The sequence below is a fragment of the Podarcis erhardii genome (assembly GCF_964252035.2).
Source record: "Podarcis erhardii genome assembly, chromosome: W".
Classification (NCBI taxonomy): domain Eukaryota; kingdom Metazoa; phylum Chordata; class Lepidosauria; order Squamata; family Lacertidae; genus Podarcis; species Podarcis erhardii.
Window position 1 is genome coordinate 10819593 of NC_138506.1, and position 288358 is coordinate 11107950.

At 44.1% G+C, this 288358-nt stretch overlaps 1 protein-coding gene across 1 annotated transcript; it reads right to left on the minus strand.

Moving 5' to 3' along the window:
• Positions 1-76559: 76559 nt before the first annotated feature.
• LOC309333162 (large ribosomal subunit protein uL29-like) lies at positions 76560-187710 on the minus strand (the record flags this gene model as incomplete). The annotated part of the gene is made up of 4 exons (XM_081846563.1): positions 76560-76774; positions 169561-169642; positions 186833-186969; positions 187699-187710. The coding sequence occupies 4 exons, from the start codon at positions 187708-187710 to the stop codon at positions 76625-76627; spliced, it is 381 nt and encodes a 126-aa protein (XP_081702689.1). The 3' UTR covers positions 76560-76624.
• Positions 187711-288358: the final 100648 nt, after the last annotated feature.

Here is a 288358-nt window from a genome sequence, read left to right on the forward strand (position 1 = left end):
TAGGGATTAGGCACATTTGGGTGTAATGTCTCTATGGCATCATTAATTCTCCTCAAATCTTGCATAGGACGGTACTGGTCTGAATGGGGTTTGCGTACAGGGAAAAGTGGAGAATTCCAACACGACTGGCATCTTATCAATAGTCCATATTTCAATAATTTGTCTATGTGCACCTGAATTCCCTCTGCCGCTTGTCGTGGAATAGGGTATTGCCGAACTGCTATTGGCCTTGCCCCAGGTTTTAGGGTTACTATAATTGGTGCAATATTTTTTGCCATGCCAGGTGGATTGTCCTCTGCCCATACTCCAGGTGGGGCTCGCAGAGTTTTTGGAATTTGTGGCATGAATTCCCTCTGGGGGTCCTTGTCTGACAGGGCCATCAACATCTGCCAAGCCTGTTCCCAAGGCACAGCCACTGTTACAATCCCTGTAGCTTTTTGGGGTAATTTAATTTCAGCCCCTTTTGGTGTGAAAGTAATTTGGGCTTGAATTTTAGATAGAAAGTCACGTCCCAAAAGGGGAGTGGGGCATTCTGGCACATAAAGGAATTGATGTGTGAGGGTTTTTCCTCCAATCTGGCATTCTTGAGGTTGCAAAAACGGTTTGAGAATCCTATTGCCAGTGGCCCCCACAATTGTTACTGCTTGGTTACTTTTTGCTTTTAGGGGTTTTGTAAGCACTGAGTACTGGGCGCCCGTGTCCACCATGAAATTAATTAAGCGGCTCCCTAATTTGACTGAGACCATGGGCTCACTGGAGCCTAAGGGGAGGGTTGAGCCTGGTCTGTCCTATGCATTTTCATTCTCATATTTCTCAAGCTGCGCCAATCCAACAAAATCTTGGCTACTTCCTCTGTTCCTTGCGTATCTTCCTCCTTGTATCCTTCCACGCTGCTGTCCCCATCCTCTTCCTCTCTGTTCCCCAAATCCTTCCTGCTGTCTCTCTTTTCTCCCTGCTTCAGGGCATTCCTGTTTCCAATGACCTTCCTTTCTGCAAATGGCACACTGATTTCTTCCCAGTGGCTGCCCTCTGCCTCTTCCCCGTCCCCGGCTGGAACCTCTTCCCTGGGAACCTGCATCGAACGCTGAGCCTTGGCTGATAGCAGCAGCCAAAAAAACGGCTTTTTGCTTCAATTCCCGAACTCTCTCCTTTTTAATTTCTGCATCCCGGTTCACAAACACCTTCGCACAATTGTTAAGAGCTGTTCTAGATTTTGCCCTTCAAACCCCTCCTGTTTTTGCATTCCCCCCCCCCCGAATATTGGGGGCGCTTTGAGCCACAAAGGCTGCATTGACCATTTGCCTGTTTGCTGGGGCTTCTGGATCAAAAGGGGTATAAATCCTGTATGCTTCCATTAAGCGTTCAAGGAATTCAGAGGGCGATTCATCAGGTTTCTGAATCACTTCTGATACTTTGGAAATATTAGTGGGTCTTCCGGCTGCCCCCTTTATTGCTTTTAACACCTCCTGCCGGTAGGTCCTCAAAGCATCCTTGTCTCTATCAGGATCCCATCCTGGGTTTGAAAGGGGGTACCGGGTACGGACCCATCCATCTGGATTTGGTTCTGTGGATGGCACTTCTGCCCTAAGATTTTTCTCTGCAGTGGCATCTATTCTTCTCCTTTCCTCAGTGGTGAAGAGGGTCATTAAAAGATGCCTGCAATCCTGCCATGTGGGCAGATGGGTTACCATGATTGAGGCCATTAAATCCTGCATAGCCTGTGGCTTTTCAGAAAAGGGCAGGGTATGGGTTTTCCAATTTAGCAGGTCTGTGGTTGTGAATGGCACATACTGCATGGTGATGGAATGCACTGGCCACTCCCCTGTTGGCTGACCCTGGGCATTAGTGGCTCTCGGCTCCTGCGGTCCCAAAACTGCTCTCAAGGGAAACATTGGAGCTGGGGCTCCTCTCTTATTTCGGAGATAATGTCCCCCCTTATTTAAATGTGGTGAAGAAGGAGGGCTGGCCCACAATTGTGAAGAGCTGGGCACATCACTTTCTCCCATTTTTATTTTATTTTATGTCCAGAATCAGTTACTGCATCCATGTTGTTGTTGTTTAGTCGTTTAGTCGTGTCCGACTCTTCGTGACCCCATGGACCAGAGCACGCCAGGCACTCCTGTCTTCCACTGCCTCCCGCAGTTTGGTCAACTGCATCCATAAGTTTCCACAAATCTGACTTTTCATGCATGGCTGAGGTGCTCATTGAGTTGCTAACTTCACGCCAAGCTGAAGCTGTGGATGTTTCTCCAGGTTCTGCCCCCCCCCCCCCCGCTCCTAATGTCTCTAAAGCTGAAATTGTTAGTTTCTGTTTCTCACTGTGCAGCTGCTTGCAGCCACAGGACTGTGTTTACATTCCAGGGATTCCTGCTACAGCCTCTATGCGACCCTCTGAAGGCTCTGATCGAGAATTGGAGGAACCACTGTTCACTATAGGCCACTTTTCTCCTAAGAAAGAAGAGGAGAGCCTGGAAGACCTACGTCTGATTCGCAGGTCTGAAAGAGCCACAAAAGGAAGAAGACCTCCAAAGAGATTTGATGATGAATTTGCTAAAGCAGCAAAAGCTGTAACTGCTGTTAATAGCTCCAAGAAGGTATTTGAACCTTCAAGCTTCCAAGAGATCCAGGCTTTGGATTCGAAAGATGCTGAGCCATGGTTAACTGCCATGAAGGCTGAGCTTGATTCCTTAGAGAGGAACAAAATATGGCAGCTAGTTCCAACAGTTCCAGGGATGAAACTGCTTGACAGCAAATGGGGATTCAAAGCAAAGACAGATCAAAATGGCAAGATAGTCAGACACAAAGCCAGATTGGTAGCCAGAGGTTTTTCACAGGTACCAGGAGAAGACCTACTCACCCACTGTGAGATATGAGAGCATTAGGCTTATGCTCAAACTTGCCGCAAAAGAGAATCTACATGTTTCTCATCACGATGTGAATACAGCATTTTTGTACGGAACCTTAGGTGAATCACTTTATATGCTTCCACCTGATGGCGTACAGGTAAAACAGGGATTTGTTTGATCTCAAACAAAGTACACGATGCTGGCACTCTAAACTCACTGAAGTATTGTTTTCTCTAGGTTTTCAGCAAGGTAAAGCCGATCCATGTGTATTTGTCAAAGAGGAAGGGCAAAAGAAGCTGTATTGCTTGTTTTATGTTGATGATATTCTTTTCTTTTGGAAGGATGTCAAAATGTTCCACCAGGCCTTTGGTCAGGGCACGGCCTGACTGCCTCCTTTGGCAGTCTTCACAGCACTTTAGCCTAATGGTTGCCATCAATTTTAGTTGAATTAATTTTAATGAAATGATTTTAGAATGTTGTATTATTTTATTGTTGTTAGCCGCCCTGAGCCCGGCTTCGGCTGGGGAGGGCGGGATATTATTATTATTATTAATAATAATAATAATAATAAATTTTATTTATATCCCGCCCTCCCCAGCCGAAGCCGGGCTCAGGGCAGCTAACAACACTAAAGTAGTGCAACATTATAAAAACATTATAAAAATTAATTAAAATCAAAATTGATGGCAACCATAAACTAAAGTTTTGTAAAGATTGCCAAAGGAGGGAGTCAGGCTGCGCCCTGACCAAAGGCCTGGCGGAACAGCTCTGTCATGCAGGCCCTGCGGAAAGATGTCAAGTCCTGCAGGGCCCTTGTCTCTTGTGACAGAGCATTCCACCAGGTTGGAGCCGCAGCCGAAAAAGCCCTGGCTCTAGTTGAGGCCAGCCTAACCTCTCTGTGGCCTGGGACCTTCAAGATGTTTTTATTTGAAGACCGTAAGTTCCTCTGTGGGGCATACCAGGAGAGGCGGTCCCGTAGGTACGAGGGTCGTAGGCCGTATAGGGCTTTAAAGGTTAAAACCAGCACCTTAAACCTGATCCTGTACTCCACCGGGAGCCAGTGCAGCTGGTATAGCACCGGATGAATGTGATCTCACAGCGAAGACCCCGTAAGGAGTCTCGCTGCGGCATTCTGCACCCGCTGGAGTTTTTGGGTCAGTCTCAAGGGCAGCCCCACGTAGAGCGAGTTACAATAATCCAGTCTGGAGGTGACCGTCGCGTGGATCACAGTGGCTAGGTCAGGGCGAGAGAGGTAAGGAGCCAACTGCTGCTTCTTCTTCTTCTTCTTCTTCTTCTTCTTCTTCTTCTTATTATTATTTTCTTTTGGAAGGATGTCAAGATGTACAATAGTGCCCTAGCACAACTGAAGAAGCACTTTGACATGAAAGATCTTGTTGAGGTATCCAGCTACCTATCTCTGGAAATAGAGAGGGACCAAGATGGTAATATTCTAGTACACCAGTCACAGAAAATTGCTGATGTGTTAACCAAACTAAACCTGATGGATGCTAATCCTGCAGCTGTAATTTGCTAAGCAGACAAGTCAACAATCCTACTGTTAAGGATTGGAAAGCTCTGAAACGCATAGCATGCTATTTGAAAGGCACTATGCACTACAGACTGAGATTTAACAATCAGAAGTCTGGAGGTCTTGAGATATTTGCAGATGCGAGTTTTGGAAGTGACACTACAGACAGGAAAAGTATGTCTGGAGTTTGCTACATGTACAATCAGGGTCTATTTGAATGGTTGTGCAAGAAGCAAAACAGTTAGCTTAAGTACTTGTGAAGCTGAACTGAATGCACTGTCTTATTCACTTGTGGATTGTGAATGGTTGTTACAGTTGTGCAAAGACATGAGAATTCCTGTCAAATGTCCAATCCAGGTTTATCAGGACAACAAAGCATGTTTGGCTTTGCTGACTTCTGAAGGTTGTAAGCAAAGCACGAAGCACTTGCAATTGAAGCTGCAACATGCTAGGGAATGTGTCCAGAAAGGACTCGTAACGGTGTCCTACATGCCAGGTAATGAAATTCCTGCTGATCTGTTGTCCAAGGTTGTTCCGAAGGAGCAACAGACAGACCAGACTGGCAAGGATGTCAGGCACAAAGCCAGACTGGTCGCCAGAGGGTCTTCACAGGTACCAGAACAGGATTACCACGAGACCTACTCACCCACCGTCAAGTATGAGAGCATTAGGTTAATGCTCAAGATTGCTGCAGAGGAGAAACTGCATGTTTCTCATCACGACGTGAACACAGCTTTTTTGTACAGGGTTTGGGGGGAGGAGCTGTACATGCTTCCACCTGATGGAGTGCAGATACAGAAGGGAATGGTCTGTAAACTACGGAAATCCTTATATGGTCTCAAGCAGAGTGCCAGGTGTTGGAACACAAAACTCACTGAGACATTGCTTTCTCTTGGTTTTCACCAAGGCAAAGCTGATCCATGTGTGTTTGTCAAGGAGGAGGGGCAAAATAAACTGTATTGTTTATGTTTTGTTGATGATCTTCTGATGTTTTGGAAGAATCAGGCTTTGTACCAAAGCACCCTAGCTCAGCTGAAGGAGCACTTTGACATGAAGGATCTTGGTGAGGTATCCAACTATCTTTCTCTGCAGGTGGAGAAGGACCAGGCAGATAATTTTCTGGTACACCAAACACAGAAAATTGCAGATGTATTAACCAGGCTGAATTTGGTTGATGCAAACCCAGCAGACACACCGATGGTGACAGGTTACCAGGTTACCAGTACTGCTGAAGCATTTTCTGACACCACACTGTACAGATGCATTCAGGCAAGTTGAATTTCATTTCTAGATGCTCAAGACCTGACATAGCTGTAAGCACTAACCTGCTTAGCAGACATGCCAACAATCCTACTGTTCAGGACTGGAAAGCTCTGAAGCGCATAGCCTGCTATTTGAAGGGGACTTTGCACTACAGGCTGAAATTGCCAGGAGTCCATCGGGTCCTGGTGTTTTCCCTAGTTTAGATTTTTTAATTGCTTGGTGGACCTCAAATGCTGAAATTCGGGCATTCAGGGTTTTTGCTTGTTCCATAGAAATTTCTGTTAAGTTATTTTGGTCCAAATATTCTTTAATTTTTTCTGGTGTTTCTCTGCCTTTATAAAATTCCACAACATTTTTTTCAATTTCTTTAGGGTTACTTGTAATATTATTTCCTACTTTAATTTCATTAATTATTCTTTCGTTTTGTCATTTTTTCAGTTGCCAAGCAAGTAATTTACCAGGTCTATTGGCAAATTTGAAATTCTTTTGTTTTAGCATTCTGGACGGGAAACGAAGCAGGATGTCTGCCCCAAAACTTTTGCAGGCTCAAACAGGATCAAAAGCAGGGTGGCTGATAACAACATGAGCACAAATCATTATAAATGTACAACATAAAGGATGCTGGGAGGGGACCTGGGTAATAACAACCGGGGACCATTTTGTTGTGTTTGCAGAGTCCGGAGCACAGCTTTCTTGTGAGCTTAATTGTCTTAGAGTCAGTCATCATTATTCTGTAAGAACCTTTCTGATAACCTAGAAAGATACCATGCAATCCACGCTTGTCTAACTTGGAGCTTTGTGGTGAGTGAACCCACATGTCAGAACCAAAAATTTTCATGTGTTTGATGTATGGCTTTTTGCCAAACATCTTCTCATACGGGGTACAACCAATCGCTGAAGATAACCTGCGATTATAACTGTAAACAAAACACGAGAGAGCTTCGGCCCAATAACTCTCTGGAAGATTTGCATCATGTAGCAAGGTTTTTAACCCTTGAAGCAATGTCTGATTTGCCCTCTCGCAAAGTCCATTCTGCCATGGCGAGCGAGGACTAGACAAATCGTGTTGAATTCCTTTCTCAGTCAGAAAAGCTTCAAACTGCTGAGAAGTGAATTCCCCCCCGAGATCACTGAAAAGAATCTTTACCTTCTTACCATGCACATTTTCCAACCAAGCACAGAATTCCTTGAACCTTGGAAAAGCCTCTGATTTCTGCTTAAGATTGTACACATAAATATACCTGGAAAATGCATCAATGAGAACCATGAAGTACCTGTTTCCACCCAAAGAGGGCGCTAGTGGTCCAACCAAATCAGCATGAACAATCTGGTATGGTTCTGTAGCTTGCCTACTAGACACCTTACCTTTCGCAGCCATTTTCACCTTGTTTGCTGCGCATGCCTTGCACTTCATGTGGTACCTGCAGGGTTTAATAGTCATACCTTCAACCAAGGCAGGCATTTTAGATACTGCCTCAAAATGCAAATGACCAAATTTCCGGTGAAAATCATGAATACATTCTGCATGCAAACTTTTGTTAGAACCTGCAATGCAACAAGTTTCATCCTGCACATCATCATCAAAATACAAAACATACAAACGATCAACATATTCAGCATGCAATACATAATAATTTTTCTTTGTGATGATGCACTTTTTGTTCTGAAAGGAAACGTCAATTTTCCGTTCATTCAGCTGTCCAACGCTGAGTAGATTATGCTTGGCATCTGGTACGTAAAGCACATCTTTTATCGATAAGTCCAAACTGTGAAGAACAACAGTTCCGTAGCCTTTACTGGGGATTGTGTGGTCATCCGCCTGGTGAATCGCACCTTCCTGCGGTGTAAAAGACACGAACAGTCGCTTATCGTTGCACATGTGGTGCGTTGCAGCCGAATCCACCACGAAGAAAGATCTAGACATCTTCTGGACCTTTGCAACCTCTGGAGTGAAGCGTGAGACCATTGCCTTGTGCTGCGTTGTCCTGGACACTGGACCTTTGCCTTTGCCTCGGCCTTTTCCACGCGATGAGCTTTCGCTGCGCTGCTCTGTCTTGGCCCTGGGATATTTGCATTCCCTCTTGATATGGCCTAGACGTCCACACGAGTAGCATTTCACTGCCTTCAAAGCTTTGGCGCCATCTGGTGGTTCCACTGCACTCTGGGATGACGTCTGTGAAGACTCCCCCTTACCCATGCAGCTATCACCCTGGCGGTCTGCTTCATTCTGAATCATGGCAGTATCACAGGCTACTGTGAGCTGAGCAGTGTCATGAACAGCAATCTGAGTGGCAACGGACTCCCAACCTGAACCCAAAGATTGTAGTATCATGAAGGAATACACAGCCTCTGGAAAAACGAGTCCTCTCTGTTGCAGCTCATGTCTCAGATTCTGCATCTCCATCAGATGTGTACGCACATCTCCACCTTCAGCAAGAGCCATATTATGCAGCTTGGTAAAGTAAAACATAGTGGACCCAGCTTCTGTCCTCAAGTGAGCCTCTCTCAAAGCGTCCCAAATTTCTCTGGCTGAGGTCTTACCACGCAACAGACAGAGCTCTTCCGGGGATACTATCAACGTAAGAGTTCCCCTTGCTTTGGAATCTTTAGCTTTCCATGCATCTGTAACTGGAGCTGGGGGGTTGTCTGTAATAACTTCAAACAGACCCTCTTTCCGCAGAATAGCCTCTGCATAGAGAACCCAGTCCGCGTAATTTTTCTTATTGAGCTTAGGAATCCCAAAAGCATCAGCTAGCTTTGCATTCGCCATTTCTGCTGCTTTAAATGAGCTGCTTTATACAAGCTGCGTCACTGCTGCTTCAAAACCTCATTCCAAAGGCAAGTTCAAAACTGCTTTCGGTTTCCAGCCTCCCCAAGCCTATAAGCTTGTGCCTTTGAGCCTTTGCCTGGTCCCGGCAAACGGCCCTAAAAGTTCAAAGTCCAGCCATAAAGCCATTAATTAGGAGCTGGCAGGCTGCCCAGAGCATGAGCAACATACCTCTCATCAATCATCCTGACGCGCAGAGATATCGTCCGATCCGTCCCTCTGCATTCCTTTGCCGGCACTCCGATTCGACTTCTGGAGCCCATAACCAAAAATGTTGTGTTTGCAGAGTCCGGAGCACAGCGGAAGGATGAGCAGTACATGCCACATACTCTACATTACTTTATTTACACTTCAAAGCTGAGAGATACATGCATCTTGCTTCTGCTGCAAGCAGAGAAGCTTCCTCTCTCCTCTGAAGCACGGAGAGAACTCGAGAAAAACAGGAAACCAGTGTACGTCACATCCAGTCTCCTTCCCCGTGGGAAAACCCAACAGCACAGACTGTGGAATGTAAACACCTGTCTCGTGACAAGCACTTCGCTGCACAGTGAAGAGAGCAGAAACCAACACATTTCTCTTACCATGCCAGGCTTGTGAAAACAGGATACTTTTACTCAATGGACCTTTCAGTTCAATGCTACAGAGTTCTTCCTCTGTTCTTAAAGTTTAACCCACTTTAAGCTTTTTTTCCCTGCTACACACTGCACAGGAAGGAGCAAAAGGGGCTTCTAGTGCTTTTGGTACTTATATTTTGAGGAAGCCAGTGAATCAATGCAAGGGCTCTGTTCTTACCACATAAACCCAAACCATGAGTCAGACGCTACAGAATCAGCAATGCACTTTCTGTACATTTGGTCCATCATGGCAACCAGGAGGAGGAGTTCCAGCCAGCAGCAAACAGAGGAAATAAACCAGTTCTCGCTCAGATTATTAGAAAGCGCAGGCTGTGGTGGCTGCTGCCCATTGGCTGAAGTCAGGGAGCCCAGAAATAGGTGGCACCAGAGCCAATGACAGGCACAGCCATCTAAATCTAGTTTTGTCCCCATCCAGCTCAGTTTTACGTGAGCACAGGTGTGGGTGAACCTGTCAGTTCTGATTTCTCTCAGTTAGGATCCACACCATGCATTTAAAGCACTCTTATACCACTTTAACAGCAGTTGCCGGTGGCAAATTCAAAAGCAAAGGGTCCCTTCATGATAGTCACATCACGCCCCAACTCCTCCTAAGATTATACAATAAAAAATGACCTTTCAGGTCTCTTTGTTCTGCTGAGGATGACAGCGTGGTCACATTCTTACCATACATTTAATAAACTATGATACCACTTTAAACAGCTATGGCTTCCCTGAAGAATTCTAGGAAATGTAGTATGTTAAGACTGGTGTTAGAAGACCCCCTAATCCCCTCATGGAGCTACAGTTCACAGAGTGGGTCTACGGTCAATCCCTTTTCACAGGGAACTCTGGGAATTGTAAGTCTCTGAGGGGAATTAGGGTCTTCTAACAACTCTTAGCACCTTTTTCAAAAAACAAAACAAAACCCACAGCTCCCACAATTCTTTGTGGGAAGCCATCATTGCTTAATGTGGTACGATGCTGCTTTAAATGTATGGTGTGAATGTGGCCTATGCCCTTTTGAGATCCAGCAAGAAGACGATGATAGAGAGAGCAAATGGTTGTTTTTTTTCACAGAGTAAATTACAGCTCACAGAGAGCAAATCAGGCACACAGTTAGAAAATGGGTTTCTTTTTGTTTTTTTCAGAGCAAAGTGAAATAGCTTTCAAAAGTTTCAATAATGCAGCCCACAGGATATATATATATATATATATATATATATATATATATATATATATATATATATATCAGTGTAGAGACATAAATGTACAGAAATGAAATGAAAAGCCCCCAGTTTCAAAATGCCTGGTCCCTTACCAAAGTAACAGCAATTTGCCTTCAAATGAAAACTGTTTTAAGCACTTCTCTGAAGAATGGAGCTGGGTGGGTGGGTGGGAGGAGGAAGAAGAAAGCAGAGACCTCAGGTATCCCAGAACATCCTTGGCAATGCGCCTTGCAATGGACGTTCTGGCACAAAGCTGCCCGAGCAAAAAATATTTAGTGCTGCAAATAGTGGACTCATTCATTAGCTGCTTAGAGCCAATTAACACCAGAACTTTGCAGCATCAAGGCATAAGTCAATGCAAATCAGTTTGCAGGAGCTTGGGTGTGTAGGATGTTGACATAGGAACCCTGCTCCCAAAAAAGGAAAGGTTCTACAATCCCCCATGACCCTGCACAACCCCCATTCACCTCGTCATCAGAATTGTAGTCTATTAAGGGTGCTGAAAGCTGTTAGGAGACCTTCAACAAACTGCAATTCCTAGGACACTTTGTGGGAAGCCATGTGTCTTAAAGTGGAATAAGAGTGCTTTAAATGTATGGTGTTGGTGTGGCTCTCATTTTCTACATCAGTTTGCAGCCTTTGAAAAGAGAACACATTTTTGGAAATAAATTTCCCATAATACAATGCCTTTCACATGTTATTTTCACTAATATATGCATTCTTATACACATTACTTGGCCAGAAAAATGCACTGCAAAATTCAGAGAAGTGCAAATTTCGAAGGAGGGCTGCGTTTCATTTTGCATATTGTTCCATGAGAGTGTGAATTAGGTAAAGGTCACCAATAGATATGAACTGAATGGGACTTCTCCCCATTCAGTGAAAACACTGACACTCAGGGGAAGAAAGCTGACAGCCATTACCACCACACCCTGGACTGGATGCCAATAAGATGGCAGGCAGGTAGGGGGAACATCTCATGCACTCTAATGGAACAGCCTCCACTGAGCCTAGGTCATCTCATGGCTGGTGGCATGTTCCAGAGAAAGCAAAAGGGAGTTATTCCTCCTTGCAACCTATACTTAACAGGAGGAACTCAAGATCTTGTTCCCAGACATTGGCACTCCCTCCTGAGCCAAGAGAAGTTAGACTGGCTCCCTCCTTATTGTCCTTCCGCCTGCAGGTGAAGAAGACCTTCTTTTTCCAACAGGCTTTTGGGAACAGAGTGCTTTTAATGAAAGGACTGGTGCTGTGCTGTTTTTGTTGTGATTGCTTGTATGTTTTTAATAAATCAGGTAGGTAGGTAGATGATAGACACTTTTAATTTTATTAATGTTTAATAGTTTTAAAATTATTTTTCCTCTATGTTTTTAGCTGTTCTTACCCTTTCTAGGAACAGTCCACACTTTAATGCTGCTGCCATCGTGACTGTTGGGGAAGGCCGCTCCATCCTGCAGGCCAATTCCACCGGGCCTAGGGGGCGGGGCCCACACTCACCACCACCACAGCTCTAAGAGGCTCCAGCGAGGCCTCAGAACACTGATGCTGCTGCTACTGCTGCTACTGCTGTAGCAAAAGTCGAAAATGTCGCAAATATTTTAAAATGTTTTAAAAGCGTTTTTACTTTGTTGCACCACTGTGAACGGTGGTTTTTATTTATGTATTTTTATTTTATTTTATTTTTGTTTGGGGTGGGATAAATGTTGAGTGGGGTGGGGATTAGTTTTATTTTACTATAATTGTTTTTGGCTTTGTTTTGCTTTTACTATTTTGTTACGCCACTGTAAAGTTTATATTTTGCTTTTTAAGGGGAAAGGGTCAGGGCTACCTGGGAGTGGGCCTCAGCCAACAGAATGGCTGGGGCAGGTTCCACAGGGGCAGAAGCACCAGGACATCTGATCTCAGTGATCACAGGAAGGAGGAGGAGCTACGCTAAGACCAGACCATGTCATTACCAAGGAGGCAGGTTTAGTCATTGTCTGAGGACTATCCCTACCTCCGGGTCTGGTCCTGACCGGAAGGATACTGAAATCAGCAGGGGAAACCCACATGACCTGAAAGTGTTGCTGTGCAATGCCAGGTCAATGATGAATAAGACCCACTGCCATCCACGACCTGATTGTGGATGGAGGATTTGACCTGGCATGTGTGACAGAGACTTGGTTGGATGAAGCAGATGGGCCTGTCCTTGCCGCTGCTTGCCCACCAGGTTTCTCTTACGCACAGCAACCCAGGTCATGTGGGCGGGGAGGGGGGGTTGCAGTGATTTTTAGGAAGTCATTAATTTGCACCAGGCGTCCTATTGGGAAGACCCAGTTTTCTGAGTGCATGTTCTGGAAGTTGGGCAATAGGGGCAGTACAGGATTCCTTTTGGTGTACCGACCTCCCCGCTGTGCCAAGGATTCCCTGCCCGAGCTGCTTGGTTGTCCTAGGGGATTTTAACATCCGTGCCAACACGACCTTACAAGGGGCCGCTCGGGACTTTGTGGAAAGCATAGCCTCCATGGGGCTGTCCCTGAATAAGTTTGGCACAACTCATAGCCGCGGACATGCCTTGGACCTGGTGTTCACCTCTATGGATGTTGGTGATCTGACATTAAGTAAAAGTGAAACAAAAGAAGTGCCATGGTCAGATCACTTCCTGGTGCAACTGGACTTCTCTGCTACCCTTCCCCTCTGCAGGGAGGTGGGACCGATTCGGATGTTCCGCCCCTGCCACTTAATGGATCCAAATGGTTTCCAGAGAGTGGTAGGGGATGTTTTATCCCATGTTGATGGCCTTTCAGCTGATTCCCTGGTGACCCGTTGGAATACGGAGTTAACCAGGGCTATTGACTGTCTGGCTCCGAAGTGTCATCTCTGATTGCATGGAGCCCGGACAGCCCCGTGGTTTTCCCCGGAGCTGAGGGCGATGAAACAATCGCTGAGACGGCTAGAGCGCCGCTGGCGGAAAACTCACTCTGAATCAGACCGGACACGGGTTAGAGCTCAAGGTCGAGCCTACCAAGTGGCGATGGCAACGTTGAAGAGGACCTTCTTGGCCGCTTCTATTGCATCTACAGAAACAGCAGCAGGAGACTTTTTCAGGTGGTTCGCAATCTATCGGAACCACCTGCACCCCCGGGGCCTGGTAGGGACCCCAAGATCTCCTGCAATGCTTTTGCAAAGTTTTTTGCAGATAAAGTCGCTCAGATTCGGAAGGAGGTAGACTCCACCGGGGGAACAGGGCCGGGGCGGGAGAATGCTAGAGTCCTGTCTAATCATGTTATATGGGATCAATTTCAATCTGTTACCTCCGAGGATGTGGACAGGCTGCTTGGACGAGTGAAACCAACCACCTGTCTTCTAGATCCTTGTCCATCCTGGCTGATAAAAGCAAGCCGGGAAGGGCTGGGCAATGGGCTCCATGGGGTGGTGAATGCTTCCCTCTGCGAGGGAGCCTTCCCAGACCCACTGAAAAAGGCAGTCATTAAACCACTTCTTAAAAAGAACATCTTTAGACCAGCTATCACCCAGTCTCAAATCTTCCATTCTTGGGCAAGGTGATTGAGCGGGTGGTTGCTGAACAACTCCAAGCACGCCTGGAGGATGCGGACCATTTGGATCCCTTCCAATCAGGATTCAGGCCTCATCATGGGACTGAAACTGCCTTGGTCGCGCTGGTCAATGATCTCCAGCGGGCTAGGCACAAAGGTGAGAGCTGTTTCCTAGTTCTGCTGGATCTCTCAGTGGCCTTTGACACCATCGACCATAACATCCTTCTGGACCATCTAGAGGGGCTGGGAGCTGGGGGCACTGTTCTACAGTGGTTCCGCTCCTTTCTCCTGGGCCGTGTACAGAAAGTGGTGTTGGGGGATGAGTGTTCAGACCCCTGGGCTCTCACTTGTGGGGTGCCTCAGGGTTCCGTCCTCTCCCCCATGCTTTTTAATATCTATATGAAGCCGCTGGGAGAGATCATCAGGGGGTTTGGGCTGGGTGTTCATCAGTATGCGGATGACACCCAGCTCTACCTCTCTTTTAAATCAGAATCAGTGAAGGTGGTGAAGGTCCTGTGTGAGTGCCTGGAGGCGGTTGGAGGATGGATGGTGGCTAACAGATTGAGACTGAATCCTGACAAGACATAAGTACTGTTTTGGGGGGACAGGGCGGGTGTGGAGGACTCCATGGTCCTGAATGGGGTAACTGTGCCCCTGAAGGACCAGGTACGCAGCCTGGTAGTCATTCTGGACTCACAGCTGTCCATGGAGGTGCAAATCAATTCTGTGTCCAGGGCAGCTGTTTATCAGCTCCATCTGGTACACAGGCTGAGACCCTACCTGCCCGCAGACTGCCTCGCCAGAGTGGTGCATGCTCTGGTTATCTCCCGCTTGGACTACTGCAATGTGCTCTACGTGGAGCTACCTTTGAAGGTGATCCGGAAACTACAACTAATCCAAAATGCGGCAGCTAGACTGGTGACTGGGAGCGGCCGCCAAGACCATATAACACCGGTCTTGAAAGACCTACACTGGCTCCCAGTACGTTTCCGAGCACAATTCAAAGTGTTGGTGCTGACCTTTAAAGCCCTAAATGGCCTCGGTCCTGTATACCTGAAGGAGCATCTCCACCCCCATCGTTCAGCCCGGACACTGACATCCAGCGCCGAGGACCTTCTGGCAGTTCCCTCATTGTGAGAAGTGAGGTTACAGGGAACCAGACAGAGGGCCTTCTCGGTAGTGGCGCACGCCCTGTGGAGATGTGAAGGAAATAAGCAGCTATCTTCTCTTTAAAAGACATCTGAAGGCAGCCCTGTTTAGGGAAGTTTTTAATATTTAATGCTGTATTGTTTTTAACACTTGATTGGAAGCCGCCCAGAGTGGCTGGGGAAACTCAGCCAGATGGGCAGGGTATAAATAATAAATTATTATTATTATTATTAAAGCTCCATTTCTGAGGGCTCTATCTCTGCTCTGGAGCTTTCCCCATGGTGGCTATGTTCTGCCTCCATTGTTGAAGGCAGTGTGTTTCTGAATGCCAGTGGCTGAAAACTGAAGGAGGAGAGAGGGCTCTTGCGCTCGGGACCTGCTTGCAGGCTTCCCATAGGGCATCTAGTTGGCCACTGTGAGAACAAAATTCTGGAATAGATGGGCTATTGGTCTGATTCAACAGGTCTCCTCTTTATGCCCTTCAAGGGACTTAGCTCAGAGGTATACTCCATGTGCCAGAACCCTTGAAAGTCACTTCCAGTCAGGGCATGCAGCACTGAGCTAGATGGATCAATAGTTTGACTCCATAAAAGGCAGCTTCCTAAGTTTAAAAGGAAAGACCATAGCTCAGTGGTAGAGCATCTGCTTTGCACACAAAAGGTCCCAGGTAGAACAGGGAAGGATCCTGTGTCTGAAAACCTGGAGAGCAGCTGCCAGTCAGCATTGACAGTACTGAGCTAGATAGACCAATGGTCTGAATGGCGTGAGGTGAGGAGGGAGCTTAATCCCTGTAACTGAAGCTTTACGGTTTTAACTTTATTGGGATCCACCATCACCCTAAGCCCTCAGTGTGGGGATTGGAGGGGATGAAACAAATAGCTCAGGAAATGGGTTTAAAGGTAAAGGGTAAAGGGACCCCTGACCATTAGGTCCAGTCGTGGATGACTCTGGGGTTGTGGCACTCATCTCGCTTTACTGGCTGAGGGAGCCGGCATACAGCTTCCAGGTAATGTGGCCAGCATGACTAAGCCGCTTCTGGTGAACCAGAGCAGCGCATGGAAACGCTGTTTACCTTCCCGCCAGAGCGGTACCTATTGTAGCCTTATTGGAGTTTACCGATTGGGTCTGCGTTGCTCCCGGACAGGAGGAAGGAAGTCAAATGACACCAAGGGTTGGTTCAGAGAAAGAGTTCTTTATTTCTGCTCTCCGGAACAACAGAAAGGCACCTGCGTGGTGTGTCCACAGCAAGTCCAAAGAAATGAGAAATTTCATGCAGTATATATATCCTCCAGGCACCCTCTCCCTCCTTCCCCAGGAATCCAACCACGTCACCCTGTACACACAGGTTGACATCACATATGTTCCTGCTCCGGTATTCTTAACCATAAAAGGGTATTCCTTCCTGTACTTCTGACCATAAAAGGCTATTCCTGTTCCTACTCTTATCTTGGAGCAAGAGGTCACCAACTCCAAGAACACACTCTGGCGCTGTTCCAAGACTAGGTCTGTGTGTCAGAGTGTGTCCAGGACGTAAGATAAGACCTAGACGTGTCATCCCTGTTCTACTGGAACAGTCAAGGCCATCCTTGCCGTCATGAACTGATAAAGGAGAGGGCTCTGAGCACTTGTTTATTCAGCCAGCTTTTTGTTTATAAATTGACTCAGAGCTCAAGTTAATGGATTTTAGCTAAGGGAAAATAGGGATTTTGGTGCCTGTTTCAAACTGCCTGCACAGTCAGTTTTGGGTTTGGGAAACCCATTCCTTCACTATTTATCTACTTGCACTTTGACGTGCTTTCGAACTGCTAGGTGGGCAGGAGCTGGGACCGAGCAATGGGAGGTCACCCAGTCGTGGGGATTCAAACCGCCAACCTTCTGATCAGCAAGCCCTAGGCTCTGTGGTTTAATCCACAGCACCACCCTAAGCCCTCACCGTGGAGGGATAAAACAAATAGCTCAGGAAATGGGTTTATTTTGTTTTTATTTATTTTTTAGAAAATATTTTATTAAATTTTAAAAAGGACAACAAACATAAGAAAAAACAAGAACAAATACACAAAAATACAAAATTGTAAAATACATAAGAAAAAAGAAAGAATAATTTCAAAAAAGAAAAGAAAAAACACATTTTAAGAAAAAAGAAGAAAAAAACACAAAAATCCCTCTTTTTACTCCTCAACTTTGATTCACTTATTTTCTTGACTTCCTCACATCTCCCTCTTTTGTATCCCTGTTGAAAATTTATTCAGCAAATTCATATCCAGTTTATTTGTCTAATTATCCATCCAATCTTGTTTTTAACCTTGTTGCTAGAACCTCTTCAGTTCATTTCAATACCATTAACATTCAAAAATTTTACAATATTTCTGTAAGTAAATTTTAAATTTCTTCCAATCTTCCTCCACCGACTCTTCTCCCTGGTCTCAGATTCTGCCAGTCATTTCCGCCATCTCCATATATTCTATTACTTGCATCTGCCATTCTTCCAGAGTGGGTAGGTCTTGTGTCTTCCAATGCTTTGCGATGAGTATTCTTGCTGCTGCTGTTGCGTACATTTAAAAAGTTCTATCCTTCTTTAACACCAATTGGCCGACTATGCCCAGGAGAAAGGCCTCTGGTTTCTTAGGGAAAGTCTACTTAAGTACCTTTTTTAGTTCATGATATATCGTCTCCCAGAAAGCCTTAATCCTTGGGCACGTCCACCAAAGGTGAAAGAATGTACCTTCTGTTTCTTTGCATTTCCAACATTTCTTATCGGGCAAATGATATATTTTTGCAAGCTTGACTGGGGTCATGTACCACCTGTACATCATTTTCATAATGTTCTCTCTTAGGGCATTACATGCCGTAAATTTAATCCCGGTGGTCCACAACTTCTCCCAGTCAGCGAACATAATGTTATATCCTATATCTTGTGCCCATTTTATCATAACAGATTTTACCGTTTCTTCCTCAGTGTTCCATTTCAACAGCAAATTATACATTCTTGATAATATCTTAGCATTGGGTTCTAACAATTCTGTCTCTAACTTTGATTTTTCCACCTGGAAACCCACTTTTTTATCCTGGTTGTAGGCCTCTCTTATTTGAAAGTAGTGTAGCCAGTCTCGCACCTTATCTTTAAGCTTCTCATAACTCTGCAATTTCAATTTGTCACCTTCCTGTTCCAAAATTTCCCAATATTTTGGCCATTTAGTCTCCATATTAAGTTTTTTCAAAGCTTTCGCTTCCATAGGTGAGAGCCACCTTGGGGTTTTACTTTCCAACAAATCTTTATATCTCGACCATACATTAAACAATGCTTTCCTGACAATATGGTTTTTAAAAGCCTTGTGTACTTTAACCTTGCCATACCACAAATATGCATGCCACCCGAATACATTGTCATAACCTTCAAGATCTAAGATAATAATAATAATAATAATAATAATAATAATAATAATAATAATAATAATTTATTATTTGTACCCCACCCATCTGGCTGGGTTTCCCCAGCCACTCTGGGCAGCTTCCAACAAAGATGAAAAATACACTAAAATGTCACATATTAAAAACTTCCCTGAACAGGGCTGCCTTCAGATGTCTTCTGAATGTCAGGTAGATGTTTATCGCTTTGACATCTGATGGGAGGGCGTTCCACAGGGCGGGCGCCACTACCGAGAAGGCCCTCTGTCTGGTTCCCTGTAACTTGGCCTCTCGCAGTGAGGGAACCGCCAGAAGGCCCTCGGAGCTGGACCTCAGTGTCTGGACAGAACGGTGGGGGAGGAGACGCTCCTTCAGATATACTGGACCGAGGCCGTTTAGGGCTTTAAAGGTCAGCACCAACACTTTGAATTGTGCTCGGAAACGTACTGGGAGCCAATGTAGGTCTTTCAAGACCGGTGTTATATGGTCTCGGCGGCCGCTCCCAGTCACCAGTCTAGCTGCCGCATTCTGGATTAGTTGTAGTTTCCGGGTCACCTTCAAAGGTAGCCCCACGTAGAGCGCATTGCAGTAGTCCAAGCGGGAGATAACCAGAGCATGTACCACTCTGGCGAGACAGTCTGCAGGCAGATAGGGTCTCAGCCTACGTACCAGATGGAGCTGGTAAACAGCTGCCCTGGATACAGATTTGACCTGTGCCTCCATGGACAGCTGTGAGTCCAAAATGACTCCCAGGCTGCGCACCTGGTCCTTCAGGGGCACAATTACCCCATTCAGGACCAGGGAATCCTCCACACCTGCCCGCCTCCTGTCCCCCCAAAACAGTACTTCTGTCTTGTCAGGATTCAACCTCAATCTGTTAGCCACCATCCATCCTCCAACCGCTTCCAGACACTCACACAGGACCTTCACCGCCTTCACTGGTTCTGATTTAAAAGAGAGGTAGAGCTGGGTATCATCCGCATACTGATGAACACCCAGCCCAAACCTCCTGATGATCTCTCCCAGTGGCTGCATGTAAATCTTGAAAAGCATGGGGGAGAGGACAGAACCCTGAGGCACCCCACAAGTGAGAGCCCAGGGGTCTGAACACTCATCCCCCACCACCACTTTCTGAACACGGCCCAGGAGGAAGGAGCGGAACCACTGTATGACAGTGCCCCCAGCTCCCAGCCCCTCAAGACGGTCCAGAAGGATGTTATGGTCGATGATATCAAACGCTGCTGAGAGATCCAGCAGAACTAGGAAACAGCTCTCACCTTTGTCCCTAGCCCGCCAGAGATCATCAACCAGTGCGACCAAGGCAGTTTCAGTCCCATGATGAGGCCTGAATCCCGATTGGAAGGGATCCAAATGGTCCGCTTCTTCCAGGCGTGCCTGGAGTTGTTCAGCAACCACTCGCTCAATCACCTTGCCCAAGAATGGAAGATTTGAGACTGGGCGATAATTGGCCATCGTGGCCGCCTCTAAAGATGGTTTTCTAAGAAGCGGTTTAATAACCGCCTCTTTCAGCGGGTCTGGGAACGCTCCCTCACGGAGGGAAGCATTCACCACCCCACGAAGCCCATCACCCAGTCCTTCCCGGCTAGCTTTTATAAGCCAGGATGGGCAAGGATCCAGGAGACAGGTGGTTGGCTTCACTCGTCCAAGCAGCCTGTCCACATCCTCGGAGGTAACAGATTGGAATTGGTCCCACACAACTTGACTAGACAGGACTCTAGCACTCTCCCGCCCTGGCCCTGCTCCCACGGTGGAGTCTACTTCTTCCCGAATCTGAGCGATTTTATCTGCAAAAAACTTTGCAAAATCATTACAGGAGATCATGTGGCCCGTACTGGGCCCCGATGTCGCAGGTGGTTCCGCTAAATTGTGAACCACCTGAAAAAGTCTCCTGCTGCTGTTTTCTGCAGATGCAATAGAGGCGGCGAAGAAAGTCTTCTTCGCTGTCGCTATCGCCACTTGGTAGGCTCGACGTTGAGCTCTAACCTGTCAGATTCGGAATGAGTTATCCGCCACCGGCCCTCTAGCCGTCTCAACGATTGTTTCATTGCCCTCAGATCCGTGGAAAACCACGGGGCTGTCCGGGCTCCATGCAATCGGAGAGGGCGCTTCGGAGCCAAACAGTCAATAGCCCTGGTTAACTCCACATTCCAGCGGGCCACCAGGGAATCGGCTGAAAGGCCATCAACATGGGATAAAGCATCCCCTACCACTCTTTGGAAACCATTTGGATCCATTAAGTGGCAGGGGCGGACCATCCGAATCGGTCCCACCTCCCTGCAGAGGGGATGGGTCGCAGAGAAGTCCAGTTGCACCAGGAAGTGATCTGACCATGGCACTTCTTTCGTTTCGCTTTTACTTAGTGTCAGATCACCAACATCCATAGAGGTAAACACCAGGTCCAAGGCATGTCCGCGGCTATGGGTTGGGCCAGACTTATTCAGGGACAGCCCCATGGAGGCCATGCTTTCCACGAAGTCCCGAGCGGCCCCTTGTAAGGCCGTGTCGGCATGGATGTTAAAATCCCCTAGGACGACCAAGCTAGGTGTCTCCAGGAGAACATCCACCACGACCTGAAGCAGCTCGGGCAGGGAATCCTTGGTGCAGCGGGGAGGTCGGTACACCAAAAGGAATCCTGTACTGCCCCTATTGCCCAACTTCCAGAACATGCACTCGGAAAACTGGGTCTTCCCAATAGGACGCCTGGTGCAAACTAATGACTTCCTAAAAATCACTGCAACCCCCCCTCCCCGCCCACATGACCTGGGTTGCTGTGCGTAAGAGAAACCTGGTGGACAAGCAGCGGCAAGGACAGGCCCATCTGCTTCATCCAACCAAGTCTCTGTTACACATGCCAGGTCAAGTCCTCCATCCATGATCAAGTCATGGATGGCAGTGGTCTTATGAATCATTGACCTGGCATTGCACAGCAACACTTTCAGGTCATGTGGGTATCCCTTGCTGATTCTAGTATCCATCCGGTCAGGACCAGACCCGGAGGCAGGGATAGTCCTCAGACAACGACTAAACCTGCCTCCTCTGTAATGACATGGTCTGGTCTTAGCGTAACTCCTCCTCCTACCCATGATCACTGAGATAGGTTGTCCCAGCGCATCCCCCCCTGTGGAAAATGCCCCAGCCATTTTGTTGGCTGGGACCTACTCCCCAGCAGCCCTGACCCCTCCCCTTAAGAACAAAATAACACCTTAAAAAAAGCAAATAAAACAATACAAACAAAAAAACAATAAAAATTACAAAAACATAAAATCAAACAAATTCCCAGGCCCAATAAACATCCATCCCACCCCCACCCCACCCCCACATACAAAAAATTCAATTTTTTTTTAAAAAAACATTTTAAAAGCACTCTGCACCCCTCCAGCAGTAACAGCAACTGTCCTAGTGAGGCCCGTCAGGCCCTGCCCTGGTAAGTGGCAGGAAGGAGCAGGGCCCCCAGACACTCACACAGGAGAGTCCTCCTGGGCAGCAGAGCACAGCAGTCCCTGTGAAGCTTCAGGCCCCGCCCTGGGCCAGGTAGATGGTAAGCGGCAACAGCAGGGCCCTCAGACACTCACACAGAAGAGTCCTCCTGGGCAGCAGAGCACAGCAGTCCCTGTGAGGCTTCAGGTCCCGCCCTGGGCCAGGTGGTAAGTGGCAGGAAGGAAGATGTCTGTGTTCTCAAGAAGTAGCCATTCCTTCAACCAGCAAAAAGCTGCTGATTCATAATAAAGTTTCAAATCTGGCAGGGCAAACCCCCCTCTATCTTTAGCATCCGTAAGTATCTTAAATTTTATTCTGGGCTTTTTGCCCTGCCAGACAAATCTAGAAATATCTCTTTGCCACCTCTTGAAACAATCCATCTTGTCAATAATTTGCAAAGATTGAAACAAAAACAGCATTCTCAGCAATACATTCATCTTGATAACAGCAATTCGACCTAGCAAGGAAAGCTTCAAATTCGACCAAACTTCTAGATCTTTTTTCACTTCTGACCAACATTTCTCATAATTATCTTTAAATAAATTAACATTCTTAGAAGTCATATTCACCCCCAGGTATTTTACCTTCTTTACCAATGTTAAATCTGTCTCCTTCTGAAACCTTTCTCTCTCAATTGGCGTCAAATTTTTCTCCAAAACCTTAGTTTTTGACTTATTTAATTTAAATCCTGCCACTTGACCAAATTCCTGGATTAATTCTAGGGCCCTCTTAGTGCTAGCTATTGGCTCCTGTAATGTCAATACAAGGTCATCTGCAAAGGCTTTAAGTTTATAATGTTTAACTCCGACCTGGATACCCTGTATCAAGTGGTCCCTTCTTATCATGTTTAGCAAAACTTCCAGGACCGAAATAAAAAGCAATGGGGAAATTGGGCAGCCTTGTCGTGTCCCTTTCTCAATCCTAACCTCTTCTGTCACCACATTGTTAACTATCAATTTGGCCTTTTGCTCAGAATAAATCGCACCTATACCGTTTTCAAAATTTTGTCCTACCCGCATCCCCTGAAGGTTTTTCTTCATAAAACTCCAAGAAATATTGTCAAAGGCTTTCTCCGCATCCACAAATATCAAAACTGCTTCTGTATTAATGTTCACTTGTAACTTTTCCAAAATATTAATTACATTCCTCATATTGTCAGATAAGTGTCTATCAGGGAGAAAGCCAGCCTGGTCTTTATGTATCGTTTCAGCTAATACTTTTTTCAATCTTTTAGCCAGAATATCTGCAAAAATTTTGTAATCCACATTAAGCAGGGATATGGGACGGTAGTTCTTAAGTTGTGTCTTCTCAGTCTCAGTTTTCGGTATAAGTGTGATGTAGGCTTCTTGCCACGACTCTGGCGCTTTTTCCCCCTCCATAATTTCATTGCAAACCTCCCTTAGTGGTTGAATTAAGTAGTCTTTCAAAGTTCTATAGTATTTGGAGGTTAATCCATCAGGCCCTGGAGATTTGCCCAATTGCATATTCTGAATGGCACCTTCCACCTCTTGTTCTGTTATTTTGTAGTTCAAAAGTAATTTATTTTCTTGAGAAATTTTTTGTAATCCATTAATTTTCAAAAATTGGTCAATTTCAGTCTCATTCTGTGGCCCTTGTGTATAAAGTTGTTTGAAATATCTCTGGAAACAATTTCTTATCTCCTGTGGGTTCTGTATATTCTTACCATCAACTTCAAGATTGGTAACGGTGTTTAATTTTTGTCTCTTCTTCAACTGCCACGCTAGCAACTTTCCACATTTATTCGCTGAATCAAAAGTCTTTTGTCTCATCTGTTTAATTTTCCATTCTATCTCTTGGTTTATCATTTTCATATATTGTACTTGGTATAGCTTAATTTCTCTTAAAATTTCTTGTGACTTCGGTTTAGATCTAAGTTTCCTCTCTCCTTCTCTTATTTTTCCCAGGATCTTTTCTTTTTTCTCCTCTTGAGTTCTCTTTTTCATTACATTCTGCTGAATCAAAAATCCTCTCATTACGGCTTTGCTAGCGTCCCAAATTACTCTTTTTTCCACAGAAGTCTTCAAATTTATCTCAAAATAGTCTCTCATAATTTTTGGGGCCTTCTTAATAATTTCCTGGTCTCTAAACAGGGTGTCATTCATCCTCCATCTGAAGGAGCCAGTCAATATTACTTTCATTTCCATTTTCACAGGGTTATGGTCGGAGCAAGTTTTTGGGCAAATTTCCACTTTTTGAATCTTGGGAGCCAGTCCTCTGGTTATCCAGATTTGGTCAATTCTAGTCCAAGTCTTTTGGGCTTCAGAAAAGAAAGTTCCCTCTCTACCTAGGGGGTTCTTAGTTCTCCAACTATCAATTAAGTCCATATTGTCTGTCATTTCAAAAAAAGTTTTCGGTAGTCTTCCATCTTTAGTCACCACCACTTGTCTTTCTGACTTATCCATATTTGTCGAAACCACTCCATTCATATCTCCAAGCATGATAATATTGTAGTCCATGAAATCCAACAGTGTCTCATGCAGTTTCTTAAAAAATTCTGATTTCCCCTCATTTGGTGCGTATATCCCTACAATCAAAAGTTTCTCTCCTTGAAATTGTATCTCAATTGCCACAAATCTTCCTTGATCATCTTTAAAAACAAATTTGGGTAATAGGCTTTCTTTTGCATAAATCACGACTCCTCTCTTTTTAACTTTATCTGATGAGATAAATTCTTGACCTAATCTTTTATTGATTAAAACTTTCCTATGTGTTCTGGTCACGTGGGGTTCTTGCAAACAAATCAAGTCCAATTTCTCCTTTTTCAGCAAATGAAAAATTCTCTTCCTCTTGTCAGGGGAATTCAGCCCTCGGATATTCCAACTTAGTACCTGCAAAGACATTGTGTAGTTATTCTGTTCCTCCAACTGCTCCCAGTAATTGTTCTTGGTCTGTTGGTGGTCTCCCTTTCTCTGGTTTATCCAATCCCAGTGGTAACTTTCCTGTGTCCAAAGCTCCTGGCTTTGGTATCTTCGGTTCTCCTTCCTCTGACTCTTTTTGTAGATGTTCCTCGTGGTCTTTCAAAAATCTCACTTTATCTTCCTCTGATCTTATTCTCACCTTTTTCCCTTTGTAGGTAAAAGACAAACCCTGGGGAAACTCCCACCTAAAGATGATGCTGTTTCTTCTTAACAAATACACTAGGTCTCCGTATTTAGCCCTAAGGTCCAATAGGTGTTTTGGGATGTCTTTAAAAATCTCAATCCTAGAGTCCTCTATCTCCAATGATTTCTTGTAGTGCAGGCCCAATATTTTGTCTCTCTCTTCCTTAGATCTGAGTGTAATCAGGCAGCCTCTTGCTCTATTCTTTTTTCCTTTACCACCTTTACCAAATCTAAAGGCAGTCACTATCTTAAAATCTTTGTCTTGGTCAAGGCCCCAAAATTCTTCAAATTCCTGTGTCAGAAATTCACTCAAATTATTTTCTTCCACTTCTGGGACCGCTCTGATCCTTAAATTGGCCTGTTTATCTCTGAGTTCAAATAAGGACAATTGCGTCTTATGGTCTTCTAGTTGTCTATTAATTGGCTGAATCTTTTCCTCTACTGCCAATACCTTCTCTTTTGCATCCTCAGCAATCCTTCTTGTCAATTTAGATTCCTGCAGCAGCCTATCAATGGCCTGTGTATTAGAACTGATAGTTGTAGTGTTTAAGTCAATTTTAGCTGACAGTTTTTCCAATGCTCCGAAAATTTTATCTAATGATGCATTAAGTGTCTCTTCAGAGCCCCCACCTTTTGTCCCAGATTGACCAGTTTCTTCCTTTTCTGTAACTGGGGGGGGGGGCTACAACTAATTGTCTTCGCTGTTGCTGCCTAGTTTTTACTCTTGGAGCTTTTTCCTGGGGGTTTTCCTGAGGTTGGAGTTGATCCATTACTTTATCTTCCTCAAGGTCACTCTCACAGTCAAATTCTTTTGTAATAGAAAAAATTTCCTGGCCAGCTGCAATGGAAAATCCCCAGTTATAGCACAGACATCCTCTAGGGGAGCACCTTTGCAACAATGTTCATTTTAAAATGGCTTGCTTCTGTGTACAATAATATCCTTCAGTCAAAAGCAACAGTTGCCAAAAGAGTCTCTCAATATTTTTCAGTTACAGATAGGTAGCCGTGTTGGTCTGCCATAGTCAAAACAAAACAAATTCCTTCCAGTAGCACCTTAAAGACCAACTAAGTCAGTTCTTGGTATGAGCTTTCGTGTGCATGCACACTTCTTCAGATGCATATCTGAAGAAGTGTGTATCTGAAGAAGTGTGCATGCACACGAAAGCTCATACCAAGAACTGACTTAGTTGGTCTTTAAGGTGCTACTGGAAGGAATTTGTTTTGTTTCAATATTTTTCAGTTCAAATACAGTTCAAATACAGAGTATCCATATATTGTAACAATAAATGGTGCAGGGCTTTCCTGTTGGAATTCAGGCTCGGTCAGAGGTCTGTGCCTATCTGCAGGCACCGGCTGAATTCCTTTGACCTCCCTCCGGCGACCCCCGGCAGGAAAAACACACGAGGTCCGTTCCGGCGATTTTCCTCAGGCTGTGAGAAAAACACACCAACTGCTTCTCCTCCTTCTCCTCCTCCCTGCATATCCCCAGGGAGGGGAATCAGACACAGACAGAAATGTAACTACATGCTTTTATTCCTGTCTTTAGCAGTCATACAGTAAAGATGTCTGCTCTCTTCAACAAACAGAGAGAAACTCCAACTCCACCCATGTACATCCTGTACAGGTCATATGACACACACTGAGCTCATATCCTGTGCTCAATAAGGATGGACTGCCCCTTTGTTTCCATGGCAGCAGTCACACACATCCTGTCTGGCTTTGCAGCCACAGGCAGCTGTCTGAGCTGCTAGAGCCTTTGCTTGCTGCTGCATTGCTGCTTTAGAATAACATACTCCCCCTAAAGTATCAATGCGTGCTGCGAGCAAAGCGTCATCCAGAGAAGAAAACAAACAGTTGTTATATGTATAACACTCCCCTGTTGTTTCAGTTCCACCCTTGGAACTACCCGCCATTGGTTTTACCAATGTACCTCTCTGGTTGTGTGACTTCCAAGGAATGAGTGCTTCTGCATTACCTTGGTTAACAACTTTCTGTTGTGCCTTTGTCTCTGACTCAGACACAGCTTCAATCTGACCTTGGTCGTTTACAACAGCAACAGCTAGGTTAGCAAACTCCTTTGAATACCTCTTGGGTGGTACACCCTTCGTTGCTCTCTCAGACCTACGTAAGAAGTGCTGCTCTTCTTTGCTTTCTGGTTCAGCCTTTGGACTCTTTGGAGAACCAGGACCAATTGTAGTCTCTGGCAGCCCAATAGCAGGGGTTAAGCGGTGGTCTTAATTTCCTCCCTTTTCCCCCCTCAAAGCAACAAATTTCTTCTCTCCCCCCAACTTTGAGGGGGGTTCTTTCAACAGGCGTTGAAATTGAACTCCTTGTATTCAACTTTTCCCAGTTCTTAGCTTCAAAAGTCTTTGCTTTAATCCTGTTTACAAAATCGGAAGACGGACTTCCTTTTTGCGCCTTCCCGCTTCAGAGCCAAATTCAAGTTCGTTGTGCCGATCAAAGGAGACAAATCCTTTGATCTCCCGCTTTTATCCAGTTCTTACTCACGGGTTGTAGTTTAGAAGCCGAATTTTCAAAGAAAGAAAGGTCAGCGCTCTCCGGCATCAGCTGTGCAGCTTCAATCCGCAGAAGTAGCGATTAACTCTCAGCACCGCGCCACGCACCCCGTCCTGTTCCGGAGCTCTTTTCCGAGCCCCTTTCCAAAATGGGGGGAGCGCAAAGGTGCCCGCCGAGTCCCACGGTCGCAGGCTTCATCCGCCTGCGGTTTTTGGAAGGGTCCCCTCTTCGCTGTAGCGGGTAGACCCGATTTCTGCGGAGCTTCCCCTTCTTACTCCGGAAGTCTAGGAAATGGGTTTAGCAGCTCTTGAGTAACTGCTTATGAACACTGGCATTCCAAGGACCAGGGAAGAGCAAGCAAAACTTGTTGTGCCTCATTCTTTTTCTTTTTTTTCAAGTAAATTTTTATTATTTTCTTTAAATATTCTTTTTCTAACAATCCTTATTGTTACCATATGCTTCCTTTGGCTCTGTTGAGTCTTGACTTCCTTTCCTCCCTGCAGCTGGTATATTTATCACATTCTTATCGCGTACATTATTCTTATACCACTACTATTTTACATTGAAGGTATTATTCCAGTCCTGCTAGTGTCTTTAAGTTTTTACAGTTCTCCTTTAAGTATTCAATAAATTTACTCCAATTGTTCTTGTATCTCTGGTCTTCTTGGTCCCGGATCCTCCCTGCCAATTTGGCAAGTTCTGCAAAGTCTGTCATCTTCACCTGCCACTCCTGGATGGTTGGTATATCTTGTGTTTTCCATTTTGGGGCCAGTAGGGTTCTTGTGGCTGCAGTGGCATACGTGAACAAATTCTGATCTTTTGTTTTAATCTCCCTTCCCATTAGGCCTAGCGAAAAGGCTTCTGGTCTTTTCGGAAAGGTGTACCTAAATATCTTTTTAAGTTCATTATAAATTGATTCCCTTTTTTTTTTTTTAACCTTATCGCAGGTCCACCACATATGAAAATAATCGCCATCTACTTCTTTACATTTCCAACATCTTCTATCTCTCTTTCTATACATTTTAGCCAATTTTGTTGGCGTTAAATGCCATCTATACATCATTTTTAATACATTCTCCTTCAAAGCTGTATTGATCAGGTGGGATTGCTATGAGGAATTATAACAAATATAGAGTAAGCCATCTGTGTCAGCAATGAAAGCATTGCGTTGACTGGGTTTAAACTATTTTGATATGATTCTTGATCAATCCACACCTCTGCATCCCTGTTCCATTTCTCTTTCTTTTTTTTTCTTTTTTTATAAATATTTATTAAAGTTTTTGAATACAATACATAAATAATAAACAACGTTACTTATATCATGACATAGTTTCATCACTTCTTTGGACTCCCTCACGTCTCCCGCTCCCACTTACATCGTTATAAAAAATTTTTAAAAGCAAATTATCATCTTGTTTAGAACCTTATATCCGCTCATTTAAATAAAATCTAGCAGTTCTCCAAAAAATTTATATTTTCCTTAATCTCACTTATCGTCAAAATCAAATCTAATTCAGTGGTGGACAATTATTTATGATCTAGCATCCTTCTTAACATTCAACCAAATTACAATATTTTTGTAGATAAATCTTAAATTTCTTCCAGTCTTCTTCAACCCTCTCTTCTCCCAGGTCTCGGATTCTGCCAGTCATCTCGGCCAATTGCATATAGTCCATCAGCTGCATCTGCCACTCTTCCAGTGTGGGTAGATCTTGAGTTTTCCAGTTCTTAGCGATGAGTATCCTTGCTGCCGTTGTTGCATACATAAAAAATGTTCGGTCCTTCTTTAACACCTTCTGGCCGACCATACCCAGAAGGAAGGCTTCTGGTTTCTTAGTGAAGGTATACTTAAATACCTTTTTCAACTCATTATAAATCATTTCCCAGAAGGCCTTCACTTTAGGGCAGGTCCACCAAAGGTGAAAGAATGTTCCTTCATTTTCTTTACATTTCCAACATTTATCAGACAAATGGTATATTTTGGCAAGTTTAACTGGGGTCATGTACCATCTGTATATCATTTTCATTACATTTTCCTTCAGAGCATTACATGCAGTGAAGTTCAGCCCAGTGGTCCACAACCTTTCCCAGTCCTCAAACATTTTTTTTTTTTTATAAATATTTATTAAGGTTTTTAAATATAAATACACACATAATAAACGATCTTACTTCTATTACAACAATTTCATCACTTCTTTGGACTCCCTCACGTCTCCCGCTCCCATTTACATCGTTAAAAATTTTTTTTCCAAACAAATTATCAACTTGTTTACAATCTCATGTCCACTCATTCAAATATAATCTAGCACTTCTTCCAAAAAATTTTATATTTTCTTTAGTCTCACTTATCATCAAATTTAAATCTAGTTTAGTGGTGGCCAGTTTTTTATAATCTAGCATCCTTCTTAACATTCAACCAAATTACAATGTTTTTGTAGATACATCTTGAATTTCTCCCAGTCTTCCTCCATCTTCTCTTCTCCCAGATCACGGATTCTGCCAGTCATCTCGGCCAGTTGCATATAGTCCATCAGCTGCATCTGCCACTCTTCCAGTGTGGGTAGATCTTGAGTTTTCCAGTTTTTTGCAATGAGAATCCTTGCTGCCGTTGTTGCATACATAAAAAATGTTCGATCCTTCTTTAACACCTTCTGGCCTACAATACTCAGAAGGAAGGCCTCTGGTTTCTTAGTGAAGGTATACTTAAATACCTTTTTCAGCTCATTATATATCATTTCCCAGAAGGCCTTCACCTTAGGGCATGTCCACCAGAGGTGAAAGAATGTTCCTTCATTTTCTTTGCATTTCCAACATTTATTATCAGACGAATGGTATATTTTGGCAAGTTTAACTGGGGTCATGTACCATCTATATATCATTTTCATTACATTTTCCTTCAGAGCATTACATGCGGTGAAGTTCAGCCCAGTGGTCCACAACCTTTCCCAGTCCTCAGACATAATGTTATGCCCAATGTCCTGTGCCCATTTTATCATAGCCGATTTAACCATTTCGTCTTGTGTATTCCATTTTAGCAGCAAAACAACATTTTTGGTATTACATTCATCTTAATAGCAGCAATTCGGCCTAACAAAGAAAGCTTCAATTTTGTCCAACTATCCAAGTCGATTTAACCATTTCGTCTTGTGTATTCCATTTTAACAGCAAGTTATACATTCTTGATAATACCTTAGTCTTTGGTTCTAACAATTCTGTTTCCAACTTCGATTTCTCCACCTGGAACCCTAACTTTTTGTCATTTTAAAAACTTCTTTAATCTGAGCGTAATGTAACCAGTCTCGCACTTTATCCTTCATTTCTCCAAACTCTGCAATTTCCAATTGTCTCCATCTTTTTCTAATATTTCCCAATATTTTGGCCATTTGGCCTCCATATTGGGTCTTTTTCGGGCCTTAGCTTCCAGAGGAGAAAGCCACCTTGGAGTTTTGTTTTCCAATAAGGCTTTATATTTTGTCCAGACATTAAACACTGCTTTTCTGACAATATGGTTCTTAAAGGCCTTGTTGATCTTAACTTTGTCGTACCATAGGTATGCATGCCAACCAAAAGCATTATTAAAACCTTCCAAATCCAGTACATCAGTGTCTTCAAGAAGCCAGCAGAAAGCTGCGGCCTCATAGTACAACTTTAAGTCTGGCAGGGCAAAGCCCCCTCTTTCTTTCGCATCAGTTAATATCTTAAACTTAATTCTGGGCTTTTTGCCCTGCCAGACAAACTTAGAAATATCTCTCTGCCACTTCCGGAAGCACTCCGTCTTGTCCACCATCTGTTTTCCTGGTGATGTCCTCATATGTTGCTCTCTTCCCTTCCATATTAACTTTTTTAATTGTCAACACCTCAATTGGTGATATCCACCATGGTGTCTTTCTCTCTAAGAGTTTTTCATTTCGATCCCACACTTCATATAACGATTTTCTAATCACGTGGTTTAAGAAACCTTTATGTACTTTTACCTTGTCATACCATAAGTACGAATGCCATCCATATCTATTGTCATGACCTTCTAGATCCAGAAGGTCAGTATTTTCCAATGTCAACCATTCTTTTATCCACACCAGGCAGGAAGCTTCATAATATAAATTCAAATTCGGCAAGGTGAAGCCTCCTCTCTCTTTTTTATCTACTAATATCTTCATTTTTATCCTTGGCTTCTTCCCCTGCCAGACAAATTTCAATAGGGTTTTTTGCCAATCTCTAAATTGTCTTGTCCCTTTAATCACCGGTTTTGTTTGAAATAAGAATAACATTCTGGGTAAAATATTCATCTTTATCACTGAGATTTTACCTAAAAATGACAATTTTAGTCTACTCCCTATGTCTAAATCTTTCTTAATTTCTTTCCATGTACTCTCATAATTATCTTTAAACAAATATATTTTTTTTTGTTGTCAACCAAATTCCCAAATATTTCACCTTTTTAGCTACCATAATTCCTGATTCTACTTGTAATTCTTCCACATCTTCTTTATTCATATTCTTTACTAACATTTTTGTTTTAATTTTATTAAATCTAAACCCAGATACCTTTCCAAATTCTTCCATCTTTTTTAATAGCCTCTTTCACACTTTGTTTTGGTTCTTCTAGAGTTAAAGCTAATTCATCCGCAAAAGCTCTTACTTTAAATTCTTTTAATCCCATCTTTATACCCCTGACTTCTGGTGACTCTCTTAAATTCTCATTTAAGACCTCAAAAACAGTGATAAATAGCAAAGGAGAAAGGGGACATCCCTGCCTGGTACCTTTAGATATCTCAAAATTGTGTGACATGTTATTATTGATAATTAGCTTTGCTTTTTGATCCAAATATATCGTATTGATACCTCTCAGAAACTGTTCTCCAATACCTAATGCTTTTAAGTTTTCTTTCATAAAGTGCCAGGATACATTATCAAATGCTTTTTCAGTGTCGGTGAACATTAGCATTGCCTGCTTCTCATTTCTCACCTCCAAATATTCAATTATATCTACTATATTCCTTACATTGTCCTTCAACTGTCTTCCCGGTAAAAAGCCTGCTTGATCTTTGTGAATTACTTAGCACCGTTTTTAGTCTATCAGCCAATATGTCTGCAAATAACTTATCATCATTATTCAATAACGAAATCTGTCTAAAGTTCTTTACACCCAAAATGTCTGCATCTTTCTTCGGGATCAATGTAATATAGGCCTCTTTCCAGGTATTTGGGATCTTTCCTTTTCTTAGAGCTTTATTCATGACTTCACTTAATACTGGTGTTAAATGTCCCGCTAATGTTTTGTAATACTTCGCTGATATGCCATCTGGCCCTGGGGCTTTCCCTATTTTCATTCATTTTATTGCCTTCATAATTTCTTCTTCTGTTATTTTCTTTTTCTTCTTCTGAAATTTGATGTAATTGGTGGTCTTGTATGTAGTTTTCTATTTTCTTGCTATCCTCCTTTTCTTTTCTGTTAAGTTCTTTATAAAATCTCTGAAATGCTTTCCTAATTTTTGGGGGGGTCTTCAATTATCTTATCTCCATCTTTTATTTTACAGGTTACATTTTGTTTTTGTCTTGCCTTTATTTGCCATGCCAGAAATCTCCCAACTTTATTAGCCGAATCAAAATTCTTTTGTCTCATTGCTTTATTTTCCATTCCACCTCCTGGCCCACCACCATGGAAAACTGAGTCTGCAACATTTTAATATTTTGTTTTACTGTTTCATCTTTAGGTTTTATTGTTAGCAGTCTCTCATTCTCCATGAGTTGGGCCGGGATTTCTTCGTTCTTCTTCTCTCTTCCTTTTTTCTGAAAGCTGTGTTTTTGAATCATAAAGCCCCTCATCATTGCTTTGCTCGCATCCCACACTGTTTCAATGGGAGTTTCTGTTGGATAACTGCCTGGAACTAGAGAGTGGGTGGCTCCTGAGTCGATCACGAAAGTCAGCCCAGCTTCCTGTTTACATTCCTTCACTGTTGCCATGGAAGCTGCCAGATGCTACAGAGACTGCTTCTCCTTGCTCTCAACTCGCATGGAGCCTTTGGCAATCTTCCCACGCCTCTGCCCCTGGGAACAGCCTCTAATCTGCATTCCTCTGCCGCTGCTGACCTTGGAGTCCTGAGCCTCTGCCGGACAATCTCTCACAAGATGGGAGGGGGAGCCACAGCAAAAACAGCATTTTGAAACAAAAGCCTTTACAGAGTCCTCATTGCTTCTTGCTGCCCCCCACTCTTTCTTGGGGTGCAGCCTGTGCTTTCTCTCCCCACCCTCTGGCGTTTTTCCTGTTCATCAATCAATCTCCCACTAATATATTCAATCGTGAGATGGTCCAGCGGCATAACTTCCATTGTCAGAACCAAGTTCTCATAACACCTGTCCGAAAAGCTCAGCAGCGTGTATGCCTTCAGCTCATCAGGAAAAGGTACATTCAGCTGATGCAGCTTAGTGAAAATGGTCAGCATCTGCGCAATGTGATCACGTACCGATTCCCCTGGGGACAGTCTCTTCTCAAACAGAGAGCGTATCACATGGATCTTGGCCCCAGCTGTGGTTCATTAATGAACCCTCATTAAAGCTTGCCAAATTCTGTGACACATTAATAATCCATCAATGTGAGGCAATTGCGAAGCCTCAAGGGCCATAACAATATGGGACATGACTTTCTGATCCTTCTTTGCTGCAGCAGCAGCCCTCTCAACCTCAGCTGCATTAGCTCCTGGAGCTGCCGCTACTGGATCAGCTTGGGTGCACTCCCAGAGCTGCTTGCCCATCAGCCAATAACGAATCCTTTGTGACCAGTCCTCCCAATTGTGCCCATTTAGCCTTTCAAAAGGCACATTAAAAGACTCATGCGATTGTGATTGCTGCTGCACCATATTTCCGGGGCTATAGCTTACTCACGCTTCTGCTGGCCGGTTTGCTTCACAGACGCCTCTCTGCAGCAAGCTCCGCTTCACCAGTGAAATCACGACTGTCTCTGTCCCTTCACAACACCAGGCAGGATCTCAGAGCTGGACTTTGCTTTGTTCCCTTCTCACACTCAGCACAAAACGCGGCTGGATCTTCCATAACCTGTTGGATAACTGCCTGGGTCCGGCACGTTTCCTCTGCGCCAGAACTCCTCAGGCAGCTGCAGAGCGGCAGCGCGTGCTTGACGTGTGGAAGAAAGGAAAAGTCCCTACGCTGTTTCTTGCTAACTAAACAGTCTTTATTTACATCAGACAGATAAAAGAAACAGATCCATCAGAGACCGGCGCCATAACGTGCATCCCGAATGCTTGCCCGGTCAGAAATTAAGCTAACACAGAGACAAAGAATTCAGCTTCTGGATGTGGAAGCTCCTCCCCAGATGCAGGACATACAGAGGTTTACCCTATAACTACCAAACCTCACAGTTTCTTTATTTAAATTCCATTTAAAATAGTCTGCTATAGTCTCATTTGCTTTTTCCACTATCTTTTGATCATTAAATAAACTCTCATTCATTCTCCACCTATATGTTGAGGGGTCTTTTCCTTTTAATTCCATATACAACGAGTTATGGTCTGATAAACTTCTTGGGGAGATCTCAGTTCTAGAAACTCTCAATACTAGATCCTTAGAAGTCCAAATATAGTCCATTCTACCAGAACTTTAGTTTGGTTCTGAATAGAATGTGAACTGTTTTGTTGTTGGATTCTTAAGTCTCAAATGTCTGTTAGCCCCAATGTATTAACCATATCAAAGAATATTTTCAGCAATTTACCTTCGTATGTATCCCGTCTCTTTGTTGATCTGTCTAAATCAGGTACCACCACTCCATTAAAGTCTCCCATTAGTATCAATTTCTGGTCCATGATAGTCATTCTTGAGCAGAAACACTTCATGCCCCTACTGATGGAAGGTGCTCACCCCCGTTTGCTGCTGTAAATCTCCAGCAGGGCTGGCAACAGAAAGGGAGCAAAAGTATTTTCAGGCTCCTGGTTAGTGTTCCTTGGGACTAGTAGGGCAGAATGCTTCAAAATTCCACATGTAAGGATCACAAGCATTTTTCAGGATGTGGAAACATCTGGTCTTTGCAATCAACTTGCAACCATACTAGTCAGGGAATGCTTTGCAGAACATTATCTCACCACCATTTTCTCCACTGATATCTGGGCAAACAGCGACCAGGAGGCTTCATATGGTTTGTGGATTGTAGGAATAACGGAGGACGATGGGAGGTTGGAAGCAGGTGAGCTGTGCAGAAGCACGCTGGCAAGCATGCTCCAAAACAAGCTGCCGGCTAGCTCTGCAGAGGCTCCTTTTATTAGCAGAAGTCAACAACTGGAAACAGTAGTGAAACCATCCTGAACATGACATATTTCCATCAAAGCACATTCCCAGCGTTAGCAAAGACACGTGTCAGCAGGTGTTTCCCTAAAATGTTTTCCCCGATACTTGATTACATCTGCGTCCCCGGTCATGCTCCAGCCAAGAGGACAAATGGTCAGGGGGGGAACCCTGTTTTCTAACCAAGAAGGCAAAAGGTCCGGGAAAGCAGGCGCAATGCTCCTTGACATACTGTTGCATGTCTGGTGCAAGGTTTGCCTTTGCAAAGCGGAGCATTACTTCCTTTTTTAAAAAAAAAATAATATTTATTACTTTTAAACCTTACAAAAAAGAAGAAAAAGAAAAGAAAAAAAGAAGCAAAAGAAAGAAAAAACAATACAATACAATATATAAACAGTACACAACGCAACATTAACACATTAGACTAAACAAAACAGAGCAAAAACAATTTAAAAACATACATCATACCATTTCAATGCCTTATCTTTCATTCCCTTGTTTCATTGACCTCCTCTCACCTCCCTTTTTGTATTCCACTTCTATTAATTGTTTCAGCAATTCCTTTCTTATCTTAACTTATTTAAACCTTATTTTCCATTAATACTATAATACTTATTTATGCTTAACCCCTTATAACATTTCTACTAAAGCCATATAATTTCATTCCAACATTTTTCTAACACTCATTAATTTTACAGTATTTCTATAAATAAACTTTAAACTTTTTCCAATCTTCTTCCACCGTCTCTTCTCCCTGGTCTCGGATTCTGCCAGTCATTTCCGTCAATTCCATATAGTCCATCAACCTGGTGATCTTCTGTCCGAGGCTCTTAACTCTTTTCCAAGTCCCTTCTGCAGGGCTTCTTCATATTTATACATGCACTTTACTTTGTCTTCTGCTGATCTTGTTCTTAATTTCCTTCCTTTGATGCTGAAGAGTAGATCTCGGGGAAGCTCTGACCTAGCAATGTTTTTATTCCTTCTCGACAGGTCAGCCAAATCTCCGTAGTTAAAACTAAAATCCAAAAGATATTTCAGGACATGTTTCAAAATCCCTCCAAATCTGAAAGTCCCCACAACTCCAATCTCCTCCTGACCCAGGTCCAGGTCCCAAAGGTCAGTAAATCCCTGCATGAGGTGATCTATCCAACTTTCCTTCTCCGGTCCAAGCAGGGCTCCAGTCCTCAGAATCTGACCTTCTCTGAATTCAATCATAGAAGGCAACAACTTATAGTCATCAAATTGCCTCTGTAAGGCTGGGGCTCTCTCCCTCTCCACCCATATTACTTTAGGTTCAACAACAACAACTTTCTCCCTCGCCTTCTCCACAGCCTGCCACGCCAAAGTAGATTCCTGCATCGATTCTTGAACGGCTTCTGTATAGATGTTCACTCTGTCCCAAATTAGTCACTTTTTGTCCCAAGTTATCAATTTTGATAATCATCAGATCCGTCTTCTTGTGGAGCTGTTCCAATGAATCACTTATCATACATAATGCAATCACTAAGGCTTCTTCTGTCGACATTCTTAACCTATCCAAGGTCAATCCCTGGTTCTCACGGTTTTTTATCTTGCAGCTGGAGATTCCACCAGCTCAACTCTTGTAACAGTTTCAAAGGCTCCCTCTAGAGGGAAACACTTTCTATTTGTATCAATCCTTTTAAGCACAGTTCAAGCAATAAAATTAGTTTCAATTTTCAGTTACTTTTACTCCTTTTTAAACGCAGAAGGAGACAATGGAAACAATGTATTTCTCTTATTTAACTAGCTGTCAAGATACGTTTTATTCACAGTCAATGAACTTTCCCAAAACGTCAGTCTTACTAGCAGCCCATTTCCAGGTTCAGAGCGGTGGTAATTTAACTTTCTTCACTCTCTCCTGCAGGCTTACGCGATCCCAAATTTCCCCCCCTCTTCTCCTGCTTCCAAGGGGGGTTTAATGATTTTAGCCGATGGAAGTTTAATCCTTTACAGAGGACTTTCCAAGACTTTAGCTTGCAAGCTCTTTGCTTCAATCTATTTACAAAAGGGGAAGGCGGACTTCCTGTTTGAAACCTCCCCGTTTCGGTGCCAAATTGAGACGTTTAAAAAAATCCAATTTTCCGTTCTACTCACGGGTAGGTGTTTAGGATCAAATTGTCCACAGGAAAAAGTCAGCGCTCTCCGGCAACAGCAGTGCGGCTTCACTCCGTGAAATAAGCAGTCAATTCGAAGCACCGCGCCGCTCACCCCACGTCACTCCGGATCCCCGAAACCGGGTCTCCCCGCGAGTAGGGGAGGCGCAAAAGGTGCCAGCCGAATCCCACGTTCACAGGCTTCTCCCGCCTGTGATTTTTAGTGGGTTTCCGCCTTCGCCGTGGCGGCCAGACCCTGATTTCCACGTGCAAATTCCTCCCGATCAGGGGAATTCCGCCATTGTTGGAGGCGCCAACCCGGAAGTCTCCGTGGAGCGTTACTTCCACATCTCCCCTTCCTAAATATTCTAAGACGGGTGTATTCTGAGTCCGAATCAGTAAGGGCTAAAATGTGAGGCCCAGAACGTGGTTTGCAAAGCTGGAGCAGAGAGGGTCATGACGTGGGGGGGGGGGGCAAGGCAAGCCTTGCAAAGTTGAAAAAATGGGGAAACACATTGTATAGTTTGCAGTAAGCTGGGCAAATATATGGCTGCAAATAATGAGTCTAATGTCTCTGGTTGTTGGGCTCGAGAGAGCTGATGTTGTCCAGCAGGAACGAGGGCTTTGATGTCACCCCAAGTGACTAGACGTGGTTCTTTCATGGTCTGTACTCAGCAGCACTATGTCTCCCTCGGGTGGTGCTTTTCCAGCATATCCTGTAGGGTGCTGGAAGTTTGGAGTCAGATTGGTCAGGTCCTGATGCCAGGCCATGCTGGACAGCTGACTGGACTGCTGACCGCACACACTGAACTGGAACTCACAACGGACCTGTAGGGGTAAAAAATAACAGCATAGCCCTGCCCCCAGGTGATATGGGGCCACAGGGCCACGCAACTGCATGTCTGACAGCTGTTGACAAAATAGGTTGTTAAGCTTGAGGTCCTTGGATTTGCAGAAATGCCTGTCTGCTGGTGCAAGCTGTTCTGAATTGGAAGCAAGATGGTTAATTGAAAACAACAAAATGTTTGGAAAACGGGGTTTTTGAAAGGGCGCCGCAAGCCCCCAAAAGCCTCAGGAGGAAGATCCTGAGGACAGGATCCCTGCAAGCCATAGAGCGGTCTCTCCGCTGCCAGAAAAAGCTCCTTTAAGGGGCAAAAAGAGCAGTGAGATTGCAGACGCCGGCACAGGACGCCATTTCTACCCTCGAAAAGCATAGCCTCAAGCTTGAACGGCACAGCGCCAAACTCCAAAACACTAAAAAATCCAGATTTAATTGGCGAAACAAAGAGGAGAAAGGACTATTAACGATTCGGAAGCAGCGGGGTGCTAAAAAGGAGGTCAGCCCTGACTGGGATCTTATTCATATGCAAGAAGTACCCACGGAACGAAAAGTAACAGTGAGTTGTCCTAAAGTGGATTTTACGATCTCAAATAAACACTTTACTTTACTTAAGACGGTGGATTATGCAAAGGGAGGGGTGAAGCCCTTATTAAGGGTTTTTTTCTTCGTCTTTTGGTGAATTTGTGAGACTGCAGGAGGAGAAACTTTCCTGTGACTTTTACTTTCGATTTTAACAAACTGCGTAGACAATTGTTAAGAAGCCTCGTGGTGGATTGTTTATTGCTTTTTATTTTTATATATGCCAAAGCAGCTTTATGGAGAAAATGCCAAGCCCAAACTGAATGACTGACTTTTTATTTTACGCTAATTCCTCTAATTGGTTTTTTGGAGAAAAGCTGAGTGTGGAGAAAAACTGTATACTCACTCCCCCCCTCCCTTCCTGCTTGTGATTTTGCTGACGTGGAGGCTGAGAGTGCCAGCCTGTGCTTTTAAAGACGGATTAAACTTTGTTCCTTTCTTTCAAGAAAAAACCTGTTCGGACCCTGCTGCTTTGGCAAAGAGAACCCTGACTGTGTCTTTGTTATTTCTTTTCCTCTTTGGATACCCTCTCCCTCTCCCCTCTCCTTATTCTTTCTTTTTTTTTACTACTACTTTGTGATCAGTAGTATCCCTTTGCGCTTAACTTCTTCCTTTCCTTTCCTTTCCTCTTTCCTTTCCCCTTTCCTTTCCCCTTTCCTTTCCTTTCCCCTTTCCCCTTTCCTTTCCTTTCCTTTCCTCCCTTACTCTCTTTCTCTCTTTTTCTTTTTCTTTCTTTCCTCTTTTTCATCTGTGCTTTCTCTTCTCTATTTTTTCTTCTGATACTTGGTTGTTTTATGCTTTTTTGATGGTTAATTTTTCTTTTTTGTCTGTGTGTTTTTGTTAGAATTTTTCTTTTTTTCTTTTTGTGAACATTGGATTGGATTTTTAAGTATATGGTACTTTTGGAACTTTAATTAAAGAATGGGATTGGCCAGACAAGAGGCGGAAGATTCTTTTTTCATATTTTAAGAGGATTGTTTCATTCCCCCCCCCCCCATTGTGGTTTTTTCTTTTTTCCTTTTTTCTTTTTTATGTTTGGACTGTTTATTGGTGGTCAGCCCTTCTTTCCCTTTGCATTACTGTAATATGTTGGATTAGCCAAACAAGTGGCACAGTTATTTATTTCTTGCTTTTTGATTTATTATTTCTCTATGTTAAAGAAATTTGGATTTCATTTATAAGGATAGCACGGGAAGAAGAGAACAACGTCTCATGCACAGAAAAAAACAGGAGAAAGTGTGACTCCTTCGGAAAGAAGAGGAAGTAAACAGGAAACTGCATTTAAAGGGGACATTGTAAAAATGTTCACAGAAATTAAAAGGGACATTAAACAAAGTGAAAAAAATATAGAGACAAGATTAGATCAGATGGCCAAAAAATTTGACATGACAGTTAACGAATTGAAAGGACAGATGAAGGAAATAACAAAAAGAACACAAAATTTGGATGAAGGAATGAAACAAACAAAATTAGAAGTGAGGGAGGTGAAGAAGGAGAGGGAAAGGGTTAAGGGAAAGGTTAGTGCCTCCGGCAATGGCTGAGCTCCTCCGATTGGGAGGAACTTACTCTGTGAAAAACAGGGTCTGACCGCCACGGCGAAGGCGGAGACCCATTGAAATCACAAGCAGGAGAAGCTTATGAACCTGGGATTCGGCTGGCACCTTTTGCGCCTCCCCTACTCACGGGGAAACCCTGTTTTGGGGATCCGGAGCGACGTGGGGTGAGTGGCGCGGTGCTTCAAATTGACTGCTTCTTTCACGGAGTGAAGCCGCATTGCTGTTGCTGGAGAGCGCTGACTTTTTCCTGTGGATAATTGGATTTTAAACAACTACCCGTGAGTAGAACGGAAAATTGGATTTTTAAATACCTTAATTTGGTGCCGAAGCGGGAAGGTCATAAACAGGAAGTCCGCCTTCCGCTTTTGTAAATAGACTGAAGCAAAGAAGTTACAAGCTAAAGTCTTTGAAAGCTTTTGACAAAGGATTAAATCTCCATCGGTTAAAAATACAAAACCCCCCTTTGAAGCAGGTGAAGAGGGGAGAAATTTTGAACTTAGTAAGCCTGCAGGAGTGAGGGGAAAATCAAATTACCACAGCTCTGAACCTGGGAACGGCTGCCCTTGGGGAAAGTTTATTGACAGAACGGTTTTGACAGCTAGCTAAAATAAGAGCAAGATACTGTTTCCATTGTCCTCTTCTGCATTTAAAATGGAGGAAAAAGTAACTGAAAATCGAAACTATGTTTAATGCCTGAGTTGTGCTTGAAAGAACTGATACAAGTGGAGACTGTTTCCCTCTAGAGGGAGCCTTTGAGGGAGCCTTTGAAATTGTTATAGGAGTGTGACTGGGAGGTCTCCAGCTGCAAGATAAGGATTCTGAGAACCAGAGATTGACCTTGGACCATTCAAAATGTTGATAGGAGAAGTTATTGTGACTGCATTATGTAAGACAATCTATTTGCTGGAAGAGACCGAACATTCTTTATGTATGCAACAACGGCAGCAAGGATACTCATCGCAAAAAACTGGAAAACTCAAGATCTACCCACACTGGAAGAGTGGCAGATGCAGCTGATGGACTATATGCAACTGGCCGAGATGACTGGCAGAATCCGTGATCTGGGAGAAGAGAAGATGGAGGAAGACTGGAAGAAATTTAAGATGTATCTACAAAAACATTATAATTTGGTTGAATGTTAAGAAGGATGCTAGATTATAAAAAATTGGCCACCACTAAATTAGATTTAAATTTGATGATAAGTGAGACTAAAGAAAATATAAAAATTTTTGGAAGAATTGCTAGATTATATTTGAATGAGTGGATATGAGATTGTAAACAAGTTGATAATTTGTTTGGAAAAAACTTTTAACGATGTAAATGGGAGCGGGAGACGCGAGGGAGTCCAAAGAAGTGATGAAACTATGTTTGTGACAGAAGTAAGATTGTTTATTATTTGTGCATTTATATTTAAAAACTTTAATAAATATTTATTTTTTTAAAAAAATATTTGCTGGAAGAGATTCATAAAAAGATGGATGACATGACTTTTAAAATTGATAATTTGGAACAGAAAGCGACTAATATGAGACAAAAAGTGAGCACCAACACAGAAATAATTCAGGACCTGGCACAGGAACCTACCTTGGCAGAACAAATGGTGGAGGAAAAGGAGAAAGTCGTTGTTTTTGAACCTAAAATAACACAAGCGGGATCCTTAGTTCTACAGAAGCAAATTGAGGACTATAAATTGAGGCCCTTTATGATTGAATCTAGAAAAAGCCAGAATTTGAGGATTGGATCCCGGCTTGGACTGAAGAAGGAAAGTTGGAAAGATCCCTCTATCCAGGGATTAATTGACTTTTGGGACATGGACTTGGATTTGGAGGAGATTGAAGTTTTGGGGGCCTTTGGATTTGGAGGAATCTTGAAATACGTCCTGAAACACTGTATAGACCCTAGCTTCAACTATGGAAATTTGGCTGAACTGTCCAGAAGGAATAAAAGTATTGTTAGGATGGAGTTCTCTCGAGATTTGCTCTCTAGCATTAAAGAATTTAAAAATTTGGCTTTGTAATTTGGAATTTATCTGATGTGATTTAATTTGATGTGATTGGCCAGTTAATAAAAATTATTTTTTTTAAAAAAGAAGAATATGAAGAAGATCTGCAGAAGGAACCTGGAAAAGAGTTAAGAGCCTCGGACATAAGATCTCCAGGTTGATGGACTATATGGAATTGACGGAAAGGACTGGCAGAATCCGAAACCAGGGAGAGGAGTTGATGGAAGAAGATTGGAAAATTTAAAGTTTATATATAGAAATATCGCAAAATTAATGAGTTGAATTAATCAGGAGTTGGCTAGGGCAAGTCTGGCAGGGATGGTGGTGGGAGAAAAGGGAGAAATAGCACCACAATACGCAGACCTGAGTGATGTTTTCAGTGAGAAGGAAGCAGATAGACTGCCCCCACATAGACCCTTTGACTGTCAAATTAACCTACCCCCGGGAGCCCAGCTACCAGTGGGCAAACTGTACGCTATGTCGGACAGGGAGATGCAGGAGTTAAGGGAGTTCATAGACAAGAACCTGAAACGAGGGTTCATCAGGGAGTCAAGAGCGGTGGGGGGCAGCCCAGTGTTTTTTGTGGACAAAAAGGACTCAAATAAACCCAGGCTGGTCGTGGACTTCCGGGCTGTCAATTCGGTGTCAGAACCAGTGGCCTTTCCCATGCCCAGGATTGACGACATTCTGACCAGAGTGAGGAAGGGAAAGATTTTTACCAAGCTGGACCTGAGGGGGGTGTATAACCTGATACGGATGAGGAAGGGGGATGAATGGAAGACCACCATGTTCACCCCCTTGGGGGCCTTTGAGAATCTCGTTATGCCCTTCGGATTACAGGCGGGACCTCTGCTCTATAAGAACTGTGTGGCCTTCTTAGACGATGTGTTGGTCTACTCAGAGGACGAGGAGCAGCATGTCCGAGATGTCCGGGAGGTCCTAAGCAGGCTGCAAGCAAACCAGCTGTGGGTAAAACTGGAGAAGTGCCAGTTCCATACCAGAGAGGTGGAGTTCCTGGGGTACCGTTTGTCAGACAAGGGATTGGCCATGGATCCCAGTAAAGTCCAAGCGGTACTGGAATGGAAGACACCCAGAAACAGGAAGGACGTGCAGAGATTCCTGGGGTTTGGAAACTTCTATCGGAAGTTCATCAAAAACTTTGCCCACTTAACGGCGCCCATCACTGATTGTCTCAGTAGTAAGAAGAAATTCGCGTGGACGGAAGAGGCGCAGCGAGCATTTGAACAGCTAAAGAAAGCGTTTGCGTCGGAGGAACAGCTCTTGCACGTAGATCTACAGAATCCGATGAGGGTAGAGACGGACGCATCTGATTGAGCGGTAGGGGCGGTGCTTCTCCAGCCGGGAAAAGATGCGTCGGACTGGAGACCGTGTGCCTTCTTCTCGCGGAAGTTGAATAAATCCGAAAGGAACTACACAGTGTACGACCGGGAACTGCTCGCCATTCATGAAGCTTTTCGGCGGTGGCGACACCTGCTGATTGGAGCGCAGCACAAGGTCCAGGTGTGCACGGACCACAAAAATCTGGAATATTGGAGAACGGCCCGAGTACTGAACCAGAGACAAGTGAGATGGGCACAGGAGTTCTCCAAATTCCATTTTGAGATTTGCTACGTACCGGGACCAGAGAACGTCAGGGCGGACGCTCTCTCTCGAAAGCCAGAGTATATGGAGGGGGAGGGAGCGCCCGAGGAAAGGCATATTATCCCAGAGGACCAATGGGTTTGTGGAGCAGCATTGGTGGGGCAAAGGGAACTGGTAGAAGGGACAGAGAACGATGAATATGCCCAAGACAAGCTCAGAGGGCTCAGGAGAGCCGGGGAGAACACAGGGGGGTTTGAAGAAAGGAACGGGGCGTTGTATTACAAAGGGGCATTGTACATACCGGAAGGGGAATTGAGGGGTAGAGTACTCAAACAACTACACGACAGCCCCACCGCAGGGCACTTTGGGCAACACGAAACCATGTGGTTAGTTACCAGGCAGTTCTGGTGGTCCAAGGTGAGGGAAGATGTACGAGAGTATGTAAGGGGGTGCGACCGCTGCCAGCGAGCAAAGGGGGAGAGGGCGGCACCGGCGGGGTTACTGGAACCATAACCCACACCCGAACGGCCATGGGAGGCAGTTTCCATCGATTTTATGACGGATTTACCAAAATCCAAGGGAAAGACTGCGGTAATGGTAGTGGTAGACCTGTTAACCAAGATGTGCCACTTTATAGCTTGCTCACATGCGGTGACAGCGGAAGAAACCGCCAGGTTGTTTATAGAACACATTTTTAGGTTGCATGGCGCCCCCTTGAGGGTGGTCTCAGACAGAGGGAAACAATTTACGTCCAGGTTCTGGAGGAAGCTCATGAGCTTACTGCACGTAGAGGTCAATTTCTCGACCGCCAGACACCCAGAAACAAATGGGCAGGCAGAAAGGGCAAACAGTATTCTGCAACAATATCTGAGGTGTTATGTAAATGACAGAGAGAATGATTGGGTAGAGAAATTGGCTCTGGCCGAATTCGCCTACAATAACGCAGAAAATGTGTCCACGGGCATGAGCCAATTTTGGGTGTCACCCTAGGGCCTTTCCAGGGGAAGGAGGGGAAAGATGGAGCGTACCGGCAGCGGAACATTTCGTGGAAGAAATGGAAGCCATACATCAACAGCTCAAGATGAATTTGGATAGGGCCAAGGAAGAATACAAGAAGCAGGCAGATAGGAGCAGAAGGGAAGGAGAGACCATAAGGGTGGGGGACCGGGTGTGGTTGTCAACACAAGGGTTGCCCTTTAAGGGCGGGTGCAAGAAATTGAGGCCGAAACGACTGGGACCCTTCAAAGTTATACAACAGGTTAATCCGGTGGCCTTCAGACTCAGGTTGCCAGACAACATGAAACTGCATCCAGTATTCCATAGGTCATTATTGTCACCATACCGGGAGGGGCGGGAAATTTTGGGACATGAAGGTGAGGTTCCCGCGACACCGGAAGTAGAGTTCAAAGTTTGATTTATTACGGCCATTGGCCCATATCGAAAACAATACATCAAAATTTATCCATAAACAATACAATTTAAACAGTATAAAATCCAAGTTAAAACACCCATATAAAACCAATTTTACTTCAATTAAGTAAACACTATACACAATAAGCTCCCTCAATGTAAACCGCAATTCAAATCCCTCAGATTTTGGGAGATATGCGTCTTAGTTCTGGCACTTATTGATGGTTCTTAAGTTTAGCTAAGCTGTCAGAGTCATACAGTGATCCATTTCTCCTCTTTTGAAATAAGACATTAATCAGGTATCTAGCGACTGCAAGGGATCTACTTGTGTCTTCGTCGTTTAATAAGTATATTATTTGGGCTTCCTGAGGTCTGTCAGCAATTCTCGATAAATATGGGGCCAGAAACTTGGACCGTGAAGCCGAATGTAATGGACAACAGAAGATTATATGATATAACGACTCTTAGTGAAAATTAGTACTTTGGACTTGGCATGATTAATTGTAAGAAAATTTGATTTGCAGTAAACTTCAAAAATTTTTAATGCCCTCCTAAGGCCAACTCTTGAAAAAGATAGGATCACTGCGTCGTCTGCGTAGAGTAGAAGGGGGCAACGATATTGGGCAAGACGGGGGGCGTGGATCGTTTCTTGAGAATCTATCAGAGGCGCCCTCATATCACTTATAAATAGATTAAAAAGGGTTGGCGCAAGGATACATCCCTCTATTGATGGTTACTGAATTTGAGAGGTCGCCGGCTGGAGTGATTCTCACCCTAGCGGCCGATCCGTCATGCAATTTAGTTATTAGCCACAAAAGTCTTTTGTCTATTCCCCATCGTGCTAATTTTCCCCAGAGTAATCCTCTGGGGATGCTGTCAAAAGCGGCCTTTAAATCAATAAAGGCCGCACAAAGTTGGCCTCTATTTGGGGCGGAATATTTCCGGGCAAGGTGGTATAAAACTAAGACATGATCAACCGCTGACTGATTCGGTCTAAAACCAGCCTGTTCAGGCCCAATCAGGTTGTTCTCTTCGGCCCACTTAGTAAGCTTAGTTAACAAGAACCGTGCATATATTTTCCCAATTATTGACAATAAACTAATATTCCTGTAATTTCCCGGGTCATCTGTCGAGCCCTTTTTATGAATTGGAATAATAATCGCATCCTTCCATATTCTTGGAACCTTCCCACTGTTGTTTCACCGGAAGTAGAAGAGAGGGAGAGCAGCAGTCATGTAGCAGAAATACTCGACTCTCGGTGGAAGGGTAAACAGGTGGAGTACTTAGTGGCATGGGAAGGGGAACCGGAGTCCGAAAATATCTGGGTACCGGCAGAAACGGTTGATGATGAGGTTTTAGTAGGAACGTTTCATCTCCGGTACCCAAAGAAGCCTCAGCCCTTGGCTAGGTTCTGGGAGGAACACTTCGGCACCACTGACGAAGAAGGGGAGTTCGAGGGGTTCCCAGAATCAGGACAAGAAGAGGAAGAAGAATCAGATGGGGAAGAGTATTCGGGAAGAAGGGACAGTAGTAGGTGGAGGGCGGTTTTTGAGTCATCCGAAGATGAGGAGGATTCTTTCAGGGGATTCCCAGCCTCACCACCCAGAGAAGAGGGGGAAACGGGGGGTGAGGGGGGTCCTGGAGGGGAGGTGGATGTCAGGGAACTGCCATCGGAGAGTCAGGTGGTGGAAGGGCTCAAGGAGGGTAGGAGAGCCTCGGATGCTGAGGAAGGAACCAGCAGGGGGAGAGAGAGAGTTCCCACAGAAACTCAGTCGGAGGGATGGCTCCAAGATACTTCCAGTGAGAACAGCGGACAGGTTTCAGGACCTCCGCTGGGGACGCCTACTCCGCGTAGGAAACTGTCACGCAGAGAATCCAGAAGGAGAGTTTCCGTTAAGGAACTCTTATGTTGGCGCCAATTCCGGAAACGCCCACTGACGGATTCTGCCAGCGATTGAGGTAGCCATGCACCCATGGCTCCGCGGACTGGGAGAGTTTAGAAACTGATTGCATGAGTTGAGAGCTCAACCATTTACGCACAAGCAGCCCCCTTAACCCATAACAGCAAGCAATGTTAATTTTTGTGGACACCGAGAAGGCTTTTGATAATATTTCTTGGGAGTTTATGTTAAAAAATTTGGAATTTATGGATACGGGTCAATTCTTCCTAAATGGTATAAAAGCGATATATTTGGAACAGAGAGCAAAATTAATTGTAAATAATATAGTAACAGAAAATATTGAAATTACTAAAGGCACAAGACAAGGGTGTCCTCTTTCACCATTATTATTCATATCGGTACTGGAAATCTTTTTAAGATCAATAAGGAGAAATGAGTTGATAAAGGGTGTTACGGTCGGTCGAAATGAGTACAAAGTGAAACCCTTTGCCGATGACTTGGTATTAACAATTGAAGAACCATCTACAAGTGTTAACAAGTGTTAAATAAGTATTAGAGGAGATAGAACAGTTTGGGCAGGTGGCAGGTTTTAAATTGAACAAAAAAACACTTGTGTAAGTGATAAGTTTTGTGGTACATTTTATAATTTATATGTTAAAATCTAATCTATATCTATATCTATATCTATATCTATATCTATATCTATATCTATATCTATATCTATATCTATATCTATATCTATATCTATATCTATATCTATATCTATATCTATATCTATAACAACAACAAAATGTTTACACTGAAATTCGCCTAGGGTCCTGCACTTCTCCCCATTTCCTAATTGTTTTTCTAAAAGTGCCTTTAGGGAGTGATTGGAACGTTTCACAATCGCTTGACCTGTTGAGTTCCCCTTCGCTGCAGTTTTAGATCGCTGGCGGTAGCCCAGATAAAACCAGAGAAGGTATCTATGGTGACGTGAACCGCAGAATTAGGGCTTAACATGTGTTACAGATGTCACATCCATTTGCTATAACTGCAGTGCTTCCATGCCTCTAAGATTAACCTAATGACTGAGGCATAATTTGAACTGTTTTGCTAGAACCTTTGCAGATTGATGGGGGAAAAATGTAACATCCATTGGGTCTAAGAATGAGGAAGTTACAATTAGCTCTCGCAAGGCAGCATATGCCTGGATATTTTCTGCTGCTAACAGTGCCAAAGAATGCTCCAACTACCACACAATTGCACTCATTTCACACTCTAGCAAGGTTATGCTTAAAATTTTACAAGGAAGGCTCAAGCAGTATGTGGACCGAGAACTCCCAGAAGTGCAAGCTGGATTTAGAAGAGGCAGAGGAAGCAGAGAAAAAAATGCAAACATGAGCTGGATTATGGAGAAAGCTAGAGAGTTCCAGAAAGACATCTACTTCTGCTTCATTGACTATGCAAAAGCCTTTGACTGTGTCGACCACAGCAAACTATGGCAAGTTCTTAAAGAAATGGGAGTGCCTGATCACCTCATCTGTCTCCTGAGAAATCTCTATGTGGCACAAGAAGCTACAGTTAGAACTGGATATGGAACAACTGATTGGTTCAAAATTGGGAAAGGAGTACGACAAGGCTGTATATTGTCTCCCTTGTTATTTAACTTATATGCAGAATTCATCATGCGAAAGGCTGGGCTGGATGAACCCCAAGCCGGAATTAAGATTGCTGGAAGAAATATCAACAACCTCAGATATGCAGATGACACAACCTTGATGGCAGAAAGTGAGGAGGAATTAAAGAACCTTTTAATGAGGGTAAAAGAGGAGAGCGCAAAATATGGCCTGAAGCTCAACATCAAAAAAAACGAAGATCATGGCCACTGGTCTGTTGAGGACTGTGTGGTGCTGTCAACCTGTGACTGATTCCCTTCTGGTGGAAGAAATTCTGCAGCGCAGACCCAGTAAACTCCACCCCTCTATCGCTCTGAAAGCTAATCAATTTTGTAGAATATTTCAATTTTACTCCTGTGATCCAGTCTTTAATCAATGCAGCAGCTTCCCCTTTGTGTTTAATCGAAAACACCCAAGGGTTCTTCAAAAAATCATCCACCAAAAGCAAAACGTATTTGGACCCATGCAGACTGGCTACTGGCATTGGGCCACACAAATCTGCATGCACTAGCTCAAAGGGCTTGCTTGTTTCTCTGCTAGACCTGGGATATGAGCATGTTTTTACCTTGGATTGCTTACAGGCTCTGCAATCTAAAAACTTATCACATCCCTTTATTTTACACCCCTCTGTACACTCTGGGGCCTTCTTGACATAATTCCAACAAGAATGTGCCAGTCTGCGATGCCATAAGTGCATACACCCATCATGTGGCGGGACGTTTGCGCACTGCACCTGTGTTACCTCAGGGGGGTCATCATCTGCAATAGGCAACTCAAGCACAAACAGCATATTCTTGCATTCAACACTGAACAGGTGTTTCCCATCCCTGGAAAAAGAACACATGTTATTTTCAAAACAGACACGGAAACCGTCAGCTACCAAAGCAGATACGGATAAAAGACAGTTGGCCATTTCTGGAATCACAAAAGCTTGAACCTCATGGTCCAAGACTGAGTCAGTGGGCATCTGCTTCCATCTGCCAGCGACACAAATCTTCCACTTTGCACAGTCTTGTGGTTCCAAAGAAGCCCAGCAGATGGCACTAAAGTGTGCGTGGCACCTGTGTCAACAATATAGGAGAGGCTGTCTTCCTGTTTGGATTTCACTACTGCCATTGAAGCAGCCAGATGATACAGCGTTGTTTTCTCCTTACTTTCGCCTCGACTAGAGCCTTTGGCAGTCTTCCCATGCCTCTGTGCCTGGGAACCGTCTCTAATCTGCATTCCTTTCCGGCTGACCTTGGGTTCCTGAGCCTCTGCAGGACAATCTCTCATGAGATGTGACGTGGACCCACAGCGAAAACAGTGTTTGGAAACAAAGGCTTTTACAGAGCTCTCATTGCTTCTCCCTGCACCCCCACTCCTGGGTGCACAGCCTCCAGAGGAACAGCCGGCGTCTGCTTTCCTCTCAGCTCTCTGCCTCCTTTCCTGTCCATCCCATGGATGTGTCAAAGCATAGAAACAGCTTCCAGGAACGTGGCCTTCAGCCTCCACTGGGCCTTCGGCCCCCTCTCGGTCCTTGGCTTTGCACACCCTCTCCAGTACCTGCCAAGCGACCCGGGCCTCCTTGATACCCTCAAGGTGAGGCAACAGCCAAGCATCCACACTCAGCCTTATCATGCTCAACACACTCTGATCCCTTTCCAGAGCAGCTGCCACGTCTGCCTCAGCACTCTCAGCAGCCTGAGATGGTGGGGTTTGCATGCATTGCCAGAGCTGTTGTCCCAACAGCCAGTACTTCATCCTTATGGACCACTCCTCCAAATTGGGGCCAGTCAGCCTTTCAAAAGGCACATCATGCGATTGCTGCTGTTGTGCCATCTTCCTGGGGCTATAAGCTTACTCACACTTTCTGCCAGCCGGTGCTTCAAAGATGCTTCCTGCAGCAAGCTCCGCTTTCACCAGCGAAATCACGACTGCCTCAACTTCAGGCAGGATCTCAGAACTGGACTTTGCTTTGTTCCCTTCTCACACTCAGCATAAAACGTAGGCTGGAGCCTTCCATAACCTGTGGAATTACTGCCTGTGTCCGGCACGTTTCCTCTGTGCATAAATCTTCCAGGCAGCAGCAGAGCGAGCAGCGAGGGATTTTCGTGTGAGAAGAAGTAAAAGTCCGCAAACTGTTTCTTCTATCTAAACAGTGTTTATTTACATAAGCAGGTAAAACAACAAAGAACTCCACTGGAGCTTGGAGACATTGCGTGTATCTCTCTCCCAGTCAAAAGCGAAAGTGTCTCACACAGACAAAGAAACTTCAGCTTCTGTTTACGTAGAAAGCTCCTCCCCAGATGTAGGACATACAGAAGGTTAACCCTATAACCACCAAACTCCACATGCATCCTGCTAGGGCTCACTCCACCCTGCCTATCTGCCGGGTCCTTTGCCAATCACATTTCCCCCACACCTGGCCGACTTCTAATTCCTTTACACCTGACTAAAAAAACACACCATCTCTTTATACCTCAGCCCACCCCCTTATAGCTCAGCCTAACCACCAGCTGCAACATGGTAATAACCATGGGCTTAGACAGGATTTATGTTGGTGCTGAGCTATCTGCGATGTGATTGGTCAGTTAGTTATGTATTTCTATTTATTTACTTGATTTTTAAAAATGCATATTAGGAAGATACTGCACTTTGATGCTAATAGCAAGCTCTGTAAGCATGGGTCCTGATGTGATCAAAAGTGTGAGTGTGTTCACATGTTACTTTCAATGAATATACAATTTGTGTGCCTGCCTAGACAAATAGTTGAACTGTAAGCTTGTACAATTACTCACCTGTAACATTCCATAAGAATGCAGTCTGTGTACCGGTGTGGAATGGCTTGGATGTGTGTAGGCTAAGCTTGTATCGGTGTTCAGCAGAACGTGTGGACAAGGCCTAGTACCAGCCATGCACGAGGGAGGAACTGGCAGGCCTTGGGGAACTCCCAAGTTTGCAGAAGTACAAATAACATTAGTGGATGGGATACTAAGGGAAGAAACCTTCTAAGCTGACCAGTGAGGACTGACCCTGCTCATTGGCCCAGAATGTGGACTGACTGTTAGAAGGCAGAGAATAAAAACAGGGGAAGGAGATGTAATGGTGTACCCTGGAAAAGGGCATAGCTCAGCTGGCTGGCTGTCACCTTGAAGGAGAGCACACCATGCTGTAACTTTGTCACATTTAAAAATCTCATTTAAAATATTAAATTTGCACTGCAGTTTTAAAAATTAAATATCCCTGAAAACACAGTGAAAGGTAAGGTATATGCAGGCCCTTTTTAAAGAGGGGGTGGTATGTGAGTTTCATACACTGAGGCATTTCACACACTGAGGCGCTTGCTAGATCTATCTATCTATCTGTCTGTCTGTCTATCTATCCATCCATTTGGAAACTGGCTTAGACTCCGGCTGTAGGAGAAAGGCAACATACAGTAATCTCCAAAACAATACCTGGAGGGCATGTCCCCCACACCTGCTCTCCAGTCTGGAGCATGCCATATTGCATATTGCAGCATCTTCAGCTAAACAAACCCAGGGGAGAAATCTCTGGCACAAAGTACAAGGAAAAAGGTGCTTTCCCCAAGCTACGTGCTAACATAAGCTTTGCATGCTTTCCCTATTGCCTGCTGGGTGGGGCCAACCGTAAGATGCTGAACGAGATAGATTTGCACCCAAGAGCAAAAAGATGCTTGAGCTTTGCCCAACCTGTCCAGCTGGATCCGACATTGAGTTCAGTGGTGTAAATGGAAGAGGAGGGGAATGGCATGGGACAACACAGGGGAATTATAGATTTTCCTTGTTCCAACAACTGAATTAGGTGATAATGTGGCTTTCAAGTTTGTTGGTGGCTGATTAGCATAGAGAATGTCAAAGAACCAAGCAGAGGCTGGATACTCTTTTCCTTTGACAGGGTTCCTACTACAGGCTAGCAGATCAAACAGTAATGCTTCTTTGCAAGGTGCTCCACATTTCTAAATAAAAGCTGGAAGTTGCATTTTGGCTAGCTAAAGATAATATTGTCAAAGCCCCTAAATAGGGGGTGGAGAACCTTGGGCCTGAAGGTTAAATGCAGCCCTCCAAGGTTCTGCCACAGGGTTTCCCCCACACCACACCTCCATGCCTCCCACTGGTGCTTGCAGACATCTTGGGTGCTTTTACCTGACTATAGTGTGTCCTTGAATTCTGATAATGTATCTTGCGTGCCTGGATGGAGGATGGAGAGGGGTGTGTGGATGAATGTGCAGAAACTAGCTTATTTTACAAAGCGTAAAATTTGCATTCATTGTTCTGCCCACTTTCACCTCTGGCTCTTTCAACCACCTTCTAAGTGCCCCTGCTACCCTCCAAGGTTTCCCAGAATGGAATATAGCCCTCAAGGCTGAAATGTGCCCCCCCCCCCGCCTACCCTAGACAGCCTAGGAATGAGGCAGCATCTGAAGAACCTCTAAGTCCCATTCACATCTGTCTGATCATTGAGATAATCATTGGAGTCCCCAGTCTGAATCCCTCCACCTGGTGGAGGTGGATGAGTAGCAGCAACAGGGCCTTTGGGTGGTGGCCCCTTATGCGCTGGACTAATTTCTGCTACCAAGGCAGATAGCCAGGGTGCAGAAGGGGTAAAGTGAGAGGATGTGGAGCTGAGGAACTGAACAAAGACAGAGCCTACATAATGAATACAAACAGAAGGAAGCAACTGAATTTTTGCTTTTCCACCTGTACTGCTTAAAATTTTAACTAGCTTGCTTTCAAGCCAGAATTGTTTGGATGGTCTGCAGTGACAGCGGGCAACTTACAGCATATATAAAAAATTGTAGCACATCAGACATTAAAAATTTCCCGATACAGGGCTGCCTTCCAATGTCTTATTTTATAGTCAAGATAGTTGTTTATTTCCTTTACATTTGATGGGAGGGCTTTCCACAGTTTCTTCAGTTTAATATTAACCTGCTGCAGATGTGATCTCAGAACCACTGGCAGTCATCTTTGAGAATTCCTGGAGAACAGGCGAAGTCCCGGCAGACTGGAGGAGGGCAAATGTTGTCCCTATTTTCAAAAAGGGGAAAAGAGAGGACCCAAATAATTACCGCCCAGTCAGTCTGACATCAATACCAGGGAAGATTCTGGAGCAGATCATTAAGCAAACAGTCTGTGAGCACCTAGAAAGGAATGCTGTGATCACCAATAGTCAGCATGGATTTCTGAAAAATAAGTCATGTCAGACTAACCTGATCTCGTTTTTTGACAGAATTACAAGCCTGGTAGATGAAGGGAACGCAGTGGATGTAGCCTACCTTGATTTCAGCAAGGCATTTGAGAAGGTGCCCCATGATATGCTTGTAAAGAAGCTGGTAAAATGTGGACTTGACTATGCTACCACTCAGTGGATTTGTAACTGGCTGACTGACCGAACCCAAAGGGTGCTCATCAATGGTTCCTCTTCATCCTGGAGAAGAGTGATTGATTGATTGATTGATTGATCTTTATTACGGCCATTGGCCCATCACACGACAGTTTCCCATACCAACATAATATACTTAAACCTCCAAATTTAAAACCGCCAAAACTTACAAAAGACAAACAGGAACCAAAGCAAAACAAAAACAAAAGACCACCATCATACATTACAATAAATTTGTAACCTAGCCATCGCCCTCTGCTCATAAATTAATCGAAGATATCAATGGTGATATCACCTAATTACCTCCTAAAGCATAGATCATGGTTTAAAGGGATTATCCGAGCCACACAGGAGTCCGTTTCTCTTCTTTAGAGATAGGACGCTGATCAAGAATCTGGCAACCATGAGTGATCTTAGGGGGTCATCATCATTTAATAGATATCTCAGTTTGGCTTCAATCGTATCATTGACAATTCCCTTAAGATATTGAGCAAGAAACTTGCTCCTGGCCGATAAGTGAAAAGCACAATCAAGAGTTATGTGCTGCAACGATTCCGGAGCCCCACAATTACAATCACATAAGAGCGATATCTGTCCATTGGAGAATCTATTTCTCAGCACGTTCGATGGGAAGATGTTGAATCTTGCCTTTACAAAGGCATATCTATGAGCTGAGGAAGTTAAGGAATTCAAATAGTTTGGGAGCCTTAAGAGGGGTAATAAACCAAGATTTAGGGGTGAGCAGGTGCCATTGCCCAAGACCATTTTCTGCTGCAAGTCCATCTCCTCTAGTTTACAGGTTACTGTTCTTTTAGCTGGAACTATGTCCTGCTCTAGTAATTTGGATGGGGAGATTCCCACTGCCGTAATTTTCAGCTGTAAATTTTTTACCCATGGGCTCTGGAAATCATCTCTCCACATACATTGTATCAAGTACAAGTTTGGGAGATTGTGCCATAGAGATAACCAGTGACAAAGTATGTGCTTCCACAGAGCATTTTCCAGGGATACAGTATTAAGTTCCATGCGTAACGCTGTATTACTTACACAGTTGGGCAGTTTCAATATCCCTCTTAAAAACTGATTTTGAATAACCTCCAGGTGAGATAGGTTGACAAAAGTCCACCAAATTGAGATGGCATAAGCAATTGTCGGGATCACCTTGGCCTTGAAGACTTTCAACGCCGATGGGATATGAAGGGCCCCATCGGTGAAGAAGAATCGCAAGGTTGCCAAGGAGATAGCTTTGGCTCTATTTGTTACATAGGCTACATGGGCCTTCCATCTAAGGTTATGTTGTAACCAAACTCCCAAATATTGGAATCTATAGACTTGTTCGATGACTCTCCCATCAATTCTCCAATTATGGAGTTTCCGGCTCTTTGAGAAAATCAGGATCTTAGATTTTCCATAATTAATTGTAAGGGAATTTGCGTTACAATATGATCCAAAAAATTTTAAGGCCCTCCTGAGACCTACTCTAGAAAAAGAAAGGATGACTGCGTCATCCGCATATAGTAACAAAGGGCAGCGATAAAGTGCTAGGCGGGGTGCATGAATCCTTTCTTGGGCCTCTATTAGGGGAGTCCTCATGTCGCTTATGAACAAATTGAACAGGAATGGAGCCAATATACAACCCTGTCGGACACCTCTGTTAATGGGAATTGAATTGGTGAGATCACCGTCCGGGGTGAGTCTCACTCTAGCCGCTGAGTTCTCATGGAGTTTGATTATTAGCCAGAGAAGCCTTCTGTCGATGCCCCAGCGGGTGAGTTTTTCCCAGAGGATGCTCCTGGGGATACTATCGAATGCTGCCTTTAGGTCAATGAATGCCACACAGAGTTGGCCACCCTTTGGGGTGGAATATTTCCAGGCAAGATGCTGTAAAATTAGAATATGATTAATTGTTGACTGTTTTGGGCGGAATCCAGCTTGTTCGGGCCCAATTAATTTTTTCTCTTCGGCCCATTGGATAAGTCTGTTCAACAGGAAGTGGGCATACAGTTTCCCCACTATTGAGAGCAGACTGATGTTTCTGTAATTCCCCGGGTCATCTGGTGAGCCCTTTTTGTGGATTGGAACGATAACCGCGTCCTTCCATACATCCGGGATCATTCCAGAGTTGTTAACGGCATCGAAGATGGTCGCCAGGGCTTTGGCCCTCCAGTCCGCGTGGTATTTTATAGCTTCTGCCGGGATCAGGTCTGGCCGGGGCGCTTTCCCTATTTTGAGTTTAACGATCAAGTCATGGATGTCTTCCGGATCGGTGGGGGGCCAGAGGGGAAGCTTATCTTGAAATTCATCTCTTGTGTTAGCAATACAGTCAGTTGTGGCAAAGTAATTTTTTAAATAAGATTCCCAAACCGGGGCGGGAATAATAGTTAAAGGGTATCTTTTAGTTCTTTTATTTACCAGGAGCCAAAATTGTCTGGAGTTCCGTGATGATGAAGCTTCTATAATTGCCCGCCATTGATTCACTTGCCATTCCTGTCTGGCTCCCTTTTGAATTTGCTTATAGGCCGATTTTGCTTGGAAATATTCTTTTGGCAAGACCGTTGCCCCAGAGGCTTTATACTCTTTGTAGATGTTACCAAGAAGTTGTCTAGCCTGTTTGCAAGCACTGTTGAACCACAATGCACCTATCTTCCTTTGTGGCTGGAGAAGAGTGACTAGTGGGGTGCCACAGGGTTCTGTCTTGGGCCCGGTCTTATTCAACATCTTTATCAACGACTTGGATGATGGACTCAAGGGCATCCTGATCAAATTTGCAGATGACACCAAACTGGGAGGGGTGGCTAACACCCCAGAGGACAGGATCACACTTCAAAACGACCTTGACAGATTAGAGAACTGAGCCAAAACAAACAAGATGAATTTTAACAGGGAGAAATGTAAAGTATTGCACTTGGGCAAGAAAAATGAGAGGCACAAATACAAGATGGGTGACACCTGGCTTGAGAGCAGTACAAGGATCAGGCAGGCTTTCTCCCAGGTAGACACTTGTCTGATAATGTAAGGAATATAATCGACATTTTGGAGTTATTACAAGTGAACATCAATACAAAAGCAGCTTTAATTTTCATTGATGCGGAGAAGGCCTTCGACAATATTTCTTGGAATTTTATGAAGAAAAATCTTAAGGGAATGGGGGTTGGACAAGGGTTTGAAAATGGTATAAGTGCAATCTATTCAGAACAAAAAGCTAAATTGATAGTTAATAATGTGGTGACTGAAGAATTTAAGATAGAAAAAGGAACACGACAGGGTTGCCCTATCTCTCCATTATTATTTATTTCGGTCCTGGAGGTGCTGCTGAATATGATTAGAAGGGACCGTCTGATTAAAGGAATTCAGGTCGGAGCCAAACAATATAAATTGAAGGCTTTTGCAGATGACCTAGTTTTGACACTACAGGAGCCAGAATCTAGTACGAAAAGGGTACTAGAATTGATTAGTGAATTTGGTCATGTGGCAGGATTTAAATTGAATAAGTCAAAAACTAAGGTTTTAGAGAAAAATTTAACACAGATTGAAAGAGAAAGGTTTCAGAATGAGACTGGTTTGACCCTAGTTAAAAATTTGAATCTATTTAAGGACAATTATGAGAAATGTTGGTCAGAAGTTAAAAAAGATTTAGAGATATGGTCTAAATTGAAGCTTTCCTTGTTGGGTCGAATTGCAGTTATAAAGAGGAATGTATTGCCAAAAATGTTATTTTTGTTTCAAACTTTGCAGATTGTGGACAAGATGGATTGTTTCAGGAAGTGGCAAAGAGATATTTCTAGATTTGTCTGGCAGGGCAAAAAGCCCAGAATAAAATTTAAAATATTAACTGATGTAAAGGAAAGAGGGGGGTTTGCCCTGCCAGACTTTAAACTTTACTATGAATCAGCAGCTTTCTGCTGGTTGAAGGACTGGCTGCTTCTTGAGAACACTGACATTTTGGACTTGGAAGGTTTTAACAATGCTTTTGGATGGCATGCATATTTGTGGTACGACAAGGTTAAAGCGCACAAAGCTTTCAAACACCATATTGTCAGGAAAGCATTATTTAATGTCTGGATAAGGTACAAAGATCTACTGGAAAACAAGACCCCAAGGTGGTTGTCACCCATGGAGGCAAAGGCTCTGAAAATACTCAATATGGAGGCCAAATGGCCGAAATATTGGGAGATATTAGAACAAGAAGGAGATAAACTGAAACTGCAGAGTTTTGAGAAATTAAAAGATAAAGTGCGAGATTGGCTTCATTATTATCAAATAAGAGAGGCCTATAATTTGGACAAGAAATTGGGCTTCCAGGTGGAAAAATCGAAATTGGAAACAGAATTGTTAGAACCTAAAACTAAGATCCTTTCAAGAATGTATAACTTGCTGTTAAAATGGAATACACAGGATGAAACAGTTAAATCAGCTATGATTAAATGGGCACAGGACATTGGTCATAACATTATGTTTGCTGACTGGGAAAAGTTGTGGACCACCGGTATGAAGTTTACGGCATGTAATGCCTTGAGAGAGAATATTATGAAAATGATTTATAGGTGGTACATGACCCCAGTCAAGCTTGCTAAAATTTATCACCTGCCTGATAATAAATGTTGGAAATGTAAAGAAACTGAGGGTACATTCTTTCACCTTTGGTGGACGTGCCCAAAGATTAAGGCTTTCTGGGAGATGATATATAATGAACTGAAAAAGGTATTTAAGTATACCTTCCTTAAGAAACCAGAGGCCTTTCTCCTGGGCATAGTTGGCCAATTGGTGTTAAAGAAAGATAGAACGTTTTTTATGTACGCAACAACAGCAGCAAGAATACTTATCGCAAAGCATTGGAAGACACAAGATTTGCCCACCTTGGAAGAGTGGCAGATGCAAGTAATAGACTACATGGAGATGGCAGAAATGACTGGCAGAATCCGAGACCTGGGAGAAGAAGCGGTGGAAGAGGACTGGAAAAAGTTTAAAGACTATTTGCAGAAATACTGTAAATTTTATGAATGCTAAAATGATGCGGGATTTAAAAATAATACGGCATTAGTGATACAGGTTTAAGAGCTATGTAAAAATGTAATTGAAAAAAGGTGAAAGACTAAAGTTATATTATGTCAAAAGTAAATAATACGTTAAAGGTGTTTAAACATAAGGAGGAAGGATTGGAGACATAATAGAATGATTTTAATAATCAGAAATGAGTTTTGAAAGAGGGTAAGGATTTGCTGTATCTGATTGGGTAAAGAGGAACACAAAAAAGGGAGGCGTGAGGAAGTCAGGAAAGAAAATTTTGTAAACATGAATTTAAAAGTTGGAATTTTTCATTTTTAATTTTTTCTCCTTGTTTTTTGATGGATGGAATTTCTTTTTTTTTTCTTTTTTTTCTTTGGAGTTTTTGTATTTTACTTTTTTTTCTTAACTGTTATATTGTTTTATGTGACTGGTTTTGTTTTTCTTACTGTTGTGGTTGTAATGTTTTCTCTTTTCTGTAAAAGCAAATAAATATATTTTTTTTTTAAAAAAGAGAGCAGTACATGTGAAAAGGATCTAGGAGTCTTGGTTGACCGCAAACTTGACATGAGCCAACAGTGTGACACGGCAGCTAAAAAAGCCAATGCAATTCTGGGCTGCATCAATAGGAGTATAGCATCTAGATCAAGGGAAGTAATAGTGCCACTGTGTTGTGTTCTGCGCGAATCAAGGCTGGAGGAGTTGTCTGGTGAACTCGAAACGGGCGACCTATGCCTACGCCTACCCTTTCGAGAGCATCAACAAGGGGACTTAGACCTATCTAAACGCTCCTCAGCCCAGGCCAGGCAACGCCGCAGGCTGTGGTTCTGGTGCAGTAATTCCTTCCTGCCGGAAGACAAGGCCCTTTTTTAATCCTATTGGCTGCTTTTACGGCGTTGCTAGGGGTGCCCTTCGCTGCGGCTTTAGGGGTGTCCACCGCTACAGCTTCATGTGTGTGAGGGGAGCCTTCCCTTTGTTCAGCAGCCGTGGCTAGAGACATAATGCACCTTGAAGCGAGCCACTACAGACCTGAGTAAGATGGGCAGGTGTTTTGTTTTTTAAAAATACTTATTATACTACTATATTGGTTATTTTCCTACAAGAGTAACTTGATTGCAATCAGAAGATATGGGAGGGGGGTAGAGACAGAACCAGCCAACCTAACTGTGCACACATACTAAAACTGCAAAAGAGAGTAACAAGTTAGCTCACATCCATATGCTCTGGAATCCTGTGGAGTAGACCCTCCAAGGATCGAATAGTGCCACCCCCATAACGGGGGGGGGGGGGGCAACTGTGAGGAGAATCAGAACTTACAGGGTTAAACAGTTCTGTGTGACGTCTCACATTCTGAGGCGTGGTTATGTTCACATACGGGAATCTTTCTTTGTGTGTGTGTTCTCTTTTGGTTTTGAGTGAGCAGCGGCAGCGGAGGGGCCTTACACCCCCTCCCCAGCGCCAGCGCCACTGAAAAACAATCAAGGAAGGCTGGCAAGCAGCCTGTAACAAACAACGCAAAAGACTTACCTCAACCTGGTTGCTCACACATCCTGCAACCTGGAAGATGATCGATCCTGGAAGGAAGAAAACCAAGTGAGGCTTGGTCAAAAGGGTGAGCCTCTTTTCTTTGGCGGGTCAAAAGCCAACCCAAGCAGGTGGGAGGCACCTGTCCAGGTGAGCCCCCACTCAGTGCCGCAAACCCTGCCCACCTGTAGGGAAGGGAGGGCGAAAATTCTCAGCAGCGTGACTCTTGAGATCCTGGTGTTATAAGAATTTTAAGGTCTTTTATATATAAATAGATGTTCATAAACGTACCAAGCAAACACAAATATGTAAACCACATGTCTAAAACCCACAGAAAAGTCCTGAAACCATTTTCTCTCTCCCAAAATGACCTCAAGTATTTCTCTGCAAGGTCGAAGAAAATGGGAAATCTCCACATTGTCTCTTTCACAAATCTTGTCTTAAGGGCACATTTAGGATACGAATAGGGTGTGAGCCTGTGACCTGGATTCAGGATTTGAGTAACAAAAGAGTGGCCAGGATGCCCAGGTAATCTAATCAAGCAACCTAGCAGACAAGAGAAAAAAACAACGCACTCAGATTTCTGTTGTAGACCGCCCTTTCTGTGATGTATGCATGATGTTTCTGGGGGTGGTCTTGGACTCCAGGGCGGGCACTTTTAAATGTCTATATAAGGGCTTGCACACCTGTAATGGTTCTAGGGGGTTGCTCGTGCGTAAGTTGGCACCACACCTGGCTGGGTTACCTGGGTGAACCCTTTCTGTCCGGACAGCCATCCATCGGTGGCTGTCTCAATCGCTGGCAGAATCCGTCAGTGGGCGTTTCTTGAACTTCTTCCAGCAAAGAAGTTCTTTGACGCCCAGTCTCCTCCTACTCTCCCTGCGCGGAAGTCTTCTGCGCAGGGAGGGTGTGGGCAGCGGAGGACCCGTGCTCTCCCTGCTGGTCTCCGGCGAGGAGTCCTGGAGCCTTCTCTCTGATTCCCCCATCTGCCCCCCTCCTCCACTGGTGCTACGCTGATTTTCTTCCCCAGCGGATGGGCTGCCTCTCTCCCTACTGGGACCGTCTCTGGCATCCCTCTGGAGCCTTCCCTCCGCCTCTGGCTCCGATGGCAGTTCCCTGACATCCACCTCCCCCCCAGGACCCCCTCCACCCCCGGCCCGATTTTCCGACTCAAACCCGTCCCTTTCCTCGGCCGACGATGCAGGGAATCCCCTGAAGGAGCTGTCACCATCCTCTGAGGATTCAAACCCCGCTTCCCACCCGCTCCAGCCTCTACCCGCAGGGTGGGCCTCCCAGTCCGATTCTTCTCCCTTTGACACCTCCCCTCCCTCCTCTTCGGAGGCAGGAAAACCCACAAAGTCCTCTTCGTCGTCTGTGGGTCCAAATTCTTCCTCCCAGAATCTCGCTAGTGGTTTTGGTTTATCCGGGAATAGGCTGTGGAATTCTTCCACCAGATACCTGTCATTGATCGACTCAGCGGGGACCCACGTGTTTTCTGACCGGGGTTCTCCCTCCCACGCTACCAAGTACTCCACCTGGCGACCTCGCCACCTTGAATCGAGTATTTCCGTGGCTTGGTTGCAGCGTTCCCTCTCCTCTACCTGCGGGTGGGTGGTGACTCCTCCCGCCCTGAAAATTCCCGTCCCTCCCTGTACGGTGAATGTAGGGACCTGTGGAACACAGGATGTATCTTCATGCTATCAGGAAACTTGAGCTTGAATGCCACCGGATTCACCTGTTGTGTTACCTCAAAAGGCCCCAGCCTTCTCGGCTGCAACTTTTTGCACCCTCCCTTTACGGGTAACCCTTGGGTTGACAACCACACCCGGTCTCCCACCCTTATGGCCTCCCCCTCCCAACGGTGCTTGTCCGCCTGCCTCTTGTAAGCTTCCTTGGCCCGTTCCAAGTTCATCTTGAGTTGCTGGTGCAAGGCCTCCATTTCTTCTGCAAACTGCTCTGCCGCAGGTACACTCCATCCTTCCTCCCCCCTCCCCGGGAAGGCCCTGGGATGACACCCATAATTGGCCATGAACGGGCTCATTCCCGTGGACACATGTTCAGCATTATTGTACGCAAATTCAGCCAATGCTAGTTTCTCTACCCAATCGTTCTGTCTCTCGCTGACGTAGCAGCGTAGGTACTGCTGGAGTATACTGTTCGCTCTTTCTGCTTGCCCATTGGTTTCCGGATGCCTTGCCGTCGAGAAGCCCACCTCGACCTGTAGCAAGCTCATGAGCTTCCTCCAGAACCGGGAAGTAAATTGTTTCCCGCGATCCGAGATGACCCTTGAGGGAGCCCCATGCAGCCTGAAGACGTGATCCACAAACAACCTGGCTGTCTCCTCTGCCGTCACTGCATGTGAGCAAGCTATGAAATGGCACATCTTGGTCAGTAGATCGACTACTACCACGACTGCTGTTTTCCCCCTTGATTTGGGCAAATCTGTCATAAAATCAATGGACACCACCTCCCAGGGTCTTCCCGGTGTGGGTAAGGGTTCCAGTAACCCTGTGGGGGCCGCCCTCTCCCCCTTTGCCCTCTGGCATCGGTCGCACCCCCGTACATATTCCCGTACGTCTTCCCTCACCTTTGGCCACCAGAACTGCCTGGTGACGAGCAGCATGGTCTTATGTTGCCCAAAGTGCCCAGCTGTTGGGTTGTCATGGAGTTGCTTGAGTACCTTCTCCCTCAAGGTCTCCCCCGGTACATACAGCGCCCCCTTATAGTACAGTAGCCCTTCTTTTTCCTCAAACCCTCCCTGGTCTTCCCTTCCATCCCGGAGTTCCCTGATTTTCGCTTGAGCGAACGCGTCGTCTCTAGTAAGCCCATTCAGTTCTCGTTTCCCAACCAGCGCTCCCCCACACACCCATCGGTCCTCTGGAAACACGTGTCGGACCTCCGGCGGCCCCTCTCCTTCCATGTACTCCAGTTTCCGGGAGAGAGCGTCGGCTCTTACGTTGCATAGATTGCAAGCAGTTCTCGATCATACAATGTATAGTTTTGCTCTGACTTGCTCAGCTTCCTTGAGAAAAAGGCACACGGCCTTCAGCCCTGCTTGGCCCCGGGCTGCAAAAGGACCACTCCCACGGCTCGGTCGGACGTGTCCGTCTCGTCTCATGGGCTTCTCCCGATCAACATGTAGGAGCTGCTCCTCCGAAGCGGATGCCTTCTTCAGTCTCTCAAAGGAGAGCTGGGCACTTTCTGTCCACGCGAACTTCCTTTTGCTACTGAGACAATCTGTGATGGGCGCGGTTAAGTGAGCAAAGTTCTTTATGAACTTCCTGTAGAAGTTGCTGAACCCTAAGAACCTCTGCACATCCTTCCGGGTTTTGGGGGCCTTCCATTCCCGCACTGCCTTCACCTTGCTTGGGTCCATAGCTAGTCCCTTGTCTGACAACTTGTACCCCAGAAACTCGACTTCTCTGGCGTGAAATTGGCATTTTTCCAGCTTGACCCACAACTGGTGCTTCTGCAATCGCTGTAGTACTTCCCTGACGTCTCTGACGTGTTGCTTCTCATTGTCCGAATAGATTAAGACGTCATCTAAAAAGGCTACGCAATTCTTGTACAGCAGGGGTCCCAACATGTGGTGCATGAAAGCTTGAAAACAGGCGGAGCCCGATTGTAATCCAAATGGCATGACCAAGTACTCAAAAGCCCCCAGGGGGTGAACATGGTAGTTTTCCATTCATCCCCCTCCCTTATCCTAATCAAATTGTATGCTCCCCTGAGGTCCAGTTTGGTAAAAATTTTCCCCTGCCTCACACGTGTTAAAATGTCGTCAATCCTGGGCATCGGGAAGGTCACGGGTTCTGACACCAGGTTCAAGGCCCGGTAATCCACTACAAGTCTGGGCTGATTAGTGTCTTTTTTGTCCACAAAGAACACCGGACTGCCCCCCACCGCCTTTGATTCCCTTATGAACCCCCTCTTCAGGTTCTTGTCAATAAACTGCCGCAATTCCTGCATCTCCCGGTCGGACATGGCATACAGCTTACCCACCGGCAACTGAGCCCCTGGGAGTAAGTTGATTTGGCAGTCAAAGGGCCTGTGGGGGGGGGGTAGTCTATCTGCCTCCTTCTTGCTGAAGACCTCCTTCAGGTCAGCATATTGTGGTGGCACCTCCTCTCTTTGTTCCACGGCCAGCCCAGCCACCCTGGCCACCGTCATTCTTGGGTTCTCCCCCCCCCCGACAGTGTTCCAAGCAGTAAGCTGACCCAAAGGTGACTGACCGCTGATGCCATGACACTACTGGATCATGCAGTGCCAGCCAGCTCATTCCCAGTATTACTGGAGGTCCTGCCAGGGTGGCCACGTGAAAAGCGATGGTCTCTGTGTGCCTGGAAACCCTCATTCGCATTGGCGGGGTCTGGTGCGTCACCCCCCCCCCCGAAGTTCCCTGCCATCAATGGTGGTCACTTGCAAGGGAAAATCCAGGGGCAGCAGGTGAAGTTGGTGCTCCAGAGCAAAGTCCCTGCTGAAGAAATTACAGGAGCTGCCCGAATCCAGCAGCCCCTTAACCTTGACTGGGTACCCATTCAGGAGTTCTAGCACCACTTCTATGGCTATTGCTGCCTTGGGAGGATCAGGCTGGGGCACTTCTATTGGTTGTTGGCCTGGCTGCTGCCCCTGCTGGTTGGCAGCCAGGCGTTGTCGTTTCCCTGCGCCTGCCCTTCCTCCCCCTTCTCCTCACAGCCAGCAGCCCCCACCATCCCTTGCCAGGCTTTCCTTTGAGGGCAGACCCTGGCAAAATGTCCTGGCTGCTGGCAGAGGAAACACTTCTTGGTAGCTTTCCAATCCTTCCCCTCCTTCTTGCGACCTTCACTGGAGTTTGAAACCTCTCTCTCACACGCGCCATCAATTTCCATTGGCTCAGCCGCCTAGGAAAGCTGTCTCGGTATTTCAGGAATGCGGTAGTCATGGCAACGTTCTCCTCTCACTTTGCGTTTCTCCTGAGTCCGCGCTTCCTGCCGTACTCCAATCGTAAGCACAGCCTTGGTCAGTTGATCCATCGACTGTGGGCGGGGCGCACGGGACAACTCGTCTTTCACCGTTGGGGACAACCCCTCCTCAAACAACATTTGTATTGGTTCAGAGTCCAGATCCCAACCGAGCCGGTGGATCAACATCGCAAAGCGCGACCAGTAGTCTCTAACAGACTGGCTCCCCTGCTTGCACCCCATCAGTTCCCGCCGAGTCACACTTTGCTCCACTTTGCTGGAATACATCGCATTCATCGCCTGAAAAAAATTCTTAAGGTCCTTCAAGGCATCATTTTGCGTCGCCATTGGGGCCTGATCCATTCGCGCACCCCATCCTCCAGATGTCCCACAATGTACGCTACCCTCTCCCCGTCATCAGCAAAGTCATTATGCTGCAGTTCCAAAGAGTACTCTATTTCCGTTTGGAACGCATTGTAGTCCTGGGGTTTCCCACCAAATTTGTGTACCAGCCCGGTACCTTCCTTGCGATGGGGGTGGGTCTGACCTGCGCATCCTGAGCCCGTCTTTTGTCCAGCCGCGCCGTCAAGAGAGCTACATGCTGTTCCAAGTCTCGATTTCTTTCTAGCAGACTCGGCATCGCAGCTGGTTGCTCCGGCTCTCCAGCTGTCCCTGTTTGGCTCATCGTGCTGCCTCGGGGGGGGGGGGTGGCTCCGCACAAGCAACGTCAGTGACTGACGGATTGCTGTAATGGTTCTAGGGGGTTGCTCGTGCGTAAGTTGGTGCCATACCTGGCTGAGTTACCTGGGTGAACCCTTTCTGTCCGGACAGCCACCCATCGGTGGCTGTCTCAATCGCTGGCAGAATCCGTCAGTGGGCGTTTCTTGAACTTCTTCCAGCAAAGAAGTTCTTTGACGCCCAGTCTCCTCCTACTCTCCCTGCGCGGAAGTCTTCTGCGCAGGGAGGGTGTGGGCAGCGGAGGACCCGTGCTCTCCCCGCTGGTCTCCGGCGAGGAGTCCTGGAGCCTTCTCTCCGATTCCCCCATCTGCCCCCCTCCTCCACTGGTGCTACGCTGATTTTCTTCCCCAGCGGATGGGCTGCCTCTCTCCCTACTGGGACCCTCTCCGGCATCCCTCTGGAGCCTTCCCTCCGCCTCTGGCTCCGATGGCAGTTCCCTGACAACACCTTCGTCCGGGGTCCCTCCCCCCCTTCTGTGTGTGGGGGGGAGCACCCTGTTGCAACAGCTTTAATGAAGATCAGGTTTGTGGCCGCTTTGCTTTTGTATATCCTGGTCTGGTCTCTGTTCATTTCCTGACCGGTTTGAGCCTTAAAAGGTACGCTCTCTTAAGGTCCAGTCTTCTTAAGAAGCTGAACCCCTTGAAGAGACCCCATTTTTATGCTTATTTCACTGGTGAAGGGCCAAGGCCGGGGAGATGTTTCTTGCCCCTGAGGATATCAGCTTGCCTGCTAAAGATCTTACCATTTGGCTTACCTCCTGCAGCAGTGCTGGAGCCCTGAATCTTAGGGTGCCCTAGGTCATGATGGACAGCTGAAGGGTTATGATGGGCAGCTTAAGAGGCTTCCTCCTTCGTCAGCACTTTGGCTAGATCTTTTGCTGCCATAACCTGCAGAGCACACTCCTGCTCCCTGTCATGTCTCTGGAAAAGGATGCCATTGCCTCTTGCAGGGGAACTCCTTTTCAGCTCATCATTCTTCTGAGAGGGAGTCTCCAGCTCTTTTTCACTGAGGATCATCTCACTATCTGCAGTAAGAAAACAAACTATGATTCAGCTCCTGTCCCTGTTCTGAAAACAAAGGAGTAATGATCACAGAGAGAGTGGAAAGCAATGCCTGTGCTGAGGGTGGTGGGTTAAATACAAAATGTGAGTTATTGGGGTTTATTAGTGTTATAAGAATTCTAAGGTCTCAAATATAAAACACATGTTCATAAATGTACAAGGCAAACACATACATAACTATATAAACCACTGAAATAGGACAGGAGAACAATCTTGAAGCCATTTTGACTCTCCCAAATTAACCTCAAATATTTCTCTGCGAGGAGGAAGGGAATGGGAAAGGTTTTCCAATTGTCTTTTGACTGTAGGGGCTCACACCTCCCTTTTCAAATACAGTCTGGGAAGGATCTGTTAATCTGAGCACACTATCAATATGCCTAAGAGACTCAGGAACTAAGTATTTTCCATTTCAAAGGAATGGCCAGGCTACCCAGAAAATACAATCAAGTAAGGCATTATCAGGTATCCTGGCAGACAGGAGAGAAGAAGCAACACTCTCAAAAGTCTGCTGGATGATGTTTTGTGGGTGGTCTTGGGCTACAGGGTGAGCAATTTCTTTATAGGGGCTTGCACACCATAGTTTGGGGTTCTCCTGCCTCCTGCGTGTGGTGAGTGGGGACCCTGTTGCAACAGTTCCTTGAATAAAGGTCAGGCTTACCAGCCGCTTTGCTTCTCAATATACTCTCGTTGGCCTCTGTTATTTTCTCCTACAGACAAGGAACCCACTTAAGTACTCTATAGGGGTTCTGGAATACCCCATAAGGGAATGGGAGCAGTTTTTCTTATGACATTGGTAACTCTCGGTTTTTTTAAGAATAATTTTTTTTTTATTAACCGACCAATCACATCAAATCAAACCAAATTACATAAATTCCAAATTACACAGCCGAATTTTAAATTTTTTTGGGGGGTACCCATATTTCAAGTTCCGAAGGGATCCAATCAACTTATTGCTTCTTACTGCTGTTTTAATGTCCACAAATCTAACCTTATGATGTTCACAGTACTATCCAGTCCTTTCTTATTATTTTTCCACATCTCTTGTTGTTATTTTCATATATTTTTCCTTTCTCTTTGTGACCTCTGATAGTCTCCGCAAGCTGGTTAGAACAGTTTGCAATCCTGCGTGGATTTTTTTTTTTTTTAATCCAGTAGCCATATCCAGACGTTTTCCATATAACATCACTTCCATACATCAAAACAGTCTTAGCATCATTAATCTTCACCAATCTGCCTCCTTTCTCAAAACCTCTGAGGAGATTCACTAGGAATGCAGTCTAAAAACAAGTCCATTCTTCCTCCTGGCTATAAATCCTTTGGCAAGATGGCGACTCCGAATTAATTGCTGCGCCATTCCCAAAAGCTCTTATTGCTTCTCGGTCTCCATAAAGCATACTTTTGGTTAAAGTTTATCTCCACACAGACCTTAATCATCCTGCTTGGGTCAGTTCAACTGACGGTTCTAATGAAGAGGGGTTCTTGTAAATCACATAAAAGGAAAGTAAAAAAGCCCCCCCCCCCCATTTAGCCCCGTTGTCAACATACCCCGCCTTTGGTGTATCTTCATCGTAAAATATTCCTGTTTCTCCAGCCCGTTGTCTTCTTTCGCAGAGGTCACTTAAATTAGCAGACTTCACTCCCCTTCTTCACTTGAAATATGTGCATTTGCTTCTTTTGTAATTAATTATTACAAATTGCTGCAACTAGTGCGCGATCAGAGACAGCGTCCAGGAGAGCCGAGATCCACAAGGGGGCATTCTGCCTAGGGCCCTCACCCCCTTCTTTCGAATTAGGGGGTGATTTATGGGCACAGCAGGCAAGGGCAGTGTTCCCCATTTCCTTGGGGCAACAAGGGAGGCTGCCTACTCCCATAACAGCCTCTTAATTACCCCGTGTGGGTTGGAGAGATGGTATTGTTGGCCATCTTCCAATGCGCCCCCTAGCGGCCCCCCTCCCAAGTCTGTTTCTGTTCGTCAATCACAGTCATCAGCCCAGCAGCCGACATCGTATCGTAAAGACAGAAATAAGCCACGAGCTTTTTACGCTCGGACAACAGATCGTAAAAGAATTAAAGGTGCCAAGTGGAATTCTTTTATTGTGGACTCTGGAGCATCCCAGCATATTTGCAACGATTGAAGCTTGTTTATTTCTTTCGAAGAGGAAATTGGTAATGTACATTTAGCCAGTTCACAAGTCTTGCAGTCGCTTGGCAGGGGTACTGTTAAACTTGACTCCTTAAACATTACAATAGCAAACTGCATCTCTCGGTTTTAATTTCAGCAGACATCAACCATTAACTGTAATAAGTTCTCATTCACCATTTTCAAATACCATTACATGTCAAATATAAAATACTACATATCATTGCATGCCATCTGTCATATCAGGTATCAGCTTCTAAATACTACTGCATGTAACCTCTCCTATACTGTGTGATACTATTTCATGTAATTTATCAAATATTAAATACTATCGCATGCCAGCTGTAATATATTACATGTCACATATTTCGCATTGAAAACCATTCTTCTTCTTATTTGGCAATCACTCGTAGCTGAGTAAGATTGTCTTCCATAAATACGGTTTTAACAATGAGTCCGTAAGTGACTGTGGAGGCCAGTTCTGGATCCACATGTCTTTCCACAGTGGGGACATTGGTTTCCAGGCGGGAGTTGATCACAGTGTGGATTTGCCAAGCGTGCCTTCCTCTTAGCACGTTTCTCCCTTGCGTCCTGAGTTTGAGTGTCTTCAAAGCCCATGACACCTTTGGTAAAGACTGTTCTCCAACTGGAGCACTCGCAGGCCAGTGCTACCCAGTTGTCAGTGTTTATACTACATTTTTTTAGATTTGCCTTGAGACAGTCTTTAAACCTCTTTTTGTTGACCACCAGCATGACGCTTTCCATTTTTAAGTTTGGAATAGAGTAGTTGTTTTGGAAGATGATAATCAAGCATCTGCACAACATGACCAGTCCAATAAAGTTGATGTTGAAGAATCATTGCTTCAACACTGGTCAGCGAGTGGGATTAAAAGCCATTATAAGCCATCTATCAAACATTATAGATTATTATAAAAAATAAAGCATTAATATTTAAGTATTCAGTACTAAAGGTTGTATCCAATGTTAGTCCCACTCAGTGTAGGCCTATTGAAATAATTGAATATGACAAGGTGAGTCTATTCTGAGTAAAAGTTGGTTATAATAATAATAATAATTTATTATTTATACCCCGCCCATCTGGCTGAGTTTCCCCAGCCACTGGGTTGGAGACAACCCAGAATATAATTGCATGTAAAGCATCAAATTCTAATACTGCAGTCATAACCCCATTTGGGAGTAAGCCCCACTGAATTCAGTACAGAGCTGGCCCATCCATGAGGCAAGGTAGGGTAAGGTTACCAGATGTCCCCATTTCCTGGGAACAGTCCCCGGATTTACAAATCAGTCCCCATACAAAATCCTATCATTCCTACTGAAGTTGAAAAGTGTCCCCGGATTCATTGAAAAAAATCTGGTAACCTTAAGGTAGGATGACCACCTCAGGCAGTAGGATCCACAGGGGCAGCAGATCTAATCTCCAAGGAATGCATCACTCGCTGTATTCAATAGCACTTACCTGTAGTTTGTTTATCAAACTGTTTTAGTCACCAAAACAGCAGGCTTATTGATTAACTTGAGTCATTCACGTTGAATTTTCAATTTCAAAAAATCAAAGAATGCCCCATTGAATAAAAGTATCTGTACAATTTTTGGTTGCCATCTGAACAAGTTTCCCCATGAATAAACATGTACTGTATACAGGTGAAAGTCGGAAAATTAAAATATTGTGGAAAACTTCATTTATTTCAGTAATTAAACTTAAAAGGTGAAACTAATATATGAGATAGACTCATGACATGCAAAGCGAGATATGTCAAGCCTTTATTTGTTATAATTGTGATGATTATAGCGTACAGCTGATGAAAACCCCAAATTAACAATCTCAGAAAATTAGAATATTAAATGAAATCAGCAAAACAAGGACTGCAAATAGAGCCATATTGGACCTCTGAGAAGTAGAAGCATGCATATGCACTCAGTACTTGGTTTGGGCCCCTTCTGCATCAATTACTGCCTCAATGCGGCGTGGCATGGATGCTATCAGCCTGTGGCACTGCTGAGGTGTTATGGAAGTCCAGGATGCTTCAATGCATTGCTCGGTCTCATGTCTCTCATCTTTCTCTTGGCAATGCCCCATAGATTCTCTATGGGGTTCAGGTCAGGCGAGTTTGCTGGCCAATCAAGCACAGTAATCCCATGGGCATTGAACCAGGTTTTGGTACTTTTGGCAGTGTGGACAGGTGCCAAAGTCCTGCTGGAAAATGAAGTCAGCATCCCCATAAAGCTCGTCTGCGGAAGGAAGCATGAAGTGCTCCAAAATCTGCTGGTAGACGGCTGCGTTGACCCTGGACTTAATGAAGCACAGTGGACCAACACCAGCTGATGACATGGCTCCCCAAATCTCTTTTCTGATGAGAGCAGCTTTTGCATCTCATTTGGAAACCAAGGACCCGGAGTCTGGAGGAAGAATGGGGAGGCACACAATGCTTGAAGTCCAGTGTGAAGTTTCCACAGTCTGTGTTGATTTGGGGAGCCATGTCATCAGCTGGTGTTGGTCCACTGTGCTTTCCCCCCTTTCTCCTCTTTTCCTTTAAGAGTTAATGATACTGGATTATGATCTGTAAGTGTTTTTGGTAATATTTCAGCTTTCTGTGCTTTAATTGTCATATCCTTAGTGATCCATATACTGTTGATTTGGCTATACAAATTCTTTGGTTCTGAAAAATAAGTGAACTCCTTTTCGACAGGATATTTATATCTCCATATATCAACTAAATAAAAAATGCTTACCATTTCCACGAAACCTTTTGGCAGCTTACCTTCATTTCCCCCTCTCTTCTTCTGCGATCTGTCCAGTTCTGGTTCCATTACTCCATTTAAATCTCCTAACACAACAATTCTCATATCTATATACTTCATTAATAATGAACTTACTTTCACATAGAATTCTCATTTTCTTTTGTTTGATCCATAGATTCCAGCTACTACAATTGGTTCCCCCTCTAGTAATATTTTGACTATTACAATCCTCCCCTCTTTATTTTCATATAGCAATTCTGGTTCGTATTTGCTTTTAACATACATTACAACCCCCCTTTTTTTCTTACATCAGATGCTATGAATTCTTCCCCTAACTTTGGTTTTACCAATAATCTTTTATGCTTAATATTAACATGGGTTTCTTGTAAACAAGCAAGGTCCCACTTCTGCCTCTCAAAGATACACTCTATTTTCTGCCTTTTCCTCCTATCGTTTAAACCATTCACGTTCCAAGATAACAATTTAAATTTCATTCTTTATTAATTTAAAATTGTAAAGTTAGTAGAAAGAGTTTAAGTTATCTGCGGTGGTAAAAGAGAAGAGTTTTATAGTAGTTGTTGGTCTGATTATTACCACTGGCGTAGTTCTTTATCCTTCCACCCTTTGCTGGGCTCTTTCTTCTTCTTCCGCCTCGTCCGATAACTCTCCCTTTTTTCCTTCCTCATTTCTTACTTCGCTTTTCCCTCCTCCTAATTCTCCTCGGTACTTCCCCCAAAACATATCTGCTTCCTCAAATGTCTCAAATGGTCTTCTTTTTCTTTTGAAATTGAAGGAAATCCCCACTGGGTATTTCCATCTAAAGGATATTGATTTGGCCGTTAATGCTTTTGTTAGAAATTGGAATTGCTGTCTCTTTTTTATTAACTTTGGTGGGATTTCTCTCAGAATTATTATTTCTTTTCCATCTATGGTTAACTTGTTCTTACTCTTTGTTTGGAGAATCTTATCTTTCATCCAGTTTGATGTAAACACAATGATGCAATCCACCAGCCATTTGTTCATTTTTGTCTTTCTTGAGTTCACTCTGAAGATTTTCTCCATCTGTTCTATTATGTCTTTTTCCTGTAAATGTAGCCACGTTGCTAAGATTTCGATCATCTTCTTCCAGATATCATCCCTCTCCTCTTCTGGAATATTTCTGAATCTCAAGGTCTTCTCTTTAATCTGCATTTGTGTCATTGCTAGTGCATCCCCAGTAGTTTCCTGGATTTCTTTTTGCTCCTCCATCTCCTTTTTTGATCTATCCATTTCTTTTCTTTGTTCCCTTTGTTCTTTGCTAATTTTCTTCACCACCTCTACCATTTGTTGATTTTTATTCTTTATTTCTTGTACTTTCTTATCTGTCTCCTTCATTCCTTCTAAGACTTCTATTAATTTTTTCTTTATTTCTTCATTTTCTTTTTCATTTTTTTCATTGTGTTTTCTAATTTTTCTAGTTTTCCATCAATTGTCTTGATTTTTTCCTCCAGATCTTTTCTCATTCCTCCAATGTCCCCCTTCAAACTTATGATAAGCTCTCTCAATTCCATTTCATGTTCCAAGCCTGAGTTTCTTCTTAATTGTTGCTGTTGACTTCCAGTTCCAGCCATCTGTTTTTTAAATGCATGAGACATTTTGCATTCTCTTTTTCAACCACCAGATGTCCTTCTGTTGCTTCAATTTTCCTTTACTTCTGCTTTCAAATCCCCACTCGGCCATGAAACTCACTCAGCGACCTTGGGCCAGTCACTTGGGCTCTTGGTCTGACCTACCTCACAGGGTTGTTGTGGGGATAAAATGAGGAAGGGGAGAACCATGTATGCTACTTTGAGCTCCTTGGAGAAAAAGGTGGGATATAATTGCAGCAAACAAATTAATATAATTTAACCACCTCACAGGGTTGTTCTGAAAGTAAAATGGAGGAAAAACTTACATATGCCACCTTAAGTTCCTGAAAGGAACGGTGGGATATAGAGGTTATAAATGAGAAATATCTGTGCAGTTGTGAGTTGATGTGATGAATAGTAAATGGGGTAAAGGCTGTGACAAGGAACCTCTGGCCTCCAGATGTTACAGACCATGCACATTAGGTGGGTATCTCAACAGCTGGAGGACCACAAATTTCCTGACTTAAAAGTAGAGCTCCTTACCAGATCCTTTGGAAATTTAAGATAAAAATTTGATAAAACAGGACTGGAGTCACACAGCAGTTCATAACATAAAGGAAATGAACTACAAATTCATGTGCCAGCAATTCAGGCTCCAGTGATGATGTTTCAAGGAGCTGAGGAAGATCCTCCACAAGCAACCATCAACCAAAGGAGACAATGCCAAGCGACCCAGATCAAGCAGTCAACATGGTTCCTCCAGATGTTGTGGACTATAAAATCAGCCCAGGACAGCATGGCCCATGGCCACAGCTGATGAGAGCGGCTGTCTAGAAACTTGGCCCATCCCCAGGGTATATGGGCCTATGGGGTGACTCACTCTAAGGTTGCCTCATATGCGTTATTTGCTTCCACAGGAAAGTACTTACCCTCACTGTGGCAACAGATCATTTGTTAATAGAAAAACCTAGTGGTGTAAATGGATAAGAGACATCACACCACAGCCTATGTCTCTCTTCCCATCGGGGGTGGGGGGTGGAGGAGTTTGCAGCTCAAGTGTCAAGTTTGGGTGTTAAATGTTTCAGTTGAGACCCTTTTACTAGCCATTAGGTTCGATGGACTATCCCTTCTCTGGCTGGATCATCACCAAAACACTATTGGAAATTCCTTGGGCTTGGATGGTGAAATAGGAACCTGTCCGTGAATCTCATTCTTTTTCCTGAACATTTTCCTTTCCTTGGGAGTTTTGGTAAAAAAAGGGGGGGAAGCATACCCACCTTCCAACCTACTTCCTTCACCGCCCCCTTCAAAAATCAGGCTCTTTGCATTGCAGATACCATTAAGCTTAAATTCCTCTAAGCGTCTCTATATAAATTGCCTTGATATTGTCTTCTAAACCACACATCTACTTAGATATTGTCATGTCTTCACTTACTGTGGGTTTGCTGTAGTTCTCTAGGACCGTACACTGATTGTCAATTTGAATATTTAATTCTCTCTCCTCCCTTTGTCTCATTCATGACTTGTTAGGTAGACTTAGATCACATCCTTGTTGTTGTGCCTTTGGGGGCGATGTCAAACTCTTGGAAGGTTGCAGTGCCTGCTGTGGCTGTAGAGACATCCACGCTGCAGTGAAAACACATGGCTTGCCTTAATATTGGGAACTGTGGTCTGTTAAGGGTGCTGGTAATTGTAGCTCCATGAATGGGCAAACTACAGTTCTGAGGGTTTTTAGGGAAAGCCATGTGCTTTAAATGTATGGAGTGGATGTGACCTTATTTTTTGACTGGCAGGGTATTATCCTCAAAAGCATATCTTTGAAATCTGACCATCTTTCAAAAAACCCTCAGTTACCCTCCCAGAGCTGCAAGAAACCACGAGATGCAACTATAGCCAAAACAACGAGATGCAACTATAGCCAAAACACTTTTAATAGGAAAATGCTGGCCAGAGGATAAGAATGCTGCAGAGTTAGGGCTCATGCCTTCACAGCATATTTCCGAGGCGGGTACCGGCGTTCTTTTCGCTGCTGCTTTTTGGTCTTCAGACCTTCTTCATGTTTGTTTAGCCTGTGCCGCATGGCATGTGTCTTCTTAGGCCGCAAGTCTAGAGGCTTGTATTTCTTGCCCTGTTTGCAGAACAGAGAAGCTAGGCTCAGAATGGACTTTTAGAAGAGATACGGGAGACCTCATGAACAAAAACAGAGGCTGCTGCAGTTTGAAATTCTGGGTACTCAAAAATGTGACCACTTTTGTGTCAGTAAGGCTTGGTGAAGGCTACTTGCCTGGCTGCCTGTGGCAAATGCAAACACTACAAAAGGACTAGCCATTGTAATGGCTATATGCTCCCTCCAGGATCAGAGGGCACTAAGCCTCTCAATACCAGTTGCTGGGGAACAGTGCATGTCTAATCCAGGGATGGAGAACCTTGGGTCCTCCAGCTGTTGCTTAACTAAAACCCTCATTGTACCTGACCACTGGCTGTGTTCACTGGGAATGATGGGAGTTGTAGTTCAGCAGCACCTGGAGGGCCAAAAGTTCTTCATGCCTGGTCAACTCAAACTGGCACATAGAGAGCTGCCTTATACTCAGTCAGTCCAATGATAAGTCTAGCTCAGCTTTGTTTACTCTGAGTGGATGTCCAGGGTTTCAAATGGGAACATTGCCAGCTATACCTGGAGATGCAGGGGATTGAACCTGGGACCTTATGCAGGCAGAGTAGATGTTCTGCATGCATAATCTGAAGAGCTATGGCCTGAAAATCTTCAGATACTCATACACAGTAAAAGTAATGACGTTTCTTGTCTAGTTTTTAAAATTTTTGCTTACAAAAATCGTATCTTCGCACCACCCAAAATGTGTTTTGGTTAAAGATTTCCAGAAGAGCTGCATCACTGGCCATCAGCCCATAGAAAGGTTACCCAGAGGCCCAGACCATTGCTCATAAGTACGACACCCTCAGAGCATTGTGTACCTACTAGACAACTGCTTAGACCACATGGCCCAGCAAAAGTTATCCAGCAGGAGGCTGCTTTAGCAAGTACAGATTCACACTGCATCCATGGAGTTTTGAGCAGTGCTGGTTGTTGGCCTTGCAATCTCTTTGGAAAGACGCCCCCCGCCCCCAATATTGAGATTATCCAAGCTGCCTTAATATTTAATCCACTTAAGGCTCTTCCCAGAGTTAATAGATTGCATCCAACCAAGGTCTACTCATAACAGAACCACTGGAATTAATGGGGCTAACTTAAGACATGTGCACTCATTTCAATGGTTGTGCTGTAAGAACGGAATGTGGATGCTTGCAAAGATAACAGCCTGGGACTCCAGCCTGTCTTTTACAGGATTTATTTTACAGGATTTATTGATTTATCGGCTGGCCCGGGGGGCGTGGCCTCGCTTTACTTAGGTCTGGCGCGGCCGAGGGTCTCCCTCTTTCCTGCGCCGCAGCTGATCAGGATTTTCGCTCCTTACTGCAGCATTCAGCCTTGGTGTTTAGCTGTGGATTCCTTTTGCTTGGTGACCCCTTATTGCCTTGTGTGCAGGAGCAATCGCCACTGCCGTCCATCGCCAGCCTTAAAGAGAGCTTTCGTGCTGGGGGCTTTTCCTTGCCTGCGATCGCCAACCGCTACAAATTGAGCTGGAATCACTGGGGGGGGGGTTAATTTACAGGCTTTCTTCTATTTCTGTGTTGCTGGCGTCGGCAGATCAGCTGGTTCCGACCGGCACGGTTGCTCCGGGTGCCACTAGAAGGGCTGCTCTTTTGAGGGGCTCCTCTCTCTGGGATCTCCTCTTCCTCCCAAGCTCTAGATCAACGGGTCCTTTTCCTGATCACCTTTTCCGCGTCACGGGCGCTTCGCTTCCCTGTTCCAGGAGTGGTAACGTATTGAAAGGGAATTTTCTTGGGGCTATTTGAATTTATTAGTGGCAGGAGCGGGAGAATAGCGGCGCTCTGGGGTTCGTTCTTAGTTGGCTGGCAAAAATTATTCTCCAGGGTTGGGAAGGAGGGAAGTTTCAAATCTACACAATAACTCTACAACAGTGCATCGGATAGGACCCTCTGGAGGTTTGGTAACCGGCTTCAGCAAGATTTCGTTCTGGGCCCGGCCTTATGTGGTAGGCCTTGAAAGACTGCTTAGAAGGAATCAGTGAACCAGCCCACAGGAAGTTTCCCTTCTGGGGCTCTTGGCTCTTCAACGAACTGCGGAGAAATCCCTGGAGCTAAATACTCAGCTGTATAGCTAAATCATTGACTGTGGTAAGAAGTCCCCTTCTTCTCTCCTGTATTATTTACATTATTTAGCTCATATATACTGTGGCTATTGGCAAGAGGAAATGCCTCAGAAAAGCAGAGGAATTACTACTTCTCCCTAGCCCTAAGCTACAAGCTAAAGAAAGAAGAGACCAGTCAAATTTTCAAGCAGCAGCTATTACATACAATAGATTCTTTCCACTAAGTGACATGGATGTAGCTAATAACATTCCCAAGTCCCAAAATACCACCCTACACACTTGTAATCTAATGAGCACTCCCATCAAGGGTGGGCCCGAGCTGGATGGGGAAAAGATCCGAGACAAAGAAAACCAGCTGGGAAATGAGTCCTCCCATTTACAACTAGTCATTAGGACACTGGACTGTATTTTTAAAAAGATAGACTTTCTGACGTGCTCAATTTCCAAGCTAACGGAAAAAGTGATGGATATGGATGCCAAAATTGCCCTCAAAAATAACTACCAGAGGGGACCTCCAGTGATAGCCCCGCCAAACTTTGGGGCAAAGGGGATGAGAAAATACAAACTAAACGATCTCATGTGTAAGCAAAATCTAACACTGCAACCTAAGAAGGTGTGCCTAACAATAAGGTCTGAGATATGGGATTGGTCAAGCTTGGAAGGAGCTAAAACTGCCCTAAGCAAAATCCTGAGAATAAGCATAGCTCATATCGATCTTCTTGCTTTACTTCCGCTAACTCAATCAAATGGCCCTTACAAAGTTATTTTAGCCTTCCGTTCGCTGAGACTACCCTTATTAATAATAAGACAAAAATGGAAATTTATAAAAACCAAAATCATTCCCACAAGGGTTTTTGCGGACAGTATAGCAAAACCACTACTTGTGGAAAAAGAGAAAGAGATATTAGATTCAGAAACAAGCTCTACAAAATCACCAGACAAAGAGATGTTGCTTTCCCCACTGAGAACGGAGGAGATTGCCTGCAATCCACAACCAGGGACGAATTTGGGTGGCTCCAGAATATCCAACGATGAAAGCGCACTTATGAATTCATTTGACGAATTACAGTCACAAGAAAAGGAAAAAAATAATAAATAAATTAGATAAATTAAGAGAGAAGATGTCCCAGGCCAAAAGCAAAATAGGAAACAAAGGAATTCAAACCAACAGGGCCATTGGAGGCTCAGTGGACCTTCTCAAATTCAGCCCACAGCCCCAAAATAGGTCCATAAAAGCCAAGACAACGATACAGACAATCGTCTCGCCACCCCTATTAGTTAATCTGAAACCAGCTCTCCCTGCATCTGCTGAAATGGTTATACCTACTAAAGAACAGCAAAATATAAACAAAATTTCGACACACTCCTCAATGCCTGACCTGGAGTCATCATTATTGGACAGAGAATCTCTAGCTGATGATTTGGAAGTTCAATCTGCTAGCGATACGGACTGGACAGAAGACCCCTTGGGCCATATAAATAAGATGATATACCCACGGAAGGAAAATCTAATAATAGTTAAAACTTGTACCGATTTAATCTCTGCTCCCCTAGATGACAAGCTCTCTGATAAAACAAGGGATTTCAGAGAGGAGACTAGACCAAACCAGGACACTACCCCTATAGGACCGGGCGAGCAGAGCATAATTACAAATAGCTCAAGAGGCACACCTGCGCCAAAAGGAGAGAAGTCATTTACTATTAGCCAAAGGAAAATTACTGACTTCTTCAAATTTGACAATCCACCAAGATCAGCGTTCCCCCCTTCTCCATTGTGACTACCCAAACCTCAGTCAAATTCTCCCCCGTTCTCCCTTTTAAGCTGGAACATAGCAGGTTGGAAGGGGAAAAAATCTGACCCGGATTTTGTAAAACTAATAAACTCACACCAAGTAATTCTCCTGCAGGAAACATGGGAAGAGGGGAGAGTAAATATTAATGGTTTTGATGCTATATCATTACCGGCATGCCCGTCTACTAAAGGAGGCCGGCCTAGTGGAGGATTAGTTATAGCAATTTCCTTGAAAATACGGGCAAAACTCACGCTTGTAAATGCTTCCACCCTTGCAATTACAGCCCTGATTACGGGGAAAAACTTCGAACTTGCTATAACAAATGTTTATCTTCCTCCTGGAGGCAACATTGCAGACTTATACAATAAATGGGGAATCTTGGAGGAACATCTTATTCTTTGTCACTCCAAATACCCCAATATACCCAATGTTATAGCAGGGGATTTCAATGCTTGCATTGCAACAAATTGGGAGTCCTTAATCAAAGCCAAATGGTGGATAACCCCAGAATTCATTAATGACCTCTCCCTCCATAATCAAAGACTTTCCAAAGACAAAAGGGTAAATGAAGCAGGAACCCTTCTTTACCAATTGGTACTACGCTTAAACTTAGTGATTCTAAACGGGAACTGCCCACCTGACGTACCAGGTGAGTTCACACACATAAGCTCCTCTGCAAACAGTGTCCTGGACTATATGCTGGTATCTCATGATATATTCCCCAAATTTTCCCATTTTAAAGTTGAAAATATTCAACTGAGCGACCACCTACCATTGGTCGCCACAATGATTATAGACTGGACCCCAGATGGAGACAGACATCCAACACATTTGATTATGAATTCAGTACTGCAAGTCAAAAGTGTAAAATGGTCCGAACTACAGGCTCAAAAATTCTCAGCATATTTCCAACAAGGACTAAAACAAGCATATTCAGGCTTAATTGAGGATTATCATGATTATGACCAAACTCTAAGACTATTCTCGAATCTGTCGGAAGATCTAACGTCTTTTTTCTCTGTCCCGACGCATAAAATAAATCGAACACAAAGGAAGATAGGTGCATTGTGGTTCAACAGTGCTTGTAAACAGGCTAGACAACTTCTTGGTAACATCTACAAAGAGTACAAAGCCTCTGGGGCAATGGTCTTGCCAAAAGAATATTTCCAAGCAAAATCGGCCTACAAGCAAATTCAAAAGGGTGCCAGACTGGAATGGCAAGTGAATCAATGGCGGGCAATTATAGAAGCCTCATCATCACGGAACTCCAGACAATTTTGGCTCCTGGTAAATAAAAGAACTAAAAGATACCCTTTAACTATTATTCCCGCCCCGGTTTGGGAATCTTATTTAAAAAATTACTTTGCCACAACTGACTGTATTGTTAACACAAGAGACGGATTTCAAGATCAGCTTCCCCTCTGGCCCCCCACCGATCCGGAAGACATCCATGACTTGATCGTCAAACTCAAAACAGGGAAAGCGCCTGGGCCAGACCTGATCCCGGCAGAAGCTATAAAATACCACGCGGACTGGTGGGCCAAGGTCCTGGCGACCATCTTCGATGCAGTTAACAACTGTGGAATGATCCCGGAAGTATGGAAGGATGCTGTTATCGTTCCAATCCACAAAAAGGGCTCACCAGATGACCCGGGGAATTACAGAAACATCAGTCTGCTCTCAATAGTGGGGAAACTGTATGCCCGCTTCCTGTTGAACAGACTTATCCAATGGGCCGAAGAGAAAAAATTAATTGGGCCCGAACAAGCTGGATTCCACCCAAAACAGTCAACAATTAATCATATTCTAATTTTACAGCATCTTGCATTCATTGACCTAAAGGCAGCATTCGATAGTATCCCCAGGAGCATCCTCTGGGAAAAACTCACCCGCTGGGGCATCGACAGAAGGCTTCTCTGGCTAATAATCAAACTCCATGAGAACTCAGCGGCTAGAGTGAGATTCACCCCGGAGGGTGATCTCACCAATTCAATTCCCATTAACAGAGGTGTCCGACAGGGTTGTATATTGGCTCCACTCCTGTTCAATTTGTTCATAAGCGACATGAGGACTCCCCTAATAGAGGCCCAAGAAAGGATTCATGCACCCCGCCTAGCACTTTATCGCTGCCCTTTGTTACTATATGCGGATGACGCAGTCATTCTTTCTTTTTCTAGAGTAGGTCTCAGGAGGGCCTTAAAAATTTTTGGATCAGACTGTAACGCAAATTCCCTTACAATTAATTATGGAAAATCTAAGATCCTGATTTTCTCAAAGAGCCAGAAACTCCATAATTGGAGAATTGATGGGAGAGTCATCGAACAAGTCTATAGATTCCAATATTTGGGAGTTTGGTTACAACATAACCTTAGATGGAAGGCCCATGTAGCCTATGTTACAAATAGAGCCAAAGCTATCTCCTTGGCGATCTTGCGATTCTTCTTCACCGATGGGGCCCTTCATATCCCATCGGCGCTGAAAGTCTTCAAGGCCAAGGTGATCCCGACAATTGCTTATGCCATCTCTATTTGGGGGACTTTTGTCAACCTATCTCACCTGGAGGTTATTCAAAATCAGTTTTTAAGAGGGATATTGAAACTGCCCAACTGTGTAAGTAATACAGCGTTACGCATGGAACTTAATATTGTATCCCTGGAAAATGCTCTGTGGAAGCACATACTTTGTCACTGGTTATCTCTATGGCACAATCTCGCAAACTTGTACTTGATACAATGTATGTGGAGAGATGATTTCCAGAGCCCATGGGTAAAAAATTTACAGCTGAAAATTACGGCAATGGGAATCTCCCCATCCAAATTACTAGAGCAGGACATAGTCCCAGCTAAAAGAACAGTAACCTGTAAGCTAGAGGAGATGGACTTGCAGCAGAAAATGGTCTTGGGCAATGGTACCTGCTCACCTCTAAATCTTGGTTTATTACCCCTCTTAAGGCTCCCAAACTATTTGAATTCCTTAACTTCCTCAGCTCATAGATATGCCTTTGTAAAGGCAAGATTCAACACCTTCCCATCGAACGTGCTGAGAAATAGATTCTCCAATGGACAGATATCGCTCTTATGTGATTGTAATTGTGGGGCACCGGAATCGTTGCATCACATAATTTTTGACTGTGCTTTTCACTTACCGGCCAGGAGCAAGTTTCTTGCTCAATATCTTAAGGGAAATGCCGATGATACGATTGAAGCCAAACTGAGATATCTACTAATTGATGATGACCCCCTAAGATCACTCATGGTTGCCAGATTCTTGATTCCTATCCCTAAAGAAGAGAAACGGTCTCCTCTGTGGCTCGGATAACCCCTTTAAACCATGATCTATGTTTTAGGTGATATCACCATTGTTTTAAACCATGATCTATGTTTCAGGCGATATCACCATTGATATCCTTGATTAATTTATGAGCAGAGGGCGATGTATAGGTTACAAATTTATTGTAATGTATGATGGTGGTCTTTGTCTTTGTTTTGCTTCGGTTCCTGTTTGTCTTTTGTAAGTGTTGGCGATTTTAAATTTGGAGGGTTAAGTATAATATGTTGGTATGGGAAACTGTCGTGTAACGGGCCAATGGCCGTAATAAAGATCAATCCAATCCAATCCAATTCTCCAGGGTTGCCTGGGTTACTAGGGCAGCGTTGCAGTCGGGAGGCACACGTGACCACCCGACAGCAGCCATAAGCAGCCGCCATCTTAGGAGAGGCAACCCCAGCCTCAATTGCAGCCCATTCTGTGCTCCTTGCTCGTCTTAGTGTTTCCTGATTGTGCGCAATTCTCCGTCCCCTTAAAAAAGACTAATCGTCCGCTGTGTGCAGGGGTTAATAGCGCGTGTGGAGTCCTTTGCAGCCGAACCGAGGGTGATCGTTACCAGTCGCCTTGGTTACCATTCATAGCACCGCCATTGTACGGAACCCACGTGTTTCGCAGCAGTAGTTCCGAACAGCGGCCATTTTAGGTGAGGCAGCCAGCTGCCGGCGCCGCGTTTCTGCTGATTTCTGTTTCTCTGCCTAGTGTTAACCCCGGGTCTGCCACTTACCCTTTTAATTCATTCTCTTTAATTCATTACCCCTTTTAATTCACTTTTAATTCACTCACATTTTAAAGGGCTGCATCCCCCCCTCTGCAAATTAAAAGGAAGTATCGGAATTGGCGTATTTATAATCATCCCTCCCTGCTGGGAGTTTAGCGCTCTATATTAAGCGTCCGGAAAAACAAGAGCAGTTAAGAGCGGGGAGCATCCAAGGCTAGCGGCTTATCCCTGCGCTGCTGTGGGGGGGGGGCCTCGGGAGCAGATCAACACCCCACGCTGCCTGTTCTTCTCAGGCTCATTCCAGCATCGTAATTAAATTGACTTTGCAGATTTTGTGGATTTGAATAAGTACCATAGTAAAGTGCTTTGTGCAAAATTATAACGACTATTTTATTGGAATCAAGCAAGTCTGGAATTTAAGTGCCCAGTGCATGAATTTACCGGTCCCGTAGCTGATATTAGGCCTGGGTGCAGGACTCTATTGGTCTATTATTTGGTATTAGGTGCCGGATTTGAATTCAAGTGCTCGGCAAATAATTTAATTGGGTGTGAATCAAGCGCTTGACTCAGGGCAAATTTCGATTAGGAGCAATTTAAGCGTGTGGGGCAGGACCTAATTACACAGACTGGGGACCCAGTGCTGCTAACTAGGATTATAAAAGTTTAAGGGGGACGCTTTGGTATTATAACACTGCATTGCAATTCTAACCTTAATTTAAGGAGCTTGCTGCCTACGTTGTTGGGGCATTGCAGGAGTGTTCAGCTTCTTTCTACCAGACTTTTAGAAAACATCTGAAGGCAGCCCTGTTTAGGGAAGCTTTTAATGTTTGATGTATTAGAGGATTTTTTTATTTTTTTTGGAAGCCGCCCAGAGTGGCTGGGGAAGCCCAGCCAGATGGGCGGGGTACAAATAACAAATTATTATTATTATTATTATTATTATTATTATTATTATTATTATTATTATGGTTAGCAACACACCTTTAGTTTCGCCTTCTAGTCATTTCATTTTTAGGTGGTGGCAGAGAAAACCCAATAAGACACTTCTTTTCTCTGCTGCATAAGGCTTGATAGCTAAGCGTTACTGCAACCCAATTAGGGTGCTTCGCGCCTATTGTACCAGCCTTTGTGGGGAATACTGGTCTAACACGCTCACTGTGAGCTTATATCGGTTGGTATATACTAAATTCTCCGCGGCATGCATACGTCATTGCCCAGCGTAGTCAATACTGAACTCGCTGGCTTTCCGGGTGCTTTAAAGTACCTCCCAGTGTAGACAATACTGAACTAGCTTGCCTTCATTGTGCTGATTGTATTTTCCAGTGTAGGCAATTCCGAACTAGCTCGCTGACAGTTATGTAATTTACTGCCAGTGTAGTTGTTACTGAACCTGGTTGCTGGTATGCCTGTGTTCGGCATGGCTTCTGGGAGAAACCAACAGGCATCTTCCTGTAATGGCGGCAGGGCTGGCACATTAGGTGGATCTCAAATGCCCGCTATGCCTTGCGATCCTGAAGCATTTGCCCAATTTTTCTCAGCCTTCGAAACCTTTGATATGCGGTGCAGGCTGGGAGTGAGGGTGCTTCCTGCTCCCCCTCCTGCATCCCAGGATTACATACCTGACACCCTTCCAAGTAATCAAGAGCGCCCTAGTACCTCAGCCTCCGGTCCTGGCACCGCCCCACCAGCAACCACCTCCGGTTCCCACCCCTTAACATGCTCCCAGTCTTCTCACTCCCTTAGGTCAAAATCGGGTTCCTCGGGCAGTAGGGTGCCTCACAAAGGGCCTACCAGTACTAACACTCAGCAGGCCATAGATGTGCCCAGTATCTTTCAGGATCCACCACCACAGCCCACAACTGCAGTAGGGGATTCTGGGTCCTCTTCCAATGAGGAACACCAAGGACACCAGGATGTGCCCTCGGCTGCGGCCCCAACCACGACTACCAGTGAGGAACAGGGCGGAAAAAGGAAATCCAAGAAGAAACACACGTTGAAGAAAAGCAAGAAAAGCAGGACGTCAGACTACGAGGACAAGTCAGGTACCTCCTCTTCCGATTCCGATAGTGACGCCCCTATGGAAGATTACTGGGGTTTGGGCGAGGACATTTCCGGGCTCCCGTTGTGGGTGCACGAGAGGAGGGCCAACTCCCATCGTAAGTCCTTTAACGGGTCCCTAAAATGGAAAGGGGGGTCTTTGGTGGAATATGTAAAAACATCCACCAATGTGTCCACTGACTTTATATTAGGAAACCACTTATCCCAAAAGAAGAGGACTAAGATACTTAACGGGGACTACATTGATATATTTACTCTCCTCCCCCCGACTAAAATGACAGGGAAAGGAGAAAAGAAACGTTTATATGAGAAGCGGAGGTATAGAACCCCCCGAGCTGAGCGCACTTTTGAGGATTGGTTAGATGGGTATCAGGTTTTTATGGGGGTAGTTTCGGCGGCTTATCCCAAATGCGCGATGCACCTCATTGCACACATGGCGCATGTGAGAAGGGCATTTGCACTAGCAGGGGAGAACGCAGCTTTATCTTATGATGAAGATTTCTGTAGAAACGCTTCCCTCTTACCATCCACTTGCTGGGACCTGAGGGACCAGAATTATTGGATGGAGCACGTAGGCCCTTATGTTGAAAAGAAATCACAGGACTCTTCTAATGTCGGGAAGGTGGAGTCAAAGCGGCAATGCCAATGCTGGGACTTCAACAGGGGGGTCTGTTCTCGTACGGCCTGTAAGTATACTCACAAATGTGAGAAGTGCCTCAGCAACCATCCGGCCTCCACATGCTTTAAGGGTAAGCAGCCCTTTCGGGGTGGAAGGGAGGACTCACACCAGGGCACAAGGGGTACCCCCAGACAACCCCATGGGACTGCTGGGAACTGCCAGTAGTAGTTCTCTTGGGTTAGCCTTCACTCCAATCAAATTACATCCCTTAAGAAACCTGCTAGATAGTTACCCCGATAAAAAAGCAGCCAGATACCTTTGGGAGGGGTTTTCCTTAGGCTTTAGAATACCGGTTTCTTTCCCACCCAACCCTTGCGATCCTCCTAATCAGAAATCAGTAAGGGAAATGCCAGAGATCGCGAGAAAGAAAATTCAAAAGGAAATTGCAGCTGGGAGGGTGGCTGGCCCCTTTAAGCAGCCCCCTATCAACAGTTTGCACATTTCCCCGCTGGGCATTGTCCCTAAAAAAGCCCCCGGGGAATTGCGCATGATCCATAATCTTTCCCATCCAAGGGGTGGCTCGGTCAATGATGCCATACCACAAGAGCTTTGTTCAGTAAAATACGCTTTTTTCGACCAAGCCGTAAAACTGATACGCAGATTTGGAAAAGGGGCGCTGCTTGCAAAATGTGATATAGAATCGGCCTTTCACCTCCTGCCAGTGCACGCCAGTGCACCCTGAAGATTTTTGTTGGTTGGGCTTCAGGTTCAAAGGATCATACTTCATCGACAAAGCAATGCCAATGGGTTGCTCAGTGGCATGTGCGGCCTTCGAATCCTTTAGTACATTCCTGGACTGGGCGCTCCAATTCAAAACAGGTTCCAACGGGGTCCCACACTACCTCAATGACTTTATTCTCGTTGCAGCTACAGAACAGCAGTGCACCGACCTGTTGAGGGCGTTCATCTCCCTAGCAGAGGAACTCGGCGTTCCGTTGGCAGCGGATAAAACCGAGGGCCCGGCTACGACCATGGTTTATCTAGGCATAGAATTAGACACAAGGTTACCAAGGGAAAAACTAGTGGCGCTTAGGGACTAAATTCAACAGCTCCTCCCATTAAAAAAGGTTACCCTCAGGCAAATTCAGTCTTTATTAGGTCATCTAAATTTTGCGTGCTGAGTAGTATCCCCGGGCCGCCCTTTCTGTGCCCGCCTGGCAAGATTGTTGGCGGGCCTTCGTGCTCCCCAACACAGGGTTCGTCTTTCCAAGGCGGTTAAATCCGACCTGGAAGTTTGGCTCCAATTCTTGGACAACTACAATGGCATTTCTCTTTGGCAAGACACCATGCTGCTCCATGCCGATTTTCAAGTCCAATCCGATGTGGCAGGTTCTCTAGGGTTCGGGGTCTATTTCAAGGGGCAGTGGTGTGCACAACACTGGCCCTCTGACTGGCAAGGAAAGCCCATCACCCGGGATCTTACCTTTTTAGAATTCTTCCCCATCGTAGTGGCAGTTCATTTATGGGGTGAGGTATTTAGTAACCACAGGGTGTGCTTTTGGACCGACAACCAGGCGGTAGTATCAGTTCTCTCAACCCAGTCATCGCGCTCCCCAAGGGTGGGTAACCTCCTACGTTCCTTTGTCCTCCTGTGCCTTGAGCGTAACATCTATTACTCTGCCAAGTTTGTGCCGGGCGTTTGTAATGACATCGCGGATGCTCTGTCTCGTTTCCAGATGGATCGCTTCCGCTCGTTAGCGCCAGAGGCGCAACAATTGCCGCAGCCTTTCCCGGAGCACCTTTGGAGCCTTGGGAACATGAAGTTATGAAGGGAGTATTGGCCTCAGTGGCTCCATCCATGCTGAGATCATACAAAAAGGCGTGGTCGGATTTTGTAAAGTTTCGTAACAGTGCATGCAACGCTAACATCACATCCCCTCCCTCGAAGTCCGAAGTCCTAAAATACTTAGTGCACCTGAAAAGCTTAGGCAGAGCTGCAAAGACTCTAAACATCCAGTCAGCCGCAATATCCTTCTTTTGCAAGGTGGCTTATTCCACAGACCCTTGCGCTGACTTTGTTGTGTGCAAGGCGCTAGAGGGATGGCATAGGTTGCAGCCCCCTAGCAATGACAAAAGGAAACCCATAACATTTGACATCCTAAGCCAAATTCACAAAAAATTAAGAACCATATGTTGGTCAAAATATGAAGCCCACCTGTTCTCAGCAGCTTATTCCATTGCATTCTTTGGAGCGCTTCGGATAGGGGAAGTTGTATGCTAAGGTGGCCAGGTTAATGTTCAACGGGGTATTTTGTTAAATGATCTGACCCTTTCCCGCATCGATTTGGTTTTGCATGTGCGCAGTTCTAAGTCCGACCAGCAAGGAAAAGGGGCCCTTATTAGATTATTGGCAACAAGGAAGACAGGGCCTTGCCCAGTAAAAGACACCAGGAGTTTTCTTTACTTGAGACCTAACTTGTCTGGCCCCCTTCTAATTCATGACGATGGCTCCCTTCTGACTTGGCATCAATTCACACGGGTGATGCGGTTGGCAATTGCGGCTTGCTGCCTTAATGAAGCGGAATTTGCAGCTCATTCCTTCCGGATTGGGGCGGCCACCACTGCCATACACCTGAGCCTCTCGGCAGAAAGGATTAAGGACATGGGGCGTTGGAAATCTGATGCTTATAAAACCTATATTAGAAAAAAATCATTGACTAATTACGCCAGACCTGATCATATCTTGTCATTTCATTTCCCTTCTAGGAGACGCGAGAATTCGTATTTGGATTGTGGGCCACAGTATCGTTCACTGGGCAGCAAGGCGGGCTGTTGCGGCTGGCTCAAATGTAGATGTGACACACATCTTCCGGGTTAGCGCCATCGGCAATGGCGGCGTTCCTCTGACTGAGAGGAACCCGCTCCGTGGAATTCGGATCGTGCCGCGACGGCAAAGGCGGAGACCCTTTAGAAATCCCAGGCGGATGAAGCCTGGGAACGTGGGATTCAGCTGACACCAGGAGCACAGGGAAACCCTTTTTCGGGGGTTCCGAAGTGACGTGGGGTGAGCAGCGCGGTGTTTTGAATCGACCGCTATTTTTACGGAGTGAAGCCGCGTAGCCGTTGCCGGAGAGCGCTTTTTCTTGTGGACAATTGGATTTCAAACAACAACCCGTGAGTAGAATGGAAATTGGATTTTAAAAGTATTTTTAAATTGGCACCGATCGGGGAAGGTCTAAACAGGAAGTCCGCCTCCCCTTTCTGTAAATAAACTGAAGCAAAGAACCTGCTAACTAAGGTCGTGGAGAGTCTTACGTAAAGGATTTAAATTCCACTGATTGAAACTACCATCAATATTCTTTTTTGGAAGCAGGGGAGCCTGCAGGAGAAGGTTAAAATTCGGGAACTGAAGCGCCACTTCCCTAAACCCGGGAGTGGTCTGTGAGAGCCCGCTGACGGGGAATAGATAAATTTGACAGCTGTCAAGTTAGCTGTCAAGATACAAAAGAAGGACTTTGTTTCTACTGTCCGTTTTTGTTACAATCTTACGCTTAAAAAGAAGGAAGGAACTGTTACAATTTAACGTATGGGACCTTTGGGTCTGTGCTGGAAGGAGTGAAAAGGAACTTGAATCCCTCTAGAGGGAGCTTTGGGATATTGTCGTAAGGAAGCAGCTGGGAAATTGCTTTTAAAGATAAAAGCCCTGAGAAACTAGTTTTTGACCTTGGACTGTTTAAGGATGGCGGTCGGGAAGGAAATCGAGTGTGAACTGAACAGGACATTTTATCTCTTGGGAAAGCTGCAAGACCAGATAAATGTTATGGCTACTAATGTTGTAATCTTGGGAACAAAAGTGGGTATTAGTAAAGAAGATGACAAGAACTCGGCACAGGAACCTCTTCCAACTGAACAAATTGAAAAATTTGAGAAGGAGAATCATGTTGTGATTAAAGTGATGAAAGGGGGAGCCGTAACCCTACAGAGGCAAATGGTGGACTACAATTTGAGGCCTTACATGATGGCAACTAGGAGAAGCAAATTTTTGGAGATGGAAGCCTGGCTTGGTCTGGAAAATGAAAGATGGAGAGATCACCCTATGTGGAGATCAAATGACCTTTGGGATACAAATCTGAGCCAGGTGGAGGTTGGAGCTTCGGGGGCCTTTGGATTTGAAAGGAGTGTGAAACAAGATTTGGAATATCCTATAGGCCCTATTTTTAACTATGGAAGTTTGGCAGGAAGGAATATGATTACCGTTGGGGTTGGAGCTTCCCCGAGATCTGGTTTTCAACACCAAAGATTATCAAAAAGACTGGCAGAGGGGACATGAAAGAGACTTAAGAGCCTCGGACTTAAGATCTCCGGGTTGATGATTTTCCAAGATTGATGGAACTATTGCTAGGGGCCGAAACCGGGGAGGGGATCTGGTGGAAGAAAATTGGGAATTTAAAGTGTATATAATATAATTTGTTTTGTTTTTTTCTTTTAATGAGAGATGGGAAAATCGTGGAATGGAATCTTTTTTGACCCTAGGGGAAACGTCTTAAGAATAAGTACAGATATATAAGTTTTAATGAGAAATAAGATTAAATAAAGTAAAAGTGGATGGTTATTTGGTGAAAGAATGGAAAATTATAGTATATTAAGATAAGATATAAGGATAAAAATAAGATGAAGGATTTGCTGAAATATCTATATGAATTAGAATACAAAGAGGGGAATTATAGTATGTTAAGATAAATTATTAGGATAAAAACAAAGTTGGAAGGATTTGCTGGAATATCTAATTGAATTAGAATACAAAAAATGGGAGGCGTGAGGAAGTCAAGGAAATAAGTGAATGTAAGTAAGTGAGTTAAAGGTTTGACTTGTTTTTTACTTCTTTTTTTTCTTTTTTCTGTTTTTTGATTTTTTTTATATATGTACTGTTTTTTCTTTCTTTTCTTCGATTGTTTTCTTTTTTTTTCTGTAACCTTTAAAATCTTAATAAAAATTTATTTTTTAAAAAAATATGTAGATGTGACATGGATTGCTAGGAGGGGGATGCGCTGGGCCGAGTTTATGCCGGTCGTAAGGAACAGAGCCTCGATCGAAGGCCCACCAGATGCCTTAGTTATCCAGCTGGGGGAAAACGATTTAGCCTATCGAAAAGCCATAGACTTACAATGGAACATTTTCAGAGACTTTGACGAGCTACTTACCTCTTATCCCAGAATTAACATTCTGTGGTCGTCATTGTTGGAAAGGTGGACTTGGAGGGATTGTCGCTGCCCTATTGCGGTGAACAGAGCCAGAAAGATCCTGCAACGTACTGTGGCACGTAGAGTGGCAGCTCGGGGGGGGGGGGTCCTTGACCACCCCAATATCCAGTTTGCCAAGGTGGCCCTCTACAGAGATGATGGCATGCATCTTTCGGATGCTGGAAACGATGTTTGGCTGAGCGATATTATGTCAGGGATTAGGGATTGGTTACAGGCTTGAGGGTATTGGCGGCGAGCTTGGGCTCGATTGGCGGTTAGGCATTGGTAGGGGTACTGTTGTATTGTTATGCAGATGAAGGGGGGAAGGAAGCACCATCACCTTCCCCCAAATCAAAGGGTAGTCCGGTAAAGGATTCTGGGGGGCGTGGCCTTGTCCTAAGCCTATGGAGGTGTGGGCCCATGGCACGCCCCCGCTCGGTGACCCCGGCGGAGATCCCAGTTGATGTGCATCAGTGGGACTCCCCCTACTGGTGGTTAACCCTTACCAGTCTTCAAGCAAGCAGGCTGAAGCCGGTTAGTTGTTCGGACCAGTGCCTAAGCCAATACCGCTCAATTCCTGTAATCAATAAAGTTGTGGCCTAATTTGACCCATTAACTCGAATTCTTGTGTCTCGTGTTTTTATTTCTGAGGGGGGAGGCTGGAACTCGCCACGCAAAGCCACTTCCGAGCTAGGGAGGAGGTGGGGTTGCGGGCTTCACGCCCCTCCCCACACTCGCAGGGGCTGGCTTCAGCCCCCGCGATACCAGGGAATCCTCGGACGCGTCATACCCCGAGCCAGCCAATCGGCTGGCCCAGGGGGTGTGGCCTCGCCTTACTAAGGTCTGGCGCGGCCGAGGGTCTCCCTCTTTCCCACGCCGCAGCTGACCAGGTTTTCCCTCCCCTCCCACCCGTTAGGCTAGGCTCTCTGACGTTGCTATGGACTTCGGTTGGTCACCGTCAAGGGGCCTGGTAGGAATTTTCCCAGTTGGCAGATTGGCACCAGCCACTTGGTTTTCGCCTACCTCGTAGCAAACCATCACAACTCCCCAGTATTGGCAGTTAGGCATTGGTAGGGGTACTGTTGTATTTCATGGAACTTTGAAGTGTCAGGCATAGCTCTAATGGCTTTAGCCCAAACATAGAAGAGTTTTCCTGCATAGCGAAGAAGCTAGTTGAGGTGGAAATGACTAGTCAGCTAGACTCAGAATAACTATTTACAGGATTTATTAAAAGGAAAAGAAACCAGCAGAGTTTCTGCATACAAAACAAAGTAAAATAAATCCTTTCTTTCTCTCTCTCTCTCTCTTAACCATACACAGCACTCCTACTCCTAACACACCTAACACCAAACTGTGCTAGCATTCCTAGACAACAGAGTTGAGTGCTGGTCGTTAACCAATCGGAGTAAGTAGTTTCTAGGTCAAGCAGACCTTGGCTTTCTGCCAAGAGTAAATTGACACTGCCTTGAGTTAATTGTGTGAAGCCAGAATCTGTAAGTTTTCATGAGAATCAATTAACAGAAACTGAACACCCCCTCACAGATTCTGCTGGACAATTAACATCAAATGACACCTATGTAGGAGATTATTTTTCCAGCAAACCTAAACCCTTGCACATTTGCTTGTTCTTTATCTTTGCCAATGGTTTCGTTAATACATCTGCTACATTTTCTTCACTTGATACATAAGTACATGTGATTATATTGTCTTGTACACAGCAACGTACATTTTGGTATTTTACAGAGATATGTTTGGAACGTGATTTGAAACCCTCTGTTTTACTTAAGGTTATACAAGCCTGATTATCAATGTAAACTCATACTGGTTCTCCACAATTTACATTTAAATCTGCTAACAAATGCTTGAAATAAATCACCTCGTTGCACAATTCACTCAATGCGGCGTACTCGGATTCCGTTGATGACACACTTACAACATCTTGCTTGCATGACCGCCAACTGATTAAAGCTCCACCGACCATTACGACTAGTCCTGTGACAGATTTTCTATCTGGCAAATTTCCCCAGTCACTATCACAGTAGCAACTCAACATTTCATCCTCTGAAGAATTTGATTGTAACATATAGCCAATTGTCTGTCTGAGGTATCTCAGAACTTGTTTTACCCCTTTCCAGGCATTTAGTGTGGGTTTTGAGACCTGTCTACTCAATATGCCTACTGCGTAGCTAATATCAGGTCTGGGCCACTGTGCTAGATACAATAAACTTCCAATTACAGAATGATATATATCAGGATGTTCAAATTCAGGACTCTCATCTATATGAAGTGTTTTTATGAAACCTGGATCCATAGGCACCACTGCCCCTTTGCAATCCTGCATCCTGTATGTAGTCAGTAGTTGTTTAACTTTGTTCTGCTGACTAATTAGGCAGCTGCCATCTTGGGCCCAGCACACTTCCAACCCTAGATATGTCCTAACCGGGCCTAAGTCCTTCATTTTGAACTTACTGGACAATTGCTTGGCAAACCTTTTAGTTTGTTTATCTGTTTTGCAAACATACAATACATCATCTACATAAATCAGACAAAACTCTTGATAACTGCCTGTACCACGTACATAAACACAATTGTCAGCTGTACTCTGCTTGAAACCAAATGACACTAAGGCCTCATGGAAACATTTGTTCCAAGATCTTGCCGCCTGTTTGAGACCATATAGAGCTTTGTTTAATTTCAACACTCTATTGGAACCTGTCTCATAACCAGGCGGTTCGGCTAGATACAGGTCTTCTGATATTGATGCATGTAAATATGCAGTCTGGATATCAAAATGGTTTAACAGGAGTTTTCTCTTTGCTCCAAGCGTTAGAATCAGCCTTACACTGTCCCCCTTAGCAGTAGGGGAAAAAGTCTCGTCATAATCTTTTTCCAGGCCTCTGAGAGTATCCTTGAGCCACTAAACGAGCTTTGTATTTGTACTTTCCTGTCACCAGAGGTTTAAGTTTGTACACCCACCTGCAGCCTACAATCTTTGCCCCTTCAGGCGCTGCTACTGGTGTAAAGACCTTGTGCTCATTCAGAGAGGACATCTCTTCTTCCATTGCCTGTTTCCAGAGCTCTGCCTCCTCTTTTGGTAACTTTAACACCTCCTGAAAACTCTTGGGCTCTGCAATTACACTAAACACATTTGCAGTATCTGGAGAAAAACGCACCGAAGGCACTCCTTTGTTTTGTCTTTTAGATCTTCTGGGAGAAAATTTTTCTTCTGACCCACTTTCCTCCTCAGAACTACGCCCTCTCTTTTGTTGCTTAGCAACTGGTCTCTGGCTAATTTCACTTTCTTGAGAGCTCTTATCTGAACTTTCCTCCCCCTCAGACTCTGATTCTCTATGTTTACCTTCAGAGTCATGAAGCTCCTGGGAAGGTTCAAACCAAACCTCAGTATTGGCATGTAGTCTCTCCCAGCCACTATGTTCACAAAAATTGGCATTCCTGGAGATCACAATGCCATTTGTCCCTTCAGCAAAGCGGAAACCTTTTCCCAGCTCCTGGTAACCCACAAACACTAACTGTTTGGTCTTAGGATCTCCCTTCTTTCTCATTTGTTTTGGAATTAATACCCAGGCTTTTGATCCAAACACATGCAAATGGTCAATTTTGGGTTTTTTCTGAAACAATTTAAAGTACGGAGTTGTACCTATTGTTTGATGAAAGAGCCTATTTTGGAGATAACACGCGGTGAGCATGCTCTCCCCCCAATAAGACATGGGCAAATCAGCATCGTCAAGCATGGCAAACATCATATTTTGTAAAGATCTGTGTTTTCGCTCTGCAACGCCATTCTCCTCTGGGGAAAAAGCGTTCGTTTTTCTATGCCCAATGCCACGCTTTTGTAACCAATCTCTAAAAGCATTTGACATAAATTCGCCACCTCTGTCCGTCTGAATCCTTCTGAGTTTAATGGACAGAAATCTTTCCACAGATGCCACCCAGCTTTTAAACTTAGTGAACACGTCACCCTTATTCTTCATGGGAAAAACCCAAGAGTAACGCGTGGCGTCATCCACAATTGTTAATGAAAAACGAGATCAACCCCTGCTTACAGCAAATGGACCAATTACGTCCATGTGAACCAGCTGTAGCGGTGACTCACTAACTCTGTCACTTCTGGGGTAAGAGACTCTGTGGGTTTTAACCTTTTTACAGACATTACAATCAAGGTACTTGTTACAACTCTTTAAATTACCCCCATCAGCCAATTCAGACATTTTTAGTATACTTTTCCAGCCAGCATGCCCCATTTTTCTATGCAATAAGTGCACACAGTTGTCATGTATAGCTTTGTTATTCACTGCAGGCTGAGATTTACTGACTACTGCTGCAACTTGAGATCCTGCTTTAAGCCAAAACAAGCCTCCCTCTGACTTAGCAGTGCCTAAAATCTCACCAGCCTTCTTAATAATGCAACTGTCTCCTTCAAAATACACTTTAAACCCAGCTTTTAGCAAACAATCTACAGACATCAGATTGCTCCTTAATGAAGGCACACAAAGTACATTTTGCAGGCATTCACGAAAACAAGGAACAAAAACTGCACCCCCCGAAATCACTTCGGAAGTACTTCCGTCTGCTAGGGCCACCTGGCTGCGCTGTGCTGAGTTCTTGGAAACAAACAATTCATCTGAATTTACGATGTGCCGAGACGCTCCCGAATCGACCACCCAGACAGCTTGTTTCTCATCAGCAATCTTGACCTCGGCGGTCACCAGCTGAGCCAACTGTTTTCGTTTGAAGAATTTCTTTTTACGCTGCTGCTGCTGCTGATCTCGTCTCTGCTCTTGCACTGGCCACTGAGACTTGACCAACTCCGGACATTGTCGTTTTAGATGCGCTGAAGACCCACATCGGAAACAACGCCTAACAGCAAACGCTGACTCCTCACCAGTACGCTGCTTTTGCTTCACCTCTGGCACGGCATGAGAACTCCTTCCAAACCGCCCGCCTGTAGAAGCCTCTGCAGCAAACGACCTTTCTTGCCTCTTCTGCCATTCTTCAATCAAACGCCCAGTAACGTAACTGACTGATAAATCATGCTCCTGTATGCCTTCTAGAGACAAAACTAAATTATACCAGCTTTCCGGGAGAGAACTCAAAATAATAGCCACCTTCTCCTGCTGGTCTAACGCACAGTCTCTTTCCTGTAGCGCAGCAAACTTTAACTGTAAACTGTGTAGGTGTTCCTGCATTGTAACCCCAGGCTGTAACATTGCCTTGTACAATGCCTTGCGAATGAACAGCTTGGAAACCGCTGTCTCACGCACATGAAGTTCTTTAAGTGCTAGCCACACACCTCTAGCTGTCTTGATTCCCCTCACATACGGCAACTGGGAATCTTCCAGCCCCAAAACAATTGTGGCCCTTGCTCTTTGGTCTTTATCGAGGTCTTCATCATCAGGCTTTGCAGGAAACTTACTCACCACTTGCCAGAGACGATCCCTCTGCAGCACTGCCTGCATGCGTTCCGACCACAGCAAGTAATTGGAGTCATTCAGACGCTCAAAAGCCATCTCAACTGGTTGTGAGGCCATCTTGAGAGCGATGTCCCTGGAACCCGGAACCAGCTACTCACGACCACCGAGAGAGAAAACAGGAACCACAGCACCCAGCACTCACACGCTGCAGCTGTTGTCCTTGTGTCCACTGCGTCACCAGCTCACAAGTCAGGAACCAGCCAGTGTCCATCTGCTGCACCAACAGGAACAACAACTTCAGGAACTACTGGAACCAACACCGTTGATGCTGACACCACCACAACTCAGGCTGGCAGCACAATACCCATAACCTCTTGGAACTTTGAAGTGTCAGGCATAGCTCTAATGGCTTTAGCCCAAACGTAGAAGAGTTTTCCTCCACAGTGAAGAAGCTAGTTGAGGTGGAAATGACTAGTCAGCTAGACTCAGAATAACTATTTACAGGATTTATTAAAAGGAAAAGAAACCAGCAGAGTTTCTGCATACAAAACAAAGTAAAATAAATCCTTTCTTTCTCTCTCTCTCTCTTAACCATACACAGTACTCCTAACACACCCAACCCAAACTGTGCTAGCATTCCTAGATAACAGAGTTGAGTGCTGGTCGTTAACCAATCGGAGTAAGTAGTTTCTAGGTCAAGCAGACCTTGGCTTTCTGCCAAGAGTAAATTGACACTGCCTTGAGTTAATTGTGTGAAGCCAGAATCTGTAAGTTTTCATGAGAATCAATTAACAGAAACTGAACAGTATTGTTATGCAAATGAAGGGGGGAAGGAAGCGCAATCGTGTCTTTATTTCTGAGGGGGGAGGCAGGAACTCGCCACGCAACAGTATCAGGAAGTGGTCCTTGCCTGTTCCCCCTCCAGCAGAAAAAACCTGGAAGCCCCCCTCTTCTTTTCTTTTCCTTACGTGGAAAACTACGAGATGGAAACTGCTCTTTTCTCTCTTTGGTAGCAGCCTTTGGTTTTTTTTTTTTGTTTTTTGCGAGTAAATTTTTATTATTTTCTCTACATATTCTTGTTCCAACAATCCATATTATTAACATACATTCCCTTTGACTCTGCCGAGTCTTGACTCCCCTCCCTCCCTCCCTCCCTCCCTGCAACTGGTATATTTAACTGTTGGGATTTTAGCCCCCACCAATTGCCACGCTGGCAGGAAACAGCAGGTGCTGTTTACATCATATGGTTTGGCACAGCGTGAGAAAGGATGTGAGATTCTGTTCTCAGCGTGACTCTCACTGTGTGCTGAGAGGAGGAGTCTCTTTAAGTCTTCTCTTCGACTCTCAGGAGAGAGCTGGGTGTGTGGCAAAACCCAGGGCTTGACTGCTCAGACATGCAGTCCTTTGTGTTTGTTGTTTTGCAGTAAATAAATGTAGTAATGAAACTACAAGACTGCCTTTTCCCTCTGATGTTTGCAAGGGAAATTAGTATGCTTCCTCATGAGAGAGAGGCTGCTTATTTGACCGGTCACCTGGACTGAAGGAGGATTCCTGAATGCCAGCCAGGGAGTGACCATCAGAATGTTTCGCCTTTCGAGTGCACCGGGCGACCCCCTTTTTTCTTCAGGCACATTATTCTTACATTGATACTATTATACATTGAAGGTATTATGCTAATCCTGCTAGTGTCTTAACATTTTTGCAGTTCTCCTTTAGATATTCAATGAATTTACTCCAGTTATTCTTGTATCTTTGGTCTTCCTGGTCTCGGATCCTCCCTGACATTTTGGCAAGCTCTGCAAATTTTGTCATCTTCACCTGCCACTCCTGGATGGTTGGTATATCTTGTGTTTTCCATCTTTGGGCCAGGAGGGTTCTTGCGGCGGCCGTAGCGTACATAAACAAATTCTGGTCTCCCCTTTTGATTTCCATTCCTATTAGACCTAATAGGCACGCTTCCGGTCTTTTGGGAAAGGTATATCTGAATATTTTTTTAAGTTCATTATAAATTGATTCCCAATTTTTTTTAACCTTATCACAGGTCCACCACATATGAAAATAATCACCATCTACTTTCTTACATTTCCAACACTTACTTTCTCTCTTTCTATACATTTTAGCCAATTTTATTGGCGTTAAATGCCATTTATACAACATTTTTAATACGTTTTCCTTCAAAGCCATACATCCTGTGAATCTTAAGCCCTCCTTCCATAATTTTTTCCACGCTTCCAATGCAATGTTATGCCCAATATCAATCGCCCATTTTATCATCGATTCCTTTACTTCTTCATCTTTTGTGTACCATTCAAGCAGTAGGTCGTACATTCGAGATAATGTTTTACCTTTGTACTCTATTAACTCAATTTGGAATTTTGATTTTTTTGTCCTCAAACCTGTTTCTCCTTTTATCTTTGCTCAATAAGTTATTAATCTGATGATATTGTAACCACCCTGTTAATATCTTTCGAATTTGTTCATATGGTTTGAGCTTTACCCCCTGATCTGTTTTCCTGGTAATATCCTCATATGTTACTCTTTTCCCTTCCATATTTACTTTTTCCGTTGTCAGCACCTCAACTGGTGATATCCACCATGGTGCCTTTCTTTCCAAAAGGTTTTTATTTCGGTCCCACACTTCATATAATGATTTTCTGATGACATGATTTAAGAAGCCTTTATGAACTTTTACTTTATTATACCATAGATATGAATGCCAACCATATCTATTGTTGTGGCCCTCAAGATCTAAGAGGTCGGTGTTTTCCAATGTCAATCATTCTTTTAGCCATACCAAACAGGAGGCTTTGTAATATAAGATCAGGTCCAGTAGGTCGAAGCCTCCTCTCTCTTTCTTATCTACTAATATCTTCATTTTTATCCTTGGCTTCTTCCCCTGCCAGACAAATTTCGATAATTTTTTTTGCCAGTCCCTGAGTTGTCTTGTCCCTTTAATCACCGGTATTACTTGGAATAAAAATAACAATCTGGGTAAAATATTCATTTTTATCACAGAAATTCTGCCTAGGAATGACAATTTTAATCTGCTCCATATCTCTAAGTCCTTCTTAATTTCTTTCCAAACAATCTCATAGTTATCTTTATACAAGTTTATATTTTTCGTTGTCAACCAAATTCCCAGATATTTTACTTTTTTAGCTATCATAATTCCTGAGTCTACTTGTAATTCTTCCGCCTCATCTTTCTTCATATTTTTTACTAATATTTTTGTCATATTTTTGTTAAGTCTAAACCCTGATGCCTTCCCAAACTCTTCCATCTTTTTTATCGCCTCTTTCACACTTTGTTTTTGTTCTTCCAAAGTTAGGGCTAAGTCATCTGCGAAGGCTCTTACTTTAAATTCTTTTTGTCCCACCTTAATACCTCTAAACTCTGATGACTCTCTTAGGTTCTTATTTAGGACCTCCAGAACTGTAATAAATAACAAAGGGGACAAGGGACACCCCTGCCTGGTGCCCTTAGTAATCTCAAAGTTGTCTGACATATTACTGATTATTAGTTTTGCTTTTTGGTCTGAATATATCGTGTCAATACCTCTCAGAAACTTTTCACCAATTCCTAATACTTTTAAATTTTCTTTCATGAAATGCCAAGATACATTGTCAAATGCTTTTTCCGCATCTACAAACATTAGTGCTGCCTGTTTCTCATTTCTCACCTCCAAATACTCAATTATATTTACCAAATTTCTTACATTGTCCCTCAGTTGCCTCCCCAGCAGAAAGCCTGCTTGGTCTTTATGAATTACCTTGCTTAACACCATTTTTAGTCTATCTGCCAGTATATTCGCAAATAACGGTTTGGATTCTTAGATCACGGACTGCAGTTTCTTGAAGATGGACTTCTGGCAAGAGATGGGCTGCACCTCACAACGGTTGGGAGGAATGTTTTTGCCAAAAATCTCAGAAACCTCATCAGGAGGGCTTTAAACTGACTAATGTGGGGGAGGAAGACAGTGCTCCTGAAGGTAGGAGTCTATCAATTGATGAAGATGATCATCCAAATGTCATAGACCAAATGGAGCAAACAGCACGCAGACCTAGTGGTGGGAGGAAAAAATCCTTAAATAAGAAACACGGGGCAATGCTTAATGGACTTCAATGTCTGTACACTAATGCACAAAGCATGGGTAATAAACAAGATGAGCTTGAGCTCTTGGTACAGCAAACTAAATATGACATAATAGGCATCACTGAAACCTGGTGGGATAAGTCCCACGACTGGAATGTAATAATGGAGGGTTACAATCTATTTCAGAGAAACAGACCAGACAAGAAAGGAGGAGGAGTGGCGCTATATGTCAGGGATGTGTATACCTGAGAAGAGATCCAAGATTTAGAACCTCAAAGCCGAAGTGAGAGCATTTGGGTCAAAATTAAGGGAGAAAAGAATAACAGGGACCTCACTGTGGGAGTTTACTATAGATCCCCAAGCCAAACGGAGGACATAGATGATGCCTTCCTGGAACAGATGGCCAAGCATGCAAAAGGAAGGGAGATAGTAGTAATGGGGGACTTCAATTACCCGGATATTTGCTGGATGTCAAACTCAGCCAAGAGCATAAGGTCAAACAGATTCCTCACTGGCCTTGCAGACAACTTCATTGTCCAGAAAGTGGGAGAAGCAACAAGAGGAACAGCCATTTTAGATCTTGTCCTAAGCAATGTTGATGACCTGGTTAGTGGGGTAGAAGTGGAAGGATCATTAGGCGCGAGTGATCATGCTCTTCTGAAGTTTACTATACAGCGGAAAGGAGCAGCCAAGCATACTAGGACTTTAGGAAAGCCGACTTTATAAAACTTAGGGAAGTGCTGGGTGAGATCCCATGGACAGTAATATTAAAAGGAAAGGGAGTTCATGATGGCTGGGAGTTTGTTAAGAGGGAGATAGTAAAAGCACAACTTCAGGCAATACCAATGAGACGGAAACATGGAAAGTGCCTAAAGAAGCCAGGGTGGCTATCTAAAGAACTTTTAACTGAGTTAAGATTAAAAAAGGATGTGTACAAAAAATGGAAAAGGGGGGAAACCACCAAAGAGGAATTCAGACAAATAGCCAGCACGTGTAGACACAAAGTCAGAAAAGCTAAAGCACAGAATGAACTCAGGCTTGCTAGAGAGGTTAAAAGCAACAAAAAAGGCTTTTATGGGTATGTTCGTAGCAAAAGGAAGAACAAAGAAACAGTGGGGTCACTCAGAGGAGAAGATGGTGTAATGCAAACAGGGGACACAGAAAGGGCTGAACTCCTCAATGCCTTCTTTGCCTCAGTCTTCTCCGATAAAGAAAACAATGCCCGACCTGAAGAATTTGGAGCAAATGATTCAGCAGAGGAAACACAGCCCAGAATAACTAAGGAGATAGTACAAGAATACTTGTCTAGTTTAGATGTATTCAAGTCTCCAGGGCCAGATGAGCTGCATCCAAGAGTATTAAAAGAACTGGCAGATGTGATCTCAGAACCACTGGCAGTCATCTTTGAGAATTCCTGGAGAACAGGCGAAGTCCCGGCAGACTGGAGGAGGGCAAATGTTGTCCCTATTTTCAAAAAGGGGAAAAGAGAGGACCCAAATAATTACCGCCCAGTCAGTCTGACATCAATACCAGGGAAGATTCTGGAGCAGATCATTAAGCAAACAGTCTGTGAGCACCTAGAAAGGAATGCTGTGATCACCAATAGTCAGCATGGATTTCTGAAAAATAAGTCATGTCAGACTAACCTGATCTCATTTTTTGACAGAATTACAAGCCTGGTAGATGAAGGGAACGCAGTGGATGTAGCCTACCTTGATTTCAGCAAGGCATTTGACAAGGTGCCCCATGATATTCTTGTAAAGAAGCTGGTAAAATGCGGACTTGACTATGCTACCACTCAGTGGATTTGTAACTGGCTGACTGACCGAACCCAAAGGGTGCTCATCAATGGTTCCTCTTCATCCTGGAGAAGAGTGACTAGTGGGGTGCCACAGGGTTCTGTCTTGGGCCCGGTCTTATTCAACATCTTTATCAACGACTTGGATGATGGACTCAAGGGCATCCTGATCAAATTTGCAGATGACACCAAACTGGGAGGGGTGGCTAACACCCCAGAGGACAGGATCACACTTCAAAACGACCTTGACAGATTAGAGAACTGGGCCCAAACAAACAAGATGAATTTTAATAGGGAGAAATGTAAAGTATTGCACTTGGGCAAAAAAATGAGAGGCACAAATACAAGATGGGTGACACCTGGCTTGAGAGCAGTACATGTGAAAAGGATCTAGGAGTCTTGGTTGACCACAAACTTGACATGAGCCAACAGTGTGACGCGGCAGCTAAAAAAGCCAATGCAATTCTGGGCTGCATCAATAGGAGTATAGCATCTAGATCAAGGGAAGTAATAGTGCCACTGTATTCTGCTCTGGTCAGACCTCACCTGGAGTACTGTGTCCAGTTCTGGGCACCCCAGTTCAAGAAGGACACTGACAAACTGGAACGTGTGCAGAGGAGGGCAACCAAAATGGTCAAAGGCCTGGAAACGATGCCTTATGAGGAACGGCTAAGGGAGCTGGGCATGTTTAGCCTGGAGAAGAGGAGGTTAAGGGGTGATATGATAGCCATGTTCAAATATATAAAAGGATGTCACATAGAGGAGGGAGAAAGGTTGTTTTCTGCTGCTCCAGAGAAGCGGACACGGAGCAATGGTTCCAAACTACAAGAAAAAAGATTCCACCTAAACATTGGGAAGAACTTCCTGACAGTGAGAGCTGTTCGACAGTGGAATTTGCTGCCAAGGAGTGTGGTGGAGTCTCCTTCTTTGGAGGTCTTTAAGCAGAGGCTTGACAACCATATGTCAGGAGTGCTCTGATGGTGTTTCCTGCTTGGCAGGGGGTTGGACTTGATGGCCCTTGTGGTCTCTTCCAACTCTATGATTCTATGATTCTATGATTCTATTCTAACTTCTAATCGTTATTCAATAATGAAATTGGTCTGAAGCTTTTTACATCTAATATATCAGCGTCTTTCTTTGGGATCAATGTAATATAGGCTTCTTTCCAGGTGTTTGGCATCCTTCCTTCTCTTAAAACTTTATTCATTACTTCACTTAATACTGGTGTTAAATGTCCCGCTAATGTTTTGTAATATTTCGCTGAAATACCGTCTGGTCCTGGGGCCTTCCCTATTTTCATTCTTTTTATTGCCTTCGTGATTTCTTGTTCTGTTATTTTCTGGTTAAGCATTCTTTTTTCTTCTTCTGAGATTTGGTGTAGTTGGTGATCTTGGATGTAATTTTCTATTCTCTTGTTGTCCTCTTTTTCTTTCCCTATAAAGATCTCTTTAAAATCTCTGAAATACTTTCCTAATTTCTTTCGGATCTTGTATCACTTTGTCTCCATCTTTTATTTTACAAATTGTATTCTGTTTTTGTCTTGCCTTTATTTGCCATGCCAGGAATCTCCCAACTTTATTGGCCCACTCAAAATTCTTTTGTTTCATGGCTTTTATTTTCCATTCCACCTCCTGGCCCACCACCATGGAGAACTGAGTCTGCAACATTTTAATGTTTTTTCTTTATTGTTTCAACTTTAGGTTTTATTGTTAGCAGTCTCTCATTCGCCATGAGCTGGGCCAGGATTTCTTCTTTCTTCTTCTCCCTTCCTCTTTTCTGGAAACTATTTTTTTGAATCAGGAAGCCCCTCATCACTGCTTTGCTCGCATCCCAGACTGTTTCAATGGGTGTTTCTTTGTTTAAATTCCATTTAAAGTAATCTGTTATTGTCTCTTTTGCTCTTTCCACTATCTTCTGGTCATTAAATAAACTCTCGTTCATTCTCCATCTATATGTTGAGGGGTCTTTTCCTTTTAATTCCATATACAACGGGTTATGATCTAATAAGGTTTTTGGGAGGCTCTCGATTCTAGAAACTCTTGGTACTAAATTCTTAGAAGTCCAGATATAATCTATTCTGCCGAAACTTTGATTTGGTTCTAAATGAAATGTGAATTGTTTTATTGTTGGGTTCCTAAGTCTCCAAATGTCAATTAACCCCAATGTATTGACCATATCGAAAAGTGCTTTCAGCAGTTTACCTTCATATGTGTCCCGTCTCTTTGCTGATCTCTCTAAATCAGGTACCACCACTCCATTAAAATCTCCTAATAATATCAATTTCTGGTCCAAGTAGTCTAACATTATTTCATTCAGTTTTGTATAAAACTCAGCTTTCTTATCGTTTGGTGCATAGATCCCCACAATCAACCATTTCCCCCCTTGAAACCCGATTTTTACAATCAATATTCTTCCCTCATAATCCTTGAAAATTAGTTTTGGATCATACTTGTCAGGGGCTCAGGCGCTGAGGCACAGGGAAGATGGGAGATGGAGAGCGAGGGGGAGGAATCCGAAGGGAGCGTAGGAGGGGACAGTGGTCCGAGGGATTCCATGAGCCTCTCCAGCGAATCGGAAGATTCACAGAGGGGAGCGCCAGTGGCCAGGGGCAGGGGGGTCCCAAGGGGAACGCCCCAGGAGCAAGGGGGCAGCAGGGACTCCCAGAGCAGTAGTTGGAAATCAGGACCAGCTTCCCCACCAGAGCAGAGTGGGGGGGAAGAGTCCCAGGCATCGGGGCCAGTGCTTTCCCCACCAGGGAGAGGAGACGAGGCAGAGCCTACCACGCCTCCCTCGGAGAGTCGGACAACGGAAGGGAGGTCAGATCCGGCCAGTGTCACGGAAGAGGGAAGCAGTGATAGAAGTAGTGTAACGGTTAGGAGAAAGGTCACTGGGTTGGCGCGAGAAGCAAGTTCAAATGTACAGGAGCGCGGGACAGCAGAGAGTGAGGATTGGGAACCGGGTCCTAAAGCACACCGGAGGCAGGGGGAGGAGCTAAGCGACTCAGCGTCGGAAGAGTCCAGAAAGGGCAATGCCCCAGAGGGCAGGAGGACCCAGAGGAGAAGAGAGCAGCGCAGGAGGTGGAGCAGGGCTAGGATCTTAAACTGGTGTGGAAGGGGCGGAGACTCAGACGGGACTTCGCCAATCTAGAGTTTAGACGTAGGGCTGCATGCTCTGGCTTTGAAATGGAAATTAAACTTCAATAAAGACTTTTGTACATAACATCAGCCTGGCGTTGGTCCTCTGTGAGCTGGGACCTAGAGGCAGCTCTGACAGTAAGTCCCGTCTCCTTAAAAACCTCGCAGCGTGAGTGGACGTAGCGAGGGGCGAAGATTGGTGCTTCGCGAGCTCACGAAAGCAAGACAAGATGACTACCGAAGAACACATAAGAGCCCTGCAAAACGCAGTGGCACAACTTAACGCGGAAATTCTAGCCTCTAGGAAGAGGGAAGACGAAGCCGCTGCTGCCTGCAAGGATCTGCAAATCAGGTTGGAAATGTTGACTAAACAGGGGGCGCCGGGAACCAGACCAGAGGGGATTGGGCTGGGAAAGAGAGGAGGCAGCCTCGTGTCTCATTTCGATGGGAATCTGGAGCAGTATCCTAACTTCAGAGCAGACGTGATGTACGCGCTAGAGTTGTTGGAGAAGGACTTTAGAGATGAGCAGGAGAAAGTGGGTTTCATACTAACTCATCTCCACGGAGACGCTAAAGCGTGGCTGCGTAATCTGTGGCGAGATAAGGACCCAGCTCTCCAAGATGCAAAAGCCTTCCTTAAGGCGATGGACGCTTGTTTTTTATCAGCGATAGATGTGGATGTTGCCAGGAAAGAGATACATGGATTAAAACAAGGCAGAGCCACTGTGAGGCAATATCACTCCCGCTATTTTGCATTAGTCAGCGCGCTGGGATGGGAGAAAGATTCAGCTGCCGTCAGGGACCTTTTTTGGGAGGGGTTGAATGGGGCTGCGAAAGACGAAATTGCAAGGGGGGAGAGACCCCAGAGCACTCAAGAAGTGGTCCAGAGGGCGCTGACGATTGGGGTGCGTCTGGAAGAACGTTCCTGGAGCAAAGACGAAGGACGTTGGGGACGCACGCCAGCAAGAGCACCTCCTTTCTTTCCCAGGGACACAGCGCGCGCTCAATCCACGCCTCCACTGGGAGGGGGAGAGGAGCCGATGGAGATAGGTGGTGCCAAAGCTCAGTCAGCAGCCAGAGCCCTAACGCCGGGAGCAGTCAAAACGAAGCCTCCTAGAGGGAACAGGAAGTGTTACATCTGCGACAGTGCTCAGCACATGGCGAAAGAGTGTCCCCAGAGGTTGCACAAGCACACTGCAGCCTCAGTGACAATTACAGAAGCAGTTCAGCAGCATGTACCACAGCAGGGAAACGACGGAGTCTGGCTGGAATCATAGGCACTGGGGCCCAGCCAGACGAGTCAGTGAAGCAGTCCCCAGAGATCTTACAGCCCACAGACCCCCTCCCACCCAAACCAGTGGTGCAGCTCACCGCAGCGCTCCAGCTTCCCAATGGCCTCACCATGGAAGTGCCTATTACCATTGACTCTGGCAGCAATGCAGACTTTATAGGAGTGGATTTCATCACGCAACATGGCATAGCGCTCCTGCCTGCCACGATGCCCCTCAAAGTAGTGACAGTCGACGGCAGAGAGCTACTGGGGGGACAAGTGCTACAGCAAACGCCGCCAATGGTGATGCAAATTGGAAACCACCGCGAAGTCATCAGCTTCAATGTTACCCACCTGTCAGACACGCCCATAGTGTTGGGCATGAGTTGGCTGGACCGGCACAGTCCGGCATTAGCATGGTACCAGCGCCAATTGACTTTCAGCTCCTCCTACTGCGCAGCACACTGCATACTGCCCACCCAGGAAGATGAAGGGCTGGAAGATGGACCACAGTTACACTTGGGCATGCTGCAAGCGGTACCCGACTTCTTTCTTCCGCTGCTTGTCGGCTCAATCCACAAATTATTTTGAACAGCCCGCGGGTTGCATGAAATTCCCAGGCTCCCGAAGTGTAGTTTCCGGCTTCTTCCTCCCGATAGCAGTGTGGGGGGGGGGTTAATTCCCCGTTGTCCTTCTCTGCTCCTTTAATGTTCCTTTAAAGCTGTTCTTAGCCTCCCAAAAAAACTGTTAAAGATCAATATAAAGCCACCTCACCATGATTTTTATATCTACAGGGTTCACTTTAAGTCCACAGTCCAAATCCTGTGGCTATAATCCTCTTCACTTAAAATGGAGGAGTGAGATGAATCGCTTTGTAATAAGCCTCAGACAGAGAGGGACCCGACCAGAACCGACCAAGAGATACCTCCAATACTTTCCCCCCAACAGTTATTTCAATAGTAGCTTTGCCTCGACACTTTGTATTTCATGCTCAAGGACTTAAAAAGTAACACTCACTCAGCGGAAACTTTATTTCTCTTCTCCTTCCTCCAACCTTCCGTCATGCGCCATTTTCTCCCAGCTGCCGGGACGGGCTCGCTTTTTACACCCTGTAGCTCACCGAATTTTAAATAGTTCAAAATTTTTAAGAAAGTGGTCAAATCCACTCCACCAATTGTAAATCCAAATTCGTTGTTAGTTTTGGAAGCTGGCCGCTTTCATAAGAAGCCTGAGACTTCACGGTGCTGGTTTAAAGCTGCTCCCCTTTGTGCCCACAGCTCAATCCCGTCTCCGAGTCTATTATTAAAACCCTGGGAGTGGGAGAGCACTTCTGGGTACCGCTGGGTACCACGTCCCTCAGGATATCCTCCTGGGGTTCCGAGGTCCACGTAGCCTTCGCGAAACCTCTCAAATAACCCCCGCACCGCTCGAGACTCCCCAGAGCGTTATCTCGCACTTCTTTTCTTTCTTTCTTTCTAAACTGTTATTTTGCATTAAACAGGTACATATAAATACAGACAACCAAAATTACAAAGGAAAATTCCTTAATAGTAATGAAAAAAAACTAAACAAAAACCTAAAAAAAATATCGAAGTACATGACACAGAACATAAGCAACTATGGGAAAGATAAAAGAAAAGAAAAAAAGAAAAAGGAAGATGAGCCAAAGCAGGAAAGCTCATCTATTGTACACTTCCGTCAAGCTCACAACAGATCATTATTCTTATCAATTATCTCTATCTGCATTCCAAAGGAATCCCTCATCTTGGTATCAGGGAACATTTCTCTATGCGGTATCATTCTAAACATAGCCAGATCTTTCTTGTTGAGCCCTTGTCCCCTAAATAATTATTTAAACGGGGACATTCCCAGGGGAACTGAAGGAGGCAGTGGTGCGCCCGCTCTTAAAGAAAACATCATTAGATCCGTTAGATCTAACCAATTACCGCCCGGTTTCGAAACTTCCGTTCCTGGGTAAGGTGATTGAGAGAACAGTTGCTGAACAGCTTGGAGGGTTTCTGGGTGAAACATCGGCTCTGGATCCATTCCAGTCCGGCTTCCATGCTGGTCATGGGACCGAGACAGCTCTGGTTGCCCTAATAGATGATCTTCGTAGACAGCTGGATCGAGGCAGGTTGGGGCTGCTGATTCTTCTAGATCTGTCAGCAGCTTTCGACATGGTCGATCATGAACTCCTGGACCACCGCCTTGCCGACGTGGGGATCCAGGGCACAGTCCTTCAATGGCTGCGCTCGTTTCTCTCTGGTTGGGGACAGAGGGTGGCGCTTGGGGGGGAATTGTCATCGCGCCACTCCTTGGTGTGTGGAGTACCTCAGGGTGCGATACTCTCCCCGATGCTTTTCAACATCTTTATGCGCCCCCTCGCCCAGCTGGTCCAGAGTTTTGGGCTGGGTTGCCATGAGTATGCCGATGACACCCAACTCTATCTGTTGATGGATGGCCATCCTGACTCGGCCCCAGACACACTGACCAGATGTTTGGAAGCTGTGGCTGGATGGTTACGTGGGAGCCGGTTGAAGCTAAATCCTTCGAAGACAGAGGTCCTCTGGCTGGGACGGGATGATATGGGATTGGGGGGGGGCAACTCCCATCTCTTGCGGGGGCGCAATTAGTGCCAGCACCGTCCGTTAAGAGTTTGGGTGTAATCTTCGACACCTCCCTTTCCATGGAGGCGCAGATTGCAGCTATAACAAAGGCAGCATTTTTCCATCTCCGCCAAGCTAAGCAGTTGGCTCCTTACCTTTCTCGCCCTGACCTAGCCACTGTGATCCACGCAACGGTCACCTCCAGACTGGATTATTGTAACTCGCTCTATGTGGGGCTGCCCTCGAGACTGACCCAGAAACTCCAGCGGGTGCAGAATGCTGCAGCGAGACTCCTTACGGGATCTTCGCTGCGAGATCACATTCATCCGGTGCTATAGCAGCTGCACTGGCTCCCGGTGGAGTACAGGAACAGGTTTAAGGTGCTGGTTTTAACCTTCAAAGCCCTATACGGCCTAGGACCCTCGTACCTACGGGACCGCCTCTCCTGGTATGTCCCACAGAGAAACTTACAGTTTTCAAATAAAAACATCTTGAAGGTCCCAGGCCACAAAGAGGTTAGGCTGGCCTCAACTAGAGCCAGGGCTTTTTCAGCTGTGGCTCCGATCTGGTGGAACACTCTGTCACAAGAGACTAGGGCCCTGCGGGACTTGACATCTTTCCGCAGGGCCTGCAAGACAGAGTTGTTCCACCAGGCCTTTGGCCAGTGCACAGCCTGACTCCCTCCTTCGGCAATCTTTGCGGAGCTCTGGCCCAATGGTTGCCATTGGTTTGATTTGAATTAATTTTATGATGAATGATTTTAGAGTGTTGTGTTGTGTTGTACTGTTTTATTGTTGTTAGTTGCCCTGAGCCTGGCTTCGGCTGGGGAGGGCGGGATATAAATAAAAATTTATTATTATTATTATTAAACATTCCTGTCAGGGAACTGCCATTGGAGCTCAGGGTGGTGGAGAGGCTCTCGGATGCTGGGAGACCCTCGGATGCTGAGGAGGGAACCAGCCGGGGAAGAGGGAGGGCTTCCGCTGAAGAAGGAGGGGAGGAGGAGACAGCGTCGGAGGTAAGGCTCAGAGACGCTTCCAGCGAGAGCAGCGGTGAGAGCTCAGGACCTCCCCTTGGAACGCCCACTCTGCGCAGAAAGCTGTCGCGCAGGGAATCAAGGAGGAGACTTTCTGTCAAAGAACTTTTATGTTGGAAGAAGTTCAGGAAACGCCCACTGACGGATTCTGCCAGCGATTAAGGCAGCCACGAACTTATGGCTGTCCGGTTAGGGAGAGTTTGAAACCAACTACGCAACTGGGAGTGTTTTTGGCGCTTACGTACAAGCAACCCCTTATCCCATTACAATTCCCATTCTTCTTTCACCAATTTTTTAGGTTTACCTCTTATTGCAACTGTCAGCTTTGCGAGCTCCAAGTACTTGCACAATTTGACTACCCATTCCTCTTTAGTGGGTGCATTTTTATCTTTCTAGTGTTTTGCCACTATAACCCTTGCTGCTGTTAGTAGCTCAAATTTTATGCGTGGTTTTTTCCCTTGCCAAATAAACTTGGCAAGGTCTTTCTGCCATTCTTTAAAACACTTTACGCCTCTAATTATAGGTATTGTTTGGAACATAAAAATCATCTTTGGCAATACCATCATTTTAAATGTGGATATTCTCCCCCACAGGGACAAATTCAATTTCCCCCAAGTCTCTAATTCTTTTTTTATTTCCTTCCACTTCTTCTCATAATTGTCCTTATATAAGTTTATATTCTTATTGGTGATCCAAACCCCCAAATAATTTACCTTATTGGCTACCTTTAAACCTGTTGTCTTTTCCAGTTCCTCTTGTTCCGACTTACGGAAATTTTTCGTTAATAATTTGGATTTTCCTTTATTCAGTTTGAACCCAGAGACCTTCCCAAATTCTTCCAGTTGTGCAAGCATTTTTGGATACTTTCCACTGGGTTTTCAGTGGTTACGATTACATCATCTGCAAAGGCTCTAATTTTGTAGTATCGAGTTCCTAGGTTAATTCCTCTTATGTTTTTATCTTTTCTTATTGCTATTAAAAGTGGTTCCAAGGTGGCAATAAAAAGAAGTGGGGAGAGAGGGCACCCCTGTCTTGTCCCCCTTTCGATGCTGAACTCTTCGGTGATCTCGTTATTTATTAGCAATTTTGCTTTTTGGTTATCATATATTGCCCTAATTCCATTAATTATTTTCTCCCCTATGTCCAGACCTTTGAAAGTTTCCAATAGGAAATTCCATGATACTCTATCAAAAGCTTTTTCTGCATCAACCAATAACATGGCCATCTTTTTACTTGATTTCATTTCCACATACTCCAACAGGTCAATTATTATTCTTGTATTGTCTTTTATATGTCTATCTGGTAAGAAGCCCGCCTGGTCTCTGCTAATTATTTTGTTTAGAGTCTTTTTTAATCTATTAGCCATCACCCCAGCATAGATTTTATAGTCTGTATTCAACAGGGAGATTGGTCTATAATTTTTCATGTCTGTCAACTCCACTCCCTGTTTCGGGATTAGAGTGATCAGTGCTTCTTTCCATGATTGTGGTATATCTTTCCCTCCCAGTATATTATTCATTATTCTTTGTAATATAGGGAGGATTACTTCTTCCAGGTTCTTATAGTACATTAATGTGATTCCGTCAAGACCTGGCGATTTGCCACTCTTCTTTTTTTTATTACTTGTGCTATTTCATCTATTTCTATATTAGAGTTTAGGGCCTCAACTTCTTCTTTTTCAATTCTTGGTAATTTATTTTGTTGTAAATACTCTTCCATTTTATTAACCTCTAATTGTTCTTGTTTATACAACTCTTTATAAAAGTTTAAGAATTTTATTTTTATTTTTACTGGGTCTGTTATTTCCTCCCCTTGGTCCAAAATTTTATTTATAACTTTTTTTGTTTGCTTTTCCTTTATCATGCATGCTAACAGCTTACCAGGCTTATTGGCGGACTCAAAGTACCTTTGTTTTGCCCATTTAATTTAATTTTCTTTAAAAAAAAAAAATTATTAAGAGTTTTGTTGGTAGAATAGAGAAAAGACAGAATAAACAGATAATAGACAGAAAAAAGAACAAACATAAAATTTAACATCTTGTAATACCCATCTTTTCTTCATCTTTTGGACTTCCTCACATCTCCCGCTCTTGCGTTCCAAATTATAAAGCTTTAGCCAGCAACTTGTCACCTTGTTTCAATTCTTATTATACACATTTCCAATATTTTGTCCCTAACTTTGAATATTTTTATCTAGGTCTTAGATACCTAATTTTAACACAATGTTTATTCAAAATTTCTTTTTTTCTCGTAAAATTCACTCATTCTCATAGTCTTATCAACTAACTCTATGGGCCCTGTTATTTTTAAATCTCTCATCCTTCTTAGCACTCATATAGTTTACAATGTTTTTGTAGATAGTCCTTAAATTTCTTCCAGTCCTCTTCCACGACTTCCTCTCCCAGGTCTCGGATTCTGCCGGTCATTTCTGCAAGCTCCATGTAGTCCATCAGTTGCATCTGCCATTCTTCCAGCGTGGGCAAATCTTGAGTTTTCCAATATTTAGCGACGAGTATCCTTGCTGCTGTTGTTGCATACATAAATAGTGTTCGATCATTCTTTAACACCCTCTGGAGAACAATGCCCAAAAGGAAGGCCTCTGGTTTCTTAGGAAAGGTATACTTAAATACCTTTTTCAGCTCATTATATATCATTTCCCAGAAGGCCTTAACCTTAGGGCAAGTCCACCAGAGGTGAAAAAACGTTCCTTCAGTTTCCTTACATTTCCAACACTTATTATCTGACAGGTGATATATTTTTGCTAGCTTGACTGGGGTCATGTACCACCTATATATCATTTTCATAATATTTTCTTTCAAGGCATTACATGCCGTAAACTTCATACCGGTGGTCCATAACTTTTCCCAGTCAGCAAACATTTTCGACTTCATTTAATTTTAATTTAATTTTTGACTTCATTTAATATACTAGAGATATGGGATTGCAATATCTTATTTTTTGTAATATTTCATGACTTTTTGGATTTTTGATCAACTCTTTTTCATTAATTCTTATCTGTTTAGTTAGCTCTTGGATATCATTGTCTTTTGTCTTCAGCCTAGCCATTTGTTGTATTCCAAGACCCCTCATGTACGCTTTACTTGCGTCCCAAACTACATTTATATCTGTATTTTGTTTCCCATTTATCTCGAAAAATTCCGCTAACTTGATTTTTGCTTGCATCACCCATTGGTCGTCTCTCCATATCTCATTGTTCATCCTCCACCTTCCCTTTGTTTGCTTTTTAATTTCCATATGTATTGCTACTGGATTATGGTCAGATATAGTCCTTCCCAGAATTTCTGCTTTTTCTAAGAAGAGGGTCAGCCCTTTAGAAATCCAAATAGCATCTAACCTCCCCCCTGATTTTTTCGCTTCTGAGAAGTGTGTAATATCTTTCCCATTAGGGTGTTTAATTCTCCATGAGTCACAGAGGTCAAAATTGTCCACCATCTGGAAAAAGGAGAGCGGTAATTTACCTTCATTGGTAAGTTTCCCTCTAAAAGTTCTATCCCATTCGACCAAGACCACTCCATTCCATTTTTTAAAAAAATGATATTTATTCAAAATTTCAAAAATACATAGGTATATAAAAAAGGATGAAAAAAGAAAAAAAAAACAGGAAAATACAACAACAAAAGAGAAAAAAGAATAAAAAACATAGAAAAGAAAAATACAAATCCAAGTTACATCCTTTCGTTTGCTTGTTTCTTGGACCTCCTCACACCTCCCTTTTTGTATTCTAACTTAATTCATTATTTCAGCAAATTCTTCCCATGTTTCTCAATTTTTATTTAAATAAATTATCTTAACAATCTGTCTTTTTTTTTTTTGTTAACTCAGCATATCCTTTCCAACTTTTACTATATTCTGTTATTCAATTTACCGTTAATTTCTTTAACCTTATCTTACCTTAAAAACCATAAAATTTCAAAGTTTAAGCCATATTTATACATAACTCCTTCAAACCTTTCTACTAAAGCCAATTAGTTCCTTTCCAGCATATTCCCTGATATTTCATTAGTATTACACTAATTCCAAAAATAGAAAGAAATTCTCCTTTTTATAAACTTTTTTCCTCTAATTTTATCCAACGTCCCTTCTTCCTGGTCTCGGGTTATGTCGGTCCTTTCTAACCATTACATCCAGTCCATCAATCTGGTGTTCTAATGTCCGAGGCTCTTAGGTCTCTTCTATGCCCCCTCTGCGGATTTTCTTGTTCCTGTTTATACTTGCACCCTTCCCTGTCCCTTGTTGGTTTCTTTCGTAGTTTCTTCCCTTTCTCCTTGAGGAGTGGGTCTCCGGGGAATTCCAACCGGTAATAATCTCCATTTTCTTTCATCAAGCTAGCCCATTCCCCACAGTTCCACTCCCCTAGATTAATTTTGTAATCCAAAAAATAGTTATTCCAAAAATAGTTGTCAACTTGTTTCACAGTCCCACCAGAGCTAAGAGCTTCCTTGACTCCAGACACTTCCAGACACACTCCAAGTTCAATCTTCCAATACTGCGGCTTTTGGTCATGCAGGACTTTGGATCTCTCCATTTGTATCATTTGAGGTGCAATCGCAACCTCTTCCATCTTCATCTGCCCTTGGGCTTGCCCTGTCAAGCCAGTTTCCTGAGTTGGTTGCTGTAAGATTTCTTTATCTTTGTTTCCTGTTAGTTCATATTCACTGGCTACAGCAGTCATAAAGTCCAACTTCTCATTCATCAAGTTCATTTTCTCATGCAACTGCTTCAGCATAGCATTTGTTTTGCCAAGGGCAGACACCAGAACTTCCTCCCAGCGCATTTCTGTTCAAGGTCAAGCAACTGGTCCCACGGTCTGATTCTCACAGTTGTAAAGTCTCCCTGTAAACTGCAGCAACAAACTGACAAGCTCCCTCTAGGGGACACAATTTCTATTTACGTCCATCTTTAAAATGTATCCAACAAAGGGAAATTTGCTTTCGATTTTCAAATACTTTGTTTCTTTAAAATACAGAAATGCAGAAAGCAGTGTTGAAGTTAATTTGTTTCTCTCTTTTTTTTTTAACTATCTGTCAAAGTGTTCCACTTTCAATCAATGGACATCTCCAACAATTTCTGTCCTGACACCCCGTCCCCAGGTTTGGGACGATGGAAACTTATATTCCTTTACTCTCTCTCTGCAGGCTTAGACGGTCAAAATCCCCCCCCCCTTTTCTCCTGCTGCCAAGGGGGTTTTATTGGTTGTAAATGCAGGATATTTCAATCTTTAAATCAATTTTCCAGGCTATTTAGCTTGCAAAATCTTTGCTTCAGTCTATTTACAAAAAGCGGAAGGCGGACTTCCTGTTTAGACCTTCCCGCTTCGTTGCCTAATTCATGAATTTCATAAATTTCTTGATCAAATCTTCCGTTTTTACTCACGGGTACTTGTTTAGAGTCCAATTGTCATCAGGAAAAAGTCAACACTCTCCGGCGATGGCTGTGCGGCTTCCCTCCGTGAAAGTAGCAATCGGTTCGCAGCACCACGCTGCTCTCCCCACTCCGCTCCAGATCCCCAAAGAGGCGATGGCGCTGACCCGGAGGTCCCCCCAAGACCACTCCATTCCAATCTCCCATAAGAACAATATTCTCCCCAATATAATTCCATAACTTCTTTTCCAGCGCCTTAAAAAAACTCTGATTTATTATTGTTCGGAGTGTAAATGCCCACTATGATTATTTCCCCCCCCTTCTATAGTAATCCGCACTCCTACAGTTCTACCTTCTTCATCCACAAAAAGTAATTGGGGGTCTAGGCTTGCTTTAACATAAATCACAACACCCCTCTTTCTCTCTGTTCCTGATGCAATAAACTCTAGACCCAGGTTTCTATTCTGTAAGACCCTTGTATGACTTTTAGAGATATGGGTCTCTTGTAGGCATATGATATCCCATTTTTTCCTCTTTAATACGTGATTTATTTTATTCCTTTTAAGTTTACTGTTTAATCCATTTGCGTTCCAAGAAATGCACTTTAGTGCCATAAAGTCTTAATGATCATACGTCACCTTTTCAAAATTAAAATTTAGAAATAAAGTCCTATTTTCCAGTTCTGTTACAATCTTGCTTCTTTGGCTTCTTGTGGTTTCTCCCCCCCCCCCCCAAGTCCTTCCAGTTTTTTTTAATGAAAAGAGTCTTCTTCTTCTGCCGATCTGAAGGTCTTGTGTCTTCCTTTATAGGTAAAAGTTAACTCTTCGGGGAATTCCCATCTAAATAAAATTTTGTTTTTCTTTAGTGCAGTTGTCAGGGGTTTGTAGTTTTCCCTTTTCTTCAGGAGGCGAGTTGGGACCTCTTTCATTATTTCTATGACTTTGTCATCTATAGATAAGGCATTACTTCTACTTTTCAGTAATATTTTTTTCTTTAAGAAGTCTTGAGTTCAAGAAGACCAGGCAGTCTCCTGGTCCTTTTTTGGTTTTAGGTTTATGCAGTTTTATCCTGAAGATTTTATCAATATCAAGTGATAAGTCCTCCTCCTGAACCCCCAACCAGTCCGCCAGGACTTTTAATAATTTTGTCGAAATGTCCTCATCCTGGCTCTCTGGTATTCCTCTCAGGCGGAGAATCATTTCCTTTTGTCTCAACTCAAGGACTGCCAATTCGTCCCAAATCTCCTCCTGCATCTTCTTTAGGTCCTCTATTTCCCCCTTGTTTTTGTCTTGGGTTTTTTTCAGTTCTTTTTGCTCAGCCCCCATCTTTTTGGTTATTTCCTCTTGCTTCAATGTCTTTGCCTTTACTTCTTGCACTGTCTTGTCTTATCAATTTCTTTATTCTTCGTTGTCAATTGGTTCATTTGATGTGTAAGGTCCATTATAAGAGCTGAATTTTTTTCAGTTTTATTGCCCATAGTTACTACTTTCTCTTCCAGTGATTTTATATTTCCACCTACTGAGTTTATTCTGTCCCCTAAGTCTTTCTGCATGGCAATAATCAAATCCTTTATATCCATACTTGCTTCACCTTCCGCCACCGAAGTTCTCCTTGCTTGGCTGGCAATTAAAGTTTGGCCAATTGTTGATTGCATTTTCTTTGAACCCATTTGGGTGTTTGGGTATTTTTGGATGACTGGTTGTTTTGAGATTGAGTTCACTTGTCTTTCGATTCCGCTTCTCCGCCTCAGATTCTATATTGTCTCCAAAGATTGAAGCTATTGGGAGTTCCCCTGTGGGAAGTTTAATTGGATCTAATTTTCATGGGTAATTAATTTTATCTTTATGCTGGATATATTTGGAATTTTAATTTCCCCCTTTATTTATATCTGATGTTTATGCTTTACAGTTCCTCTAAGCAAGTGCTGGCGTTGCGGGTATGGCTATTACTTTTCCTCTTGGCTGTTGTATCTTTTCCTTCCACAAGTGGCCGCTGTGTCGCTCTTCCTACTATTCTTGAGTATTATGTCTCTTGGCTGTTATGTCTTCTTCCTCCACTAGTGGCCACTGTGTAGCTCTTCTTCTGTGTAACTTCTTCTTCCCCTTCATGCCATGGCGAAGGGGCTTGAATAACTAAGAGAAGCTATGAGCTATGCCGTGCAGGGCCACCCAAGATGGACAGGTCATAGTGGAGAGTTTTGACCAAACGTGATCCACCTGGACAAAGACAACAGGCATATGAAAGTTATGATGCTGGAAGATGAGCCCCTCAGGTCGGAAGTCGTCCAACATGCTACTGAGGAAGAGCAGAGGACAAGTATAAGTAGATTCAGAGCTGATGAAGTGGCTGGGCCAAAGCCGAAAGGACGCTCAGTTGCGGATATGCCTGGAAGCAAAAGGAAAGTCCAATGCTGCAAAGAAAAATATTGCATAGGAGCCTGGAATGTAAGAACCATGAACCTGGGTAAGTTGGATGTGGTCAAAAATGAGATGGCAAGAATAAATATTGACATCCTGGGCATCAGTGAACTAAAATGGACGGGAATGGGCGAATTCAGTTCGGATGACCATCATATCTACTACTGTGGGCAAGAATCCTGTAAAAGAAACGGAGTGGCCCTCATAGTCAACAAAAGAGTGGCGAAAGCTATACTAGGATGCAGTCTCAAAAATGATAGAATGATCTTGATACGAATCCAAGGCAGACCTTTTAACATCACAATAATCCAAGTTTATGCACCAACCACTGGTGCTGAAGAAACTGAAATTGAGCAATTCTATGAAGACTTACAACACCTTATAGAAATGACACCAAAGAAGGATGTTCTTCTCATTATAGGGGATTGGAATGCTAAAGTAGGGAGTCAAGAGATAAAAGGAACAAGTGGCAAGTTTGGCCTTGGAGTTCAAAACAAAGCAGGGCAAAGGCTAATAGAGTTCTGCCAAGAGAACAAGCTGGTCATCACAAACACTCTTTTCCAACAACACAAGAGACGACTCTACACATGGACATCACCAGATGGGCAGCATCAAAATCAGATTGATTATATTCTCTGCAGCCAAAGATGGAGAAGCTCTATACAGTCAGCAAAAACAAGACCTGGAGCTGACTGTGGCTCAGATCATCAGCTTCTTATAGCAAAATTCAAGCTTAAACTGAAGAAAGTAGGAAAAAGCACTGGGGGCCGGTAAGATACAATCTAAATCAAATCCCTTATGAATACACAGTGGAAGTGAGGAACAGGTTTAAGGATTTAGATTTGGTGGACAGAGTGCCTGAAGAACTATGGATGGAGGCTTGTAACATTATACAGGAGGCAGCAACTAAAACCATCCCAACGAAAAGGAAATGCAAGAAAGCAAAGTGGCTGTCCAACGAGGCCTTACAAATAGCGGGGGAGAGAAGGCAAGCAAAATGTGAGGGAGATAGTGAAAGATACAGGAAATTGAATGCAGATTTCCCAAAAATAGCAAGGAGAGACAAGAAGGCCTTTTTAAACGAGCAATGCAAAGAAATAGAGGAAAACAATAGAATGGGAAAAACCAGAGATCTGTTCAAGAAAATTGGAGATATGAAAGGAACATTTCGTACAAAGATTACCATAATAAAATACAAAAGTGGAAAGGACCTAACAGAAGCAGAGGACATCAAGAAGAGGTGGCAAGAGTACACAGAGGAACAATACCAGAAAGAAATGGATGTCTCGTATACCCCAGGTAGTGTGGTTGCTGACCTTGAGCCAGACATCCTGGAGAGTGAAGTCAAATGGGCCTTAGAAAGCACTGCTAACAACAAGGCCAGTGGAAGTGATGATATTCCAGCTGAACTATTTAAAATTTTAAAAGATGATGCTGTTAAGGTGCTACACTCAATATGCCAGCAAATTTGGAAAACTCAGCAGTGGCTAGAGGATTGGAGAAGATCAGTCTACATCCCAATCCCAAAGAAGGGCAGTGTCAAAGAATGCTCTAACTACCGCACAACTGCACTCATTTCACACGCTAGCAAGGTTATGCTTAAAATTCTACAAGGCAGGCTTAAGCATTATGTGGACCGAGAACTCCCAGAAGTGCAAGCTGGATTTCAAAGGGGCAGAGGAAACAGAGACCAAATTGCAAACATGCGCTGGATTATGGAGAGAGCTAGAGAGTTCCAGAAAGACATCTACTTCTGCTTCATTGACTATGCAAAAGCCTTTGACTGTGTTGACCACAGCAAACTATGGCAAGTTCTTAAAGAAATAGGAGTGCCTGATCACCTCATCTGTCTCCTCAGAAATCTCTATGTGGAACAAGAAGCTACAGTTAGAACTGGATATGGAACAACTGACTGCTTCAAAATTGGGAAAGGAGTACGACAAGGCTGTATATTGTCTCCCTACTTATTTAACTTATATGCAGAGTTCATCATGCGAAAGGCTGGGCTGGATGAATCCCTAGCTGGAATTAAGATCGCCGGAAGAAATATCAACAACCTCAAATATGCAGATGATACAACCTTGATGGCAGAAAGTGAGGAGGAATTAAAGAACCTTTTAATGAGGAGAGCGCAAAATATGGTCTGAAGCTCAACATCAAAAAAACGAAGATCATGGCCACTGGTCCCATCACCTCCTGGCAAATAGAAGGGGAAGAAATGGAGGCAGTGAGAGATTTTACTTTCTTGGGCTCCATGATCACTGCAGATGGTGAAAGCAGTCACGAAATTAAAAGACGCCTGCTCCTTGGGAGAAAGGCGATGGCAAACCTAGACAGCATCTTAAAAAGCAGAGACATCACCTTGCCAACAAAGGTCCGTATAGTTAAAGCCATGGTTTTCCCAGTAGTGATGTATGGAAGTGAGAGCTGGACCATAAAGAAGGCTGATCGCCGAAGAATTGATGCTTTTGAATTATGGTGCTGGAGGAGACTCTTGAGAGTCCCATGGACTGCAAGAAGATCAAACGCATCCATTCTTAAGGAAATCAGCCCTGAGTGGTCACTGGAAGGACAGATCATGAAGCTGAGGCTCCAATACTTTGGCCACCTTATGAGAAGAGAAGACTCCCTGGAAAAGACCCTGATGTTGGGAAAGATTGAGGGCACGAGGAGAAGGGGACGACAGAGGACGAGATGGTTGGACAGTGTTCTCGAAGCCACAAACATGAGTCTGACCAAACTGCGGGAGGCAGTGGAAGACAGAAGTGCTCCATGGGGTCACGAAGAGTCAGACACGACTAAACGACAACAACTTCTTCTTCCACTAGTAGCCGCTGTGTAGCTCTTCCTACGGTTCTTGACTATTATGTCTCTTAGCTGTTATGTCTTTTACTTCCACTAGTGGCCGCTATGTCACTCTTTCTGCCGTTCCTCACTCTATCTTTCTCTGGTGTTAAAGCGGCTCTTTAAAGACTTTTCCAGTGTAGTCTTTCAGTAATGGCCGCCACCCACCTCACTCAATCTGCTGACTCACTCCTCCAGCCTTCTCCTCGCCTCTCCAGATCTCCGCAAGTCTCTGGTAAAGAGCTCTCCTTATTTCTGTTGTCTGTTTAGCTGGTCTAAACTGTTCCCCCGCTCCAAACTCCAGTGACACTTCTTGGGTTAACTGTGTTTTTTGGGAGCGCAGAGAAGCCCCTCAAGATCTCTACCGCACTGCCGGTTCTGCAGCATCAATTTCTGTTGTGAGGGACGACCCCCTTTAGCATTCCACTTGCAACTTCTTAATTTTAACTATTTGTTAGTTCCTCCCTTTTTTTGTTTCTGATGTATTGTTGGGGCTTAGATAACCCCTTTCTCACTGTATAAATTAGGGGGGGGGAACGTTCCTTTTATTTGTGTCAATATCTTACTGGAGAGTCCAGTGCTAGCTCATGGGGTCTGGAGGTGAAGGCACCGGAGGGCGGTGTCGCTCCTTTGCGCAGAGGTTCTCCCCTAAATTTCTTCTTTTTAAAAGTGTCTTAAAGTCCAGTTCTAGTGTGGGGAAACCCCTTTTTGGCACTGCTGAGCCTCTGCTCCCGGGAAATCCACCCGAGTATGGGCAACTTACGCCTCCTATTGCTCCTGCTTTGCCTCTCCAGATGCCGAGTCTGTCTTGAGCAGCTCAGAGCTCAAACTCCGACCCGACGCTGAACATGCTGTTCTGGAAGTCTTGCGCTTCTTTTCATGGCCGTGGCTCCACTCTTTTCTCTCTTTGGTAGCAGCCTTTGAGCTTCTCTCTCTCTCATTTTCCGTGTCTCCTGAAAGTTTCTCCTCCCCCGACTCTGACAAAGTGCAGCTGCTCAGCAGAGGGGGAGGCTCTCTGTACATTCCTGTCTCTCACCCCTCCCCTGCAAACTGATCCCTGACATTCACCCCCCCACAAAACCCCCCTCCCCGTCCGCAGGACTGAGGGCTACCTCTTCTCTACTAATCTCATGAGGCGAGGAGGAGAATCCTAGGAAGACATCATTGTCCTCTTCTGTGTCCTCGAAAACAGCCTCCTAGCCCTCCCACAACCCCTTTAGCTTGGGGCGATCCTCGGGGTGCCTTCTGCAGCGAAGCTCTCGGTGACCGCCCCTCCCCCGTGCCCAGTCGTCACTCTCGGAGGGTGAGAAACCTTCGGAATCCCCCTCGTCCTCGGTTGGCCCGATACTCTAGTTGTTGCCCCTTTCCACTGGTAGTCCAGTTTCTCCGTCACCTCATTGCATTTCTCCCTCTCCACTACATCCAGTATTTGGGGCACCACCTCCCCGGATGGCCGCCCCCCTCCCTGTAGGGCGACAACCGTGACCTGTGGAAGACTGGATGGATGCTCATATTGTCCGGCAGCTTCAACTTAAACTCCACGGGATTGACCTGTTGGATGACCTCAAAGGGCCCCACCCTCCTAGACTTCATCTTCTTGCACCCACCCCTCCAGGGCAGCCCCTGCGTGGACAACCATGTCAGGATCTCCATTACAACCGAGCTACTCCTCCGGTCGAGTCCTCCAACGTGATTAACGACCTGAGCCTTTGATAAGGCTCCAGGCATGTTCCCCATTCAGCAGAGTATCAAAGCACAGCAAAGAGACAAGAAATATGAGCTAAATTGCTAGGATTTATTTCTAACTACGCAAACAGAAAATACACCCTCTCTCTGTGAAAGGCAGAGAGCAACTGAAACATGGAAACAGGAAACCAGTAACATCACATCCGTCTCCCGTCTTCCGTGAGACTTCCAAAAGCCTGGAATGTCTGGAATGCAAAACAGTCTTGTGACTCCAAGCACTGCGCAGTGGCATAAACAGAAACCAACATCCTCCCCCTTTCTGTGAACACCACTGGGCAGTGTGTCAGTACAATCTCAGTACAAACCCAGTTTCTGTACATAGGTACAGTGTTGATCCTTCGGAACAACCTTGGACAATAAATCAGCAGGAATTTCATTACCTGGCATGTAGGACACCGTTACGAGTCCTTTCTGAACACATTCTCTAGCATGTTGCAACTTCAATTGCAAGTGCTTCATGCTTTGCTTACAACCTTCAGAAGTCAGCAAAGCCAAATATGCTTTGTTGTCCTGATAAACCTGGATTGGACACTTTACAGGAATTCACATGTCCTTAGACAATTGTAACAACCATTCACAATCCACAAGTTCAGCTTCACAAGAACTTAAGCTTACTGTTGTTTGCTTCCTGCACGACCAATCAAATAGACCCTGGTTGTACATGTAGCAAACTCCAGACATGCTTTTCCTGTCTGTAGTGTCACTTCCAAAACTCGCATCAGCAAATATCTCAAGACCACCAGATTTCTGATTGTTAAATCTCAGTCTGTAGTGCATAGTGCCTTTCAAATAGTGTGCTATGCGTTTCAGAGCTTTCCAATCCTTAACAGTAGGATTGTTGACAGGTCTGCTTAGCAAATTAGTGCTAACTGCAATGTCAGGTCTTGGACATCTGGCAATGAAGTTTAGTTTGCCTAGCACACTTCTGTACAGTGTAGTGTCAGAAAATGCTTCTTCAGTATCATCTGCCTGATAACCTGTTGTCATTGGTGTGCCTACAGGGTTAGCATCCATCAGGTTCAGTTTGGTCAACACATCTGCAATTTTCTGTGACTGGTGTACTAAAATATTGCCATCTTGGTCTCTCTCTATTTCTAGAGATAGGTAATTGGTTACCTCAACAAGATCTTTCATGTCAAAGTGCTTCTTCAGTTGTGCTAGGGCACTATTGTACATCTTGACATCCTTCCAAAAGAAAAGAATATAATAAATAATAATAATAATAATAATAATAATAATAATAATAATAATTATTTTATTTATATCCCGCCCTCCCCAGCCGAAGCCAGGCTCAGGGCGGCTAACAACAATAAAATAATACAACATTCTAAAATCATTTCATTAAAATTAATTCAACTCAAATTGATGGCAACCATTAGGCTAAAGTTCTGTGAAGATTGCCAAAGGAGGGAGTCAGGCTGTGTCCTGACCAAAGGCCTGGTGGAACAGCTCTGTCTTGCAGGCCCTGTGGAAAGATGACAGGTCCCGCAGGGCCCTAGTCTCTTGTGACAGAGCGTTCCACCAGATTGGAGCCACAGCTGAAAAAGCCCTGGCTCTAGTTGAGGCCAGCCTAACCTCTTTGTTGCCTGGGACCTTCAGGATGTTTTTGTTTGAAGACCGTAAGTTTCACTGTGGGACATACCAGGAGAGGCGGTCCCGTAGGTACGAGGGTCCTAGGCCGTATAGGGCTTTAAAGGTTAAAACCAGCACCTTAAACCTGATCCTGTACTCCACCGGGAGCCAGTGCAGCTGGTATAGCACCGGATGAATGTGATCTCGCAGCGAGGACCCCGTAAGGAGTCTCGCCGCAGCATTCTGCACCTGCTGGAGTTTCTGGGTCAGTCTCAAGGGCAGCCCCACGTAGAGCGAGTTACAATAATCCAGTCTGGAGGTGACCGTCACGTGGATCACAGTGGCTAGGTCAGGGCGAGAGAGGTAAGGAGCCAACTGCTTAGCTTGGCGGAGATGGAAAAATGCCGCCTTTGTTGTAGCTGCTCCTCCATGGAAAGGGAGGTATCAAAGATTACACCCAAACTCTTAATGGACGGTGCTGGCACTAATTGCACCCCCGCAAGAGATGGGAGTTGACCTCCTCAATCCCATATCATCCCGTCCCAGCCAGAGGACCTCTGTCTTCGAAGGATTTAACTTCAACCGGCTCCCACATAACCATCCAGCCACAGCTTCCAGACATCTGGTCAGTGTGTCTGGGGCCGAGTCAGGATGGCCATCCATCAACAGATAGAGTTGGGTGTCATCGGCATACTGATGGCCCACCAAGTATGCTGACAATGGCCTAAAAGCCCTCCACGTCGCCTTTATAGACTTTAAGCAGGCCTTTGATCTAATTCCCAGGAACCAGCTATGGGCAAAATTGGCAGCGACATCTATCGACCGCCGCCTTCTCCTGCTGATTATTAATTTGCATACAAATACCTTCCTGAGGATTAGGCTAGATAGCAAGGGGCTAGTCTCCAATCCGGTTGCCACCACTAGGGGGGTAAGACAGGGCTGTTTGCTTGCCCCTGCTCTGTTTAACTTCTATATTAATTCGCTAGTGGTGCATATGGCAAATACTGATTTCCATCCACCAAAACTGGCAGGACGAGCCTTGAATGTCCTGCTGTATGCGGACGATGCCGTCCTATTAGCTACCTCCCCCATCGGATTAAGGAGGATGCTTCGAGCTCTTCATGAATATGAGACCCAACATGAGCTCCAACTAAATTATGCCAAGACCAAAATAATGGTCTTTGCCGCTCGACCGAAACCTAATTTATGGTCAATTAATGGTATTCCTTTAGAGCAGGTCAGTTGCTTCAAATACCTGGGTCAGGTTGTTAGATCAAATAGGTCCTTCTTGGCGCACAGAGAATACATAGCCGCGAACGCATCGAAAGCAGCCTTGGTGATTAGAACCCTGTACTCCAAGAAACAGGCACAAACTGTTAAAGTTGCCTTGCGACTCTTTAAAATGAAAGTCCTCCCTCTTCTACTGGTGGGCATTGCCTTGGGCTCACGTAGGGACTTTGAAAAATTGGAATCTATCCAAACCCAATTCCTCAGGGCCATACTCAGGATCCCCCCCTCCGTGGCAGGTGCAATCATGAGATTGGAAACCGGTTGTCAAGCCTTTAGGTATGTGGCCCTGAAAGCGAAGTTATGGCTATGGCTTAAGCTCTGTTTCAGACCGGTGGGTTTGGCCCCCTTGATTCTGAGGGATAACTTTAAATCTCCATGGGAAGGGGAGATAGTGGAGGAAGTGCAGAAGTGCGGGTTGTCCTCCCTTTATATAGAGTCCATGACGTATAGCCACGCAAAGGCGGTGATCGCCCAAAGATTAAGGGATATTGCCAGACAGGAGGACATAGCCCGTGTGAAACCTGGGTTGTTTCTGGGGGAGCAGATGTACCGAGCTGCTCCAGCTCGCTACCTGGCGGATATCCACTACGTGGAATACCGCAGACTATTTACCGCGGCTAGGCTGAATGTTCTTGACTCAGCGGTTCTGAAGGGAAGATATGGAGGAGTCCCATATGACCAGAGATTATGCCATTGTGCGTTGGGTGAGGTAGAATCCACAGAGCACATTTTACTGAGCTGTCCCTTCCACAACGATTTAAGACAGTATCTTATAACCCCATATTTACCCCAGCTCAGTCCCCGACAAAGAGGAAAGCAGACAGCATATCTGCTAAATAAGTCTTCTGGGAAAACAACTTTGTCAGTGGCTAAATTCCTTTTCCTGGCACTCAAGTGTCGGAAACGTATAACTGAATGCCTTGATGTGGGTTATCTGTGAGAGGTTTAGTACTGTGGCCCTACCTTATTTATGTACCCCTATGATGTTTTAGTTTATAATTCTGTATTGTGTTTTATTTCTGACTATCGGTCGAATAAAGGAAATTGATTGAACTGCATACTGATGGCAACCCAGCCCAAAACTCCGGACAAGCTGGGCTAGGGGGCGCATAAAGATGTTAAAAAGCATTGGGGAGAGAATTGCACCCTGAGGCACTCCACACACCAAGGAGTGGCGCGCTGACAATTCCCCCCCAAGCGCCACCAGAGAGAAACGAGCGCAGCCATTGAAGGACTGTGCCCTGGATCCCCACGTCGGCAAGGCGGTGGTCCAGGAGTTCGTGATCGACCATGTCGAAGGCTGCTGACAGGTCTAGAAGAATCAGCAGCCCCGACCCGCCTCGATCCAGCTACCTGCGGAGATCATCTGTTAGGGCGACCAGAGCCGTCTCGGTCCCATGACCAGCGCGGAAGCCGGACTGGAATGGACCCAGAGCCGATGTTTCATCCAGAAACCCACCAAGCTGTTCAGCAACCGCTCTCTCAATCACCTTACCCAGGAATGGAAGATTCGAAACCGGGCAGTAATTGGATAGATCTAACGGATCTAATGATGTTTTCTTTAAGAGTGGGTGCACCACTGCCTCCTTCAGTTCCCCTGGGAATGTCCCGGTGCCAAGGGAAAAATTGATGATATCCCCTAGGGGGGCACGCACCCCGTCTGGACACGCTTTAATCAGCCAGGATGGGCACGGGTCAAGAGGACAGGTGGTGGGCTTTCCAGCTCGGAGGAGTCTGTCCACATCGGCTGGGGATATCTGGTCAAAGTGGTCCAATACTGGACTGAGGACAGTCAAGGGGCCTCCAGTTCCTTTATTGTATCCAAATTGGCAGGGAGGTCATGGCGGAGAAACAGGACCTTCTCCGCAAAAACGCTTGCAAATGCCTCACAGCTGTGTGTCAAATTATTATTTAAATTTGGCTGTCCCTCGAGGGATGGTAAAGACCTAATTATACTAATAATTGCGCCGGGGGAGAGCTAGCGGATGCAATGGAGGCCGAGAAGTAAGACTTCTTAGCGGCCTTCACTGCCATCTCGTAGGTTTTCATAAAAACCCTATTAGATGTTCTTGAGGCTCCGTCACGGGCACCCCGCCATACTCGCTCTAGCCATCTGAGGTCCCGATTCATTTTCCAGAACTCCTCGGTAAACCAGGGAGCCCGGTTTCTGCGGGGTCGCAGAGGGCACTTAAGTGCAATCTCATCAATAGCTGCCAGGAGCTGGGTATTCCAGCTCTCAACAAGCTCAGTCAATGAGTCACCAGGGGGAGCAAGGTCCCGCAAGGCCTGATGGAATCTATCAGGGTCCATCAGCCTCTGCGGGCGAGCCCAAATCGGCTCGCCACCTAAGCAGGGTGGGGGTGGAAAGTCAATCCTGGCTTTCAGAGTGTAGTGATCAGACCATGGCACCTTCATCGAAGGAGACATGATCACATCTATACCGACACCAAAGATCAAATCCAGTGTGTGGCCTGCTTGATGTGTGGGGCCCGAAACAAACTGGGAGAGCCCTAGTGTCGCCATGGAAGACACCAGGTCCAGAGCCTGTGAGGAGGGAGTGGCATCAGCATGGATGTTGAAGTCCCCCAATACCAATAGGTATGGGAATTCCAAGGCCCAGCCGGCCACCGCCTCCAGCAGGCCTGACAGGGTGGCTGCTGGTGCGCTAGGTGGCCGGTACACCAGCCAGACAGCCAAGCTCACCTCGGAGCCCCACACTAGGCCAACACATTCAATGCCGGGGATCAATGGTGATGGTAGAGCCCTGAAAGAACAATCTTCCCGGATTAATAATGCCACCCCTCCCCCCCTGGCCCACAGTCCGCGACTGGTGGAGGATGGAGAAACCCAGGGACACCATCTTTCGTAAGGTAACTGTTTCCCCTTCGTGCACCCAGGTCTCCGTCACACAAGCCAGGTCGACCCCTTGCGAGGTAATGAAATCTCACAGGGTGGCGGTTTTGTTGCCTATAGACCTGGCATTGCACAGCACCAGTGACGGAGGTGAGTAATCCTTGCTTACCCTACCCTCGTCCCTCGGGATGGGGCACAGATTGGAAGGGGTACGAGCATACCCGTATCTCGATCCCCTTCGCCTATGACATCTGCCCCCACCGCCATACCTCCCTCGTCCCTCCATGGTAGCAATCCCAAGCCTCATACTAGCCTCCATTTACAAAATAGTAAAGCAAACAAGCCAAAACAATTATACTAAATAAAACTAATCCCCACCCCACTCAACATTTATCCCACCCCAAACCAAAATAAAACAAAATAAAATAAGAATCCATAAATGGAAACCACGGTTCACAGTGGTAGAACAAAGTAAAAACACTTTTAAAACATTTTAAAATATGTAAAAACGTTTTTGACATTTGCTACAGCAGCACCAGTGTCCTTAAAGCTGTGATGATGGTGAGTGTGGGCCCCGCCCCCTAGGCCTGGTGGAATCATCAACATAAAATAAGCAATACAGCTTGTTTTGCCCTTCCTCTTTGACAAATACACATGGATCAGCTTTACCTTGCTGAAAACCTAGAGAAAACAACACTTCAGTGAGTTTAGAGTGCCAGCATAGTGCACTTTGCTTGAGACCATATAGGGACTTCTTCAGAGAACAAACAAATCCCTGTTGTACCTGTACACCATCAGGTGGAAGCATGTAAAGTGATTCACCTAAGGTTCCGTACAAAAATTCTGTATTCACAATGTGATGAAAAACTTGTAGATTCACTTCTGCAGCAAGTTTGAGCACAAGCCTAATGCTCTCATATCTCATGGTGGGTGAGTAGGTCTCATGATAGTCTTCTCCTGATACCTGTGAAAAACCTCTAGCAACCAATCTGGCTACCTTGCCATTTTGGTCTGTCTGTGCTTTGAATACCCATTTGCTGTCAAGCAGTTTCATCCCTGGAACTGTCGGAACTAGCTCCCATGTTTTGTTCCTCTAAGGAATAAAGCTCAGCCTTCATGGCAGTTAACCATGGCTCAGCAACCTTTGCGTCCAAAGCTTGGATCTCTTGGAAGTTTGAAGGTTCAAATACCTTATTGGAGCTATTCACAGCAGTTACAGCTATTGCTGCTTTAGCAAATTCATCAGCAAATTTATTTGGAGGTTTACCTTTTGTGGCTCTTTCAGACCTGCAAATCGAACGTAAGTCTTCAGCGCTCTCCTCTTCTTTCTTAGGAGAAAAGTGGCCTATAGTGAACAGTGGTTCCTCCAATTCTTGATCACAGCCTTCAGAGGGTCGCAGAGAGGCCTTAGCACTCTTGAAATCCTCTGAATCATATGAGTCTGTTTCAGATTCAGAACTTTCATCAGTGGGTGTGGGGTTTTGCTGCTGTTTATCCTCAGACTCTTCAGTGTCATCAGGATAACATTGGAAAATCCCCACATTCTCCCCCCCACTTGGCATTGTACTCAACACTTCTAGTGAGCCTAACTGTATTAGTGTCAGTCATCATTACTCTGTAAGAACCTTTCTGATATCCTAGATAGATACCATGCAAACCACGTTTCCCTAACTTGGAGCTTTGTGGTGTGTGAACCCACATGTCAGAACCAAAAATTCCCATGTGCTTGATGTATGGTTTCTTGCCAAACATCTTTTCATAGGGGGTACAACCAATCGGTGAGGACAATCTGTAATTATAAGTATAAACAAAACAGCTGAGTGCTTCTGCCCAATAACTCTCTGGAAGATTGGCATCATGCAGCAAGGTTTTCAAGCCTTGAAGCAATGTTTGACTTGCCCTTTCAAAAAGTCCATTCATCCAAGGACACCGTGGACTTGAAAGGTCATGTTGAATTCCTTTCTCAGTCAGAAAAGCTTCAAATTGCTGAGAAGTGAATTCTCCCCCTTGATCTGTAAACAAACATTTCGCTTGTCTACCATGCACATTTTTCAACCAAGCACAGAATTCCTTGAACCTAGGGAATGCTTCTGATTTCTGCTTGAGATTGAACACATGACTACACCTGGAATATGAATCAATGAGAACCATGAAGTACTTGGCTCCAACCAAAGAGGGTGCTAGTGGACCAACGAGTTCAGCATGCACTACCTGATATGGTTCTGTAGCTTGTCTACAAGATACCTTACCTTTGGCAGCCATTTTGACCTTGTTTGCTGTGCATGCCTTACACTTCATGTGGTACCTGCAGGGTTTAATAGTCATACCTTCAACTAAGGCAGGCATTTTGGAAACTGCCTTGAAGTTTAAGTGACCATGTTTCCTATGATAATCATAAATACATCCTGCATGCAAAACCTTGTTAGTATCTGCAATTCAACAAGTTTCATCCTTCACAACATCAACAGAATCATCAATGCAACATCAATCATCAATGCAATACAAATAAACGTTCAACATAATCAGCATGCAATACATAGTCACCTTTCTTGGTAATGGTGCTCTTCCTCTTCTTGAAGGAAACGTCTATGTCCTGTTCAGTCAGCTGCGAGACACTCAATAGGTTGTGTGCAGCATCTGGAACAAGAACGTTATGCATCAATGAATCCAAGCTGTGAAGAACAACCGTTCCATAGCCTTGACTGTAGATCGTGTGGTCATCCATTTGGTGAATCGCACCTTCCTGCAGAGTAAAGGACACGAACAGGTGTTTGTTTTTGCAGATGTGCCAGGTGGCTCCCGAGTTGACAATGAAGAAAAATCTAGACGTCTTCTGGACCTTTGGAGTGTAGCGTGAGACCATAGCTTTGTGTTGCGTTGTCCTGGACTTCTGACCTTTGCCTTTGCCTTTTCCACGCGTTGAGCTTTCACTGCGCTGCTCTGTTTCTTTCGGATGTTTACAATCCCTTTTCATGTGGCCTAGATGTCCACATGAGTAGCATTTCACTGCCTTCAAAGCTTTGGCGCCATTTAAAGGTTGCACTGCATTCTGGGATGACATCTGTGAGGACTCCCCCTTAGTGATGCAGCTAGCACTACGCCAATCTGCTTCATTCTATACCACAGCAGTGACATGCACTACCGTTAGCTGAGCAGTAGGCAAAACAGCAAGCTGGCTGGCAATCGCTTCCCAACCTGAACCCAAAGAATGTAGAATCATGAAGGAATACACAGCCTCTGGCAAGGTGATTCCACGCTGTTGCAACTCATGCCTGAGATTCTGCATTTCCATGAGGTGAGCACGTACATCTGCTCCTTCAGCAAGTGCCATATGATGCAACTTGGCATAAAAGAACAAAGAAGCTCCAGCCTCTGTTCTTAAATGTGACTCTTGGAGACTGTCCCACATCTGTTTGGCTGACCCTTTGTCACGCAAAAGACATAACTCTTCAGGGGACACAATAAGCGTCAGAGTTCCCCTTGCTTTTGAATCCTTAGCCTCCCACTCTGAGTTTACTGGAGCTCGGGGGGTGCGTCTGTTATCACATTAAACAGACCCTCTTTTTGTAGCAGGGCTTCTGCATACTGCACCCACTCCTGGTAGTTCCCCTTTGAGAGCTTCGGTACCCCCATCACAAGTTGGGCTTCTGTGTCATTAAAGCAGGCTCTGTGGGTTTACCAGCAGCTGCGTTTCAAACGGCACACTGCTTGAGGCTTTTGCTTTCTCCTGCTGCTGCCGGTCAGTGCTTTGGCTGAAGTTCAAAGTCCACCCTTATTGCCAATTAATTAGGGACTGGCAGGCTGCCTGGGGCAATGAGCACATAACTCCCATCAATCTTCTTGACACGCAGAGAAGATAAGCTGCATTCCGTTCTTCTGGGTGTCTTCTGGGCCCATAACCAAAAAAGCTGGGATCTACGTTACAATCGAGCTACTCCACTGGTCGAGTCCTCCCACGTGATTAATGACCTGAGCCTTTGATAAGGCTCCACGCACATTCCCCATTCAGCAGAGTATCAAAGCACAGCAGAGAAACAAGAAATACTAGCTACATTGCTAGGATTTATTTCTAACTACACAGACAGAAAATAAATCCTCTCTCTGTGAAAGGCAGAGAGCAACTGAAACAAGGAAACAGGAAACCAGTAACATCACACCTGTCTCCCGTCTTCCGTGAGACTTCCAACAGCCTGGAATGTCTGGAATGCAAAAGCACTACACAGTGGCATAAACAGAAACCCGGATGACCTTCCCTGGTCTTCGATGCCTGTCTGCCTCCCTCTTGTACACCTCCTTGGCCCTCTCCAGGTTCAACTGGAGCTGCTGGTGTATGGCCTCCATTTCTTCCGCAAATTGCTCTGCGGCTGGCACACTCCACGTCTCCTCTCCCCGCCCCCGGGAAGGTCCTAGGGTGACATAATTGGCAAGGGACGGGACTCATCCCTGTGGACACGTGTTCAGTGTTGTTGTACGTAAACTCTGCCAGTGCTAACCTCTCCACCCAATCATGCTGTCGCTGGCTGACATAACAGTGCAAGTACTGCTGTAAAATGCCATTTGCTCTCTCAGCTTGTCCATTGGTTTCAGGGTGCCTCACTGTCGAGCAGCTCACCTCTACCTGCAACAAACTCATGAACTTGCGCCAAAAACGTGAGGTGAACTGCACCCCTCGGTCCAAAATTACCCTTGAAGGAACCCCCATGCAGTCGAAACACATGCTCCACGAACAACTTGGCAGTCTCCTCCACGGTCACTGCATGGGAACATGCCACAAAGTGATACATCTTGGTCAGTAAATCCACCACCACCACCACCACCATGACTGCCGTTTTACCTCGGGATGTGGGCAGGTCTGATATGAAATCTATGGACACCACCTCCCATGGCCTCCCGGGTGTGGGCAAAGGTTCTAGTAACCCTGCCGAAGCCGCCCTCTCACCTTTAGCCCTCTGACATGTGTCACAACCTCACACATATTCCCGCATGTCCTCCCTCACTTTGGGCCACCAAAAGTCCCTTGTAACCAACAGCATGGCCTTGTTACAGATAGGTAGCCGTGTTGGTCTGCCATAGTCTGCCATAGAACTAACTTAGTTGGTCTTTAAGGTGCTACTGGAAGGAATTTTTTTATTTTGTTTTGAGCATGGCCTTGTGTTGCCCGAAATGCCCTGCAGTGGAGTTGCCATGGAATTGTTTGAGAACTTTGGCCCTTAGGGACTCCACTGGCACATACAGTGCCCCCCAGTAGAACAACAGCCCCCCTTTCTCCTCGAAGCCCCCCTCAGCTCCCACACCCTCCTTGAGTTTGCTTAGCTTCCTCTGAGCAAAGGCATCGTGTCTGGATGGAGAATGAGAACTTAAAGGTTTTAAACAGTTCTGTGTGTCGTCTCTGCCTACTGAGGCGTAGTTTATTTCACATACGGGAATCTTTCTTTGTGTGAGAGTTACTTTCGCTTTTCACTGATGAACAGGGAGGATGGTTGCTCGATCTCCCGGCTGATTTATTTTGCTATGCTGTACATGATTAAAGTCTCTTTAGATTAGAAAGCAGCTTGCGTACAGACTATGATTTATTGCACCTACACAAGGAACACACCGCTGCTGCGAAACTCTGCTTGGAGCCAGGAAGTAATCTTAAGGCTCAGAGGCACAGGGAAGTGTGCTGGACGCCACTGTAACCCAAGAAGTTGCACTAGTTCAGTCCCCCCCAAGTCCATTTGTCCTCCGGGAACATGAGCCTGGCCACGGGAGGTCCCTCTTCCTCCCAGTACTCAGGTTCGCGTGATAGTGCATCCGCCCTCAGGTTCTGCTCTCCTGGGACGTACTGAATCCTAAAGTTAAAACTGGCAAAAAACTCCACCCAGTGTATTTGCCTTTGGCACAACACATGCGCAGTCTGCCAGTACGCCAGGTTCTTGTGATCCGTGCACACCTGTATCTGATGTTTCGCCCCAATCAGGAAGTGCCTCCACTCCTTAAAGGCCTCAAAAATCGCCAGCAACTTCTTGTCATAGATACTGTAGTTTTGCTCCGATTTGTTCAGTTTCCTGGAGAAAAAGGCACACGGTCTCCAATCTCCCCCCACATCCTGCTGCAACAGGACCGCTCCGATGGCCCGATCTGAAGCATCAGTTTCAGGATTGATTTTCCACCCCCACTCTGCTTAGGTGGCGAGCCAATTTGGGCTCGCCCGCAGAGGCTGATGGACCCTGATAGATTCCATCAGGCCTTGTGGGACCTTGCTCCCCCTGGTGATTCATTGACTGAGCTTGTTGAGGGCTGGAATATCCAGCTCCTAGCAGCCATCGATGAGATCGCACCTAGACGCCCTCTGCGACCCCGCAGAAACCGGGCTCCCTGGTTTACCGAGGAGCTTCGGAAAATGAAGCGGGACCTCAGACGGCTAGAGCGAGTATGGCGGGGTGCCCGTGACACACTGACCAGATTTCTGGAAGCTGTGGCTGGATGGTTACGTGGGAGCCGGTTGAAGTTAAATCCTTCGAAGACAGAGGTCCTCTGGCTGGGACGGGGCGATATGGGATTGAGGGGGTCAACTCTCATCTCTTGCAGGGGTGCAATTAGTGCCAGCATCATCCGTTAAGAGTTTGGGTGTAATCTTTGATACCTCCCTCTCTATGGAGGCGCAGATTACAGCTATAACAAAGGCGGCATTTTTTCATCTCCACCAAGCTAAGCAGTTGGCTCCTTATCTCTCTCGCCCTGACCTAGCCACTGTGATCCACGCGATGGTCACTTCCAGACTGGATTATTGTAACTCGCTCTATGTGGGGCTGCCCTTGAGACTGACCCAGAAACTCCAGCGGGTGCAGAATGCCGCGGTGAGACTCCTTATGGGGTCTTCGCTGCGAGATCACATTCATCCGGTACTATACCAGCTGCACTGGCTCCTGGTGGAGTACACGATCAGGTTTAAGGTGCTGGTTTTAACCTTTAAAGCCCTATACGGCCTAGGACCCTCGTACCTACGGGACCGCCTCTCCTGGTATGTCCCACAGAAGAACTTACGGTCTGCAAATAAAAACATCCTGAAGATCCCAGGCCACAGAGAGGTTAGGCTGGCCTCAACTAGAGCCAGGGCTTTCTCGGCAGCGGCTCCAATCTGGTGGAACGCTCTGTCACAAGAGACTAGGGCCCTGCGGGGCCTGACATCTTTCCGCGGAGCCTGTAAGAGAGAGCTGTTCCACCAGGCCTTTGGTCAGGGCGCAGCCTGACCCCCTCCTCTGGCAATCTACACAGAATTTTGCTTAATGGTTGCCATCAATTTGATTTTAATTAATTTTTATAATGAAAGGTTTTTAGAATGTTGGATTATTTTGATTGTTGTTAGCCGCCCTGAGCCCAGCTTCGGCTGGGGAGGGCGGGGTCTAAATAAAAATTATTATTATTATTATTATTATTATTATTATTATTATTATAGGACAGGGGTCTAAAAAAACAAAAACGGAGGTCAGCCCCTTCCTCTGATTAAGAGACAAAACAGCTACATTAGCCGAAGCCGCGATCTAAAATTTATGACTTTCTAAAGACTTTCAAGTTAACCTTTGTATTCCTCCTTCTAGCGGGGGGGGGGGGGATACTTTTCAGACTTTTTTAATCCTTGCAGACAGTTTGGATTTTCGAGGTATTTTCTTTGTGGAAGCGGACTACTCAGTCGGGGAGAACTAGACTCCATTGTGATGTCGAAAAGAAAAGGACACTTTCAACTTTCGTTTTCCTACTTGGGGGGAAAAAAGTAACTGCAGCTGCCCAAACTCAAAGGTTTTTCTTTTCCCTTTCTCTTTTAAACAGTACCCCTACCCCCAGATATAAATTGTAAATTGTGACTGTGTTATTAACTTCTGGGGAATTAAGAAAGGATCACAAGTTAGAGAGACTGCTGACTTGTATATTAAGACTGGTGGAGAGGCTTGAGAAGAGAAACTGTCTCCTTATCTCCCCTTGGTGTTTGAGATTGACCTTGAACAAAAGAATTGCAAGTTATGGATGGGGGAGAGAAAGGAGAGAGGGCAGAGAAAACAAAAACCAAAGCAAGGAGGGATTCTAAGTCACCATCTTTTGAGGAGTCTGTATTGCAATTGCTTCAGGAAATTAAAACAGAAGTAAGAGGAAATCAAAAGTCTATACAGGAATTAAAAAGTGACTTTGCTCAATTAAGACAAGATTTGACGCAAGTTAATTCAGATGTATCAGCACATGAGTCAAGACTGGCGCATTTGGAAACTGAGAATTGCTGAATTAGAGGCAATTCAGCGACAATCTCAAATTTCAATTGCGTCTCTTCAGTTAAACAGAGGGAATGTAATCTGAGATTGAGGGGCGTACCCCAGAAAGAGCGGGATAATTTGAAGGATTGGTTAATTGAAGAATTTGCAGCATACTGGGGCCTCTCAAAAGAAGAATTAAATTCCTGGATTGGCAAGGCCTACAGATTTGGACCTAAAAAGATACTAAGATCACACATGACTGTATGGTGATTTTTAAAACTAAAGAGCAGAGAGACATCATTTTAGGCCACCATTATATAAAAAAAGTTTAAAGATAGATGAGAAGGGAATAATTCTGTTTAAAGACATTCCGACATACTTTTTGGCCCTGAGAAATAATTATACAGATTTGGCCAGTGCCCTAAGAAGAAAGAACATTTTCTTCAGGTGGGAGTTCCCGGAAGGACTATCTTTTAAATTTCAAGGAAGGAAACAAAGAATAACAACTGTTGGAGAGAAAGAAAGATTTCTGGAGAAAAACCACAAAAGAACTTGGATTAGAAAGTTCTCCATCAGGGGCAGGGGCAGTGGGCCGCTAACAAATCAGGATGTCTTTGAAAATCTACTCCTGGAATGTGAATGGTCTAAATTCACGTTTTAAGAGGGATCAAGTTTATCATGTACTGGCAAGACAGAATTTGGATATAATTTGTTTACAAGAAACACATGTTATAAGACTCCATAGGAAAATTCTCCGAAATAAGAAACTTGGGCAGGAATTTATTTCATCCGGTCGGCGCCAGCGTTTTAATGGCGGTCCTTGCTTCGAGCTCCGAAGCAGGACTGCTCCGTGAGTTCGGGTCTGACCCGCTACGGCGAGCGGGGGACCCCTAAAATCACAGGCACTGAAGCCTGTGAACAAGGAGATTCGGTGGACACCTTTGCGCCCCCCGGTACCGCAAAAGAGTCTTTTTAAAGGCTCCGGAGCGGCATCGGGTGTGAGCGCGGTGCTGAGGATCGCAACCCAGCTCGCGGAGCGAAGCCGCATCGCGATTGACGGAGAGCGCCGATTCCTTCCTGAAACTACCGATTGGCAACAATACCCGTGAGTAAGAGCTGCAAAATAAATTGAACGGGACTTTTAAATTAAGAAGATTTGGCTGAAAACGGGAAAAGCAAAAATTAAGGAAGTCAGCCTCCCGGAACTGCACGATTGACTCAGCAATGAAAAGAGCAAGCTGTATTTAAAGGGAACGCTTTTTAAACTTTGCTAAACCTGACATTGAAAGGGTCTTCCCCCCACTGAGCGGGAGAAGGGGGGAAGAAAAATTGATTTAATTTAACCCACTAGAAGAAGAAAGTTGTGAACGGGAAACTCTCCGCTGCCGATACCTCTGATCAGGCTGCCTGAGCGGTGAGCGCCTGGAAACGAACTGTCAAAAAAAGAGGACTGTGGATACAAAGTAAGACTTTATTTGAAATACAATAACGGGACTTTACTTGGCAAAATCTGCAATATTTTAAATTGCAACAAAGTAGGGCTTTGGGTTGGACTTTTATTTCTTTGGGACTTTGCATGGCTATCTGCTTCCCTGCTTCTTTGTTACTCCTGCCTGGATACAATCTCCCCCTCTAGAGGACTAAAAGAGAGACTGCTGTATTGAGGTAAAGAAGTGGGATTTTCCACTTGCAACTTTCCTGTGTGAACGACCTTGAGTTATGAGCACTCCACTGGATGAAATATCAACAAGAAGCAAAACAAAACAGGCTCAAAAGCAGGCTCAGAAAAGAAGCTCCATATCAGGAGCAGCAGCTGCACAGGAAAAAGTAACAACAGCATCAATGGATTCTATGACACAGGCACTGCTCAGAATAAATCAATCTCTAGAAGCACTTACTAAGCAATCTACAGAGAACTCTAAGAAATTGACAGAATTGACAACAAGATTGGATTTGAACACAACGACAATATCATCTAATACAGACTCTATAAATCGTTTAATTCAAGAAAGTACGGAAACAAGGAAAATAGCCGAGATCGCTAAGAGCACTGCCGTGGAAACTAAGGGAAAATTTGCGCCCATTGCAAAGAAGGTACACGAACATGATGCAACTTTGGCCCTTATGGAATTGGAGAGGAAAGGCAAGAATTTGAAATTGAGATTGGTACCAGAAGAGGAAGAGGGCAATCTTGGGGAATTTCTCACAGATAAGTTTCAAGAATTTTGGACTGACGAACTAGAAGGAGAAGAAGATGAATTTGTAATAACTACAGCTTTCCGGATTGGCAGGAAGCAAGGCAAGAAACCGAGGGATTGCTTAATCACTTTGAGATCCAAGGAAGAAAGAGACAAAATATTGAACCTACATTTCCAGAAGGCTTTGATTATTAAGAATTCTCAAATACAGATTTTTAAAGATATTCCTAAATATTTTTTGGAGGTGAGGACCCAATTTAAAGATTTAGTGGATTTATTGAAACAAAACAACACTCCATTCAGGTGGGAATTCCCACAAGGGTTGTCCTTTAACTTTAAAGGGAAGAAAATCAAAATAAAAACAATTCAAGATAAAGAACATTTTTTGGAGAGAAATTTTGAGGACTTTCAGAAAGGAACTGTGAGTGAGAGGGAAATACCGGATATTGCAAACTTATCATTTGGATTGACTCCAGCACCGACCGATCAGGAACAAGAACTTGGAGCAGTCGGTGGAAAAGATACCCAGTAACAAAAATGTCTCTGCAACTTCTGAGTTGGAACTGCAATGGTCTTAACCATCCCCGAAAAAGGGCCCAAGTGTTTCATATACTAAAGAAAGAATATTTAGACATAATATGCTTGCAAGAAACTCATATTGCCAGAATACACAGGAAACTTTTGACAAATAAGAGATTAGGACTGGAATTTATTTCCTCAGATAAAGTTAAGAAAAGAGGAGTGGTGATCTATGTTAAGGAAAAATTGGAACCAAAAATGATCTTTAAGGATGAACAAGGAAGATTTCTGGCAGTGGAAATTCAAATTCAAGGAGAAAAAATTCTGATTGTAGGAATTTATGCACCTAATGAGGGGAAGGCTGAGTTCTTCAAGAAGTTGCATGAGACATTAATGGACTTTATGGACTATAAAATTATAATGATGGGTGATATGAATGGAGTTGTCTCCACAAATATGGATAAAGCTCAAAGACAAGTAATTTCTAAGGATGGGAGACTACCAAAGACTTTCTTCGAACTGACTGACACAATGGACTTGATTGACATTTGGAGAACAAGGAACCCTCTGGAAAGAGAGGGGACCTTTTTCTCTGAAGCAAAAATGACATGGACCAGGATTGACCAAATATGGATTTCTAGCAATCTGGCATCAAGGGTTAAAAAAACAGAAATCTGCCCAAAAACTTGCTCTGACCATAATGCAGTAAAGATGGAAATGAAATTGACAACAGCCGGAACCTTCAGATGGAGAATGAATGACACCCTTTTTAGAGATGAAGCAATTTATAAAAAGGCCCAAAAGACATTGAAAGACTACTTCGAAATAAACCTAAGAACAGATGTGGAAAGAAGAATAATATGGGATGCAAGCAAGGCCGTGATGCGTGGTTTTCTAATCCAGCAGAATTCGATAAAGAGGAAACAACAGAATGAGAAGAAAGAAAAAATTTGGAAACAAATGAAAGAAGGAGAGAAGAAACTGAGATCAAAACCTAAATCTCAGGAGATTTTAAGAGAAATAAAGTATTACCAGACCCAATACATGGAATTGATGAACCAAGAAATAGAATGGAAAATAAAACAAATGAGGCAAAAAACTTTTGAATCAGCAGATAAATGTGGGAAACTGCTGTCATGGCAACTGAAAAAGAGACAAAAGTTGAATACTGTGACATTTCTCGAGGTAGATGGAAAATCTATAAATAAACCAAATGAAATTACAGATAGGTAGCCGTGTTGGTCTGCCATGGTCAAAACAAAATAAAAAAATTCCTTCCAGTAGCACCTTAAAGACCAACTGAGTTAGTTCTAGGTATGAGCTTTCGTGTGCATGCACACTTCTTCAGATATCTGAAGAAGTGTGCATGCACACGAAAGCTCATACCTAGAACTAACTCAGTTGGTCTTTAAGGTGCTACTGGAAGGAATTTTTTTATTTTGTTTTGACAAATGAAATTAGTAATTGTTTTCAAAGTTTTTTCAAAAAATTGTATGCACAAGGGCCAAAAAATGAACAAGAGATAGAAGAATTTATTAAAAAACATGGACTGTCAAAGATTTCGGAAAAAAATAAAAGGATTTTAAATGAGAAAATTACGAACCAGGAAATAGAGGGTGCCATCCAGAATATGCAATTGGGAAAATCACCAGGACCAGACGGGCTGACGGCGAGATACTACAAAGCAATGAAGGAATGGCTAATACAACCATTGAAAGAAGTTTGCAACCAAATTTTGGAGGGGAAAAAGGCTCCCGAATCGTGGAAAGAAGCATTTATCTCACTTATACCGAAGACAGAAACTGAGAAACATCAAGTTAAGAACTACCGCCCTATATCACTCTTAAACGTGGATTACAAAATTTTTGCAGACATTTTAGCAAAAAGATTTTAAAAAGTGTTGTTAGAGGAGATTCACAAGGACCAAACAGGCTTTCTCCCAGGGAGACATATGTCAGATAATGTAAGGAACATTATAGATATTTTGGAACTATTGGAGACTGATATAAATAGAAAAGCAGTTTTGATTTTTGTGGACGCGGAGAAAGCCTTTGACAATATTTCTTGGAGCTTTATGAAGAGGAATCTCCATGGGATGGGGGTAGGCCAAAATTTTGAAAACGGTATAGGTGCAATATACTCTGAGCAAAAAGCTAAATTAATTGTGAATGGTGTGGTTATGGACGAGATCCCAATAGAAAAAGGGACACAACAGGGATGCCCAATATCCCCTCTATTGTTTATATCGGTCCTGGAGGTGTTGTTGAATATGATTAGAAGGGACCAGCTGGTTGAAGGAATACACCTCGGAGCTAAACATTATAAGTTAAGAGCATTTGCAGATGACCTAGTTTTGACTTTGCAACAGCCAGAAGCCAGTACAAAAAGAGTTTTAGAACTAATTGAAATATTTGGTCAAGTGGCAGGTTTTAAATTAAATAAACAGAAGACAAAGGTGCTGGAAAAAAATCTAACGGCGGGGGAAAAAGATAGTTTTCAAAGGGAAACTGGTTTGGAAATAACAAAAAAAGTGAAATACCTGGGGGTGAATTTAACATCAAAGAACGTGAATTTATTTAAAGATAATTATGAGAAATGTTGGTTGGAAGTTAAGAAAGATCTTGACATATGGTCTAGGTTGAGACTATCCTTGTTAGGCCGAATTGCTGTTATCAAGATGAATGTATTGCCGAGATTGTTGTTTTTGTTTCAGACACTGCAAGTTCTAGATAGGATGGACTGTTTCAAGAAGTGGCAGAAAGATATATCCAAATTTGTCTGGCAGGGCAAAAAGCCCAGAATAAAATTTAAGATTTTAACTGATGCAAAAGATAGGGGGGGTTTTGCTCTGCCGGACTTAAGACTTTACTACGAAGCAGCAGCTTTCTGCTGGTTGAAGCAATGGCTACTTCTTGAAGACACAGACATTTTAGACTTGGAAGGGTATGACAATAATTTTGGCTGGCATGCATATCTATGGTATGACAAGGCAAAGGTTTATAAAGGCTTTAAAAATCATATTGTCAGGAAAGCTTTGTATAATGTTTGGAATCGATATAAGGATTTGTTGGAAAGTAAAACACCCAGATGGTTGTCACCAATGGAAGCTAGAGCGGTGAAAAAACTTAACATGGATTCTAATTGGCCAAAATATTGTGAAATTATAGAATATGACGGTGAAAAAGTTAAATTACAGAGCTTTGAGAAACTAAAATCCAAAGTTCGAGACTGGTTACATTATTATCAGATAAATGAGACTTTTAAGCAGGACAGGAAACTAGGATTTCAGAAGGAGAGGTCAAAATTGGAAACAGAACTGTTAGAGACCAATACTAAGAATTTGTCTAAAATGTATAACTTGTTGCTGAAATGGAATACACAGGATGAAACGGTTAAATCAGCTATGATCAAATGGGCACAAGACTTAGGTCATGATATTATGTTTGCTGACTGGGAACAGTTATGGACCACAGGCCTTAAATTTACGGCATGTAGTGCCTTGAAAGAAAACATAATGAAAATGATCTATAGGTGGTACATGACCCCAGTCAAGCTTGCAAAGATATATCATTTGCCTAATAACAAATGCTGGAAATGTAACGAATGTGAAGGAACTTTCTACCACCTTTGGTGGACCTGCCCAAAGGTTAAGGCCTACTGGGAAATGATCTATAATGAAATTAAGAAAATCCTTAAGTGGACATTTGCAAAGAAACCGGAGGCTTTTCTCTTGGGTATGGTCGGCCAATTGGTACCAAAGAAAGATAGGACTTTTTTCATGTATGCAACTACAGCAGCAAGAATTCTCTTGGCAAAGTATTGGAAGATGCAAGAATTACCTACTCTGGAAGAATGGCAGACGAAGGTGACTGAATTTATGGGACTGGCAGAGATGACCGGCAGAATCCGTGATCAGAGGAGAGAGACAGTGGAAGAGGACTGGAAAAAAATTAAAATATATCTTAAGAACTGCTGTAAAATTTCAGACTGATAAAATGTCAAGGGGTAAGAAACAGAGAATTATAGCTGTAAATGTTTAAGTTAAGAGAACCTGAGGGAAGTTAAATATAGAAATGGAATGAAGGATTGCTAAAAAATTGGAAACAAGGGTGCAGTGAAGGGGAGGTATGGGGAAGTCATGTGTTGTTTGTGAATGTTTTTACTTGTGTGTTTTTTGTTTATGAAAATTAATAAAAATTATTTTTTTTAAAAAAGGAATTTATTTCATCTGACAAAGTGAAAAAAAGAGGCGTGGTTTTTTACGTTAAAGAAAAATGGAACCCCAAATTGTTGTTTAAAGATGAGGAAGGGAATTTTTACATTGCAGTAAAAATTACGGCACAAGGCGATAAATTTCTTTTGCTGGGAATTTATGCACCAAATGACGGCAAAGTGGAATTCTTTAAGAATTTGGACTTAAAACTCATGGATTATATGGATTACAAATTGATTTTAATGGGAGACCTGAATGGAGTAGCATCAACATTAATGGATAAAACACAGGGTCAGAAAAATCCGAGTTCCGGCAGACTACCAAAGATTTTCTTTGATATGACTGATAAATACGATTTGTCGGATAAAGTGGAAGATGGCCGCCGAACTAGTTGCAGAGCTCTGGAGGCTATCCGAGGCAAGTTCTTAAACTTGTTTTTTAAACAGGCTCGACACCGTGCCAACTTTTGACACTCCTTTTTAATATACTTTAACTCCTCCAGAGTAGTTAAATAGTTCTAATAGTTCTTTTAGCTTGTTGTTTTTTAAAAAAAAGCCCTCCCTGTTATCTAATGTCCGGAGGGTTTACTCCTCACGCTGCCGCTTTCCTCAAGCCTGTTCAATAATAAGGAAAACGGGCGACAGCTAATTTATTTCCAACCCCGTGTTATGCTCTGAACTATAAGCTATCAAATTACAAACTGCTATCCCAAATTTTGCCTCAATTTGGACTTTAGTCTTCAGTTGGGTGGAGTCCCTGACTTCCTAAGAGACAAGTTTTTGAAATAGGAAGAATAACCCCTGACTGGTAACAAAGATCTACAAATGGTACTTACTAGAAAGAAACGTAGGGACCTGGGGATAGTGACAAGCCCATTGTTCCAGGAGTGCCCTGAGAAACAGAGTAAAATCACGCAATACTTTTCACATACAAGGGATAACGAGAATGGAAATGGAAATGAGCAAAAGATGGCTGAGATGTTTGAGTTGAAGCAGGATGAGGCCCTTCTCTTTTCCTCTGCTGCTCAAGATCACTCAACCCTCCCTAGAGGAATACAGGACTCGGAGAATAACAACCAAAATAGAAATACAATGAGCCTGGCCCATGAAATAGTCTTGGCTGAGATATTATCCTCAGAGTTACAGGAAGAAACCCAAAACTCCCAGAAAACCCAGACTTCATCTATGGGCTCCCAGACGGAAAACAATGACTGCTATCCTCAGGACTGGCTGCTCTCTATAAATCTGGACCTGGCAGCTATGAAAAAATATTTAACAATAACAAATGGGTTGCTCCTGACACTAGTGGAAAATTACTCCCTCCAAGCTAAAGGCCCAGAATTTCATGGTGCTGATCCACCAACCATCTTTCAAGAGCCAGAACTTATAAAGCAACCAGCAACCAGCAAGTGCACACAAGGATCATCAGCGGAAAATCATTTACACCAAGGAAAGGACATAGGGTTGTATGTCTCTGTCCCCAAAACTGAATCTTCTACTCAAGTAAATCAAAAGAAGCGAGGTATCAGCAAGAGATCCCACAAGAAGAAAGCTGAAACTAAAAAGAAAAGTAAGAACATAAAAACTACAAGGAAATCTGTCATAAACCGACGTGCATGTAAAGTATGTTGGAAAAGACTATATAAGCTGATTCCAACAAAATCAAAAACAAACTCTAACAAACCTACTACACATGGCAGCAGAGAGAATAACAGTGTGGATCCAGAAAAAAAGATCCAGCTGAAGTCTTTGAAAGAAACACCATTGCTGCCTAACAAAACAAGTGAGGAAACGAAATCACTACTCGGGTGCTCTATGCTAAAACCTCAAGGATCCACAAATATCAAAGAAGACTCACCCCATATCATTGATTATGGCAGATCTCAAGACGAGCCAGTAGCAGGGCAAGATCTGTCCCAGGATAAAGGATGGAAACTGATACTGGCAGATAGGAAGTTGGCTTTTTTAAACTACCCGAAGCCAAAGGGCTTCCTTACACAGAAAGAACGCTCGGTGCATTTTGTGAACACTTTAGATGATATGCTGCCAGGGAAAATAAGATTAAATGACATTACCTCAGTAGATTTCATATTCTACAATGGATACTCCCTGCGAGTGATTGCCTCCTTCAAAGACCAAAACTTGGCCAAATATATATATAGATCAAGACACTTGCTGTTAAAGAAAAGGATAACGGTAACAAGATTTTTTGAAAACAGCACATGTTTGAATTTGCTTCCTGATGATATTACGACAGCTGAGATAAGATTTACTTGTAAATCAAAGGAGGAGAGAGGACACTCAAAAGACAAACTGGAACACATTGAGCAAGGGCCCTTGAAACTAAGACAGGAGATGAGACTGCCTAATGAGGGGACTGATAACTTCTATCCAGAAGAAAAGGCATTAATAAATCAGTTTGGATTGTTGCCTTTCCTTGCCCAATCTGAGATCTTGGGAAGATTGGAGACCCTTAGAAATAAGCTAACAGAGATGAATGCTCAGGAAAAAGCAAGAGAGAAAGATCCGGCAACGGACCAATTAAAGAAAGAGTACCTCTCTGAAAAAGTCAAGATAGACCCCATGAAGGACTACTCCTATAATACCTCTGCAACTGCAGAGATAAACCTATTAACAACAGATCTAACACAGTGCGCAAGGGACAGTAATAAACTACCATCCAAGAAGGAAACCATCCCTATGGCAACCATGAAAGACTACTTTTATAATACCTCTGCAGTTGCAGAGATAAACCTGATAGCAACAGATCTAACACAGTGCGTAAGGGACAGTAACAAATTATCATCTAAGAAGGAAACCATCCCTATGACAACCACAACGCGCTCTTGGACCAGCATGAGATACCTAGATGAGGACGAACTTGGTACTAGACAAATAGAACACCTCAAGGTAGATTCGCCAAAAAAAGGAGTACTGATCACCAATGTTAGCACGCTGCATCCTTCATTCGATTTCATTGAGTACTTGAGCGATACATCTATGGACATTGCCAAAATGAACGAAACTCAATCAACAGACAAAAAGATAGGCCCTAAAAACCTTTTAAAGGCAAATTGACTAAGATCAACTTTTGGCAAGACAACGTGCAACCTTACCTTGCTAACTTGGAATATTGCAGGTTGGCAAAAGAGGGCTTCTGACCAATCCTTTACTAAATATATCCAGAGACATGACATTGTGTTTCTCCAGGAGACCTGGAGCACAAGCGAAGTGGAGTTAAATGGCTTTTCTGCGTTCTCCCTCCCAGGTCTTTTGAGTACTAGAGGGGGGCGAGTTAAAGGTGGGTTAGTTACTTTAATCTCAACAAGGCTGAGGGCCATATTTAAAAAACTAGACCCATTAGACCACCTGGCCACAGCTGTGCAAGTACGGTGGAGAACCCACAGCTTGCTGCTGATTAACGTATACCTACCCCCACAAAGAGAGAAAAAACTGATAAGAAATACCTGGGCTCAGTTAGAACAGTATCTTGACAAACTATCAAATCAATTCCCTGATGCCTCTGTAGTGGTGGCTGGCGACCTAAATGCCAGAACTGGACAATCTGATGAGGCTTTGTATGCCCATTTCCATGAAACAGCCCCCATTATAGAGGAAGCCCACTCAATACCAGCTAGAATCTCAAAGGATAAAGGCTGTAATTATGCTGGCTTATGCCTATTACACCTGGTCAATAAGCTGGACTTGGTTATACTGAATGGCCGTACTGAGGGGGAGAAGGTCGGAGAATTCACATTTATATCTAACAATGGCGCCTCCACAATTGATTATATAATCGTGTCGTATGATCTTCAAAACAAAGTTCTGGAATGTAAAGTGGAGGAGCGCTTAGATAGTGACCATCTGCCATTAAGTGCACTTGTAGTTGCGGGGAAGGATTTATCCTGCGCTGAGAAAATTGAATATTCGAGCCCTTCAGCTTTGGAGCTCAGATATTCTCGTATTAGATGGACAGACGAACTGCATAAGGAAATTTCAAGTAGGCTATGCTCAAAGGAATTCCTCACTAAGAGAGATAACCTTATAACTTCCTCAAGCCATGAATTAAAAATAAATTTATTTCAGGAGTTAATTTCACTCCTTCAAGATTCCCTGAAGGAAAAAAGGAACAGGTCAAATAGGCAATCCTCAGTATATAAAAACTCCAAACCCTGGTTTGATCAAGAATGCCAGGACATGAAGCTAAATTTACTGAAAAAATATAAGAATTATAGATCTGCCAATCTACCCCAACTCCCCACGGTCTGGTTTGAAGATAAACGAAACTATAAAATCCTGATTAAAAACAAAAAACTCCTGGCACAGAAAAGAGAATGGAAATGCCTAATAGATGCATCCAGAGAGAGAGACTCGGCCACCTTCTGGAGAATGGTAGCGAATGGAGTGCGATCTACCTCCTCAGAAGTGGAGTATACTATACCTGCAGGGACTTGGGAGGCATTCTTCCAATCATTATTGTCACAGCCACCCAGGTGGGTCCCAGCTCACGAGAGACCTTACTCCGTTATAGTTTACTTACAGGAAAAGTTTATTGAAGATAATTGCTTCTTTCACAGTTCAGCATTGTGGCTGTACGTCTGTCACGTTAGACCGCCGAAGTCCCCCTCTGACTCCTCCCCTCCTCCACACCAACTTAATAGCCTGGCTCTAGACCACCTCTTCCTCTCCTTTCTTTTCCGCAGGGTCTTTCTGCCCCCCTGGGTTCTCTCTTTCCGGGATTCGCCTGAGGCTGAATCCTCTGCCGCCTCCTGCCCCCTCCTTCTGGCTTTGGGGCCGGGCTCCTCCTCTGAGCTTTCCCCACTTCCGCGCGCCTCTATGTTTGAACTTGGCGCGCGTACGTTGCTTTTGACCTTTCCTTCGTCCTCTATACTGCCCCCTGTTCCACTCTCTACCCTTTCCGGCTGAACACCTTGCTCCAACCCCCTCTCTCTGTTTTCTCCTGTTCCTCCTCCCTCCGAGAGGCTGACAACTCCACCCCCTTTACTCCGTTCCGGCTGAGACCCCTCTGACAGCGTCTGTGCTTCACTGGGCTTTCTCCCCTCCTTTCCTGACTTTTCACAGCTTCTCTCTTCTCCTGCTTTTCGCCTGATCATGCTAGCTCCCTTTTGGGAATCCTCTGACTCACTGCTTAGGCTCATAGATTCCCTTCGAATTCCGTCATCTTCTTCCTCGTCTCTCTCTCCCTCCTCCCACTCGCTTTCCGTCTCCTCTGCCATCTCCTCACTTCTCCCAGAAACCCTGACATCCATCCCCCCCTCGAAGCCCCCCCTTCCCCCCTCCCGGTCGCTGGGTGCAGGTTGAGGGAAATGTGGTTCTTCCTGGGTCGGTTCAGGATACCGGGTGTCCACGTCAATCTTCTCCTCTGGCAGCTCCGTATACGTGTGTTCGAACTCGGGTTCCCCCCCTGAAGGCATCACAGTCTCTTCCTCCCTCACTGCTTCTCCTGGCGCTGCCTGCCAAGGACCTATCATCCACCTCTGACTCCATACCTCCCTTGGCTGATCCACCCACCAATAAGGGTTTGTCTCTCCCCCCCCCAGGCGGGGATCCCTGGTCGGGCTTGTTTTGGGCGTAGAGCCCTCGGGCGAGGAGAAACCCCCGAACGTGCTGCCCGACAAAGTGGGCGTGAAAAGCCAATCATCAAAATACTCCTCGGGCATGGGTTTGTGCGGAAAAATTGCATGAAACTCCTCCTTCAACAGGGGTTCGTCCAAAGCGTAACCCGGCACCCAGCTATTTGCAGAGACTGGAGTGCCTTCCCTGGCGAGAAAATATTCAACTCCCTCCTCCCCCCATCGTGAATCCAGTATCTCTGTGACCTCATTAAGAGGTTCTGGTCTTGGCGACTCCCCTCCCTCAGGCGCCCTTCTACGTGGCTCTGGAGGTGCTCCTGACTCTTGAAACCTGTGTGGGGCTTTGTAGGGAGTGAGCACCGACCTATGAAAGACCGGGTGCACCCTGGAGCCCTCCGGAAGGGCTAGGCGAAAAGCCACCGGATTGATCTTAGCCTCAACTTGATATGGTCCTAGCTGCCTGTGTTCTAACTTCTTTTTGGCCAACGACCTGGCCGGCATCGCGTGGGCTGCTAACCATACCCAGTCCCCAACCTGAATGTCTTCCCCCGCCCTTCTGTGTTTATCGGCTTGCACCTTATACGCCTGCTTTGCCAGCTCCAAATGTCTCCGCAGCTCCTCGTGCACCTCTTGCAACTCTGCTGCAAACTGGTCGGCATTTTGAGGTCCCCCCCCTTCAGGTGCTGTAAAGCTCGGGAAGGTTCTGGGATGACGTCCATAGTTCGCGAAGAAAGGCGTCACCCCGGTGGATGCGTGCTTCGTGTTGTTGTAGGCGAACTCAGCCATCGGCAGGTAGTCCACCCACGCCGCGGGTCGCTGGTTGGCGTAACACCGTAGGTACTGCTGCATGATCGCGTTGACCCTCTCCGCTTGACCGTTGGTCTGTGGATGCCTCGCCGACGTCAGGTTGATCTTGACGTGCAAGATGCCCAGAAGCTTCCGCCAGAAAGTGGAAACAAATTGGCGCCCCCTGTCGGACAAGACGGACTGCGGTAGTCCATGCACTCTGAAGACGTGATCGATGAAGAGCTTTGCGGTCTGTTCTGCCGTCGCCACCTTGGCACAAGGAATGAAGTGCGCCATCTTGGTGAACAAGTCCACAACCACTAACACCGCCGTCTTACCTCTGGAGCTGGGCAGGTCTGTAACAAAGTCCAACGCTACCCTCTCCCACGGTTGCTGCGGTGTCTCCAGCGGTTCTAACAATCCCGCCTGCTTCTGATGCACTGGTTTGGACCTCTGGCAGATATCGCACCTGGCTACGTAGTCCGCCACCTCTCCTCTCATCTGGGGCCACCAAAAGTCCCTTGCCACCAACTCCATCGTCTTCTCTTTGCCGAAATGGCCCGCACTCGGGGCATCGTGCAATTGTTGCAAAACCGTGGCGCGAAGCTCGTCGGTGGGCACGTAAAGGGCGCCCTTGCGAGTCAAAAGTCCATCCTGCAACTGAAACTCATTGTTGTCAGGCGACCCTCTGCGGAGCTCCTCCATCTTGGATTGTGCAAACTGATCCTCTTGCAGCGCGCGTCGCACCGCGTCCAGGTCGACTGCGATGGTAGCGCACGTCCACGCCTGCGGTGCGAAAATGTACTTTGCTGCGATTGGAGCTACTTCCTCCAGGTATTGAGGCTTTCGGGACAGCGCGTCTGCTATAACATTGGAGTCTCCAGGGATGTATTCTATTTTGAAATCGAAATCCGCAAAGAATTCCGCCCAGCGCATGTGTCGTTGGGTTTGCAATTTAGCCGTCCGCCAATACTCCAAGTTCTTGTGATCCGTGCGGACCTGCACCGTGTGCTTGGCTCCTATCAAGAAGTGTCGCCACGCTTTGAAAGCTGCATGAATGGCCAACAACTCCCTGTCCCATATGGTGTAGTTGCGCTCCGTCTTGCTGAGCTTCCGGGAGTAGAATGCACCCGGTCTCCAGTTGCCTTGCGAATCCTCTTGCAAGAGGACGGCCCCAACTGCTCTGTCTGATGCATCTGTCTCTACCCGCATGGGCCTGCCAGGATTCACGTGCAGCAGCTGCTCCTCGGAGGCGAAAAGGCTTTTAAGCTTCCGAAAGGATCGCTCTGCTTGTTCGGTCCAGACGAACTTCTTCTTCTTGGAACTGAGGGTGTCAGTGATTGCCGCCGTCGCGTTTGCAAAACCTTTAATAAACTTGCGATAAAAATTGGCAAAGCCGATGAACCTCTGGACCTCCTTCCGATTTCGAGGGCTCTTCCAGTCCAACAGCGCTTGGACTTTAGTCTTGTCCATGGCCAGTCCCTCGTCGGACAGCTTGTAGCCAAGGAAATCTACCTCTCTCACATCAAACTGGCACTTCTCCAACTTGGCGTACAGCCTGTGTTCCTTCAGCCTCTGCAGAACTTCCTTCACGTCCTTATCGTGATCCTCTGGCGATTCCGAGAAAATCAGGATATCGTCGAGAAAACAGACACACTTCTTGTAGAGGAGACCTGCCAGGACGTGATGCATGAATGCTTGGAAAACATGGCTGCCATTTTGTAGACCGAAGGGCATAACTCTGTATTCGTACGTGCCCAAAGGAGTGAACATGGCCGTCTTCCACTCGTCGCCCTTCCTGATGCGGATGAGGTTGTAAGCTCCACGTAAATCCAGCTTGGTAAAAATCTTCCCCCTCCTGACTGTAGCCAAAAGGTCGTCAATTTTGGGCATGGGGAAGGCCTTGGGCTTAGTTAGTCTGTTTATGAACCGGTAGTCCACAATGAGCCTCTTCTGGGGCGTGTCTTTCTTTTTCACAAAGAAAACAGGACTGCCTCCCGCTGCTTTAGATTCCTGGATGAATCCGCGCTTGAGGTTGTGTTCTATGAACTCCCGAAGCTCTTGCAGCTCGTCTTCCGACATGGAGTACAGCTTGGCAGTTGGCAACTGCGCGCCTGGCACTAAGTCAATCGCGCAGTCGTAAGGTCTGTGAGGCGGCAATTTGTCAGCTTCCTTTTCGCAGAAAACCTCCAAGAACTCCGCGTACTTGTGAGGAACCGCTTGCACCATACTCAGATGCAGCTGCTGTTCGGCTTCTCCTCCTTGATCGGTTTGGATGCAATTCTGGGCGCAATACGATGAACAAAAGGTGATCTGCCTCTGGTACCAAGCAACCGCGGGACTGTGCCTGTCCAGCCAACTCATGCCCAACACGATGGGCGTGTCCGATAAGTGGGTGACATTGAAACTAATAAGCTCTCGATGGTCTCCAATTTGCATCATCATGGGAGGGGTTTGCTGCACCACTTGCCCCCCCAGCAACTTCCTGCCGTCTACCGTGACCACGTTCAGAGGCGTCGTTGCAGGCAGGAGCGCTATGTTATGCTGCTTGACGAACTGTAATCCCACGAAATCGGCGTTGCTTCCCGAATCGATGGTTGTTGGAACCTCGAGAAGTCGCCCATCAGGCAGCTGGAGTGTTGCTGTGAGCAAAACTGCTGGTTTGGGAGGTAAAGGGTCCATGCGCTGCAAGGACGCTGGGGACTTCTCTACAGATCCGCCTGGCTGAGCCCCAGTAGCTCTGCTTCCAGCCAGGCACTGCAGTTTCCCTGAAGCTGCTCCTTTGATTGCACCTCTGCTGTCACAGTTGCTAGTGCTGCAGTGTGCTTCTGGAGCCTCTGGGGGCACTCTTTCGCCATATGGTGTGCACTGTCGCAGATGTAACACTTCCTGGTCCCTCTAGGAGGCTTCGCTTTGGCTGCAGCAGGGATGGGGCTCTGGGATGGCTTTTGAGCCCTAGCACCACCAATCTCCATTGGCTCCTCGCCTTCCTTCCCCATTGGTGAGGGGTGCGCACGGCTGAAATCCCTGTGCACAAAAGGGAGAGCTTTTGCTTGCGCGCGCGCTTGGGGCCCCCCCTCCTCGTGCCACGGACGTCCCTCATGTCGAATTCCTATAGCCAAAGCCCGTTGCACCACGTCTTCCAGGGTCTGGGGTCTGTCCCCCCTTGCGATCTCATCCTTGACGGAGGGGCTCAATCCCTCCCAAAAAAGATCCCTGACCGGTAGACTGTCCTTCGGCCAATCTAAGGCGGTGAGCAATGCAAAAAATTTAGAATGATATTGGCGTACAGTGGCTCTCCCCTGCCTCAGCCCGTGCATCTGCCGGCGCGCAATGTCCTTATCCACAGAGGATTGAAAACAAGCATCCATTGCCTTGATAAACGCATCTGCATTGCGACGGGCTGGTCCATCTTCGCGCCACAGATTGCGTAGCCAAGCCCTGGCCTCCCCATGCAGGTGCGAAACAATAAATCCCACTCTCTCCTCCTCATCTCTAAAATCATGACGGAGTAAATGCAGTGCATACACGACATCTGCCCTGAAGTTGGGATAGTCTTGCAAGTTGCCATTAAAATGCGAAACTAGGGCACCCCCCCTCCTTCCAAGCGCAATGCCCTCCGCTCTGGAGCCCGGGGTCCCCGCCTTGTCCGCATTTTCCCACCTTGCTTGCAAATCCTGGCACGCTTTCTCCAAGTCAGCATTCTTCTTCTGCGAAGCAATGACTGCCGTTGTGAGAGTGGTAATCTGATCCCGGAGTGCAGCCAGCTGTTCCTCAGCACTCATGGCTGCCCCGTTCGTGAGCTTCGCAAAAAAAAATTTTTGCTTTCAGAGGGAGGGGGACTTTCTGTCACAGCCACCCAGGTGGGTCCCAGCTCACGAGAGACCTTAGTCCGTTATAGTTTACTTACAGGAAAAGTTTATTGAAGATAATTGCTTCTTTCACAGTTCAGCATTGTGGCTGTACGTCTGTCACGTTAGACCGCCGAAGTCCCCCTCTGACTCCTCCCCTCCTCCACACCAACTTAATAGCCTGGCTCTAGACCACCTCTTCCTCTCCTTTCTTTTCCGCAGGGTCTTTCTGCCCCCCTGGGTTCTCTCTTTCCGGGATTCGCCTGAGGCTGAATCCTCTGCCGCCTCCTGCCCCCTCCTTCTGGCTTTGGGGCCGGGCTCCTCCTCTGAGCTTTCCCCACTTCCGCGCGCCTCTATGTTTGAACTTGGCGCGCGTACGTTGCTTTTGACCTTTCCTTCGTCCTCTATACTGCCCCCTGTTCCACTCTCTACCCTTTCCGGCTGAACACCTTGCTCCAACCCCCTCTCTCTGTTTTCTCCTGTTCCTCCTCCCTCCGAGAGGCTGACAACTCCACCCCCTTTACTCCGTTCCGGCTGAGACCCCTCTGACAGCGTCTGTGCTTCACTGGGCTTTCTCCCCTCCTTTCCTGACTTTTCACAGCTTCTCTCTTCTCCTGCTTTTCGCCTGATCATGCTAGCTCCCTTTTGGGAATCCTCTGACTCACTGCTTAGGCTCATAGATTCCCTTCGAATTCCGTCATCTTCTTCCTCGTCTCTCTCTCCCTCCTCCCACTCGCTTTCCGTCTCCTCTGCCATCTCCTCACTTCTCCCAGAAACCCTGACAATTATATTCAGCTCTGCCTTTCACACAGCCACTAACACAGTGTGCGGCAGGTGATGAGTGGCCTCCGGTGACGGTTGCGGAGGTCAGGAGGCTTATTCAGGCACTCAAATACAGAAAAGCCCCGGGAGCAGATAATATCTCCCCTGAGCTTCTCAAAGCCAATATTGACTGGTGGGCCCCAGTCCTTGCCACCCTATTCACTAGCATAGACCAAACAGCAATAATACCAGAGGACTGGGGATTGGCAATCATTGTTCCCATTTTCAAGAAAGGCTGTAAACTTGATCCAGCCAATTACAGACCAATCAGTCTCTTAAGCATTATTAGCAAACTTTACGCAACTCACTTACGTGAAAAGTTTGCGGACTGGCTGGAATGGGAGCACATCCTTAAGGAAGCCCAGGCTGGTTTCAGGGCACATAGATCAACTTTAGACCAAGGACTGGTATTGCAACATCTAGTGGAGAAATACACCTCAAAGAAAGGAGGCTCCCTCTATGTAGCCTTTATAGATTTCAAATCAGCTTTCGATTTGATACCCCGGCACAGACTTTGGGAAAAATTAAGTGCCACAAACATCGATAGACGTCTTTTGCTTCTCATCCGCAGACTACATGAAAATACTCGGATCCGTGTTAGATGTGACCGTTATGGGAACCTATCAAAGGAAATCCAAAGTTTCCATGGTGTCAAGCAAGGCTGTGTTCTTGCCCCTATTTTATTTAATTTCTACATAAACTCCTTAGTTAGAAAGATGGAGGATGCAAGTACTCATCCCCCAAACCTAAATAATATACCAATCCCAGTCCTTTTGTACGCAGATGATGCGGCACTTATTTCCTTCTCTTGTGTGGGACTAAGAAAACTTTTACGAGCTCTTACAGAATATTGCGAAGCTGAACACCTAATAATAAATTACACTAAATCAAAAATTATGGTGTTCTCCAAGAGAAGACTCCGACACAAATGGAAAATTAATAACCAACCTATTGAGCAAGTAACATCCTTTAGATATCTTGGAATAATCTTTGATGAGAAGGGATCCTGGTGCCATCAGATTAAGAATTCCATTGCAAATGCGCAAAGATCTTCCAGAGCTATCATAAGTTTCTTTTATAGAAAAGGAGGTCAATATGTTCCTGCTGCCTCCCAGGTCTTTGTCGCAAAAATACTTCCACAACTGATGTATGGCACCCAGATATTTAATTGTCAAAAATTCAAGTCTCTGGAATCTGTACAAACTAAATTTTACCGCTCCCTACTAGGGTTACCTACCTGTGTTTCCAACACAGCCATTAGGCTGGAGGTAGGTCAACTCCCTATCAATGCCAGGATATGGATCCTGAAGATTCACTTCTGGCTAAAACTCATATTTTTCCCAGTGGGAGTGGCTCCCTTGACTCTATTAGACCCGTTCCAGTCTAAATGGAGATTGTTGCTCTATGAAAAATTGAAGGGCCTGGGGCTTTCCCCACAAGAACTTATAGCCTCAGGTTTTGAAAAGGCTAAAAGGATGGTGAGCCAGCGAATAGGAGATGTAGAGCTTCAGGACCATATGAGCAAGATAGATAAATATCCAGCTATCCAAGATTATGGAAAAGGGTTCAATTTAACACCATATTTGCTGGACTTACAAATCGCAAAATACAGGCGGGCGTTTACCCTTACCAGATTTGATGTACTGCCATCTGCCTTACTAAAGGGCAGATATGTGGGCAAACCCTATGCTGAACGAGTCTGCCCATGTGGTCTGAAAGAGGTGGAAACGGCTTCACATGTGTTGCTACACTGCGACCTCTATGGGGATATCAGGTCACTGTTTATTTCCCCTATCGTTCAGAAATTTCCAGGTCGATCTGAATCTCAGCGGCTGAAAATCCTACTAGGAGACAAAAACCCAGAAGTAACACTGAAAGTGGCCAAATTTTCTGCGGCTGCGATCAAGCGGAGGGCATTAGCTGTAAAAAAGTAAAAGACTTGACCCCCGGACAAGCCCACTCTTTTTTAAGTTTACACATATATTGCAGCGTGTGTGTGCGTGTGTGTGTGTGTGTGTGTGTGTGTGTGTGTGCATATGTGCATTGCTTTTATGTATAATTTTTTAAATTGACACCATTACTCCCCTTGTAAACTACCGTTGTTTTTTGTTTTTCTTCTGGTCTATGACCGTAATAAATTACTTTCAACTTTCAACGATTTGTCGGACATATAATAATAATAATAATAATAATAAATTTTATTTATATCCCGCCCTCCCCAGCCGAAGCCGGGCTCAGGGCGGCTAACAACAATCAACAATCAAACAATCAGATATGGAGGCTATGAAATCCAATGGAGAGAGATTTCACTTTTTTCTCAAATTCGAATCAATCTTTCTCGAGAACTGACTATTTATGGGTATCCAGAGATTTGGTTCCTAAGGTTACTAAAACAGAAATTTACCCTAAGACTTGCTCAGACCATAATGCAGTGGTTTTGGAGATGAAATTATGCCTGCAGGGTTCCTTTAGATGGAGGATGAATGATGAGTTGTTGAGGAATGAACAGATGATTAGTAAGGCCCAAAAGACTCTAAAAGACTATTTTGAACTAAATATGAATACAGAGGTTGAAACAAGAGTCATTTGGGATGCAAGTAAGGCAGTAATGAGAGGTTTCCTCATACAACAGAACTCAATAAGGAAAAAGATACAGAATGAGAAAAAAGAGAAAATTCTGTCTCAAATAAAAGACAAAGAGAAGAGTTTAAGATTAATGCCAAAGAGTCAACAGATTCCAAAAGAAATTAAAGCACTGCAGATTCAATTTTCTCAAATTATTAACCAGGAAATAGAATGGAAAATTAAAATGATGAAACAGAGAAATTTTGAATCTGCGAATAAATGTGGGAAATTGTTGGCTTGGCAATTAAAAAAGAGACAGAAGCAAAGTACTATTACAAATATTGTATCTGATGGAAAATCTGTGGAAAACCCTGCAAATATAAGAAAATGTTTTCAGAAATACTTTAAACAGCTGTATAAAAAAAGGTAAGGAAGATAGGACTTCCGGAGGCGGCGCGAAACGGCAATGGCTGCCCTCTTCTAATCGCGAGGAGGGAGCTCCGGGGAAAAGGGTCGTCCGCTACGGCGAAGCGGAGACCCGCATCGGAAAACCACAGGCAGAAGAAGCCTGTGGCCGTGGGACTCAGCGGGCACCTGTAGCGCCCCCCGAAACTGGATAGGAACCCCGTAAGGGGCTCCGGAAGGTGATGGGTTGGCGCGGTGCTGAGAGTCGATCGCTCTTTCCTCAGAGTGAAGCCGCAAAGCTGCTGCCGGTGAGCGCTGACCTTTTTTCTGGGACAATTTGGCTACGAAACGACCACCGTGAGTAGGTGAAGCTTAAGAAATTCGTATCTTTAAAAAAGAAGCATAATTTGGACACTGAAACGGGAGATGCAACCAGGAAGTCCGTCTCCCGGCTCTGTTTAAAGTTTAAAGCAACGACGATTAATTTACTGTTGCCTAGAACTTTGCTATAAAAGACTGTCATCTGAACATCAGATATAGAACCTCACCTTATTTTAAGGTGGAAGAGGAAGAATTTGGCTTTCCCTCTTCTCTTATGGATTTATAATTATTTTAATTTTCTGAACCCCTGGAGATCGGGCTGCCAGGCAGCTGTCAGGCTACAGGAACTGTCAAACTGCAACTCGCGCTTTTTGGAGACATTGTAACTTTTAAGGATTAACTCTGCAAAATAGAGGATCTGTTAGGTCTGCTGGATATTTGCAACTGTTATAAACTAGAAGAGACATTTTGTAAATTTGAGACTGTATAAATTGTGACTTTTGAGATAAACATTGTGTCCCTCTAGTGGAAGATTGAAGTGGTGAAAGACTGGGGGTATTTTTCCATCTCTGGACTTGGGGATTTCCATGGGAACTGCAAATCGTGTGACTGACCTTGAAGCATAGACAGCAGTGGGATGAGTGGGAGTGGGAGGACAAGATCAAGTAAAGCCAAAACACAACAGACTAGCATAATCTCACAGCTGCGCAGGCCATCTGTTCCTGCTATTCCTGTGGCACAAGAGGAAGATTTAGAACAAACAAGGCTTGAAGGAATGGCCACAGGAGGAGACTTTACTACAGTGCTAGATAAAATTTTTGAAAAATTAGAAGGCCTAAGTAAGCAAGTGGCAGACCAATCATCTAAACTTGACCAAAATACAGCTAGTGTTAACAATTTGACTCAGCAAGTCAAGTCAAATGCAGAATCTATTGGGAAGTTATTGGAAGCCACTACAGTAAACCGTCAAACAGCTGAGGAGGCCAAACAGAAAGTAGAGGCCGTGCAAGAGGAAATCAAACCTATGCGCAAACAGATTGGCGAACACCAGGCATATCTGTCTATGATTGAACTAAAATCCAGGGAAAATAATTTGAGATTGAGGTCAGTTCCAGAGCTTGAAAAGGAGGATTTAATTGAGTTTCTGACAAAAGAGTTCTCAAAATTTTGGCCTTTGGAAGAGGATAAAGACTTTAAAATTATAAGTGCATTCAGACTTGGAAAGGGAGGGAGGAAGGTCAGGTCAAGAGACTGCCTGATCTCCCTCAGAACGAAAGAAGAAAGAGACAAGATTCTGGGTGCACACTTTCAAAAGACTCTTGAGATTCACGACTTTAGAGTGGAAGTCTACAAGGATATTCCTAAGCATCTTCTGGAGCTCAGATCTAACTACGGAGACTTCGTAAAACTACTGAGAAGCAACGGAATCGTCTTCAGATGGGAGCTCCCCTAGGGACTATCTTTTAATTATAGAGGGAAAAAAGTTAAAATCAAAACAGTTGAAGACAAGGAAAACTTTTTGAGTGACTACGGAAAAGACCTTCAGAAAGGGACTGAAAAAGAACCAGGAGCCTCAGGATTTGATCCTTTGAGACCATTACTTACACCTCCGGGTTTCGACGTGCAGGAGAAAGTGATACCACCGCCAAAAGGAGAAGAACTTGTGGGAGCAGTAGGAGGAAAATAGATATACTGTAACATGACTCTGCAACTATTAAGTTGGAATATTCATGGCTGTAACTCCCCCCAGAAAAGGAAGAAGATATTTCACATATTAAAAAAGGAACAATTGGACTTAATTTGTTTGCAGGAAATGCATGTGATTAGGCTCCATCGGAAGGTTTTAATCAACAAGAGGCTAGGCCAAGAATTTATTTCATCTGACAAAGTGAAGAAGAGAGGAGTTGTTATCTACGCAAAAGAGAGCCTATCACCAAAATTCCTTTTTAAAGATGAGCAAGGAAGAATTATGGCAATTGAAATTCAAATACAAGGAGAAAAATTTTTGATTTTAGGAATTTATGCACCAAACGAGGGGAAGTCGGAATTTTACAAGAAGTTGCATGAGACAATGTTGGATCATATGGACTACAACAATATTATTATGATGGTCGATATGAATGGGGTGGTGTCCACAAATATGGACAAGGCACAAAGACAAAACATGACAAAAGATGGCAGACTACCTAAAACCTTTTTTGACCTAACTGACAATATGGATTTGATTGACATTTGGAGAACAAAAAATCCCCTAGGGAGAGAAGGGACCTTCTTCTCTGAAGCCAAAATGACCTGGACCAAATATGGATAACTAGAGGACTGGCACCAAAGACTAGAAAGGTGGAAATCTGCCCCAAAACCTGCTCCGACCATAACGCTGTGAAGATGGAAATGAAGTTAACATTAACTGGTTCCTTCAGATGGAAGATGAATGACACCCTATTGAGAGATCAAGAGACTGTTAAAAAGGCCCAAAAGACTTTGAGAGATTATTTTGAAGTAAATTTGAGAACTACAGTGGAAAAAAGAGTAATCTGGGACGCAAGTAAAGCGGTCATGAGGGGGTTTCTGATACAACAGAATGCTATAAAAAAGAGAACCCAAAATGAGAAAAAAGATAAAATTTTGAAGAAAATAAAAGAAGGAGAGAAAAAATTAAGATCGAAACCAAAGTCACAGGAGATTCTGAGAGAAATTAAACTATACCAAGTACAATATTTGAAATTGATAAATCAGGAAATTGAGTGGAAAATTAAACAAATGAGACAAAAGACTTTTGAATCAGCAAATAAACGCGGGAAACTGCTAGCGTGGCAGCTGAAAAAAAGACAGAAGTTGAATACGGTTACAAATCTTGAGGTGGAAGGAAAAAACATTCAGAATCCCCTGGAGATCAGAAAGTGCTTCCAGAGATACTTCAAACAACTTTACACTCAGGGGCCACAGAATGAGACTGAGATAGACCAATTTTTGAGAACCAATGGATTACAAAAAATATCGCAGGAAAATGAGACAATATTAAACTATAAAATAACAGAACAGGAGATTGAAGGTGCCATTCAAAATATGCAACTAGGCAAATCTCCAGGACCGGATGGATTAACCTCCAAGTATTACAAGACTTTGAAAGACTATTTAATTCAACCATTAAAGGAGGTGTGTAACGAGATTCTGGAGGGAAAGATGGCGCCGGAGTCGTGGAAAGAAGCTTTCATCACATTAATACCAAAATCTGAATCTGAAAAGACACAACTTAAAAACTACCGTCCCATATCCCTTTTAAATGTGGATTATAAAATTTTTGCAGATATTTTAGCCAACAGACTAAAAAGAGTTTTAAATGAAGTGATACATAAAGATCAGGCAGGCTTTCTTCCAGGCAGACATCTTTCTGATAATACAAGGAACATTATTGACATTTTGGAGCTATTGCAAATGAATATTAATACAAAAGCAGTTTTAATTTTTATTGATGCGGAGAAGGCCTTTGACAATATTTCTTGGAATTTTATGAAGAAAAATCTTAAGGGAATGGGAGTGGGACGGGGGTTTGAAAATGGTATAGAAGCAATCTATTCAGAACAAAAAGCAAAATTGATAGTTAATAATGTGGTGTCAGAAGAGTTCAGAATAGAAAAAGGAACACGACAGGGATGCCCTATCTCTCCATTGTTATTTATTTTGGTCCTGGAGGTGCTTTTGAACATGATTAGAAGGGACCAGTTGATCCAAGGAATTAAGGTCGGAGCCAAACAATATAAACTTAAGGCATTCACAGATGACTTGGTGTTGACATTACAGGAGCCAGAATCTAGTACGAAAAGGGTGTTAGAATTGATTCAAGAATTTGGTCATGTGGCAGGTTTTAAATTGAACAAACAAAAAACTAAGGTCCTAGAGAAAAATATGACAATAATGGAAAAAGAAAGGTTTCAGAAGGAGACAGATTTAACCGTGGTTAAGAAAGTGAAATACCTAGGGATCAACATGACGGCTAAAAATTTGAACCTGTTTAAAGATAACTATGAGAAATGCTGGATAGAAGTCAAGAAAGATCTAGAAATTTGGTCAGAATTGAAGCTTTCCTTGTTAGGCCGGATCACTGCTATAAAGATGAATGTATTGCCAAAAATGTTGTTTTTGTTCCAAACTTTACAGATTGTGGACAAGATGGATTGTTTCAGGAAGTGGCAAAGAGATATTTCTAAATTTGTCTGGCAGGGCAAAAAGCCCAGAATAAAGTTTAAAATATTGACTGATGCTAAAGAAAGAGGGGGGTTTGCCCTGCCAGACATGAAGTTGTACTATGAATCAGCAGCCTTCTGCTGGTTGAAAGACTGGCTACTTCTTGAGAACACTGACATTTTGGACTTGGAAGGGTTCAATAATGCTTTTGGGTGGCATGCATATCTGTGGTACGACAAGGTAAAAGCTAATCGAGCATTCAAAAACCATATTGTCAGGAAAGCTGTGTTTAATGTCTGGATAAGATATAAAGACCTATTGGAAAACAAGACCCCAAGGTGGTTATCACCTATGGAGGCTAAGGCTTTGAAAAAACTCAATATGGAGGCCAAATGGCCGAAATATTGGGAGATACTAGAACAAGATCAAGACACATTGAAGATACTAGAACAAGATCAAGACACATTGAAATTGCAGAGTTTTGAGAAATTAAAAGATAAAGTGCGAGATTGGTTACATTATTATCAAATTAGAGAGGCCTTTAACTTGGATAAAAAAATAGGCTTCCAGGTGGAAAAATCGAAATTAGAAACAGAATTGTTAGAACCTAAAACTAAGATACTTTCGAGAATGTACAACTTGCTGTTAAAATGGAATACTCAGGATGAAACAGTTAAATCGGCTATGATTAAATGGGCACAGGACATTGGTCATAATATTATGTTTGCTGACTGGGAAAAGTTGTGGACCACCGATATGAAGTTTACGGCATGTAATGCCTTAAGAGAAAATATTATGAAAATGATCTATAGGTGGTACATGACCCCAGTCAAGCTTGCAAAAATTTATCACCTGCCTGATAACAAGTGCTGGAAATGTAAAGAAACTGAGGGAACATTCTTTCACCTTTGGTGGACATGCCCAAAGGTTAAGGCTTTCTGGGAAATGATCTATAATGAACTAAAAAAGGTATTTAAGTATACCTTTCCTAAGAAACCAGAGGCCTTCCTTCTGGGCATTGTCGGCCAATTGGTGCCAAAGAAAGATAGAACACTCTTTATGTATGTAACAACCTCAGCAAGAATACTCATCGCAAAGTATTGGAAGACACAAGATTTGCCCACTCTGGAAGAATGGCAGATGCAAGTGATAGACTATATGGAATTGGCAGAAATTACTGGCAGAATCCGAGACCTGGGAGAAGAGTCGGTGGAAGAGGACTGGAAGAAGTTCAAAGAATATCTCCAAAAACATTGCAAAATGTTTGAATGTTAAAATGATGTTGGATATAAAGATAATATGGCATCAGTGACATAATAAAAAGAAATATGTAAAAATGTTTTAAGAAAAAAGGGTAAGACCAGAGTAAAATTATGTTGAAACTGAACAAAGGATATAAGGGATTAAGTTACAAAGAATATGTAAGAATGTATTTAAAAAGAAAGGGAAAATAGAAGACATAATAGGTTGGAATGTATAATATTGATTAAGATTTGAAAAAGGGTAAGGAGCTGCTAAATTTGATTGAGCAAAGGGGAACGCAGGAAAGGGAGATGTGAGGAAGTCAGGAAAGAGGGTTATAAAGATAAGAATTAAAAAACTAATTTTTCTTTAATTTTTGTTCTTTTTTACTTTTTCTGTTATATGTTTTTATACTGTGTTTTTTATGTTGTTTTTTATTGTATTTCTCTGTTGTTTTGTTCGATTGTAATATCTGTTTCATTACATAAAACCAAAATAAATATTTTTTTTTTTTAAAAGAAGATAAGGATAAAACTGAGCAATTTCTTGTGGCGAATGAAATGCAGAAAATTCCCGAGGATAAAAGGTTCCTACTAAATGGCATGATTACAAGATAGGAGGTTGAGATGGCAATAAATAAGATGCAGTCAGGCAAAGCCCTGGGACCGGATGGTCTTTCTGCAAAATATTATAAAATATTGAAATATTGGCTAATTCACCCGTTGGCAGATGTGTGTAATAAGATTCTAAGAGGGGACAAAGCTCCCGAAACCTGGAAAGATGCATTTATCACTCTGATTCCAAAAATAGATCAAGATAGATCCGATGTAAAAAATTATAGACCAATCTCATTACTTAATGTGGATTATAAAATCTTCGCAAACATTTTGGCCAATAGATTAAAAAAGGTTCTATCAAATTATATACATAAGGACCAGGCAGGATTTCTGCCATTTCTGCCTGGGAGACATATGAAAGATAACATTAGAAATATAATTGATATAATGGAAAGGTTGGAAGCTAAAAGAAATTGTAAAGCAATGTTAATGTTTATTGATGCTGAAAAGGCCTTTGATAATGTTTCGTGGTTATTTATGATGAAAAACCTAGAAAGAATTGAGGTTGGCAAAGAATTTTTTAATGGTATTAATGCTATTTTGAACAAAAAGCAAAAATCATAGGTAATAATGTGGTCTCAGAGGAAATCAGAATTGAGAAAGGAACCAGGCAAGGGTGCCTGCTTTCCCCTCTGCTATTTATTTCTGTTCTGAAGGTTTTGTTAAACATGTTGAGGAAAGAGGAGGAGGTTAAAGGCATTGTAGTAGGATCCAAGCAATATAAATTAAAAGCCTTTGCTGATGACTTGGTCTTAACTTTACAAGATCCAGAAACCAGTGCAGTAAAAGCACTGGAGCTGATTCAAGAGTTTGGGCAGGTAGCAGGATTTAAATTAAACAAGAGCAAAACCAAAGTTTTAGGGGAAAAAACTTAGATAATGAGGAAAGAAAAAACCTTTTTGAAAGGACAGGCCTTGTTTCTGTGAAAAAAGTTAAATATTTGGGTGTGAATTTATTGGTGAAGAATTTGAATCTTTATAAAGATAACTATGAAAAATTATGGAATGAAATCAAGAGAGATCTTGAGGTATGGTCAAACCTAAAACTCTCATTGATGGGCCGAATATCAGTGGTTAAGATGAATGTATTGCCGAAGATGTTGTTCTTATTTCAAGTTTTACCAATCATTGATAATGTTAAATGTTTTAAAGAATGGCAGAAGGTATTGTCTAAATTTATCTGGCAGGGGGAAAAACTTAGAATATAAATTACTTACAGATATAAAAGAAAAAGGGGGCTTTTCCCTGCCCGATTTGAAGATATACTTTGAAGCTGCCGCATTCTGCTGGATCAAGGATTGGATTCAATTAGAGAATGATGATGTGTTAGACTTGGAGGGACTGGATAATTGATTTGGATGGCATGCATATTTATGGTATGACAAGGTAAAGGCCCACAGGGGTTTTAAGAATCATGTAATTAGAAAGGCATTATACAATGTATGGACTAGATACAAAGATCTCTTAGTAAGAAAAACACCAAAATGGATTTCACCAATGGAAGCACAGGCCCCCAAAAAAGTTAAATATGGAAAACAAATGGTTGAGGTATTCAGATTTGTTGTTAGAGAATCAGGAAGGTTTTAAATTAAAACCATTTGAACAAATTAAAGATAAAGTGAATTGGTTGCAATATTATCAAATTAATGAATTATATAAGATGGATAAGAGAAATGGTTTTGCAACAGAAAAAACCAAATTGGAAACGGAGTTGTTAGATACTAATGATAGGAATATGTCTAAAATGTATAATTTGTTGTTGGAGTGGCATACAAAGGATGAACAAGTTAAATTGGTCATGATTGATTGGGCAAGGGATGCGGGACATAATATAATGATGGAGGACTGTGAGAGGCTATGGAGGAAAGGGGTTAAGTTCACTGCATGTACGATGTTAAAGGAAAACATTATGAAGATGATGTATAGATGGTACTTGACCCCTGTAAAACTAGCAAAGATTTATCACAAAAGTGATAATCTTTGTTGGAAATGTAAAGAAAAGGAAGGTACTTTTTTCCATATGTGGTGGACTTGTCCCAAGGTGAAAGTCTTCTGGGAGAAGATTTATAATGAACTGAAAAAAATGTTGAAATATACATTTATTAAGAAAACAGAGGCCTTTCTCCTTGGAATAACAGGTTTAGAATTGCCCAAGAAAGATGTTAAATTATTTTTGTATGCCACAACGGCCGCTCAAATATTACTTGCTAAAAATTGGAAAACACAAGAACTACCAACAGTGGAAGATTGGCAGATGAAGATGATGGACTTTTTGGAGCTAGCTGACCTGACTGGAAGAATCCGTGACCAGAAAGAAGAGGAGTTTCAAGAGGACTGGAGGAAATTCAAGGACTATTTGAACAAATATTGTAATATAAAAAATTAGAAATTACTTGAAAAAAACAAATAGGCCTAGGACAAATTAAGTTATAATTAAATAAATGGGATTCAGAATGTCAAGAAAAGTGAATAAGATGACTATACTTGGAAATTGTTTTAGTTTAATAATGATATTGGAAAGCTGTTACTTTTAAGTTACAAGGAAACTCAGAAGGGAGGGATTTGAGGAAGTCAATTAAGATGTTTAAAAAGTTGGATTTGTGAAGAATTAAGTTTGTTATTATTGTCTATTTGTTTATTGTTCCCCCCTTTTCCCCCTCCCTTTTTTTTCTCCTTCTCTTTTTCCTTTTCTGTTTTTGTGCCTCATTTTGCTTTGTGGTTTGTGTTATTACAGTGGAAAGTTTAATAAAAAAAGATTCAAAAAAAAAAAAAAAAGATTCTGCACTGGTTCAGAGCTCAAGTCCCAGCCCAACTGGTGCACAAGCATCGCAAATTGCGACCAGTAATTGCAGACAGTCAAACTGCCTTGTTTCAAAGCCGGTAATTGCTGCTGAGTCACATCAGTCTGGCTTTCATTAGTAAACATGGCATCCATAGCCTCATAAAACTTCCCCAGGTCCCAGAGTGCATCCTTATCGGTGGCAATAAGGGACCTCACCCATTCTCTAGCCGCCTCTTCCAAGTGACTGACCACAAAAGCAATTCTCTGTGCATTGCTGGCAAATTCACTTCTCTGCAAATCCAGGGCATATCTAATCTCAGTCTTAAAGCCCAAATACTTCTGGGGGTTGCCATTGAACCTACTGACCAAGGAAAGTACCTTTCTCCCCACCGGAAAGGTCCTCCCCTCCTGGTCCTGGCTCCTGCGCTCCTCCAGTCTAATTCTCAATTCCTGCGTGTGCTGTTCCAACTCCTCATTCCTCTTCTTTAGAGCTGTGAACTGCCTCTTTGCCTCCTCATCAATCACGCCACTGTCTCTCTCCCTCGCAAGCAGCCGGCAATGACTTCTGAATAGCTGTCAGAACAGAATGTGGATGCTTGCGAATATAACAGCCCGGGACCCCAGCCTGTCTTTTACAGGATTTATTGAGTGCAAAACTTATGTACAGTGCAGAGGTTTAAAAGCATGTCTGCCTCAATTGCTAGCAGTATCCGGAAGTGGTCCTCGCCTGTTCCCCCTCCAGCAGAAAACCCCCAGAAGCCCCCCTCTTCTTTTCCTTACGTGGAAAACTAAGCGATAGAAACTGCTCTTTTCTCTTTGGTAGCAGCCTTTGGGCTTCTCTCTCTTTCTCATCTTCCATGTCTCCTGAAAGTTTCTCCTCCCCCGACTCTGACGAAGTGCAGCTGCTCAGCAGAGGGGGAGGCTCTCTGTACATTCCTGTCTCTCCCCCCTCCCTTTCAAACTGATCCCTGACATGTGCTCTTTTGAGTATGACCAACATTTGATGCAACCCATTATGAACATGCTGCCAACACTTTCTCTGGGAGTCCCCCCCCCCTTGATCCACCAAAAGCAACTGCAAGAAAAAGGGTGGGCCACAGAAAAATAAACTTTAAATGAAACTTCAAACTCACTTTGTAGAACTTCCTGAGGTTTTCCTTCTGGGTCTGGTTAATGACTGTCAGCACTCTGGCAATGGATTTGCAAACCACCCGGCTGCAAGGGGCAGAAAGAGAGACTTATGGTTCAGTGCAAAGCACAGCCAAAAGCTGGCACTTGAATTCAGAAGTTTTTCCAACACACTGGACACTTAAAATTCATTTCTGCTGAAGGATAACACAGTCAGAAGAGTGTATCTACTTATTTTTCCTCTTTCCAACCTCTTCCATGGCAACACTAGGGCTCTCCCAGTTTGTTTTGGGCCCCACTCATCAAGCAGGCCACACGCTGGATCTGATCTTTGGTGCTGGCATAGATGTGATCATGCTCCCCCCTGTGGAAGTGCCATGGTCTGATCACTATGCTCTGAAAGCCAAGATTGACTTCCCGCTCCTCCCCTGCGAAGGCTGATGGATCCTGATAGATTCCGTTAGGCCTTGAAGGACCCTGCTCCTCCTGGCAACTCATTAGATGACCTTGTCAAGGACAGGAATAACCGGCTCTTGGCGGCCATTGATAAGATCACACCTAAGCACCCTCTGCGACCCCATCAAAACCAGGCCCCTTGGTTTACTGAGGAGCTCCAGAAAATGAAGCGGGATCTCAGATGTCTAGAGCAAGTATTGTTGGCTATTTGCAGTTTAGTTGCGCTGCAGAAAGCTTGCTGGGGAGACCACACATTAAAAGGAACTCAAAAATAACTTTAACAAGGTTTTAATAACAAAAACTCCTTTTACACTAAATATATCAACAAACATGACCCAACCACCAACCCATCCCCCAGGGTACTGAGAGAGCTAGGTGCTGCTCTTTATATACTATACCCAATTGCTGACACAGCTTAATTAACACAACTTAGCAGCACCTGCTATACTGTTCCACAGCTGTAAACCTGGGTCTCGTTATTTGCTCTGGCCCTTAAAGACATACACATCTTGTGGAACAATAATGAACCTTCACATTTAAAGAGACCATTCAACATTTCCCCTGCGGTTCATTATTGTGGAACAAAAACATAAAGCATATTTTGTACATGTCTTTCATGTGTAACCTTTGGAAGTGCTTTAGTAAAAATATCGGCAATTTGATTGTCACCTGGAACATATTGAAATACAATTATTTTGTCAGCAATTAGCTTCTTTACAAACTGTAAACATAATCTTAAGACTCTAGTGTGCTGCGTATTGGTCTCTGAACACAGGATAGCGAGTCCGCTCTGTGAATCAAGGTAAACTTTTACTGGTAGTGTTACTTGCATCTGTAGATTTGCAAATACTTGCAGATACCATTCTATATCACGAGTGGCCTGAATGCATGCACATAATTCACTCTCCGTTGTGGAGAGATAAATAATGGTTTGCGTCTGGGACTTCCATTCAAATGGACACCCGTTATAACAGAACACCATACCAGACACACCCCTGCAATTATTTTGTTCCACTGCATGAGATGCATCACAGAAAATTTCAAAACCTTTGTCAATACTTGACGTAAACTGTAACCTATAATGTTTGGTATGTTTAAGGTACATTACCACTCTCTTAAGAGCAGAGAAACATTGCATAGTGGGCTTTTCCACAAATTTTGCCAGAAAGTGAAAAGCATAAGTTATATCTGGTCTCGAGATTCTTTGAATGAAATTTAGCTTGCCTATAGCAGAACGATACAAAGTTTTGTTAGGAAATGGCTTATCTTCACCTGTAAAGGTGAAACCACACACCATAGGCGTTTCCTTCCCATTTGCATTTTCTAAACATAGCATTTCAACAAGATCATCAATTTTTGCAGTTTGATGAACCAGAAAAGATCCATTTTTGCCTTTCTCAATTTGCATGGATAAGTAATTTTTAGCTACCTAATTCCACCACATCAAATTTCTTCTGTAACTGTGATACTACCTGTTCATATTCCTGTTTAGTTTTTGTAGAAATTAACACGTGATCTACATACACACATATTTTTGTTACAGAGTTTGCCCTTTCTTTTATAAACACACAATTGTCTGCCTTTCCTTGCCAAAAACCAATATCCAGCAATTATTTTGCTAAAGTTTGGTGCCAATTCCTTCCACTTTGGTGCAGACCATAAAGGAATTTATTTAATTTGCATACCAAACCTTCAGCGGCGTCTATGCCTTCAGGGACACGCATAAAAAATTGTTCTTTTAAATCTGCAAACAAATATGCAGTTTTTATATCTAAATGTTAAACAGAATGTCCACGTTGTGATGAATCTTTTAACAAAAGCTTAACTGTTTCATATTTTACACTTGGTGAATAACACAAATCATAATCTTGGAAAAGAGCAACCCCATTCCAATTTACAGTTTGTATCATGCTTCTGGTAATATGAAATTTGCCAGTTGCTGGGACGTAAATTCTGTACACCCCCGGCTGGTAGCCCATTAATTTTCCTTGAACACTACGCTCACCCAGTTTCTGCTTAGCGGGATAATGCATAATTACATCTGAACCCCAAATGCGTAGGTATTTCAGATTAGGGCGCTTTGTAAACAACATATCATAGGGGGTGACATCTAAACCAGAATGATAACTACAATTTTTAACATAGCAAAAAGCATTGAGCGCTTCAGCCCAAAAAACCTCGGGCAGATTAGCATCGTGCAGATATGTTTTAACCCCTGCCTGCAAGTCACGCTGCACAACTTCAACAAGCCCATTTTGCCAGGGACTTCGGGGGCAAGATAACTCATGAGTAGTCCCCTGCGCTTCCAGGAATTTCTCAAAATCCTCAGAAACAAATTCCCTGCCCCGGTCAGAAAACAGGTTCTTAATAGGTTTGTTAAAATGCATTTTTACCCAGCTGCAAAAAAACTTTGTACTTCTCAAATGTTTGTGACTTTTCAGCTATTGCACAAGTCCAACAATATCTACTATATTGGTCTATCAGTGTAAGCCAGTACTTAGAACCTCCTAATGATGATGGGAGTGGCCCAACTAAATCACAATGTACACGCTCAAATGGCTCAGTTACTTTCCTATCTGAGCACCTACCCTTGCGTGCAACCTTAATCTTATTCTTGCAACAGGATAGACATTGCATAAAGAATTTACATGGTTTTAAGTTGAGGCCATTAACGATATTCTTTGTCTTAATTACATCAGCAAAATTCAGATGTCCTAGAAGTCTGTGTGCCTCATGGATGCATCCGGAATGTGGCCTTACATTCCTCAACCCCTGGCTTGACTGTGCTGCTCTGCAATTTATAGGCGATTGTGAGTAGGTGCGAAAATGCAGTCTATATAAACCATCACAGTCCCGGGCATACAATAGACGTTTGTTCCCTTCAAAAAATTCACACATTGACTTTAAGAAACGCACAGTTATGCCTCGACGAGCAGAACACCTTACTGACAATAAATTATCTACTGACAGGCAGTAAATGCAGTTCGCTATTGTAATGTTTAAAGAGTCAAGTTTAACAGTACCCCTGCCAAGCGACTGCAAGACTTGTGAACTGGCTAAATGTACATTACCAATTTCCTCTTCGAAAGAAATAAACAAGCTTCAATCGTTGCAAATATGCTGGGATGCTCCAGAGTCCACAATAAAAGAATTCCACTTGGCACCTTTAATTCTTTTACGATCTGTTGTCCGAGCGTAAAAAGCTCGTGGCTTATTTCTGTCTTTACGATACAATGTCGGCTGCTGGGCTGACGACTGTGATTGACGAACAGAAACAGACTTGGGAGGGGGGCCGCTAGGGGGCACATCGGAAGATGGCCAACAATACCATCTCTCCAGCTCACACGAGGTCAATCAATCAATCAAACCTTTATTGCATTAGCATACAGCCATAGCAGGATAAAAAATAAAATAAAATAAAAATAAAAATAAAAAAATGCTAGAGACAAACAACCAAACAAAATTCAAAGCGATATTACTGCGAATGTATATAAAGCATATAATGGCCCCAAAATAGGCTCGGGACATTAGGTTAAAAAGGTAATAAAAGAATTAAGACAGGTCCAGGTCTAGGACACACTACCCCGTCAGAGTAGCCCTGAGTTTCAAGGCCTGCACTATAAAGATTGCCACCCCACGTGTAACTTGGGGATTTGCGTCCTCAAGAAGCGATTTCAAACAGTCTTCCTTAGATGTGATAGTGGACGGGATCAAGAGGAGGAGCTTAGTTCTTATTAGCTCATAAATAGGGCAGTAGAAAAAGAAATGTATGAAGTCCTCTACTTCATTCATTGTGCATGGACATAGACGCTGAGTAATAGGGGTCTTAGAGTAAATCCCCTGCAGGAAGGCCGTGGGTATAGAATGGAAACGGGCCATGGTAAACGCTCTTCTCAAATTGGGCTCCGTCAGGTCTATCAAGTAGTTGGCAAGTGATCTTACCACTTTCACTTTAGGGAGCCACATGGAGAGGCGAGCTGTGGTGGACTGTGCCCGGTCCATGGCCTCGTCTCTAGTAAGAATCCAGGCCCGGATTTTATGTTGATCCCAAGCTGACAGCGTGTCCAGATCTGGGAGGGAGTAGCGTGCAGTAATAGTCTCCATGGCCTTGGACCATTTATTGCTGTGAGAACAAGTTAAAAAGGCTTGCCTGGCTAAAAGGGAACCTGGGGCTTTGATTAATTTACAATAAAAACTAATAATTCTAATGTGGGCTCTCGCAACAATGGAGGGGAGGCCCAGTTCTGTTCTTAACTGTGCAGCAACCGAGCCCTTGGGGAGACCCAGTACCTTTCGTGCAAAGGAGTTTTGTAGAATCTCGAGCCATTGTAGTGTTTTAAAATTCCACCCCCAGATTGCAACCCCATACAGTAGCATCGGGAGGACTTTGCTGATAAATGCTTTTCTGATTGGTGGAACCAACTGGCTGCCTTTTGCATAGAAGAATTTCTCCAAAGCTTTGATGGTTCTACGGGCAGCCAGGATGGACATATTTAGGTGAGCTGACCAGCTAAGCCCATACTGAAAAGTGATACCCAAATACTTGAATGCTGAACAATATTCAATAGAGTGGCCCTCAAAATTCCAGAATGGCTTCCGAGTTTTCGTGCCAAAAGTAAGAATTTTGGTTTTGGCGAAATTGATTTTGAGGGAGTTGGTATCACAATATGTCATGAGCCCTCTGAGCATGTTGTTTAAGCCCTGCTTGGTTAAAGACAGTATCACCATGTCGTCCGCGTAGAGTAATATGGGGATCTTGAGCTGTTGTAAAGAGGGGGCAGATTGGTTTAGGGCCTTCATGGTTGTAACGATGTCATTGATGTAGAAATTAAATAGAAAAGGGGCCAAGAGGCAGCCCTGTTTGACCCCTTTATTCAGAGGGAAAGAATCAGAAAGGGCTCCCAGAGGGCCAAATTTTACTCTGGCCGATATATCATTGTGAATTTCCATAAGAAGGTGGAGGAGCCTCTTATCTATGTTGGTGTAACTAAGCTTCTGCCATAGCCTATCTCTAGGGATGGAGTCAAAAGCGGAGGTCAGGTCCACAAAAGCCGTGTGTAGTTTGCAGTTGAACCTGTTTACGTATTTATCAATCAGGGTAAATAGAACAAGACATTGGCCAGATGTACTATGACCTTTACGGAAGCCAGCCTGTTCCGGGTGGAATAGCTTTGTTTCTTCTGCCCACTCGATTAATTTCTCTAGCAAGAATCTAGAATAAACCTTGTATGAGATATCCAGCAGGCTGATAGGTCGATAGTTACGCGGATCTTGTGGGTCCCCTTTTTTATGTATTGGGATGACTATGCTCTGTTTCCAGTTAGATGGGATCTTAAGAGTAGCATTAATAGTGGTAAAGAGAGATGCTAAAATAGGGGCCCACCACGTCTGGTTCGATAGAAATACCTCCGGTGGTATCATATCCTCCCCCGGGGATTTATCCCCTGAAAGCATGCTGATTAGTTGTAAACATCTCTCTGGGGAAACTGGTTCCCAGGTGGGCAAGGCAGATGCTGGTAGAATAGAGACTACGTTTACTACTGGATCTGGGGCAGAATACAGCTGAGCAAAGTGAGAGTGCCAACTGGCTGCTGTGATGTTATTAACGATGAATGAGTGGGGTCTTAAACCTGCATTAATTAAGTTCCAGAATTTCTTGTCGTCACGGGTTTTAATGGCCACTGACAGCGCCGTCCAGCGTTCTTTCGCAAAGAGCAATTTCTTATGTTGAAGCAGCTTCTTGTAGTATGAACGGAATTGGGCTACCTCCCTGATTTTGCTCTGGGTGCTGTCAGCTTTCATATCAGACTGAAGAAATCTAAGCCAACTTCTGCACTGTTTGCATTCTTGGTCGAACCAAGTTTGATTCTTCCAGGTTACAGTCGCACTGGGAGGTTTCGTGAGTGAAGGAAGCAAGTAGGCTAGAATTTGCTGGAAAGTTGAAAAACGATTCACATTCATTGTTAACAGCTGAGCTTTCAAGGCTAGGATCTCAGGGGAATTTAGGAGGACTTTTATGTCTTGCTCCAGATAGGTATCCCACTTCTTACGTCCGGGGGCTAAGATCAGTGGGTCCTGAAGGTGGAGTGAGCTGGGAAGCCCCAGCTGTGTGTGGAGGAAGGAGATGGCGATTGGGAGGTGGTCACTTTCGGTTCTATTAAACACATTGAAACAATATGCCTTATCATTAAGTGCCGAGGAGGACCAGATGTAGTCTATAACGCTTGCCCCTCTCGATCCTAGAAAAGTATAGAATCCCCCGGACCAGTCTTTGGGTGTGCCATGCAAGCTGCGGAGCCCGCAGTTTATGGTAAACTCCAGTAGTATGATGCCAGCCCTATTGATGGTCTTATCATGTGAATTCCACGTAGGAAACCACTCCTCTTCAATGAATAATTGCGACTTATGGGTGAATGAGCTTATATCTGCTCCGATTCTGGCATTAAAGTCCCCCATTATAAGGATCTCTGACTTTGGAAATTCAGCCACGGATTTATCGAGGATAAATCTTAAATCCTCCCAAAGCTGATTTGAATGAGAATGGGAGGAGGTAGATGGATTGTACAAGTTTACACATATGAAGTCCCCAACCGGGCTGTTAGTGATGTGTAAAGTTTGTATGGAATTACTCTCTAACCAAAAGAGAGGAGAGATATTAAGTTGAAGGCCCTGCGCAACAAATGTTACCAGGCCACCACTAGGGCGCCCATACAAATGTGTTTTGGTCGCAGGAATCACAAAGGCGTCATAGCCCAGTAGGGATGGGGGAGGTGACGATTCTAGGCACCAGGTCTCTTGTATACCCATAATCTGGAATTTCGCTAAAAACTCTTTCATATTCCCACCATCCTGTTTGGACGTCCATCCCGCCACATTCCAGGATAGCACATTAAAGCAGTTTAAAGAGGGACTATATGCTAGTCAATTACTCTGGTTACTGGTGGGAGAGGCATTGCCGAGGGTCTGAGACGGCACCAGGCGTGATATTGCCGAAGGTATCGAAGGGGTGGTAATTTGATTGATGTGGCCAGCAGGGTCTTCAATAAGACCTGAGCTGTCTCTTTGCGCAGTGGCTTACTTAACGTTTATATGTTGGCTTGAAGAGGTTGCGGGTAAATAAGGTTCTACCAAAAGAGGTTGACTGGCAGAGAACGAGGATGTACAGTCATCTGACTGGGCCACACTGATTGAAGACTCCAGGTCAGGCATAGAAGAATAGGACAATGACGGATTTCCAAGATGAGGGGTGTTTGGCACATTGCTCTTTAAGACGGAGGGCGAGGTGGTTGATTGGAGATCTATTAGTAGAGGTGAGGGGGGACTGCGTTGCGACGATGTATGGGGAACTTCCGCCAGGCAGACTGCCATATCATCCGTTATTGGAGTCCCAGTATATGGCAGAGATTTCTGGGGTGTTAGCTCCTTCATGACTGCGTTCCTTTGAGTTAGTAGGTTACTATGACCAGATTTTGAGGGAATTTTTTCTTGAAGTACATGTGTAAGTTGCTGCTTGAGTATATCAAGCCTGTTTATAACTTCTTGCTGTTCTACTAATGGCAACTCGCCATAGGATGAAATAAGGCCCCTCTCCTCTGGAACAGCCAGATGGCTGGGCCCGCTTTGGTCATACTTCTCTGTTGCTGGGGTAGATAAACCAGGAAGCTTGGGCTGAGAGGGAGGGTGAGGTTCCCGGGTGGGCAGGTTGAGTTTCAAGGCTATATCGCGCCAGTCTGGTGAGCGGATACCTTTTTGTACGATGTTACGGAATAGAGGTTTAATCCTGGTGTCATGAAAGACTCTCGTTGGGAAGATGCCCCAGGTGGCCAAAAACGCTTTACGCCTAACCAGTATAGACGGAATTTTTGGTGACTGGAAGGAGAGCAGTACTTTTTGAAACCGATGGTGGTAGTTCAAAAGTTTCACTGAACTAAGATCAATTAGCGGAGGCCAAATCTGAAGGAGTTGCCTTAGATGATCTTTGATGTCTCTCGGATTATTCAACCTTGGGGACCTGGGGTCACTGCTGCGTATAGTTAGGCAAATTTTGTTTGCTTGTAGGATCAGAGATTGAGAGTCCAATTGAGCTTTTAATAGATGACCACCAGTACCACTTTCATGTCTAACAGGGGAGGTGCACCACTGTCCCTTTAAGTCCCTCGGAGGCAGAGTGAGGTTGTGCTGCAACTCCAACAAATGGGCCTCGAGCTTTTGGTGGAGGTTATTCACCTGCATGGAGATCCCATTTATGCTCTTAAAGATGCAACGCAGGGTCCTAGTTATTAATTGGAAATGGTCGAATCCCATGCCGTCACCCAGGGCCAACTCGGACTCCCCCTTCAAGGTGGCTCTCACTTCTTTATCATTATCATTAGCATTATTCGTTGCCTTCGAGTTCACCCCCTCCACCTCCATGTCGGCTGCGAGGTCAATCAAAGGATCAAAACAATTGTGAGTTTCAACCATGTAGCTATCTTCCTTGTTATTTCTGCTACAGTTAAGAAAGAAGGAGTCAATCTTGGACTGTTTGGACCTCGGGGGAGGCATTGCCTCATCCAAGTCCCTTGGCCGCTTTCCCATAGTGGAGATAAGGAGAAGTATCCGCAATAATATCTTAATGCACCTTAGAGAGTGTTGTAGAAGGCAGAGGAGTCCTCACACGAGGTAATTAAGAGGCTGTAATGGGAGTATGCAGCCTCCCTTGTTACCCCAAGAGAATGGGGAACGCTGCCTTGCCTGCTGTGCCCATATTTCACCCCCAGATTCGAAAGGGGGTGAGGGCACTAGGCACAAAAGCCCTCGTGTGGGTCAGCTCTCCTGGACGCTGTCTCTGATCTACGCAGCTAGTTGCGGGAGCTCAAAATAAACAATCGGAACAGAAGCAAACACACATACTTCAAGCGATGATCGGGAATAAGGACTGCTAACTAAAGAGATCTCTGGGAAGAGGAGCGACGGGCTGGACTAAATAATAAATCAAGAAGAGGAATAAATCAAGAAGATCAGTATTTCGGAGCGAGACTGAAAAGGGAGGGAGAGAAAAACCTTCTTTTTTTGTCTTATGTGAGTACCCAATAACCCCCCACCAAAAAGAATCGTTGCAATTACTGATCACAAGCAGGAGAAATAAGAACTGTGTGGAAATTAGTTACTATGCAAGGATGTGGCTTATGGGAGCACCTGGAAACGAAAGTAAATCCTTTGTGACGCAGCTATAAAAAGAGATTTATCATGGCAGGCTCACCCACAGGAATCCAGGGGGAGGAGGACTATGGCTGTTACTATGTTGGAGTGTGGGTTCGGCCTTAGCAGGGCCCCCTGAGAAAATTTATGAGGGAGCGGCGAGCCTGGGGAGATCAGGACAGACTGTTGGAATGTTTTGTACGGAGGTGTTGAAATGGCGTCTGTCTACTTTTATGGCTCTTGGACGAGTGTAAAACCCACAAAGGAAATAACGATGTTTGTCTTCAACCTGCTTGTGGAGATTATCAGAGATCACAAAGAAAGGAGATAACAACAAGAAGATGAGGAAAACAACAAAGAGAAGATTGAACAGAACTGTGAATATTATTTTGACAGAACTGTGTAATTAAAGCAGAAACAAGAGAGATGATTGGATCCCTTTCGGAGCTTTGAAGCATGGGTACCCCCAACAAAAATTTTAAAGAAATTGGCTGTGTAATTTGGAATTATTGTTATTTGGAATTAATGTAATGTGATTGGCCTGTTAATAAAATTTATTTAAAAAAGAAAAGAAACAGACTTGGGAGTACTTTGCTTTCTTTTGGATCTGCAGTCCTTTGCAAAATGTCCTTGCTTATTGCAGAACCAACAACGCTTGGCAGCTTTAAATGCCGTTGTATCACCACAAGTTTGCATATTGTGTTCCTCATTCTTTCTGGAAATAGGAGTGCTTATCGCGCAAGCCTCCCTTCTATCCAAATCGCCCATTAATCTTGCCGTTACCCCTTCCACAGTTAATTGTGCTGGTGGAACGGCAGATATCTGGCTAGCTACACCATCAAAGTCCTCATTAAGGGAACAAAGAATGATAAAAACATACTGAATATCAGGTATCTCCATGTCCCTTCGAATCAATTCACCGCTTATCGCCTCCAGACGTCTCAAGTGTGCCTCCAAATCACCACCAGGCTGCAACTTCCTCTGGTACAGCTGCTTGAAAAACATCAATGCAGCCGCTGACTCTTTTCTAATATGTACTGCTGCAAGACTGTCCCACATTTCTTTGGCAGTTTTCTTATTCCTTATATGGACTACTTGCTGGTCGCTGACTGCCAAATTAATTATCACCCTGGCTTTCACATCTCCTTTTGACCAAGCATTAGTCACAGAGTCAGGAGGGTCATCAGTTACATAGGTCCATACTTCTCTAGAGGTCAAAAGTGCCTCCACCCGAAACGACCATAAACTATAGTTCTCATCTGTCAGCTGTGGGAAGGTCAGAGCTTTCTCAGCTTCTGGAACTCTTCCAGACCCACAGTACCATGCAAACAGGAGAAGGGGTTTTCAAACCTTTCTCAAAGTCCAAAAATATGCAGTCATCCACTCAGCAGCTGGGCCCATAACTGATAGATTCCGCCAGGCCTTGCAGGACCCTGCTCCTCTTGGCGACTCGTTAGATGACCTTGTCGAGGACTAGAATAACCGGCTCTTGGCAGCCATCAATGAGATCGCGCCTAAGCACCCTCTGCGACCCCATCGAAACCAGGCCACTTGGTTTACTGAGGAGCTCCGGAAAATGAAGCGGGATCTCAGATGGCTAGAGCGAGTATGGCGACGGACTCATGACAGAGCTTCAAGAACACCATATAGGACGTTTATGAAAGAAATCTTACTTCGCAGCTTCTATTGCATCCACTAGCTCTCGCCCGGCACAACTTTTTAGAATAATTAGGTTGATAACGTCCTTAGGAGGACAACCAAATTTAAGCACAAATTCGACTCACAGCTGTGAGGCATTCGCAAGCTTTTTTGCGGAGAAAGTCCTGTTGCTCCGCCGTGACCTCCCTGCCAATTTACCATATTTTTCGCTCTATAGGACGCACTTTTTCCCCTTCAAAAATGAAGGGGAAATGTGTGTGCGTCCTATGGAGCGAAGACGTCATAGCCCCGCGACCCTCTCCCAGCTGGAGAGGTGACGCGCGGCTATGGCAGGAGCCTCTATAGCCGCGTGTCACCTCTCCAGCCGGGAGAGCGCACATGGGGCTAAAGAAGCACCCCGCGACCCTCTCCCGGCTGGAGAGGTGACGCACGGCTATGGCAGGAGCCTCTATAGCCGCGCGTCACCTCTCCAGCCGGGAGAGCACGCGCGGGGCTAAAGCAGCCCCCCCGTGACCCTCTCCTGGCTGGAGAGGTGACGTGTGGCTATGGCAGGAGCCTCTTTAGCCGCGCACCACCTCTCCGGCCGGGAGAGCGCGTGTGGGGCTAAAGAAGCCCCACTTACTCTCTCCCAGCTGGAGAAGTGATGCGCGACTATGGCAGCAGCCTCTCCGCTGCACCTTTCCGCTGCTCCCTGACCTGCTCTTTGGGGCTGGTGGTGGGCTTCTCCCCACCAGCCCCAAAGAGCAGGTCGAAAGGAACCTGAAGCCTGGAGAGCGAGAGGGGTCATTGCGCACCGACCCCTCTCGCTCTCCAGGCTTCCAAGGTAGCCGCCTGAATGCACCTTAAACGGCACCTTGTTTTAGAGCGGGAAAACAAGAGGGGGAAAATTCCCCCCCCCCTCTCTGCGCAGCACCTCCTGCTGCTTCGCTGAAGGGACGCTGGGCAGAGAGGGGGAGAATTTTTTTTTCTTGTTCTCCCCCCTCTAAAACAAGGTGCGTCCTATTGTCCAGTGCGTCCTATGGTGCGAAAAATATGGTAGATACAGTGACAGAACTGGAGGCCCCTCGACTGTCTTCAGGTCCAGTGTTGGACCATTTCGATCAGATACTCCCTGCTGATGTGGATAGATTCCTCCAAGCTGGTAGGCCCACCACTTGCCTCCTCGATCCGTGCCCATCTTGGCTGATTAGGGCGTGCCCAGATGTCGCGCGGACCCCCCTGCTTGAAATTATCAATTTGTCCCTTGGCATGGGGACATTCCCAGGGGAGCTGAAGGAAGCAGTGGTCTGTCCGCTCTTAAAGAAAACTTCACTAGGCCCTTTAGACCTATCCAATTACCACCCAGTTTCAAATCTTCCATATCTGGGTAAGGTAATTGAGAGAGTGGTTGCTGAACAGCTTGGTAGGTTTCTGGAGGAAACATCGGCTTTAGATCCATTTCAGTCCGGGTTCTGTCCTGGTTTCGGGATGGAGACGGCTCTGGTTGCCCTAACAGATGATCTCCGTAGACAACTGGATCGAGGCGGGTTGGGACTGCTGATTCTTTTAGATTTATCAGCAGCCTTTGACATGGTCGATCATGATCTTCTGGACCACTGCCTCGCCGACGTGAGGATACAGGGCATAGCCCATAAATGGCTGTGCTCTTTTATCTCTGGTCAGGACAGAGGGTGGCGCTAGGGAGGGAGATGTCATTGCGCCACTCCTTGGTGTGTGGAGTGCCACAGGGAGCGATCCTCTCCCCAATGCTTTTAACATCTTTATGCGCCCCCTTGCCCAGATTGTCCAGAGCTTCGGGCTGGGTTGTCACCAATATGCTGATGACACTCAGCTCTATCTGCTGATGGATGGCCACACTGACTCAGCCCCGGACACACTGACCAGATGTTTGGAAGCTGTGGCTGGATAGTTTCGTGGGAGCCGATTGAAACTAAATCCTTCGAAGACAGAGGTCCTCTGGCTGAGTCAGGATGGTATGGGGATGAGAGACCAACTCCCTTCTCTTGCGGGGGCCCAATTAGTGCCATTGTCTTCTGTTAAGAGTTTGGGTGTAATCCTTGACTCCTCCCTTTCCATGGAGGCACAGGTTACAGCAACAGCCAAGACGACATTTTTCCACCTTCGCCACATCAAGCAGTTGGTGTCAGAGCCTCCGCTACAACAGAGCTGATAAAGCTCATGCTCCGGTCGAGTCCTTCGGAATCGCCTCCGACAATACACTAGGTAACAATTTTTTACTTTTTGAATGTTGTCTAGATTTCTACAACTGATTTAGGGTATTTTTGCACTGCTGAATCAGGAAATGGTATCTGTTTCTCTCCATCAGGTCAGGTTTACTGTAAACTGAATGGTGGGCATTGATAAAGGTAAGTACACATAAATTGCATGTTGCTTCACCATTTTTCAAACTTCAGAGCTTGAACTTCCATTTCTTGGAACTCCTGGAATGCTCAGCGGCAGGGAGGTCTCTCTTCAGAGTCCAACAGTAGTCAGCCATCATGAATGCGTCCCAGCGACCCTGATACCTGGTCTCCATCTCTTTCATGTCCTGATGGAATCTCTCCCCCTGCTCGTCACTCATTGAATCCAGGTTCTCAGGAAACCGGTCCATATGTGAAAATAGGTAGTGCAACTTGACGCTCATGTTGCAGCCCAGGTTTCTGAAAGCAGTCAGCATGTTGTTGACAACTTCTGCGTAGTTTCTGGCCTTATTGTTGCCAAGAAAGTTCTTCACTACCAGAACAAATGCCTTCCACGCTTCCAGTTCCACTTCGTTCATTGAGTTTCCGAACTCTGGATCTCTGATGAGCTGACGGATCTGAGGACCGTCAAAGATGCCAGCTTTCAACTTCTCCATGGTCAATCCTGGAAAAGCCTGGCACAAGTAAGTGAAGCAGTCACCATCCTTGTCCAGAGCCTCGGTGAACTGCTTGATTAAGCCGAGCTTGATGTGCAGCGGTGGGAAGAGTATTCTGTCTCTGTCCACCAGAGGGTCGTTGATGACGTTCCTTTCTTTGCAAGGCACCAATTCCTCCCGCACAGGCTAGTCCTTCTTCGTGTAATGCTGAGCACGGTCCCTACTATCCCACATGCACAGAAAACATGGGTACTTGGTGAAACCAGACTGTTGTCCCAACAAAAAGTTCACCATCTTCAGGTCAACACAAATAAACCACTTATGCTGATCATAACCAATTTTCTCCAGCACATACTTCACCGCTTCATAGTTCTCCTTCAGTGTACTCGAGTGAGCCAGGGGTATAGAGGCAAACTGGTTGCCGTTGTGTAGCAGAACACATTTCAGTGATCGCTTGCTGCTGTCAATGAACAGTCTCCAATCTTTGGGTTCGTACTGTGGCACTCCAAGCTTGAGCAGAAGCTGCGCAATATCTGCACAGTACACCAAGTCCTTCTCTTTCGAGAAAAAACGGAGGTACTCTTGATGCCTGTTGCAGAAGAAGCTGATGCGAGCACTGCCAGAGAGGAGATTTTTTCCCTTCAATCTGGATGCCAACAGTTCGGCAGAGTCCTTTGACAAGTTGAGGTCGCGAACTAGATCATTCAACTCCTTTTGGGAAAATGGATGTGGAGCATCATCTTCAAGAACCACTTCTTCTTCTTCATGTCCTTCAACACTGGAGGCATCTCCGTCACTAATGTCAGGAAGTTCTCCGAAGATATGCACTGGAATTTCATCACAATGAGCTACAGGACAACGTGCTGATTGAAGATCAGGATACTTGAGGCTGCTCCGGTTCTTTCTGTTGATCCCAGCCGCACCAATTTATGGAAGATTTCGAGGTTTTATGACTTCAAACTGATCCCTTTTCGACATAATCACCCAGAACTATCGGACCTGAATACTTCTTGTCATTAAAATAATCATTTCCAATCAAAACAATTCTTCGACATGGCATTTTACGCCCACCAACTTCTTCTAAAATGCTCCACACAAGCGTACATGTGAACAAAAACGTAAAAAAAGACATGTGGCCATAGCTCAAAAACTTAACCTGATTGAGCAAAACCAATGTGATTTTTGGATTCAGCGCATCAGATTCGTCCTAAATCAACTGAAAAAACGCAGACAACAAATTTGTTGTTGACCAGTGTTACGACCTGAGCCTCTGATGGGCCTCTAGGGACGTTTCCCCATTCAGTAGAGAATCAAAGCAGCAGAAGTGACCTGATTTATGAGCTACATCGCTATGCTTTATTTTCCTAACTACACAGACAGAAAAGAAAACATCCTCTCTCTGTGAAAGGCAGAGAGCAACTGGAAAACAAAGGAACAGGAAAAAATAACATCACATCTGTCTCCCATCTTCCATGAGACTTCCGACAGTCTGGAATGTCTGGAATGCAAACAGAGTCTTGTGACTCCAAAGCAACTGCACAGTGGCACAAAAAGAAACTAATAGTTGGTCCCTTACCTTTCCCGCCCCGACCTGGCCACAGTGATCCATGCGACGGTCACCTCCAGGCTTGACTACTCTAATTCACTCTACGCGGGGCTGCCCTTGAAGCTGTCCCAGAAACTCCAGCGGGTGCAGAATGCTGCAGCAAGGCTCCTCACGGGGTCTCTGCCATGGGAGCATATTCACCCAGTGCTTTTCCAGCTGCACTGGCTCCCGGTGGAGTACAGGGTCGGATTTAAGGTGCTGGTTTTGACCTTTAAAACCCTTCACAGCCTAGGACCCTCGTACCTACGGGACCGCCTCTCCTGCTATGCCCCACAGAGGACCTTAAGGTCCATAAATAGCAACACCCTAGAGGTCCTGGGCCCTAAGGAAGTTAGATTAGCCTCAACCAGTGCCAGGGCTTTTTCAACACTGGCTCTGGCCTGGTGGAATAATCTGCCTCATGAGACCAGGGCCCTGCGGGATCCGATTTCTTTCCGCAGGGCCTGTAAGACAGAGTTGTTCCGCCTGGCCTTTGGATTGGAATCAAATTGATTCCCTCCCCCTCTTTCTTTTTTCCTTTCTCCTCCTGTGATGAGGCTGCATTTTAATGTTTTAATGTTGTATTTTAATCTTGTTTTCTAAGTTGTATTCATTCAACTTGTTTTTATTATTGGTTGTTAGCCGCCCTGAGTCCGGCCTTGGCTGGGGAGGGCGTGGTATAAATAAAAATTATTATTATTATTATTATTATTATTATTATTATTATTATTATTATCCATTTTTCTTTCGTGTTGTGTCTTTTAGACTGTAAGCCTGGGGCAGGGACTTCTATAAACCTGTGTGTTAGCCTTGTCAGCTAAAAAGGTAAGTGGGTAAAATGGCTTCAAAGTAGTGCTGTACTAATGAGCTGTGGTGTCAGTTACTTGGGTGGGCCAACCCAACCTATTCAGCTTAAGAAATGGGTGAATCCAATGGTCCATTTAGCAATCTCCTATATTCAGCAGTGACCAACCCAACTTCATAGGGAGAAATCAAAAGCAAGATGAGTCTTTGCCCTCAACACCTGGTAATCAAAGGTGTACTGCTCCTGAATACAGAAGCTAAATTTGGCAGTCAGAGCTACTCACTGAGCAGAGGTCTGCCTCCATGGGTGCAGATACATCATACATATAATGCCACTTTAATGGTCATCGCTTCCCTTTCCCCAAATAATCCTGGGAACAGTAGTCTGTTGTGGATTCTGAGAGTTGCTGGAAGAGCCTTAGTAAACTACAGTTTCCAGGATTCTTTGGAGTGGTGTAAGAGTGCTTTATATGTATTGTGTGGATGTGACCCATCAATTTGTACCAGTCTGAAACAGACACTCTCCCTGCTGCTCTGAGAGGCTGCCAGTTATGCATAGAAACATTAAAAGCTTGGCAGTTAGGGTTGGGGGGGAGGCAGCAAATTTAATCTCTGTGTGAAAACGACAAAGGGAGGGCTGCAAGCTTCCAACGCTGAAAGGCTCTGCTTACAAATATCAGGCACCCAGGTCCCCAAAATGTCAGGGCTTGTAGCACAGCTGTGGTGGTGAACTCACATCTTTGAAAGTTTGGAGGCTGCTCCACCAGTCACCTTGGCGACCCGCAGCTGAGAGAATTCCACCTTGAGGTCATCTAGCTGCTTCAGCAGCTCTTCCTTCTTCTTCCCTCGTAGGTCACGGGCTTTGATTTTGGCCTAGGAACAAGATTAAACATGGAATCAGAGCAAGACAAAGGAGTTCACTGGGTTGTACCCAGTTCTACTCAGAGCAGAATGTGTTTAACTAAGGTCCATTCATTTCAATGATCTACTGTAAGTAAATGCAGTCAATTAAGGCCGCTCTCTGTTCTGTCCTTGAAATACCACTGTATAAAATCTTCTTGAGGACCAAAGTTAAACTGCATACCACAATAAAAAAAGTTTTTTAAAAGCCCTTTCAAGTTTAAAAAACCCTCAAGTTGTTGGGAATTATCTGAGATACGTGGTGCTATTTCCATGGAGTTGTAGGAAAATGCCTATTCCCATCACAGAGCTAAAACTCTCTCTGCTCCCCAGGGCAAGAGGGACTGACTGTTAAACCACTCTGGGAATTGTAGCTCCAAGAGGAAACAGGCCTAACAACTCTCATAACACTTAACATACTACAGCTTCCAGGGTTCTTTGGGGAAAGGCATGGCTGTTTAAAGTGGCTTTAAAAGTACACTGCATATGGGGCCAAATTACACACTAGTATTACTGATCCCTGCCATCCAAATCAGCAAGGGGCTTTCAAGGCGGTTCATTCTGCTGTCTCAGGCATACAGGACATGAATTCTGTGGTCACCCCTGTATATGGGGTGGTGAAATACATGCATTTCCAAAGGAAGCATTCTGTGCTCCCAGTTACACATTATGGTGCCTTCCAGATGTTCCACTACCACCAACCCTAGCAAACATGCCCAATGGCCTGGCATTACAGGAGTTGCCCCAGAATATCTTCAGGGCATCATAGTGGCTACAGCTGCATTAGAAGGTCTAGCTTAGGATAATTGGCACAGCGCACACTTAGATACACCAGATAAGATGTGGAACAATATTCTCTTAACATGCATTAGTAACACACAGTAAGGAACAAAGTTTGGATAAGAGATGTGCGAAAAACAGAAAGGCATTAACTAAAAAAACCCAAAAAACAGCAGAACATGGATATACTCTAAGCTACCTATAACAGTACACAATACATCCTGCTCTTACATCTCAGCCAGAGTGAAAATCAGCCCACAGATGTGGCAGAACTGTGTAACAGACTACCTTGGAAAGTGATGGAATCTCTTTTGTTAGGGGTCTATACAGACACCAGGTAGCCACCAGAGACCTGGAAAAGCTGGAAATGTTGGGTAACTGAACCTGAGACCACCTGCAAGTGTGATAAGAATTTTAAAGTCTTCGATATATAAGAAATGTTCATAAAGGTACCAACCAAGCACATACATAGATCAGCACAGGAAGACTGACCTAAAACCATTTTTGATTCCCAAACTGACCAAATGTTTTCTCTGCAAGGTCAAAGGAAAATGGAAAAGCCTCCCCATTGTCTTTTCCTTCACAAATTCTGTCTTAAGGGTATGTCTGTCTGTGTTTGAATAGGGTGTGAGCCTGTGACCTGGCTCAGGAACTGAGTATTTATCATTACAAAAGACTGGCCAGGCTCCCCAGGCAATCCAATCAAGTGACCATTAAACAGGTAACCTGCCAGACAGGAGATAAACAAGGGACTCAGATTTCTGCTGTAGACCGCCCTTTCTGTGATGTATGTATGATGTTTGTGGGGGTGGTCTTGCGCTCCAGGGCAGGGAATTTAAAAGGTCTATATAAGGGCAGGCACACATTGGTTCTGGGGTCCTCCTCCTTTCCTGCATGTGAGGGGAGCACCCTGTTGACAACAGATCAATAAAGATCAGGCTTGCTAGCAGCTTTGCTTCTCAATATTTTCTGGTTGGCCTCTGTTATTTTCTCCTACCAATAGGGAACCCATGTAAGGACTCTATACGGGCTCTTGGATACCCCATAAGGGGAAAAGGGCAGATTGATTTTTGTTTACAACACAAATAGCACCTCTGTTCCACCACTCAGTTTTGGGCCACACATGCTTTGAATTGATGCTGCAGACATGCAAACTAAAATAAACTACTAAAGACAATCGGAGACGCTGGACTGCATGAGTGTTACAGTTGCTTGAGCAGTCACCTTATCTCTATACAGATAACACTCAGACTCCTACAGGCTGGAGCAGAAGAAGCGATGAGCAAATTCCACCCCCTCCTTTCTGAAACACTGTCAGCAGATTCTTGCAATGGGAGGTGTCAGGGATCGTTTTGCAGGAGAGGGGGGAAAGACAGGAATGTACAGAGAGCCTCCTCCTCTGTTGAGCAGCTGTACTTTGTCAGAGTCGGGGGAGGAAAGGCCGTCGGGAGACACGGAAGATGAGAAAGGGAGGAATCCAAAGGCTGCTATCAGAGAGCGAAAAGAGCAGTCTGCGTCACTTAGTTTGTCACGGAAGGAAAAGAAAAGAAGGGGGGCTTCCGGGGTTTCTCTGCTGGAGGGGGAACAGGCGTGGGGCACTTCCGGATTCTGCTAGTGATTGAGACAGACATGCTTTGAAAACCTCCGCACTGTACATAGTTTTGCACTCAATAAATCCTGTAAAAGACAGGCTGGAGTCCCGAACTGTTATCTCCGCAAGCAGCCATTAATCTTTCTGACAGGAGGGGTGAAATATCCACATCCTCCCCCTTTTCATGCCAACCATTGCAGAATCTAACATAACCGCAATTTATATACATACACCGAAAGTTGTTCCTTTTTAACAACTTTCGTTAAAATATCTGCAGGTATCTCTTTCCCCGGCATATAAGACACTTTTACAATACCGTTTTGGATACATTCCCTAGCTCGATGAAGTTTGATCTGCAGATACTTCGTCCTCTGCTTGCATCCTTCTGAGTAGAGCAACGTTATACACGCTTTATTGTCCTGATAACCTTGAACAGGACAAGTGACCTTTACTTTTATATCATCAAACAGTAGCTGTAACCACTCTATGTCCATGAGGGAAAGAGTTAAGGCGTTAAGTTCTGCTTCGCAAGAACTTACTGTTGCCTGCTTCCTACAAGACCAATCAAATAGGCATTGATTGTACAGATAGCACACACCTGATGTGCTTTTGCCATTAATTGTGTCACTGCCAAAACTGGCGTTGGCATAAATTTCAAGACCTCCAGATTTTTGACTAGTAAGTCTCAGTCTGTAATCCACAGTTCCTTTTAAATATCTCGCTATTCATTTCAGCACTTTCCAATCATGAACTGTGGGTTGGTTCGCATGTCTGCTGAGCAGATATACACTCACAGCAATATCAGGTCTTGTACATCTTGCTATAAAACTGAGTTTGCCTAATACACTCCTGAAAAGTGTTGTATCAGGAAAAACATCAGCATCAGCATCATGCTGATAACCTGAGACCATGGTGGTGTCTACTGCATTAGCATCGCTCAGGTTCAACTTTTCAATGATATCAGTGATTTTACGTGTCTGATGCCGCAAAACATCACCTTGTGCATTTCTCTCTACCTCTAGCGAGAGAGAATTGCTGACTTCTCCTAGGTCTTTCATATCAAAATGCTTCTGCAGCTTTTCTAGAGTGCTTTTGTATATATTCTCATTCTTCCACAAAAATAATATATCATCTACAAAGCAAATGCAGTAGAGCTTGTGCTGATTGGACTCTTTCACAAAAACACAAGAATCAGCCTTCCCTTGCTGAAAACCTAGGGAAAACAGCACTTCAGTCAGCTTGGTGTGCCAGCATCATGCACTCTGTTTTAAACCATACAGGGATTTTTTCAGCTTACAAACCATTCCCTGTTTTATCTGCACACCATCTGGCAGTGACATGTAGATATTCTCAGTGAGAGCTCCATACAAAAATGCAGTATTTACATCATGATGAGAAATGGTCATACCTTCCTCAGCAGCAATTTTCATCAACAGCCTAACACTCTCAAACTTTACTGTTGGTGAATATGTCTCATGATAGCCCTGATCAGGTATTTGAGAAAAACCTTGTGCCACTAGTCTGGCTTTGTATCTGACTATTTTTCCATTCTGATCAGTTTTTGTCTTGTAGACCCACCCGCTATCAACACACTTCATGCCTGGTTCTGCTGGAACCAATTCCCAAAGTATCATTTTGCTTTAGGGAATTTAACTCGGCTTTCATGGCATTCAGCCATGAGACTGGAGACGGACACGTCCGACCGCGCCATTGGAGCAGTCCTTTTGCAGCCCGGGGCCAAGCAGAACTGGAGGCCGTGTGCCTTTTTCTCAAGGAAGCTGAGCAAGTCGGAGCAAAACTACACAGTGTATGACCGAGAACTGCTTGCGATCTATGCGGCATTTCGGCAATGGAGACATCTATTGATAGGGGCGCGGCACAAGATCCAGGTCCGAACTGACCACAAGAACTTGGAATACTGGCGGACCGCGCGAGTGCTCAACCAGAGACAGATCAGATGGTCCCAGGAGTTTGCCAACTTTTCCTTCGAGATCCGATACGTGCCGGGAGAGGAAAACGTAAGGGCAGATGCTCTCTCCTGGAAACCGGAGTACATGGAAGGAGAGGGACCACCAGAGACCAGGCACGTGTTCCCCGAGGACCGGTGGGTGTGGGGGGGAGCGTTGGTTGGGAAACGAGAACTGCCAGGGCTCACCAGAGACGATGAGTTCGCTCAGACAAAAATCAAGGAACTCCGGGACGGTAAGGAAGACAATGGAGGGTTTGAGGAAAAGGAAGGGCTACTGTACTATAAGGGGGCGCTGTATGTACCGGGGGAGACTTTGAGGGGGAAGGTACTTAGACAACTCCACGACAACCCAACAGCTGGGCACTTTGGACAGCACAAGACCATGCTACTTGTCACCAGACAGTTCTGGTGGCCAAAGGTGAGGGAAGACGTACGAGAATATGTACGAGGGTGCGACCGATGCCAGAGGGCTAAGGGGGAAAGGGCTGCCCCCGTGGGGTTACTGGAACCCTTACCTACACCGGGAAAGCCCTGGGAGGTGGTGTCCATTGATTTTATGACAGATCTGCCCAAGTCAAGGGGAAAGACAGCCGTCATGGTAGTAGTCAATCTACTGACTAAAATGTGCCATTTCATAGCTTGCTCACATGCAGCAACGGCAGAGGAGACAGCTAGGCTGTTTGTGGATCACATTTTTAGACTGCATGGGGCTCCCTCGAGGGTTATCTCGGATCGCCGGAAACAATTTACTTCCCGGTTCTGGAGGAAGCTCATGAGCTTGCTACAGGTTGAGGTGAGCTTCTCGACGGCGAGGCACCCAGAAACCAACGGACAAGCCAAAAGAGCGAACGGTATACCCCAGCAATACCTACGCTGTTATGTCAGCGAGAGACAGAACGACTGGGTAGAGAAATTAGCTTTGGCTGAATTTGCGTACAATAATGCTGAACACGTGTCCACGGGAATGAGCCCTTTCATGGCCAATTACGGGTGTCACCCCAGGGCCTTCCCGGGGCGGGGGGAGGAAGGATGGAGTGTACCCGCGGCTGAGCAATTTGTGGATGAAATGGAGGCCTTGCACCAGCAACTCACGGGTTCACTAAGGCAACCCAGCCAGGTGTTGGCACTGGCTTACGCACGAGCAACCCCTAGAATCATTACAGGACTGATATCTACAATTGTACACATAAGAAAAACAGGATAAAGCCTCAACCCGAAAGGGATTGGGTAGGCCCGAATCGTGCAACAGAGTTCTTATACCTTGTTGCAAGGTTTGGTTCACTCGTTCACACAAACCATTTTGCCATGGAGATTTGGGCGTGGCAGTAATGTGCTCTATGCCCTGTTCAGTAAGAAAACTCTCAAATTCTTCTGAACAAAATTCTCCACCCCTGTCAGTGAACAAACAATGTATGTTCTCATTGTGTACATTCCTAAGCCATGCACAAAATTGTCGAACCTTAGGGAAAGCTTCAGATTTCTTTTGCAGCACATAGACCCAAACATATCTTGAATGGGAATCTATCAGCACCATGAAAAAATGTGAGTTGCCTCTAGAGAGCGCTAGAGGTCCCACCAAGTCAGCATGTATGACTTCATAAGGTTTCTTGGCTTCTCTCCCAGATTTTACACCTTTGGGAGCTTGCTTAGCCTTATTTTCAGCGCAAGAAACACATTTCATGTGGTAAGGACAATTTTTCAGTTTCATGCCCTCAACCATACTTGGCATTTTAGCTACTGCCTGGAAATGCAAATGACCATAAAGACGGTGGTACTCATGAATACATTGATCATGCAGCTTCTTATTCTTATCTACAGAAATGTTACAGCATGTCTTCTCAGTTGCTTCAGCAGCTGTACCTGTAACAATAGGCAGTTGATATAAACCATTAACACATTTGGCATACAGAATGAGCTTGCCATCTCAATGAATTTCACAACGAGATCCAGCAAAAACCACCTTGAACCCTTGATAATCAAGCTGAGAAACACTCAAAAGATTGTCCTGAAGATGAGGAGGATACAAGACATTCTTAATCGTTGCATTAAGGCTCTTTAAAAACACAGTTCCTTGAGCCAAACTTCTGAAAACCGTTCCATCTGCTTGATGAATTGCTTTCTCTTGCTTCTCAAGATGAACAAAGAGATCCTTATCTTTAGCCATGTGGTTGGTACAGCCAGAGTCTATGACAAAAAAATCTCCACCCACGTTGATTGGAGCAGCGTGAGATCAAAGCCTTTGATGTAGCTGGCCCTTGGGGATTTCGTCCTCCTCCCCCTCTGCCTTTGAAGTTGCCCTTCTTCTTGGAAGTTTTCTTACACTGGAAACTCATATGGCCTTGAGCTCCACATGAAAAGCAACGCCGCAATTTAAGAGCTTTAGCAGCACTTTCACTTTCCCCTGCTGGAGACTTAGGCACATTTTCAACAGCATTGTCCCAGCTTTCTCTAACAGCCTGTCTGCGACCCCACTCATTCAAGAGCACGCTATACACATAATTTTCTGTTAGCCGGTCAGAAGGCATAGTAAAAATTTGGGCAGCTATACCATCAAAAGAATCATTTAGGCTATTTATCATAAACATTGCAAACACAGTCTCTGAAATATTCAGGTCTTGCTGAACAAGGTCCTGTCCAAGGCGTTTTAATTGGGACAGATGGCTGGACAAATCACCATCTTTCTTTAATTGCAGCCTGCATAGCTTCTTGAAGAAAATCACGCTGGAACCAGCACCTTGTCTCAAATGCATATCTCTCAGTTTATGCCAAACAGCCCGTGCAGTCTCTTGACCCTCTAAGTTTACCAACAAGTGGTCTGAAACACTCAAAACAATTGTCCCCGGGCTCTCATGTCTGCAACATGCCACTCAGGCCATTCATCTGCATCCTCCGGGGGGGGGTCATCTTCTATTGTGTGGAATAGCTTTTCCCTCTGTAAAAGCACTTTCAATTTGACCTGCCACGTTGGATAGGTCTCGGGCGTGAGGAGAGGAAAGGATAGAGCCATCTGGCCGGAATGTGCACAGGCCATGTCTGCTATTAATTAAAGCAAGACACTTCCCTACGTGCAACACAAATAAAGCCTTGGACTCCTTCAGCCACTCTCTCTCCCACTCAGAGCGCAATTAACAGGCAAACAGGGATGCTATCTTCTTCTCTTGGCAGTCAGCAACATACCTCCATAAATCAAGCAGCAGCAGCAGCAGCGTGGAAAACAGCTCCAGAAACTCTGCTTCTAGGCACCGCAAATAAATCCAACATGCAGCTTCTGTTCTGCCATCCGGCATTAGCGTCAGAAGCCACTGGGCCCCATAACCAATGTCAGCTTCACCTCTGAGCCAGTGCCAACGACTGAGCTCAACCTCTTCAGCCCCGACTGAGCCAGGCAAGCTGGGAAAGCACTTCCAGAGACCTTCCACTGCAGGGAGCAGGTCTAAGTGCTGTGGACTCACAACTTAGAGCTGTGAGCACCAAACTCAGTTCCAAAGGTCAGCGGAGCACAGCAGAGTATGAACCACACGAACGACGGTTCTGAAATATAACTTCTTTTATTCTTCTACAGCTACTGAAAAACTAAAATAAACTACTAAAGACAATCGGAGACGCTGGACTGCATGAGTGTTACAGTTGCTTGAGCAGCCACCTTATCTCTATACAGATAACACTCAGATTCCTACAGGCTGGAGCGGAAGAAGTGAACTGCATCCAAGAGTATTAAAAGAACTGGCAGATGTGATCTCAGAACCACTGGCACTCATCTTTGAGAATTCCTGGAGAACAGGCGAAGTCCCGGCAGACTGGAGGAGGGCAAATGTTGTCCCTATTTTCAAAAAGGGGAAAAGAGAGGACCCAAATAATTACCGCCCAGTCAGTCTGACATCAATACCAGGGAAGATTCTGGAGCAGATCATTAAGCAAACAGTCTGTGAGCACCTAGAAAGGAATACCGTGATCACCAATAGTCAGCATAGATTTCTGAAAAATAAGTCATGTCAGACTAACCTGATCTCGTTTTTTTGACAGAATTACAAGCCTGGTAGATGAAGGGAACGCAGTGGATGTAGTCTACCTTGATTTCAGCAAGGCATTTGACAAGGTGCCCCATGATATTCTCGTAAAGAAGCTGGTAAAATGCGGACTTGACTATGCTACCACTCAGTGGATTTGTAACTGGCTGACTGACCGAACCCAAAGGGTGCTCATCAATGGTTCCTCTTCATCCTGGAGAAGAGTGACTAGTGGGGTGCCACAGGGTTCTGTCTTGGGCCCGGTCTTATTCAACATCTTTATCAACGACTTGGATGATGGACTCAAGGGCATCCTGATCAAATTTGCAGATGACACCAAACTGGGAGGGGTGGCTAACACCCCAGAGGACAGGATCACACTTCAAAACGACCTTGACAGATTAGAGAACTGGGCCCAAACAAACAAGATGAATTTTAACAGGGAGAAATGTAAAGTATTGCACTTGGGCAAAAAAAAATGAGAGGCACAAATACAAGATGGGTGACACCTGGCTTGAGAACAGTACATGTGAAAAGGATCTAGGAGTCTTGGTTGACCACAAACTTGACATGAGCCAACAGTGTGATGCGGCAGCTAAAAAAGCCAATGCAATTCTGGGCTGCATCAATAGGAGTATAGCATCTAGATCAAGGGAAGTAATAGTGCCACTGTATTCTGCTCTGGTCAGACCTCACCTGGAGTACTGTGTCCAGTTCTGGGCACCACAGTTCAAGAAGGACACTGACAAACTGGAACATGTCCAGAGGAGGGCAACCAAAATGGTCAAAGGCCTGGAAACGATGCCTTATGAGGAACGGCTAAGGGAGCTGGGCATGTTTAGCCTGGAGAAGAGGAGGTTAAGGGGTGATATGATAGCCATGTTCAAATATATAAAAGGATGTCACATAGAGGAGGGAGAAAGGTTGTTTTCTGCTGCTCCAGAGAAGCGGACACGGAGCAATGGTTCCAAACTACAAGAAAAAAGATTCCACCTAAACATTAGGAAGAACTTCCTGACAGTGAGAGCTGTTCGACAGTGGAATTTGCTGCCAAGGAGTGTGGTGGAGTCTCCTTCTTTGGAGGTCTTTAAGCAGAGGCTTGACGACCATATGTCAGGAGTACTCTGATGGTGTTTCCTGCTTGGCAGGGGGTTGGACTCGATGGCCCTTGTGGTCTCTTCCAACTCTATGATTCTATGATTCTAAGTGATGAGCAAATTCCATCCCCTCCTTTCTGAAACACTGTCAGCAGATTCTTGCAATGGGAGGGGTGAAATATCCACATTGACTCCATCCGGATGTTTCGGACTACAACTCCACCTGTTTGTGGAAAGCTGTTGTAAGCTTCTGTTTATTGCACTCCACTTCTTCACAGGCATTTCCACCCTGACAGGGGCGGCCCATCCCATTTCGCCACCTGCGGTGAAACGGGAATATGCCGCTCCCTGCCCCCTACTGCTGCCCCCACCCCTTCCCATGCCACTGGAATGCCGTCTCTCCCACTTGCTCAGCTCAGGGAGAACCTGCGGTGAAACGGGAATATGCCGCTCCCTGCCCCCTACTGCTGCCCCCACCCCTTCCCATGCCACTGAAAGGCCGTCTCTCCCACTTGCTCAGCTCAGGGAGAACCAGGGTGCTCCTCCAGGTGTTGCTGTTCATCTTCTCTGCCCTGTGGTGGTGGGGGGGGGGGTGACAAGTGGCAATGCTGCGCACCAGAACACCTTGGTCTCACCCGCGAGAGGGGGGCATTCTGGCAGTGGCAGAAGTGGTGGGGCAGGCAGGACTACACCTCTTGCTCTTCTGCTATCCGAGGCAGGCGCTTTACCTTACCTCATCGGCGGGTAGGTTCTTCATCCTGAGCTCCAAGGTACTAGAAGGCCTTGTTATTTTTGCACACTGATACTGCTACTCTTTTGGAGATGGTCTCAAAAATAAAACACACATGATGATACAATGTAATCATGAACATTATCTTCAGAAATCAAGATTTAGCATTTTTCAACTAGCAACTGTTGACATGCATCTCGAGATCATTGTCTCCTTGGGAATTTGTCATGCATCTGTTATGATATACTTAGCAGGAACATCTAAAATGGCAATATGCAGTCTGATTCTGTGTATCATTTCATTGGAATTGAGTTCTACTGAACATTACTCTTTACATGGGTATGGGGGGGGGGAGACACCTCAGGCATGGAGTGGGGAAATGTGGCCCTCTGGGCCTCTCTCTCTGCTCCTCAGGCCTCTCAGACCATACACCCTATTCAAAGCACAGCTCTCCCCAGCCTCATTGAGTTATTTGGCCTGGCTGAATGTGACCTTAAGAACATAAGAACAGCCTGCTAGCCCCAAATCTGTAACATTGTGTATTTTTGTGTTTGTATATTGTAAACTGCCCTGTGATACTTGGATGGCAGGCGGTCTAGAAATTTAATAATAAATAAATCCCACCTCTGCTTGAGCAAATTTGCTTAGCGTTGAGAATTCTAACAGGAAGACTACATGAGCTTTCTCACAGCCCAATCCATGTGGATAACATCAGAAGTCATTTATTTATTATTTGTTAGATTTAGATTCCACACTTCATCAGAGGATCTCAGGGCTGTTTACAATATAGAAATGCAAGATCATGATGATGTGGACAACACTGTGGCATGGATGCACGCAAGATGTTGCACTGAGGCTGCATCTCTAGACTGCACTAATGCAACACGGCTAGTGCTCACTGTCAGTGGGTAACCAAGGTGTTGTAGGAAAATGGAGGGGGGGTTGGCTTTTGCTGCCCAACTCCCCAAGGGACATGCATCACAGGAGGCAGTCTAGTTACAGATAGGTAGCCGTGTTGGTCTGCCATGGTCAAAACAAAATAAAAAAATTCCTTCCAGTAGCACCTTAAAGACCAACTGAGTTAGTTCTAGGTATGAGCTTTCGTGTGCATGCACACTTCTTCAGATACCCAGGAGGCAGGAGACAGTCTGCAACAGAAATTTGAGTGTGGCTTCTCTCCTGGCTGCCAGGATACCTGATAATGTTTTGCTGATTGCATTACCTGGGCAGCCTGGCCATTCTTTTGTGATTGTAAATACTTTTGTGATTGTAAATACCAGCTCCTGTCAACCTAGCAGTTCAAAAGTACGTCAAAGTGAAGGTAAATGGTGTTTCCGTGAGCTGCTCTGGTTTTGCCAGAAGTGGCTTAGTCATGCTGGCCACATGACCCGGAAAAACTGTCTGCGGACAAACATCGGCTCCCTTGGCCAGTAAAGCGGGATGAGCGCCGCAACCCCAGAGTTGTTCACGGCTGGACTAAACTGTCAGGGGTCCTTTACCTTTTAACCACTAAACTAAGCTAAAGGAGCCAATGGCTTGACTCAATATAAGGATTTTTTTTTCTACATTCCTCTGTTCCTAGTTTTTTTCTTTCTCTGTTTCTCTCTTTCTTAACTTTTGGAAGGGGACAGTCTTCTGGACATGGAGATGCGTTATGAATTTATTTATTTATATACAATAATGTATATTAAATGTTCAAATTTTACATTTCAAATTAAACATCTTTTATTATACCATGCATTCATTGACTTCCCACACCTTCCAAGGTTCAGTTAACTTATCCACCATTCCTGCACATCTAAATATATCCTTCTAATTTAATTTTCCTATCTTACATCAGTTCAAAATATTTATACTGTTGAATTACTTTAATACTGCTAGTGTTTTTAACCGTGCACAATTATTTTCAATATACTCAACAAAATTTTTATACTCCTCTTTAAATACCTGTTCTTCTTGTTCTCTTGTTCTACTTGTTAGATCTGCTAATTCTGCATATTCTATTATCTTAAGCTGCAAATCTTCCTTACTAGGGACCTCTCTCACTTTCCAATTTTGGGCTAACAAATTCCGAGCCGCTGTTGTAGCATACATGAATACATGTTCCTGGGAACAGCTGTCTGACCAATTCCTAACAGAAATGCCTCTGTGCTTTTTTTTGTGGGGGGGGAGTTGTTTTAAACATTTTTTTCATCTCATTATATATCATTTTCCAATATACTTTAACTTTTTTGCATGTCCACCACACGTGGGAAAAAGTTCCTTCTACTACGTTGCATTTCCAACATAAGTCCGATTCCACATAATACACCTTAGCCAATCTACTCAGAGTTAAATACCATCTATGGATAATTTTCATATAATTCTTTTTCAGTGTGTGGCATGCAGTAAATTTCAGATCATTCTTCCAAAGTTTCTCCCAGAGGTTTAAGTCTATATTATATCCTATATCCACTGCCCAGTGGGTTTTCGACACTTTAACCAGCTCATCTTTTGTTTCCCATTCCAATAATAGTTTATACATTTTGGACAATAATTTTTCCATGTTTGTCAATAGCTCTTTTTCAAATTGAGGAGCTTTGGTCCAAAAAGCAATTTTTCTTATCTAATTTAAACATACCATGTAACTGGTGATACTGTAGCCAGTCAGTAACTTGGCTCCTTACTTCCTTTTTAAAAAAAAAATATAATTTTTATTAACAGGCCAATCATATCACATCAATTCCAAATCACATTAGTTCCAAATTATACAGCCAATTTTTAAAAAATTTTGTTGGGGGTACCCATACTTCAAGCTCCGAAAGGGGTCCAAACATCACTCTTGCTGCTGCTTTAATTAAACAGTTCTATCCAGTTCTGTCCAGATAGTCTCTTTGTTATTTTCTCATCTTCTTGTTATTATTATCATATATTCCTTTCTTTTTGATCTCTGATAATCTTCACAAGCGGGTTGAAAACAAACATTCCTGTCCTGTGTGGATTTTACACTCTCCAAGAATCATATTTCATAAAGGACAGACACCATTTCCACACCTCCGTAGAAAATTCCCACAGTCTGTCCGTTGATTTCCACAGGCTTGCCAATCTATATCTCAAAGGGCTCTGCCAGGTCAAGATCACATTCCGATCACCATACATTCACATTCCGCTGACCCTGGTCCTCCTCCCCCTCGTCCATCTGTGCGCAAGCCTGTCTTATTTGTAACTGCGTCATAAAGCTTTCTTTCCATTCCTCCATGTTTCCACCAGTCCTGTCTTTAATCAGTAATTGCTTTCCACACAGTTCTTATTCTCCTGTTTGTGATTAATAATTTGCAATGATTCTTCTCTCTGGAGGGGAGGGTTAATTTTTCCATGTTTGTCAATAGCTCTTTTTCAAATTGAGGAGCTTTGGTCCAAAAAGCAATTTTTCTTATCTAATTTAAACATATCATGTAATTGGTGATACTGTAGCCAGTCAGTAACTTGGCTCCTTACTTCTTCCAGTGGTTTCAATCTGGGTTGGCTAAGGGGTCCAGAATACTCCCTTCACCTTCCTCCTGGTTTTCTTCCCCCCACCAACGTGTGCATGCCTCAGCATTCTCTGCCACCGAGCATACTCACATCTCTTTGTGCTGTTTCGGGGTTTCTCTACCCCCCAACCCCCAGATAATTTTTTTATACTTCTGCAAAATTTGAGGGTCCCCCCCCAAGCCTGTTCTTGTGCATGGTGGTTACCTTTCGGCTGCAAATGGACTCACACTTGGGATAACTGAGTTCACTAAATTAGCATATCATGATTATAAAGATATCAGATTATACTGTACTATATATGGAAAATCCCACACCCATCCCACGCAGTCATTCCTCCCTGCTGTTCGCAGGAATGATCACCACCACCATCATCATATACATTTATTACCCGCCCTTCACCACCTTGTCCCAGGGCGGGTTACAACAACTTTTTAAAATATCAAAAGTTAGATATCAAAATTGAAAAGAAAAAAAAAACCCGTTGTTTTTGTTTCAAACATTACAGATTGTGGACAAAACGGAGTGCTTCCGGAAGTGGCAGAAAGATATATCCAGATTTGTCTGGCAGGGCAAAAAGCCCAGAATTAAGTTTAAGATATTAACAGATGCGAAAGAAAGAGGGGGCTTTGCCCTGCCAGACTTAAAGTTGTACTATGAAGCCGCAGCTTTTTGCTGGCTAAAAGACTGGCTACTTCTCGAAGACACTGATGTGTTGGACTTGGAAGGTTTTAACAATGCTTTTGGTTGGCATGCATACTTATGGTATGATAAAGTTAAGATCAATAAGGCCTTTAAGAACCATATTGTCAGGAAAGCAGTGTTTAATGTCTGGACAAAATACAAAGACTTACTGGAAAATAAAACTCCAAGGTGGCTCTCACCTCTGGAGGCTAAGGCCCTAAAAAGACCCAATATGGAGGCTAAATGGCCAAAATATTGGGAAATATTAGAAAAAGATGGAGACAATTGGAAATTGCAGAGTTTAGAGAAAATGAAGGATAAGGTGCGAGACTGGTTACATTATGCTCAGATTAAAGAAGTTTTTAAAAATGATAAAAAGTTAGGGTTCCAGGTGGAGAAATCGAAGTTAGAAACTGAATTGTTAGAACCAAAGACTAAGGTATTATCTAGAATGTATAACTTGCTGTTAAAATGGAATACACAAGACGAAATGGTTAAATCGGCTATGATAAAATGGGCACAGGACATTGGGCATAACATTATGTTTGAGGACTGGGAAAGGTTGTGGACCACTGGGCTGAACTTCACCGCATGTAATGCTCTGAAGGAAAATGTAATGAAAATGATATATAGATGGTACATGACCCCAGTTAAACTTGCCAAAATATACCATTCGTCTGATAATAAATGTTGGAAATGTAAAGAAAACGAAGGAACATTCTTTCACCTCTGGTGGACATGCCCTAAGGTGAAGGTCTTCTGGGAAATGATATATAATGAGCTGAAAAAGGTATTTAAGTATACCTTCACTAAGAAACCAGAGGCCTTCCTTCTGGGTATTGTCGGCCAGAAGGTGTTAAAGAAGGACCGAACATTTTTTATGTATGCAACAACGGCAGCAAGGATACTCATCGCAAAAAACTGGAAAACTCAAGATCTACCCACACTGGAAGAGTGGCAGATGCAACTGATGGACTATATGCAACTGGCCGAGATGACTGGCAGAATCCGTGACCTGGGAGAAGAGAAGATGGAGGAAGACTGGGAGAAATTCAAGAAGTATCTACAAAAACATTGTAATTTGGTTGAATGCTAAGAAGGATGCTAGATTATAAAAAACTGGCCACCACTAAATTAGATTTGAAATTTGATGATAAGTGAGACTAAAGAAAATATAAAATTTTTTGGAAAGAAGTGCTAGATTATATTTGAATGAGTGGACATGAGATTGTAAACAAGTTGATAATTTGTTTGGAAAAAACTTTTAACGATGTAAATGGGAGCGGGAGACGTGAGGGAGCCCAAAGAAGTGATGAAATTATGTCTGTGATAGAAGTAAGACTGTTTATTATTTGTGCATTTATATTTAAAAACTTTAATAAATATTTATAAAAAAAAAAAAAAAAAAAGAAAAAAAAACCCGTTAAAACAGATTAGCAGGGTACGTTAAATCTGCCTCTCCTTTCAGAGAAACGCTTTGTCCTCAAGGTGGCGCTCTGTGACACACTGTTGTTGATAAGCAGCATTCCCGTGCACAGCGGAAGGATGAGGAGTACGTGCTACATACTGTATATTGCTTTATTTACACTTCAAAGCTGGTATGTTACAAAAAAAAACATCTTGCCTCTGCCGGAGCAGAGAAAACATCTTCTCTCCTCTAAAGCACGGAGAGAAATACACACACTGAACTGCAAAGAACAGTGAAAAAACAGGAAACCAGTGTACGTCACATCCAGTCTCCCTTTCCCGTGGGAAAACCCAACAGTACAGACTGTGGAATGTAAATATTGTCTTGTGACAAGCATTTCGCTGCACAGTGAAGAGAGCAGAAACCAACATCCTCCCCCTTTCTGTGAACATCGCTGGGCAGCGTGTTCGTACAATATCAGTACAAACCCAACTTCTGCACATAGGTACAGTGTTGATCCCTTGATACAATCTTGGACAATACATCAGCAGGAATTTCATTACCTGGCATATAGGACACCGTTACGAGTCCCTTTTGAATACGTTCCCTAGCATGTTGCAACTTCAATTGCAAGTGCTTCGTGCTTTGCTTACAACCTTCAGAATTCAGCAAAGCCAAACATGCTTTGTTGTCCTGGTAAACCTGGATTGGACATTTGACAGGAATTTTCATGTCTTTGCACAATTGTAACAACCATTCACAATCTTTAAGTGAATAAGACAGTGCGTTCAGTTCAGCTTCACAAGTACTTAAGCTAACTGTTGTTTGCTTCTTGCATGACCAATCAAATAGACCCTGATTGTACATATAGCAAACTCCAGACGTACTTTTCCTGTCTGTAGTGTCACTTCCAAAACTTGCATCTGCAAATATCTCAAGACCACCAGACTTCTGATTGTTAAATCTCAGTCTGTAATGCATAGTGCCTTTCAAATACCGCGCTATGCGTTTCAGAGCTTTCCAATCCTTAACAGTAGGATTGTTGACTTGTCTGCTTAGCAAATTACAGCTAACAGCAATGTCTGGTCTTGAACATCTGGCAATGAAATTTAGCTTGCCTAGCACACTTCTGTACAGTGTAGTGTCAGAAAATGCTTCTTCAGTGTCATCTACCTGATAACCTGTTGTCATCGGTGTGTCTACAGGGTTAGCATCCATCAGGTTCAGTTTGCTTAACACATCAGCAATTTTCCGTGACTGGTGTACTAGAATGTTACCATCTTGATCTCTCTCTATTTCCAGAGAAAGGTAGTTGTTTACCTCACCAAGATCTTTCATGTCAAAGTGCTCTTTCAGTTGAGCTAGGGCGTTATTGTACATTGTGACATCTTTCCAAAAGAATAAAAGATCATCAACATAAAACAAACAATACAGTTTCTTTTGCCCCTCCTCTTTGACAAATACACATGGATCAGCTTTCCCTTGCTTAAAACCTAGAGAAAACAATACTTCAGTGAGTTTTGTGTGCCAACACCGTGCACTTTGTTTGAGACCATAAAGGGACTTCTTCAGAGCACAAACAAATCCCTGTTTTACCTGTACGCCATCAGGTGGAAGCATATAAAGTGATTCATCTAGAGATCCGTACAGAAAAGCTGTATTCACATCATGGTGACTAATGTGTAGATTCTCCTCTGCAGCTAGCTTGAGCATAAGCCTAATGCTCTCATACCTCACTGTGGGTGAGTAGGTCTCGTGATAGTCTTCACCTGGTACTTGTGCAAAACCTCTGGCTACCAATCTGGCTTTGTGTCTGACTATCTTGCCATTTTGATCAGTCTTCGCTTTGAAGACCCATTTGCTTCCAAGCAATTTCATTCCTGGAACTACTGGAACTAGGTCCCATGTTTTGTTCCTTTCCAAGGAATCAAGCTCAGCCTTCATTGCATTTAACCATGGCTCAGCTTCCTTTGAATCCAAATCCTGGATTTCTTGGAAACTTGAAGGTTCAAATACCTTCTTGGAGCTTTTAACAGCTGTTACTGCTATCTTAGCAAACTCATCAGCAAATCTCTTTGGAGGTCTGCCTTTTGTGGCTCTTTGTGACCTGCGAATTAGCCGTAGGTCTTCAACACTTTCCTCTTCCTTCTTAGGAGAAAAGTGGCCTATTGTGAACAATGGTTCCTCCAATTCTTGATCAGAGCTTTCAGAGGGTCGCATAGAGGCTTTCGCACTCTTGAAATCCTCTGAATCACCCGATTCAGTTTCAGACTCAGAATCAGAACCTTCATCAGTGGGTGTGGGTTGCTGTGGCTGCTTTTGACTATCCTCAGTCTCATCACTGTCATCAGGATAACATTGGAAAATTCCCACATTCTCCCCCCACTTGGCATTGTACTCAACACTTCTTGTGAGCTTAATTGCCTTTGAGTCAGTCATCATTATTCTGTAAGAACCTTTCTGATAACCTAGAAAGATACCATGCAATCCACGCTTGTCTAACTTGGAGTTTTGTGGTGAGTGAACCCACATGTCAGAACCAAAAATTTTCATGTGCTTGATGTATGGCTTCTTGCCAAACATCTTCTCATACGGGGTACAACCAATCGCTGAAGATAACCTGCGATTATAACTGTAAGTGAAACATGAGAGAGCTTCGGCCCAATAACTCTCTGGAAGATTAGCATCATGCAGCAAGGTTTTTAACCCTTGAAGCAATGTCTGATTCGCTCGTTCCGCAAGTCCATTCTGCCATGGCGAGCGAGGACTAGACAAATCGTGTTGAATTCCTTTCTCAGTCAGAAAAGCTTCAAACTGCTGAGAAGTGAATTCTCCCCCGCGATCACTGAAAAGAGTCTTTACCTTCTTACCATGCACATTTTCCAACCAAGCACAGAATTCCTTGAACCTAGGAAAAGCCTCTGATTTCTGCTTGAGATTGTACACATAAATATACCTGGAAAATGCATCAATGAGAACCATGAAGTACCTGTTTCCTCCCAAAGAGGGCGCTAGTGGTCCAACCAAATCAGCATGAACAATTTGGTATGGTTCTGTAGCTTGCCTACTAGACACCTTACCTTTCGCAGCCATTTTTACCTTGTTTGCTGCGCATGCCTTGCACTTCATGTGGTACCTGCAGGGTTTAATAGTCATACCTTCAACCAAGGCAGGCATTTTAGATACTGCCTCAAAATGCAAATGACCAAATTTTCGATGAAAATCGTGAATACATTCTGCATGCAAACTTTTGTTAGTACCTGCAATGCAACAAGTGTCATCCTGCACAACATCATCATAATACAAAACATATAAACGATCAACATATTCAGCATACAATACATAATCATTTTTCTTTGTGATGATGCACCTTTTGTTCTTAAAGGAAACGTCAATATTCCGCTCATTCAGCTGTCCAACGCTGAGCAGATTATGTTTGGCATCCGGCACATAAAGCACATTCTGTATCGATAAGTCCAAACTGTGAAGAACAACAGTTCCGTAGCCTTTACTGGGGATTGTGTGGTCATCCGCCTGGTGAATCGCACCTTCCTGTGGTGTAAAAGACACGAACAGTCGCTTATCGTTGCACATGTGGTGGGTCGCTGCTGAATCAACCACGAAGAAAGATCTAGACGTCTTCTGGACCTCTGCAACTTTTGGAGTGAAGCGTGAGACCATTGCCTTGGGCTGCGTTGTCCTGGACACTGGACCTTTGCCTTTGCCTCGGCCTTTTCCACGCGATGAGCTTTCGCTGCGCTGCTCTGTCTTGGCCCTGGGATATTTGCATTCCCTCTTCATATGGCCTAGACGTCCACACGAGTAGCATTTCACTGCCTTCAAAGCTTTGGCGCCATCTGGTGGTTCCACTGCACTATGGGATGACGTCTGTGAAGTCTCCCACTTGCCCATGCAGCTAGCACCCCGCCGGTCTGCTTGATTCTGAATCATGGCAGTATCACAGGCTACTGTGAGTTGAGCATTTGGCTGATCAGTGGTATCAAATTCCCCACTTGCCTCAGCCAGCCTTCTGCAGCTAGCCATCATGACTCTGGCATTAGCCTTCTGCGTCATCTCTGCTGCTTTAAATCATGCTGCTTTATACAAGCTGCGTCTGTGTACAGCTGCTTCATTCCAAAAGCAAGTTCAAAAGGAAAGTTCTAAAGTGCTTTCTCTATGCTGCCATAAATAGTGCTGCGTCACTATTTTCTGCAGCTGCTTTCCTCCAAGAGCACTTTTAAAAGTTACTTTCGATTTCCCCAGCATAGTAACTTTGCCCGGCAAACGGCTTTAAAAGTTCAAAGTCCAGCCATAAAGCCATTAATTAGAAGCTGGCAGGCTGCCCGGAGCAGTAGCACATACCTCATCAATCATCTTGACGCGCAGAGCAGATTCCGTTCCGATCTGTCCCCCTGCATTCCGATCCTTTGCCGGCACTCCGATTCGACTTCTGGAGCCCATTCTTAAGATGACTGCGTTTTTCTGGGCCCGGAACCAAATGTTGTTGATAAGCAGCATTCCCGTGCACAGCGGAAGGATGAGGAGTACATGCTACATACTGTATATTGCTTTATTTACACTTCAAAGCTGGTATGTTACAAAAAAAAACATCTTGCCTCTGCCGGAGCAGAGAAAACATCTTCTCTCCTCTAAAGCACGGAGAGAAATACACACACTGAACTGCAAAGAACAGTGAAAAAACAGGAAACCAGTGTACATCACATCCAGTCTCCCTTTCCCGTGGGAAAACCCAACAGTACAGACTGTGGAATGTAAATATTGTCTTGTGACAAGCATTTCGCTGCACAGTGAAGAGAGCAGAAACCAACACACACACACCCCGTCCCCACCTCCCGCTTCTGCCTTCTGAGGGCGAGTGCCTGGAGACCTAGAGGCGAGATGTGTAAATTAGGGGTTGAGCTGGTTTGCGGGCTCTGCTGAAGGTTTATATGCTGAAATATAGAGGGGCTTGGCTTAGGCATGAACAGGGGTAGAGGAGTGAAGGATAGGGGCAATGAGAGGGGCCCTCACCTTGAGGGGCTGAGTTGTGGGGTGTCTGGAAAAATGTGGGTTGAGTTGCATGACTTGGGGGAGCATAACTTGGGGTGGTGAGCTTCCTTTTAGGGGGGTTGTGTGCGAGTTAGAAGTAGAAGAGTGTGGTAGGTTGGTGATTGCATTTCACTTTTTCCTATGGCCCCAGGCATAACAGGAACATGGCCCCAAAAAGGTGGCTTATGAGAGAATATGGCCCTCACATTTGGGGTCTGTCTGCAGAATTAGGAAGGGTTTGGGGTATGAAGGGATGTTGGTAGAGAAGTGATGGGTTGGAGCCTATGGAGAATTGGGGGTTGAGGAGCCAGGAGTAGGAAGTGGGAGAAGGCACCAGAAGGGTTAGAGTTGTTTCATGGGTTTGGGGTATAAAGGGTGAGTAGAGGCTGAGTTGAAAGGGAAGTACATTTTTAATGGGTTGAGACTGTTGTTGATATGCAGTGTCCCGTGCACAGCGGAAGGATGAGGAGTACGTGCCACATACTCTATATTGCTTTATTTACATTTCAAAGCTGGTAGATTACAGAAAAACATCTTGCCTCTGCCGGAGCAGAGAAAAGCATCCTCTCTCCTCTAAAGCATGGAGAGAAACACACACTGAACTGCAAAGGACAGTGAAAAACAGGAAACCAGTGTACGTCACATCCAGTCTCCCTTTCCCGTGGGAAAACTCCCAACAGCAATTGACTGTGGAATGTAAACATTGTCTTGTGACAAGCATTTCGCTGCACAGTGAAGAGAGCAGAAACCAACAGAGACTGCCTTGGAGGTTTGTTTGGGTTGTGTAATATTGGGGATTAGAGAAGCGTGTGGGTGCTGGGAAGAGTTAGGCGGTTGGGGTAGAAAGGTATGTGGGAGTGGGGCAATGTGGTTAGTTCAGAGATTTGTGGTATGAGAACTCTGGATATGGGGGAGTGGGGTTGGAAGTTGGGGGCAGAGGTGTTGGAGGTGTTGGAATAACTGTACTGTGAGGGATTTGGATTGAGAGTTTAATGTTTGGGGTGTTGTTTGTATGTGACAGGTGGAATTTATGCAATGAATTATCCTGAATTTGCAGTGGAGAGTATATAGACAGTTTGCTTTGTAGGATGTTGAGAACAGGAGGCTTGGGATGGGACCATTGAAGATACAGGCTTCATGCGGATGCTGGTGGTGTTGGTAAGGTGATGGTCAATAGAAAGATTTGGGTCATAGGCATGGTTGGTGGGCGGTCGTTGACCTTGAATAAGTGTAGGATGGGTGCCAAGCTGTGGAGGATACTGCTTTAGGTGTCAGTGTCATCGGCCAAGGAACAGTCCATCTTTGGGTCAAAGGTGGGTAACATATATTGAGTGGAGGAAGATTGTTGCATTGGGTGCAAGGTGAAGTGACCTATGAATAGGTATGGGCACTGATGGGTAAAGAGCTTGGAGTCCTCAAGAGGGGTGGCATGACTGTTACCCAGTGCCACCTGGAGCAAAGTCACTACAAAATAGGGGCAATGTTCTTGTGGGCTAGGAAAGGTGTAAGTGATCCATTCTTTGCTTCTGTGTGTAGAAAAGACTCCAAATAAGGGTGACATCTGTCTCGTGGGAGCCGTAAGATCTCCTAAGGAGAGAAACCTTTTGCTTTGCACCTATTGATCCCCATTGCTCTCCAGTGCTTAAGATGTCTTTGAATGTAATGTTCTGTCAAACGCAGGCAAGTATGTAAGCTGTGATTATGGAGGTGGCTGTTGATGTGTGCTCGTCTTGGGTGGAGTGGGGTTGTCGTCCTGTCCTTGTTTGTCCCCGCAGCCCTCTGTCACTGCCTTCTCTCTCTCCCTGCCCCCCCCCCCCCCCGCTCCAGAATCACAGGCTTGGCAGAGAAGCCCCATCGCAGACGCAAAAGAAGGTAAGAGGATGGGCATCTTTCCTCCAGACCCTTCCCCAGTTTAGTGCTGACAGGTTCAGTAGCCTGTATTGATCTTGCTTTCCCTGTTACTGTAGCAGTGCCTTTGTGTGTGTGTGTTCAGAAACTTGCTAGAATATAATGGCGCCCGGCACGCTTCTCACTGTGCCGATAGACGTCTTGTGCCGATAGAAATCTTGAGCTCTCTTTCTCAGCTCTTAGCAGAGTAACACAGAATATCGCAGCAGCAGAAAAGGTGCCTTGTGTGTGTATAATAAAACAGAGACTGCACACCGGCTTTGTGCTAATCTCTAACAGTCTTTAATGAGAAGAAAAACATCGTAAATCAGCCCGGCGAGAGAGCAGACATCCTCACGGCTCTCAGCCAAAAACGAAAGTAAACTCACACACAAAGAAAGATTCCCGTATGTGAACAAAACCACGCCTCAGAATATGAGACGTCACACAGAACTGTTTAACCCTGTAAGTTCTGATTCTCCTCACACGCCCTCTAGTCTCGCATCCTGAGGGAAATTGTGAGTACAACTCACCCCAAACACAACCCTTCATAGAACTCCCCGTGTCGCTGGAAGCTCAAGGGTTTAGTAAACCCATCAGCCAGGTTCTCCCGGCTCGAACAATACTTGAGCCGTATCTGTCCCATTAAACTTTAATTAGTTTAATGTAAATGCCCAGTGCGCTTCCATCGTCACAAGTCCCATTACAGCAGAGCATTTCGCGCAGCAGTTTAAGAAGGGCAGGAGAGGCAGTATCTTTTCAAAGAGGAGTCTTGGAGCAAGCGGTTTGGAACTCAAAGATAAGGTTTATTTACAAAAACAAAAAACCCCGGCGACGAACCACACATATCAGCAAACACGCCCAAAAGGGGAGAAAAGGGGGGGAAAAACACACGGGAGACTATTTATACAAACTCATGTTCCTGGAAGCCTAATGACCTCCAGCTGCTCAGTGATTAGAGCGTTTCTGCTACCTTTTAACCCTTTGATAGCAACACCCCCTCTCGCTCGTAACACTGAGCTGTACCAACCTTAATTCAAATTTAAACCTGAACAGAAACATTTATGAGATGGCGGACTCAAAGCTTTCGTAAAACCGTCTGCAAGATTTTCTTGGCTTGGACAATACTTTAGTTCAATTAAACCTTGTTTTACACTTTGGCATACATTTTGATAACGGATATCCAAGTGTTTTGTGTGTGCCTTGAATTGACCTGATTTAGCTAGTTTAATACAAGGTTGATTGTCTTCCCACACTCTGATAGGTAGGGAACATTCTCCAAACAATTCTTGTACCAGTTGCTTATAAAATTCCAGTTCTCTACATACATCTGATAATGCATTGAACTCAGATTCAGTTGAACTTAAAGCTATAAGTGACTGCTTTCTTGATCTCCAACCAATTAGTGCATTTCCAAATTTTATCGCCATTCCTGACACTGATTTTCTATCTGGTCCAGCATCTGCCCAACTACTGTCGGCCCAACATTCAAGTTGTGTGCTGCCCTCTGCTGATAGTTTTAAGCAAAACCCTTTGGTAGTTTGGAGATACCTTAAAACTCTTTTTACTCCTTGCCAAGCATGCATTGATGGTTTTTCAGCATGTCTACACAGCATGTTGACAGCATATGTTATATCGGGCCGAGTCCACTGTGCAATGTGGAGTAGACTGCCTATCGCTGACTGGTAAACCCCGGGATTAGAGAACTCTGCCTGTTGCTCGGCTTGAGCATCCTTTATGTAACTTAACTCCATTGGGGTTTTAACACCAGCACAGTTGTCCATTTTAAACCTTTCCAGCAACTGCTGGATCTTAGCTTCTTGGCTGAGCCAATAGTTCCCATTTTCATCTTGCTGAATTTTAACTCCTAGATAAACAGATACATTGCCTAGTGATTTTATCTGAAACCTTTCTCCAAGCTTTGTGGCAAATTGTTGTGCAAGTTTATCATCCTTTCCACTGTATAATAAATCGTCAACAAATATCAAGACTGCTTCTTGTTCACATCCCGAGCCTTTTAGATAAAGACACGCATCTGCTGCGCTCTTTCTGAACCCCATGCTCTCTAGAGCATTGTTTAAGCAGGAATTCCAATTACGGGCAGACTGTTTCAACCCATAAATGGATTTGTGTAGGCGCCAGACCTGGTTTGGCTTGTCTCCTTCAAAACCCGGTGGTGGTGTCATATAGACTTCCTCCTGTAAGTCTGCATTTAAATAAGCCACATTGACATCAAAATGAAACAGCTTATTTCCCTTCTTAGCTGAAGAGGCTAAAAGCATTCTTAGTGACTCCGATCTTGAAGTAGGGGCATAGATTTGAGAATAGTGAACACCTTTGCGCTGCGAAAACCCTTTTGCAACTAGTCGGGCTTTATACTGCAACTCTTCAGTAGTTGTGGGCTTTAAACGATATACCCATCGACAACCTACAGCTTGTTGCCCTTTCGGAAGCTCTGTACTTGTAAACACACCGAGAGACTTCATTGAAGCCATCTCTTTTTCCATTGCTTCCTGCCACTTTGCGGCTTCTGAGCTTGGAAGCTGTTGTACTTCCATATAGCTATCTGGCTCACACTGTGCCATATTTACGTATACACTTGTCACCTTAAACCGCTCTGGCGGCTTGCCCTTTGTGGCACGGTTTGACCTGCGCAATTGTTCCTCTTGTGCCCCCTCTGACCGTTGGCTGTCAGAATCTGTCTCAGACTTTATATCTGGATGTGCCTCTAGGGATAAAGACCTCCGTTTAGATACCTCCCTTGGGCTTGGTGTTGCAGGTGACCTGCTTCGCTTTTGCTGTCTGCTAGGCCTACTGACTGGCGATGTTGGAACACTCCTAGATTCTGGCTTTTCTACCTTAGGAGAAGAACCTTGTGCCTGGTCAGAATCTGCATCTGAACCATGTGCACCATCCCCTTCTGGCTCACCACCCTCTGGCCTTTCATTCTCAGCATGAATGCCTAAATCATCTCTCAAAATGTCAGGGTTACCGTGTAAGTGAGTCCATCCGGATTGCTCACAAAATTCAGCGCTCCTACTGAGGACCACTCTTGTAGTATCCCCATTTGGGTTCACGAATCTCCAAGATTTGGCATGTGGTTCGTACCCACAAAAGATGAGTTTCCTAGCCCTTGGACCTCCCTTTTTCCTTAACGCTTTTGGGATAAGTACATAGGCTGGACATCCAAACACCCGAAAGTAATTAATTTTGGGCTTCTTCCCATATAAAGCAAAATAAGGGGTAGTGCCAATTACAGAATTATATACTCGGTTCAGAATATGAGTAGCCGCCTGCCAGGCTTCCGCCCAGTAACTTTGAGGGAGTTTAGCATCAAACAACATAGAGTTTGCCAACTCTTGCAGAACCCTGTTTTTACGTTCGGCCACGCCTCCTTCTTGGGGGGAATAAGGTGTAGACAGACGATGCTTAATTCCCTTTTTCTTAAAGAAATTCTGCAACACAGACCCGGTAAATTCTGACCCTCTGTCTGTCTGAAAAGCAAGTACTTTAGTACCGAATTCAAGTTCTACTGCATGAACCCAATTTTTAACTGTTTCTGCAGTATCTGCTTTGGTTTTGAGAGGAAAAAACCATGTGACTTTTGTTTTGTCATCCGAGAGACACAGTGCATACTTCGAACCTCCCATGCTAGCAACAGGCATTGGGCCACATAGGTCCATATGCACAAGTTGGAATACTTTGTCAGATTTCCTATCTGAACTGGGATAGCTGCATCTATGAACCTTCGCCCTTTTGCATGCAGTACAATCCAAATACTTAGCACATTTGTTCATTTTGCACCCTTCTGATAATTCAGGTTGCCTTTTAACATACTGAAAATTAATATGTCCCAGACGGCGGTGCCATAAATGGACACAAGAATTATGGGTAGGCGTGTTCACACAACCAGCATGAACCTGTTCAACTTCATCTGGACTTGTCTCAAAATAATATAACCCATTTCTGCATTCCACCTGCAAAAGAAATACGTTATTCTTTGAAATAGTGCAAACCCCATTTTCAAACACAGTTTTAAACCCAACTCTATCAAGTTCTGACACAGACAAAATACACCCCTTCATTCCCTTTAGCACGTAGGCATCGATTTCTGTTTGCAAACAATTCAAGAACACTGTGCCTACGGTCTCTAAGGAACGTTTAGTTGAATCTGCCATTGTCACAACTTTAGGGGTTTGCAAATGTCTGCAATTCTGCAAACGGACACTAGATGGCGCCACCAGGTGGTGAGATGCACCACTGTCGATCAACCAGCGTAGATTGCTGCCTTGGCCACGCCCTTGCATCAACGCCATTGCTGAAGCCATGTGCTGTGTGCTGTGGGAGTAGCCACGACCTCCTCCTCTTCTTTGACGTCCCCTGGAACTCCTTGTCTGGTAACTAGGGGTAACGGCCTTGGTGCTGTCTTGACCAGGTTCACGTGGACAATTCCTAATTAAATGGGAAGGGGAACCACAGCGAAAACAGTGTCTAGCTGCAAAAGCATTTACTGTATTCTCAAACTCAGCATCCCCACTCTTAGGCACAGCATAACTCCCCTTTGAAGACAAACCTCTTTCTCTTTGCCTTTTATCCTGTTCATCTGCAAGCCGAGATGAAATGTATTCAAGGGTTAATTCAGTTGAAGGCATAGCTTCCAAAGTTAGAGCTAGAGTCTCATAGCTTTTATCAAGAGAAGACAACAATATGTATGACTGCTGCTCCATAGAGAAAGGAATGCCCAGCTGTCTTAGTTGATTAAAGGCAGACACCATTTTGGCAATATGTTCTTTCACACACGCTCCCGGTTGGAGACGTAAATCAAACAAACATCTTGTAGCATGGATCTTGGCCCCTGCAGTGTTTCTGGAATTTAACCGCTGCAGAACCGTCCAGACCTCATGCGTGTTCTTTAACTCAGAAACGTAAGGCATTTGCTCTGGTCCCACTGCCAAAACTAGTAGACCTTGGGCTTTCCTGTCGCGTTTCTGTGAAGCTGCTGCTGCTGCTTTGTCTTCTGCAGACGCGTCTGCAGCTGCCTGTAAAGGCGGTGCTTCAGTGCAACTCCACAATTCTTTTGCTTGCAACCAAACCCTTACTCTAGCCTTCCAATCTTGCCAATTTTTCCCATTGAGTCGCATAAACGGGACAGAAAAACTTTCCTGGGACTCTGCCATCCTCCCTGGGGCTTAGGAACGATACTCACACACCTGTAGACCGTCTCCCAGCTGCTGAGGTGGCTCCTTGTGGAATAAGACGTCTTCCAGCGAGTACAAACTGCTCAGTGCCTGTTTAAAACTTTTCTAGGCACGTTGCAGGACTCAAGCTGCTTTGAAGGCTTTCGTTGTCGGCAACCGCTTCTGACTTCACTAAAGTCCTTGCATAAATCACTCTGAACTGCACTCCTTAGCTCCTTCTTGACGTACAAACATCCATAACCTGTCCCATTAAACTTTAATTAGTTTAATGTAAATGCCCAGTGCGCTTCCATCGTCACAAGTCCCATTACAGCAGAGCATTTCGCGCAGCAGTTTAAGAAGGGCAGGAGAGGCAGTATCTTTTCAAAGAGGAGTCTTGGAGCAAGCGGTTTGGAACTCAAAGATAAGGTTTATTTACAAAAACAAAAAACCCCGGCGACGAACCACACATATCAGCAAACACGCCCAAAAGGGGAGAAAAGGGGGGGAAAAACACACGGGAGACTATTTATACAAACTCATGTTCCTGGAAGCCTAATGACCTCCAGCTGCTCAGTGATTAGAGCGTTTCTGCTACCTTTTAACCCTTTGATAGCAACATATCCAACCTGCCTGGACACTCTGACATACATTCTGGAAACATATGTCCAAATGCTTGGTTGCGTGGCAATTCCCCTCCCCCAAGAGAAATAAAGACACAGGACACATTATGTAAGGTTAATGGGCATAAAAAGGCCACAACTTTATTGATTACAGAATTTGAAGGTATCGGCCTTAGGCATTGGCTCCTAACGACTACCCGGCATGGAAACCGGGAAGGGTTGTCCACAAGCCGTGGGAGTCCTGTTGAAGTACGCCAACTAGGATCCCACAGGTGTCACCGCTCGGGGGCGTGCCGGGGGCCCTGACCTCCCTAGGCTTCGGACAAGGCAACGCCCCCCAGAGTCCTCTACCGGACTACCCTTTCCATTGGGGAAGGTGATGGCGCTTCCTTCCCCCCATTCATTTGCATAACAATAGACCCCTGCCAATGCCTAACCGCCAATACCGTGGAAGTTGTGATGATTGCTACGAGGTAGGCGAAAAAAACAAAAGGCTCGAAGTGCGCCAACTTGGAAAAATTCCTACCAGGCCCCTTGCGGCGACCAACCGAAGTCCATAGCAAGGTCATGGCTACCTAACCTAAAGGGTGGGTGGGATGGGAAAACCGTTCGGCCGAGGAAGGCGAAAGAGGGCGGTCCCCGGGCGTGCCTGGCCTTAAATGGGCTAGGCCACGCCTCCCCAGCCCACCAATTGGCGGGTGGGGCACAAGGCACGCCCGGGGAGTCCCTCTTCACGCGGGGGCAAGGTCCCACCCCCGCGTGAGTGGGAGGAGGGTTTTTGACCCCAACCCCCTCTCCTCCCAGGTCGGAAATGGCTTTGCATGGCAATTCCCCTCCCCCAAGAGAAATAAAGACACAGGACACATTATGTAAGGTTAATGGGCATAAAAAGGCCACAACTTTATTGATTACAGAATTTGAAGGTATTGGCCTTAGGCATTGGCTCCTAACGACTACCCGGCATGGAAACCGGGAGGGGTTGTCCACAAGCCGTTGGAGTCCTGTTGAAGTACGCCAACTAGGATCCCACAGGTGTCACCGCTCGGGGGCGTGCCGGGGGCCCTGACCTCCCTAGGCTTCGGACAAGGCAACGCCCCCCGGAGTCCTCTACCGGACTACCCTTTCCATTGGGGAAGGTGATGGCGCTTCCTTCCCCCCATTCATATGCATAACAATAGACCCCTGCCAATGCCTAACCGCCACTCGAGCAAAGCTCGCCGCCAATACCTTCAAACCTGTAACCAACTCCTAATCCCCGCTATGATGTCCCCCAACCAAATATCGTTTCCAGCATCTGACAGATGCATGCCATCCCATCTGTAGAGGGCCTCGTTGCTATACTGGATGTTTGGGTGGCCAATAGTGCACCCGCCTATAGCCGCCACTCTACGTTCCACAGCCCACTGCAAAACCTTTCTTGCCTTATTGATACCAGCCGGGCTCACACAATCCCTCCATGTCCTCCTTTCCAGCAACGAGGACCACAATATGGTAATGTTAGGATAAACTGCCATCAGGTCGGCCAAATCATCAAAGATGTTCCATCTCAAGTCAATAGCTTTGCGGTATGCCAGGTCGTTTTCCCCCAACTGGATAACCAGAGCACCCGGGGGGCCCTCATAGGCGGCTCTCGCCAACACCGCTGGCTTGAATTCGCTCCAGCGCATCCCCCTTCGCGCTATCCATGCCAGCTCGACATTCGCAGGCAAGTTCAAGTTCTGCCCCAACCCGGTAGTCATGGCACGATTCCTGGCCCAGTACACGATGCTGTGGCCCACCAGCCAAATGCGCACCTTCCTGCACTCTGAAAAGCAAATGGAAAGGAAAACCCAGGTCAGGGGTACTACGGCTAGTCATAGATTCTTCCTTACGTAAGCCCTGTAAGCATCAGATTTCCAACGCCCTAGATCCTTTACTCTCTCCGCAGAGAGCCCGAGGTGGACCGCCGTGGTAGCGGCCCCGATCCGAAAGGAGTGAGCTGCAAATTCGGCCGCGGGTAACCCACATGCTGCCAACGCCCTGCGCAACACCCCCGAAACTGGTGTCTCGCCAACAAGGATCCATCCGCATGAATAAAAAGGGGGCCAGGGCCACTGGGTCTTAAGTATAGGAAACGCCTAGTATCCCTCACAGGGCAGGGACCACTGCCTTGTGCTGCTGGTAACCGTATGAGGGGCCCCCTACCCTGTTGATCCGTCTTGGAGCTCCGAACTTGAACTATCAGTTGGCTCCTAGATAGGGTCAGATCACTTAAGAGGATGCCCCTTTGGCCGTGGAGAACCCCTCCCTCGCAAACTAGCTCCCCTATGCGGAGGGCACCAAAGAAGGCTATGGAGTAAGCTGCGGAAAATAGGCGAGCTTCGTATTTCGACCAACATATTGCACGTAATTTTTTGTGTATCTGGATAAGAATATCATAAGTTATGGGCCTCCTCTTGTCCGAACTGGGAGGCTGGGCCTGGCGCCAACCCTCTAAGGTCTTACGCACTATAAATTCGGCGCACGGGTCTGTGGCAAAAAAGGTTTTACAAAAATATGAGATCCCAGCGGACTGAATATTGAGAGTCTTTGGTGCCCTGCCAAGCTCCTTCAGATGGGCCAAGTAGTGGAGGACCTCCCTCGTTGAGGGGATAGCGCTCTGCCTCGAGCTGTGCATTTTACTGCGGAACTTTAAAAAGTCAGCCCAAGCCTTCTTGTAAGATCTCATTGTGGAAGGGGCGACTGCACCGAATACTCCCTTCATCACTTCTTGCTCCCAAGACTCCAAAGATGCTCTGGGAAAGGCATTGATGATTGTTCCGCGTCCATCTGAAAGCGAGACAGAGCATCCGCAATGTCATTATTGATGCCAGGTACAAATTTGGCCGAAAAATATATATTCTGCTCGAGACATAGGAGGACGAAGGCCCGTAACAGGTCTCCCACCCTGGTGGAATGCGCGAACTGTCTGGACAGAACCGCCACTACTGCCTGGTTATCTGTGTTGAAACAAACCCTATGATTACGGAACTGCTCTGCCCACAGATGTACTGCCACTACGATAGGGAAAAATTCTAAAAACGTAAGGTCACGAGTGATGGGCTGGCCCTGCCAATCCGCGGGCCACCTTTGGGCGCACCACTGGCCCCTGAAATAAACTCCAAAACCCAAAGAGCCTGCCGTGTCTGACTGGACTTGGAAGTCCGTGTTGAGTGCCATGGAATCCTGCCATAAGGATATACCGTTGTACTTGTCGAGGAATTGTAGCCAAACTCCCAGATCTGCCTTAACCTCTTTAGAGAGGTGCACCCTATGCTGTGGTGCCCTGAGACCAGCCGACAATCTGGTTAGGCGGCCGCAGAAAGGGCGACCTGGCGCCACTACCCTACACGCGAAATTTAGATGCCCCAGCAGGGATTGGATTTGCCTTAGAGTAACCTTCCTTAGCGGCAGTAGCTGTTGGATCAATGCCTTAAGGGCGACCAGCTTTTCACTGGGCAACCTGGATGTTTGGGCCACGGTGTCTAGCTGAATACCCAGATAGACAATGGATGTGGCGGGACCCTCCATTTTCTCATCAGCCAGGGGAACCCCGAGCTCCCCGGCCAGGGTTGTGAAAGCCTCCAAGAGATCGGAACATCGCTGTCTGTTATCTGCCACCAAAATAAAATCATCCAGGTAATGCGACACGCCCGCCAACCCCGTCCTGAAGCGTAAGGCCCAATCGAGAAACGTACTGAAAGACTCAAAGGCTGAGCAAGCTACGGAGCAGCCCATAGGCATTGCTTTGTCAATGAAATACGCCCCTTCAAATCTAAAACTCAACCAGCGAAAGTCGTCTGGATGGACGGGTAGAAGGCGGAACGCCGACTCAATATCGTATTTGGCAAGAAGCGCCCCTTGCCCAAATCTGCGGATCATCTTAACCGCCTGGTCAAAGGAGGCGTATTTCACCTTGCAAAGCTCCTGGGGAATCGAGTCATTGACTGAGCCTCCTCTAGGATAAGAGAGATTGTGGATCATGCGGAATTCACCCGGGGACTTCTTTGGCACAATACCCAGGGGGGATAGATGAAGTCCTTCAAAGGGAGGGTTGGGGAAGGGGCCTGCTACTCTACCTGCCCTAATTTCTTTTTCTATCTTTTTCCTAGCTATCTCCGGCCGCTCCCTAACTGATTTCTGGTTTTTTGGGTCCCCTGTGTTAGGCGGGGAAGCCACGGGAATTCTGAAACCCATAGAGAACCCCTCCCACAGGTATTGAGCTGCGGCTCGATCGGGGTATTGATCAAGCAAGATTTTGAGCGGCCGAAGACGGATAGGAGAGGGGACCATCCCAAGATGCAAGTTACTGACGGTTACTGGGTCCCTGGTGGGCGGATCCGGGGGCACCCCTGGTGTTGTTGTGGAAGTACCCCCTGCCCCCCCAAAAGGGCTGTTGCTTGTTCTTGAAGCATGCCGAGGCAGGATGGTTCCCCCAGCAGCGCTCACATTCATGCAGATACTTACAGGAAGGACGAGAGCATACACCCCTATTGAACTCCCAGCACAGGCGGCGGCGCTTTGTCTCAATCTTACCCGCCTTCGCTGGTTCCAGGTTTTTCTTCTCAATGTAGGGATTAACGTCCTCGCCCCAGTAGTTGGGATCCCTCAAATCCCAACGGGTGGTAGGAAGGAGTGAAGCGTTTCTACGGAAATTCTCGTCATATGTTAAAGCGGCGTTTTCGCCCGCAAGCGTGTGTGCCCTCCTTACATGAGCCAGGTATGCAACCAAATCCATGGAACGACGCGGATAAGCAGCGCATACCACTCCCATAAAAACCTGGTACCCATCCAACCAATTCTCGAAAGTACGCTCCGCCCTAGGCGTCCTGTACCTCCGTTTACCGTAGGAGCACCTCTTTTCCCCTTTTCCCATTAGCTTAGTAGTGGGGAGCAGAGTAAACATGTCCACATAGTCCCCATTGAGGATCTTATTCCTCTTCTTCTGGGACAAGTGATTTCCCAATATAAAATCAGTGGACAGATTGGTTGCAACTTTAACATCTTTGACTAACGCCCCATCTTTCCAATCTAGCACCCCACTGAAGGTCTTACGGTGGGAATTGGCCCTCCTCTCATGCGCCCACAGTGGAATCCCATGATTCCCTTCACCAAAACCCCAGTAACCATCCAAGGGGGCCTCACCATCAGAATCTGAGGATGACGTACCTGACTCGTCCTCAGTCTCGGACTGCTTACTCCTTTTCTTCTTTGCTGACGTGTGCTTCTTCTTAGACTTCCTCTTCCCTCCTTGCACCTCCATGTTGGCTGGGTTTGCCTCTGCAGCTGGCTGCGAGCTCTGGGTGTCCACCTGCTCCTCTTCCACTCCGGAGCCCGCACTGTCCTCAGTAGAGCTGTGCTGGAGCTGCTGTTCCTGAAAGGCACTAGGAATATCTACAACCTGAGACATAGCAATGTTGTTGGCACCTTTTGCCGAAGCCTTCCCCCTGGCGGGACCTTTTGCAGGTGCTTTACCTTTTGCGACATTTTGATTGGCTCTCTTAGCGATGGCTGCCTGGGCCCGAGTATTGGGGCGCCCTATGCCTCCAGCTTCCGATTGGGTGCTGCTTCCTGCAATGGCTGGGATGTCCTGCAGCCCCGGCCCCTGATAGCTGGGAGGGTTATCAGGTATTACATCCTGTGATGGCTCTGGAGCTGGAAGCGCCAGGGCCCCCCTAGGCCTACACTGCCTGTAAAATGTTTCAAAAGCCATGAAAAATTAGGCGAAGGCTTGAGGGTCACATGGCATGGCTGGTACCTGAGCTCCACCATTGCCGGCGGAAGCTGGCAGCTGACTGGAGGAAGAGGATGCCTGCTGGTCCCCACCGGAAGCCATTTGTATTTTGAAACGCCCAAGGTAACTGCAGAATTATTTGCCTACTAGTTCAGTGCTGACCAGCCTGAGCAGAACTGAGTACCTCCGAAGCCTCCGGATCACACACACAGAGCTGCGCACAGTTCAGTATTATTGACACTGGCTAGCTCCCACTTACTTCAAGGAAACCTAGGTGCGCCTAGTTCAGTATTATCGGCACTGACTTAGTTGTATTTTAAACTGGAAAGCTAGCTGCACCTAGTTCAGTATTAACAACACTGTCTCAGCTGTCGCTTTAATCCGGAGAAACCCTAGTTCAGTATTAACCACACTGGCTTAACTCTACTAAATCCAGGAAGGCTGGCGGCACCTAGTTCAGTATTATCGCCTTAAATTCACTGAATCTTATCTATTATTTGTTAATTATTCTATATATTTATTTATATTTATTTATTGTTTTTTTAAATTATTATTTATTTTTATTATTTATTTATTTTTATTTTTATTTATTTTATTTATTTTATTTTACTTTTGATTATTATTATTAATTATTTTATCTTTGTGTATAAATATAAATATATTTATTTATATTTATTTATTCCTTATTTTATCTAAAGGCAGTTGAGGATATTTTTAAATGAGTTTCCTATGCCCTAGGCACTGTGCAAGAGATTGCAGGCACACAGCACTTTAGAAAAGCAATGAGGAGGAATTTTAAGCACTCAGCACTTAGTCCCTAATAGAATAAAACTGTGTAAAGTAAAGAAATTATATAAACTCAATCACTCAGCCCTTTAGGGAAGCAAGGCGGAAAGATTTTAAGCATCCAGCACTTTATTAATAACCGCAATAAATAACAGCAATACAGCCGTCTGTTAACTGCCAAACTCAAACCCAGCCTGCTAAAATTAAAATTAAGAGAAACAAAAAAAAAGAAAAAAAAGAAAAGGAATAGGGATTAACGCCTTAGCGCTCAACAATTTATTCCTAGGGTCAATAAGCTACGTAGGCTGAAAGCGATTGGCTCAGCGAACCTTTAGATTCTGCCAGGAAGAACACCAACACTGCTTGCCTAATCACAAAGGGCGGGGACTAACTGCACTGCTAAATATGTTATGAAGTATCCTGCCAGAAACATGGGCCTCTTTCAGTATGGCCGCCCCGGCTTCAGCACGTGGCCAAGGTGATGCTGGCAAACTGGCCCCTCTCTGCCCTCTAAAAAGCTGGCAGCCCGGGGTGCAGAACTCAGTGATTAATACTCAGCGCTAATGATCACGACAAAACCGCTAAAACTATGCAAAATGCTGCCGCGCAGCTTGAGGATGCAAGGCAAAAAAATTTTTTTAAAGTATCCTGCCAGTGACCCGACCTCGCACAAAATGGCCTCCCCGGCCTCACCACATGACCCCAAACAAAATGGCGCCGTCAAACTGCCCACACCCCACGCCTTTTCCAAAATGGCTGCCCCCGCTTCACCCACGTGCTCCAATAAGATGTCCCGGCTACTTGCCCTTACAGCGTCCCTTACCAAAAATGGCCGCTAAGACTACTAACAAACGCCCAATTAGGCAGGGTGAGGCGGACTCCTAGGCAACCAGCCGCAATAGTTCAGAAAACAAGGAAGGGAAAAGGGGGCACGCAGAGGCAGAAAGGTTGTTCTAACAAAAACGGCAACAGAGGTAGTTCAAAACCAAACAGCCGGAGAGGCAACAGGGAGGGTAAGGCTACCGGAGGGATGGGAGCAGAGGGTATAGACACGCGCACAGATCACCCCAGCGGAGAAAACAGCAAGCACGATGCGGCGCATTGCCGCTCGCAAGGAAGGAAGATAGAGCGCAGTGGGAAAGGGTGCAGAAGCCAAGCTCCCCCAAAGCGGCAGGAAGCCTTGGCCAACAGCGGGGAGGAGGAAACCTGCGCTGGTCAAGAGGGACCCGCAGCGCCTACGTTACCCTTCCCAGTCCTCTGGAGCGATGCCGGTGAAGCGCGGAAGCTGCCGCCCCCTTGTAAATCAGATCAGCGCGAGCTCACTAATCCCATAAAACTGAAAATCCGAGCCAAGGAGACGAAGTCTCTCCGTGTTATCCAGGAGGAAAAAATGCTGGCCACGAGAAAATGCTAGCCAACGGACGAGGTGAGTACCAAGGAGGTCAAACCGTTCGGCCGAGGAAGGCGAAAGAGGGCGGTCCCCGGGCGTGCCTGGCCTTAAATGGGCTAGGCCACGCCTCCCCAGCCCACCGATTGGCGGGTGGGGCAGAAGGCACGCCCGGGGATTCCCTCTTCACGCGGGGGCAAGGTCCCGCCCCCGCGTGAGTGGGAGGAGGGTTTTTGCCCGCAACCCCCTCTCCTCCCAGGTCGGAATTGGCTTTCTGGACTTAAAGTGTCCAGATTCTGCCAACTTAAGACAAGGTTGATTGTCTTCCCAAACAGTGATGGGTAAGCAGCAATCCCCACAGATCTCTTGGACCAAGCACCGGTAGAAGTCCAACTCCCTGCACAAAACAGACAACACACTGAACTCAGCTTCAGTGGAGGAAAGTGCAATAAGACTTTGCTTCCGGGACTTCCACCCAACCAGAGATCCCCCAAACTTTATTACCAGCCGAGACACAGACTTCCAGTCTCCAAGAGATGCCCAATCGCTGTCACTCCAGCACGTAAGTCGTGCGTCACCTTCAGCTGACAATGTGAGGCAAAAATCTTTGGTATCCTGCAAATACCTCAACGCTCTCTTGATGCCTAGCCAGGCATTCACACTGGGCTTTGTAGCCTCCCTGCTGGGCAGATTCACAGCAAACGCTGTGTCTGGTTTGCTCCACTGAGAGAGATACAACAGACTCCCTAGCGCTGACTGAAACACCTCAGGGTTTTGGAACTCAGAATGCTCCCCAAGCTGACTGCCCTTCACGTAGCTTGTCTCCATGGGCATTCTGACCCCTGCACAGTCAGACATTCGGAACTTCTCAAGCAACTGCTCAATCTTGCCTTTCTGACTGAGCATAGAATCATAGAATCATAGAATCATAGAATCATAGAATCATAGAATCATAGAATCATAGAATCATAGAATCATAGAATCATAGAATCATAGAATCATAGAATCATAGAATCATAGAATCATAGAGTTGGAAGAGACCACAAGGGCCATCAAGTCCAACCCCCTGCCAAGCAGGAAACACCATCAGAGCACTCCTGACATATGGTTGTCAAGCCTCTGCTTAAAGACCTCCAAAGAAGGAGACTCCACCACACTCCTTGGCAGCAAATTCCACTGTCGAACAGCTCTTACTGTCAGGAAGTTCTTCCTAATGTTTAGGTGGAATCTTCTTTCTTGTAATTTGGAACCATTGCTCCGTGTCCGCTTCTCTGGAGCAGCAGAAAACAACCTTTCTCCGTTCTCAGACCTGTCTATCCTAACACCCAGATAAACCTGAACGGGACCAAGGTTTTTGAGCTTAAACTGCTTAGCAAGCTCTTTGGTACAACCTTGCACCTGTCTACCTGTCTGTGCCACATACAGAAGGTCATCCACAAACACCAGGATTGCCTCCTGTGTCTCTCCTGACCCCTTCAGGTACAGGCAACTGTCTGCAAGACTCCTCCGGAAACCCAAACTTTCCAGAGCTTCATTCAGGCATATGTTCCAATTTCTGGCCGACTGCTTCAAACCATAAATAGACTTGTGTAGCTTCCACACAACACCTGGCTCATTGCCCTCAAACCCTGGATGAGGTAACATGTACAGATCCTCCTTCAGATCTGAGTTCAAATAAGCCACTTCCACATCAAAGTGGTGCACTTGGTGCCCTCTTTGAGCAGCTACTGCTAAAAGCACACGCAAAGTCTCACTTCGGGAAGTAGGAGCATACACTTCGGTGTAATGCAGCCCCTTCCGCTGTGTGAACCCTCTGGCTACTAGCCTAGCCTTGTACTGTGGTTCTCCATACGCTGTGGGCTTAATCCTGTAAACCCAACAACAGCTCATGGCCTGCTTGCCTGCTGGCAGCTTCGTGGTGGAGAAACCTAAGGACTTCATTGAGTTCAACTCCTTTCCCATTGCCTCTTGCCATTTCCTGGCTTCTGCTTCAGGCAACTGTTGAACTTCCTCAAAACTCTCTGGTTCGCACTGCGCTAACCAACCCGCACGCTGGTGACCTCAAACCTCTCAGGTGGTACCCCCTTAGTAGTGTGTGTGGAACGTCTGAGCTCTGTCTCAGGTGCTCCCTCTGACCCACTGGGGCCAGCTAGTGTGTCCTTGTCTTCAAAAGTCTCCCCCTCTGACTTACTGTGTCTTCTGGCCTTCTGCACTTGACTAACGGGAGATGAAGGCTCACTTTTGGGCTCTCTTTTAACAGCCTGCGGAGATGCCCTTTCCTGTTCCTGACCCTGGTCAGAGACCCGATCCTCAGCAACAGGTTCCGCTTCTACCTCTCCCTCCTCAGCAGAATCAGACAGACACTCTGAGAGAACATCAGGATTCCCATGGATCCGTGTCCACCCACTCTGCTCACAGAACTCAGCACTCCTGCTGACTAGAATCCTGGACTGATCGCCTTCTGGATAGGCAAACATCCACCCTTTTGTCCCAGGCTCATACCCACAAAAGTGTGGGAATGTTCAGGGGTGCAGGAGAAGATATATTGTGAGGTTATATCCTAATCCAACTTGTGCTAACAAGTTCCCAAAATATCAGCAGAGTTTATGACATTCCCCTTTAAGTTCGCAACGGTAATGTCTGCACAGGTTCGCTAGAACCTCTATAATAATTACTCTGGTAATTTCCCCTTTTGTTCCCTCTTAAAATACAAGACACGACACAGTCTTTATAAAAGTATAAAAGAGTTTACTCACGTTCTGTTCACAATATGATCCCAGAAGACAGACAGGCTTAAAAAGGTAAAATACGTTGGCACGCATATATATGGTATGAAAAGAAGAAAATTCATAAAGGGTTTGAAAACCACATCTTCCGAAGGTCATTGATAAATGTATGGGTCAGGCATAAAAATTTGTTGGAATCTAAACTCCCCCACTGGATTTCACCTTTAGAAGTGATGAACATAAAAAAGATTATTATGAGGGGGAAGTGGATAACATACGGAGAATTGACAGTTAAAGAAGGGGGGAAATGGAAAATGAAACCCTATGAAGAAGTAAAAGAATTTGTTTATGATTGGTTGCATTACTATCAGGTCTGTAAAATGTTTAAAAAAGATTGTAAAGTGTATGGATATGGAGAAAAAAAATGAAAATTCCAACTAGAGGTATTGAATAATGAGTATAAAAATCTGTCAAAAATGTATAAAATGTTGCTGGAGTGGTATACAAAAGATGAAGAGGTTAAATCGGTAATGATACATTGGGCCAGAGATTTTGGTTATAATATACAATATGATGAGTGGTCAAAAAATATGGAATGAAGGACTAAAATTTACAGCATGTACTGCGCTAAAGGAAAATGTAATGAAAATGGTATACAGATGGTATATAACACCAGTAAAACTAGCTAAAATGTATAAAACATGTAATAAGTGTTGGAAATGTAAAGAAAAAGAAGGGACATTCTATCATATGTGGTGGGAGTGCAAAAAGGTGAAAGGCTTCTGGGAAATGATATATAATGAATTGAAAAAGATGTTGAAATATACGTTTATTAAGAAACCGGAGGCCTTCTTATTGGGATTGGTAGGAAATGAGATAAGTAAGAAAGACTGTAAACTTTTCCAATACGCAGTTACAGCAGCGAGAATACTTCTGGCCCAAAAATGGAAACAGGAAGAAATACCGACGGTGGAAGAATGGAGATTGAAACTGACTGATTATGCAGAATTGGACAAACTAACAGGGAAGATTCGGTATCAACGGGACCAAAAGTTTATCGAGGATTGGGGAAGATTTACAGATTATCTGAAAGGCATATGTGATGAACAGACAACATTTGTTGGTTTTCAAGAGACTCTGTGAAAAATAGAGGAATATTGTTAAAAAGAGAATAAGATGAGGGAAGGAGATGTTTAAAGGCAATACTAAGTTAAGAAATGCGTTAATAATATAGATGTAAACGAAAGATCGACAGAGGAACTGAGGGAAGTCAAAAAAAAGAGATGAATGTGTGATAAAATGTGAATTGATTGTATAAAAAATTGTTTGTTTTTTTGGAAAATGAATAAAAATATTATTTTAAAAAAAGGTAAAATACATTTAGAATCTATCTCATAGGAAGAAAGTCCTATCCTCCTCTCTTGGCTGAGAGCCAAGAGGGCATGTTGCTTCTTTGAAGGAAAATGGCAGAGAGAGAGAGAGAGATGGCTGCCTGCCCTGTGCTTTTATCATTTACCTGCACAGGTGAGGCCACACCCACCTCTGTTCACATGCGGAGGAAGTCCGTCCCAGGAAGTTTACCTGTTTGCTGGACAGACATCCCTCCCCATGTTCTAACATGTACACTCTAGGAATGTTGTCATTGACTGCTCCTGTGTTTTACATCCCACAAAAAGATCGTTTTCCCGGACCTCGGGTCACCTTTCTTGCGTTGGGCCTTTGGCACAAGCACCCAAGCTTCGCAACCAAACACACGGAAGAAATGCACCTTGGGCTTTTTACTGTGCAGCAGAAAATAGGGTGTGTCCCCTACAACAGAGCTATAGGACCTGTTCAAAATGAAGCTGGCAGCTTTCCAAGCTTCGGCCCAAAAACACTGAGGCAAGCCAGAACCATTGCATAACTGACCTAAGCGGGACGATTAAAAACTGTGTGGAAATGAATTATCAACCAAAAGTTTGGCGTATGGAGATCTGGAAAAGAATAAGGGCTTTTGGAATGGCACAGCAATAAAAAGGGAGTCGCCATGTTGGCAGGTTCTGTCGAAAGACTGATGACTGAGGAGGAGGAAGCTATGGATCTGTTTTTATATGGGATTTCTGGCAGAACCTCCTCAGAAGACTGAGAAAGGGAGTGACAGACCTGTGAAGATTAACGAGTAGACGGCAAGAGTGTGTTTATTTATGGGAAGTGATGAAAAGCGGCAGCCGTCTGAATATGACCCTTGGATGAATGGAAAAATCCACACAGGACTACAATTGGTTTTAACTCGCTTGTGGAGACTATCAGAGGTCCCAAAGAAAAAGGAAAAATATATGAAAACAACAAGAGATGTGGAAAACAACAAGGAAGGATTGGATAGAATTGTGAACATCATTTGGACAGATTTGTGAACATCAAAGCAGCAGCAACAAGATGATTGGATCCCTTTCGGAACTTGAAATATGGGTAACCCCAACAAAAATTTAAAATTTGGCTTTGTAATTTGGAATTAATGTGATTTGATTTGATTGGTCTGTTAATAAAAATTATTTCTTAAAAAAAGAAAAAACGAAAACACTGAGGCAAGCCAGCATCATACAGTAGCGCTTCAGCTGCCTCTTGTAGCGTTCTGTTCCTACGCTCTGCAACGCCATTCTCCTGAGGAGAAAAAGCAACCGTCAACCTGTGACGTATCCCCTTCTGGCGGAAGAAACTCGGCAGAGCAGACCCGGTGAACTCTCCTCCTCGGTTGCTCTGAAAGCTCTGTACCTTGGTGGAAAACTGTAGTTCCACTGCTGCAACTCAGTCTTTGATCAGCGGCGCTGCCTCGCTCTTGTGTTTCAGCGAGAAAATCCAGCCGTTTCTTGAGAAATCATCTGTCAGCGTGAGCGCAAACCTGGCTCTGCCCAGACTTGGCACTGGCATGGGTCCACAAAGGTCTGCATGGACTAGCTCAAAAGGCCTTGTGGTTACCCTGTCCAATCTCGGATAACTGCACCTTTTTACCTTTGCTCTTTTGCATGCCCTGCAATCCAGGAACTTATCACATGCCTTCATCTTGCACCCCTCAGTGCACTCTGGCAGCTTCTGGATATATTTCCAACAGCTGTGAGACATTCTCCTGTGCCACAAGTGGGCACACAAATCATGTGTGGGAGTGTTAGCACACTGCGCCTGTGCTGTCTCAGCGTCCCCCTTACCTTCCAGAGGTGTCTTCAGAACATAGAACCTGTTCTGACATTCAACACTGACCAGTTGTTTCCCACCCCTGGAAATAGAACAGACATCATTTTCAAAACAAACCTTATAGCCCTCCTTTACAAGAGAAGATACAGGTAAAAGACAACACTGAATTCCTGGCACAATGTAGGCTTCCAGCTCTGCCTGTAAAAAAGAAACAAACACATTCCCAACAGTGGTTAATTGTCTCTGTGTACCATCTGCAAGAGTGACTGTTTTCCCAGTTGAAACAGCCATGCAGTTCCACATTTCACCACTAGATGGCATCAGATGGTGGCTGGCTCCTGAGTCGATGACCCAACGCAGCACGTTGCCCTCACTGGAGTTGTCCTTTATGGTTGCCATGGAGGCAGCAAGGTGATAAGAACCGTCCTTCTCACTTCCTCTGTCACGTCCTCCCTTCGCATTCCCACGCTGGCCTCCTCTCTTAGACTGGCTGCCATGGAAACCTGGCTGGCTGCCACGAGGACTTGGCTGACTGCCATGGGAAGCAACCTTGGAGACATTCTGCCCAGCCTCTCTGGCTCTCCTCGGACAGGACCGACACAGGTGTTCAACAGACCCGCAGACAAAGCAACAACGAGTGGAAAAAGCCTGAACCGTGCCTTCTGGCTTGCCCCCCCCCCCCCCGCTACCAGCAGGGCACCCTGAGCCAGCTCAGCCCTCTCTGAAACGGCGTTCTTCCTCATCACACAAACCAGTCACATACTGCAGCGTAAGATCCGCTGGATTCATAGATTCCAAAGTTAGATACAAATTGTCATAGCTTTTGTCCAGAGAGCTGAGCAAAATATAAACTTTCAATTCCTCAGTAAAGTTGACTTGCAACAGTCTCAGCTTGTTGAAAACAGAGAGCATCTTAGTCACATGCTGTCTGATGCTATCACCAGGACGCAGCTTAAGCTCAAACAAGCTTCTGGTGGTGTAGATCTTTGCCCCAGCTGTGGTCCTGTGGTGCACTCTCTCTAGTGCCTGGTAGGCCTCCTGGGCAGTCTCAAGCCCCTCCACCAAAGGTAGCTGTGAGCCCTCCAAACTGAGCACTATAGCTCCCAGGGCTTTCTGGTCCCTCCTCTGTGAGGCATGGGCAGCTGCAACGACCGCTGCTGCAGCTCCGGCTAGGGCGTGTTGTGGGGGGCCTTGAGTCGCCTTCCACAGACCCTTGGCTACCAGCCAGGCCCTCAGCTTCCTGCACCACTCTTCCCAGTTGCTCCCATTTAACCTCTCAAAAGGGACAGTGAAAGATTCCTGGCCATCTGCCATCTGCGGGATGATATGGGACTGAGGGGGCAACTCCCATCTCTTGCGGGGGTGCAATTAGTGCCAGCACCGTCCGTTAAGAGTTTGGGTGTAATCTTTGATACCTCCCTCTCCATGGAGGCGCAGATTACAGCTATAACAAAGGCGGCATTTTTTCATCTCCGCCAAGCTAAGCAGTTGGCCCCTTATCTCTCTCGCCCTGACCTAGCCACTGTGATCCATGCGACGGTCACCTCCAGACTGGATTATTGTAACTCGCTCTATGTGGGGCTGCCCTTGAGACTGACTCAGAAACTCCAGCAGGTGCAGAATGCCTCGGCGAGACTCCTTATGGGGTCTTCGCTGCGAGATCACATTCATCCGGTACTATACCAGCTGCACTGGCTCCCGGTGGAGTACAGGATCAGGTTTAAGGTGCTGGTTTTAACCTTTAAAGCCCTATACGGCCTAGGACCCTCGTACCTACGGGACCGCCTCTCCTGGTATGCCACACAGAGAAACCTACGGTCTGCAAATAATAACATCCTCAAGGTCCCAGGCCTCAGAGAGGTTAGGCTGGCCTCAACTAGAGCCAGGGCCTTCTCGGCTGCGGCTCCAATCTGGTGGAACGCTCTGTCACAAGAGACTAGGGCCCTGCGGGACCTGACATCTTTCCGCAGGGCCTGCAAGACAGAGTTGTTCCACCAGGCCTTTGGTCAGGGTGCAGCCTGACTCCCTCCTCTGGCAACCTGCACAGAATTTTGCTTAATCGGTTGCCATTAATTTGATTTTAATTAATTTTTATAATGAAATATTTTTAGAATGTGTGATTATTTGATTGTTTGATTATTTGATTATTGTTAGCCGCCCTGAGCCCGGCTTCGGCTGGGGAGGGCGGGATATAAATAAAATTTATTATTATTATTATTATTATTATATTATTCTCCCCCGGGGCTGAGCCTACTCACGTTCCGGCAGCTCCTCTTGGTACCCGGTCCTGAAGATGAGATCTTCCCCAGTGAGCTTCGCTGCCTCAAACGTTACGCAGGAGCTCCAGCTGGCTTCTCCCACACACACAGGCACGGCGTGGCAACAGCTTCCACAGCTTGAGCCAAAAGGCTGGTCCATAACCTGTTCAGAAACTTGCTGGAATATAATGGCACCCGGCACGCTTCTCCCTGTGCCGATAGACGTCTTGTGCTGATAGAAATCTTGAGCTCTCTTTCTTAGCTCTTAGCAGAGTAACGCAGAGTATAGCAGCAGCAGAAAAGGTGCCTTGTGTGTGTATAATAAATCAGAGACTGCACACCGGCTTTGTGCTAATCTCTAACAGTCTTTAATGAGAAGAAAAACATCGTAAATCAGCCCGGTGAGAGAGCGGACATCCTCACGGCTCTCAGCCAAAAACGAAAGTAAACTCAAACACAAAGAAAGATTCCCGTATGTGAACAAAACCACACCTCAGAATGTGAGACGTCACACAGAACTGTTTACCCCTGTAAGTTCTGATTCTCCTCACAGTGTCTCTCTCTGTGTGTGTGTGTGTGTGTGTGTGTGTGTGTGTGTGTTTGTTAGTTTGTTTGTTTGTGTGTGTGTGTGTGTGTGTGTGTGGTGGTTGGGGGTGGGGCACAGAAAAGATGTTTGGGGTTGGTTTGAAAAATTGAACTGATAGGTGAACAGGTTCTGTTTGTTTTCCTGTTGCCGTTGCCCTGGAGAAGATAAAGATGTCACTGCACCCTTTGACTGGCTCTTAATTCTAAACGGGGTTGTAACTGCAGAGAGAGATTTTACTTAGTGCTAGTTACAGGAAGGTAATTAATTGCCTCACCCCTCAAATCTTGAGGAGGAATCTTTAAAAGGGAACAATCCATCTTCTTGGATGTATGCTCCCCCCCAAAAAAAAACCCACTCAAGGGAGTGTGTTTCTGTGTTTCTGTACACTCATTTCTGCATCTCTGACTTAGAAGAGCCTTGTCTGGAAATGTACACTGCAGTCATATTGGCTGCACTTCCTGTTGGCTTCCCATTCTTCACTCTAGGGATTTAATTTCTGTACCAAAGCATGACTCCCTGATGTGTAGCAATGGGCTTATTCCACAGGTTTTATCTGCCCCCCCCCCCTCTTTTAAAATACGTGTTGTAAACAGCCTCTGGCATGTAAGACTCTCGAGTGTTCTGGAGTCTCCCTCCCTCCCTCCTTTTACCTACTGCTGGAAAAACATACCTTCCACCCCAGTTACTGAAATGACATCAGGTCCTTGCATACATGCATGTGAATCAACACTTCCTATGTGAGCTCTCTACTGAGCGCTGGTCTGCTGGCTGGCTGCACTCACAGACTTGCCCTTTTTGTTGGTGTCTGGATTGCTTTGCAAAAGAAGAAGAAGAGAGGCAGCTGTGGGCAACGGCTGAAAAATATTACCCCAAAAAATTGTGTGTGATGCATGCTGTTGTGAACTGGGGTAGGAAAGTCTGTTGGGCAGTGTATGCTGTGGAAAGGCTTGAGAAGTTTGCAGCCCTCCTCCCCTCAGTCTCTGCTATTTGTCAGGAAACCTTGCCTTGCATTCCTGGAGTGCTCTGCCATAGCTGAAGAGCTTTAGGTAGCAGGTTTGTGTTCCCTCCCACCCTACCGCCATTTGAGCAGGATGCTCTCTCTGTGTATCCACAAAGGTGTAGAAAGCAAAGGGAATCTTGAAGGGTTTGCAGGTGTGTGCGTGTGTGTGTGTGTGTGTGTGTGTGTGTGTGTGTGAGAGAGAGAGAGAGAGAGAGAGAGAGAGAGAGAGAGACAGCACTGTGTCTGTGAGGAGAACCTGAGCTTACAGGGTTAAACAGCTCAGAGTGTGCGTCCTGCCTACTGTGGGGCGGAGAGACTCTGCATCACTTCCGAGAGTCTCAGTCCTTTGTTCTCTTCTGCTTTCGCTTTTACATGAAGCAGACGTGTCTCACGATGCTGCGTGCTGTGATAGACAATGGATAGCTTTGCTGTAAATAAAGCTGCTTTTAGTTATTAGTACCTCTGTGTGAGATTCTGTATCATGCACACTGAAGCACCGAAGCACAGAAGACTGCTTTCTCTGAACGCTGTCGGGCTCTGCTGTTTGCTCAGAGCATCGGAATGCGGACTGTGAAGCAGAGACCTGGCGCAGCTTTGGAAGCGGGCCAGACGCCAGGCTTATCTGGGCAATAAATCAAGTCTACAGTGACTCCTCTGGAGGAGGAGGCAGCAATGGGGTGGGGGGAAATGCAGTAGATGCTTTTTGAAGGTTTTATTATTAAGCAGATGTTTTGCATGGATTCCTAGCTGCCACTCTCCTTCTCTTGCTCCTTCGCCCACCTCTGCTTGATGGCACTGTTGATACTACAAGTGGCTCGGGTTTCTGCATCTTATTTTCTTTCAAGTGTTTTTGTTTTTTTAAAATAATATTTTTTATTAATTTTCAATACAAATATACATAAATACCATATCAAAATTTTTTCACAAATTTTCCCTTTTGGACTTCCCTCAGCTTCTCTGTCAATCATCCGTATTCAATTTTTGGTTATGCATTTTCTAAATTTGATATTGCCTTTTAATATACCCTCCCAATCTTATTTACTTTTTTACAATACTCCTCCAACTTTCACAGAGCTTCTTGAAATCCCACAAGCGTTGTTTGTTCATCACATATACTTTTCAGATATTCTACAAATTTTCCCCAGTCCTCGATGAATTTATGGTCTCGTTGATATCTAATCTTCCCAGTTAGTTTGTCCAGTTCTGCATAATCCATCAGTTTCATTCTTCATTCTTCAAGGGTCGGTAGTTCCTCCTGTTTCCATTTTTGGGCCATTAATATTCTCGCCGCTGTCACTGCGTATTGGAAAAGTTTACAGTCTTTTCTATTTATTTTATTTCCTACTATTCCTAAAAGAAAAGCTTCTGGTTTCTTTACAAATGTATATTTCAACATCTTTTTCAATTCATTATATATTATCTCCCAGAAACTCTTCACTCCCGCTACATATGGTAAAATGTCCCTTCTTTTTCTTTACATTTCCAACATTTATTACATGTTTTGAACATTTTCCCCTAATTTAACTGGTGTAATATACCATCTATATTCCATTTTCATAACATTTTCCTTTAACACAGTACATGCTGTAAATTTTATATTTCCCTTCCATACTTTTGCCCAGTCATCCAATTGTATATTATATCCGAAATCTCTGGCCCAATGTATCATAACCGACTTTACTTCCTCGTCCTTCGTATACCATTCCAACAGCATTTTATACATTTTTGACAAAATTTTACAGTCATTATTTATTATTTCTGTTTGAAATTTTGAGTCTTTTTCTACAAATCCTTTCTCCTTAAGATCTTTTTTAAACATTTCATTTACTTGGAAGTAATGCAACCAATCATATACATACTTTTTAACTTGTTCATAAGATTTCATTTTCCATTTTCCTCCTTCTTGAACTATCAACTCACCATATGTGATCCAACTCCCTCTCATATTGATTTTCTTTACACTCCTAACCTCTAACGGAGATAACCAGTGTGGAACTCTTGGTTCTAATAGGTTTTTATACCTATCCCAAATTTCAATTAAAGATCTCCGGAAGATGTGGTTCTCAAAACCTTTATGATTTTTCTTCTTCTCACACCATAAATATGCATGCTATCCAAATCTGTTGTCAAATCCTTCCAAATCTAACAATTCTGTATTTTCTAATTTTATCCATTCTTTCAACCAACAGAGACATGACGCTTCATAGTATAATTTCAAGTCTGGCAGGGCGAAGCCTCCTCTTTCCTTCGCATCTGTTAATAACTTAAATTGAATTCTCGGCTTCTTACCCTGCCAGATATATCTTGAAATTACTCTTTGCCATTCTTTAAAAATCGCTGTCCCCTTAATTATTGGAATAGTCTGAAACAAAAATAACATCTTTGGAAGTACACTCATCTTAATCGTTGAAATTCTACCCCAAAAGAATAATTTCATCCTTCCCCACCCCTCCAGGTCTTTTTTTATTCCATTCCACACCGGTACATAATTATTTTGAAACAAATCAATATTCTTGGGAGTAAGCCATATTCCCAAATATTTCACTTTCCTCACCACTTCTATCCCTGTTTGTTGTTGCATTGTTTCTAACATACTTTGATCCATATTTTTTGCAATTATTTTGGTTTTTTTCTTATTTAATATGAACCCTGCCACCTGTCCAAATTGCTCTATCTCCTCTAAAACTTCTTTTATACTTTTTGTCGGTTCTTCTATCGTTATTACCAGATCATCAGCAAAGGCTTTAACTTTATATTCATTCTGACCTACTGCCACCCCTTTTATTAATTCATTCTGTCTGATTGAACTTAAGAAAACCTCCAGGACCAGTATAAATAACAGTGGCGAAAGAGGACATCCATGTCTTGTACCCTTAGATATCCTTACTTCTTCCGTAGTCACATTATTTACAATCAGCTTTACTCTCTGTTCTGTGTATATTGCTCTTATTCCGTTGTAAAAGTCTTTTCCAACATCCATATATTCTAAATTTTTTAACATAAATTCCCATGATATGTTATCAAAGGCCTTTTCTGCATCTACAAACATAAGAATAGCTTGTTTCTCATTCCTAGCAGTCAGATACTCCAAAGTATTAATTATATTTCTTATATTATCTTTCATCTGCCTGCCTGGAAGGAAACCCGCTTGATCTTTATGAATAATTTCCTGTAATATCTTTTTCATTCTTTTTGCTAGAATTCCTGCAAAAATTTTATAATCTGTATTTAGCAATGATATCGGCCTGTAATTCTTGTGTTAAATCAGAATCTTGTTTTGGAATGAATGTAATAAAAGCTTCTTTCCAAGTTTCCGGAATATCTCTTTCCTTTAAGATATTGCCCATTACTGCTTTCAATGGTACAGTCAGTGTATGTCTCAGTTCTTTATAATAACTTGACGTAAATCCATCTGGTCCTGGAGCCTTTCCCCTTTTCTGTTCTTTTATAACCTCTTTTATCTCATCGATTTCTATTGGGGCATTCAGTCTGTCCTTCTTATCTGTCGGGATCTTTTGCACCTTTTTTTCTTTTAAAAATCTTTCTATTTTCCTCATGTTGTTGTTTTCTCTACTTTTATACAGATGTCTATAAAAGTCCAGGAATCCTTTCCTAATACCTTTCGGATTATCTATCTCTTCTCCTTCCACGATGATTTTGTTAATTGTATTCTGTTCTTTTCTTTTCTTAACTTGCCACGCAAGCCATTTACCTGACTTATTAGCAAATTCAAAGTTTTTTTTGTCTTAACTTTTTAATGTTCCATTCCACCTCTTTATTTATTATCATTGCAAATTGTGTTTGCAAAGCTTTAATATTTTGTTTTATTTTTAAATTGTTTGGTTTTTTAATAAATTTTTGCTCATTGTCCATTATTTGCTTTAATATTTCTTTCTTTCCTTTTTCTCTATTTTTATTTTTAATTAAGTTTTGTTGAATGAAAAATCCTCTCATTACCACCTTGCTTGCGTCCCATACTGTACTCATTTTTGTACCTTTGTTCGTATTATCAACAAAATATTCTGTCAGCTTCTTTTGTACTTTTTCTATAATTTTTTGATCATCTAGAAGGTATTCATTGATTCTCCATCTGAAAGTTCTTTCTTCAAAACCTTTTAATTCCAATTTTATTGGGCTATGATCCGATATTACTCTTGGCTGAATTTCAATTTGTAGAATTCTTGGAGTTAGCTCGTTCGAGACCCAAATTTGATCTATTCTTGACATTGACTGATTTGGTTCTGAATAAAAAGTAAATTGTTTCTCAAGTGGATGTCTAAGTCTCCAAATGTCAATTAAGTTACAGTTCTTTGTCATTGCGAAAAAAGGTTTGGGTAGTTTCCCTTCTTTGCTACATCCTTCATCTCTTAATCTATCCATCTTCATTGAAACTACTCCATTCATGTCTCCCATTATTATAATCTTTTGGTCCATATATTCAAACAGTTTCTCTCCCAGTTTTTTTTATAAAACTCAGTCTTATTTCCATTAGGTGCATCATTAATTTTTCGCCTTGCCATTTGATCTGAACAGCAATAATTCTGCCTTCTTCATCTTTAAAAATTTGATGAGATTCAATTTTGTTTCTTATGTATAGGACTACCCCTCTTTTTTTTTTTCTTTATCTGAAGATACAAATTCATTTCCTAGTCTTTTGTTAATCAAAATTTTTCTGTCTTCTTGCCACATGTGTCTCTTGTGATTGTCCCCAAATCCAAAAACAACCTAGTGAAATGAGTCAGAGAAATAATACTTCCAAATCCAATTTTAAACTTTCCAGAAGTTTATAACTTTGTAAATTTTTGTAATCCAACCGAATCTTTGGAAACAAAAGAACAGTGAGAAATAAGTAGCAACCAATTTATAACTGAACTTCTTGCCACCAATTAGGCTAATCCTCATATAAACACTTGTAATTGTTGGTTTTTATTTCCCTCACTGAGCAGCAACTGCAGTCACAGGACATTGTTTTGCATTCCACAGTCAGAGTTACTGTTGGGTTCCCACGGGAATGGGAGACTGGATGTGACGTTCACTGGTTTCCTGTTTTTCACTGTTCTCTCGGTGTTCTTTGTTTCCGAGAGGAGTTGCTTCTCTGCCCTCACAGAGGCAAGATGCATGTTTGTATTCTCTCAGCATAGAAGTGTAAATAAAGTTAAGAATGTGGCACATACTGCTTATCCTTCTGCTGTGTGACGACGCTCTGCTTGGGCTCAAGATAAGACGAGCCTGTATCAGCTTCAGCTTCAAATGGGCCGAAGCTGGTCAAAATCTCACATTTTTGGTTCCGGGCCCAGAAAAACGGAATCGGACTGAACTAATGGCTGCTGGCAGAGGAACAAAGAAACAGAGGATCAGAATGCCAGCAGAGGCAGAGGGACGGATCAGACGATATTTGCTTTGCGCGTCAAGAAGATTGATGAGAGGTATGTGCTCATGCTCCGGGCAGCCTGCCAGCTCCTAATTAATGGCTTTATGGCTGGACTTTGAACTTTTAAAGCCGTTTGCCGCGGCACAGGCTCACAGACTTGGGAGGCTTGAAAAGCGAAAGTGCTTTTGAAAGTGCTTTTGGAATGAAGCTGCAGTAAACACAGACACAGCTTGTTTAAAGCAGCAGAGATGGCTAATGCAAGGCTGGCTGATGCTTGTGGGATTCCTAAGCTCAATAAAAAGGATTACGCGAACTGGGTACTCTAAGCAGAGGCTCTTCTGCGAAAAGAAGGTCTGTTTACAGTTATTACAGACGCCCCCCCCCCCAGCTCCAATAGCAGATGAATGGGCAGCTAAGGATTCCAAAGCAAGGGGAACCCTTACATTGATAGTCTCCCCAGAAGAGCTCTGTCTGTTGCGTGATAAGACCTCAGCCAGAGAAATTTGGGACACTTTGAGAGAGGCTCATTTGAGAACAGATGCTGGTGCTTCTTTGTTCTACTATGCCAAGCTACATGATATGGCACTTGCTGAAGGTGCAGATGTGCATACACATCTGATGGAGATGCAGAATCTGAGACATGAGCTGCAACAGAGAGGACTCACCTTTCCAGAGGCTGTGTATTCCTTCATGATACTACATTCTTTGGGTTCAAGTTGGGAGTCCGTTGCCACTCAGATTGCTGTTCAGCCAACTGCTCAGATCACAGTAGCCCATGTTACTGCCGTGATTCAGAATGAAGCAGACCGCCGGGGTGCTAGCTGCATGGGTAAGGGGGAGTCTTCACAGACGTCATCCCAGAATGCAGTGGAACCACCAGATGGCGCCAAAGCTTTGAAGGCAGTGAAATGCTACTCGTGTGGACGTCTAGGCCATATGAAGAGGGAATGCAGATTTCCCAGGGCCAAGACAGAGCAGCGCAGCGAAAGCTCATCGCGTGGAAAAGGCCGAGGCAAAGGCAAAGGTCCAGTGTCCAGGACAACGCAGCCCAAGGCAATGGTCTCACGCTTCACTCCAAAGGTTGCAAAGGTCCAGAAGACGTCTAGATCTTTCTTCGTGGTGGATACGGGCGCAACGCACCACTTATGCAATGACAAGCGACTGTTTGTGTCTTTTACACCGCAGGAAGGTGCGATTCACCAGGCGGATGACCACATGATCCCCAGTCAAGGCTATGGAACTGTTGTTCTTCACAGTTTGGACTTGTCGATACACAATGTTCTCTACGTTCCAGATGCTGCACACAATCTACTCAGTGTTGCGCAGCTGAATGAACGGAAAATTGATGTTTCCTTCAAGAACAAGAAGTGCACCATCACAAAGAAAAACGATTGTGTATTGCATGCTGAGTATGTTGATCGTTTGTTTGTTTTGTATTATGATGATGTTGTGCAGGATGAAACTTGTTGCATTGCAGGTTCTAACAAAGGTTTGCATGCAGGATGTATTCATGATTTTCACAGGAAATTTGGTCATTTGCATTTTGAGGCAGTATCTAAAATGCCTGCCTTGGTTGAAGGTATGACTATTAAACCCTGCAGGTACCACATGAAGTGCAAGGCATGCGCAGCAAACAAGGTGAAAATGGCTGCAAAAGGTAAGGTGTCTAGTAGGCAAGCTACAGAACCATACCAGGTAGTGCATGCTGATTTGGTTGGTCCACTATCGCCCTCTTTGGGTGGAAACAGGTACTTCATGGTTCTCATTGATGCATTTTCTAGGTATATTTATGTGTACAATCTCAAGCAGAAATCAGAGGCTTTTCCAAGGTTCAAGGAATTCTGTGCTTGGTTGGAAAATGTGCATGGTAAAAAGATAAAGACTTTTTTCACTGATCGTGGGGGGGGGGATTCACTTCTCAGCAGTTTGAAGCTTTTCTGACTGAGAAAGGAATTCAACACGATTTGTCTAGTCCTCGTTCACCATGGCAGAATGGACTTTGTGAGAGGGCAAATCAAACATTGCTTCAAGGGTTAAAAACCTTGCTGCATGATGCCAATCTTCCAGAGAGTTATTGGGCCGAATCTCTCTCTTGTTTTGTTTACAGTTATAATCGCAGGTTATCTTCAGCGATTGGTTGTACCCCCTATGAGAAGATGTTTGGCAAGAAGCCATACATCAAGCACATGAGAATTTTTGGTTCTGACATGTGGGTTCACACACCACAAAGCTCCAAGTTAGGCAAGCGTGGATTGCATGGTATCTTTCTAGGTTATCAGAAAGGTTCTTACAGAATAATGATGACTGACCCTAAGACAATTAGGCTCATAAGAAGTGTTGAGTACAATGCCAAGTGGGGGGAGAATGTGGGAATTTTCCAATGTTATCCTGATGACAGTGATGAGACTGAGGATAGGCAACAGCAACAGCAGCAGCAACAGCCACAGCAGCCGCAACAACCCACACCCACTGATGAAGGTCCTGATTCTGAGTCTGAGACTGAGTCGAGTGATTCAGAGGATTTCAAGAGTGCGAAAGCCTCTATGCGACCCTCTGAAGGCTCAGATCAAGAATTGGAGGAACCATTGTTCACAATAGGTCACTTTTCTCCTAAGAAGGAAGAGTGTAGCAACGAAAATCACGACAGACGAGTAGTAGGTGTCATGAGAGGCGTCTGCCGGGGAAGTGTTGAAGACCTACGGCTAATTCGCAGGTCACAAAGAGCCACAAAAGGCAGACCTCCAAAGAGATTTGCTGATGAATTTGCTAAGACAGCAGTAGCAGCTGTTAAAAGCTCCAAGAAGGTATTTGAACCTTCAAGTTTCCAAGAAATCCAGGATTTGGATTCAAAGGATGCTGAGCCATGGTTAAATGCCATGAAGGCTGAGCTTGATTCCTTAGAGAGGAACAAAACATGGGAGCTTGTTCCAGTAGTTCCAGGAATGAAACTGCTTGAAAGCAAATGGGTCTTCAAAGCGAAGACAGATCAAAATGGCAAGATAGTCAGACACAAAGCCAGATTGGTAGCCAGAGGTTTTTCACAGGTACCAGGTGAAGACTATCATGAGACCTACTCACCCACTGTGAGGTATGAGAGCATTAGGCTTATGCTCAAGCTTGCTGCAGAAGAGAATCTTCACATTAGTCACCACGATGTGAATACAGCATTTTTGTACGGATCTCTAGGTGAATCTCTTTATATGCTTCCACCTGATGGCATACAGGTAAAACAGGGATTTGTTTGTGCTCTGAAGAAATCCCTTTATGGTCTCAAACAAAGTGCACGGTGTTGGCACACAAAACTCACTGAAGTATTGTTTTCTCTAGGTTTTAAGCAAGGGAAAGCTGATCCATGTGTATTTGTCAAAGAGGAGGGGCAAAAGAAGCTGTATTGCTTGTTTTATGTTGATGATATTCTGTTCTTTTGGAAAGATGTCACAATGTACAATAACGCCCTAGCTCAACTGAAAGAGCACTTTGACATGAAAGATCTTGGTGAGGTAAACAACTACCTATCTCTGGAGATAGAGAGAGATCAAGATGGTAACATTCTAGTACACCAGTCACGGAAAATTGCTGATGTGTTAAGCAAACTAAACCTGATGGCTGCTAACCCTGTAGACACACCGATGACAACAGGTTATCAGGTAGATGACACTGAAGAAGCATTTTCTGACACTACACTGTACAGAAGTGTGCTAGGCAAACTAAACTTCACTGCCAGATGTTCAAGACCTGACATTGCTGTTAGCTGTAATTTGCTAAGCAGACAAGTCAACAATCCTACTGTTAAGGATTGGAAAGCTCTGAAACGCATAGCATGCTATTTGAAAGGCACTATGCATTACAGACTGAGATTTAACAATCAGAAGTCTGGTGGTCGTGAGATATTTGCAGATGCAAGTTTTGGAAGTGACACTACAGACAGGAAAAGCACGCCTGGAGTTTGCTACATGTACAATCAGGGTCTTTTTGATTGGTCATGCAAGAAGCAAACAACAGTTAGCTTAAGTACTTGTGAAGCTGAACTGAATGCACCGTCTTATTCACTTAAGGATTGTGAATGGTTGTTACAATTGTGCAAACACATGAAAATTCCTGTCAAATGTCCAATCCAGGTTTACCAGGACAACAAAGCATGTTTGGCTTTGCTGAATTCTGAAGGTTGTAAGCAAAGCACGAAGCATTTGCAATTGAAACTGCAACATGCTAGGGAACGTATTCAGAAGGGACTCGTAACGGTGTCCTATATGCCAGGTAATGAAATTCCTGCTGATGTATTGTCCAAGATTGTATCAAGGGATCAACACTGTACCTATGTGCAGAAGTTGGGTTTGTACTGATATTGTACGAACACGTTGCCCAGTGATGTTCACAGAAAGGGGGAGGATGTTGGTTTCTATTTCCCTCACTGAGCAGCAACTGCAGTCACAGGACATTGTTTTGCATTCCACAGTCAGAGTTACTGTTGGGTTCCCACGGGAATGGGAGACTGGATGTGACGTTCACTGGTTTCCTGTTTTTCACAGTTCTCTCGGTGTTCTTTGTTTCCGAAAGGAGTTGCTTCTCTGCTCTCACAGAGGCAAGATGCATGTTTGTATTCTCTCAGCATAGAAGTGTAAATAAAGTTAAGAATGTGGCACATACTGCTTATCCTTCTGCTGTGTGACGACGCTCTGCTTGGGCTCAAGATAAGATGAGCCTGTATCAGTTTCAGCTTCAAATGGGCCGAAGCTGGTCAAAATCTCACAGTAATCCCTTTATAATCCAGTTATATTCCAATTATGCTTCTGTGAAGTCATCTAACCAAAATTAATCCAATTGTATTTCTGGAAATTATTCAAATCAAAATTAATCCACAAGTAGTACTTTCCAAATAATCAGTTGTAAGCCCAATAAGTAAAAAAAAATATAATAGAATAAAAAATAAAAAATAAACTGCAGATCCTGTGTACTTGAGTAGAAAAAAAAGAAAAATTATAAAACCAAATTATATCCTGGTGCAAAGATATTATTTCCAAAGAGAAAATCCCAGGGCGACCAAAGATTAAAAAATAAAAACTAATCTTTTCCAAATATATTAAAACCAGAAATCAAGCAAAATCAAGCAAGAAAAATCAAGCAGGAAAAATCAAGCAGGAAAAACAGAAAAACAAACAAACTGTAATATCCTTCTATTTCCACTAGGGGCCCGGATCCAAAGATGGGGGGGTAACCTTAAAAGTTTCAAAATTCTTTAAACCTCACACAAAGCCATATATAAATAATAGTGGCCAGGTTCATATAATTAGTTTATAATAGCTGTTCAAAAAACAAGCCAAAAAGTAGTGATTTTCCTTCTTTTTCCAACGTTTTCCTCAGTCGTAGCTGGTAACTTTGATCTAGGAAAAGTAACAATGGAGTCGGAAGTTCTCCCTCCGTTGCGCAGTTTTTTAAAAAAGTGAAACTGAAAAGATTCTTTAGTCTTATCTTTTCTCCCTCCGTTACATCGAAAACCTTAAAGATTCATAATAGTAGCTTCTGCTCCCCCCTTTTTACTTTAGCAGTCTCTTTATAATACTGTAACTCTTAAAAAGTTACTTCTTAAAAAGTTTCTGGGAGAGACAGAAACAATAGCCGCTAGTGGTAACTTACAACCATCTCCAGCTCTGCATGCGTTGCTGCGTTGAAACTGATTTCAGATGACAGATGACCTCCGTAAATATGTTTTCTTTTATTTCCGAATCCTTCCTTATTTTATATCCATCAAATATAGCCAATTTGGGACCGAATTTCTTGCGTTTGAGAATCAAGCGCTTTCCTTGCAAGCTCGGGGCTTCGCTTTCCGGAGATAGTTAATGGCTTCCCTTTGCCAGCTTCTCCACTCCGCCGTACTCTTCGCTCCTGTCAGGAGTTACCTGACGGCCGGGTGGTTAGCGCTTCGGCACCAGCGGGAACCTGAGACTCTGGACACCCACCAGAGCTTAAATTAGGGGGCTACTGCACCCTGTAGCACCCCTTTTCTTCTCCAGAAAGCACGGGATTCTCCCCCTGGAAAATCCCCGCTTACGACGGGATCACGCTCAACCGGAAGTCCTATTTTCTTTCAAGTGTTTGCTGTGTAATGTTACTAGCAGTTTTCCAGCACTGTCAGGTTGAAAATTATCTTTGGGCAAAATTGTTAAGATTATGACCATTGGGAGCTGTGCTGTGCTGGTGCTCCAAGAACTGAGCTGAACCTCCTGTAGTTTTGCAGGTGCAATTTATAGATTTGAGGTTTGGACCCTTTTACATGTGGCCCAAGCAGAACTCCAAGAGGCCATTGTGGCGTTCATACGGAGTCCCCGGTCGTCTCACGGACTATTGACCCGTACACCACTAATCCGCTGCCACCAACCAGGTCCTCCCCGGTAAATCACTTAGTCTCAGTCAGGTTCTTAAGTTAACAAAGAAGAGTGTAGTTTATTGCAAAACGCAAATAAACTTTAACTGCATTCCAAACGTTGTTACTCTTTACCTTCTTAGTCTTATTTTATTCTGTCTCTAACTCTTCTACCTCCCCTCACACAAGAACCAACTGCACTAACTGTCTCTCTATTTCCAACTGTCTGCCAGCTGCTTTCCCAGCTGCCTTTCCCAACCAACCAACCAACCCACTAAAACCAACCCTCGGGCTAAGCCCTTTTATAAACAGGTAGGCTCGGCCTCTGGCTTTTCTATTGGTCTACCTGTTAACTCTTTCTCTCCCCCTGTACAGATATTTTCAAACGAACGGGCAAACGCCACAGCCGTCTTGTGAATTCTGTTGCGAAAAAACAGATTGCCCAGTGAATTACATGGGAATGCAGGCTGGTCTGTATTCTGGAGCTTAAGATATTTGAAGATGGTTATAATATCTCCCCTCAGTCTCCTTTTATTCAGGCTAAACTTACCAATTCTTTCAACCATTCCTCATAAGGCTTTGTTTCTAGACCCTTGATCAACTGGTTGGGCTGACCAAAGCAGAATAGAGTGGTACTATGACTTGATCTGGACACTATACTTCTGTTGATGCAGCCTAGAGTAGCATTAATTAGCATTTTTTGCTGCTGCATTACACTGTTCACTCATGTTAAGCTTGTGGTCCATTAAGACCCCTAGATCTGATTCACATGTAGTACTAGTAAGCCAGCAGTGTTAGAAACTGAGATAGAAAAGCTAGGAGCCAAATGGCTCCTGGAAGCTGGGTTACAGGGGTAAAAGCAGAATGGCTAGTCACCCCCCCCCCCCATGCAGCAGCACTTTCTATTTATTTTTTTGAAACACATGAACCAATACACAATTCACATTAGTGACATGTTGTTAATAACACATTTTTAATAGCAGTTCTTAATTTGACACCACAAACATAAACGGGGCTCAGCCTCAGCAATAGTGGCTAACTGTAAGTATTTATAAATACTTGTGTGTGTGTGTGAGTGAGAGAGAGAGAGAGAGAGAGAGAGAGAGAGCGAGCGCTCAATATGTGTCACAGCTTCAGCAAGTACTGCAGTCACAGTTAAATATGCTGTCAGGGAACTGCCATCGGAGCCAGAGGCGGAGGGAAGGCTCCAGAGGGATGCCGGAGAGGGTCCCAGTAGGGAGAGAGGCAGCCCATCCGCTGGGGAAGGAAATCAGCGTAGCACCAGTGGAGGAGGGGGGCAGATGGGGGAATCGGAGAGAAGGTTCCAGGACTCCTCGCCGGAGACCAGCGGGGAGAGCACGGGTCCTCCGCTGCCCACACCCTCCCTGCGCAGAAGACTTCCGCGCAGGGAGAGTAGGAGGAGACTGGGCGTCAAAGAACTTCTTTGCTGGAAGAAGTTCAAGAAACGCCCACTGACGGATTCTGCCAGTGATTGAGACAGCCACGGATGGGTGGCTGTCCGGACAGAAAGGGTTCACCCAGGTAACCCAGCCAGGTGTGGCGCCAACTTACGCATGAGCAACCCCCTAGAACCATTACATATGCCTATTATACCAAACTTATTAGAAAGCCACTCCTGAAATAAGGAAGGGGGGGTTGCGGGTTCACACCCACCAACATCCGCGCGGGGCTGGCTTCGGCCCTGCGTGATCTGGGGAATCCTCAGGTCGTGTCAGCCCCAGGGCCAGCCAATTGGCTGGCTGCTGGGGCGGGGCCTGGGTCACTTAAGGTCGGCGCGGCCCAGGATCTCCCCTTTGCGTCCTCGCCCACAGCTGCGGTTTGGTCTTCTTAGTTCTCTGTGCTAGTTTTCATTGCTGTTTTGCGGTTGCATTTGATCTTGCCTTGTACTTTGCAGGTTTTTGTTGCTGGTTTTCTGGTGAGGATCCATCTTGCCGTCTGGAAGCTGTGGGTGCCTCTCAAAACGTTGCGCTCGAGCCGCCCGGCTCGTCCCCTTTGCGTGCTGTTCTTCCGGTCGCCAAAGGGATCGCACTCTGCTGAGGTCCTATTGCTGAGTGCCGACGGGTTTTTTCTTATCATCTTCAATTCTTGAGGCATTGCTGGGTACGCCAGCGCCGAGGCTCCTTGGGCACCGTTTGCCAGCCTTCGCTCGGCTTCTAAGCCTCTGCCGAGTCTCCTTTCTGCAGCGGCTTGCTTGGAATTCCCCTTTGCCCTCCTGGGATCGCCCTACTACCTCGCTTCCCAGTTGCAAGGACTCGAACATTGGATCCACGGTCGTGAGCTGCAGCAGCGCTCACAGAAAGTTGGAAAGATCGGAGATAGCAAGCGGCGGGGGGGGGGGCTACGGGCTCGAAAGACCTAGTGCGGTTTTAAACGGCACTGGGGCGCACCGGGGGCTGGCAGAGGTGCTGCGCTTTTCCGATCGCACTCACTCTTAGGTAGCTTTTAGCCCATCGGGCTGGCTAGCGGCTGAAGGGGTTCCGCTTATCTGGGAGTGAGGCCAGCTGTGATTAGCGCTGCTACGGTAACATCTCGGTTTCCCTGCGTAACGCTGGAGCTTAAAAACACATGCCAGGGATCAAAAGGGGGCTTTTTACAAGTGGCTGTCAATTTTTTCCCTTGCTTCCAGGGTTCTTTTACTGGTTGCTCTAATGGTCGCAACGTTCAGGGGTTGTGTGTGCTGAGTGGAGCGCTGGCGGTTGCCTAGGTTGCAGACGCTTGCGGCCGCCATTTCGAACAGACCACGTGGTCGCTCTATAGGGGCCATTTTAAGTGAGGCAACTCTCTGCCTGCCATTCGATTGTTTCTTTAACCTTAAGGGTTACATAGTGTTAGCCACCACAGTTACTTTGTGCGCGATTAGGGCTACACTTTCCAGCGTTGCTGGAAATCTGCCCTTACAGCGTCGTGTCCACTGGGGGATACTTTGTGCCTATTTTCGGAGCTGTGCAGCTGTGATTAAGCTTCTTCGGCATCGCTGTGTGGTTGTAGCCTTCTACTTTATTCAATCCATTCATCCAATTCATTCATTTAATTCATTGAAATTTGCTCCAACTGCTGTCATTTGCATTTCATTTAAAATTTATTCCTACAACTTTTATTCATTTAATTCATTCCAACTACTTAATTGATTTGAACTACGATAAAGTGCTTTTGATTTAACATCATTTGTTATTCTGGTGGTGCAGGAGGCACAACTTGCGCACCGCAATTCAGAGGGCGCCTTAAAATACTGATTAATTCATTCAAGGCTATCCATTCAGTGCCATCTTACAAGGGTAATTCATAAATGTAGGCTTAATTCGTAATCTATAAGGTATTTCATAAGGTTTATTTGGGTGCTCTGAATTCATTTAAAGTTTATTTTACAGTCAAGTTCTCATAGGGATTAATTCTTAAAAGCAATTCAGTTCTGCAATTCAGTACCAAGGGAGGAAAGAGAAAGGCTAAGAGGAAGCATACCTCCAAGAAGAGTAGGAGAAGTGACCCGTCTGATTCAGAGGATGAAACAGGTACTTCTTCATCAAAGGGTGATAGCAATGCCCCCATGGAGGGCTACTGGGGGGAAGGAGAGGATACTGGGGTCCCCCTGTGGATTCACGAGAGGAGGGCCAATTCACACCGAAAAACCTTTAACGGTACCCTGGAGTGGAAGGGTGGTGCGCTAGTGGAAGATGTTAAAATCTCTACTAACTTGTCTACTGATTTCATCTTGGGTAACCACCTTTCGAAAAAGAAAAGGACTAAGATACTTAATGGTGACTACATAGATATGTTTACATTGCTACCACCAGCCCAAATGACAGGGAAAGGGGAGAAAAAGCGGTATTACGGGAAGAAAAGGCATAGGTCACCCCGGGCAGAGCGCACCTTTGAGAACTGGCTTAATGGGTTCCAGGTCAAATCAAATTTTATTAAACGGTCACAGACCAGATTGACTCGTACAGCTAGTCAGCGAAACATAACACCGGAAAAAACAAAGGACAATTTCAATACAGATTAGGCCATAACAACAATTTAAAATTGGACAGCATGAATAAAATTAAGTATTTGCCTTCGCCTGCATGTTGACATTGAAAAGCTCTTGTTTTCTGCGCCTGATAGCGGCTGCACAGAATTTAGCAACATTGATCGTGATTACAGGAACCTTATCTTCTACCAAGGCTCTCATACATTGAAGTTCTGATTCATTTTTAAGCTTTTGTAGAACTGGGGCAATAAAGGTCAGGCGTAGATCCTCGTAATAACTACAGTGCAGCAATACATGCAAACTTGTTTCCACTTCCGATGAGCCACATGGGCAAACACGTGACTCATATGGTTTGCCCTCATATCTGCCTAACAGCAGGGCAGAGGGCAGAACGTTTAATCTGGCCAGGGTAAAGGAATGTCTGTACTTAGGTATTTGTAAATCAGCCAGATAGTTTGCGGGTGAGAACCCTCTCCCAAAGTCTCTAATTGTGGCGTGTTTATCCATTTTGCCCATATGACATTGCAGCTCTATGTCCCTAATGCGCTGGAGCACTTGACTTCTGGCTCTCTCATATCCTGCCGCTATCAAGATCTGCGGGGAGAATCCCAAGCTTCTTATCTTTTCAAACAGGGAAGCTTTCCAGGTAGAATGAAAAGTGTCTAAGAGTGTTAAGGGAGCCAAACCGGCCGGGGAAAAAATAAGTTTTAACCAGTAGTGTATCTTTAGAATCCACAAACGCGCGTTAACAGGTAGTTGTCCAACTTCTAAGCGGACAGCTATATTAGATACACAGGGAGGGATCCCCAATAAACACCGATACAATTTTGCTTGAAATGCCTCCATAGGCGCAAAATTTTTAAAACTGCAAACCTGGGATCCATAAGTGAGTTGTGGGAGTATTTTTGCAGCAAAAACCTGGGAGGCCGCCGGAACGTATTTTCCCCCTTTCCCGTGAAAGAATCTTGTAAGGGCTTTGTTGGCCCTTCCTGCGTTGGCAATGGCGTTTTTCATCTGTTGGTGCCACGAGACCCTTTCCTGAAAAGTTATTCCCAGGTATTTGAAAGTTGCTACCTGGTCAATAGGTTGACCATTAATTCTCCATTTGTGTTTCCTTCTTTTTTTTGAAAACACCATATGTCAGGGTTTCTGGGAGAAGTGAGGAGATGGCAGAGGAGACGGAAAGCGAGTGGGAGGAGGGAGAGAGAGACGAGGAAGAAGATGACGGAATTCGAAGGGAATCTATGAGCCTAAGCAGTGAGTCAGAGGATTCCCAAAAGGGAGCTAGCATGATCAGGCGAAAAGCAGGAGAAGAGAGAAGCTGTGAAAAGTCAGGGAAGGAGGGGAGAAAGCCCAGTGAAGCACAGACGCTGTCAGAGGGGTCTCAGCCGGAACGGAGTAAAGGGGGTGGAGTTGTCAGCCTCTCGGAGGGAGGAGGAACAGGAGAAAACAGAGAGAGGGGGTTGGAGCAAGGTGTTCAGCCGGAAAGGGTAGAGAGTGGAACAGGGGGCAGTATAGAGGACGAAGGAAAGGTCAAAAGCAACGTACGCGCGCCAAGTTCAAACATAGAGGCGCGCGGAAGTGGGGAAAGTTCAGAGGAGGAGCCCGGCCCCAAAGCCAGAAGGAGGGGGCAGGAGGCGGCAGAGGATTCAGCCTCAGGCGAATCCCGGAAAGAGAGAACCCAGGGGGGCAGAAAGACCCTGCGGAAAAGAAAGGAGAGGAAGAGGTGGTCTAGAGCCAGGCTATTAAGTTGGTGTGGAGGAGGGGAGGAGTCAGAGGGGGACTTCGGCGGTCTAACGTGACAGACGTACAGCCACAATGCTGAACTGTGAAAGAAGCAATTATCTTCAATAAACTTTTCCTGTAAGTAAACTACAACGGAGTAAGGTCTCTCGTGAGCTGGGACCCACCTGGGTGGCTGTGACACCATAATTTTAGATTTGCTGTAATTTATTGATAGTTGTTCCGCTTGACAATAATCAGCAAGTGATCTCAAAAGCTTCCTCAAGCCAACGCAGGAAAAGGAGAGTAGGACTGCGTCGTCCGCATACAGAAGCACCGGGAGGGGCATACCTGCCAGTTTGGGAGGGTGGGCATTTTCTTTCGCCATATTTACTGCTAGAGAGTTAATATAAAAATTAAATAGCATTGGCGCGAGGACACATCCTTGTTTAACCCCATAGTGCGTTTGAATTTCTTTAGTTAGATGGCCTGACCGATCGCATCTTACCCTCACCCTGGTGTTTTCGTATAGACCACGGATAAGGCGTAATAAGCGTTTATCTATGTTTGTAGCGCCAAGCTTTTCCCAGAGTCTATCCCTTGGTATTAGATCAAAGGCCGATTTGAAATCCACAAAAGCTGCATATAAAGACCCCCCTTTTCTAGAGTATTTGTCTGCCAGGTGTTGAAGGATAAGGGCCTGGTCTATAGTTGAACGCTTTGCTCTAAAACCAGCTTGAGCTTCTGATAGAATATGCTCTCTTTCCATCCACTCCACTAATTTGTCACATAAATGAGCAGCGTATAGTTTGCTGATAATACTTAATAGACTGATTGGTCTATAGTTAGCTGGCTCAGATCTGTTTCCTTTCTTGAATATTGGAATGATGATGGCTAAACCCCAGTCCTCAGGGATAATAGCTGTTTGATTTATACTAGTGAATAAGGCGGCTAGCACAGGGGCCCACCATTCAACATTTGCCTTAAGAATTTCTGGTGGGATATTGTCAGCACCCGGGGCTTTCCCTGATTTAAGAGATTGAATAAGGCCAGTAATTTCTTCTGTGGTTACAGGGGGCCATTCCTTGCCAAATTCACTTGAAGCGGGAAGCAGAACTGGGACCAGTTGATTTGATGAATATAATGAGAGGAAAAAGGCCTCCCATGTTCCAGCAGGTATAGAGTATTCGATTTCAAACGGGGAGTCTCTCCAGCTTTTTGCGATTGTTTTCCAAAACGTGGCAGAATCTTTCCTTCGGGAGGCCTCCACTAGGCACTGCCATTCCTCCCTTTGTGCCTGGAGCTTTTTCTTGTTAATCAAAGCTTTATAACTGCGTTTTAACTCAAACCAGTCTAATGGAAGTGAAGGTAGGTTCGCTGCTCTATAGTTCCTGTACTTATCCAGCAGGAGGCGTTTCATAGCCATGCATTCTTGGTCAAACCAGGGTTTGGATTTATTAGAGTGTAGAGATTGCCGTGGCATTTTTTTGTTAGTCAGATAAGGTTGTAGGGACGAAATCAGTTCCCGGAACATGTCTAATCTAGCCTCAGGAGTTGGGGAATTAACGAGGTTCTCCTTTCTAGCAAGAAAAGTATCTGAGTGAAGTCTTTCCGATATTTCATCACTAAGTTTGCTGGACCATTTAATACGCGAGTATCTTAGCTCCATGTTTTCGAAACATGGGGCTTCAAGTTTATCAGAGCAAAATAAATCTTTTCTTACGTCCAGTATTAAACAGAGCGGTAGATGGTCGCTGTCAACCCTCTCCACCACTTTGTATTCCCGTGCTCTGCTCAAAAGGTTAGATGACACTAGGATGTAATCGATAGTGGAGGCTCCCATGTTGGATATAAATGTGAATTCCCCACTGGGTTTTCTGTCGACACGACCATTTAATACGGTCAGATCCAAATTGTTGGAAAAACGTAGAAGGCATAGGCCTGCGTAGTTGCAGCCCTTGTCTTTTGAGAGCCTTGGGGGAATAAGATGGGCTTCTTCAGAAATGGGAGGTACGTCATGGAAATGAGCATATAACGCTTCGTCTGATTGGCCAATTCTGGCATTTAAATCCCCAGCCAGCAGCACTGCCGCTGCAGGAGTTTGGTTCATTAGCTCATCGACATATGATTCTAGCCTATGCCAGATATTTTTGATAAGCTGCTTGCCTCTTTGGGGAGGGGCGTATATATTAATCAATAGAAGTGTGCAATATCTGCATTTCATTAATAATGCCATGGCCACACTGCTCAGAAGCTCCAGCTCGACGAAAGATGCTCTCAGCCTTGTGGATATTAGAATGCTTAGCCCACCCTTAACTCGTCCCCCTTTGTTGCTTGGTGAACCTGCGAGCGAGAATGAGGCAAAACCATTTACATCTAAATCCCCTGTTAGCCATGTCTCTTGCAGGAAGACTATATCATGATCTTGAATGAAATTGACAAATGATTGGTCAGTCGCCTTGTTGAGCCAACCAGCAATGTTCCATGATAAAAATTTAAGATTGGCTTTATCGCAGTCGGGTCTTTGTCAGTTATTAGCTAACGTGCTTTTAGGGTTTGTCGCTTTATGTATCGGTCGCTTATCGTCTTTGTATGGCGGGCTATCCAGCCGCTCTATGATTTCAATAGGTGGATGCAAAGAGCTCACGTTTGTGAACACCAGATCTTTATTATGCATATATTCCTTCTGTGGATATTCTGTTGCGGCCTGATTTTGGCCCAATTCTGTTTCATCTAGGTATCTCATTTTGTCCCATACGTCTGGTGGGGTCACCTTAGGGATATTTCTCCTTCGGGGGGGTGATGGAGTGCTTTCTTTGGAGGGTGGCACATTCTCTCTTGGTGAAAAGTTAATCTCCGCTTTAATCTGAAGGTTACGTGCTGTGGTCTTTTTTTGGTCCCCCTTAATAACCTCGTTGCCTGAGGCTCTCTCGGCCAGCTTATCTCTTAGCTTGTCTAGTCTTCCCAAGATGTCAGTTTGTATTGATGGTGGGAATGTCCAGAACTGGTCAATTAGGATATTTTCCTCCATAGTAAAGAAATCCTCACCTTTGCTCACAAGGCATTGCGGGTTCTGTTTGTCAGGCCAGGATTTTGGGAGTTGTTTCCCCTTTCTAAGGGTTGCCTGCTTAGTTTTCAAAAGGGGGCTCAAAGGAGCCTTATTTTCAAAGAGCCTAAGTATTGTCATCCGTGCTTTTAAAAAGGCAGGTCTTGACCTAAAAATAAACTTGGCCAGGTTCTGATCCCCAAAAGTGGTCAGTGCTCTCACTGAGTGACCATCATAATGTAGATATTCCACCGAGGTGATATCATTAGAATTAACCATTCCTGGTAGTATATCATTTAGACTAGATACAAAGTTCATTATTCGCTGTTTCCCTGTAAGGAAGCCCTTAGGTTTCGGGAAGTTCGTGAATACCAATTTTGGGGGATTTAGGATCAAATTCCAATCTCTTTCCTGACTGGAGGCTTGCCAGGTCTGAAGGGGGGTATCATCTCTACTAAACGCTTCCTCTTCCCCGCTGTTCAATTTGCTAAGTGTTTTATTGCCTTCATAGGTAGAGGCCTCTACTTCTGCAGCATCAGGTTTGTTAAAGAGTTGGTTATCCAGGGACTGAATTGTTACTTCTGCCTTCTCACTTGCTACTGGAGTCAGCCTTGGCGAGTCCTCCTTAGCCGGTTGCTGTGTAACTATCTTTGTTTCTCTCTTTTTACCCTTCTTTTTACTGCCCCGTGTGGTCGATTTATTTGGAGCCGAGGGAAGAAGTTTAAACAATTTCTGCCAATGTATATTTCGATTACTGCAGGTATACTTGGCTTTCCTTGTTGCTTTGATATTTTTACTTTTCTTCACTTTTACCCTTGAGTTATGTCTTTGCAGACTCTTATTTATTACTGGTTTGTTCGTCCCCACTAGCTCAACTGTTTTATGCTCTTGGGGCATATCATTTAGTTTTATCTCTTTTAATTGAGGTGTGAAGTTTTCTACTAACGTCAGCAATAGCCCATTTGTTATTATTAGATAATTTTTTATGTTAGCTAGATCAGTACTTATTGCTAGGGAATAATCCAAAGGGCAGCCGTCACTCAGTTCTGTTTGAGAGTATTTTGGAATAAGTATTTTTTGATGGGTAGATGTAATTTCTTCCGTGGGCCGCTGTTCCTTAGTAATAGAGGTATTTCCCTCCTGAAGTTCCTCGGCTAAAGCTAGTTCTTGTGCTAGGCTGCATGGAGAGTTAATATTTCCAGTATCTTGATATGTCTCTTTAAAATAAGACGTCCAATCAAGAACAGTTAGAGAGGGGGGTATTACTTCATCAAGAATTAACTCTTTTTGTGGACTCTTACCCTCCTCCATCTTAGGGAAGTAATTTGTGATTTTGCTTTGTCTTTTACCAGGGCCCGGGGGGCTGATTGCCGAGTCAGGCAGTATACCCAATTCCTTATATGTTCTTCTAGTAAAAACCATGGTAAAAGTTGTCTTGATATAGAGAGAGGGCAGTTTACCCCAGGTGCGACTGCCTTAAATTGGGGGGCAAGTGGGGGTATCAATCTATATTCCCACCTGCTCTCTACAGCAGCTTCCTGATGTGCTCATCAACAGCCTCAGTATATTTCTCTAATTTGAGTTTTCTACTTTTAGGTCTTGGCGATTGTCCTAAGCCTGTAGTTTTCACCTCAATCATGCGACCAGCGCTGTTTCACAAATGCTGCAACCTAGTCAGAATATAATAATAAAACAATGCTGCCAAAGGGACAGCAGTAATAAAACGGCTAAAAACTACATTAAAATTAAAATTGCCTTTTTTTAGGCAATTTATGTGCCGTTGGAAAAGGATAATAGTGGAGTTTGGCTATAGCGCATGTGCAGCTATGATAACCTTGTATTTCGGGCCCTAGCTTAGTCTTTAGAGGCCATCTCCCACCGGCCTATACTGAACGAAGGATATCCAAGAGCCCCAGAAGGGTAACTTTCTGTGGGCTGGTTCACTGATTCCTTCTAAGCAGTCTTTCAGAGGCCTACCACATAAGGCAGGGCACAGAATGATATCTTGCTGAAGCCTGTTTTCCAAACCTCCAGAGGGTCCTATCCGATACACTGTTGTGGAGTTATTGTATAGATTAAAAACTTCCTGTAAAAACAACAACAAAAACAAAAACAAACAAACAAACAAACAAAACTCAGGATGCCTTCATCAGGAGTCTCTGAGGGTATAAATGCTGGTCTCCTCAGAACAGTTTGTTAAAATAAGGAGTCTTTCCAGCTACTGCACTTCCTCTTCAGCTGCGAAGCAGGAATGCTGTCTCCAGCTAGTTCACACAGCCCCCCAGCTGGGCGGGGGTCAGTCAGTTCAGTTAACCCCCAAATCTCCAAGCTTTATCTTTCTCTGTGTTCAGCAGAGCTGGGTATCTATGGGCCAGTCTCAAAGCAGGGCTCACAGTCGTGTCTCTCCTTACCCTCCTTCTCCAGGCACCGTTGGTCGGGTGAGCAGTTCACTTCTCTCTCTGCTCTCAGTTCAGGCAGCAGCCGGTTCCAGGTCTTCATGGGCGTGGTTGTAGGATGTTATCCCCAATGCGGGTTACATTTGGCTGCCTACATGGCGCATGTCAGAAGGGCCTGTGAATTGGCGGGGGAGGAAGCTGCTCTAATGTATGATGAGGACTTTCGTAGAAATGCCTCTTTGTTACCGACCACCCGCTGGGAGCTGAGGGACCAGAACTACTGGCTGGAGCACGTGGGTCCCTACATCGAAAAGAAAACGCAGGACCCTGCTAAATCCAGTAAGGTGGACACAAAACGTAGTAAGCAATGTTGGGATTTTAATAGGGGAGCCTGCCAACGCCCATCTTGTAAGTACCTGCATGAATGCGAAAAGTGTTTAGGTAGCCATCCAGCAACAGCGTGCTATAAGAGTAAGCAGCAGCCCTTTCGGGGTGGCAGGGGTCACCTCCATCAGGGAAACCGAGGTGCCCCCGCAGGTACTCCTGGACCCTCCCAGAGCACAGCAGGCAATCGCTACTAATTTGTCCCTCGTGCTAGCCTACTCCACCATCAAACTACAACCCCTAAAAACTCTCCTAGATTTATATCCTAATAGGCAAGCCGCCCTTCTCCTATGGGAAGGGTTTTCCCACGGTTTTAGAATACCAGTCTTATTCACACCCAATTCCGGAAAACCCCCCAAATCAAAAGTCAGTAATGGATAGGCCTGACATTGCCATAAAAAAGATACAAAAGGAAATCTCAGCGGGAAGGATAGCTGGCCCATTTTCTGAACCCCCCATAGATCATCTTCACATTTCACCGCTAGGCATCGTGCCCAAAAAGGCCCCTGGGGAATTCTGGATGATACATAACCTAAGGGTGCCTCAGTTAATGATGCAATCCCTCAGGAACTGTGCTCAGTAAAATATGCATCTTTCGATCAGGCAGTAAAGCTTGTTCGCAGTTTTGGTAGGGGCGCCTTCTTGGCCAAGTGTGACATTGAATCGGCCTTTCGCCTTCTTCCAGTCCACCCTGAGGATTATCGCTGGTTGGGTTTTAAATTTGAAGGGGCTTATTTTATAGATAAAGCCATGCCCATGGGTTGCTCGATTGCCTGTGCGGCTTTTGAGACATTTAGTACATTCCTGGACTGGGCGCTGAAATTTAGAACCGGTTCTGAGGGGGTGGGGCATTATTTGGACGACTTTATTCTCATCGCAAGTAATGCACAAGACTGCCTGGCCCTGTTACAGGCTTTCAAGTCCTTGGCCGAGGAGCTGGGTGTTCCTTTGGCAAATGAAAAAACCGAGGGCCCAGTCACTACTACTTTGACCTACCTAGGCATTGAGCTTGACACAATTGCTCAAACATCTCTCCTCCCTTCCGAGAAGCTTACCGCTCTGAAAGAACTTATTTCCCAGCTATTACCCCTAAGGAAAGTTACCCTTAAGCAAATCCAATCCCTCCTTGGTCACCTTAACTTTGCATGTCGAGTGGTTTCCCCGGGCTGCCCCTTTTGCGGGCGCCTGGCGAAATTGTCAGCAGGCTTACAGGCACCACACCATAGGGTGCGTCTCTCTAAAGCAGTGAAATCGGATCTTGGGGTCTGGCTAGAATTTTTGGAAGAATGTAACGGCATCTCTCTTTGGCAAGATAGCATGGCTCTTCAGGCCGATTTTCAGGTTCACTCAGACGCAGCAGGTTCCTTGGGGTTTGGCGTCTACTTCAGAGGTCAGTGGTGTGTGTAGCGGTGGCCTTCATTGTGGCAGGGTAAACCTATATTGCGGGATTTAACATTCTTAGAATTTTTCCCCATTGTAGTGGCAATTCATTTATGGGCCGAGCAGTTCAAAGACCATAGGGTGTGCTTTTGGACGGACAACCAGGCAGTGGTTTCAGTTTTGAATAAGCAATCCTCGCGCTCTCCCAGGGTGGCGGCTCTTTTGCGGTCCTTTGTTCTTTCCTGCCTGCGGCAAAATATGTATGTCTCGGCCAAATTTATACCTGGCGTTAATAACAGCATTGCGGATGTTCTGTCTCGTTTCCAGATGGATCGCTTTCGCTCATTGGCGCCGGATGCGCAACAACTGCCTCAGCCGTTTCCGGAGCACCTCTGGAGCATTGGGATCGAGAAGTGTTAAAGGGAGTATTGGCATCAGTCGCTCCCTCAACCCTAAGATCTTATAAAAAGGTGTGGCCGGACTTCGCAGCATTCCACCAGAAAAAGGGGCTGAATAGGCCGGGCAAACCCCCTACCAAGTCAGAGGTTTTATAATACCTCATGCGACCAATGGGGAGTCTTGCCTGTTTGCTCTTGAGCAACCACGCTGGCACACATAACAGCAATCTGGGAGTCTCTGAAGTTGTTCTGAAGGAATGGGTTTCTGTGCAGTCAGTTTAAAACTGACTCAAACCCCCCCCCCTTTTCTTGTTTCTCCAAGAGAGCACTCTAAAATGCATAAAACTTGAGCTGTTGAGCAAATGCATAACAAGGACACAGCTGTATAAACAAACTCTCTCCTTTATCAGTCACAGCAAGGGATGACCCTGACTGTACCAGTAGAACAGAGAAGACACGTCTGTGCCTTATCTTATGTCCTGACCACAAAAGACGCACAGACCTAAGTCCAGGAACAATGCCAGAGTGTGTTCTCGGAGATGACGACCTCTTCCTCCAAGATAAGAGTAGGAAGAGGAAGATCCTTTTATGGTCAGAAGTACAGGAAGGAATACCCTTTTATGGTTCAGAATACCAGAGCAAGAACATATGTGATGTCAACCTGCGTACATAGGCTGACATGGTTGGATTCCTGGGGAAGGAGGGAGAGGGTGCCTGGAGGATATATATACTGCATGTAATCTCTGATTTCTTTGGACTTGCTGTGGACACACCACGCAAGTGCCTTCTGCTATCCGGAGAGCAAAATAAACTCTTTCTTTGAACCAACCTCGGTGTCATTTGACTTCCTTCCTCCTGTGCCGGAGCAATGCAGACCCAATCGGTGAACTCCAATAAGGCTACAGTTCGAGGGTAGCCGCGAGAAGGCAGCACAATGAGCAAGACAGGGGCAGCCGCTGAGATGGAGCAGGAAAAGGCAATGCAAGCTTTAATGGAAACGAACCAAGACCTGGAGGCTCACGTCGCGACGCTGTCAGCCCGGTTGGAGGAGCGTCGGGCACAAGACGGCCAAGTCAGAGCCACTCCAATTGGGAGGAGGGTCCCAGGACTCGTGAATAAGTTTTGGGGGGAAGCCTCAGGAATACAACGCTTTTAGAATGGAGATGTAATATGCGCTGGAATTGCAAGAAGGGGAGTTTGCTAACAATCGTGAAAAAGTTGCTTTCGTTTTATTGAAAGAGATCTTTAACATTTTTTACAGTTCTGCATGTATACTCTCCCAGAATACCTGTATTTTCCTACATGTCCACCACATATGGTAGAAGGTTCCTGAGTCTCCGCATCTCCAACAATTACTTGACACATTTTTATACATTTTTGAAAGTTTCCATGGTGTTAGATACCATCGATGTTGCATTTTTGAAAGTTCTCTCTAATCGTGTAACAGTTTGTGAATTTCCAATTGATCTTCCATAAATTTTCCCATTGGGCCATGGTTATTGAATGGCCAAAATCCTGGGACCACCTCACCATTGCCACTGTTACCTCCTCCTCCTTGACTGTCCAGTCAAGGAGGAGTCGGTAAGTTTTGGAAAGAGTTTTTCTTTTAGAATTTACAAGATCAGATTCGAATCGGGAAATTTCTACTGAGAACCCCTTTTGTTTGTCAGACTTAAATTTTTCAAATAACTGATGGTATTGGAACCAGTCTGAAATGTGTTCTCTTATTTCCTCAATTTTTTTTTTAATTTTATTTGGTTATCTTCATTTTTTTAGAAGTATTTTATATGTTGGCCAGCTTTCCTGAGTATTTTTCCGTTTTACTGCTATGGCTTCTACTGGAGAAGTCCACCACGGGACTTTAGGCTCCATCAGGTCTTTATATTTTTCCCATACAGCAAAGAGTGACTTTCTTATTATATGGTTGGTAAAATTTTTATGAATTTTCGCTTTTCCATATATTAGGTAGGCGTGCCATCCCCAACGGTTGTCAAAACCTTCCAGGTCCGGATCCTGCAACGTGCACCAATCTTTTAGCCAGGTGAAACAGGCTGCCTCGTAATAGAGTTTTAGGTCGGGTAGGGAAAAGCCTCCTCTCTCTTTTATGTCTATTAAGATCAGGTGTTTAATCCTAGGTTTCTTCCCTTCCCACAGAAATTTGGAAATTTCTCTTTGCCATATCTTGAGACAACCTGCTTCACCCAGTATCGGAATCATTTGAAATAAAAAGATTAATTTTGGAAGCACATTCATCTTTATAATGGAAATCCTACCCAGAAATGTTAATTTTAGTTTACTCCAGGTTACCAAGTTTTTTCTAATCTCTAGCCAAGTTTTGGTGTAATTATCCTGAAATAAGTTTATGTTCTTGGGGGTGATCCAAATACCCAAGTATTTCACTTTTGAAGAGATTTTCAGGCCCAATATTTTTTCTAAGTGGTCCTTTTCTTCTGTGGTTACATTTTTAACAAGCATTTTTCTTTTTGTTATATTCAGTTTAAAGCCTGCCACTTCTCCAAATTCTTTAATCAGTTCCAGCACTCTTCAGACTTTCTTTAGGGTTTTCAGTTATAACAAGTAAATCGTCCGCGAAAGCTTTAATTTTATATGTTTTGTTTCCCAGAGTGATGCCTTTAACAAGCTGATCCCTTCTTATCTGATTGTTCAATACTTCCATCACCAAGATAAATATCAGTGGAGACAGTGGGCAACCCTGTCTGGTTCCCTTGTTTATTTTGCACTCCTCAGTAATTCTTCCGTTGATGATCAATTTTGCATATTGTTCCGAATAGATGGCATTTATTCCTTTACAAATATTTTCTCCCAGTCTGATTTCTTCCATTAATTTTTTCATAAACTTCCAGGACATGTTATCAAAAGCTTTTTCAGCGTCTACCAACATAATAGCTGCTGGTTTATCAATTTTAATATCCAAATATTCTAATACATTAATCACACATCTAATATTGGATTGCATAAATCGTCCGGGAAGAAATCCGGTTTGATCTTTATGAATTATCTCTTTCAGCACCATTTTTAATCTATTTGCAAGAATGTCTGCAAATATCTTGTAATCGTTATTTAGCAGTGCAATGGGTCTGTAATTGGCCATGTTTGAGGCATCTGTGCCCTGTTTATGGATAAGAGTAATAAAGCTGTCCTTCCAGGTTTTCAGAAGTTTTCCATTTGCCAGAATATTATTCATTAGGTCTTTCATGGGAAGAAATAATGCTTGCTTTAACTTTTTATACTAATTAGCTGGGAGACCATCTGGGCCCGGTGTTTTTCCTAATTTTGATCTCTGTATAGCTTGTTGCACCTCCATAGCTGTTATTGGTGAGTTCAAGATTTCAGTTTTTTCCTTAGGTATTATTGGTAGTTTATTTTTGCCCAAATAATCAATTATTTTTTCTAGAGTCTCTGGACCTTCTTTATATAGTTTTCCGAAAAAACTAGCAAAGTTTTTACTAATTTCCTTCGGTTTTTGAATCCATTTGTCTTCAATTTTTCCTGGGAATAACAGATTTGGATATTCCACAAAAGAGGAAGGGTATCTTTTTATATGCGACGGCGGCAGCAAGAGTTTTGATCGCAGCAAAATGGAAGAGTAATGAAATCCCCTCTATACAAGATTGGATCCAAAAGCTGACAGAATATGCCGAATTAGATGGTTTATCAGAAAAGATAAAGAATAAATCAAAACAGGAATTTGTTTCTAAATGGGAGGTTTTCAAAGAATATCTGAAAAATAAATATAGTAGTTTAAATTCTGTTGCAGCATTCGAGGAACTTCAGTAATAGTTGCTAGGTAGATAGAAGAAATTAGATTTATTGAGAATAAGTTAAATTATGAAAAAAATGTGTATTGGCAATAAGTAATATGAATTTGAAATATGGAATAGACGGGAAGTTGGGTCTTTAGTGTTAAGACCAATAGATGTTTTATTGTTTGCCAAGAAAATTATGTGTCTATGGTTATTTTTGTAATTTGTGTGTAATTTGGTATTTGTGGTTTTTTGTGTGTGTTTTTTCTTGTTGTATAAATAAATATTTTTTTTTAAAAAAGAAAAAGTTGCTTTTGTAATTGGACACCTTGAGGGATGTGCGAGAGAATGGGTTAGACCCCTCATAGCAGCAGGAAACGATGCCCTAAAGGACCTGACCAAGTTTTATCAGGCGATGGACACTATGTTCTCCAGCGAGGTGGAGGGGACAGTGACGCGAAAGGAGTTGCTGAGTTTCCGGCAGGGAACTTTGACCCTCCAGAGTTACTGGTCGTGCTTTGCGATGCTAGTGCACAAGTTAAGCTGGGACCTGGACTCTGAACCCCTGCAAGCTTTGTTTGAGGCCGGCTTGAATCCAGAGGTGAAAGATGAATTATCCAGGGGTCCTCACCTGCGTTCCATGGATGAGTTAACTAAAGCAACGTTAGCCATTGGGGTTTGACAGGAAGCGCTCGCATGCACGCAGAAAAGGCGGGAAGCCAGAGGGGAGCGTTTCCACGGCAGCCGCATTCCTGAGATACTGACAGGGGCTTTCCACAGACTGGCGCCAGCCGAGCCGATGGAGTCATCGCACGGGAGTTTTCAAACGCCGATGACCTCAGGAAGAAAGAGGGGAGGGACTGGAAGGCAACCAAAAAATGTTTCATCTGTCAGTGGCCGGGGCATTTCGCGAAAGCTTGTCCCCCCCCCCCCCAAAGCCTGGCAAGGCATGGTGGGGGAAGCAGGCAAAGAGGAGGAGGGAGAGAAGGCTCAGGTGCAGGGAAACGAAAGAGCCTGGCTGCAGATCAACAGGGGCAGCAGCCAGGCAGGCAACCAGTAGAAAAGCCCCAGCCAGACCCCCCCCCAAGGCGGGCATAGCAGTTCAAGTGGTGCTGGAGCTTCCTAATGGGCACCCAATAGAAGTCCACGCCCTTCTGGATTCTGTTGCTTCGGCGAACATTTTCAGCAGAGACTTCGCTTTAGAACACCAGCTGCACCTGTTGTCACTAGATTTCCCCTTGCGAGTGAACACCATTGATGGGAGAGAGCTACTGGGGGGAGGGAGTGACGCACCAGACACTCCTGATGAGGATGAGGGTTTCCAGGCACGCAGAAACCATTGCCTTTCATGTGGCCATGTTGGCGGGACCACCCATTATTCTGGGAATGAGTTGGTTGGCACTCCATGACCCAGTGGTGTCATGGCATCAACGATCCCTTACCCTTTGGGTCGGCTCACTGCTTGGAACACTGTTTGCAAGGGGAGGAGCCATGAGTGACTATGGCCAAGGTTGCTGGAGTGACTCTGGAGGATGGGAAGAGCGTTCCCCAACAATATGTGGATTTGAAGGAGGTGCTCAGTGAGAGGGAGGCTGACAAGTCCCCCCCCCCCACAGGCCCTATGACTGCCAGATCAATCCGGTCCCAGGGGCCAGCTGCCAGTGGGTAAGCTGTATTCTATGTCCGACCAAGAGATACAAGAGTTGAGGCAGTTTATTGACAAGAATTTGAATAGGGGTTTCATAAGGGAATCCAAGGCGGTAGGTGGCAGTCCAGTGTTATTTGTGGACAAGCGAGGGACCCAAGAACATCATTTGGTCGCGGGCTTTAGGCTCTTGAACAGTTTAATGGAACCCATGGCCTTCCCCATGCCCAGGATTGACAATGTTTTGGCGCGAGTGAGGCAAGGAAATTTTTTTACCAAGCTGGACCTCAGGGCGGCATACAATCTGATTAGGGTGCGGGAGGCAGACAAATGGAAGACGACCCTGTTCACTCCCCTTGGGGCATTTGAATATCTCGTCATGCCATTTGGATTGCAATCGGGATCTGCCTGCTTTCAAGCCTTTATGCACCACGCGTTGGGCCCCCTGCTGTACAAGAATTGTGTGGCCTTTTTCGATGATGTTTTAATCTTCTCGGAAAATGAAGCACAAAACGTGAAAGACATCAGGCAGGTGCTGGAGAGATTGAAGAAGCATCAGTTGTGGGTCAAACTGGAGAAATGCCAATTCCATGCTCGGGAGGTCAAGTTCCTGGGGTACCCACTGTCGGACAAGGGGTTGGCCATGGACCTGGAGAAGGTGAAAGCAGTGCTGGACTGGAAGAGCCCCAAGACAAAGAAGGATGTACAGTGGATGTCTTGGTGGTGGTCGCTCTACTGACCAACATGTGTCACTTCGTGGCATGTTCCCATGCTGTGACAGCCGAGGAGACTGCCAAGCTGTTTGTGGATCATGTTTTTAGGCTGCATGGAACTCCACTGAGGGTTGTTTCCAATCGCGGAAGACAGTTCACCTCGCAGTTCTGGCATAAACCCATGAGCTTGCTGCATGTAGAGGTGAGCTTCTCACCGGCTAGACACCCAGAAATCAACAGGCAGGCCGAGAGAGCTAACGGCATATTGCAGCAGTACCTACGTTGCTACATCAGTGAGAGGCAGAATGATTGGGTGGAGAAATTGGCACTAGCTGAGTTCGCATATAATAATGCTGAACATGTGTCTACAGGGATGAGCCCCTTTATGGCCAACTACGGGTGTCACCCCAGGGCCTTCCCAGGGTGGGGAGAGGAGGAATGGAGTGTTCCAGCTGCAGAGCAATTTGCCGAAGAGATGTTGAAAAAAGGAAAAGCTCCAGGACCAGATGGATTTACAGCCAGTTATTATAAATAAATGAGACACATCCTACTTGTACCACTGAAAGAAGTTATGAACAATATTTTGAGAGATAGAGAAATTCCGGAAACATGGAAAGAGGCTTTTATTACATTTATCCCAAAACAAGATTCAGACTTAATGCAAGTAAAAAATTACAGGCCTATCTCATTGTTGAACACTGATTATAAAATCTTTGCGAGTATACTACCAAAGAGAATGAAAAAGGTATTGCAAGAAATTATACATAAGGACCAGGCGGGTTTCCTTCCTGGCAGACAGATGAAAGACAGTATAAGAAACATAATAAATATATTAGAATATCTGAATGCTAAGAATGAGAAACAAGCTATGCTAATTTTCGTGGATGCTGAAAAGGCCTTTGACAATATATCATGGGACTTTATGTTAAAAAATTTAGAATATATGGATGTGGGTACAGAGTTTTTCAACGGAATAAAAGCAATATACACAGAGCAGAAAGCAAAGTTGATAGTAAATAATATTACGACTGAAGATATAAAAATAACTAAAGGTACAAGACAGGGATGTCCTCTATCGCCACTATTATTCATTCTGGTGCTGGAAGTCTTGTTAAAATCAGTAAGGAAAAATGAAGAAATAAAGGGGGTGTCTGTAGGAAAAAATGAATATAAAGTCAAAGTGTTTGCGGACGATTTGGTAATAATGGTAGAAGAACCATCGGGAAGTGTCAAAAGAATATTAGAAGAAATAGACCAATTCGGTCAAGTTGCAGGATTTTATCTAAATAAAAAAAAGACTAAAATTATTGCAAAAAATATGAATCAAGAATTAATAGAGGAAATGCAACAACAAATAGGGATAGAAGTGATGAATAAAGTGAGGTATTTAGGAATATGGTTAACCCCCAAAAATATAGATTTATTTCAAAACAATTACTTACCTGTGTGGAATGGAATAAAAAGGGATCTGGAGGTGTGGGGAAGATTGAAGTTATCTTTTTGGGGGAGAATATCAACGATTAAGATGAGCGTGCTACCAAAGATGTTATTTTTATTTCAATCATTACCGATAATCAAGGGGGCATCAATATTCAAAGAATGGCAAAAAACAATTTCAAGGTATATCTGGCAGGGCAAGAAGCCAAGGATTCAGTTTAAGTTACTAACAGATGTGAAAGAAAGAGGTGGCTTCGCTCTGCCAGACTTGAAATTATATTATGAAGCATCATGCCTCTGTTGGTTAAAGGAATGGATTAAACTAGAAAACGGGGAGTTGCTGGACTTAGAAGGGTTTGATAACAGATTTGGTTGGCATGCATACTTATGGTATGATAGGAAGAAAATTCACAAAGGGTTTGAAAACCACATCTTCCGAAGATCATTGATAGATGTATGGTATAGGTACAAAAACTTGTTGGAACCAAGACTCCCCCACTGGATTTCACCATTAGAAGTGATGAGTGTGAAAAAGATTAACATGAGGGGGAGATGGATAACATATGGAGAACTGATAGTAAGAGAGGGGGGGAATGAAATCTTATGAAGATGTGAAAGAATTTGATTGGTTGCATTACCATCAGGTTAATGAAATGTTTAAAAAAGATTGTAAAGCGTGTGGATATGGAGAAAAAGATTCAAAATTTCAAACAGAGGTACTGAATAATGAGTATAAAAATTTGTCTAAAATGTTGCTGGAGTGGTATACAAAAGATGAAGAGGTCAAATTGGTAATGATACATTGGGCCAGAGATTTTGGGTATAATATAAAATCTGTACTGCGTTGAAGGAAAATATAATGAAAATGTCATAACCCCAGTAATAGTGCTTTGAATTTTGTTTGGTTGCTTGTCTATAGCATTTTTGTTTTATCCTGCTATGGCTGTATGCTAATGCAATAAAGGTTTGATTGATTGATATAATGAAAATGGTATATAGATGGTATATAACGCCAGTAAAACTGGCTAAAATGTATAAAACATGTAATAAGTGTTGGAAATGTAAAGAAAAAGAAGGAACATTCTATCATATGTGGTGGGAGTGTAAAAAGGTGAAAGGCTTCTGGGAAATGATATATAATGAACTGAAAAAGATGTTGAAATATACGTTTGTAAAGAGACCGGAGGCCTTCTTACTAGGATTGGTAGGTAATGAAATAAATAAGAAAGACTGTAAACTTTTCCAATACGCAGTAACAGCAGCGAGAATACTTCTGGCCCAAAGATGGAAACAGGAAGAAATACCAACGGTGGAAGAATGGAGAATGAAATTGACTGAATATGCAGAATTCGATAAACTAAGAGGGAAGATTTGATATCAGCGAGACCAAAAGTTCATCAAGGACTGGGGGAGATTTACAGATTATCTGAAAAGCATATGTGATGAACAGATAACGCTTGTTGGTTTTCAAGAGACTCTGTGAAAAACTAAGAAATATTGTAAAAAAGGGAATAAGAGGGGAGAGGTGATTCTTAAAGGCAATACTAAGTTTAGAAATGTGTTAATAATATAAATTTAAACGAAAGATTGGCAGAGAAACTGAGGGAAGTCAAAAAATAGATGAATGTGTGACAAAATGTGAATTGATTGTATAAAATTGTCTTTGAAAATGAATAAAAATATTATTTTTAAAAAAATTGCCGAAGAGATGGAGGCTTTGCACCAGCAACTCCAGCTAAATCTGGAAAGGACGAAAGAGGTCTATAAAAAGCAGGCAGACAGGCACCGCAGGCCAGGGGAGGTAATACAGGTGGGGGATGGGGTGTTGTCATCCCAGGGGTTGCCCTTAAGAGGGGGGTGCAAGAAACTGCAACCTAGACGGCTGGGGCCCTTTGAGGTAATCCAGCAGGTCAACCCTGTGACATTCAGGCTGAAATTGCCGGACAGCATGAGGATACATCCGGTGTTTCATACATCCTTGCTTTCGCATTACAGGGGGGGCACAGCTTCCCGGGAAGGGAAGAAGGGGTGTCAACCCATCCACATGCAAAGGAGAGGGAACGCTGTAATGAAGCAACAGAAATACTTGATTCCAGGTGGAGAGGGCACCAGATAGAGTACTTGGTGGCCTGGGAGGGGGGACCCAGCTCAGAAAACACGTGGGTTCCTGCAGGCTCCATCACAGAGGAATATCTGGTGGAGGAGTTCCATGCTCTGTTCCCACACAAGCCAAAACCCCAAGGGAGGTTCTTGAACGAAGTGTTCAGACCCATGGACGACAAGGGGGACTTTGTAGGCTTTCCAGCCTCAGGGGAGGAGGAAGGACCCAGGGACGAAGTCGGGGAATTGTCTGAGGGGGAGGAATCTGACTGGGACTTCCCCTCAACTGGAAGGAACACGGGAGGATGGGAAGGAGTTATTGAATCCACGGAAGATGACGACTATCCTTTCCGGGGTTTTCCTCCCTCTCCTACCAACGACCAGGAGGCAGAGACTGTTAGAGAACCCACCAACAGGGAGGGGGGTCTTGAGGAGGGGGTGGATGTCAGGGAACTGCCATTAACTCAGAGGCGAGAGGCGGAAGGGCAGTTGGGTTACAGGGAGCCTCCAAAGATTGTGAGAAGCAGCACTTCCTCCGCGAAGGAGGGAAGCCATGCCTCCAGTGGGGAAGGGGTGCAGGGCTCGGAGGATGCAAGGGAGAGACACAGCATCAAGCATGAACAAAGCGGGGGGGGGAGCAGGTCCCCCTCTGCCCACGCCCTCTTTGCACAGTTGGTTTACGAGCAGAGAGGGGAGGCGTAGGGTGGGGGTCAAAAGACTACTCTGCTGGGGAAAGTTTAAGGACCACCCACTCCCAGATTCTGCTAGCAAGTGAGCAGACATGGAATTGAGTCGATCTGCATTGTGAACCTTTTGGACAGATAATAAAGCCTTGAAAAGACCAATGGGGAGTCTTGCCTGTTTGCTCTTCTGCAACCATGCCAGCACACATAACACAATACATTCATCTTTACCGCAGAAATTCGGCCCAACAAAGATAGTTTCAACTTTGTCCAGATATCCAAATCTCTTTTAATATCCTTCCATAATTTTTCATAGTTGTCTTTGTATAAATTCAAATTTTTTGCAGTCATATTTACACCCATATATTTCACCTTTTCACAAACTTCAGCCCTGTGGTTTCCTCTAAATTAAGTTTTTCATGTATCGTTAAATTCTTTTCTAAAACTTTAGTTTTATTCTTATTCAGTTTGAAACCTGCAATTTGTCTGAACTCTTGAATTATCTTCAGTGCTTTGATTGCACTGATCTCAGGGTCCTGTAAAGTCAATACCAAATCATCAGCAAAGGCTTTTAACTTATATTGTTTAGTTCCCACTACTATGCCTTTTTTAATTTTAATTTTTTAAATTAATTTTTATTATTAAAAAAAATCAACATTAATATATGCATGTTACAAATATACAAACAAATATGCATGTTACAAATAAACTTCCAATCTACTCAATTGCAATTTCTTCCCACTTCTATTACTTTCTTTTACATACTTTTCAACCAATTTTCTGCTTCTTTTTCTGTTACACATTGTTATCCATCTTATTTAGTATTTCAGTATTAATAACGGAACTTGTTTATTCTAATAGGAGTTCTGATTTTTCCATATAATTTTGCAAGTATCCTTTAAACACCTTCCAGTCCTTGTCTATCTTCTCTTTCGAGATCCTTCCAATTTCTCCCATTGTTTTGGATATATTGTAATACTCCAATAATTTGGCAAGCCACTCTGTTTTTGTCGGTATAATACCACTTTTCCAATTTTTCGCAATCAATAGCCTTGCGGCTACTGTTGCGTACAAATATAATGTCTTGTCTTCTTCCTTTAGACTTCCTGGTACTATTCTCAATAGAAAACCTTCTGATGTTTTCCTAAATGAATATCTGAACATTTTTTTCATTTCATTATATACTGTTTCCCAAAATTGTTTGATATTTAAACAGTTCCACCATATATGTATCATAGTCCCTTTTCCAGTGTTGCATCGCCAGCAGACATCGCTACAATTTTTATTCATTTTTGCTATTCTTTCAGGTGTTAAATACCATCTATGTTGCATTTTGAGGTGATTTTCTTTCACTATATAACACAGTGAATTTCATATCTTCTTTCCACAATTTCCCCCATTGTTCGAGCATAATATTTTTTCCAATATCTTGCGCCCATTTAATCATGGATGCTTTAACCAGTTCATCCTTGGTTTCCGACTCTAAAATCAGATTATATAATTTAGATTTTTTTTTTCTTGTATTAAGTATTTATCGAATTTTGATATTTCTTTTTCAAATCCTATCTTTTTGTCTTTCGCTAATCTATACTTAATTTGAATATATTGGAACCAATCACTAATATGAGCTTTAATTTCTGTATAATCCTTTAATTCCAATTCTCCATTTTCTTCCTTTAATACAGTTTTATATGTAGCCCAATTTTCTTTCATATTTAATTTTTTCACTGCAACAATTTCTGCCGGCGATGCCCACCAAGGTGTTTTCGGTTCTAGGAGTCTTTTATATTTCTCCCATATTTTATATATAGTCTTTCTGACTATATGCCCTAGGAAGCCTTTATGTACTTTGACTTTCTCATCTATTAGATAGGCATGCCATCCAAATCTCGTCTCTACTCCCTCTAAATCCAATACCTCCGAATCGTCTAATTTAATCCATTCTTTTAGCCAGGTCAGACCCACCGCATCATGGTATAACTCCATGTCAGGGAGGCCAAATCCTCCTCTTTCCTTCTTATCTATCATTATTTTAAGTTATATTCTTGGTTTTTTTCCTGACCACACGAATTCTGCCAAATCTCTTTTCCAATTATTAAAACAGTTCTCTCCTCCTAGTATTGGGAAACTTTGAAATAAAAACATCATCCTTGGTAGTGTGTTCATCTTTATTACCGAAATTTTCCCTAGTAAGGATAAATTTAATTTCCCCCATACTTGCAAATCATTTTTTATTTCGCTCCATGTTTTCCCATAGTTCTCATTACTTAAATCCATAGTATTTGTTGTTAAATTTATTTCAAGATACCTTATTTTCTTTTCAATTTCCAGTCCTGTAATTTCTTGTAATTTCACTTTATCTTTTTCTTCCATATTTTTCACTAATAGTTTTGTTTTCCCATAGTTTAATTTGAATCCTGCAAATCTGCCATATTCGTTTATACATTCCAGTATTCTAGGTGTGCATTGTAGGGGATTTTCTGTTGTGATCATAACATCATCTGTGAAGGCTCTTAACATATCTTTTTTCACCAACTGCTATTCCTCTTATTTGGTTGTCCTGTCTTATTTTCTTTAATAAAACCTGTAATACTATTATAAACAACATTGGGGATAGGGGGCATCCTTGTCTTGTACCTTTAAATATATTAATTTCTTCTCCAAACTCTCCATTAATAAAAATTTTTGCCTTCTGTTGATTATATATTGCATTTATACCTTTTTGGAATTTTTCGCCTAGACACAATTCTTTTAATAGTTTTTTCATAAATTACCATGAGATTTTATTGAAAGCCTGCTCCGCATCAGTTGAAATCAGGGCTGCTTGTTTATCTCTTCTTACTTGTAAATATTCCATTATGTCTATTATATTTCTAATATTGTCCTTTATTTGTCTTTCTTCCACAAATCCGGCCTGATTTTTATGTACTATTTTTCCTATTATTTTTTTCAACCTATTTGCCAATAATCCTGCATAAATTTTATCATCCGAATTTAACAACGATATGGGTCTATAATTTGAGACAGATTCCAAGTCCATACCTTGTTTTGGCAGGAGTATTATATACGCTTGGGTCCATGAGTCTGGAATATTCTCTTTCCTCTATTACTTCTTTTAGTGGGTCAATTAATTCATTTAACATTTCTTTATAGTATTCTGCTGGTATGCCATCTGGGCCTGGGGACTTCCCTATTTTTAATTTTTGAATTAATTCCTTAATTTCTACGGTTGATATTGGTTCATTTAATAGTTTTTAATTAGTGCGGAGAGGTGGAGAGCAGAGGGGGGAGTTATTTCGGCAGTCTCTGTGTAAATTTGCTGCGAAACGTCGGGAAAGGACCTTTAGACTTATTACTTTCGATTTTAAAAGATCTGCGTAATAGACAATCAGCACATCTGAATCCTTTGTTATATCTATCTTTTCTTTTGGTGGAGGAGCCTTGGACTATGTGTATGTTATAAGAAGAAGTAAGCTGTTCTTTTTGGTTATTTTTAAGGATTTTATGGGACATATACAGTACTCCTCTCTCTCTTTTTTAAAAAAAATAATATTTATTAAAGTTTCAAAAAAGTTACAAGAATAAGAAAAAAAAGCAAAAAAAGCAAAAAATACAAAATACAGAAAAGTAAAAACAATTAAAAACAAATCAACCTTTCCATATCTTGTCTTTCATTTACTTGTTTCCCTGACCTCCTCACACCTCCCTTTTTTGTATTCTAGTTCAATTAGTTATTTCAGCAAATCCTTTTTTTTTAATAAAATTTTTATTAAAGTTTCAACAAATTTTAATCACAACAAGACAGAACAAAACAATAACAAACAAAAGACAATATAAAAACACACACACGTATAATTTCAACCCTTAATTTATTATAACTTACTTTCCCGACTTCCTCGTACCTCCCCTTTCTGTATTCCAATTTCTAATTAATTTTTCAGCAAATCCTTCCCTTAATTTTAGCTTAATTTAAATTTTACTCATTTTCTTTGAATTAACCATTACCGCTACTAACCATTTATTTTCTGATCCAACGTCATTTTAGCATTCATTAATTTTGCAATATTTCTTTAAATAGTCCTTAAATTTTTTCCAATCTTCTTCCGCCGTTTCTCTTCCCTGGTTTCGGATTCTGCTCGTCATCTCTGCCAAACCCATATAGTCTATCACCTTCATCTGCCATTCTTCCACGGTGGGTAGATCTTGTGTCTTCCAGTACTTTGCGATGAGTATTCTTGCTGCTGTTGTAGCATACATAAAAAATGTTCTATCCTTCTTTAACACCAATTGGCCGACTATACCCAGGAGAAAGGCCTCTGGTTTCTTAGGGAAAGTGTACTTAAGTACCTTTTTCAGTTCATTATAGATCATTTCCCAGAAAGCCTTAATCCTTGGGCATGTCCACCAAAGGTGAAAGAATGTTCCTTCAGTTTCTTTACATTTCCAACATTTATTGTCGGGCAAATGATAGATTTTTGCAAGTTTGACTGGGGTCATGTACCACCTGTAAATCATTTTCATAATATTTTCTCTCAAGGCATTACATGCCGTGAATTTCATCCCGGTGGTCCATAACTTTTCCCAGTCAGCAAACATAATGTTATGACCAATATCCTGTGCCCACTTAATCATTGCAGATTTAACCGTTTCATCTTGTGTATTCCATTTGAACAGCAAGTTATACATTCTTGACAAATTCTTAGTACTGGGTTCTAACAGTTCAGTCTCTAATTTTGATTTTTCCACCTGGAAGCCAATTTTCCTGTCCATTTTAAAAACTTCCATTATCTGATAATAATGAAGCCAATCTCTCACTTTCCCTTTTAATTTCTCAAAACTTTGCAATTTCAATCTGTCCCCCTCTTGTTCCAAAATTTCCCAATATCTCGGCCAATTAACCTCCATATTAAGTTTTTTAACAGCCTTTGCCTCCATTGGCGACAACCTGACAATATGGTTTTTGAAGCCCTTATGAGCTTTGACCTTGTCGTACCACAGATATGCATGCCACCCAAAAAAATTGTTAAAACCTTCTAAGTCCAAAATGTCAGTGTTCTCAAGAAGTAGCCAGCCTTTCAACCAGCAGAAAGCTGCTGATTCGTAGTAAAGTTTGAGGTCTGGCAGGGCAAATCCGCCCCTTTCCTTTTTATCAGTTAAAATCTTAAATTTTATTCTAGGCTTCTTGCCCTGCCAGACAAATCTAGAAATATCTATCTTATAACCACAATTCGACCCAACAAGGAAAGCTTCATATTTGACCAGATTTCTAGGTCTTTTTTCACTTCTGACCAAGATTTCTCTTTTTTTTTTTATAATATTTTTTATTCATTTTTCATACACATACAAAAGAAAAAACAAACAAAACACAAGACAAAAACTTTCAGTCATATATACATATATACATAATATTCGAGTTTCTACATTCCTTCTCATTTTGGACTTCCTTCAGCGATGTTGGCATTCATTCGTATTTTAATCTTAGAATCACATCCCATCTTTTCATATTGTCATTCGTACCTCCTTTTTTACATTATTTCAGTTAAACAATACTTGTTAACTCTTTACAAAGCCTCTTTAAATGCCACTAACGTTGTATTAACAGAGCATTTATTCTCCAGATAACTTACGAATTTGCCCCAGTCTTCAATAAAATTTTGATCTTTTAAATATCTTACTTTCCCTGTTAGTTTGTCCAGCTCAGCGTATTCTGTTAATTTTACTCTCCACTCTGCCACCGTTGGCATTTCTTCCTGTTTCCATCTCTGAGCAAGCACGGTTCTAGCCGCCGTGACCGCGTACTGAAAAATTTTGAAATCCTTTCTCCTAATATCTTTTCCCAAAATGCAAAGTAAGAAGGCCTCTGGTTTTTTAACAAAGGTATAACCTAACATCTTTTTCAGTTCGTTATACACTTCCTCCCAGAAACTTTTAACTTTCTTACATTCCCACCATAGATGGTAAAATGTCCCTTCCTTCTGTTTGCATTTCCAGCACTTGTTGTCTGCCCCATACATCTTTGCCAATTTTACGGGTGTCAGATACCACCTGTATTGCATCTTCATCACGTTTTCCCTGAGCAACATACAGGCTGTAAATTTTATATTCACTCTCCAGAGTTTTTCCCAGTCTTCCATTTGAATGTTATACCCCAAATCCCTCGCCCACTGTACCATCACTGACTTCACCTCCTCATCCTTAGTGTGCCACTCCAGAAGTATTTTGTACATTTTTGAGAGGTTTTTCTGTTCACTGTTTATAATCTCTTTTTGAAATATTGACTCTTTTTCTTCATAACCCCTTTCCTTCACCTCTGCTTTAAACATCTCATTTATCTGAAAATAATGGAGCCACCCCTGTGTGAGCGTTTTAACCTGTTCGTATGGTTTAATTTTCCACTTCCCACCTTCATTTATAACCATTTCTCCATACTTCCCCCATTTTTCTTCCATATTAACTTTCTTAACACCTATTAGCTCCTGGGGAGAAAGCCAGTGTGGTGTTCTTGGTTCTAATATATCCTTATATCTATCCCAAACCTCTATTAGTGGGCCCTTAAAAATATGACTGGTAAACCCTTTATGCACCCTTTTCTTGTCCTTCCATAGGTACGCATGCCACCCAAATTTGTTGTTGTACCCCTCGAGATCCAATAACTCTCTATTTTCCAACCTAACCCAATCTTTCATCCAACATAAACATGTCGCTTCATAGTAAAATCTCATGTCGGGTAAAGCGAAGCCCCCTCTTTCTGTAGCATCCGTCAACAACTTAAATTTAATTCTGGGCTTCTTCCCTTCCCAGACATATCTAGAGATGGCTTTTTGCCATTCTTTAAAAAATTTTGTTCCTTTTAGTATGGGTAGGGTTTGAAACAGAAATAACAACTTGGGTAGCAGCATCATTTTGACCATCGATATTCTCCCCCAAAATGATAGTTTCAGCCTGGACCAGACCTCTAGATCTTTTTTGATTTTATTCCAAATCGGGACGTAATTATTTTGATATAAGTCTATATTTTTGTTAGTAATCCAGATTCCTAAATACTTTATCTTTTTAACGATTTCAATTCCAGTTTGTTGTTGCACTGATTCAATCTTGTCCTGATCCAAGTTTTTAACGATCATTTTTGTCTTACTCTTATTCAGTTTAAATCCTGCCAGTTTCCCGAATTCCTCCGTTTCATCCAGAATTGCCCTTATACTTTCTATAGGTTCTTCCACCGTAAAAACCACATCGTCTGCATAAGCCTTAACTTTATACTCATTTGATCCTAACATTATCCCTTTAATTTGTTTATTTTGCCTTATCGCATTCAACAGCACTTCCAAGACCACTATAAAGAGCAGCGGTGAGAGCGGACAGCCCTGCCTCGTTCCCTTACCAATTTTTATGTCCTCAGTAGTAACTCCATTGATTATCAGTCTTGCCTTCTGCTCCGTGTAAATTGCTCCTATACCATTTAAGAACTCCTGTCCCACCTCCATTACTTCCAAATTTTTAAGCATGAAGTCCCAGATCACATTATCAAAAGCTTTCTCCGCGTCTATGAAGATTAAGCTAGCTGGTTTGTCACTTCTATCTGATAGGTATTCAATAAGATTTATTATAGATCTTGTATTATTTCTTATTAACCTACCCGGGAGAAAGCCCGTCTGATCTTCATGTATCGTTTTTAATAATATCTTTTTTAGTCTTTTGGCTAGAATACTCGCAAAGATCTTATAATCCGTGTTTAATAAGGAAATGGGTCTGTAGTTCTTAATTTGAGTTAGGTCCGAATCTTGTTTTGGGATGATTGTTATAAAGGCCTCTTTCCACGAAGCGGGCATATCTCTTTCTTTAAGAATGTTGTTCATTACTTCGGTTAGTGGTGTTAACAGCGTACCTTTCATTTCCTTATAATAACTCGATGTAAACCCGTCTGGACCCGGTGCCTTCCCTCTTTTTAATTCTTTTATCACCTCTTCTATCTCTATTCTGCAAATTGGGGCATTCAACTGATCTTTTTCCTCTGGTGACATCTTCTTCGTCACCTTATTTTTTAAGTATTTTTCTATCTTTTTCTTATTATTCCTTTCTTTGTTTCTGTAAAGATGTTCATAAAAATCCACAAACCCTTTTCTAATTTTTTTCGGGTCAGTTGTTTCTTCTCCGTTTATTGCTATTTTATTGATTGTATTTTGCTCCTTCCTCTTTTTGACTTGCCACGCAAGCCACTTACCGGATTTATTGGCAAATTCAAAGTTTTTTTGTCTTAACCATTTAATATTCCACTCGACCTCCTTGTTTATTATAGTTGCAACTTGTGTTTGGAGGGACTTTATTTCCTGTATTATCCTTTCATTATTCGGCTTTTTAATCAATTTCTGCTCATTATCTGTAATCTGTCTCAAAATCTCTTTTAACCTCTTTTCTCTATTCTTTTTTTTCACGACATTTTGCTGGATAAAAAGACCCCTCATTACAGCCTTACTTGCATCCCATACCGTGCTTGTTTTCACCCCCTTATCGAGATTATCTAGGAAGTATTCCCCTAGTCTTTTCCGAATTCTTTCCACAAATTTTTGGTCATCCCATAAGTTATCATTTAATCTCCATCTAAAGATTCGTCCTTCCACTCCTTTCATCTCCATTTCAATTGGGTTATGATCCGATAAAACTTTAGCTTGGATTTCGACTTTTTTCACTCTTGGTGACAATTCGTTCGAAATCCATATTTGGTCTAATCGTGAAAAAGACTGGTTCGGTTCTGAGTGGTATGTGAATTGTTTCTCTAAAGGGTGTTTCAGTCTCCATATATCAATAAGGTTACAGTTCTTAGTCAGTGTAAAGAATGTCTTAGGTAATTTGCCGTCTCTATTATTTGAGTTTCTTAGTCGATCCATTTCATTTGAGACCACGTCATTTAAGTCTCCCATTAATATGATTTTTTGGTCCATATATTCAAATAGCTTTTCTTCCAATGAGCTAAAAAATTCTGTCTTATTCCCATTGGGGGCATAGATCCCCACTATTATCAAAACTTCGCCTTGCCAGTTTATTCTTACCGCTATTATTCTTCCTTCCTCGTCCTTAAATAATTGGTGTGCCTCAATTTTGTTTTTAATATATAGTACAACTCCCCTTTTTTTCTCCTTATCCGAAGAGATGAATTCGTTCCCTAACCTCTTATTAATCAGGATTTTCCTATGTTTCTTTGCCACGTGCGTTTCTTGTAAACATGTGACATCTAAGTTCTTCTTTTTTAAAAAACGCTCAATTCCATTCCGGTTTTTTTTATTATTCATCCCATTGACATTCCAACTACATAATGTTAAAGTCATTTTTATTGAATTTGGGATTATTATTTTTTTTGTTTTGTTTTGTTTTATTAGCCTAAAGTCTCTCTGGTTCTTCTCCTTCTTCGTCTTCTTCCTCTTCCTCTGTTTTCCTTTCCCTCCGTTCTACCTCTTCTCCCAGCTGTAATTCCACCCTCGGACTCCTTCCGCCTTCAGCTCCTCTCGACTCCTCCTCTCCTTGTTGAAGTTCTTTATATCTTCTTGTGAACTTTCCTATTTCCTCGGGATTTGTCAGTCTTCTTTTTGCTCCTTTATAAAAGAATGAAACACCCTCCGGAAATTCCCAGCGAAAGTCTATTCTATTTTTTTTCAACAGTTGCACCAGTGGTTTATATGGTTCTCTACGTTTCAACAATCTTATAGGAATATCTTTAAACACAATTATGTAATTCCCATCGATGTACAATCTTTTCTCTCTATTCCTTTGTAAAATCAGATTCCTCATCTCTTTATCTTTAAATATGACTAAACAGTCACCTGGGAATTTTCTTGCTTTGCTTACATTAGTTTTCATTCTATATGCATTTAAAATTGCTCCTGCCACTTCCTCCTCTGCCAGTTCCATCCACTGTGCTAATTCCTTTATTAATCTTTCTTTTATGTTTTCATTTTGTAATTCCGGGACCTGTCTCATTCTTAAGTTCACTTCCCTTTGTTTGAGTTCATTCATCGCAATGGAGTCTTTTAATTCTTCCTGAGTTTTATGCAACTCTACTATCTCGTCTTTCATTTTTTCTTCTTCCCGTCTCATTTCTTTCATTTCCTGTTTGGTCTTTTTTAACCCCTCATCCACTCTTTTTGCTACCTCCTTAATCTGTCCTTTAAGTTCACTCACTGTCTCTTCAATCTTTTTATCCATTTTCCCAATTTTATTATCTACCTGCTCTAATTTTGTCTCTAAATTTTTCTCGCTTTGTTTAATTTCTGCAAACATCCTCAGTATTTCTGTTCTAAATTCTGTTTCCTGCTTAGAAGCTTTCCTCTCTATTGGGGTTCCCCCCTCCACCCCTTTTTTCTGATTGTATGACATTTTCGCTAATCTTTATATATCAGATGTCTCACTGTTTTTAGCGGTCTAACCCTTCTTTCTTTATTTTAAAATTCTTGTTCTTACTCTTACTCAAAACCAGTTCTTGGGGTAGATCAAGACCCCTAAGCCGAAACCAAAATTAATCCCTACAGGAAATATAAACAGATTTAAATATGTGAGCGCCAAATACCATAAAACACCAGATAACAACAGCCGAAATAGGACTACAGATATCAGATGACCAACTCAAAATACAGCTGGATACAGTAATTGCCGACTTCAATCAGTATTTCTGTCCACTTGGTTGATTTAATTAGTGCTCCTTCACCCTCCAATCTCGAGGGGGATAGGTTGCCCGTTATATACCAGAGTGATCAGTTTGAAATCTTCTTGCCCCCGTTCGGGCTATTCCAGTCGGCAACTTGGCGTCCAAAAACCTAATTAATAAACTTATGGGACCATGCAGTCCAAATGGAGTTGGGGTATGATTGTGAAAAACCGCTCTTCAGGCTTCTAATCTGGAGGTTATGAGCCCTTAACGAAGGGCATTCGTTTAGTCCTGAGGAGTGGATAGTTAAGATCTTTCCTAGACCAATGTCTGTCCGAACTAAAACCTTATCTTGTCCGAGCTTGAATCTTTCACTAAGTCCAAGACCGCGAGGGGGGAACAGCTGGTATTTCTGAAATTGATACTAGAGGTTGAGTGTCCCAGTATAATGCTATGCACGCGCCTCAGGAACAACCTATCTGTTCAGTCTGTTCAGTCTGTTTACAACTTCACAAACGGGGGTGGCAGGGGAGAGAGCACGACAGATATAGTGGGAAAGAACATGAGTACCTGCTCCCATCCGCGTCAAACTGCTCCCTTCCGCGTCAAACCATAGTGTTTTTTAATACCTTATGTCCTCACAATAAGCGTTTTCTCTAAAGTTCTTTTATAGTCCTACAATATGGCGTTTGGGAGGCTTCTCCTTGTCTCTCCTTGTCTCTCCCACTAAAGATGGCGTCAGCGCGTCCCCTCAATGCTTTGCCTCTTCCCGGAAAAGATTATTAACGACAGTCTTATCTGTATTTTCGAAAACACCAGTTCTCTATTTTCTGGGCTTTCTTTCAATCTCACTTCTTTTCTGCTCCCTCTTAGTTCTCCCCTTTAAAATAAGAGGAGTTTCTTTTCAATTATAGCTTGGCTACCCGAGAGAGACAGATACAGTATCCATTAGCGGTAACTTACTTTCTCTTTAGGCTCTGCTCGCTACGCTGCGTCTTTTTTCAATGAAGCCAAAGCCAGCGCTGAACTCGAACTTTTCCCTTATTACTCGGAGACTTCCTTGTTGTTGTTAAGTCCAAATCTTTTGCGAATCCGAGTTTCTTTGCTGCCAGGTGCTTAAAGACAATGCCTAACAAACTGCTGGTCACTCAGAGAGCAATCAAACCTGCCCCAGCAGTTGAAAAACCTGTCTGGTAACTGTGATGACTCAGGCCAGAAGCAAAGGGAACTCTGAAAGGGTGGGGGGTGCTGGGAGGGAGGAGGGGTGGAGGGAGGAGAAGAAAAGCCTGGGGGGGAGTTGGGGAGGAGCAGGGGGTAAAATGAACACGCCGGGCAAGGAAAAGTTTAGAAGGAAAGGAAAATAGCTGTCCTTTACAGTGAGCCAAAATGAAGTGGAAATATAGACCATGGGTTACCCTGGACTTTTCAGTAAGGTTCTATAAGCCGCAACCTTGTTTGTTTGTTTGTTTGTTTGTTTGTTTGTTTGTTTAAAAGCGGTTTTCTTTAGGGACCCTGTACTGGCAAGTGAAGCCAATGACAAGAACCAGGCAAAGGTACACCTTCAAAGGTTCTAAACGTATAAATGCACAATGCTGAGGAATGGTTCTCTGAACAGAAACCCTGAATTGTCCGCCCCAAGCCCTGCCTTATTTCTTCCCCCAAACGCCAAGCGAAGAGGGGTGTGTGTGGCTTAGATAAAGTAAGAGGGGTGAGGTTTAAATGCACAGTCTATTCTAAGCCCCAGCATCATTTAAAATTTCAGAGGGGGCTCCCGATTTAAGTGGTACCAATGGATGGCAGGGTAAATCAAACCCACACTAAAAGAGTAATAAATCAACAAACGGCAGGCACAAACACACGCTGCCAGCACACACACACACGACTTAAAATTAGAGAGGAACAGGCAAGGGCAAGGGAGGGGGAAAACGTAAAAGCACCTTGGCCAACAAATTAAAATGTAAGGCAAACCCACTCAGTCACCCAGACCAGCCAGGCAATCGGACGGGCAAGGGCAATAGAGGGGAAAAAACATAGAGGCACACTGGCCAAAATTAAAATAAAATGCACAGCCACCAAGGCAGAGGCCGGGGAAGGAAAGTGAGGAGACAAGGGAGATAGAAAGACGGCACTCACACTCAGACCTCGCTGGTGGTGGAGAGACCATGTGCTGGGCAAAGGAACAAGCTGCAGCTTAAGAAAGGTAATTCGCACTTAAAACGCCCAAACAAATCACGCACCAGGAGTGGGGGAAAATAAAAGGTTAAATGTAGGTTTTTACACAGAAAAGAGGACACAGCAAGACAGCAAGACAGACTTGGGTGCCTAGGTTTTTAAAAGCAGTAAAGCAATGAGCGCACACTAGCCTCCTAAATTTTAAAAGGCAAGCCAGGAACCAGACAGCCTCCACACACACAAACACCCCCCCCCCCCGACTCCAAACCTCGTGGCTGAGCTCTTCCCTACGATGACTCCTGACTCGAAGAAAATGTGTGTGACTCGCGACGAGACAACGGCAAAGAATGAGGCCGGGGAGAGGCTGGCGCTGCAGCAAAAGGCTGCCAAACACGCCTGGTTGGATGCCTACAGAGGGGCGTGGGCGCCAGCCAGGTGAGGTGGAGGCAGGGGGCTAACGCCCCCTGCTAGGGGCGGTGCTCGGGCTCCCGCCAACAACCACTCCCCTCTCTTCCAGGGAGGAGAGTCTTTCTTTTTTAAAAAAATATTTATTTATACAACAAGAAAAAACAAAAAAATAATAATACCAAATTACACACAAATTACAAAAATAACCATAGACACATAATTTTCTTGGCAAACAATAAAACATCTATTGGTCTTAACACTAAAGACCCAACTTCCTGTCTATTCCATATTTCAAATTCATATTACTTATTGCCAATACACATTTTTTTCATAATTAAACTTATTCTCAATAAATCTAATTTCTTCTATCTACCTAGCAACTATTACTGAAGTTCCTCGAATGCTGCAACAGAATTTAAACTACTATATTTATTTTTCAGATATTCTTTGAAAACCTCCCATTTAAAAACAAATTCCTGTTTTGATTTATTCTTTATTTTTTCTGATAAACCATCTAATTCGGCATATTCTGTCAGCTTTTGGATCCAATCTTGTATAGAGGGGATTTCATTACTCTTCCATTTTGCTGCAATCAAAACTCTTGCTGCCGCCGTCGCATATAAAAAGATACCCTTCCTCTTTTGTGGAATATCCAAATCTGTTATTCCCAGGAGGTAGGCCTCTGGTTTTTTATTGAAAGAGATCTTTAGCATTTTTTGCAGTTCTGCATGTATACTCTCCCAGAATACCTGTATTTTCCTACATGTCCACCACATATGGTAGAATGTTCCTGAGTCTCCGCATCTCCAACAATTACTTGACACATTTTTATACATTTTTGAAAGTTTCCATGGTGTTAGATACCATCGATGTTGCATTTTTTGAAAGTTCTCTCTAGTCGTGTAACAGTTTGTGAATTTCCAATTGATCTTCCATAAATTTTCCCATTGGGCCATGGTTATTGAATGGCCAAAATCCTGGGACCACCTCACCATTGCCACTGTTACCTCCTCCTCCTTGACTGTCCAGTCAAGGAGGAGTTGGTAAGTTTTGGAAAGAGTTTTTCTTTTAGAATTTACAAGATCAGATTCGAATCGGGAAATTTCTACTGAGAACCCCTTTTGTTTGTCAGATTTAAATTTTTCAAATAACTGATGGTATTGGAACCAGTCTGAAATGTGTTCTCTTATTTCCTCAATTTTTTTAAATTTTATTTGGTTATCTTTATTTTTTAGAAGTATTTTATATGTTGGCCAGCTTTCCTGAGTATTTTTCCGTTTTACTGCTATGGCTTCTACTGGAGAAGTCCACCACGGGACTTTAGGCTCCATCAGGTCTTTATATTTTTCCCATACAGCAAAGAGTGACTTTCTTATTATATGGTTGGTAAAATTTTTATGAATTTTCGCTTTTCCATATATTAGGTAGGCGTGCCATCCCCAACGGTTGTCAAAACCTTCCAGGTCCAGGAGGTCCGGATCCTGCAACGTGCACCAATCTTTTAGCCAGGTGAAACAGGCTGCCTCGTAATAGAGTTTTAGGTTGGGTATTATTTCAAGGTGAAGAAGGCAGAGTCCTAGGGGTAGAGATACAAATAAATGAAAAAAAAAATTGGTGGGGATTTATGCCCCAAACAATAACAAATTAGAATTCTATAGAAACTTAGAAGAGAGACTCTCGGACTATGCCAGTGAAAATATAATAATTATGGGGGACTTAAATGAAGTTACATCCATTGAAATGGATAGAACGGACAGCGATAAGCTATCTAACTCAGGTAGATTACCACTCTTCTTCCAAATGACAGAAAATTTCAATCTTTATGATACTTGGAGAATTAAACATCCTAACGTAAATGATATCACACATTTTTCTGAAGTTAAAAAGTCAGGTGGGAGAATTGATGTGATCTGGACTTCGAAAAAATTGACATTGAGCTTGGAGAATGCAGAAATTTTGAATAGATCCCTGTCAGACCACAACCCAGTAATGATACGTATGAAATTTAAAAAGCATACAAGGGGGAGGGGGAGGATGAATTATGAATTATGGAGAGATAATCAAAGGGTAATTCAAGCCAAATAAGTGCTGAAAGAATTCTTTGAAATAAATGAAAAACAAGGCACAGATAGGGAAATAATCTGGGATGCAAGCAAAGCCTATATGATATGGTTACCAGACTTCCCATTTCCCGGGGGCAGTCCCCGGATTTACAAATCTGTCCCCAGACAAAATCCGTCCCCAGAATGTCCCTGGATTTCATTTAATGTCCCTGGATTTATATTTTAAGTGTTGTAGTGTGGCATGGCCACCTGAAGAAAAACATATTGCTGTGCCTCATTTTTGCTGTGCCTCATTTTACCTTTTAGTGCCTAATGCTAAAAGTGCCTTATTCTGAGGATCAAATGCTGTCTCTCTCTCTCTCTCTCTCTCTCTCTCTCTCTCTCTCTCTCTCTCTCTGCCTTATTGCTGTATTAGCAGAAACATTTATTATTTTATTAATATTTTTAGCTGTGCTTGCAGAATATAGGGGAAGGGGAAGGCGTCCATCATAGTCACAAGACAAGGCACTAACACCAGATGTTCTGGAACACAGGATGTCCAAGTTGGGTGCTTTCCATATAGGACACAGGATGTCTGATAAGGAAGGGGTTTTTGCTTTGCTGGCCAAAGAGGGGTTTTTTGCTTTGCTTGCTGATAACAATATATGAGTCATTGCTAATATAATGAGCAAATATATGGAAAGAAGAAGTAATCTTTATAAGGACATAGGAGGGTATAGGAAGGGTAATGTCCAAGCTTATTGTTTTAATTTTGCTGCATTACATGAATATGTAATGTCTGAAAAAGTTATATAACCCCATGAAACTGGGCCCAGAGGAAGGTCGTGCGACAGAGGAGACCACAGAAGAGAAGATATTACTTCTTAATTATTATTATTATTTAAATACCTTTTTTCCTTTTTTTAAAAAAAAAATGTGTTCCTGGATTCTTTGAAAAAATCTGGTAACCTTACTATATGAGAGGTTTTGGAATACAACAAATGGGGAGGATTAGGAAGGGTAAAAAGAGTAATATCATGGAAATAAATAAACAGATTAGAGAAAATGAAAGAGAGTTGGTAAAAAACCCTAAAAATGAGAAAATACTCCAAAACATAAAAATTTTACAATCCCATATATCCAATTTAATAAATAAAGAGGTGGAAAACAAAATCAAATGGACTAAACAAAGATATTTTGAATCGGCCAATAAACCTGGCAAGATGCTGGCCTGGTTAACAAAGTCAAGTGGAAAGACCAGGGAAATGAAATTATCGACCCGGACCAAATTAAAGATAAATTTATGAATTATTACAAAAAATTATATGAATTAGAATGCAATGATGAGAATAAAGTTAAAAAATATCTGATAGAAAACAAGGTGCTGGAGATTGAGGAGGCTGAACGTAGCCTACTAAATTCAAATATAGAAACAGATGAAAATAAAGAAGTGATAAGGAAAATGAAAGTTGGAAAATCACCAGATGGGATTTAGATAATATATTATAAAAAATTAGAAGAAATAGTTATCCCTAAGCTTAAAAAAATCATGAATGAGATATTGGAGAAAGGGAAAATCCCAGAATCCTGGCACAAAGCACTAATAATACTCTTACCAAAACAAGGTACGGATCTGAAACATAAGAATTATAGACCGATTTCACTACTAAGCATGAATTATAAAATGTTTACAGGTATCCTGGCTAACAGGCTGAAAAATTTCTTAAATAGGGTAATAGGAAATGACCAAGCCGGCTTTTTGCCAGGGAGGCAAATAAAAAATAATACAAGGATAATTACTGACTTACTGGATTGATTGAAATCAAGATGGCGATGGTTTAGCAAGCAGGCTTCGGAGCTCTGCTGATAGCAGGTCTGTAATTAGCATTGACTGCCACCCAGGGAAGTAATTTTTCCTTTTTTACTTCTCTATTTTTTAACTTACGGAGAGTCTATGCTATGAGAAACATCCTGGGCAAGTTCCGTGAAGCATCCTGGGCAGGTCGCCAGCTGCTAGCTATTAATCGCCAACTCCCTTCTATACTTTGTCCTTGAAACCCCTGGCAGTCTCCACACAGAAAACAAACGGAGCACTTTCTATTCTTTTCTCTCTTTTTTGGTTGGGGAAATCTCTCCTTGTTCACTCCCTGCGGTGACGCTATGCCTGCTAGTAAACGCCACAGGGACCCAGAGGATGTAGCTCTCTCACCGGTTTCCAAACAATCTAAAATAGAGGACTTTTTTTAACAAATCTGCTTTTACAGTTTCAACAAAAAACCGGTTTTCTCCTCTTGAAGATGATTGTGAGTGTGGGGAGAGTACTCAAGGTGAGAGTGTGGAACTGGATCCAGCAATGGGGCAAGCTGATCCTGTGCTCCTCAGAGAGGAAGAAATAACAAGGAGGGAGAGCTCCCAATTAACTCTAATTGCAAGAACGGTTGAGCATATCTTCCAGCAAATTAGAGGTCTTGCCTCTCAAATAACCCAGTTGTCCAGGGAGGTCCACAGTTTGTCAGCTGATAACAGGCAGGCATCGGCAGAACACCATAGTGCCAAGGGAAATTGGCGACAGCAAGAGCAGACCCCTGGGCTCAACATGGAACGCGCAGAGGCTCTTAAAACAAACTCCTCTTGTTTAATCTTCCAACCAAAAAAGATCTGCATGACAATTTGTGGAAGGCCAGATCAAACTCCTAGCTGGAAAGGTGCCCAGCGTTCCAAACGACATTTATCAGACTTACTTGGCATTGGACTTACAGAGATCGACCTCGTTAGGACTGAAATCCTGAATACCACAAATCAAAGCCAAAAAATTTTGTTAACTTTTTCCTCTACTAGACTGCCCTCACTAATTCACAAGCTGAAATTCAGATTGTCAAGCAGAGGAGTTTTTCCAACCCGGGTATTTTGCAATTCTATTGTTGCACCCTTATGTAAGATGAGGACTGGTGCTTCAGAGGGGCCCACAAAACCAAAGCCTGGATCCCCAATGGAAGTAATGACATCACAAAAAGACTTGGCAGGTGGGGAGGAAACAGACATGCCTGAGTTGAATCCACAGGATCATGCCCAACATCAAAATAACCAGGTGAGCCAAAAGGAACAGCCGATTCCTCTAGATAATCATCTTCAGGAATCTGAGTACTTTGCAAATCCCTTGGAAGAGGATTTTCTCAGCTCCTTTAGGAATCTCCCTCAGGAAGAGCAACAAACAGTTATCAAGAGGCTTGACCTTATGAGCCAGACATTGAAAGGGATTAAAGAACCGGAGGCAGAGACTGATAATAGACCCAATGGCTACAACAGAATGATAACTATAGAACCACCAGAGTATTGGACAAAGATGAGATATTTGGAAGAGGAGGAGTCAGGAAATACACCCAAGAAATCCCCATTGGCAAACAATTTGCAAAGAAAAGGCCCAGTGATTACAAATGTAAGTACTTTATGTACGACGACTGAAATAATCGAACATCTGGATTATTCCACTAGCATTAGCAATAACCTGCCTCAAAAACTGGTAAACTCTGAGAGCACATCGGCCAACAATTGACTAAGAGTAAATCACTGTAAAACAATTAAACTTCTCTCATGGAATGTAACAGGGTGGACTAACAAGAACCAAGACAGTGACTTCTGTTCTTATCTACAAACACATGATATCATCTTTCTTCAAGAAACCTGGGCAAAAGAGGGCACTATGGTTGAATTACAGGGTTTTACAAGTTACACTCAACCAGCTCTTAAAACTGTAAAGTATGGAAGGCCTAGTGGGGGGCTGGCGGTGCTGGTGTCAACCTCTCTTAATGTATCAATTCAACAGTGTCCCTTGCTGACCACCCCAAATTTTTTAGTGTTGTCCCTTTCTGATAGTCTCCCGAGAAATACTTATTGCATATGTGTGTATATACCTCCAGTAAAGTCTTGTGGGGAACTGAGATCATATTGGGATAAACTTGACCAACTACTCGAAAGTATTGACTCTCTGTCACCTAACCCTCGGATTATCTTGGGAGGTGACTTCAATGCCCGGATCGGCCTTGTTTCCCCACAAAATACAATATTATCTGGTCTAAACTTGGAGGATGAACCTGAAATCTGTCAGAGGGCAGCAATGGACACCACCTCTAATCGCGCTGGGAAACATCTTTGTGAACTTATAATAAAGCATAACCTTTTGTTATGCAATGGGCACGGCCAAGGGGATCAAGAGGGTTACTTTACTTTTACCTCCCCCAGAGGATTTACTAGCACCATAGATTATATCCTAACATCTAATAATGTGCCAGTTAACCGAGATACCTTCAGGATAATTCCTAGAGCTGAAAGTGACCACTTTCCACTTGAGTTATCTCTGACATTATCCTTTTCTCCTGCCTTTCCTAAATTATTGGATGAAACAGAATATCTGATACTTGGAAATAGAAGGTTAAAATGGAATGCACAGGTCCAAGAAAAAATGATCCTGGATTCCCATGAATTTGCTTTATTAAAGGGGAAAATGTTGTTAGAAACAGGAAACGTAATTGGACTTTATGAGA